The 288,358-nt window shown below is 41.0% G+C and overlaps 3 protein-coding genes and 2 non-coding genes across 9 annotated transcripts; 3 read left to right on the top strand and 2 right to left on the bottom strand.

Annotated features, from left to right (window-relative positions):
* Window positions 1-24,189: 24,189 nt before the first annotated feature.
* LOC114895103 lies at window positions 24,190-24,296 on the bottom strand. Its single transcript, XR_003793413.1, has one exon. It is a non-coding gene; the product is annotated as a U6 spliceosomal RNA (small nuclear RNA).
* Window positions 24,297-54,007: 29,711 nt separating this feature from the next.
* SMG1 (SMG1 nonsense mediated mRNA decay associated PI3K related kinase) lies at window positions 54,008-150,951 on the top strand. 4 transcript variants are annotated; one of them, XM_029219729.1, is made up of 65 exons: window positions 54,008-54,433; window positions 72,307-72,384; window positions 75,611-75,669; window positions 78,844-79,007; window positions 79,529-79,684; window positions 81,525-81,661; window positions 83,149-83,207; window positions 84,201-84,414; window positions 86,971-87,096; window positions 87,492-87,564; window positions 88,647-88,744; window positions 90,006-90,179; window positions 91,998-92,222; window positions 93,770-93,871; window positions 94,480-94,749; window positions 96,269-96,399; window positions 96,913-97,074; window positions 97,509-97,627; window positions 98,096-98,183; window positions 98,273-98,374; window positions 98,769-98,909; window positions 99,505-99,704; window positions 100,099-100,295; window positions 100,464-100,625; window positions 102,079-102,233; window positions 103,923-104,065; window positions 104,216-104,417; window positions 107,251-107,360; window positions 108,032-108,179; window positions 108,565-108,724; window positions 109,478-109,598; window positions 112,776-113,024; window positions 113,354-113,638; window positions 114,788-114,932; window positions 115,397-115,535; window positions 116,450-116,680; window positions 116,790-116,967; window positions 117,630-117,791; window positions 118,569-118,786; window positions 119,088-119,242; window positions 120,884-121,106; window positions 123,581-123,827; window positions 124,224-124,453; window positions 125,345-125,593; window positions 126,070-126,208; window positions 126,288-126,397; window positions 126,525-126,743; window positions 127,998-128,188; window positions 128,921-129,093; window positions 129,243-129,522; window positions 129,975-130,247; window positions 130,476-130,710; window positions 130,873-131,099; window positions 133,411-133,561; window positions 133,664-133,853; window positions 134,049-134,518; window positions 136,625-136,762; window positions 138,115-138,267; window positions 139,708-139,887; window positions 140,823-141,050; window positions 141,988-142,199; window positions 142,362-142,468; window positions 143,561-143,740; window positions 143,819-143,925; window positions 146,234-147,075. In XM_029219729.1, exons 2-65 carry the CDS (start codon window positions 72,364-72,366, stop codon window positions 146,309-146,311), a joined length of 10,971 nt encoding a protein of 3,656 aa, XP_029075562.1. In that variant the 5' UTR covers window positions 54,008-54,433; window positions 72,307-72,363; the 3' UTR covers window positions 146,312-147,075. The 4 variants fall into 4 exon arrangements, with proteins under 4 accessions (XP_029075562.1, XP_029075563.1, XP_029075561.1 ...); XM_029219730.1 differs by lacking the exon at window positions 72,307-72,384; XM_029219728.1 differs by lacking the exons at window positions 72,307-72,384; window positions 75,611-75,669 and having other exon boundaries at window positions 143,564-143,740; window positions 146,234-150,951.
* LOC114895127 lies at window positions 86,501-86,610 on the bottom strand. Its single transcript, XR_003793432.1, has one exon. It is a non-coding gene; the product is annotated as a U6 spliceosomal RNA (small nuclear RNA).
* A 2,330-nt stretch (window positions 150,952-153,281) lies between the features above and the next one.
* Window positions 153,282-161,431, top strand: ARL6IP1 (ADP ribosylation factor like GTPase 6 interacting protein 1). 2 transcript variants are annotated; one of them, XM_029221564.1, is made up of 6 exons: window positions 153,282-153,398; window positions 155,615-155,748; window positions 156,183-156,302; window positions 158,688-158,805; window positions 159,401-159,485; window positions 159,916-161,431. In XM_029221564.1, exons 1-6 carry the CDS (start codon window positions 153,363-153,365, stop codon window positions 160,032-160,034), a joined length of 612 nt encoding a protein of 203 aa, XP_029077397.1. In that variant the 5' UTR covers window positions 153,282-153,362; the 3' UTR covers window positions 160,035-161,431. The 2 variants fall into 2 exon arrangements, with proteins under 2 accessions (XP_029077397.1, XP_029077398.1); XM_029221565.1 differs by having other exon boundaries at window positions 153,291-153,450.
* Window positions 161,432-164,975: 3,544 nt separating this feature from the next.
* On the top strand, window positions 164,976-170,861 carry RPS15A (ribosomal protein S15a). The gene is made up of 5 exons (XM_029221881.1): window positions 164,976-164,995; window positions 166,090-166,227; window positions 166,705-166,784; window positions 169,451-169,536; window positions 170,712-170,861. The coding sequence occupies exons 2-5, from the start codon at window positions 166,095-166,097 to the stop codon at window positions 170,803-170,805; spliced, it is 393 nt and encodes a 130-aa protein (XP_029077714.1). The 5' UTR covers window positions 164,976-164,995; window positions 166,090-166,094; the 3' UTR covers window positions 170,806-170,861.
* The last annotated feature ends 117,497 nt before the right edge of the window (window positions 170,862-288,358 follow it).

The following is a 288,358-nucleotide window of genomic DNA, read 5'->3' as shown; positions in this document are numbered from 1 at the left end:
AGATAGTAAATCTGTGGGGTTATTATTATCATCATTATTGCAGTAAAAAACACGCTACACAAAATATACCATCTTAATCATTTTTAGGTAAACAGTGAAACTGTGTTAATCTTATGCACTCCATTTTCATAGAGTGAAACTGAAACTTTATACCCGTTGAACAACAACTCTCCATCCCCCTCCCCTCAGCCCCTGTCAGTCACCATTCTGCTTTCTGTTTCTAAAAATTGGAGACTCCTTTCAATACCTCGTATAAGTGGAAGCATGCACTATTTGTCCTTCTGCAATGGGCTCATTTCACTAAGCATAATGTCCCCAGGGTTCATCCATGTTGTAGCATATGACAGGATTTCCTCCCTTTTTTTTTTTTTTTTTTGCGGTACGCGGGCCTCTCACTGTTATGGCCTCTCCCTGTTATGGCCTCTCCCGTTGCGGAGCACAGGCTCCGCGCAGGCTCAGCGGCCATGGCTCATGGGCCCAGCCGCTCCGCGGCATGTGGGATATTTCCGGACCGGGGCACGAACCCGTGTCCCCTGCATCGGCAGGCGGACTCTCAACCACTGCGCCACCAGGGAAGCCCCCTTCCCTTTTTAAGGCTGAATAATATTCCATTGTGTTGAGACCACATTTTGTTTATCCATTTATCAGTTTGCACCTTCAAGTTGCTTCCACCACTTGGCTGTTGTGAATAATGCTGCAATTAATATGAGTGTGCAAATACCTCTTCAAGATCCTGTTTTCAATTATTTTAAATATATACCCAGAAATGGGATTGCTGGATCATATGATAATTCTATATATAATTTTTTAAGGAACCTACATACTGTTTTCCATAGCTACTGCACCATAAATTTGTGTTGCGTTTAATTTGTTAAGGCAGTGATAGGAAACTCATAGCGGACCTTTATTGGTTTTGCTTTTTTTTTTTTTAACTTTTTTGAAGTATAACATACACACATAAAAGTACACCTATTTTGACTCACAGACATAGAAAACAAACTTATGGTTATCAAAGGGGAGAAGGAGGGGGAGGGATAAATTAGGAGTTTGGGATTAACAGATACACGCTACTATATATAAACCAGATAAACAACAAGGACCTACTGTATAGCACAGGGTACCACATTCAATATCTTGCAATAACCTATAATGAAAAAGAATACGAAAAAGAATAGATATATTATAAAAGTGTACACATTATAAGCATACATCTTTATACACTTTCACAATTTGAGCACACCTGTATAACAATCCCCCAGTTCAAGAAACAAATTTTTAAGCGCCCCTAGCCCACCCAAGATCCCCACATATGCCTAGAAAGGGACTTTGGAAACCATCTTTTCTCCTCCATTTTACAGAAGGAAGGACAGAGGCCAAGGAAAGTGTAGGCAGTACCACCATATTTTTATTTTTTAAATATACCGAGTACTTTTCGAAAATACTTAGAGGAGATTGTCAGAGGACAGAAATTCATTCCTCTTCTAGGGATATTCATTTAACATTTCCATTTTTAACTGAATTTTTAAAGGATCCCCGAGAGGATTTTAATGTGCTGTGAACAGAAATTATTCCATAAATTTGTGGAATTGTTCGTAAAAACAATTTTTTAAAATGGAAACCCACCCGCGACCTAAATGAATGGGAACACGGGTTTGTAATTCTCAACCGTGGCCTAGCCTCTTGCGCCACCTGCTGGTTGACTGAGAGAGCTTCACCACCACACCCTGTTCAGGAGGCCAGTTCATTTTTTCCACAAACACACAGTATTAAACATGCAGTGTGTGCTGGACACAGTCTTATGTCCATAAGGCTCAAGATCTTGCAGAGGAGACAGACATTCATCCACATATAATTCATGTAAAATGACAAGTGTAATAAATTCAGTAGTGACAACCTAGCTATTCATTAAATCCCCTGTGAAAATCTTGTTAGAATAACCTTTACAAAAACTCACTCCCAGAGATCTGAGTCCATAGGCCTCGGGTGGGACCCAGAGAACATCTGTATTTTCTACTAACATCCAACAAGATTTTTAATGCACAGTAAATATGGACACCTTAGATTACTTTTGGAAGGGTTAGGTGTAAAGGGAACTTTGAAAACTGAATTTGATTTTAAACGTGCCAAGAGTAAAAATCTGAGTTAAGCAAAGATGTCAGGTGGAAATCATCAGGGTAGGAGGGCAGTTATAATTAGAGAAAGTTGTAGAGTATTTTGAAGAGACAAAGATAGAGTCAGAGAAGTAAAACAGAGCACAAAGTACAAATCAGAGAATGGAGTTTTATGTGCAGGGAGAGGAGGGAGAGAAAAAGCAAGAGAAAAATTAGATCTGCAAAAACACAGTCCCTCACTACTTGAAAACCACACCAGGTTACTCAACCCCTACTACTGTAAATCACCGTATCGTGTATATATTATAAGGGCCCAAAGGATCAAAACAGTAACCATAACTTCGGCACCCACTGGAACATAGGGGCGTTAACAGGAAGTGAGCTCCAAGATATGTATTTTGGAAATTTCTCTACTCTATTATGCCAAAGGCTAGCAAGTTCCCCAAGACCACACTAGACTGTAAACTCCCGCAGGGCAGGGACCCACCAGCCACTTTCTATAGTACGCCACACAAGGATGTTCATAGAAAAGACCCACTGCGTGTCCAGGTTGTACTACCACCCTCCCTGCTGCAGGCGCAGGTGCGTGAGCAAGTCTGAGCCAATCCAGCAGCACTTTGACTTTCTGACACACTGATTGGTCCAAGGTGTTGTCAAAATGAGCCAATCACTGTCCTTCCTTAGCCTTGTGGAAATTGAGGCTGGGATACTTTGGCTGAGCACCTACTTTGAGAGGCTTGCCCCTCAATGTTTCCTCGCAGCTCCACACACAATCCATAAAACTATAAAAATAAATCCCTTTTGAATTTCCACACGAGAACAATTACTTGCTAAGCACGTATTACACTCTGAGAAGTATGCTATATGTCTCAACAACCGTACAAGATAAGGAATTCTTTTGTCTCCATTTTTCAAATGAAAAAACCAAGATTTACCAAAAATTAAGCAATTTGCCCAGGGTCAAATGGCCAGTAAATGCCCAAGTTTGGAATCAAGCTTAGCTTTCTTTGACTCCAGAGTTCAAGCTCTTAATGAATGGCTAACCTGATTCTCATCTACATGACTATGCTTTAAACACAGCCCCAGTACATTATGATTTCTTCGAAGACACCATTTTTAATGGCTACATCATTTTCATCTTATGGATGTAGTATAATTTAAATAATTCCCAACTGTTGAATATTTAGAATATTCTCAATATATGCCAATATAAATAACATTTTGTTCTAAATTTAAATAACAAACTCTGGCCTGATGAGCCAAATCCAGCCCTCGGCCTGTGTTTGTAAATAAAATTTTATTGGCACACAGCCACACCCATTCATTTCCATATTGTCTACTGCTGCTATCACAGCAGAGTTGAGTACTTGCAACAGAGACTATATGTCCCACAAAGCATCAAATATTCGTGATCTGGGTCTTTACAGAAAAGATTTGTCAATCTCCGTTCTAAACATTTGTCTACATTGTTGAATGTAACCTTAGGATAAACACATAAAGAGTCAAGCCAAATAGTTTTCTAGAAAACTGGTTTTGAATAACATTGCCACCAGGAGTTTGCTTGAAGGGTCCATTTCTCCTACCTTCCACTTTTGCTGGCAATGGCCCTTATGCAAATGGCTGTCAAGATTTTCCACGGCTCTGGGCACCAGAGAGACAGCAGTGACGAGCAGGCACAAGCCGCTGTCCTCAAGGAGCTTGTAATCTAGGAAAGGGCTGAGGAAATATAATAAACTGCTTGACAGGTATATATACCATTTGTCAGATGGTGACAGGGGCTCTGATGAGCACTAGAGTGGTCAAGGGTGTTGACTCTGAGCACGATGGAGTGGGTGCTGGTTTACACAGCGTGGTCACCACCTGTCACTGGTAAGGTGACATTTGAGCAGAGACCTTAAAGGAAGAGCATCCCAGGTGGAGGAAAAAGCAAATATAATGAAGATGGTATTTTCAGAATTCAGCAGGAAAATGGTCATTTTTACCTCCATAGTAGAGCTGTGCTGTGGTGTAGATAACTTCATAGAGCCTGTAAGTCAGAAGTTTTTTTCTATTTGACTCTGAAGTCCCTTGTACTTATTCAATGGCAGCAGCCGATTTGCGCCGAGGTTAGGTTGTGCTAAAGCTATAACACTAAAACTAGTTTTCATTTCCTAAGTAAACAGCAGCTGGTAGTACATTTGGGGGTGGAGAGCATCCCGAGTGAGCTGGAAGAAGAGGAGACTCGTCAGAAGGCTCACATTTTCCGAGGAAGGAGAAGTACGTATCGGTGGCTGAGGGGGAGTGCATGTTCCAAACCCCCAGGCAAGGCGTCTGCTTAAAGGACAACAAGAAACCTCACTGTCATCTGAGGTGCTTCCCTTTCCCTCCTTCATTCAATCACTGAATTCTGTTATATTTCCCTCAGAAAGAGCCCTTGATTCTGGCGCCTTGTCTCCCTCACCATTGTCACTCCTGGATAGAGAGGGCTAGTTGTCCTGCATGACTAATCTCACCTTCTTCCTCCCTAAACACATGGCCAACCAAAATAAAGACTACATTTCCCAGCCTCCTTTGCTGCTGGTGTGGTCATGTGACTATGACCACACTGTAGTACTTCTAGAATTATAAGTTCTGACCTATGAAGTGTGGAGCAGAGGTGATGCATGCAGTTTCTGGGTTGTGCTTCTAAAGGCCAGGAGCTTGTCCTCCACTGTCACCTTTCCGTCTTCTCTCTGGCTGCAATGTAGGCATGCTGGCAGGATCTTAGATCATAAGGTGGAAGCAGGTGTTGAGAATGCAAAACAAGAAGATGGAAGAAGCCTGGGTCCCCAACCCTTTCATGCCGCAATTCCAGCCCTAGATCTCCAACATGGACTGTTATGTGAGAGAGAAAAAAAACATCGTATTCTAAGGTTTCTTTGTTACAGCAGCCTACCTGTCTCTTAATCATTTACTCTCTCTCCATTTACACTATTACAATAGCTCCCAAATGGATCTGCTGCCTCTAATCCCTCACTTCTCTCTATATCTTCAGGAGATATTACCAGCAGCACCAGCATCCTAAATGCAAACTGATCATGTCACATCCCTGTAATAATTACGTTTGTTGGTTCCCAGTTAAAACTGTTAGACTTGGCTTTGATAGGCTTCAGAACCCTAGCCCCAAGCTGCCTTTCCATCCACAATTCCTGCTACATCTGCCCCAGATGCGCTATACTTCTACCAGACTCAGCTTCTCCCCTAGAATGTGACTGTGGTGGCCAGCCTCCAAGACGGCCCCAGTGAGTGTCATCTCCTGGTGCTCACGTTGAGCAGGGCTGTGGAACCAGTAGGATGGTGGGGAAATGGCAGGATGTGACTTCCTAGTGGAGGTGCCCTCCTCCTTGCTCTGTCTTGAGTCTCGCTGGAGGAAAGTCAGCCCTCTTGTTGTGAGGTCACTCAAAGAGCTCTGTAGAAGTGTCCCTGTGGTGGGAAACCGAGGCCTCCAACCCAGAGCCAGATGAGTGAGCCTCCCTGGGAGGCTGATTCCCCTCAGCCACATGACAACTTCTGGTAAGTCTGCTGAAGCACGAAGCTGTTTAGCAACGTCTGTGTTTGGGACATATTTGTTCACTTGCTTCCTAGGCCCCTAGAATTCAGCAGTGGGGTGGGAATCTCCAATCATGTCAAATTATTTGGGGTTCCAGTTGATGCAACCGTCATCAGCAAGGACTTTCTTAAGTGAAAATACCCAAAGCTCGAGTTGACCTGGAGTTTCTGCCATGCCTGCCGTTTTGATTGTAAAATGCAAACCTAATCAGTCAGTAATTATTCCCACGTAACTTGAGATCATTTGCTACAAAGAACTATTCTATGGTTCCATAGTTTGGCATCTTCTGGTGAGAAAAGAAGGTTCTTGAATGGCAGTGAGTGCTTGGTGCTTTCCCTTGAAAGTAGACCTCTCACCTGGAATTTCCATAACCGCTCCAGAGCTATGCACTTGAGGCAGTGCACTCGGTGGTTGAGGGCACAGCTCCTGGAGCTGAAGTCCTAGTAGAGGTTAACAGGCCAAATATGGCCTGTTACCTGTTTTTTGTAAATAAAATTTTATTGGGACATAGCCATGTCCATTCATTTACATATTACCTATGACTGCATTCCTACAAAAGACAGAGTTGGGTAATCAGACAGATGTTTGACCCAGAAAGCTTAAATTATTTACCATCTGGCCCTTTACAGAAAAGATGTGATTGATCCCTGAATTAGAGCATTTACTAATTAGCTTTCTTGTCCCTCATCAGACACTTTGGAAAATATAGCTTTTTCTGTCACAAGATTTTGATGAACAATGCACAATTGATCAAACGCAGTCCCTTTACTCTCCTATAAGAGTATGCTCAGCTACAATTTTACAGCCCAGTAACAAAGTCAACCCCAAACATGATTTTTCGTTTTTGCCTTTTAGAAAACTAGCCGTTCTTTTATCTAACTTAGCAATCTTATTTCTTGCATTTTTTTTCCCCCTGACTGATATGTAAACTTTGTCCCTCAAATACTCTTCAGATCAGCTTTTTTGGCTTCTGGCTGGTAGTGACTTAAATAAACATTGACACCTGCTAATGAACAATTGTGTATTTATGACTGCCAACAGCAAGGTTCTCAGGTTTTAATAAATCTAAAAATGGCCCAGAGAGTTGATTTAAAAAACATAGATTCCAAAGATCTGTCTCCAGAGAGCATGCGTCAGCAGATCTAGGTGGGTCCTGGAAATCTCCATTTTTAAATAAAGACATCCTCCTCCCATAGAGGATTCTGAAATTGGTGGTCTCCAGAGCCCACTCCGAGAAACCTTGTCCTACAAGATGAGACCCAGGCTCCCTGGAATGATTGACAAAGCCCCTGATTACCTGGCCCCACCCCTTTCCTGACTAGCTCCTCCCATCGCTCAGCCATATTGATGTAGGACTCCTGGGGCATCTGACCTCTGCGCATGCGCAAAGAATTTTTTTCCTCTTTCTCTCTTCTCCAACCCGTATCGCCCCTCCGCGCCCCATCCTAGAAAGTTCTTATGACACCTAAGTGTTATGGCCTCTTCTAGGATGCCTTCCTGACTTCTCCCAAGCTTGATCACAGCCTTTTTCTGTGTCCACAGTACATTCCATTCTACCTCTTATGTAGACTGTGGACTGTATTATACAGGTGCTTATTATATTACAGATGTTTGTTTGCTGACTGGTCCATCTGCCCAAATACACTGTGGACAGCTTAGGGAGGGGCATGGCTTATGGATCTATGTACCCTCAGCTCCCAGTCCAGCAATCAGGAGGTGCTCAGTGAATGCTTGTGAAAGGAAGGGGATTGGGGCGGGGGGAGCAGGGAGAGGTAACAACAAGGTCCTCAACAGCCATTTCAGCTTTATCATTTCAACAGTAATGTGCCCACTGCCAGGAATATGTGCACAGATATGCAAAAATACAAAGATATCCAGTGCTGCTCTGTTGTAATTAAAGAGAAGCAGCTGCAACAATCTATGTGTTCATCAGTAGGGGACTGGTTAAAAAAGTATGGTACATCCATGACATGGAGGATGATACAGCCTTTAGAAAATATAAACTGGATCTGCATGTGCTCACATGAGACTCTCTCCAACGTAAACTGTTTTTTTTGTTTTGTTTTGTTGTTTGGGGTTTTTTTAATGCGGTACACGGGCCTCTCACTGTTAAGGCCTCTCCCGTTGCGGAGCACAGGCTCCGGACGCGCAGGCTCAGCGGCCATGGCTCACGGGCCCAGCCGCTCCGCGGCATGTGGGATCTTCCCGGATCGGGGCACGAACCCGTGTCCCCTACATCGGCAGGCGGACTCTCAACCACTGCGCCACCAGGGAAGCCCTCCAACGTATACTGTTAAGAGGAGGGCTTGAAGAAGAAGCAAAGTGCCAAACAGTGTGTATAATGTGATCCCGTTTATGGGGGGGAAGGGAAGATGGGGACACACTTGACACGCGTGTATATGCAGAGGAAAATTCTGGAATTTTCTGAAATAACATGTGATACTATTTGGGATGTGAGAAAGTTGGTCGCGGAAACTGGCCTTTTACATTATGATCTTCGAAACTATTTGAAATTATAACCATAATCATAATTAACTTTATAATTACAATTTTTTGAAGTCAGTTGATCTAGACAGCCCTTCCTACAGCCCTTCCTCCCCCCCCCCATGTGGCACATGCTGAGACGGACTTTCCGGTTTAAGTGTGACAAATTAAGTGTGGCTGAAATTGGCCCCTTGCTCTTGCACACTACGCTGGAGAACGGAGGACAATTGCCGAACCTTCCACACATGGCCACGAGAGGGCGCGCCGAAGTAGCCAAACTCGCTAAGGAACCGGGCGGGCCCCTGGGAACCATCACGAGCTAAAAAGCCATCTTATTCTCAAAAGGCTGATAGGGGCCCCCACCAGGTGTTCACAGTCGGTCTCCTCCTAAGTAAACGAACATAATTGCAATTTAATTTCTTCTAAATTGCATCAACAATTAAAGAGAAATTACTCCCCTTGCCCTTTCTATTTTTTTTTTTTTTTTGCAATAGGCTCCTGGTCATTTCAGCAATTTAATGAAGTCCTTTGTGGGCAGACAATTGGACTTCAATGACTTTCTCCCTAGAGCTGGCCTGGTAGGTAGAATCTGCCTTCTCTGCCTACTTGTTGACTTACTGTGAATCTGCCAACATCTTAATGCATCATTTTGCTTTTGTTGTCTGATGATAAATAACCTCCTTCCTCAGAACTGGGTATATAAAGATGTCTCTCTGTGGCCATCATGATTCACTTTTTCAAGTTCAAAAGGTAGAAAATAGAAAGCTTTTCTCCAGTTGGGCCCCTCCCTTCCTCCCTCACAGTGGCTTCCACTGTTACTGCCTCTCTGGTCATTTATTCTTTTGATCTCGGATCTACAAGCTTTCTAGTAATGCCCGTTATCTACTGGGGAGGATAGAATGAATAACACCTGGCCCACTCTTTATTCCTCAGTTCTAGGCATTGGGGGATAGGAGTGGACAAAAAAAAAAAAACAACCCTACCTGTTCACAATCACCAAAAACTGTTAACAAATGAATGGATAAACAAAATGCAGCCTATCCATACAATGGAATATTATTCAGCCATAAAAAGAAATGAAGTACTGATACATGCTACATTGCGGATAAATCTCGAAAACATCATGCTAAGTGAAAGAGGCCAGACACGTATTGTATGACTTCATTTATATGAAATGTCTACAACAGGCAAATCCTTAGAGGCAGAAAGTAGATTAGTGGTTGCCAGGGGCTGGCTAGAGGGATTGATGGGGAGGGACTGCTTAATGGGTACAGGGTCTCCTTTAAGATGATTACAATGTTTTGGAACTGGAGAGAGGTGATGGTTGCACAACACTGTGAATGTACTTAACGCCACTGAATTGTATACACTTTATAAAGGTTAACTTTATGTTATGTGAATTTCATGTCATTTGAAAAGAAAAAGAAAAAAGCCCAGCCCTTATAGCGTTTGCATCCTAATGGGAGTTGATTGAAAATAAACCAACAGGTAAATAGATAATATGTCACATGATCTTGGAGTCATGTGGGAGAGACACACAACAAATCCTTTCATTCTAGTGTGAGCAATGCCCTGGCTGACACATGCTAAGGGAAGGAAGAAATTCCAAGTGACGATACTGCACTCTGGGGTTGAGCTCTGCAGAAGTTTCCAGCGGCCTCAGATGGCACCCTGGGGTTGAGTCCCAGCCCTGGCCAACTGGCTGTATGACCTTGGGCAGGTCATGTGTCTTTATTAATTTATTCACTCACATGAGATACACTGAATCTACAGAGATGCTGGAAGCTCCCGAGTCATTCTGTCCTTTCTGGATGCATCCATTGTCTCTCTCCATTTCCAAAGTCTTAAGTCCTGTTTTAACCAGTCACAATCTGATACCTCTGTTGAGTGATGTTACTCGGGGAGTCAGAGGGCACTGGGGTTTGTGAGAAGCAGTAGAGCTTGTTTATTTGCAGGATGCAGAGAGAGAAAACAGAAAGGGAACTCATTTGGCTGGACCCTGAGAATTCTCACCTTCCTGGTCTCTGCTTCTTTACGGGACTTGGAGGCATTGGTTTGAGTGACTTGACTGTGAATCTCAAGCCACAGCTGATGCTCAGAGGCCAATGAAGAACCCTGGGCAGGACCTGCTGGAGAGCAACCTGCTAGTCGGTAGGGACACAGAAGATGTGCAAGTCCAACCCTGCTGCAACCTTCACCCTGGTTTATTCTAGGGCACGGGGCAACAATAAACAGTGGCTGGTCCTGCTTGCTGAAACTACGTGGCTGTTGTGGCATAGGGGTAGGTTATATGTGTGTATAAATATATGTTATATATAAGCTGAATTAGGGCTCACCCTCATGACCTCATTTTACCATCATTACCTCTTTTTTTTTAAAAAAATTAATTTATTTATTTTTGGCTGCTTTGGGTCTTCGTTGCTGTGCGCGAGCTTTCTCTAGTTGTGAAGAGTGGTGGCTTCTCTTGTTGTGGAGCACGGGCTCCAGGCACACAGGCTTCAGTAGTTGTGGCACGTGGGCTCAGTATTTGTGGCGCATGGACTTAGTTGCTCCACAGCATGTGGGATCTTCGTGGACCAGGGCTCAAACCCGTGTCCCCTGCACTGGCAGGCGGATTCTCAACTGCTGCGCCACCAGGGAAGTCCCATAATTACCTCTTTAAAGGTCCTATCTCCAAATAATGTCACACTCTGAGTGAGATACTAGGAGTTAGGACTTCAACATATGAATTTTGGAGAGACACAATTCTGCCCATAACCCTCCCTACCATCCATAAGCATCTGGTAGAATTAAGTCCTAAAAAACCAACTCAGAAAGATTTCTGACTCTCCCTCTCTCACCTCCTCCTGGTCCAAGCACCTTAGTTAGGCAGACAGGCCACTGAACACTGATGTCCCTGGAAAGGGATCATCTCCTCTTGGCCACTCCTTGAGTAATGTTCAACATGAAAGGGGTAGGGGTGATTTGTTTTAAAAATCAGAATCTCGGGCTTCCCTGGTGGCGCAGTGGTTGAGAGTCGACCTGCCGATTCAGGGGACGCGGGTTCGTGCCCCGGTCCGGAAAGATCCCACATGCCGCGGAGTGGCTGGGCCTGTGAGCCATGGCCGCTGAGCCTGTGCGTCTGGAGCCTGTGCTCCGCAACGGGAGAGGCCTCAACAGTGAGAGGCCCACATACCAAAAAAAAAAAATCAGAATCTCATCTTAACCATTTCTGGGCTAATTGCAACCCAAGTTATCTTCTCCTGGAATATATTAGTGAGGCTTCTCCAGAGAAACAGAAACAGCAGGAAATACATACATGCAAACATAGATAGATAGATAGAGATATATAGATATAGATGATAGATGATAGATGATATACACAAGAGAGATCGCTGTAAGGGAATGGCTCACATTACTATGGAGGCTGAGGTCCAAGATCTGCGGTCATGAAGCTGGAAACCCAGGAGAGCCGCTGGTGATGGGATTGTTCTAGTCTGAGTCTGAAGGCCTGAGAACCACGAGGGCCAACGATGTGAGTTCCAGTGCGGGTCCAAGTCCAAAGACAGAAAACTGATGTCCCAGCTGGAAGATAGTCGGACAGTCTCATCCAGAGACACCAGCACAGACACACCAGAATAATATTTGACCAATTGTCTGGGTACCCCAGTGGCCCAGTCAAGCTGACATATAAAATTAATTATTACAAGATAGAAACCTGGCTAAAGGGGGCCTAGGAGATTCACACTTAATTCTGCTTTAGCCACCTGGACTCTCTTGTTGGATTAATATGGTCCTAGATCATAAGGTTAATGAATGCTTCATTGAGTACCCTGCTCACTGAGTCGCCCACTAGTAGCCCCCTAAAGCGAGGGCCATAATGGTTCTCTATAAGTTTGATAAAACCATCCTTGTCCTTGCACCAGCCTTTCAGACAGAGGTCTGGGTGTGAGCAGGGGGTGACTGGAAAAGGTGAGGTTATAGCTCCTGGAAGGCGCACAGTGATTCGTGGCAGTGGAGGAAGAAGGTCAGCCCAGGCACCAGGGAGGGAGCACCTTGGTCTCCAGAAGGTATGGAGAAGGAAAGGCCGTTAGCAATCTTTTGTCTTGCAGAGCCACCTCTAGAGCTTTCCTTACAAAGGAAAGTGCCCTGATCTCAAACTGCTGCAAATGCCTTAAATCTGTCAGCTGGTCTGCCATCCCCCACTAGCTGGCTCTAACCGTGATTTGATCACTGGCCTCCTTAACCTTACAGAGAAGTCTATTGGGAACAGCAGGGATTGGCCCCAGCTCCTGTACCTCCCAGGGTCAACCTCTTGTCTATCTCCATTCCCATAGCCATTGCTCAGTAATTTGGGTGAATGCCCCAGTTGGTGGCATGGATGGGCAAGACAGGTTGCCCTCAGGCAGTTTGTTAATTACTCAAACTGAACTGGCATCTTTAGGCCTACCAGTTTGTCACCTGCCCCCTCTGACTGATGTACGTCCCACTTGGGAGGCCCCAACAATTGTAAACAACACTCTCTTTCCAGGAGCACCATGGGCAACCCTGGGACTGTACTTCTTGTGTTTAAGTCAGGCATTGACTTGTCTCCCTTCTGAAAACACCATGACTTGCACCATAGGGATGGTCATAAAAGATCTTCAAGTATTTAAGAAAATACTGGCGCAACTGCAGGGATCTCTCCAAAATGAGGCTATTCCAGAATGATACCTGGCTCATTGTTTTTCACACTTATTACTTTTCACAATTATCCCCAAGAAGGAAGTCATCCAATTGGAATAGATGGTATGAAACCAGTCCCTGACTTTAGCTAAACTGATCGGTGATACGTCCTCATCCCTGGGAGACATTCAGGTCAGCCTCATCTCACTGGCCAGGGTTGTTATGGATGATGTGATTGCCGTAGGCTTCTTTTCTGCCGGTCACAGTGGAATCTGTGCAACCTCTAGTACCTCCTGCTGTATCTGAACCAATTCCTTGGGCCAAGAGGAAAGGTCAGCACAACAATTTAAGGAGAAAGCCACCTGGCTTTCTAAGGGTGACCCAGATGGTTTATGGGATTTGTTCAGCCGACTGAGTCCAGGACCATGGGTGGAGGAATTGCCAAGGACAATACTATTGGTTGGAGTCCTATTGAGAGTAGCCTTAATTAAGTGCTGTATGAGACAAAGTGAATGGACTTGGTTCTAGCCTTTGTCGGTTAGATGAAATGACGTGGCCAGTGGAGTGGCATACTCACAGGAGAATTTGCCTAAAGCCAAGACAGTATAGAAATGAAGGATGGGTGTTGTTGGGAGACAATTCTCCATGAGTCTCGTGTTTCTGCATGTTTTATGAACAGAACTTTTCAGGACTGTCTTTTTAAGAATGTTTGTATAACAAACAGCCTTGGAAGATTGAGATAGTATCTCTCTCTGGAGCAAAGGGCAAATCAGTTTACTGTCCAGTATAAGAAGGTAATGTCTCAAAAAAGAAGAAGAAAGAGAAGGAGGAGGAGAAGGGGAAGAAGGAGAAGGAGAAAAAAGGAGAAGAAAAAGAAAGTAAAGTCTCCCTCTGGGCAAAGTTCAGGCAGGCTTGTTGCCCATTATAAAAGATAAGCGGTCTCTAAGCTCAAGCTTCCTTACCTGCAACACATCCTATTGTGTGTGCTGGTATCCCCTCTCCCTTTTGCATCACCCTTGGGAAATTGGGGCTTGGGGAACTGGCACAAGTACTGTACACCAACCACTGCTATTGCAGTGAGTGGTAAGGTCCTTTGTCTCTGAGCCGGGAGTCCTGTTTGCTCTGCCAGCATCCATGAAGCTGTGGCAGGCCACCTTGTTCACTTGCAAGTAGAATAAGGTCTCAGGCCCTTCAAAGTCCTTGACAAATCCATCTAGCAGATTTTTTATTGAGAACCTACTCTTTTCTAAGTACCATTGTAAATATTGGGTCTATTCTGAAGCTTCTATTCCAATGGGATGGAATGTGGGAGAATAAATTGGGCATCCTTTATGCAGAGCAGTTTGGCTGAACATATTTAAAAACTTAAAAATGTGCCCAGTATAACTGATTCACTTTGTTATAAAGCAGAAACTAACACACCATTGTAAGGCAATTATACCCCAATGAAGATGTTAAAAAAAAATGTATTTAAATAAAGAACTAAAAGGAAGAGAATTAAAAAAAAAAATGTGCCCACCTCTTGAGCAATTGTAAGAATTCATCCTAAGGAAAGCATCAGACAAGTACACACAGAGGTATGTACCCAGGGATATTTATCATAGCACTGCTTGCGGCAGAGTTTTCTAAACTTGTCTCATTCAAGCACTGTGCTCATGGTCTGTGTTATATCCACATACCATACCATCCTACTCTTTTTTTTTTTTTTTTTTTTTTTTTGTGGTACGCGGGCCTTTCAATGTTGTGGCCTCTCCCATTGCGGAGCACACGCTCCAGACGCGCAGGCTCAGCGGCCATGGCTCACGGGCCCAGCCGCTCCGCGGCATGTGGGATCTTCCCAGACCGGGGCACGAACCCGTGTCCCCTGTATTGGCAGTCGGACTCTCAACCACTGCGCCACCAGGGAAGCCCATCCTACTCTTTTCTTATTCTTCTAACTGACCCAGGACATTTAGTTAAATTAATTTTATTTTAAAATTAAACATTACATGACTACCAAAAGGCTAGTTACACTGTTTCTAATAAATATATAATATAAGCAAATATATATAATATGTATACAAATAAATATATAACTATTTAAGTGTTTAAGAATTCATCAATGTACTATCCAAAATCACATTGCATTACTCCAGTTACTTGTATCACCTTATGGGAAATTACTGCTTTTCAACATCAAAAAGTTGGAAACAACAGCAACAGTTAAACAAATTGTAGTATATTTGTATAAATCAAAGGAATGTTAGCAGGCATTGCAAGTGATGATATAATGTATATTTATTGTCGTGGAAAAATCCTTATGATAAAATATAAATTGAAAGCAAAGCAGATCCAAAATAATATATATTATACATATTTCATGTATTTATTTTTATACATGTGTATAAAATACTCTAGAAGCATTTATTATCATTGAGTGATTGGAACCATGGGTAAATTTTAATTTCTTTTGGTTTCGCTAAAAAGAACCTTAGTTTGGGTTTTTTTTTTTAAGACTAGAGAGAAGTAATTCACTAGGTTTATATGCTCTGAGGGAAAATATGATGTCTGTATTGATCTAAACACCAATTTTTCTATAGTATTAGTTTCGATAGATTGCCAAGTAATTGAATAGAGTTGGAAGAAACACTCTTGAAAGTTAATAAACTTGAAATATGAAATTAACAAACCTGGTGGATCAACTTATTCTTCAACCTCAAATGTATAATAAATGACTGAAAACACTGCAGGAAGGAAGGGTGTATATCTTCATAGTTTATATTAGAAGTAGCACATAAAGTCACAGAATATTCAAGCTTGAAAAAGAACTCATAAAGTTATTCTACTGCCACCTGGACATTGGAAAAATGCAGAAATTGAGACTCACTCATATTGGTTGATACATCCAAAGTCACACATTTGCATTAGTGGCAGAGAGAAAGACAAGAACCCAGGTGTCTTGGGCCCCAGCTTAGTGGGAAGGAGTGAGTTGTTGTGAAATGAATGTATTATGTCCAAATCTCAATCCTGTTATATCCTTATATCCTGGCTGAGGCAACTTGGATGAGTTAATTTAACTTTTTGGAGCCAGGATTTCCTCATTTTTGAAATGGGAATATTGCTTATCACAGAGAATTTTTGTGAGATTTCAACAGCATGGCAGACACTGCAGGCTGCCTACCCAATGTCCATTATCTCTCCTTCCTGAAAGGACCCCGATTTTGTTTGGGGGCAGCAATGGGCCTTTGTAAGCATGCTCATCTCCATAATGGAAGTGACACAGTTTCTGTCAATGACTAATAAGCTGAGGGTTTCTGGGAAAGCTTTTGCCTTATGAAATCAGGCTCTGTCCCTTCCTGCTTCCCGCTTGTAAGTGGGTAGTGAGTAGCCACGTCCCAGTCAGGGAAACTTATGCACACAGGCAGGCTCCAACATGCTGAAGATGGTGAAGAGGAATGAGAAAAGGCCTGGGGTGGCACTGTCATTGAACAGCCTCACCAGCCATGGGCTGCCTGCTTCTAGACTTCCTATGGGAGAAAAAAAAAATCCCCATTTAGCTAACCTATAGAGGTATATTGGCAGGTTGGTCCCAATTATTTCCTGTTCTGTGGTGAAATTAACCATCTACACTCTTGGCCTCATGAAGGGCATCCCTCCCCATGTCTTAAGTTTGGGCTTGGTCAGATATTGGTCAGATATTGACCAATGAAATGCATGCTTGTGTAGCTGGGCTTGCCCTCTTAAGCCTCTGACATCTCCTTGGAAGAATGTGCGTGCCTCAAGAAACCTGCTTGTCTCAGAAGAGATGTGGGAAGCAGGATTTAACCAAACTCATGAACTGGTGCTAAGCCCAACCTAGAACAGTCAACTCCAGCCAATCCACAGATGTATGAGCAAGAAAAAAAAAATGTTTACTATCATAAGGCCACTGAGATTCCGGGATTGTTTGTTATCCAGCAATAACTGATGAATACATCCCAGTCAAATATTCTCTTACTCATACCCAAAAGCATTCTTAACAAATATAAACAAGGCAATACATGAAGAATGCCAGGTACCTATTGGATGTTTAATAAAGATCAGTTGTTTTCTTTTTACTTTCCACACAGTATCATTTCTGGAAAAGGAAGAAATTTCTTTGAGTGTTAGTTGGCCTTTAGTTTTGGTCTGTGGCTCTTTCAGTGGGTTTTCACCTCAGATTCAACTATTTCTATTGTGTTTATTTTTCCAATATAACATTATTCCAGACTTCAAAAAATAAATTAAAACAAACCCTCAGCAACATGGGCCATGGACTTAAAATTCAAAGAACCAAGATTTCTGGGATGGGATTAATAACTACAGCCGGAAGATTTACGGAAAGCATCAAAATGCTGACTTTTTTTCAGTCATGAGAAGCAATAACTTAAATCAGCCTGTGAACTTTCTCATTTATTTTATTTTATTTGTAACTTTTATGTGTGTACTGAGACCATAATACAAGGTGACTGCTATGTAATGGTCTCTTGCTGCTTGTGAATGCCCAGGCCAAGCCACAGAGATTATTCTCATAGCAGGAGACATTGATCTCTTGACACTGTCCAGTTACTGTGACTGTGCCTATTATACTAGGTGACTGAGGGGGCTGAAGTACACTTGACTTCAGGGTCCTGTTCCTGGGCAGCTGCCCTTTCAGGAGCTCCAGAGATAGAGCTGTTGTGTTTGTGTAAGCTGAACTGCTAAGTCAAAAGCAGGCTAGAGCCTCAACTTGCTACTTAGTATGGTCCAAGGACCAGCAGCATCTGCATCACCTGGGAACAGGTTAGAAATGCAGAATCACAGGAGCAGCCCCAGCCCTACTGACTCAGAATCTGCATTTTAACAAGATCTCCAAGTGAGTCTTTTTTTTTTAATTTTAAAAATTGAGATATAATTCACATAAGTTCACACTTTTAAAATGTACAATTCTGTGGTTTTTAGTATATTCGAAAAGATGTGCATCCATCTCCACTATCTAATTCCAGAATGTTTTCATTGCCCGCAAACAAACATCACTCCCATTAGCAGTCATTCCCCACTGCCCCCTCCCCCAGTCCCTGTCAACTACTCTATGGATTTGCCTACTCTGGACATGTCACAAACATGGAGTCAAACATTCTGTGGCTTTTTTGGTCTGGCTTCTAACCCTTGGAAGGGTTAGATGAAGGGTTAGAAGGGTTAGATGAATCTTTTCAAGGTTCTTCCATGTTGTAGCATAAATCAATACTTCATTCTTTTTTATGGATGAATGATATTCCATTGTATGTATGACATTTTTTCATCCATTCATCAGTTGATGGACATTGGGGCTGTTTCCACATCTTGGCTATTATGAATAACGTTGTGTACAAGTTTTTATGTAGACATATGTTTCCACTTCTTCGGAGCATATATCTAGGAGTGGATTTTCTGGATCACATGGTGACTGTATATTTAAACTTTTGTACAATTGCCAGACTGTTCCCAAACTAGCTGCACCATTTTACAATCCCACAGCAGTGTTTGAGGGTTTCTCCACATCCTCGCCAACACTTGTTATTGTCTTTTTTTAAAAATTGTGGGTAAATATATATATAACATAAAATTTACCATTTTAACTCTTTTTCAGTGTACAGTTCAGTGGTATTAAGTACATTTATATTGTTATGCAACCATCACCACCATCCATCCTTGGATGTTTTCATCTTGCAAAACTGAAATTCCATGCCCATTAATCAATAACTCCCCATTTCCCTCTGCCCGACCCCTGGCAACCACCAATCTACATTTTGTCTCTATGATTTTGACTACTCTAGGTACCTCATATTAGTGGAATTATATAGTATTTGTTTTTGTGTGTGTGTGTCTGACATTTCATTTAGCGTACTGAATTCAAGGTTCAACCATGCTGCAGTATGTGTCAGAATCTCCTTCCTTTTTAAGGCTGAATAATATTCCATTGTGTGCATGTACCACATTGTGTTTATCCATTCATCCATGGACAGCCACTTGGGCTGTGTCCACATTTTAGCTATTGTGATAGCTAAACATGGGTGTACAAATGTCTCTTAGAGACCTTGCTTTCCATTCTTTGAAATAATTGAAATTCAGAATTTCAAAAGTGGAATTTCTGGCTCTTTTGGTAATTCTATGTTTAATTTTTTTAAGGAACCACCATACTGTTTTCCATAATCACTGCACCATTTTACATTCCCACCATCAATGCACAAACGTAACAATTTCTCTACATCCCCACCAACCCTTGTTTTTTTCGGTTTTTGTTTGTTTTCCAGTAATAGCAATTGTAATGAGGTGGTATCTCATTGAGGTTTGATTTGCATTTCCCTAATGATTAGCGATGTTGAGTATCTTTTCATGTGCTTATTGGCCATGTGTATGTCTTCTTTAGAGAAATGTCTATTCAAGTCCTTTGTCCATTTTTGAATTGGGTTGTTTTGTTATTATTGAATTATAGGAGTTCTCTACATATTCTGGATATGACTCCCTTATCAAGTATATATTTGCAAATATTTTCTTCCATTCTGTGAATTATCTTTTCACTCTGTTGATAGTGCCTTTTGATACACAAAAAATTTTAATTTTCGTTAAGTCCAATTTGTCTGTTTTCTCTTTTTGCCTGTGCTTTCTTGGTGTCATATCCAAGAAGTCAATCTGATGTCATGAAGCTTTTGTCCTATGTTTTCTTCTAAGAGTTTTCTTCTAAGAGTTTTATAATTTTAGTTCTTATATTAATGCATCTTGTGTTAATCTTATTATGATATTAAATAAGGATTCAACCTCATTCTTCTGCATGTGAAATTCTGTTTTCAGTCAGCACAGTATAAAGTGTTCTGTCCTTACCCTTACCCCCACTCTCCACATTCAGTACCTTCCTCTGCACTCCAACACTCTTTTTATATCTCTTTCATACTGTTGCAGGAAAATGGGGTGCAACAGGATGGTCATGCCCCAGGTCTGGGGTAAGTCCCTGAGGTGGGCCCCCAAGTGAGGGTCCTTGGCTTCGCACAAGAAAGGATTCAAGAGTGAGCCATGGTAAAGTGAAAGCAGGTTTATTTAGAGAAATACACATTCATAGGCAGAATGCAGTCGATCTCAGAAGGCAAGAGCAGCCCTGGGGTGCTGGGATGATTAGTTTTTATGGGCTGGGCAATTTCATAGTGGGAGGATTATTCCAACTATTTTGGGGAAAGGGTGGGCATTTTCAGAAATTGGGCCACAGCCCACTTTTTGGCCTTTTACGTCAGCCTCGGAACTGTCATGGCGCCTGTGTATTACATGCTAAGGTAGTACAATGAGCATATAATGAACCTCAAGGTCTACTGGAAGTTGAATCTTCTACCATCTTGGGCCTAGTATGTTCTAACCAATTTTTGTTGTATCTTCAATGGCTGTATCTTTCTTTTAATGGTTGTGCCTCACCCCCTTTCCTCCTGTCTCAATACCACTTATAAACTTGAATTGTAATTGCCTGTTTAGTTATCTGTCTCCCCAACTAAATTTCAAGCTCAGTGAAGGCGGGAACCATGCATTTCTTGTCCCCCCCTCCCCTCCCACCCCACCCTCCAGGTCCACTGCACCTCCAGCCCTTGACCCAGTCTCTGGCATAGAGTAGACAATCAGAAAATATGTACTAGTGTGACATAATAATAAGAAATATATTGGATCTTCGTCCTGGATTACTAAAATCCTTCGAATCTCCTGAGTGATAGGAGTCTTTTGCTATTCGTTAACAAGCTCATTTCCTCGCATCTGAGTGTATGCTAATGAGATGATTTAGGATGGGGTCTTTAGATAGCCTCAGGGTGGGGCTCGTTACCCAAACAAAAAAACATATTCAACCCGTGGTATCCATGGGGGATTAGTTCGAGGACCCCCTCAGATACCAAAATCCACAGATGCTCAAGCCCCTTATATAAAATGGTGTAGTAATTGCATATAACCTATGCACATCCTCCCATATGCTTTAAATCATCTCTAGATTACTTATAATACCTAATACAATGCAAATGCTATATAAATAGTTGTAAATACAATGTAAATGATATGTAAATAGTTGCCAGAACAAGCAAGTTCAAGTTTTGCTTCTTGGAAACTTCTAGATTTTTTTAAAAAATATTTTTGATCCTCAGTTGGTTGAATCTAAGCATTCTGAACCCAAGGATGAGGACTGACTATCTGTGATTAGAGGGTGAGGACTTTCAGCCCCACCTACGGACCTCCAGGGAGGGGAGGAGGAGCTGGAGATGAGCTGTATAAAGACTTTTACAATAAGATTGAGATTCCATGAGTTTCTGGGTTGGTGAACACACCAAGGTGCTGGGAGGGTGATTCGCCCAGAGAGGGCATGGAAGCTCTGTGCTGCCCTCCCCTCAAACCTTGCCTATGCTTCTCTTCCATGTGTCTGTTCCTGAGTTTTATCTTTTACAATAAATTCGTAAATATAATGAAGTGTATTCCTGAGTTTGAAACAGGAGGGAAGGGGGCAGGGCACAACCTTTAAAAGAATGACATATGTATAGGACACGACAAGAACTGGTAAGAACTAACTAGATTCAAGATGGCAGAAGATTTGACTCCCAGTGGACCTTGAGCCTCTTTATACACTCATTGTAATACATTAGCATAAGCTAAGTGACACACCCACCAATGCCATGACAGTTCTGAGGTTGACCATCAAAGATCAAAAAGTGGGCAGTGGCCCAATTCCTGGAAATCTCCACCCCTCCCACAAAATAGTTGGAATAATCTTCCCCCTCATTAACCTATGAAATTACCCACTGCTCTGAAAGCTGACAACTCCTGGTGCCCTTCTCACCTCCAGAGATGGCCCACGTTCTGTCTGTGGAGTGTGTTTCTCTTTGAATAAATCCACTTCTTACCTATCACTTTGTCTCTCACTGAATTCTTTCTGCGATGAGGCATCAAGAACCTGAGCTTCATTAAGTCCTGAGACCAAGTGTGTGATCTCAGTTAAAAGACCATGGGTTCAAGTACCAGTCTGGGAGTCTGGGTTTTGGCTGGGTTTGAGTCCCGGCGTGTGGGTTCAAGTCCAATCTTAGTTACATGGTTTCAAGTTCTGTGAGCCATCCTAGCAAATTATTGAACTTGAGGAGGGAATTGTGAGAACCCCCAAATTTGTAGCCATTGTTGAGAAGTATGGGTGGCCCAGGCCTTGTGGCTGCCATCTGAAGTGTGGGCAGTCTTGTGGGACTGAGCCCTTTAAGTTGTGGGATCTGATGCAGGTAGTGTTCAAAGGGAACTGAATTGTTGGACACCCAGTTCATGTCAGAGAATCAGAAAACGTGTTGGAAAGAACACCAGGCAGCAAGGTATGTGACAGGTGTTCGGTAAATAGTAGCTATTTTTATAATCATTATTACCAGTCCCCTACTCCAACCTTTGCAAACTTCTTCAGAAGTATCTGAGTGTTTTCCACTTGTCTTTCCTTCTACAATTTTAAGTCAATTTAGACATCTATATTTCTGATTAATGAACCAGAGATAATGATTGAAACTGGAGCCAGATCTTAAAATGGCTTTTTGAACTTTTCTGAAATTGCCTACTTCAACACCTTTGGAAGGAAAATGCACCAAAATGATAAAATCAAAGCAAAGAAATTCATATCCATTTATTGATTTAAAAAAAAAGTAAAGGATAAAAATGCATCTTGAGATTAAAGCAGTCTTCTGAATACGGAAGAGGAGAGTGGGGTGGGGGAGAACATTTGCAGCTAATTTACTTGAATATTTCCTTCCTATCCTTGGCTGCTAAAGATTAAAGTTGTTTTTTAAAGGCAGGACACAGTGGCTGGGAGAAAACTCAGCATGAAGTTTGCTGGAGACAGCTATAGAGAGTGTAGGGACATCAACTTGAAGACACTTAAGTGGGACCAGAGGAGCAGGGATTTCATTCAACTCAAGGCTGGATTAAGCCCTTCCTATACTGCGGCATGCAATGCTGTGTGTCCTCCTGAGGTGATGCACTCTGATGGGCATACCACCTCTGAAGGGTTCTTGCCCCCCAAAAATTAGCCTGAATCCAACCAAGCCTCTAGAACTAACTTCCAGTTTGTCAGAAAGACAGGGTAGGAAGTCACCATCAGGAAGAAGCAAGAAAATTCAGAAGGTGGGACATATTTGAAGACAACTGGCTTGAGGCTTTTAAAAGTCAATGTCACTGGGACTTCCCTGGTGGTCCAGTGGGTAAGACTCCACGCTTCTACTGCAGGGGGCATGTGTTCGACCCCTGATCAGGGAACTAAGATCCTGCATGCTGCAAGACATGGCCAAAAAAAAAAAAAAAAAAAAGGTTAAGATGGAAAAATTTATGCTATGTATATTGTACAAAAATTTTTTAAAGTGAATGTCAATTAAAAAAAAGATGGAAAGAGATGAATGGACAGTTTTGAATAAAAAGGGACTAAAAAGACAATACAGGCCAAACTTGAATTTTAATGGAATCCTGGTTTGAGAAAACAAAACAGTCATAAAAGACATTCTGAAGACACCTGGGGAAATTTGAATGTGGACTGAATATTAGACGACAGTATAGAATTACAGTTAATTTCTTTGGCTATGATAATGGCATTGACATTGTATAGGTGAATGTCTTTATTCTTACAGATGTATGCTGAAGTATTTAGAGATCAACTGTCCACAGTGTCTGCAACTTACTTGCAAATGTTTCGGAAAAATATGTAAAATAAAGGAAAATAAATAAACAATAGAGAATAAAATAGACAAAATGTTAATGATTGTTGAATCCAGGTGGAAGGTATACTGGTGATCATTCATTGCACCTTTAGGGATGTTTGAAAGTTTCCATAATAAGATGATAAGATAAAATGATTGTGATTCCTCTCTGTCCTTTTTCTTATGTAATTCAAAATGGAAACAAAACTAACAGCAAAGACAGCAAAGTGTGGAGGTGGGGATGGGGGTCAGCGGAAAGCACCAGGGATTTTTAAGGCAGTGAAACTCTTCTGTGTGATACTGAAATGTTGGATACATGATGTTATACATTTGTCAAAACCGATAGAACTGTACACCTCAAAGAGTGAACCCTAAAATGAGTTATGAACTTTAGTTAATAATAACGTACCGATATGGGGTCATCAGCTGTATCAAATGTATTACACCAATGCCAGTTTCTTTTTTGAAAAAATTAAAATTTTTATTGAATTAAATTTTATTAAAAGGGTAGAATTATGGGGTCAATAATTTCTGGTCTTAAAATTTGCTTGCTGGTTAATACTTAACAACGAATAAAAATACGAAAAGATCATTCTATCTTCTCCAGCTAATTTAGTTGTGTAAGGCCCAGAGTCAGTTTTAATGTCTTCAGCAAAAATGCTTCCAACAAAAATGCTTGAAACTCATTTCTCTTAAAAATATAGAACGTTTCACGAATTGGTGTGTCATCCTTGCACAAGGGCCATGCTAATCTTCTCTGTATCGTTCCAATTTTAGTATATGTGCTGCTGAAGCGAGCACCCAATGCCAGTTTTTAATAACAGGGGAAACTTAAGGAAGAGAGAATATATGGAAACTCTCTGTGCTTTCTGCTCAATTTTTCTATAAACCTACTGTTTCTGTAAAACTGCTATAAAAAATAGTTTGTTAACTGAAAAAGCAGCAACAACCATGGTACAGTTAAGCTTGAAAAGTAAAGTAATAAAAAAGAAAAATGAAGGTTAAATAATAATCTGAGAAGTTAGTAGTCAGAAAAGTATTGCATAATTATAAAATATGGGCCACAAATTCAGTGCAGACCTTCATGGAAGCTAGGCAAAGAGGGAGACAAAATTTAAAAACATACATCTGCTCAATAGAGGTTAAGATTGTATTTGGAAGGAAGGGAAGAACTATGAAAGAAATCTTTCCTGCAGATCCTAATTTTTTAAAAGTTAATAATGAGGGCTTCCCTGGTAGTGCAGTGGTTAAGAATCCGCCTGCCAATGCAGGGGACACGGGTTCAAGCCCTGGTTGGGGAAGATCCCACATGCCGCAGAGCAACTAAGCCCGTGCGCCACAACTACTGAGCCTGCGCTTTAGAGCCCACGAACCACAACTACTGAAGCACGCGACCCTAGAGTCTGTGCTCCACAAGAGAAGCCACCTTAATGAGAAGCCCACACGCTGCAAAGAAGAGTAGCCCCCGCTCGCCACAACGAGAGAAAGCCCGCGCACAGCAGCGAAGACCCATCGCAGTCAAAAATAAATAAATAAAAATTTTTAAAAAGCTAATAACGAGTTATATAATTGTTCATATCCTCAGTATTCCTAAAATTTATTCAAAAGCAAGTTTCATGTGTCAAGTATTACAAATACAATTGAGAACATAATAATAATAAAAACTCTAGATGGTTGTAAGATAAAGGAGCACTAGGGGTGTAATGTACAGCATGATAAATGTAATGAACATTGCTGTGTGTTATGTTTGAAAGTTAAGAGAGTAAATCCCGAGTTCTCACCACAAGGAAAAGATACTTTTTTTCTATTTCTTTACTTTTGTATCTATATGAGATGATGGATGTTCACTAAGCTTACTGTGATAATCACTTCATGATGTACATTAGTCGAATCATTATGCTGTACACCTTAAACTTGTACAGTACTGTATGTCAATTACATCTCAATAAAACTGGAAGAAAATGAAATGACAAAAAATAAATAAATAGAAGAGGAAATATAGGCTTCCCTGGTGGTCCCGTGGTTAAGAATCCGCCTGCCAATGCAGGGGACACTGGTTCAAGCCCTGGTCCGGGAAGATCCCACATACCACAGAGCAACTAAGTCCGTGTGCCTCAACTACTGAGCCTGCGTGCCACAACTACTGAAGCCCACGTGCCTAGAGCCCATGCTCTGCAACAAGAGAAGCCACCGCAATGAGAGGCCCGCACACCAAAACGAAGAGTGGCCCCCGCTCACTGCAACTAGAGAAAGCCCGCGCAGCAGCAGAGACCCAACACAGCCAAAAATAAATAAATAAAATAGATACAACATTAAAGAAATAAAAAATGTTTTAAAAAAATTCTTCTAAATTCTTCTAAAAAAATAAATAAATATAAAATAAAATAGGAAATAAAAAACCTAGACAGCAAGAGGAACGTAAGGAAGTCCAACAAAATCCTCATTTCCTCTATTTTCTCAGAATGATGGCCTTATTGCTTTTATTCAACTATCACATATCAAAATCTTTCCAAATAATTTGGGGGTGGTTCCCCTCTTTCACTACCAGCCCTAAGGTCCATTGGGTAATCCAGCCCCGATACGGTTCTTTTCTTGCGCAAACATTTATTTGCTCAACATGTATTGACATTTTGATATCTGCCAAGTGTCAGGCGTTGTATTTGGTTCTGAGATGACAAAGGTTAAAAACTAAAATTTCTGCCCTCAAGGAATTTACACAATGGGGTGGGGGATGGGGAACTGACCAGCAAATCTCACCCTAGTATAAGGAGCCCAGAATAATTGATCCGGTAAGAGGAGGGGATCATGGCAGTCAGGACGAGGCTTCCCCACCCAGGCAGTGACTCACTGAGGCTTGAAGAAGAGGAGCTACCTGCCAAGTTAAGCGAGGGAAGGGAGGGAGAGCAAAGAGTGCCGTTGCCTGGTGTGTTCATGGTTAGAGTATAGGCTGGACCAGATTTAAAGCTGGGAAGGTGGGCAGGGACCAGGTCTGGGAGGCTCCAGAAAAACTCTTCTCGTAGGTTTATTATTTATTTATTTTGGCCGCGTGATGTGGTGAGCGGGATCTTAGTTCCCCAACCAGGGATGGAACCCTGTGCCCCCTGCACTGGGAGCACAGAGTCTTAACCCCTGGATAGCCAGGGAATTCCCTTCTCTTAGGTTTAGACTCTAATCTGAGGGTGGCTGGAAGGTCACTCTGCAGGGGCATCTCCTGGTCAGAAATGGGTTGTTTAGGGGAGTGTCCCCTGGCTGTTTTGGAGGAGACCAGACTGAAGGCAGCTAGACCAGTTCTGGGCTGTTGCTGCAACGAGGGCCTGTCCCAGGAATGGAGCCAGAAGAAGGGGTGGATTCACCAGGCATTCTGGAGTAGAACCAACAGAACTTACTGACAGATTATTGGTTGGGGAGAATGAGAAGGAGGTAGGCTGACTCCCACATTCCAGGCTGGGCACTAGGGGGACTCTGGGCGATAAAACCAGGTGAAGAGCTGTAGAAGGAAGGGGGGGAGGTGGCCAGTAGATGTGGGACACATTGAGTCCCAGGGGTCTGTGGATGTCCAGGCAGAGATGGCATGTCAGCAGGTCTGGAGTTCTAAAGAGAGAGTGGGGCTGGGATAAGACCAGAGAGTGTGCTGTGGGCTTGAGTATCCAGGCAGGGGACTGTGATAGGACCACACAGGCCCTTCCTCAGCAATGTGTGTTTACACCATCAGCAGTTACTGACCAGGCCCCCTCTGTGTGCCAGGCCCTGTCCAGGAGATGGAGGTTGTGGAAATAGACAAAGACCATCCAAAGGAGAACATACTCAAGCTGTGTATTCAGAGCTTGCTAGAGCAAGGGAGTCAGCCCTCATCATTTGCCTTTTGGCAGAGACTCAGAGGCAGGCAGAGGAGTGGGAAAGCTTTATAGATAAAGAAAGGGAGATGAGAGAAGGAGCCAGGTGTGTCCGATTGGAGGCTGTTGGCACAGGGAAGCTGGAGGTAGGCTAGCTAGAAGCAGGGCATCCTGTGTGATTGGTTAAGCGTGAACGTTTGGCTTTCTCTGGTTGGTCCCTCCAGTTAGAAGCGGGGACAAAAATTAGGGAAGCTGTCAGTTTTGAATCAAGCCCTGGTCATTTGGGGCTGATGGTACAGGGGTTATTATTTGGCTTCTGGGCTGGCTGCTGAGGATGGTGGTCCTCCAAGTCGGACGTAGAGAGAGCAGGCCGGCTTCCTAGGCTGGTTACTTGTGATAATGGGTTGGTTTCCTGGGCTGGGTGCTGCAGATTGTGAGTCAGAGTTCTATTTTTATACGTGGTCTGGGCATTGTCTGTTTGTATATTCAATCTCTCAAGGTACAGCAGTGAACATACCTACAGTCCTGGCCCTCATGGCCCTTGCATTCAAGGAGGTAAGACAGGTATTATGCAAGCAAGCAAATGCATTATCAAGACCCTTTTCATCCAGGTCTCAGTCCTTTTACTGTCCATCCAGCTCATTTTTTTTCAGACACTTAGCACTGTCTGAAAGCGTCTTGATACTAGAACTCCTGACAGATTTTCATGTGCATGAATGTTCATCACCGCACTGATCACACTAGCCCTAAAACCCAAATGTCTATCGGTGGATGAATGAATAAACAAAACATGGGATATCCATACAATGAAATATTATTTAGCCACAAAAAAAAATGAAGTACTGATACATGCTACAGTACAACACAGATGAACCTTGAAAACACTATGCTAAGTGAAAGAAGCCAGGTACACAAGGCCACATACTATATGATGTCACTTGAATGAAATATCCAGAATAGGCAAATTCATGGAGAGAAAAAGCCAATTATTGGTTGCTAGGCAATGGGGTGAGGGGGAGAATTGGAAATGAATGCTTAGTGGGTACCAGGTTTCTTTTGGGGATGATGGAAAAGTTCTGGAACCAGATAGTGGTTATGGCGGTACAACATTGTGAATGGTACTTAATGCCACACAACGGTACACTTTAAAATGGTTAAAATGGTAAATGTTAAGTTATGTGTATTTTAAGTGTATGATCAGTTCTGATGATTTAATTAGATTATAAATACGTACAGCCAAGTCTTTTATTTGGCCAACTTTGATCAAACAGAGGAAAATTCATTTTGGGGGGAAATTGACAATATCAGCTTCTAGATAATTAATAAACTTCCAGTGTAAAACATAAAGTGATATCCTAGAAAAGACAGTTTTCACTCTGTATGGACAGTTCACTTTCTAATCAAACTAAATTATTATTAATGCTAAATGGGTAATTATTTCCAAGGCTTTTATACGATAACAAAGCCAATAATAGTGTCAAGTAAAAAGGTGATTTTGTATTTGATAAATATTGCAGTTTTTACACTTAAAAGATATCTAATGTAGAACAATAACTCCACTTGAATTGCCGCAAAGTGATTTTAATGACATAGTAATGTAACCTCTTTAGGAGAAGAGCAATGAACTTTTTTTTTTATAGTTAAGGACCCCTGGCTCTTTTTCTGTTATTCATTGAAAAACACTATCAATCTCAAAGAGGGTGATTTTCAGTCTCCCTTTTCTGTTGGGTACAATGTATCGTGCGCTTTCTCAGCACTAGGCTGGAGGCTGAACATAGTCACCTAGTAGACATCATCACAGTCCCCTGCAGGATAAGATTTCTTCTCTGCATTTTACAGAGAGGTGATAGAATTTGCCCAAATTCTCCCTGATAGCTAATAATAGATACAGGGTTCAAACTTAGCTTTCTTTGATTCTAAATCTTATTCTCTTAATCAACAAACTTGTAACAAGTGACAGGTAGTAAATATCTGAGGCTTTGTGACCACACAGTCTGCTGTTGTGGCACAAACGTAGCCACATACAGCACATAAGCAAATAAGCATGGCCATGATCCATGTTCCAATATGGCACTGAAATTTGAATTTTATTTAATTTTTCATGTGTCATGAAATATTCTTCTTTCACTTTTCCCCCGCCAGTTTCAAAATGTAAAAACCATTCTTAGCTTACAGGCCATACAAATACAGGCAGCGAGCCAGATTGGGCCCAAGAGCTATAGTTCACTGACACCTGCTCTTAATCCCTGCAAGGTCCCCAAATCCAATGTCTGCAGTGGACAGGGAGATAATAAAGTGAGTGAAAAAGGCTGGGCAAGACATTAGGGGTTAGAGGGGACTGTGGCCCAGTATTGCTATTGCTTCCGGGTTTTCAAAGGAAAGAAGCTGGAAATTTAAGTTTGTGTTTGCAATCTCCCTGTTTCAGTATTAGCAGTAAATTCAAATTTCTGAAAGAAAATAGTGTCGTCAATCAGATATGGCCCACAGGACTTGGTGGTCCAGTGGGTAAGACCTCTGGTGGTCCAGTGGGTAAGACTCCACACTCCCAATGCAGGCAGCCCAGTTCAGTCCCTGGTCAGGGCACTAGATCCCACATTCATGCCACAACTAAGGGTCCACATGTTGCAACTAAGAAGTCCACATGCCACAACTAAGAGCCCGCATGCTGCAACTAAAAAAAAAAAAAAGATCCTGCAGGCCACAACTAAAGGTCCCGTGTGTCACAACTAAGACCCAGTGCAGCCAAAATAAATAAACAAACAAACAAACAAATAAATAAAGATATGGCCCACAGGTCCCCTTTATTGCAACCTCTTCACTGTGATTGGATTCTCCACACTGGCTACTCTTGGGAATCACTTTGGACTAAAAATAAAACCACCACCAAGATGTCTGGGCCTCACCCCCAGAAATTGGATTTAAATGGTCTGCAGTGGGGCAACTGGATATTTTTAAAGCACCCCAGCTGATTCTGAAATGTAGCCACTAATGCCTCCTTCAGCCAATTACACGTTCTCCTCCCCAGAGCCCTGTACATCCATCCTGGAGGAAGGCAGATTTACAGCTGCTCTTGGTGAAAAGTCACCCCATTTAACCTACTCCTGTGGTTGCCCCAAAGCTGCTGCATATAAACATCACTGCCATAAAGGACTGGAGTTCTTTTCCCTTGCACATTAATCCTTCTACTTGTTAGATACAAACACCAGCTCTTCTTGTCAGGACTGAGGGGTCAAGTGATAGTGACCCCCGGCCAGTGAAGCAGGAGGACACAGGGCACCAGGCGTGGGGCTGACTTGGGAAATAGTCTGATGGCAATTTTTTCTGCACAGTGCCCTGCTCTGTTTAGAAGCCCAGGGGCCTTGAACCCTGGCTACAGTCACAGGAGCCCCACTCGCAGATGTAGGCCACTGCCTGTCTCAGAGGCCTTTGATAGCTTCCTTTGTTCTTCACCTTGGCCCAGGTGGTCTGGTCCACTGTATCAGTCAGGGTTCAACACAGAAACACAATGGGTCATGGGATAGGAGATTCATCCTAGGGATTAGACCTTACAGAGCTATAGGAGGAGCGGGGAGGGGACAGTCCAGGAGGGAAAATGCAGGATCAAAGGAGGCACTAGCCAGTCCCTCTGGGAAGCCAAGCACATTCAGTCACCAAAGTAGGACAGCCAAGGGAAGGCCCTCCGGCAAGTTGTGCCTCTGTCAGTGCCACCACCAAACACCTGCTGGGACAGAGCAGGAGGCAGAGCAGAGGAGAGCAAGCTCAGATGGAACCTCTGGGCATCTCTGCATCTTATCAGCCACTGCATCCGACCATAGTGACTTTCAGTGATGGTGATTGCTGCACTTGCACTTGCCTCTTTCTGCCAAGTCTTAAAGGGAAGAGGAGTCTAGGAAACATTTCCAGCTGAGTCAAGTTGACACAATATAAACCACACATCCCTGCCCACCTTTCTTGCCTCTTCTTGCCATCATCCTCTGTGATGGTTCATTTTAAGTGTTGACTGGGCCACAAGATGCCCAGATACCTAGTTAGACATTATTTTGGCAGTATCTGTGAGGGTGTTTCTGGGAGAGATTAGCATTTGAATGGGTAGACTGAGCAAAGCAGATTGCCCTCCCCAGTGTGGGTGGGCCTCATCTAATCAGTTGAGGGCTTGAATAGAACAAAAGATGGAAGAAGGGAGAATTCCTTTTGTTTCTAAACAATCCTTTATTTTTTTTAAATATTTATCTATTAGGCTGCACCAGGTCTTAGTTGCAGCATGTGTGATCTTCGATCTTCATTGCAGCATGCAGGATCTTTAGTTGCGGCATGTAGGGTCTTTTAGTTACAGCATGAAGACTCTTAGTTGTGGCATGTGAGATCTAGTTCCTTGACCAGGGATCGAACCTGGGCCACCTGCATTGGGAGCGTGGAGTCTTACCCACTGGACCACCAAGGAAGTCCCGGAAGAAGGGAAAATTCTTGATCCCTACCTGGCTGCTTAATCTGAGGCATCAATCTTCTCCTGCCCTTCACCTGGGACTTACACCATTGACTCTGCTGGTTCTCAGGCCTTCAGGATGGACTGGAACCACGCCACCAGCTTTCATGGGCTTCCAGCAGATTGTGGGACTTTTCAGCCTCCATAATTGCATGAGCCAATTCCTTATAATAAATCTCTCTTTCTATCTCTCTCTCTCTTCATATATATATATATATATATATATATATATATTATTCTCTTTCTCTGGAGGACCCTAATACATCCTCTTTTCTATATCACTCTTCTTTCATTTCCCAGAAGTCTCTAAGTTCTTTCCCACCTCAAGGACCTTTTACTTCTAGCTGAAATATTATTCCCCTCACCACCTCCTTGCCTAGCTCCTTTTTCCTCATCCTTTAGAGTCAAGCTAAAGTCATTTTCCCTGGACTTCCAATATAAATTATCTTCCCGTTATTTTTCTCTTATATACAACTTGAGGATGTATACATACAACAAAGAGACAAGTCTCAACACACAGCTTGGGGTGTATATTTACTTGTAACATCTCTTTCTTGTGCCAGCTCTGAAGCTCTCTGAGGACAGGGATCATGTCTATTTTGTTCTTCAGTGTAAACCCAGTGCCTGGTGTGTTGTAGCTCCCAAAACATATCTATTAAATGAAAGAACATAGTCATTTTCAAGGCCAATGTTTGATATAGTATTTTAGAGAAAAAAAATAGGTCCCTTGCCTAATACATGGCTTCATTTTGCTATACAATTTATGGTCGACACAGTATAATTTATTATAATTTATTATACAGAGCAACAAAAAATACAATACTTAAAGTTTCTGCCAGGAGGCAAAAATTAGCCATACCACCCACTAACTCTGGGAGACCCCATAGACTTGGAAAAACCATTGAAAGCAACTGCTAAAACTTTGTTTGTGATGTGATTAAATAACTGGCTCTCAGAAGGAATTTTAATGCTCATCGTACAAGGTCCAGAAAGTTTCTGTGGCATAATGGCCCACATACATTCAGAGCTCTACGTGCTTCTTTAATGTCTACATCATTTTCTCTGTGAGAAAGAATGCTTAAAAAATTTTTTCCAAAAATTCCAGACAATCATAATCCCAGTGATAGCAGAGCTTTCTACTATAGTACATGAGCTAACGAACACAAAGAGGTTTGTGGAATCCCTGAGACATAGTGCATGCTTAATAAATGATACTTTCCTTCCCACATCCCTAGGGATATTTTCTTCTAAGGATTAAACAAACTTGCAATAAGTAGTAAATAAATCCTAGAGATCTAATGCATAGTATAGTGAATGTAGACAACAACACTGTGTTATGACCACCAGACTGGCTAAGAGACTGGATCTTAATTGTTCCATCCACTAAAAGGAAATGATAACTGTGTGATGTGCTAATTACTGCTACAATAGCAATCATATCACAATACCTAAATGTATCAAATCAATATGTTGTACACCTTAAATGTACATAATGTTATATATCAAATATATCTTAATTTTTTTTAAAAGTGCTATTTAACTCAGACTACTGATTATGAAAATGTCCCTGAAAGAAAATAGATAAGTAAGTAAAGGAATTTTCTTTGGGGAAGATAAAAGTGAATATTTAAAAAGAGCTGCTGGGCCTTACCTCTGCTCTATCTTGAAGCTTAGCTATAAATCTATAGCATGCTTCTTTCTTTCTTCCTTTTTTAATTTAAAAAGCTGGAGAAAACACTAAATTTGGAAAACAACTCTTTGGAGTAAGGAGCTCAGTGTTTTCGGGGACAGTCCTGGACGTTGAACATTCTCCCTTATGGTCCCCATAGGAGAATTCTCTCTTCTTCCGCCACATCTCAGCATCCCTGTGGTTATAACTGAGCTCTTCCACTCTTTACATAAGAACCAGGCTAGCTAAACCATCTCTGTGGAATGGGATCATGGGCTTTTCCTGAGGCAAAGGTGGATGTTCTACCACTGTCTGGACTTGGTGGGCGACCTGCAGCTTGCACAGGTGCAGCATTCGCCCCCCGCATCAGCATCACCTCTCTGAGGATGACGCCACCGCCCTCTACTCTAGAGGGTTACAACTGGCCTGAACTACGGCAAAGGGGTCATCCACATAGACTGGACAGATTGGAGAGCTGGCAAGTCTTGTGCCATGAAGCAGGGGCCATAGGCTGGATGTAATGGGTGGACAGTCCTCTCCAGGTGGCAAGAGAAGGACAGTCAATGCAACTTCCAAGCACTGGTAATTTATGCTTCCTTAAGTGCTTACTTAAGTGAAGATTGATGTCTTCCCTTAGTGACACAGCTCTGTGTTCCTTCTCAGCGCACAAACAGTGGCTCTCAAAGTGTAATCCCCAGACCAACAGCATCGATAGTGCTTTGTTAGAAAAGCAGATTCTCGGTCAGTCCCCACCCAGACCAACTGAAACCCTTCAGGGTGGGGTCCAGCAACCTGAATGTCTTAACAAACCCTCCAGGTGACCCTGATGTGCACTAAAGTTTGAGAACTACGGCTCTAGTCTAGGGCAGTGCTTCCCCAGCTGTGCTTCGTACTACACTCTCTTGGGAAGCTTTGAAAATCCTAATGCCCAGGCTTCACCCACACTAATTCAGTCAGAATCTGGCAATGAGACTTGGGCATCAGGAGTTCTTAAAGATCCCCCAGGGTAATTCAAAATGGGCAAGCGAGTTTGAAAACCACTGCTCTATCTAGGGCCTCACTGCTCAATAGTGTGGTCTCCGGACCTGCAGCATCCATTGGCATCACCTGGGGGCTTGCTAGAACTGTCAGATCTCAGGCCCCAGCCCAGACCTGCTGAATCAGTCTGCACTTTAACAAGATCCCAAGTGACTCATAAGCACATTAAAATGTGACAAGCACGGGCCTGGGGTACAAAAAACGCAGTCTGAAGTGCGTGTCTCAAACTTTCTGACTTATAGATCAATGATTTACTGAACCGGGTCCAGAGGTTGCTGATTTTGTTTTTCTGGTTCTCTGGTGACACTCCCCCTCCCTCCTTCAATGGGGGAGGGGAGAGCACCTGGGGGAAAGGAAATAAATTCAAAAAGCACCTCAAGGGGGCCCTACAGAGCGAGCAAGGGAGGAAGAAACACTTTAGTTACCATTTGGGTGTATTCTGGCCATATTCTGTTCACCATATTATTAATCACCACTGTCCAATAGCAACTCCCAGGAGGCCTCCCCATAAACCAGCTGTTTCTTTCTCTCTCTCTCTCTCCACCCCACCCTCCAATTTCTTATTTCATTATTTCTCAACATCTTACCAGACCACTACTGAATGATTTAGAAAGTGAAACTAAGGCTGATTCAGAATTGGAATAAATATTAACCACAACTTACTATTAAAGAAGTGGAAGGAGGTCCAGATTAAAATAGGCCGACGCTGTGACCAAAGGCAATAGAAATTTTATTGCCTTGCAATTTTTTTAACCTATAAGATCTTTTTTATTAACCCAATCCACATAGTCAGCTTTTTTCCTCATCTCTGTATATGTGTGTTTGTGTGTTGTCATGACAAATATGAATTTTCAGGATGCCTGTGTATCCTGGGCAGCAGGGTGTAGAAAGAGCCTTCAGCTGGGGGTAAGTGTCCTTCACAGCAAGTCACTTTGCTGTGCTGGACCTCAGTTTTCTTGCTTCTACAGTAAGGGAGTTTACAGTTGCGTTTGCAGATTCAGATACCTCCAGGGGCCTAGGTAGAAATCTAAATGGGGCAAGGGCAGCCCCCCTCTCTCCTTATTAACCTGTGAAAATGTGGGTCCAATGCTGCCAGATTTCAAAGGAAGCAAGAAAAGAAAATCTGGACTTTTTTGTTTGCAATTTCTCAGTTTTTGAATATTGGTAACTAATAGAAAATTTCCCCCAGAATTTGGAAACCACACCAAACACTCCTGAGGCCATAGTCCACCAGGGCTAGCTAAGTAATGTCCTCCAGCCTCAGTGATATCTCAGCACTCTTTAAGAATTCCAATTCTACCCCTTTAATGAATTTGTTGTTTTTTGTGTAGTCATATTTTTGTCTCTAGTTTATTCTTTCAAAAAATATTTGATTAACCATTATAAGCCAGAAACCATAGTTGATTGGAAAAAGAAAAAGAATGAGATGGGGCTTCTACTTTTAGGTGAGCAAATGGGAAAGCTAAGTGAGATACTCCAATAAATAATAAGGCTCAGTGAATAATTAGGCTTTTTGAAAAGTCTAAGGAAAGGCAGATCTGGTTCTTTAGTCAGACACACAATCTTTTTGAGGCTTGGTATTTTCATCTGTAAAATGGGGGAGAATAATACCTCCCCATCAAGCCTGCGTGAAGATTAGAGTTCTGTCTGTAACGTACTTGGCATATAGATGATGCTCAATAAATAATGCTATCTAGCGCTACTACTTTTATTGTTACATTATAAACTCCTAGGTGTTAGGCATTGGGTCTGATGGAAATCATGTGATGGCAGTTCTTAACTTGGAAGCAGCTGGTTGTGTTCCCAAATGTATACCTTCAAGTTTGTTTTCCTGTAGAGATGGCATCAGTTGGTTACTTCCCCAAGCAAACCCAAAAAAGCCTATTTAAACTATAGGATGGGGACTTCCCTGGTGGTCCAGAGGTTAAGATTCTGCGCTCCCAACGCCGGGAGCCCAGGTTCAATCCCTGGTCAGGCAACCAGATTCCTCATGCCACAAGATCCCACGCACCTCAACGAAGATCCCGCAAGCAGCAATGAAGATCCCGCGTGCTGCAATTAAGACCCAGCACAGCCAAATAAATAAATATCTAAAAATTAAAAAGAATAATAAACTATAGGGTGGCCTAAATATTGCACAACTGCAGTTTTTTAAAAAATCAGAAAACCCCATTGATGTGATGCAAATACAACAGAAGAAGCCCTTTGGGGTTCTTTTTAACAAAGTTAAAGGCTTTTGGCTTATTGTGAGTGGTGCTTCTAGTTAAACATGCTAAGCCAGGTTTAACTGGAAGACCAAGAGCAAAGAGTTGCATACTTGGTGATTCCGAAGTGGGCTTGTAGGGAGGGCCTTTAAGATGGATGATTCTAGGTTTTTTAATTTGTTTGATTGCGCTTAAAAACATATAACTTTCCTTTTGTTTGAGCCAATTATCTCTAACATTGTATTCACACTTACCCTTAAGGCACCATCTTTAGGCTGATGACTCTCAAATTTGCACCTCCGGCTTTTGGCTTGGCATCTCTAGTTGGAGATCTCATATGTATCTTAGATCTGACTTGGTCAAAACAGATCGCTTGACCCAAATTTGCCTCCTCCCAAGCCTTTCCTATATCAATAAATGACAATGCCATATGTCAAATCCTGGAAAACATTCTAATTTTTTCTTATTCCTATCACACCCCATATCCAATCCCTCAGGTAGCCCTGTGCACTTTGACTCTGATATTCCATGGCATTATATGAAAAATGGGATCACTCCTCACCTTGTGCACTGTATAGGTCAATTCAAGCCATCATTTTCTCTACTCCAACAGCCTGCTAACCCATCTCTCTGCCTCTCCCACTTCTGACCTAACACAGCAGCCAGGGTGATCTTCTGAAACCATAAATAACATCTCTTTTTGGCTCAAAACCCTCCAAAGGCTTTTCATTGCAAGTGGAATAAAAATCCAGACTGTTAACCATGCCCCAGAAGTCTTATGTGATCTAGCCTCCACCTGTTTTCCCCCTTACTGGCAACTGAGGTCGCTTGCACATCTGCATCTCCTGCCAGTAAGTTCTTTCATGACAGCCTTCCTTCTCATCGTCTCTTCCTTAGAAAGGCCTTCCCTGACCATCTCTTTCACAGACTTCTAGCCGTCCCCCAGTATCCACTCTTCCCCTTTTCCAAAGAAATGGAACCTCCTATTTTTAGCTGAGTCCGTAATTGGCCAGTCTCCCTTAAACTGGTTATGGCTACATGACCAAGTTCTATCCAATGCAATATAAACAGAAATATCATGTGGCAGTATCCAAGAACCAGCCTTAAAAAATCATTGGTACATGCCTTTAGCTTCTTCTCCCCATTTATTCATTCTGCTGGCTGGAACATGAGCTGATGGCTGGAGCTGGAGCAGCCACCTCAGACCATGAGGTAACTTTGGAAATGGAGGCCAAGCACGGCAGAGCAACAGAATGGAAGGAGCCGGATCACTGAGGACTTCATGGAGCAGAACTGCCATAACAGCCCTGGATTACTTGCTTTTGGACTTCTACTTGAGAGAGAAACAAACTTTTGTTGAAGTCACAGTTATTTTGGATCCTGTTACCAACTTAATTCCAACTGATAGACTACTCTGTCTAAGGCAGCCCTCTTTCATATTTATCTGCAATTTTTCTTCAAAGCCCTTAGTGCCTAAAATTACCCTCTATATTTATTTATACTTTTATCTATATTTTTAATATCTTGCCCCCTCTGGAATATAAACTCCTTGAAGCCAGGGATTACCTGATGTTCAGTGCTGTATTCCTACCTCCTGCAAGAGTGCCTAGGACATAATAGGTGCTTAACAAATATTTGTGGAATGAATTGGTGAGTGAACACCTACTATGTGCCAGGGAGAGAGATACAAAGATGATTAACACATGTTTCCTGAGTCCCTTGTCTGAGAAGCTCACTGTCTGTTGGAAGTGGTGGTCATCCTCCTTGGGTTCATCTAACCATGGTTCTCAGCCAGGGGCAGTTTTGCTCCCCAAGGGGCATTTGTTGATGTCTGGACCTATATTTGATTGTTACAAGTTAGGGGATGCCACTGGCGTCCGGTGAGTAGAGGCCAGGGAAGCTGCTAAACGTCCTGCAAAGGACAGCCCCCCGCAGCAGGTAATTATCTGGCTCCAGATGCCAACAGTGCTAAGGTTGAGAAACCCTGAGCTAGTCAAGGTCAGTGTTGATTAGATTTGCCAGGGGGAAAATTGTTTGGGCTGCACAAGAGTAGAAGCCATGAAATGTGTGGGATGGCTGAATTGCCGAGGTCGGCTGAGTTGTCAAATTCTGCAAAGCTCTCCGCTGAGAGGCCAGCTCCAACCATTAACCATTACTTGTCACTGGGCCCACGTTTGGAGGACACTGTGCATTCAGAACAGTAAAGTTATGTCCAGAACTCTAGAAACCAAGCCAGAGAAGCTCTTTGAACGGTATCGTCATGAGTAGAAAGAACTCTAACATGAATACTCACTTTGCCCGCTTTCCCCAGGGAGGCTGACAGAGCTGCGTCTCTCTCCCACTTTCTGCTGCAATAAGTCTCTTCTTTATTTCTGTTGGATGAAAGGAGTGTGTCCGCATTCACAGACCTCCCACAAAATGTAATTTTCTCTTGCAAGTAAACCAAGTAAACCAATGAAAGATGAGGGTAGTCTAAGAGACAGGAGATTATGGAGGTGATAGTTCTGGGCCACTTCATATTTTAACTACCCCCCCCTTTATTTTTTTTTTTAGCTTTCTAATTTGTCAGACACTGATACGCTTCGTGACTTTGGCTAGGGCACTTAATCTCCCTGAGCCTCAGTTTCTTCATCAGCAAACTCAAGGGGGTGGATCAGGCCATGGCTTATTTGTCTTCCACTCTAAATAACCATGATGATTCATCTATCACCGGTTAACCATCAATTAAATGATGGAAACAAATGCCCGGGTTCGAAGAAATAAATTTGAAAATAAAGGAAAGACTACAGTGATTCTTAGCATCAATGTTCCTCCCTCCCACCCTCTCCTGAGCCATTTCAAAAACAAAGCATCAGCGCTGATCTTTGGAACAGTATTTCCTGAAACATGTTTCTTAGAACGTAGCTCCTCAAGATGTGAAAATGGAACTCTACATCAGAAAAATTGGGGAGCATACTAGATCCTCTTTTTGGAGAGTAACAATAAATCATTTTAACGTTTTATAAACCCAATGCTTCTCACTTATTTGACTAGAGAATTCATTCTTCATTGAATATGTATTAGCATCCTAAGAATTACAGAACTAGTGTTCTGTGAAACTCACTTTTGGAGACCCTGACGTGGTACATAATGCCAATACCTTTTGTTCAGTACCTACTTGGAGAGGGAATGAGGGACCTGATAAAAAGAATCCCCAAAAAGACAGACAACATGTTTTACAACTTCCCCGGTCTTCAGTAGACACATGGGCATTACCCATATACCTGGTGTCAGGCAATAATAGCATGCTAAAGACACACTATTAATAAAATCTACTTATTGGTCTCACTTTTTTCTTATATAGCCTATGATGCAAAGAGAGAAGACTTTAAACATATGCTTCTTTGCTGAATTTACTCTGCCGATCTTATTCACTAAGACTCTGTTACAGGGTTGACAAATAGGTTTTTTTCTCTCATGACAATTTTGATCAATGGGTAGTGGCTGCCTAGAGCTCTGTATTAAAAACAATAATAAGACCTTGAAAGGGCTTGGAGGGCAAATATGCTGTGATTGATTTTTTTTTTTAATGTGTTTACTTTTGGCTGCATTGGGTCTTCATTGCTGTGCAAGGGCTTTCTCTAGTTGCGGCACACGGGCTTCTCATTGCGGTGGCCTCTCTTGTGGCAGAGCACGGGCTCTAGGTGCAAGGGCTTCTGTAGTTGCAGCACACAGGCCCTAGAGCACATGAGCTTCAGTAGTTGTGGTACGAGGGCTCAGTAGTTGTAGTGCACGGGCTTAGTTGCTCCACAGCATGTGGACTCTTCCTGGACCAGGGATTGAACCTGTGTCCCCTGCATTGGCTGGTGGATTCTTAACCACTGTGCCACCAGGGAAGTCCATGTGATTGATTCTTAATGTCTCTTGTGGGTATAGTGCTGTGATTGATTGTTGATGTCTGTTGTGTGTATAGACTAGTAGAAGACATAGGGTGCTTGTTGTGTGTTTCCGCACCAAAAATCTTACAAACTACCCACATCGGCTTGATAGGGGAGTTAAGACTTAATACACTTAGGTGTCAAAAGGAATGGTTAAGATAATTCTATAGGGTCAGGTCTTAAAGATAAATTGAATGCAAGATCTCATTTGGGCCTTGAAGGTTAGAAAGGTTGGGTCTTGTGAGGAGACCCTGGGAGGTAATTCTCAGCAGAGATTGCAGATGAGCTGCCAAGGCCCCAGGAATAGCTTGTATCTCTAGAGCTGCCCAGATACAGTGTCAGCATCCCTTAGACAGTGCTTAATAAAGGTTCATTCTTATCCTTTATCTAGCACAGCTCTGTCCAATAGAAATATAATTTGAGCCACATATATAATTTGAAACTTTTAAAAAGTAAAGAGAAAATAACCACATTTAAAAAGTAGAGAGAATTCCCTGGTGGTCCAGTGGATAGGAATCCATGCTTTCACTGCCCAGGGCCTGGGTTCAGTCTCTGGTCGGGGAACTAAGATCCCACAAGCTACACAGTGCGGCCAAAAAAAAAAACAAAACAAAGAAAAAGTAAAGAGAAACAGGTGAAATTAATTTTAACAATATAGTTTATTTAACCCAATATATCCAAAATATTATCACTTCATACAATCAATGGAAAAATTATTAATGAGATAGTTTACACTCTATTTTTGGTAATAAGTCTTTGAAAGCTGGTGTATATTTTACTTACATCATATCTCAATGGGAACCAGCCACATTTCAAGCGCTCAATAGCCCCAAGTGGCTAGTGGCTACCATGTTGGACAATGTTAGTATAAACTACCACTCTTATTCATATGTTCTGTCTTCCAGAAAGTTTGAATATGGTTAATTTGGTTCCAGCAGTTTTCCCAAACTCTATTCTGATGCTGGTGTTAGCAATATTTTTTTTTTTTTTTGCGGTACGTGGGCCTCTCACTGCTGTGGCCTCTCCCGTTGTGGAGCACAGGCTCCGGACGCACAGGCTCAGCGGCCATGGCTCATGGGCCTAGCCACTCCGCAGCATGTGGGATCTTCCCGGACGGGGGCATGAACCCGTGTCCCCTGCATCCGCAGGTGGACTGTCAACCACTGTGCCACTAGGGAAGCCCAGCAATATTTTTTAATCTAAAAAGTATTTCTATAAATAGCACATAAGAAAAATCCATTATTCATTACTTTAAAAATAATTTAAATTATTATTTTTTAAGTTAGAGATTGTTATTTTTGCTTCGTGTTAACATTAGGAAGGCAGAGTTATTAGGTAGAGAACAGTAATAGTTCCTACGACTTGTTCTTTCTCTACTTGTTTTTTTTACCATTTTAAAATTGATGTAAAATATACACAACATAAAATTTACCATTTATGTGTATAGTTCAGTGGCATTAAGTACATTCACACTGTTGTTCTACCATCACCACCATCCATCTCCAGAAACTCATCATCCTCCCATACTGAAACTCTACACCTATTTTTTTTTCCTACACCTATTAAACAGTAACTCCCCATTCTCCCCTCCTCCTAGGCCCTGGCAACCACCATTCTACTTTCTGTCCCTATGAATTTGATTACTCTAAGTTCCTCCTATAAGTAGAATCATACAGTATTTGTTTTTTGTGTATAGTTTCTTTCACATAGTATAACGTCTGGCAAGTTCATCTATATTGTAGCATACGTCAGAATTTCCTTTCTTTTTAAGGGTGAATAATATGCCATCGTATGGATTTACCACATTTTATTTATCCATTCATCCATCAACGGACACTTGGATTGCTTCTATCTTTGGCTATGTGAATAATGCTACCATGAACATGGGTGCGCAAATACCTGTTTGAGTTCCTGCTTTCAATTCTTTTGGGCATATACCCAGAAGTGGAATGGCTGAATCATATGGTAATTCTATTTTTTAATTTTTTGAGGACCCCCCATACTGTTTTTCACAGTGTCTGCACTATTTTACATGCCCATCAGCAACTTACAAGGGTTCTATTTTCTCCACTTCCTGGCCAACACTTGTTAGTTTCTGTTTGTTTGTTTATAACGGCTGTCCTAATTGGTGTAAAGTGGTATCCTATTGTGATTTTGTTTTGAACTTTCTTAATGATTAGTGATGTTGAGCATCTTTTCATGTGCTTATTGGCCATTTGTGTATCTTCTTTGGAGAAGTGTCTCTTCAAGTCCTTTGCCCATTTTTTTAATTGACTTGTTTATTTTGCTGTTGCCATTGTTGGGTTGTAGGAGGTCTTTATATGTTCTGGATATCCTTTTCAGATATATGATTTGCAGATATTTTCTCCTTTTCACCCTGTTGATAGTGTCCTTAGAGGCACATCACTTTGGTACTTTATGGACTGACCAGAAAAAATATTCCTCCATTACATGCCCCTCAAGTGGTTTTCAGGTTTTCTTTGACATCAGATAGCCCAGGGTTTAAAACCAGGTTCTGCTACTTACCAGCTGGGTGGTCTGGGGCAAGTTACTCACTAAACTTTCTGAGTACAGTTTCCTCCTATGTAAAAATCAGGATTTGATAATATTTACCTCCCAGCGTTTGAGGAATGGTGGCAGTTAGAAATAAATATAATTAAAATTCCCAGTAAGTAGTCACTATTATTTTAACAAAATGGTGAAAAAGGTGGTTTCTGCGTTTAAACTGGGGAGCTCAAGGCCAGGCTTTGTCTTTTATTAGCTCTCTTCCATCCCTGGTATTTGCTAGGAATAAACACTTCCCAAACACTAGCCAGTGATTTGGAGATTAGGCTATTATTTTCCTACAATCCTATTATTTTCATATTTCTGTTTCCCTTACCCCAGGTGATGTCATACTCGGCCATCTGCTTCCCCTGCATCCAAAAGTCGCCTCAAGTCATGCTTTTACTGAGAAGCTTCTTCCAAGGCCCAGCAGGAGGGCCCCTGAGAGGTGGTATGCCTGGGGGATGTTCCAAACACCCAGGCCAAGCAGAGTGACCTTCAAATCATTGTAGCACAGAAGACCTTCCAGAATAAGCCTGCGTTTGCCTCCTTGGCATGGGATGAAGGGATCGTTTCAGTTTCAGTAACGCATATAGCAGTGCACTAAAGAGGTCAAAGAGTTCTATTTCAGCGAGAAGCTCTGCAGGGAAATATTTATCCCTCCCTTATTTGGTAGGCTCTTTAACTATAGTGAATTAAATTTGCAACACCTGTTTGCTTTTTTAAAAATGGCTACTCATAGACATTGATGCATTAAGTCAATTGTTGGGTAAAGTAAATTATCCGGGCAACATGGGGACAGGCATGTGAATTTAAGCTTCAGCTCTACTGTATGCTACCCATGTCACCTTGGGCGAGTTGTGTCCACTATAAGCCTCTGCGTCATCTGTAAAAGGGGAATGAGAAGAGCAATCAATCTTATGTGATCATCATGAGGGTTCCATGAACGATGAGCTAGTTATTGTAGAGCCTTTGTACCATGACTGGGGAGGAGCAAAAGCCCAGTAAATGTCAGCTATGGTTATCATCATCATATCAGACTTGGGTGACTTCCAGGCAGTGACAACAAGTACTAAAGGCACCACTCTTCTTTGCCCTGGGTTAACTTCCATCTCTACACCTCCTCTTCCCACCCCCAACACATTAATATCCTTTCTCTTCAACCCAATCCTGGTGGGCCCTGACTTCAGGCAAAACGTTTCAGAAGGCTGAAGGTGGATAAGAGACCAGGAAACGACACTAGAAGTCACAGATTAAAAAAGGAGGAAAAACCAAAGTCTACACTGGTAGGAGCTTCTACTAAAGGCCTGCGAGAAAGGAAGATAAACTATCTTTGGCCGGACAATACTTAACAATTAGCATTGGAAAAAAAAGTTTTGCTCCCCTACAATCCAGTTCTTCAGAAAGACATATACTAGGTACAAGAAGGAGATATACACAGGACATCTTTTTATTTATTTTAAAATTTTATTTATTTTTGGCTGCATTGGGTCTTGGTTGCTGCGCACGGGCTTTCTCTAGTTGCGGCGAGCGAGGTCTACTCTTTGTTGCCGTGTGCGGGCTTCTCATTGCGGTGGCTTCTCTTGTGGCGGAGCACGGGATCTAGGCACGTGAGCTTCAGTAGTTGCGGCTCGCGGGTTCTAGAGCACAGGCTCAGTAGTTGTGGTACATGGGCTTAGCTGCTCCGCGGCATGTGGGATCTTCCCTGACCAGGGCTCGAACCCGTGTCCCCTGCATTGGCAGGCGGATTCTTAACCACTGCGCTACCAGGGAAGTCCAACACAGGACACCTTTTTAAAATGTTAAAAGATGACTCTACAAACAATAGATGGCAATGACTTGCTGGGGAAATTTTATTTACATAATCTGCATTTTATTTACATATGTGCCTGATATTGCTTAAATCTTAAAAAGCAAAGTAGCTGGCTCCTTTAGAATCATCATATAACTTCCTGGGCACCTCAGAGCCAAGCATGGGGGAATCTCACCCTCATGTTTCCTGCACTTTATGTCACAAACAGCTTTGGATGGGCATCATTGTCCTCCTATTTTATTGTCTGGAGTGTGCACGAGTCACTGGGCAGCACATCTTGTGCCCTGATTCACAGAAGCTTGGCCTTGCCTCAAGCTGAGGCAGCCTGAGGGGAGATTTCAAATGTGTCAAGAGGTTTCCCAGCCAAATTCCTTCAGCACCAACTTGAAAACTGGCTATAAAAATAGCCCTTACTGAGGGAGCCTGACCTGTGACAAAGCTTTCCTAGCTGGGAGCAGGAATATGAGGGCTGCTGTTTTTCTTTTCAAAAAATCTGCTTTAATGTCTCTATGATGTGGGTTTACTTTTTAAAAATCCCTCTTGTACTCCAGTCTCCTGTTTGAGAATGACGTCCCTTGATTTTTGGAGACGAATTGGGGTTAATCCTGCACCAAATCTGGGGATTATAGATCCCCAGATTTGTTTACTCAGGTTATACATTTGAGTGTCTGTCTAGGAAATTTGGAAGATCTATCTAGGAAAATCCTGGTGCCTGTGTTCAAATCCTGATGCCAGGGTCTTTCAGAAGTTAAAGGCTCAGGTCAACTTATAGTTTTGGAGTTTCTGAGTATATTAAAAAATTATGAAGTAGCAAACAGGACACAGCATTTATGGTATATTTTAACAGTTTCCTTTTTACAACTGACCACTTTTAACACAAGAGGGAAGAAACTACAATGCAAAAGGATTACCTATTCAACAGGTGAATAATGTAATACAATTATAAAGGGTAAATGCACAGCCCCTCCAGGTGTGTGGGCTGGTAAGGGGACACAATTTTTAAAATCCAGGCTACTTCCTTGTCAGTGTGTTTTTGGGACTTTGTGTATAGCCTCATTAGGCAATAACGTCAAAGGTCTAAATCTGAAACCTTGATGAATGTGAAGTCAGGCGCGGGACCAAATGTCCCTTCTGTTCCTGCCTATGACAGTCCCCTGCCTGCTACCAGCTGGGTGATTTTGGACAGGCTGCTCAGTTACTCTTGGCATCAGAGATACCTACCGCATAGCATGGTTTTGGAGAATTCCATGAAGTAAATTAGTAAAATAGGCATTAGCAAATGCTCAATAAATATTAGCTAGAGTTGGTCACCATTATTAGAGCTAACACTCTATGCCTTGGCCAAAGTTTATTTAATTGTTCTATGTCGGTCACTGCCACATAAGAGTATTGTTTCTCTGTTCGTTCATTCAACACGTATTTATCAAATGCTTTAGCTTTTTAAAAATTGTGTGTTTCTTTTTAATTAATTAATTTATTTTTGTCTGCGTTGGATCTTCATTGCTGTGCGAGGACTTTCTCTAGCTGTGGCGAGCGTGGGCTACTCTTCTTTGCAGTGCGCAGGCTTCTCATTGCGGTGGCTTCTCTTGTTGCAGAGCACGGGTTCTAGGTGCGTGGGTTTCAGTAGTTGCAGCTCGCAGGCTCAGTAGTTGTGGCACGCAGGCTCAGTAGTTGTGGCTCTGGAGTGCAGGCTCAGTAGTTGTGGTGCAAGGGCTTTGTTGCTCCGTGGCATGTGGGATCATTCCTGGACCAGGGCTCGAACCCGTGTGGCCTACATTGGCAGGCGGATTCTTAACCACTGTGCCACCAGGGAAGTTCCTTAAAATTGTGTTTTCAGGGCTTCCCTGGTGGTGCAGTGGTTGAGAGTCCGCCTGCCGATGCAGGGGACACGGGTTCGTGCCCCGGTCCAGGAAGATCCCACATGCCGCGGAGCGGCTAGGCCCGTGAGCCAGGGCCGCTGAGCCTGTGCGTCCGGAGCCTGTGCTCCGCAACGGGAGAGGCCGCAACAGTGAGAGGCCCGCGTACCTCAAAAAAAAAAAAATTGTGTTTTCAAATACTATTTCTATATTTTAATTAGAAAACGAGCAATAAGCAGGGGAAAAAATCACCCGTGATCCCACTTATCACAGGATATCAATATTAAGTAAATTTAATACATTTTTTCTAATCTTTTTTCTATAAAACCTTCCTCTCCCTTTTTTAACTGAGCTGAGGTCATAGCACATGTTCACATTTGGATCTCATGCTCTTTTTAATTTATTTTTTACTTTTTAATTTAATTTTTATTTTATATTAGAGTATAGTTGATTTACAATATTGTGGTAGTTTCAGGTGTACAGCAAAGTGGTTCAGTTACACATATACATGTATCCATTATTTTTCAGATTCTTTTCCCATGTAGGTTATTACAGAATATTCAATAGAGTTCCCTGTGTTATACAGTAGGTCCTTGTTGATTATCTATTTTATATATAATAGTGTGTATCTGTTAATCCCAAACTCCTAATTTATCCCTCCCCTCCACCTTTCCCCTTTGGTAACCATAAGTCTGTTTTCGAAACTGTGAGTCTGTTTCTGTTTTCTAAATAAGTTCATTTGTATCATTTTTTTTAGATTCCACATATAAATGATATCATATGATATTTGTCTTTCTCTGTCTGACTTCACTTAGTATGATAATCTTTAGGTCCATCCATGTTGCTGCAAATGGCATGATTTGATTCTTTTTTATGGCTGAGTAGTATTCCATTGTATATATGTACCACATTTTATTTTTTTTGGTTCTGCCACTATTTTATTTTATTTTACTTTATTTTACATATAAATGTATCTATTCTTTTTCAAATTGTTTTCCTATTTAGGTTTTACATAATATTGAGCAGAGTTCCCTGTGCTATACAGTAGGTCCTTGTTGGTTATCCATTTTAAATATAGCAGTGTGTACATGTCAATCCCAAACTTCCTAACTATTCCTTTCCCCTACCCTTCCCCCCAGTAACCAGAAGTTCCTTCTCTAAGTCTGTGAGTCTGTTTCTGTTTTGTAAATAACTTCACTTGTATCATTTCTTTTTAGATTCTGCATATAAGTGATATTATACAATGTTTCTCTTTGTCTGACTTACCTCACTTAGTATGACAATCTCTAAGTCCATCCATGTTGCTGCAATCGGCATTGTTTCATTCTTTTTAATGGCTTAGTAACATTCCATTGTATATATATACCACATCTTCTTTATCCATTCCTCTGTTTTTTATTTTTTCATTTTAAAATTAATTAATTAATTTATATTTTATTTTTGGCTGCGTTGGGTCTTTGTTGCTGCGCGTGAGCTTTCTCTAGTTGCGGTGAGTGGGGGGCTACTCTTCGTTGTGGTGTGCAGGCTTCTCAATGAGGTGGCTTCTCTTGTGCAGCACAGGCTCTAGGCACGCGGGCCCAGTAGTTGTGGCACACAGGCTTAGTTGCTCTGCGGCATGTGGGATTTTCCCAGACCAGGGCTCGAATCCGTGTCCCCTGCATTGGCAGGTGGATTCTTAACCACTGTGCTACCAGGGAAGTCCCCTCCATTCCTCTGTTGATGGACATTTAGGTTGCTTCCATGTCTTGGCTATTATAAATAGTGCTGCTATGAACATTGGGGTGCATGTATTTTTTTTTTTTTTTTTTCTGTACGCGGGCCTCTCACTGTTGTGGCCTCTCCCGTTGCGGAGCACAGGCTCCAGACGCACAGGCTTAGCGGCCATGGCTCACGGGCCCAGCCACTCCGCGGCACGTGGGATCTTCCCGGACCGAAGCACAAAGTTGCAACTTGCTGGCTCCTTGGTTGCGACATGTGAACTCTTGGTTGCAGCATGCATGTGGCATCTAGTTTCCTAACCAGGTATTGAACCTGGGCCCCCTGCACTGGGATCACGGAGTCTTAACCACTGAGCCACCAGGGAAGTCCCCCTGTTTGTAGATATTTTGATGATGGCCATTCTGACTGGTGTGAGGTGATACCTCATTGCAGTTTTGTTTTTTTTGTTTTTTTGCGGTACGCGGGCCTCTCACTGCTGTGGCCTCTCCCGTTGTGGAGCACAGGCTCTGGACGCGCAGGCTCAGCGGCCATGGCTCATGGGCCCAGCTGCTCCGTGGCATGTGGGATCTTCCTGGACCGGGACACGAACCCATGTCCCCTGCATCGGCAGGCAGACTCTCAACCACTGCGCCACCAGGGAAGCCCCTCATTACAGTTTTGATTTGCATTTCTCTATTTCATGTTCTTTTTTAAACATGTAAGCATAATATCTTCCCGATTCCATTAAAATCTTCATAATTATAATTTTTAATAATCTGAAGAAAATTACAAGTACGAATGGACTGTCTCCTAATGTTTCCTACTGTTGGACACTGAAATAATGCCTCCCCTTTTTTTGTGTGTGCTATTTATAAGTAAAACTGAGACCAATACTTCTGTATCAATCTTGGTCCATATCTTAGTTAATTTCCATTTCATTCCTTCCACTAACAACTATTTTTTGAGTGCTTACTCTGAGTCAGGTGCTGTGCTGTGTGCTGGGGATGGAGGCGGTAAAGGTGAGACAGGTATGGACTTGAATCTCACAGAGCTCATATCCTAAGGGTGAGACAGATAATAAATATGCAAAGAGACACAATACTTGCAGATGGTGATGGGTGTTACCAAGGAAAGAAATAGGGTGTGTGATAGAACACACCTGGAAAGGGCACTGGCCAGCTTTTTTGAGCAGGGAGGTCAGGGAAAACCTCTCAGAAGACTTGAGATGGTATACCCTGAGAAAACCATCATTCAAAAAGAGTCATGTACTACAGTGTTCATTGAAGCTCTATTTACAATAGCCAGGACATGGAAGCAACCTAAGTGTCCATCAACAGATGAATGGATAAAGAAGATGTGGCACATATATACAATGGAATATTACTCAGCCATAAAAAGAAACAAAATTGAGTTATTTGTAGTCAGGTGGATGGACCTAGAGACTGTCATACAGAGTGAAGTAAGTCAGAAAGAGAAAAACAAATATCGTACGCTAACACATATATATGGAATCTGAAAAAAAAAAAACAAGTTTCTGAAGAACCTAGGGGCAGGACAGGAATAAAGATGCAGACGTAGAGAATGGACTTAAGGACACCGGGAGGGGAAGGGTAAGCTGGGATGAAGTGAGAGAGTGGCATGGCCATATGTACACTACCAAATGTAAAACAGATAGCTAGTGGGAAGCAGCTGCATATCACAGGGAGATCAGCTCAGTGCTCTGTGACCACCTAGAGGAGTGGGATAGGGAGGGGGGGAGGGAGACGCAAGAGGGAGGGGATATATGTATACATATAGCTGATTCACTTTGTTATACAGCAGAAACTAACACACCATTGTAAAGTAATTATACTCCAGTAAAGATGTTAAAAAAAAAAAAAAAGACTTGAGATGGGCCAGGAAAAGACGGCCAGGACTAGGGCGAGACAAAAGAGGTCACTCACTCGCAGGAGGCACTCACTCGCAGGCTGGTGCAAGTGCAGGGTTGGCACTTGGACAACCTCAAGAGTGAGTGCCTCCTTAAATTTGGCCCCAGAGGCACTCCACTCTTTACCCCAGTACCAATCTTGATGGGAGTAAAGGTAGGAAAGGCATTCCAGGCAGAGGGAACAGCAAGTACAAAAAAGTGCAGGGGCTGGAGAGGCTAAGTGTGTTTCAGGAACTGAAATTCTGTCTCTATTACTGGAGTGCTAATGGAACCAGTGAAGCAAAACTACTAAAAGAAGTGAGAAAAAATTTTGGAAAGTTTTCAGAGTTGATCATATTTGATGTGTATACATTTTTAAGTATCCAAGTAGTCATCATGGGAAAAACCGGGCTTTTAATTCTTTCTTCTCAGTGGTTTAGAATTGTCTTTATAGTCCACATGTATTGGGAGGTGAGGATGTGGTGGGGTCCCCAATAACTTTTTCAGTGCTTAGGTGCTCAAAAGTGGTGTTACTCAATCTTGGCTGCATATTAGAATCCCCTGGGGAAGTCAAAAGTATTGATGCCTGAGTCTACACTGAGAGATCCTGATTTAATTGGGGTACAGCCTACATGAGGGCATTTTACTCTAAGGACAAACTTTAGAACCATTGTTAGGATCCTGTTTTGGGTATGAGCAGCCCTGGGATGTTTGCAATGCAGGAGAAGCCAGCTTTTACAGGCTCTTAGTAATGATGAGTCTGGATTTTATCCTAAGAATGGGAAGCCATTGGTGCATTTTAAGTAGGATGTTCACATGATCTGATTTTTATTTTAAGAAAATCACTTTGTCTGTAATGTGGCACATTTCCTTAGGATAGTTTCCCAGGAGAAGAATTAGTGGGGGAAAGGGCGTTAATTTTAAGTCTTTGGATACACACTCTTAAATTGCTTTCCAGGAAGTTGCTGCCAAATGACACTCACCCACCTCCTATGTCCTCACACCTCCCCTGTGCCAACACTGTTTTTGAGGGTTAATCATTTCCATGAAAGAAGTAGAAAAAACAATGATAAATAAGAAGGAATTGTTTGAGCAACTGGGCACAACCCCTGCCAGCTACTTTTCTTTTTTATTCTTTTTCTTCATTGGTCAAATATTATCCAAATAGCCACGTGCTTCAGAGAAGTGGTGAATCTGATTTTTAGGTAATTTTTTTTGATTGCTTACCATGTGGAAGGCACTGTGAAAAACACTTTACATGCAAGATCGCTATTAATCCTCTCAACGTCCTCAAGAGGTCAGTGCTAATATTATCATCTTCATTTTACAGATGAGAACCTGGGGCACTGCGAGAGTCAGGAGCTTTGCTGATGCTCCCTCAGCTCTTAAGTGGAGTTGGAATTTGAACCCAGAGCCCTTCCTTGAAGTACTCTGCTGTTGTTCTGTAATTTGAAAAGGTTAAAGGACTCCTGACATTTTTCTCAGGGGTCTAAGGTTCTGATTATTCTGTTGGGAATCATTTTGGAATCTGAACAATTGACATAATTTGGTCATCACTGCACCTTTGTTGCAATCAACTGTTGAAGCAAGTCAAAATGATTAATTGGCTACATCAGCCATTTGCTCATGGGTCTGAGGGTCCCAAAGAGGAAGAGAGCATCAACTTACCTGGAGCACAAAAAGAAAAGGATCTGAGGAAGACAGGTCCAAGAATCGTCAAAACTTAGAATTAAGAAAAGGCTTTGGGGGAAGGGGCCTTTTTAGTCAGATTGCAAGACAGGCTTGCAGGATGGTGGAGAGAGGGGAGATTGAGCAAACATAACAATTCCAGACATTTCTAATAATAGATCTATCTCTCTGACCCCTACTCCCAGAGTTGCTTAAGGACAAGGATTGAGTCTGGATCTCTGTCCCTGTCCCCAACTGCTTGGTTTGTAGATGATCAATAAATTTTGCTGAATGTTGAATGAAAGAATAAATCATGATTAGGCTGCACATTAAAAACATACTTGAGGACAATATGTTCACTGTTGCTTATGTAATTAGACATTAACTACAAACAAACCAAAATAACTTGTGGCAGGATTAACAATTTTCCAGAGAGAACCATACTGAGTGAGGGGACCCTAATCTTGGGACTCGGTTCAAGAGGGACTTTTTCTCTTCATCAGAGAGTAGGGAAGAAAAGATACCTCTTGTAGGGCCCCGTTTACAACTGGTGGGATCCTTCCTCACAGCAAGTGCAGGGGAACACAGGGCAAATTTCAGGGTAGAGTGTGTACCTTCCAGATGTATCTCTCTTCACTCAGGTATTTTATTAAAAAAAATTTTTTTTTACACATGTGGGTGACCATGCTTGGGTCTGACCTAGTGGGAATTTCTGTGTTGAGTCAAATAGCCCCAGTTCAGAGGAGTTTCTTTTTTCCTGAATGGGTGGAGGGGGGAGGGGAGAAAAGTGCTTTTGAAAATCTAACTTTCTATCCTCTAGAGCTGGCAGGATCATACTTTTATGAGGGGTTGCTGGGCACAAGAAAGGAGCCCAGGGTTGAAGCAGGATGAGTGTGTAACACCTCATAATCTCAAGTACTTTTGGTAACCATTTTAAATCACACAAGCAACATATAAAGACTTTCTTCTTGCAACATAAAATAGGTTAAGACCCTCTGTGCAGACAAGGGTAAGATCCTTTTTACTATCCTCCCCAAAGGTAACTCCTGTTACCTGTTCGATGCGCATCTTGCTGACCTTTTCTCAATGTATATGGATGGCATTCACATCATGTATCAGATGCTTTAGTGAAGTCTTTCTGGCAGACTGTCGCTGTGGGGGAGAGAGTGCTCAGGTTTGCCCCCCAGCCCCCCGACTGTTTTTGGAGGGGAAGGTGGGCAAGTGTAACGGTGAGAGGATTTCAGAGCATATTTCACATTGCAGGGAATCGGGTCTGGAGCTCGAGAGTACTCTGCTTTCTGTATTTAGTTTTTTGCAATGTGAAGAAATGGTCAAGGTGTCAGGACTCCATGGGCATTTCAGGTGTTGGCTGGGTAAATAGATACCCACACTCTTTTTTTTTTTTAATTTCCACTTTTCACCGTAGAAGGTGAGGAACGTGGAGGCACGTGAACCCTAAAGGCACGCCTCCGTGTGTGTGTGTGTGTGTGTGTGTGTGTGCGCCCCCCCCCCCCCAGCAAGGACACCCCAGGTTCTTAATTGGATGCTTGTTTACACCTTACTGACCGGCCCTCAGAGGGTCAGGTGTTTTCCCGGGCTTATGTGGGAGGGTGTGCGTGTGGGAGTGCTGGCGGAGATTCCCCTCTCCCGTGATCCCCTGCGGCGGGGCCAGACCTCGGCGAGGTCCGCGGATAGTGCAGAATACCGCAGGGCGCGGGAGGATCGTCCGCTCGCTGAGCCCGGCCCCGCCCCCAGGCCCCGCCCTTCCGATTCGGCCCCGCCCCTCTCCCCTGGCCCGGCGGGTGCCGGCCCCGCCCCTCGCTCCCAGCATGCCGTGCGGCAGCGGCGGCGCGGCGGGCGGAGTCGGGAGGTGGGGTAGCCGTGGCTGTGTGAGCTTGAGGATCCGCCGCCACCGCCTCCTCCTCGCTGTTCTCCTCCTCCTGCGCCCCGGCGTCGCCGGCCGCGTACGGCCCTGTAAGAGACGTCGCCTCCCCTTCCTCCGCCTCCCTCTCACCGCGCCGCTCCCGCCTCCCAGTCCTGCGCTGCGGGCTCAGGCGGAACCCGGAACGACCGTCTGCCTCCCCCGCCCTCCGCCGCCTCCTCCTCCTGCTCGGCTTCCTCCTCAGCCCCGGGCCGGAGCGGAGTGTCGGCGGCGGCCGGTTCGGGCGGCGACTCGCGCTTCTTCGGGCGGCGGCGCTTGGCCATGTCGTGTCGGGGAAGGTAATGAGCCGCAGAGCCCCGGGGTCTCGGCTGAGCAGCGGCGGCGGCGGCACCAAGTACCCGCGGAGCTGGAATGACTGGCAACCCAGGTGGGTGAGCCGGCGCCCAGCCCGCCGACCCGACCCCGGGCCCCGCCTCGGGCGGGCCGAGGCCTAGGACCGCCGGGGTGGGAGGCGCGGCCTAGGCTCTCCACCCTCCTCCCCCCACCCCATCCCCCGCCCCGGGGAACCAGGCGCGGCTTCCTGGGTCCCCTCCCGCCCCGGCCGGGGGAGGAAGGCCGCTGGGAGGCGAGGCCTAAATGCCTCCCCTCTCCCTGCATTTCAACTCGGGGGCTGGAGCCGAGAGCCAGGGCGCCGGGAGAAGGCACTGGCCTAGGAGTTGGGTGAAGGAAGGGGGACCTGGCGGTGGGGGCACTTTTTACTTGCCACCTTGCCGTCAAGTTGGGATATGAGTTGGGGGATCCTGAGAGTACGGGACCCTCTCTGTTACCCATTAACTTCCCTGATCTTTAACCCTTTGAGTCCCCACGTGAAAGATTTCCTTAATTGGGATCCCTTCTGTGACCCCCACGTGTTAATATTTAAAAAAAAAAACAAAACCCAGCACTCCAAGGCATTACTCTGACAACAGCGTAGTTGTGGAGCATGAGACTAGATTGTGACTGTGTTAATGGGGCCGACCGACCCTGGTACTAGGAAATGAAGTTTTCCCCAAGTGCAGGGGCAGTTACTCTGGCGGAGAGCAATTCATACCCGGACACTTGTACGGACAGTTGCTTAGAGGAGTAGAGAATTTGATTTGATTTCAGACAGGTTTGGGGCCTAGTTGGAAATGAGTATATGAGGAGAATCGAGTTTTGTTCTCCCCCCCCCCCCACCACCACTTTTTGGCCACCCCGGGCCGATTGCAGGATCTCAGTTGCCCAACCAGGGATGGAACCTGGGCCTCGGTAGTGGAAACACGGAATCCTAACCACAAGGCCACCGGGAAACTCCCTGCGGAGCATCGAGTTCTTAAAAAAAATTAATTTTCGTGTCTTTCTGATTAATCATGGGGCAGTTGTACCTAATTTAGGACTAATTTATTCTTATTTCTCTTACTGAATAAGTGCTTGTAATACTCAGACTATCTTGGAACTTAGCCCAGTGCCTAGAAGAACTTCCTAAACGTATATAATATTTTGCGGTTAGTTGATTCATGGAGCTCTCATACTTTGAAGCACACTTGCCATATGATTGTCCGGGGACTGGCCAAATAAATGTTAGACAAACACACGTTGTTGGGATGACTTTTGCTTCTTGATGGTTTCATGTAATTCCAGCAGTGTTTGGAAATAATTTGGTAAGATGTTCGAAGGTAACACTTTAATACTTGATAGAAAAATCAAAATGCTCTTTTGGCTACTGAGTGGTACACATCTCATTCTGTTTAATATGCCTTCCCAAATCCTGTGTCTGTTGAGATCGGGTGTATATAACTAGGTGACTTTAAAAGTTAATGCCTGAGCCTAGAATTGAGATAAGTAGTTAAAAAAAAATGTTTTGAAAGCATAGTTTTACTTGTTCTTTACCACTTAGGGGTTATGCCTGCTTTACATAAAATCAGTTAACTAGTTTTGGTATTTTTATCTGTAATTGACATTCTTTTGTATGTTCATTGAAATGTGTGAAATTTGATTTTTTTTTGCATCTAATGAATTAGATGATAAATGAGCTTGAATTTGACATTTGAGAGCTCTTTGACAGTAGATTTTCCATTATTTTTCAGTACTGTGGTCAGCATATGTAAAAGAATGTACACAGTATCCCTTTAGAGGACTAAATAAAGTGCCTTTCACAAATAGTCCTGGAGCTTCTGGAAAAGAATAAGTTGTAGCTTGTGTTTCTAAATAAATGGAGTAGCCCAGTTGCAGCTATGGGTTGAGATCACCTGGCTTAATTTGACAGGTATGAAGCAGAATGGCTTATATAGTTGTGGAATATGTACGTGGGTTATTAGTATTGTCTGTTTTTCTTCAAGTACTTTATTTCTTGGCTGTGTGTGGGGGAGGATGTATGCATTCTTGGAAGCTGTGCTGTTTCACAGTCTCAGAACTTATTGCCTAGGTAGACAGATACTGTGAGATACCCTTGGTTACGTGGAGTAACAGTTGATTAGGATGTTGGAAATACTTGACTTTTTTGTAGAGGAGGGAATAGAAAAGTATGGACAGTACGCCATAGCAAAACTTGATTTCTTTGCACTGTTGCCTAATTGTTTTGTTAAATAGCCAATAAAAAACTTCAGGTGTTTGCCAAGTCATAAATTCTCATGAGTTAAATTTGAGGTTGTTATTCTGTACCCTCTTCACTTTAGAAAGGTGACACACTCCAGTTAACTGACAGAATGGAGCTCGATTTTTCCCCTTGCTTAAATGGGGGTTTGTTTTTCTAAACATCTTCAAATGCAGGCAGATTCCGTATGGTTCATCAGAGTCATTTTGGTTTAAAAAAAATTTTTTTTGCCTTTCTGTACCAGTCCTTGTCTGATTTTTTGGGTTCTATTTTACTAGATTTAGTCTTTTTGAAAAGTAGGATTTAAAAAAGCAATTTTTGGTTGGTTTCTTTTAGTGTTAGTTTGTCAGTTAGTCTGGAAACCGACTGTTGAGTCAATGATGGCCACACCTGATACTTCACACGTATTGACAGGAAGTGTTCCAGGTGGCTGAATAGACTAGTGTCATGTGGCAACAGAGCAAGCCCACCTTTGCTAAAAGCATACCTCTAGCAGAAAGCATTTTCTTCATTTTCATTCACTGTACTCTCCATTAACTTTTTTTTTAATAAATTTATTTTATTTATGAATTTTTGGCTGCGTTGGGTCTTCGTTGCTGTGCGAGGGCTTTCTCTAGTTGCGGCGAGCAGGGCTACTCTTCGTTGAGGTGCGCGGGCTTCTCATTGCGGTGGCTTCTCTTGTTGCAGAGCACGGGCTCTAGGCACGTGGGCTCAGTAGTTGTGGCTCGCGGGCTCCAGAGTGCAGGCTCAGTAGTTGTGGCGCACGGGCTTAGTTGCTCTGCGGTATGTGGGATCTTCGCGGACCAGGGCTCGAACCCATGTCCCCTGCATTGGCAGGGGGATTCTTAACTGCTGCGCCACCAGCGCAGCCCCTCCATTAACATTTAAGAATGATTAGGCAAATGAGTGGTTTTATTATTGGCACTAACCAGTCTCTCCTTTTCTTGACTTTATTTTGGGGAGTAATCTTCTGGGTGCACCAATCAAGATAGAGAGCAGAATGATTTGTTTTAAAATTAAGTGTATATGGGACTTCCCTGGTGGTCTAGTGGTTAAGACTCCTGGGCTTCCACTGCAGGGAGCGCGGGTTTGATCCCTGTTTGGCGAACTAAGATCCTGCATGCCAGGCGGTGAAGCAAAAAAAAAAAAAAGTGTGTAATTTGTTATATTGTTCATTTTAATTCTCCAAGATGACAAGACTGATTTGACATTGGAGTCAAATATAGATTAGTTCAACAAGCAAGAGGGAGCGTTGTCAAATGAAAACACATAATTTTACTTCCACACTTCGGCATCTTAAGACTTTATTCGTTTAACAGATATATCTTGGGTATCTTACTGTGCCCAGTGTTAAGATCTTTCTACAGTTCTAAAAGGATGAAACTGTATATTAAAGACAGCTTCTATTTTTGGTAAAATGTAGACAGATTGAAGTTCTCACAAGTACAAATACCTTCATTCTCCATTGTCACAGACCAAAAGATGGGGAAGAGGGCTGTGAAGATAGAAAAGCCAAAAACTAGTATGTCTGACATTGTGAGAAACTGGATTTTTGAAACTAGAGTTGTCTATTCAGCCTTTTATGAGTCTGTACTGTCTGATGTCCATAGGTGCATAATATAGTGAAATACCTAAAGGGTGAAATTAAGTGGAGTTACATATTTTATAACTATAAATAGAGCTTTAGTTAAACAGAATTTAATGGTTGCCAATTCTGTACCACAGATTTTCATGTACATTAAGGAGTTCCAGATAATTGTGTATGGGTGTTTAATTTGGGGGGAAAGTTTATTTTTTCCATTATAGAATAAAATATATTCCTTATGAAACATATGGCAATTTTATCTTTAAATTGAACCCTTTTCCCCCTTCTGTTGTGGTTCCTTTTTAAGTTGGGAGTATAACTGAAGGGTTTTTTAAATAATAGGAGATTGTGAAATATTCTAATTCAATGAAAATATTCTAATTCAGGAAATAGTGATCCTGTAGGGATTTTTATGACTAATAGAGCTACTGTCTTTAAGGAGATTATCGGTTAGTATGGGGGATAAGAAAGGGCTATGTAAAAGGTAAAGCAGTATATGGATATTAATTGTGATATAATTCTTGGTAAAATTCTTTTTATATGTGGTTTACAGTTTAAAACTTGGAGAGTCAGAGGAGGGAAAGCTGTACAGTTGAGTAGGGGGCAGTGGGACCATGAAATTGATCTGTTCTATTTTGACAGTAAATTTGGGGGGGGGATCAAAAAATAGAAGAAAGCAGGGAAATGGCAAAATGCAAGTTGTCCTTGGTAAAATGTTACCAGTTTGGTTAGAAGGATGGGGTATTTGTGAGGTGTGATACAAATAAGAGATGAAGCTTAAGAGCTGGAGTGGGGCTGTATTGTAGGTCTTGAATCATACTGGATGTGTTTGGAATGACTTTAGGGAACTACTGAAGTTTTACCAGCATGGAAGTGGCATAATTGAGGAAGATTAAAATTAGGTGTGTGTTTGTGTGTGTGTGTGTGTGTAACCACAGTAGGAGGCAGTTGGAACAGTCTAGACGAGACTGTTGAGGACCTGAATATTGTTTATAATTCATGGTTTAAATTCAGACAAAAGTATTCAGCTCAATATATGGAATTTCCATAAGCAAGAGCCCCTTATTTGTTATCTGGTGTTGATTGAGGGTGATCACTAAAGTGATACTTTTTATCTGCTCACACTTCAATTCAGGTTAGGACACTTACATTATATAGGATGATCATATACACAAAATGGAGTGTGGTTGATGGTTTGTTTTTTTTTTTTTTGTGAACACTGAGTTCTCACAACTTTTAAATTTAGGCTTTCCTGCTTTCACTGCTTGGCACTTGCTTACTTGATTTTCTTTCCCAATCCTAATCACCTAAAATAAATCCCTGAGGCGGCTTTCAGTGGACCTCCCTTTATAGATTCACACAAGCTGTCATTTGTTTGGTGTCTCTTCATATTGTTTTCTGGTTACCTGTCTTTGGCTATCTTAAAGTTTTCTCAGAATCCATTTTATTTTGGGGACTAGAAAATAAAACACATCCCCTCTTGTTTAGAGGTCTAACAGTGAAAGTTGCAGACATTTTGTGGTTTAATTCCTGTATGAAATACTCCAGCTTATTACTTTTCTTAATGTAGAATGTAACCTATTAAATTTTTAGGGAGACATTTGTGTTTTTCTTTTTTTTAAATTGAGGTATAACTGAAATACAACATATTAGTTTCAGGTATATGTATATGTTTTTATTATGTTCTGCTCCATCTTGTATTAGTTGACGGTACTTTTTCTCTCTTAGTTGAATTGTTTTTTTGAACTTGTTACTTTTTTGAGATAAAATTTATCCATGTATAGGTCTTAAGTTGAGTGATTTTTGACAAATGTATACACCTGTGTAACCATAACCCTGATCAAGATACAGATACACAATGACTTTGCAGTTGGATAACTTCCCTTCCCACTGCACCCCCCCCCAAAAAAAACCAAAAACCCTGGCAGAGTGTATGTGTGGATCTTACCTTAAAAGTTATTATAGACAGGAAATTTTTGAATATTATCTTAGGATTTATTACCAACTTATGGTTTCTGAAGATTGATAACCTCGTCATCTTCAGCATAGTTCTGTTATTCCTCTTTTGCTATAAACAAACTTGGAATATCTGAAGATCCTTGTGAAAACAGTTTCAGATGGTGGATCCACTGTTAACCTTTTCAGGCATTTGAGTCCTGGAACACAGAGGAGCTCTCCTAAGTTTGTTGGCTAAATTTATTCCTGTGAGCTACAGGTTCACGGACTTTTCTCTTCCCTCTTGAACCTACCATTGGTAGCTCTGTTTTTTGTCCTCTCCCCAACCTAAACATTGCACTTCCCTTAAGATCCTTACCCTACCTCTGCCCTCTGTGATCCTTTCCAAATCTTGGTACAGATCTACAATGAAAGGTAACTGTGCTTACCACTTCAACCTTTTTTTGTTCTCCCAACTAGTTTGTCCCTGAACGCTGAGCCTGTCATTTTCTCTACTGTTCTGTGTACTTGCCCTAAAGCACTCCCCAAACTCATTTCTGTCTTAAGGGCCTTTGCAAGTCCTGTTCTTGCTGTGTAGCTACTGCATAGATTGTTCTTCTCAGAGTGCTTGACCTGGGTGTTTTCATGCTATCTCAGCCTAAGTGCACCCCCTCAGTGAGAAGCACCAGGCTTCTCTAATAACACTCACTATCTGAGTTTTTTTGTGTCTTCCCCAGTAAGACATAACCTTTATGTATGCATGCATCTTGTATAATGGTTTTACTTCTGTATCCCTTCTTCCCTACCAGTGCATCAATAAATAGTAAACACTCTAAATTTGAGTGTCCTTTCTCAAGTAAATACATGAAAATGGAATTCTGCAAGTTTGTTTTTGTGTTTAGAGTTAACTGCAGGGCTTAGAACACTGTAACTGTAGGAGGCATTTTGAGAGGAACTGTTCCTTGTACAGCAGCTTGGTTAGCCGGAGGCAGCAACTTAAGTAAGGTGATTGTACAGGTTCAAAGGGACAATGTTCTAGTGGACTGAGGTGGCCAGATCAGACTGTGGCCATTTAAGATTCATAGGTTTTATCCATCTTGAAGAAATACTCTGCTCACATAAAGTTAATTTACACATTGACAGTTTATCCCATATCTGTTGTATCTATTTGTACATTATTTAAACAGTCTGATCACCAAAAAGTTAAGCACTGGGTGGGTTGAGCCTCTTTTGACATTCCATTAGAAGGCCTGAGGAAACAAACCTCTTGCCAGTTGTATGCCTGCTGATTGGGGAATGACTGAAATCCAAATTTTCCAGAATCAACAGGTTTCTTTCATAGTGAATTACTTCTTTCATATTAATCTTCATACCCTTTGAAAAAAGGAGATTGTATTCCTGTTAGAAATCATTCCTTAGGAAGTTAATGTTGCTACTCATAGCATGTCTAGGATCTCATGTTTATTATTTAAAAACCTGTTACGGACTTTTTGTGTTTATTACTTAAAAATCTTTTTCAAAAGAGGAGTTTCTGGGGAATTCCCTGGCAGTCCAGTGGTTTGGCGCTTTCACTGCCAGGGCCTGGGTTCGATCCCTGGAGGGGGAACTAAGATCCTACAAACCACACAGCCCCCCCACCTCCCCCGCCCCCCAAAAAAGAGGAGTTTCTGGCTTCCCTGGTGGTGCAGTGGGTTAAGAATCCGCCTGCCAATGCAGGGGACACGGATCTGAGCCCAGTCCTGGAAGATCCCACATGCCACGGAGCAACTAAGCCCATGTGCCACAACTGCTGAGCCTGCGCTCTAGAGCTCGTGAGCCACAACTACTGAAGCCGTGGTGCCTAGAGCCGGTGCACCGCAACAAGAGAAACCACCGCAATGAGAGTCCCGTGTGCTGCAACTAGACAAAAACCCGCGCACAGCAACGAAGCCCCAATGCAGCCAAGAATAAATAAAATAAAATAAATAAATTTAAAAAAAAGAGTTTCTGGTATCAGAATTGTAGATTGCTTTTTGGTATGGAACTTACTAAATTCTGCTATTTCTTTGTTTATAAGGAAAGGCACTACTTTTTTCCTTTACCCTTTTTATCATCAATAAAGCACCTCAGCAGTGCTCTTATAGGTCTACAAGAAAATTATTACAAGCTCTGCAGTGGCCTAAGGTAATTATATGTGTATGTCTGCAGATTTTTTTAAAAAAATTGTTGAACTTAGTATTTACTAAATTTTTATTTTTGGGTGGCATCTAATATATTAATACCTTTTGCTGATTAGGCAAAACCCTTCATTAATAAGCATGTCTTGGACTATATAGTGACATGTATTAGTTTTTCCTCTGTATATGACAGCATTGGCAACAATCTTGTTTTTTACTGAAGTTCTTTGAATTAAAATTTTCCCTCTTATTTAAATTTAATTGAAAAATTATCTTTACTGTCTCCTCTTTAGCATTTTAATCTTCTGATTTAAAAAGATGTGTGTATATGGAGTGTGTGTGTCAGTGTGTGTGTTTGAAATTTTAACTTTCATCTTGGAATATTTAGTTCTTTGAAGCAACCCATGACTCTCGCTATCCTGCCTCTTAAGGGTCTCCCTAGTTTATATTCCTAGTAATATGAACCCTGGAGTCCTTGTCTGAAATATATCACTTTATTTCCAGTCTCTTTGCTTTGATTCTGACACTGGAAATTCAGACTCATTGCCCTAATGACAGAGTGTATGTTGACTTCCTGCAGTTTGCCAGAAATTAGGCAGAAAAATCTATTAATTTGAGGGAAAATGTCGAACTTTTTGTCTGTTCTCTATAGAATGGGACTCTCTTCTGATTTGATGATTAAAAAGATCCAAAGATGATCACCAGTATCACATAGTATTGTACAGATGAATTAATGCATATTTAATTGGAAAGAAAACACATCCTGGATTTTCTTTCCTAAAAAGATTGATTGTTTTTCTTCCTGTCCTTATATTCTTTTGATAAATGTGAAGAAAAATGAAAATGGTTTTCCAGAAGTAAGACAATGAACCTTGAGATTTAGTGTCTGTTCATTAGTCTGGTTTAGAGGAATCTACCTTGAGGTACAGTTTGTATTGTTTTTGCAGGACTTGAGTTAGAATTCTGTTATAAATGATTAATTGTCATTATTTGAAATATTGACGTAATTTTCATATGTGGTATCTTGTTCCTTTTTGAAAATACTGAAACTAAAGATGAACTTATGCTTAATAAAAGTGTGTTGGGGGGGTGGTAATCAATTGACTGACTATAAGACAAAGTTTTGTAAAAGCAGCCTTTTATTTAATTTAAGTGGCCTATCTTGTATAGTTACTATAATGCTAGTATTCCCTATGTTTTTATTGTAATCTTATTGAAGATGTGAAAATTACACCACAGTGCTCTTCTCCCTGCTCTTTTAGTCCATTTAAAAATCCACTTGTCTTAGTATAATTACATTGGGGAAGTTAGAACCAGAGTGTTTTAGATTCTTCTCTAAGGTATATTTATTTTTAAGAATGTGTGCATTTTTAGTTTTGATCCTTTACAAATATTTGTCTTAGGAGAGGCTGGTGTCATGAAAATAGCAATGGACTAAGAACGGGAAGACAGAGGTCTTTTGTACTGACGTTACCAGCTGTCCCTCTGAGGAGGGATGCATTCCCTAAGATGCAGGGTTGTGAGGGTTAAAGATAAAGTTTGGGAAATTACTTTCAAAACTGTAAAATGCTATACAAATGATATTTATGTTGTCACATCTGAATCAAATTTGGAATTTTAAAGAACCTCCCTCTTTTATCTCTTCCTCAAAAAGTTAGAATTTACTACACACATGCACCCACACTCTAGTTCAAATTTCATTTTTCTCTTCTAGAACTCTAAGTACTAGAGTGTGTGTGTATGTGTGTGTGGTAACTTCTAAAAGTTTCATGAAGGGCATTTATGTCAAGTGTCTTAGAGGATATATGACTGGAAGCTCATATAATTGTTAAATTTCTATTAGGTATGGCATTTGCCATCCTTAGTATAGTAGTGGCTTTTCTTTTTACATTTTCTACTTATAGGCTTCTAGAATGAAAATTTCCATTAGACTATCATCCTGTTTCAAGTTGGCCAATGAGGAATTTGACTGTATCATTCTTTATTTTTTCTATATATCTTATAATTCACACTTTAAGAACTTGATACCAGTTGAAATTGTGAGACAGCAAAAATAATCTAATCTTTCTGACTGCATTTATTGTAGGGCAGGTGCAAATGGAATTAAATAGAGACAGGGTAGGTTAAAAGGTAGCTTGTACCTTGCTTAACTTTCATTATACAGTTGGAATTTAAGAACTGATTCTTATAAGAACATCAGTTGAATGCTGCATTGCGTTTTCTCCCCTACTCTAGTACGTATGTATGTTTGTTTTAAAGGGAGTAGGGAAATCATGGAATCATGGAAAGGATAGACTCTGGCAGTGTAATAGTTTGAAATACATAAAAAAAGAAGAACCACATACATCTTCTAAACAGGAATTAATGAAATTTTGTATCATCATGTAGTGTATATACAGTATTAAGCTTTCATGAGATTTTGGTACTATTTTACATTATAGCACTATAAATTCACTCAAAATGTGTAAATACTGTCTCCTAAGGAACTTCATATCTAGAAACATTGATTTTTCTCTTTCGTTGTAAAGTTTTTATTTTATACCACTTAAATCGATCTGATACAAGTGTGTTTAGTGTAAAATGTAACAAAAGAAAGAGATAGGGTTTGTATAGGCCTTTTGAGTTTGTATAGGCCTTTTGAGTTTAAAGTGGCTTAAGTGATGATTTTGAACTGTTTCATAGCTTTCTCAAACTTATAGCTAAATACTTTAAATACCTCAGTGTATTTCTGGCCACTGCTGAGCACAGTTGGAGTGCTGTTTCTTGGCGCCTGATTGCTGCTTACTAGAATATTTCAATAACTACCCCAAACTGTCTTCATTTAATAAATATTTCTGCAGTTAGAAGGGTAATCTGGTTTTTGTGAAAAATATCTTCCTTTCCCAACTATTTGATTTAGGAGCCCATGTCTTTTGAGATTTATCTATGAGACATTTTTATTTGTTTATGTTTAAGTAGGGGAGGATATGGCTGTTCAAGATCACCTCTGAAAAAGAGGTTCCAATGCTTAAGTAGGAGGGTTTACCATACGTACTTTACCATGATACCACTGATTACAGGTAGTATGTTTCTTTACCAGTTTGGTGTTTAATAGTGTTATTTCCTACCCCAGGATACCTAAGGAGATAGGTCCTAAAGGAGTTACTGGACATGTTGAAAGGAGTCAGAGTCCATTTAAAAATCCACTTGCTGTCTTCGTATAATTATGTTGGTAAAGTTAGAAATAGAACCAAGGTGTTTTAGATTTCTCTCTAAGGTGTATTTATTTGTTTAAGAGGGTTGGGGTTGGGGGTCATGTGTCTGATTTGAGAATGGCCTAAAGATATTTCTGGTAATGTCTTCCTCTGTTGAGAATCATGTGTGGAATATGAAAATCAGTATCTTTTCCATACTTGCCATTATATTTAAGATGTGTTACATGTTAAGGGGTGCATGTTAGAATATTGCTTTTTCGATGCCCACATCCTTGACTCTGCCCAGGATTTGTAGGGTATACCATACCATTGTGGCAGTAGAGCCTAACTTGGTAATAGTTTTCTTTAAAAATACCTGTGTCTAAATTGCCTAGTATTTACTTTTTCTTGATGTGTTACAAGTGATTTTTGGCAGCCACATCATTTTTCTTGACCTGTAAAAAAAAAAAAAGTGGTAATGATGTTATCTGTTACACAGTACATTTTTGTACCACAGTGCTTTTTGGGATTATTTTTAAAGGAAAAATTTTAAATATGTAATTGTTAGAGAATCTCACAAGCATGTTAGTCCCTTGGGTATATGCTTGAGTCTATTAGAGGAACTTTATCAGAATAACTCTACAGTCGTTATTTGCCTGTTTTCAGGACTTTTGATTTTTATTTACTTATTTGTTTGTTTTGGCCCCCCCCACCCCAGTTTTCAGGACTTTTTATGTTTTTAAATATTTATTTATTTGGTTGTGGCGGGATCTTCGTTGCAGCGTGTGGAATCTTTTAGATGCGGCTGCAGGATCTTCAGTTGCGGCATGCAAACTCTTAGTTGCGGAATGTGGAATCTAGTTCCCTGACCAGGGATCAAACCCCGGCCCCCTGCATTGGGAGTGCAGAGCTTTAGTCACTGGACCATCAGGGAAGTCCCCAGGACTTTTTAAAAGATGGTCGCCACATTTCTTATATTATAAAACACTCTGCCCTGTCCTTGATTAGAGTCCCCCCTCTGGTCTCAAGACTTCGTTTTAGGATTTCTTTAGTGTTTAACTCTTAGTGATTCTTAATATTCTGTGTCCTAAGTGGCTATGTTTGGCATATAACTGGAGAGTCTGCGTGAGGGTGAGGGGGTGGGACATGTTTCTTGGTAGACTTTCAGTCTTTTTGTCCTTCCTTTGCTAGGGAGGTCACGCAGTAAGAGATTTCCTTTCAATCTTGGCAATTTCCCAGGCTGAATGGGATGTTTCTAAAGTACTTCCAGGACTTGCTGACAAAAGAGGAAGATAAGGGATGCAAATGGTAGCTGAAGCAGGGTTTTATTTAAGGCTGTAAACTAGCTTGGGTTAAAAATAAAGGTCAGGGCTTCCCTGGTGGTGCAGTGGTTGAGAGTCTGCCTGCCGATGCAGGGGACACGGGTTCGTGCCCCGGTCTGGGAAGATCCCACATGCCGCGGAGCGGCTGGGCCCGTGAGCCATGGCCGCTAAGCCTGCACGTCGGAGCCTGTGCTCCGCAACTGGAGAGGCCACAACAGTGAGAGGCCCGCATACCACAAAATAAATAAATAAATAAATAAAGGTCAGAAGAAAGTGAGTCCAGTTCACGTGGTGCCTTAGATTCGGAAGCCTTCAGGTGAAGATTATTTAGCATTAACAAAATTGTTTTTTTTGTTAAATGCTGAAAATTGAATTCACATCTGTATTGGAGATTAAAAGCATACCACCTTTTATCAATATTCTTAATGCCTAGTAAGAAATGAATTTATGCCAGATGAGGTACAGAACCTCATAATACTTAAATACGTGAAATAAATTAGAAGTGGACTGCCTATCTCTCAGGCAATGATTTTTCTGATTTTGCCAGCGACAGTGCTTTGACTCTTTAAATTTTTTTTGAAAGCTATCAAAATGGGTAGGCAATAAAATATTAGGAATTTACAGGGTGTTTCTTTTTAAAAAAAATAAAGTGCTATAAGGACTTATCTCAGGCATTTCTCAAGCATTGCTAAAGAGTAAAATTACTATCTTGCTAGAAATTTGGAACTTTTTTACTATTAGTCTAGGTAACAGTTGTCTTTTACTGGTTTAAGTGCACTGTTTTGTTTCTTTCTGTACCTTGGCTAGGTTAATCCTTCCCTAGCTTAAAGTTCCAGCTCTCATGCCTGATTAATTCAGACACTGACAGTCTTTGGTTTCATTGGAGAGCATCCAGTGCTACATTTTTGCTTTTCCATTGAGAATGGCTACAAAATATGGCAGGCAATATGAGACATGAAATATCGAATTATTAAAAATAAATCAATGTTCTTTTACTTTTATACCTTTACTGTAAAGAAATGTACTCTTTCCTATATGTCAGATTTATTGAGGTTTAGTTTATATGCTGTAGAGTTCTTTGAGTTTTGAGGAATGCAGATAGTATTGTAACCATGAGCACCACAATCACGCTGTAAATAGTTCCATCATATCTTCCCTTCCCCCACCCCAAGTTTCCTTGCTCCCTTTTGTAGTCAACTTCTCCCAGCCCTTGGTAACTGGTCTTTTTTCCCCTATAATTTTGTCTTTTCAAGAATGTCATAAATAAGGTTTTAAAAAGTTGTTGTAAAATACACATAAAATTTACCATTTTACAATTCAGTGGTATTGCGTACATTCATAACATGTGCAACCGTGACCACAATCTAGTTCCAGAACTTTTTATCACCCCAAGTGGAAACCCAGTATCAATTAAGCGGTCACTCCCCATTTTCCCCTCTTCCCAGCACCTGGCAACCACAAATCTATTTCCTCTGTGGATTTGCCTATTCTGGATATTTCATATAAATGGAATCATGTAATATGTAACCTTTTGTGTCAGACCTCTTTGACTTATTATAGTAGGTATGGCTGAATAATCATCTGTTGTATACCACATTTTGTTTATCCATTCATCCTTTGATGGGCATTTGAGTTTCTATCTTTTGGCTATTGTGAATAGTATTGTGAACATACACCTATAAGTTTTTGTTTGAACATTTGTTTTCAGTTCTTTTGGGCATATATATACCTGGGAGTGGATTTGCTGGATCATGTGGTAATTCTATGTTTAACTTTTTGAGGAACTGCCAAACTGTTTTCTGAAGTCCTTTGTACCATTTTACATTCTTATCAGTGATGTACAAGAGTTCCAATTTCTCCACCTCTCACAACATTTTCCATTAAAATTTTTTTGGCTATTCTAGTGGGTGTGGTTTCTGTTTGTGGTTTTGATTTGCATTTTCCTATTCACTAATGAAGTTGAGATGTATCAATTCAGGTCTTTTGCCCATTTTTAAATTGGATTGTTTGTCTTTTTGTTGAGTTATAGGAGTTCTTTGTATATTTTGGATATTAGACACTTCTCTTATGAGGTATATGATTTGCAAGTATTTTCTCTGGTTTTATGAGTGGTCTTTTCATTTGATAGTGTCCTTTGCACAAAAATAAATAAGACTTCTAAAATGCATATTAAGTAGAATTTAAAAATTTGGAATCATTTAAATATATTACCGAAGCCATCCCTTTCTATATTACTGGCTTCTTTTTTGTGTTCAGAGAAGTTATTCTTAAGATCATACGCATAGACCATATTTTAGTTATATAAAGTTTTACCTTAGAAGACAAAATTTTTACTTAATCACAATGGATTTTGATCCAAGGTCATCTTCTACTCAGTTCCCCACCCCTCTCCATGCAGCAACCACTATACTGTTTTCCTTTCCCTATGAAAGGTGTGTGGTATTAGATAATACAGTACCTCTGCCTTCAATACTAGCATCTTTTCAAACTAGTGGGCAAATTGAAGCTAGTATATAACTACTAAAGTGCAAGCTAGTGTGGTTCTCTCTTTGAGTGTTGTAAGAGTTTGAAGAAGGGGCTGAATGATGGGATTTTTATTTTATTTTATTTTCTGAAAGCACAGAACATTTTATACTCCTAATTGGAACTTATACTAACAGTTCTTTTTATTATAGATTGTAAATTCTTAGAGGGTTGGAACTATCTTACTTAGTTCGCCTTTTGGAGTCATTACTCCTAGTTAGTGCTCTTGTTGTAGAACATAACCAAGAAAATATTGTTGATTAGGGAGTATGGGTTCTAGGTTGAATGTTGAAGAAAACTTAGTGTTGGGTTAGGTTAGGGGACTGCATTCCAGTGTCAAGAGAAAGGCCTCAATTGTGAGAATAGGCAATCATTTAGTCAACAACTAATTTGTGTGCCATCAAGGCAATGAGGGGTACAATGATAAGCAACGCTAACAGGCTCTTGCCCTTTTGGAATTTACAGTCTCCTGGCAGAACACAGTTAAATAAGCTTCTCAAATGGTGTAAGAGCTAAGGGAACTATTAGGTTCTCTGGAAGCACTTATATAGCAGGGACTCCTAGTCACCCTCAGGGGAATCAGAAACTTTGCGAAGGAAAGCTGAAGCTTGAAGGACATTGAAAAATTAGCTAGGGTCGGCGAGTGCTGAGGACAAGGCTGTTCCAGGCAGACGAGCTGAGCAAGGTGACTGAAAGATTGGGATGGATGGAGCATAGAATGTAAAAGGATTACAAGAGTGTGGAGAGTTAGCTGAAAAGGGAAGTAAGGTACATAAGATGATAAAGGGCAGTGGGAGGACATCAGATTTGTGTTTCATAAGAATTATTTTTGTTGCACTGTGGAGGAGAAGTGAGAGAGAGGTGAGAATTGGAGGTGGGAAACATACTGTGTCTGACTGGCCAAATAGTGCCATTTATTGGAAAATACCTGATGATGGTACCATTTATTAAAATGGGGGTTCCAGGAAGAAAGGAGCCAGTTGTGTTTGAGGCATTAGAACATTAAGATTGTTTTTTTAAACAGTTGGGTTTATAGGTCTGGACCTCAGAGTGGACATCTATGATGGAGGCCTGGATTTGGGAGTCGATGTCATATAGGTGATAAGTACTGCCATCGGCATGGATTGCGGGAGAGAGTACAAAGTGAGATGCATAGAGGGCCTGTGGTCAAGCTTTGAGAAACTCCAAGATTTAGTATTTGGTAGAGGAGGCTGAGCAAGCCTTCAAAGGTTCCTGAAAAAGCAGAACCAGAGAGGCAGCAAGAAATACAGACTATAACATACTATAAGCCAAAGGAAGGGAAGAATCTGGTTACTTTGAATTCTCAGGATCTGAGCCCAAGTTATCGTAAGGATTTTAAAAAGAAGTTTTCATTCATCCCACCTCATTCCTCTGTAAGGCACCTTTGTGTAGGCCACAGCCTGCTCAACCCTGCTCAGAAGCCCTGTGAAAACCTGCTATGAGAGGATGAGTAAGAAGCAGCCTGGAATATATCTTGCTTTTATCAACCTGGAGGTCTTAGTTGGTTTTGCCAAAAGTGATAGGGCAGAAGTTGGATTGGTGTAGCTGGAGGAGCTAGTGGAGGTAAAGAAATGATACAGCGAGTAGAGACAATTCTTAGTTTGACTGCAAAGAGCAAAGGCAGATTGTTTGGTTGGAGGGACGTGGAATTGATGGACTTTTTCTGTTTTTTGGGAGGTTTTTTTTTTTTGCGATACGCGGGCCTTTCCCGTTGCGGAGCACAGGCTCTGGACGTGCAGGCTCAGCGGCCATGGCTTACGGGCCCAGCCACTCCGCAGCTTGTGGGATCTTCCCGGACCAGGGCACGAACTCGCATCCCCTGCATCGGCAGGCAGAGTCTCAAGCACTGTGCCACCAGGGAAGCCCTGGGTGTTTTTTTATTTTTTTTAATATTTTAATTTTTTTTCGATACGCCGGCCTCTCACTGTTGTGGCCTCTCCTGCTGCGGAGCACAGGCTCCGGACTCACAGGCCCAGTGGCCATGGCTCACGGGCCCAGCCGCTCCACGGCATGTGGGATCTTCCTGGACTGGGGCACGACCCGTGTCCCCTGCATCGGCAGGCGGACTCTCAACCGCTGCGCCACCAGGGAAGCCCCCTGGGTGTTTTTTTAAAATATGTTTTTGTATTCTTACATTGGAGATATTAGAAAATTTTACATGTTTAAGGAGAGCATTCAGTTTGGTGGGAAAGGTAGCCTCCCTAGGAGAAAGACTATCTGTGAAAAGTTATGAGAAGGTAGACATAGAATCCTAATCAAGGCCTAGAGTTGGGTGCAGGTGTGTTATGGTATCTTTTTTTTTTTTTTTTTTTCCCCTTGGTTAAGTAGAAAGAGAGAATTTGTCAGGGATTTAGGAGAGTATTTTGGAATCTGAAGAGAATGGGGAATGTCTGGATAGTGCATGTGGGAGATGAACATTGGAGGACCTGGGGATGTGGTGCTTGGCACTGATGGATGATGGAATTGATAATTGGGTTTATGCAGGGTTGGGATTTTGCCAGATTGGTGTGAGGGAAATGTTAAGGCAGGTTAAGGGAATTGGCAAGAGTTATTGAAATGATAAACCATGAAAAACTGGTTAAAGAAGGAAGTTAAGAAGAAAGAAAGTACTTGGATTGGAAAAAAGTAGAGAGAATCACTGGAATTAAAGTTACTAAAAAAACCTTTAGAGTGGTATTGAGAAAGTGTGAGTAGTAGAGGAGTTGTCAAAAGCAAAGCAAGTCATTGGGGGCATTGAGCAAGAAGAACTGAAAAGGACTTGTGGGATTTTAGAGACAAGTAAGCCACCAGTAGAGTTGCTACTGGGGCAGGAGCAGTTTCTGTGGAGTGCTGAGGGTGGGACCCTGGTTACAGTGAGTTGGAAAGTGAGTGAAGGCAAGGAAAAGAAATTTTCAAGAGGTTTGGCTGTGAAGAATCTATCTAGACAATTAACTTTAGAAGGAGAGAATTAAGGTTTTTGTTTTTGTTTTTTTAGAGGAAAGACCTGAATGTGTTCATATGTTGATGTTGTGATGAGCATTGGGAAAGTCAGATGCAAGGCATACTCCAGAAGGTAAGGGGAATGTATGAATCCAAAGGGTTACTGCAGATAGGAGGTTTACTTGTTCCATTATGTGAGTGTGATGGGAAGAAATGTTCTGTGTGCAGACATAGGTAAATTTGTAGATTGCTGGAAGGAGGTTGGCAGGCAGTGGTGGAGTGTTGAAGAACTTGAAAGTTAGAACTGAGTTTGAGTTCTTGCTCTGCCTTTAATTAGCTGTGCTGCTTTAGGTAAGTTATGGAATCTTTGTTACCTCATCTGTAAGAAGGTAACTTACCATCTTCAGTAATCACAATAGGATTATGTTGAAGATTAAATGAGGTGATAAATGTATGTAAACTGCTTGGGGAGGTTGCCTACCAGACTTTATTATGAGCTCAGAATTTAGTTCTTACTATTCAGAGTGCTGTAGAAAAACTTGTATTTCTAATATAGCAAGAGTCTGTAAGGTTATCAGTGGTAGTGCTGGGGGAAGGAGAAAAGTGCAGAAAGTTTGGAAGCTGTTTTGGAAAGCAGAAAACCCTGGCTAGGGAGTCACGGGCAGCATTGAAGGGAGTGGTGTATTCACCAGCCTTTACACTGAAGACACTTGTGCACATGAAGCAAAGGTTAAAATCTAATGTAGTACCCTCCTCGTTACTTTGTTTGTCCTTTGTGGTTAATATGATTAGAGGTCTGTCAATAGAGGCTGTTTGAGATTCCTTGGGAGGGATATAAACTATACTGAAGTTGAATCTTTTCTATGTTTTGCTTAAAGATGTTATATAAAAACAAAATTTACAACCCTTTAAATTTTGGGTTAGAGTATATTCAGTCATATAGGTGCAGAGTTAGAGAGAGCATGTCTGTAAGACCACCCTTACTTCTGATAGTTGCAAGCTTGGGGGTCCCCAAGACCATTCCTGGGTTGGATAATTCACCGGGAGGACTTATAGGACTCATTGAAAGCTGTTATACTCATGGTTACAGTTTATTACAGCTATACGATACAGATTAAAATCAACCAAGGGTAAAGGTGCATAGGGCAGAGTTTACGACAGTTCCAAATGTGGAGCTTCTCCCCGTGGAGTAGTGAGCAGTGTTACTTTCCTGGTATTGATGGGTGATAATACGTATGGAGTATTACCAGCCATGGAAGCCCAGCCCAGCCTTGGTGTCCAGAGTTCTTATTTGGGCTCCATGATTGACTGCCCACATGCACGAACTTAGTTTCCAGCCCTACTAGAGGTTGAGTTGATCGTGTGACTCAAAGGCCCCACCGTACATAGATCACATTGTTATACTTTCTAGTGTGACCCAAAGTTCCCAGGTGGACGAGGGCACTCTTTTTTTAAAAAAATTATTTATTTATTTTTGGCTCTTTTGGGTCTTAATTGCTGCCTGCGGGCTTTCTCTAGTTGCAGCGAGTAGGGGTTCCTCTTCGTTGGGATGCGTGGGCTTCTCATTGCAGTGGTTTCTCTAGCTGCGGAGCACTGGCTCTAGGCTCACGGGCTTCAGTAGTTGTGGCTTGCGGGCTCTGGAGCGCAGGCTCAGCAGTTGTGGCGCACGGGCTTAGTTGCCCCACGGCATGTGGGATCTTCCCGGACCAGGGCTCGAATCCATGTCCCCTGCATTGGCAGGCAGATTCTTAACCACTGTGCCACGGGGGAAGCCCAAGGGCACTCTTATTAGGCATTATATTCCAAGAGTTTAGAGATTACCTTCCAGAAGCCAACGGTTAAGGCCAGATCTCTCTTTGGGCAAGGTAAAATTCTTTACAGTTTTACAACAATCGTTAAATATATTTTTATATTTTGAGGCTGCAGAAACTAATTAGTTGATGTTTGATTGATGATTAAAAGTTGGTAATAAAGAACCCATAAATTGTATGGGTTTGGTATCGTAGACACTTAATACTTAAGTAGCTAAGGAAGTTTCATTAAGAAATACTAGCTGTTAATATTTATAGTAAAATTGAGGTAAACATAATTTTGGCATGATGGTTCAATTCTGTTATATTAAATTTGAACTTACTGTTTTCTCCTGTGGAAACAGTTTCATATAATGAAGTCCCTGAGCCTCCCAAGTGAATTCTTTAGCCATAGACTCATATTTTAGAGCAATGTCTCTAATGTGAAAGTACACAAGCCTCAGAGTTATGCATAGTTTCACCTTTTCTCTTATACTTTTTTGAAAGTATGTCTGAATCCAGGTGAGTAAGAGATATCACAGAGATAACCTTGAATTTATTTATTTATTTATGTATTTTTGCGGTACGCGGGCCTCTCCCGTTGCGGAGCACAGGCTCCGGACGTGCAGGCCCAGCGGCCATGGCTCACGGGCCCAGCTGCTCTGCGGCATGTGGGATATTCCCGGACCGGGGCACGAACCCGTGTCCTCTGCATCGGCAGGCGGGCTCTCAACCACTGCGCCACCAGGGAAGCCCTTGAATTTATTTTTAAAAAGTAAATCAGTTTTAGTGGTATTAACTGTTAGTATGAAAAACTCACAGCATATCCTACAACTGCTTTGTGACAGTGATGCTATGCATCTTTGAGTACCATTGCTTTAGAGAATAAATGCATTCCCACCTCATTGGCTTTAGTGCAAATATCATTTCCTAGTTGATATCCATTACAAATTAGATCTCACCATGAGAACGAAATCCCTTAATAAGCCTAGTTAAAAACAGCTTGAAGCAATATGATGCTTATTCCGGTGGCACCACTAGGTGTGGTGTTTGCATCAAGTCATTTCCAGGTGCTTTATGGAAATGTTTTCTGATAGGGAATTCCCTGACTTCACATTTCCAGGCTGACTTTTCCCCCTTAAGAACTGGACCACAAGACCACACTTAGCCAGGAGATACTTAACTATCCCCTAACACGTGGTAGGTTGTTGACGTGAGGTCTGAGGGCTTGGGTCATTGAAAATGAATAACCTCTCAGGTTTATTACATTTTCTGTATATTGAGAATAGGTGACTAAAATGAGCGGTAACTATATTTGCATGTGATTTGTATGTTATAGTTAACATTTAAATTCTTTTGTACTAAAAATTTTTTTGTTGCCACCTTAAGCCTCTGTTCTCTAAGGCATAGAGTGGCATGTGCCATCTCAGTTTTTGCTTCAACATATGAACCCTAGAGGGCCATAGTGCAATTAAAAGCACCTAACCCATAAATGATATTTGCTTCATGTTTGAACAACAAATGTTTTAACCCACTGTCTTCACTAATATTGTAACTACTGTCTTACAGATTGACTTGATGCAAAAACATCACAAAGGCTCCATATTATACAGTATGCGATTTTTGAGGTATGAGCTTTAGAAACTTACCTCTCATGTGGCATGTACATCAGGCTTTAACTTCAGTTTAATCATTTTGGGGAATTTATGCATTTCTTTTTTTTCCCTCTCTCTCTCCATAATATTTTTAGAGTATTAAAGGGGCTGTGGAGGTATTTTTGGATTCTTGCTAGGATACTTCGTCTTAACAGATACATTTTCTTTTTATCACTAAATTGAGACACTAATTCTGGCAGATGATAGCTTTTTCAGCCCTTATAACTAGCTTAACATTTATGCCTGCCTCTTTGAGTTCAAATCTGCATTTTCTATTTTGTGCCTTTGATTGCCTCATTTTAAGTGCTCATTTCCGTTCTTAACAGTTTTCTATTTATTGGACTGGGATGATCTTGTTGGTGCTAACTGCCTGATATTGACTTTTTGAGAACTAAGCTGTCTAGATATTATAAAAATAGAGATTTCATATAAATGCTGAACTATTTTGTGCTTTTGGGTTCAGAATACCTATAACTTGAATTCTGGTTAGAAATATTTTGATCAGTTTATATTAGAAGAACTTAGCAACCAGGGAGTTTTTAGACAGTTCTGAGACAGTAGTTCTACCCTAGTGAATTTTTTGCTATATTTCTGAAAACCCAAATTCTGAAAAAAAAAAAAAAAAACTTGGTGTTTATTACTAATGAGATTTAAAAACGTGTATTTCTAACAAATTGGGAGGTTGTTCCTGTTTTTTTTCAGTTTAGTTTGAAATCAGTGCTTCCTAGTTAGCAATGGATTTGTTGGTAGCAGTAGATTGCTTAATTTCTTTAGTGAAGAAGTTAAAATCAGCTATTGTATATTGAGTATAAAAACTTGTTTTGATCATATTCATATGTTTATGAACTATTTATATTCATTTGTTTAGACTGAAAACCTTGAGTATATTTACTATTATGGTCATAATAACTTCAAGTGTACCTTGTAAGCTAAGTATTTCTTAAGAACTTATCTTTCTTAAGCCTCACAATAACATTACATAATAGATAGGTATTATCCCCATTTTATGCAAAAGACAACTGAGGCTTGGAAATTAAGTTCCTTGTGCAGAATCACACATACCTTTTCAGTGCTAGAGCTGGGATTTGAGCCCAGATCTTTTTTTAACCCATATTCGCTATTGCCTTGTGTTTACTGGTATGTCACCAGAAAAAGATACAAATATTTAACTCTCAATGGTAAGAGTAGTATATGTGATGCATAAGCATAATGAAAATTAGAAATTCAGATTATTTAGATATTAATTTAAATATTGATAGACTTAAGTTATCTTGATGTTTTAGAATTATTTTATTCATTCATTTACTAACAGCTTCCTTTTCTAAGTTGTGTTAGATGCTATATGTATAGACAGGTTCAAAATCTGCCAGAAAAGCTCATAAGTTCTCTTTTATTTTTCAGTTCCCTTTTAGAAATTAATGATATGTTATGGTTTATTATAGGTGCTCATTTAGTGTGCTATTTTAGATACATGGGGGTAGATCATTATGTTAGTTTTAAAAGTTCTCATGCTCCATTTAGTGGTAAAGGTATTTAAATGCTTATACTTAGTATGCTTAGAAAATATCCTAATACATTTTTTTTGAAATTCCATAGATTTTATTTTTCATATGTTGGAAGTTCTGAGCTTTGTCAACAAGTGAACTCTGAATGTTTGAAGAAGATACTTCACTATGGAACCTTAGTTATATGCAAAGTATGCTAGGGTTATGGATTTTTATCAAGTTTCAGATTGAGAGCCTTTAGGAATAATTTAGATTGGTGCCACATAGGTATCCAAGTTTAATTGAACCTATTTGTCTACATTCTATATTAACAGTGATTGCAGTAGGTACGGATCAGGGTGTCTGAGCCTATGCACCTTTTCATATTTAGTGTTCTTGGGGGGGGCAACGAAAGGATGATAAACTCGAAATGAAATACACAGACACTTTTTTTTACACATAGGGGAGGGCCATGGGGGTTGAGGAATAGCTCAGTTTCTGCTCTTGCCAGTGTCCTTAACTTTTCCAGATAATTATGGGTGCAGCAGGTGTTTTAGTAAGTATCATAAAAGTGATTTTTTTCCAGAAGATTGTTCCTCTCAGAAGAAATATCAATAGCAGAGGAACTTTTTTCTTGGTATTTTTCATATGCTGCCATAGGGTAGTTAGTGTTTTCTTATTTCTTGATACCTTATGGTTGATGGAAGAATAAGGCTCATGAGAAATTATAAAGTTTAGCTCCCTATTTTACTGATGGGGACATTGAGGCATAGAGATGATCCTTAGAATAAGGGTACTAATTTTATCCTGGGGCTGAGCAGCTTGTTAATATCAGGTATCTCGGATTATTCTAGGCGGTACTTGAATTTTAAATAGATTATGGACTGCAACCTTCAGCTTTATTGGATTCCTGACGCCTTGCTTTTATTTTCCTCACTTTTTATAATTTTAATAGGTATTCTTTATATGAGGAATCTTCAGTGAAGTCCTCAGTATTGCCATGCATTAAAACAATCTTTGCAGCTAATGTGTTCTTTCCTAATATCCTATTGAGCTTGCTTTCAAATTTCATTCTATAATTTATTTTCCCACCAAACAGTCAAGTTACAAATTTAGGTGAGAGAGGGAGAGAGCCACATTGCCATGAGGCAGTACTTTAAAAATAATTTGGTAACACATTGCCCCTGCCTGATATGTTGCCAGTGTTTTTTTTATTTTTATGACTGGGAAGATTGTAATTTTTCCACTGGTTAAAACCCTCTTCTGGGAGGAGGAGATTTAGGAAGAACTATTCCTTTTATCAAGTCATGTGAAAAGAATCCTGGGACCAGGGTGACCAACTATCTCAGTTTGCCTGGGACTGAGGGAGTACTTAAGACATGGAACTTTCAGTGCTAAAACCTGTTAAGTTTTGCGTTGGCCACCCTAGTCCTGGTAGTTATTTATATTTCTGTATGGGTGTTTAGATAGCAGGAGGGGCTGAAAAGCTGGTATTTCATCCATTGACAATCCCTTCCCAGTTGAAAGACTTCTTATTACACATTGGAGCGCTTATGTATAATAGTAATGAGAAGAGAGAGGCATGTATGAAAGAAAGATTGATGATTTGGGTTATCAAAGTGTTTGTTTAAAGTTGTAACCTTATACTCTTCTCTCTTTGCAGAACTGATAGTGCATCAGCCGACCCAGATAATTTAAAATATTCTTCATCCAGAGATAGGGGTGGGTCTTCCTCTTATGGACTGCAACCTTCAAATTCAGCTGTGGTGTCTCGGCAAAGGCACGATGATACCAGAATCCACGCTGACATACAGAATGACGAAAAGGGTATATATATTTCCTTGCTGCTAGAGGCATGTTTTTTGTGCGTTTGTTTTTTTTTAACCTAGCTGCCTCTCCCTTTCTTCCTCCTTGCCTGTCTCTCGCTCCCTCACCTCTCTCTTCTAATATGTTTAAAATATAAATATTACACACAGTGCTGTTCTTGAAACTTCTTAAGTTTACCCCCTTAATTAAAAAAATATTTAAATGTACTTTTCACACACGCAATACATAAATGCAGTTTCCTTGCCCCCAAAATGCAATATTATCACCAAGGCTTTCCTGACTACTGTCTCTCTTCTAGACTTCTGAAAAGTTTTAAAGTGCAAAATCTGAGTTAATTTAGTTTCCATTTCTCTTCTTATCTTCCACTGAAGATAACAAAATGAAATCAATGCATGCATCACAGGGAAAGAGTAGAAGCCAAGGCTGGTTGAACTGCAGATTGGGTCAGAAGAACCTGAACTATCAGGAATTGAGTGAAACAAAGAGCCCTATTGAAATAATGTAAATGTTGCTGTTTTTAGGTGGCTACAGTGTCAATGGAGGATCTGGGGAAAATACTTATGGTCGGAAGTCGTTGGGGCAAGAGCTGAGGGTTAACAATGTGACCAGCCCTGAGTTCACCAGTATTCAGCATGGCAGTCGTGCGTTAGCCATCAAAGACATGAGGAAATCACAGGGTAAGGCTGGGTAAACTGGGGACAAACACAAGCCTCTGCTGAGACATCTCCTAAATGCCTCTTTCTGTACCAGTGCCTTGCACCTGTGTGAGTTGGTTAGCTTACTGAGTTGAGAAACATGTGCAGGTGATAATTGTTTGCATTCCTTTTCCTGTGAACTGTTCCCTACCATGAATTACCACAAGAAGGTTTTTAATACTTTTTAAAGGAGATTTCTCTTAAAATAAGATTAGAAGACTGGGTAAGATTTTAAAGAAAGGATTTTCCTGATTATAGTGGATACTGAATGTATAGTGGACTCTTACTGCAGCAAGTCCTTGAACTCTAAGGTGAGGGTAGGGGTATACATGGACTGGGCCCTTTTCTAAAGTTAAATACACAGTTACCGCTTCTTGCTTTATAACACAAGCCTCACTCTATAGGTAAAGTGTCTCGAAAATTCATAGGATTAAAGGTAACGATCTTTTTTTTTCTCTAAAAGAGAAATTTATTGTATTGGTAAAGCTGCTTAAGAAATCAAGATTTCTGATTTATACACTTTGTTGGATATAATTACTCTTTGGACATTAAGTTTATGACCATTTTTTCCCGGTGAGGGCTTTGTGTGTGTGTTGTGTGTATCTTGGTGAACATCTTTGTGTTTATAGTTTTTTGCATGCAGTTTTAAAAAAATTTCGATAAATTTTCTAAAGTGGAATGACTAGTCAAAGCCTATACTGTCTCATAAAAGTGTTTGAAGGGACTTCCTTCGTGGTCAAGTGGTTGGGACTCTGAGCTTTCATTGCAGGGGGCACGGGTTCAATCCCTGACCAGGGAACTAAGATCCTGCATGCCGAGTGGTGCGGCCAAAAAAAAAAAAAACCCACCAGTGTTTGAAGTCTTAGATTTAGGTATGATAGAGTTAGAAAGTGACTCTAAAGCTTATTTAGTTTAGATCCCCCTTGCAAGCTCAGAGTTATGCAGTTTGCTAGGGGCAGAATTGTAAATAGAGCCTAGATTTCCTGACTAGTAACCTAAATACATTTTTAGCAGTCATCCTTACTGAAAATAGACTAGGAATTTTTAAAAATCTTATTCCTTCTCTCAGATGTTGTAATTTCTTTTATTATCTATCTTCCTTTCATTCATTAGAAATGAAACTGTCAGACCCTTTAATGTGGTTTGTGTTAATGTACATGGGTTAATGATGATAAATTGTGCAGCTGAAAATTTAAAAAGAAAAATTTAGTACTTAAAGCCATCTTTATTAGTAGTGTTCAGCATTTTGAGTACTCCTTCTTGTTCTTGTCATTAAAAAAGGGAAGAAAAGTTTTGATTTGCCACTTTCCTTGTGGCAGCATACTTGCACATGGCAGGTGGTAATTAGACATTTGTTGAACTGAATATGTGATTGCCATTCACCAAAACTTTGTCCTAGGAAAATGATGATGATGTGAACAAGAGGCTCCCCTCCAGTGGGAGACCTAGGTGAGAAATAGAAGCATGTATCCTGTTTCTGCCTGATAGAGACTTTATCCCTAACCTGTTGAAGTTTCTTACCTATGCTCTTTACCTAGATGTTGAAAACAGTTTGGAACAGATTTGAAGAGAATAATTTCTAAGCCTTTCTTTTTTCTCTGTCAGTTGGTCCTCTGGAATGAGGTGTTTGCGTATCCTTTTTGAGGGTCTGCTGTGTGCCCGCAGTCTGCTGGGGCTGGGTTTATAGTGATGAACAGAAGTGTTAAAGGACCTACATTCATTGAGCTTTTATTGTCTGGTGGACTGTGATTTTTAATATACTTTAAAATATTTGGGCTGTAAAGTTTCTGTGCTGATTCATACTCAATGTTTATATTCACAGAGCGATCGATGTCTTATTCTGATGAGTCTCGACTGTCGAATCTTCTTCGGAGGATCACCCGGGAAGACGACAGAGACCGAAGACTGGCTACTGTAAAGCAGTTGAAAGAATTTATTCAGCAACCAGAAAATAAGCTGGTCAGTATAGTATGTTTGGAAATGTTGATAAGTTTCATTTTTCCATAGTTCAGTAGATAATGTTACCTAGAGTGGTTTTAAGAAGGGAAAAGTTTTGCTTCCAAGGAAAAATAATAGGGATTCCTTATTCCAGATTGATTTGGCCTGTATTATGATGGTCTAGAACTTAATGCCCCTAATGTATAATTTATCTATACAAATGTTAGATCCACATTGGTTCCTTCTGCTATAAAGTGCTTTTGACCTTTTACACATTTATTCTGTTGTCCTCGGAATTTTTTTTCTGTGTTCCAGGACAGAATATCTCTGTTTTTCGTATGTGAAATTGGGGTAGGAGGTACATATTTTGTTCATGGGTAAGTTTGGTGGCCTGGGCTAAATAAATGGAAAAACACTTTAAAGAGTAAAAGTACAGGAGGGAGTTCCCTGGTTGCCTAGTGGTTAGGATTCCGGGCTTTCACTGCCGTGGCCCGGGTTCAATCCCTGGTCAGGGAGCTGAGATTCCACAAGCCGTGTGGCCCGGCCAACAACAACAAAAAAAATACAGGAGCAGTTACAAATTTCTTTACCCTCCAAGTAAGTCTCCTAATGTTAAATTAAGAACTTGCTATAGGGCTTCCCTGGTGGCAGTGGTTAAGAATCTGCCTGCCAATGCAGGGGACATGGGTTCGAGCCCTGGTCTGGGAACATCCCACATGTCGTGGAGCAACTAAGCCCATGCGCCACAGCTACTGAGCCTGCGCTCTAGAGCCTCCGAGCCACAACTACTGAGCCTGCATGCCAGAACTGCTGAAGCCCAAGTGCCTAGAGCCCGTACTTTGCAACAGGAGAAGCCACCACAATGAGAAACCCGCGCACAGCAAAGAAGAGTAGCCCCCGCTTGCCGCAACTAGAGAAAGCCCGCACACAGCAACAAAGTCCCAACACAGCCATAAATAAATAAATAATTTAAAAAAGAACTTGATATAGAACCGGAGAAAATTAATGAAATGGTATAGTGAGTCAAATAACATTTGGTTCAAAGCAAGCTTCCTCCAACCCTCCTCCCCATTTTATTATGAAAAATTTCAAATACACAGCAAATTGAGAGAATTTTACAGTGAATATTATAGTGTCTAAGCTCTGTCATTAACACTTTATCGTATGACTTTATCATATATCTCTACCTCTTCCTCTATCCATCAGTCCATCTTTTGTTTTAAAAATGCATTTCAGAGTAAATGAAACAAGCTTTTTAAGTTTTTTTTTCCCCCCATTGATGATCATGGCTGTATATTTCCTATGGGTAAATTTCTTTCAGAGCCTGAAAGGAAACTTATGACACTCTTAACTTATGATATAATTGGGACCTGGGAATAATAAGAAAAGTAAGGTGTGGTCCAGTTATAATTTGGAGGGAAACACAAGTTAAAAAAAAAAAAGTACACAGTGTTATTCTTAAAAGTATAGGAGTCTGAAGTTTTTATTAATGTGTTTTTTTTTTTAAGGTACTAGTTAAACAATTGGATAATATCTTGGTTGCTGTACATGATGTGCTTAATGAAAGGTAAGTAATTAAAAAGACTAAAATATATTTTTAGAAACTATTAAAAAGTGTACAAGAAGATAAACCCATTGGCTTCATTTATGAACATCTACTTAATGTTTAACTGGGTTCTCTTGTCATTTTTATTTGTGTAAAAGTATTTAAACAGTAATTACCACTGAATACAAACGAATCCACTTGAAAGGGAGAGCCATTCTTTTTTTTTAATTTGTCAACATGACTGAATAATTGAGCATTGACTTGTAGAATGACATAAACGCTTAATGCAAGTGTGAATGAATGCAATTAACTTTTGTAAACTAGAGCATTTGGAAACTGCTTAGAGAGTAGAGGTGAAAGGGAGCTTCCTTCTTTGGGCAACAGTGGATTCAGGCCATCTATCCTCTGAGGCTACTGGGGCTCTCCAAAGGTGTGCAGTCATTTCTTCATATGGTGATTCCCAAAGAATTGCAGTGTTGGAAAGCATCCAAAACTCATCTCAGCAGATCACAAACCTTACTGCTTTTTGATGGTTTTATTTTATATAGTTTCTCATAATATAATACTTAAATCAGTGTTGTCCTTTAAGTTTACTGTATTTAACTATTACCATTTCCTATTTTATAGTCCTTACATATTGAATATTACCAAGTATATAATTATATAGTGTGTTTTATCTGATCACTTGTTGCTGCCCTTTTCTGCAAATCAGTTAATGTAGTTTGAGATGGAATTTGAAGTCTGAATTTTAGTATTTCTAAGCCTTTCCTTACTGTTCGTAAATAATTCATTCTATAAAAGAAAATCTAAAGTCTTAACAAAGGTACTTTTGGCATGGCAGGAGACAGAATAGAGAGAATGTTTAAAGTGGATAAAATTTCAACCTTTTGTGTAGTTTGAATAAAAATTATAAAATCATTTAAGACATTCTGTTGTAAGATGTGTCATTCTTGTCATCTTTGAAAGCTTAAGCTTTTTGTGTATTTTGTTTTGTTTGCATTAAAATAAACACAGTAGCAAATTGCTTCAGGAGTTGAGACAGGAGGGAGCTTGCTGTCTTGGCCTTCTTTGTGCTTCTCTGAGCTATGAGGCTGAGAAGATCTTCAAATGGATTTTTAGCAAATTTAGCTCATCTGCAAAAGATGAAGTTAAACTCCTCTACTTATGTGCCACCTACAAAGCACTAGAGACTGTAGGAGAAAAGAAAGCCTTTTCATCCGTAATGCAGGTAAGAATTTCTGGAGGGTTGGGGGGAATGATGATGCGCTTGGGAAGAAAGTTGTCCTTAACACACATCCTTGAAGGGGAGCTTGAAGAAAGGAAACTTAGAATAGGGGTTATATACTGATTGATATATGATGTAAATAAAACTCGTGTTTCTGAATTAGAGTAAATGATACACACTGAAGGTAGATTTAAAGTAAGTTATTTTAAAAATTTTGTCTTTTTGCTTTTTAGAAGCTTTCTTTTGAATTTGCGTAGTACTAGAATCACTTACAGATTTGAAAATAGAAGCTCCATGAGGAAAGCCACGTAGAAGGGGGCTTCGCATTTTTTGAGGGAGATAGAAACTAAACACCACAACTTATTTTGGGCCTAAAGTTTTGATAATATGTCAAAAATTCTTATTCCTAGTGATATAAAATAAATAATTGTGTGTCTGAATTACTATTATTTTTTTGGCTGTGTTGGGTCTTCGTTGCTGCAGCTGTGGCGAGCTGGGGCTACTCTTTGTTGCGGTGCGCGGGCTTCTCATTGCAGTGGCTTCTCTTGTTGAGGAGCACTGGCTCTAGGTGCGCGGGCTTCAGTAGTTGTGGTTTGTGGGGGGTGCGTGGGCTCTAGAGCGCAGGCTCAGTAGTTGTGGCACATGGGCTTAGTTGTTCTGCGGCATGTGGGATCTTCCTGAATCACGGATCAAACCTGTGTTCCCTGCATTGGCAGGTGGATTCTTAACCACTGCATCACTAGGGAAGTCCCTGTATCTGAATTATTAAAAGATCATTCCCAATTTAATTTTGAGCAAACTTATAAGTAATTAAATTTTTGTTGAGCTAATGTTTTTAAAAATTTAGGATGTGGTGTCTTTAGAATATTTGATATCTTTATTTAATTTGCTTTTTTTATTAAACAATTCATGGTATGTTTTATTTTGGTTAATTTTAAAAAACATGAGAAATCTATTCTGTCTTTAAAAATTTTATTTTTATTTGATTATAGAGGTTGTGACAAAATTTTGGAAAAGATGCAGAAAATAATTTGTAACTAACCAGCATAACACCAAATTTGGCTTATTCTGCATACAGTTTTCATAATATGAACATTTCCCCAAGTATTTATTTTGAAAAATTTTAAATCCACAGGAAAACAGATGGGCTGGTACATTAAACACCCATATATCTTTTACCTAGATCTGTCACTTATTAACATTTTGCTGCAGTTGTTTTGTTTCTACACACACACAGACACAGACACACACAGAGACACGATTTTTTGTTGAACTATTTGAAAATAAATTCCACACATCATGATGGTTTATGCTGTGATACTTCAGCATGCCTCTCCTAAGGTTAAGGCTAATCTCATATTAACATTATAATCATACCTAAGAAAATTAATTTTGTCACATAAGACAATGCATGTTCAAATTTTGCAGCTGCCACTAAGATGTCTATAACTTTTGTCTTAACCCAGGATCCCATCAGAGTTCATGTATTGATGAATCTTTAATCTCTTGAAGATGGTGGTGTGCCTCTTTAACCTCTTAAGTAGAACAATTCTCTGCGCCCTTTTTTGTCCCCCTTATTTTGTAGAATGTTCTATGTTTTGGGCTTGTCTGATTATTCCTTCCTGTTTAGATTCAGTTCAAATATTTTGGTCACAAATACTTCATGGGTTCATACTTAGTGTTGTATCACACTAGCAGGCATATAACTTCAGGTTCACGTAACTCTTAGATAAAGAGTTTCATCACTTGGTTAAGGTGATGACCAACCAGATCTTTCCATTGTGAAGGCTTATTTTTCTCCCTTTGTAATTAGTGAGTAATGTGGGCATGATACTGTGAGACCTCCTGAATATCCTGGTTTTTTCATAATATTTCACTTGATTTTAGCATTCATTCATATTCTGTGCATTGTATAGATTATAGCATTGGCTGTTGCAAAATGGTGGTTTTCTAATTGTAGCATTTCTTCTATACTTATAACATCATTCTTTTGTAGAGAAGAACTTTCCTTTTGGGGAAAAAATTGATTTTAACAAAAATAATTTTAGCTGCAAAATATTCTATAGGTAGTATGCCATATATTTATTTCAAAAATATATATAGTGGTAACATGAGCCTGTTGTGTCATTCTTGTGTTGGGGCCATGCTAACCTTCTTTAAATCATTCCAATTTGAAGCAAGTACTAATATCTTAAAGTATAAGTCGTACAACATCTGCTTTATGTTTTGAATTGGAAAATAATTCTGGTACCTTTAAAGACAAGTTTCCCAAGCACATCTTAGTTTTTCTACTTGAAATTTTAATCACACCCATGGTTTTGAAGATAGCACTTAGGAACAATGTAAACATGTTACTTAGGAAATAACGTTAACAGATGTTAAATGAGGGGAAAACAGTGGATTGAAATGTTTTTAACTTTTTTGGGAACTAAAACTATAGAATTTATTTTCTTTGATATAGTCAGTTTTGGCTATAGTCACTATTAAATAATGAACCTAATTTGCTTGTTTTCTCCCTATTTTATTAAATGTTCACGGTTTGTAACTTTTATTTTTTAGCTTGTAATGACCAGCCTGCAGTCCATTCTTGAAAATGTGGATACACCAGAATTACTTTGCAAATGTGTTAAGTGCATTCTTTTGGTAGCTCGATGTTACCCTCATATTTTCAGCACTAATTTTAGGGTGAGTTCCCCGCCCCCTCTTTCCAGATGATGGGGTAAGGGATTGGCTGCATGTATGAGGACCTGGGGAATTAGGTAGAAAACAAAGTTTCTGCTCCTTTGAGTATAATTGCTTTTAAGGTCCAGGATTGAATGATGCAATAATGTAGTTTTATAAAAAATACTATCTGTACTTGCTAACACTAATACCTTAACATACTTAAAGAAATATTTCATCAGTGTCATAAAGAAAGTTCCATTATTCTCCTGCCCTGCCCCTCCCAACCCCGCTTTAATGTATAATGTCAAGAAGGTGGGACATAAGATGTTCTAGGTTCTCTTACTCTGAAATGTTCCACAGGTTGGAATAGCAATAAGACCTTAAAATGATTAGTCCCCTTCTCTGTCTCCATCCAGGATACAGTTGACATATTAGTCGGATGGCATATAGATCATACTCAGAAACCTTCGCTTACACAGCAGGTGTCTGGTGAGTCGTTCAGCATATACCAGTCGTTTAAATATTGTGGGAAGGAGTGTTCATTTCTCAAAGACCAGCTGTTAACACTACTTTTTTGATAATGCAAGAAAAATAATGGCTTCAGAGGATATTTTGGTGACGATTACTTGTTAGCTAAATTTATCTTTTAAAAGGAAAAATGTGTAGTTTTGTAGTAGGTAGGGAGAGTAAATACAGATTGTAGTGTTGCACCTGTGAGTAAGGACTTTATCTCAAGTCATTTGCTGCGTGTGCTGGTAGGAGATACCACAGTAGCAGTACCCTGAAGGGTAGAAAGGAAGATCCTGGATATTCTTGATTTATTGTTTTTCTGTTGATGAAACAAATGGATTAATTTGGAGGATTGTCATAAATGATAAAGAAAAAATTTTTTTTCCGTGTTAAATGAATGACTGATATGACTCACTTGGACATTTCAACTTGTTCCAGGTGCTGTAGTTTCTCATAGCTTATTTGGTGAAATAAACTTCTGAAATTAAGATATACAGGTGAGAGTAGTTCTCTCAATTCCACTGGCAAGTGGTCCCATTTCTCCTGGGGGGATGAGTGTACACTTTTGGTGACCACGTGTGGCCCTGGAGAAGAAAGCCAAGGTGGCCATAGATCGGCACATTTTAGTCTAAGTCCTGTGTGTAGTGACAGTATGGATACTGAATCTACTTATTAAAAAAAAAGGACATGAGATTATATTTTAATTTCTGGAGAATTTTCATTTCTGTAGCGTTAAAAGAGGTAGTGGTTAATCATTAGTATATTAAACGGTTTACAGGGAATTCCCTGGTGGTCCAGTGCGTAGGACTATGCACTTCCATTGCGGGGGCCCGGGTTCAGTTCCTGGTCGGGAAAATAATATCCTGCAAGCCGCGCAGCGCGCAGCACGGCCCCAAACAAACAAAAAACAGTTTACAGTCCTAATTTTATGATATAGGGCATGTTTCAAGAGTGGGCAACTTGAAAACCAGATACCTTTTAAAAGAATTCTCTTAAATATTTTTTTAACTTGGACTTAAAATTTTTTTCTACTCTTCCAAAATTTCTTGTATGATTCCTAGGGTGGTTGCAGAGTTTGGAGCCATTCTGGGTAGCTGATCTTGCATTTTCTACCACTCTTCTTGGTCAGTTTCTAGAGGACATGGAGGCATATGCTGAGGTGAGTATATAAAAAATGAAGTTATTTCCTAAAATTTCAGGTAAGAAAAAAGCAAAAACAAAAATCTAAAGCAGTGCTAGATTTATTTTAAAACAATTCAGATCACCTGACATTTAAGCAAAAATTATGAGACCATTGCAATATTTTAATTATTTTTAGATGTTTTTAAGTTGCCAGCAGAATTACCAGAAAGATAGAAAAATTGCAGGCCTAATTTCCCAAAGCTTGAAATAATCTTGGTGGCTGGTAGTTTCCTGAAGACATTTTCTTCAGTTGTTTCTTATTTTTTGTTATGAAAAAGGTGAATTGATATTGTATAAAAGCCCCTAAAGGCTTTTTTCTCTTAGTTCTATTGGCAATCTTGGATCATGCTTTGGAGGACAAGGCTTGGCTTCAGCCACCTTTGAGTATGGTACCTTTAATACTGCTGTTGAAGTGTCTGTTATTGGTTCTTGGATTTCCTGGCCACTGTCCTGACTTAAACCTGCCATCTTAGTGTTTCTTCCCTACTCAGTTGGTAATTACCAAGATTCTTGTTTGGTGGTCAAGGCTTCCGTGAAGATTTAGCTTCATCTTTTCTTTATACTTTTGCTACTTCTAGCAAACAGTTACTTCACTACTTTTAACTGTACCAATCTATCTGCTCCCTTTCAGAGAAAAGTGAGGGAATATTTTGCTTCCACATGTTTCTTTACCCCTATGCCTAGGATGTCTTGGTTCCTAGCACACCTTTAAAGCTGATCTGCTTCTGATAAGCCACCCATTCTAGTTTGTAGAGACTTCCCTTTGCTATCCCTAAGATTGAATTCTCTTTGATTATTTAGGTGCTTAATTATGTGTAGGTATATGTTGGTTGTAGTACCCCATTTTTTGCTAATCTTTTCCTTTGAGTATGTCTAATTTCCTCAGCTAGCTTATAAATCTGTAGGCTAGGTCTTCTAAGGTCTTATAATTTTTTAAACCAACCTCCTCTAAACTCCCCCAACCCCCCTTGCTCTTCATGTGAATAATATTGGCTTAGTATACTGTTGACTTGAGTGGCTCAAAGAATCTATTGAGGTTAATATTTGCTTATTTAAATAATTAGAGAAGCAAAATCTACTTTTATACTTAGATTCATGTTTCCTTTTCTCATAAGCCAAAATTCCTCCTTATTTGTAAAAATGTATTATAAAGTTAATCGATTTAAAAATTGGGAGTTGTTTTTTGTTTTTTAAACAATGTCTTACTTAAATAAGAATGCTGTTGAATTCACATCTAGGACCTCAGCCATGTGGCCTCTGGGGAGTCAGTGGATGAAGATGTTCCACCTCCATCCGTGTCCTTACCAAAGTTGGCAGCGCTTCTCCGGGTATTCAGTACTGTGGTGAGGAGCATTGGGGAACGTTTCAGCCCAATTCGGGGTCCTCCAATTACTGAGGCATACGTAACAGATGTAAGTTTTAGTAGTCTTTAGTATCATTCAGCAAAAATTGCCTTTTCTTTTAAATGCTTCTGTTTATCTAGTGAGCTATGTTATTAATCCCTCATTTGTTTAGCATGTGTGTAGGTGTCTGACCACTTTCTTAAATGGCCAGAAAAGTAGGGAATTCTATATCTCACTCCCCTCACCCCCCAACCTGATGAAAAAAAGTCCACTCTGAATTTTTAAATGCCTATGAACTTTTCTTTTAGGAGATTCTCTGTAGGTTCATTTATTCTTGTTTTTAATATGAATTTTAAAATCTTATTCTTTAGTTTTTTAATAATACTGAGTTTTGCTTTAAAATTATTGTGTCTCCTTTTAGTTTTTCAACATACTAAGAATAACTCTTAACAGAGAAGGCCTCGAAAAGTAATTTTCTCTAAGCATGACAGGATGAAACAACTTGATAGCCTGACATCAAAGGATATAAAGATATAAGAACTTAAACTATGTAATAGCCTGAGACCAATTATAAGAAGTAGCTAGATTGCCACATTTCAGCAGCCCCAGTCATCAGCTGCACCGTATTACAGTCCAGTGATGAGTGGTTCAGTGTAATGAATGTGAGAAATGAACCCCCATCATTATATTCTGCTTGAATAAGAAGGGAGAAGAAACCTGTGTGATAGTCAAAAGATTTAACCTCAATGATTAAAATTTTACTGCTAGTGTAAAATTCTAGCTTTTATGAGCATTTACTTTTGTTGAACACTTTGCTAGATAAAATAGGACATTATATATGTAATTCTTGGTAAGTTAATTGTGTATTTGAGCAGAAATGTCCTGAAGATAATTAAAACCAGCATGTTAATATTTTGAAACTGATCCAAGTGGTTTAATATTTTTATTTTTACTGTCTAAAAGATGGGTGGTTGATGACTTTGTCAGTGTTGAAATAAAAGCAGTTTATTATATCTATTTATTTATGTCTGTAAAACAAAAGGACAGGAATGTATCATTTTCCAGGATAGTTCTATATTAAATGTACTCTTTTATGAAGGTCTTTTAGGTTTTTGCCAAAAATGGTCTTTTAGGCCTTTTAAATCTACATGCAGGTTTACAGAAAACCCCTATATGTAGTGGTTGTTGAATATTACAGAAAAATTTGAGAAATATTTTTCTGTATCAATCTTTTCTGTGACTGTTTTTCTGTACTTGTTTTTTCCTAAGTTAGTTTTATTAGAAATGTAGTACGTTGACTACTATAGTTTACTGGGGTTTTTTGGGGCTGGAAATGATAAGATTTTCATAATCCTCAAATAGGTATTATACGTTATGAATGAGAATATTTATATTTATCTTTACATAGAGACCATCAGTACATGAACTTTCATAAGCTAAAGCTATCTTGGATATTTAGTTTTAAAAGATTGATTAAAAGTCCAAGTGCTAGATTATGGAAAGTTATTCTCACGGCAGGTTATTCCCATGTTGTTAATACTGTTACTGTTCTAAGTTCTGGTGTATTTCATGATTATTATGAAGATTCTGAACTTCAACCATTTAGTGACTTTGGTGGGGGGATAGGAATTGGGTATAAGGGAAATAGAGTATGGCAAATTCCATTCCTCTCACAATAGTACTTTAGAATACTTAGGCAATATCCTTTTTGTGTGTTGTACCAGAGATACCCTTATTATTATTCAGCCACTGAGAACTAGAATATTAAGAGACTACTGACAAGGCAGGCAGTTAATTTTCAATAGAAACTGCATTAAATAGAAAATATTTCTTGCTCTGTGGAAGAATATGAGTTTTTTTTAAAGCTGCTTGTTTTCCCCATTGCAGGTTCTGTACAGAGTAATGAGATGTGTGACGGCTGCAAACCAGGTGTTTTTTTCTGAGGCTGTGTTGACAGCTGCTAATGAGTGTGTTGGTGTTTTGCTCGGCAGCTTGGATCCTAGCATGACTATACATTGTGACATGGTTATTACATATGGATTAGATCAACTGGAGAATTGCCGGACTTGTGGTACAGATTATATCATCTCAGTCTTGAATTTACTCACATTGGTATGTGAATTCTTTTTTGTTTAATATGTTTTATTCAGGCCCTTAAATTTAAATTGATGCGGAAGACGTTAAGCCCTTGTTTGTTTGTGTTTTTTTGCATTAATTAGTCTTATCTATATAATCTAGTTTGTTTTTGCTCTAGTATCTGTGTACTTTTAGTATTTGAGAGCTCATCTCAGTGTAGCTGTACTTTTTTTTTTTGGATGAAATATCATCCTTCACATGAGACTATCTAGCACTCCTGATAAATACTGTGTAGAGAAGGTACTTGATAGCTATTTTGAAAGACCCTGTTATGTTTTGTCTCTGAAACATGAAAACTTCTTTGATAGTTCTTATTATTTTCTTAATCATAAATATCCCCCCACTCTCCGCCTTTTATTATGGACCTTTTGAAGTATATTTAAAAAAAGTAGAGTAGTATAATGAATCTCTGCATACTTAATACTGTTTCTATAATTAGAAGCACATGGCCCATCTGGTTTCATCTAGGCCTCCTACGCTCTGCCTCCTCCTTGCCATCCCTGCATCCCCAACTGGATTATTTCAAAGCAAATTCTAGATGACATTCTGCTAAACATTTCTGCCATAGTTACACTTCCCTTTGCCAATGTGAAAAAAAAACCATGTTTAAGTGTAAATACATGTATACTATTTCGGTATCTAAACATTTTAATGTCACAATGTTAAGGCCTAAACATATAGCTTAGATACATTACTTTTTTCTTTAATAGATTATTTTTCAGAGCAGTTTTTAGGTTTACAGAAAAATTAAGCAGAATGTACAAAGTTCCCATATAACCTCTTCCCCCAATAGTTTCCTCTATTACTAATATCTTTAGTTTTAGTGTGGTACTTTTATTACAACTGATGAGCCAAATTGAGACATCATTATTAATTAAAGTCCATAGTTTACTTTAGGGTTCACTCTCTGTATTGTACATTCTATGGGTTTGACAAATGTATAATGCCATGTATTCACCATTACAGTATCATGCAGAAGGGTTTCAGTGCCCTAAAAATCCCTTGTGTTCCACCTATTCTCTCCCCTCTTCTGGCTGGCAACCACTGATCTTTTTACTGTCTCTATAGTTTTTGTTTGTTTGTTTGTTTGAATCTATTTATTTTTGGCTGCACTGGGTCTTCGTTGCTGTGCGCGTGCTTCTCATTGTGGTGGCTTGTCTTGTTGTGGAGCATGGACTCTAGGCACGCGGGCTTCAGTAGTTGTGGCACGTGGGCTCAATAGTTGTGACTCGTGGGCTCTAGAGTGCAGGCTCAGTAGTTGTGGCGCACGGGCTTAGTTGCTCGGCGGCATCTTCCCGGACCAGGGCTCGAACCCACGTCCCCTGCATTGGCAGGTGGATTCTTAACCACTGCGCCACCAGGGAAGCCCCTATAGTTTTGCCTTTTCCAGAGTGTCTTATAGTTAGAATCATACAGTATGCAGCCTTTTCATATTGTTTTTTTTTTCCCTTAGAAATATGCATTTAAGATTCCTCCATGTTCTTTTGTGAATTGATAGCTCATTTCTTATTTTATTCTTTTAGATTGTTGAACAGATAAATACAAAACTGCCATCATCATTTGTAGAAAAACTATTTATACCATCATCTAAACTACTATTTTTGCGTTATCATAAAGAAAAAGAGGTGAGTGATTCATTGATCAGACTTTTGATCAACTTAGGTCATTGAAGAGTTTGACTCCTGTTCCTTAGTAGGCTACATAAATGAAATCGAAATGATAAATATTTGATTTAGAATATAGAAATTATAATGATTCACTTAATATTTGATTTTCATACTGTATACTTTGGTGAGTGATATGCAGATAGTTTTATTAAATTTGTTTTATTAAAATGTGATGTGTATGTTGTAAATAATACTTCATTGTTAGCTTCCTAACTGACTCCCAGTCAAAGCCACTATAGACTTTCTAAGTAGATGTAGGAAAACCTATCTTAATAAAATGCTGTTTGTATGTGTTTTGATACTGGCTTGGAAAAAAAAAAAGGAGTTTTAAGAAATTTCACATTTTCATTTTTAATTTAGAGGACCCTTTTTTAAATAAAGCTTTATAAATTTTAAAATGCTTACTGATACTATGTAGGTTTCCTAAATTGCTTTTTTAAAAATTAAGGTCTTTGGTGTTTTGGACAGTAAATGTATCCGTCTTAAACTGATGTGCATCATCACCATTATGCAGATAGTAATATACTTTCCATTTAATTATCACTTTCCTGAATTCTTGTTTTAAGGTTGTTGCTGTAGCCCATGCTGTTTATCAAGCAGTGCTCAGCCTGAAGAATATTCCTGTTCTGGAGACTGCCTATAAATTAATTTTGGGAGAAATGACTTGTGCCCTAAACAACCTGTTACATAGTCTACAACTTCCTGATGCCTGTTCCGAAATAAAACATGAGGCTTTTAAGAATCATGTATTCAATGTAGACAATGCAAAATTTGTAGTTATATTTGACCTCAGTGCTCTGACTACAATTGGAAATGCTAAAAACTCACTGATTGGGGTGAGTATTTACTTGTAATGTCTTTGTTTTATCCCATTTCAGCCTCTTCTTATTGCATGTTTACATATTTCATTTACCTATCAAGGCAGTGTGTCTACAGAATCACATAGATCAAACGGCCATATTTTGGACATGCCTGGATAATTAAAATTGACAGGAATATTTTCTTGCCATTATGTTTAGCTCTTGCTTTCCTTGATAAGTTTTTTATATTTGTTTTATTTTTTACAAAATGTATTTTAATGTTTTCTCCTATTTACTCTAGCATGCTTTTAGAAAAATTGTCAACATTTTCCACAGGACAAGTTTGTATAGTTCTTTTAATATGCAACCCCTTCTTCCCCTGGTACTCTTTTCCTTCTTCCCACTAGAGTTAGTGCTTCCATATGGTCCTTATTTTTTGACTAACTACTTTTCTCTAGGAACATTCATATGTTCTTTTGGAAAAAGAATAAAGATTTCCTGTAAGAAATTTGAAGTGACCATGCTTTTCATTTATAATTATTGCTGTGGTTAGTATATTCCTCCCTCCTATTGGACCTTGCAGGATTGAAAAACATGATTTATAATGAAAAGTAATGGGATATTATTAAGGGGATAATGTAGTCTAAGAGAGAAGGGAGGGAAGAGTCAAGATTTGATGTTTATATTTGCATGCTTTCCATATTGTTAGATCAGACTGCCCTGTGTCCCTCCATAGCTGCTCTTTCCCTCACTGCTAGGCTGCGGTAGACTCTTCTATTCTTTGCATTCTAAAATTTGGTTGTTGAGAAATTCACATTGTGCTCAGATTTGAGGTTTACATCCTGCACTCTGGAAATGAGAGGGAGTCGGGACCGGGCAGTCAGATGGAAAGGAGTATCTTAGCAATGGAAAGAAAGGGAAGGATGGAAAAGGCTTAGAGTGGCAGAGTGTGCCTTTTTTCCTCACTGGACAGGGCAACTTGCCATTTGAAGTACATGGAAAACTGAGGAAATACGATCTACTACACTGAAGGGTGCAAGGGCTTTGTTTAGACGAAGGATCAGCAAATTACAGTCCATGGACCAAATCTAGCCCACTACGTGTTTTTTTTTTCTTTCTTAAAAAAATATTGAGATATAATTCACATACATTATAATACTCATTTAAAGTATGCAATTCAGTGACTTTTAGTATACTCACAGAATTGTGCAACCATCACCAAACATCACCTCTTTCTGTAAAGAATTTTTATTGGAACATAGCCACTTTTATTCCTGTTTTTTTGTCTGTAACTTTTCTCTCTGCAGTGGCAGAATTGAGGAGTTGGACATTGTACCAGAGGTGTCATGTGGCCTGCAAAGGCTGAGATATTTACTCTCATCTTCACAAGAGATATTTGTTGATCCCAGGTTTAGTGTACTAGCTTGTTTCCAAATTTAAATCTGTCAATTTTAATTTTTAAAAATGTGTAGACATATTTTGAAGGATAAACTTTTTGTATGCTCATGTATGTCTTGTAGGAGCCATACGTTTACTTTCTTTTGTATGTCATCAGATGTGGGCGCTGTCTCCAACTGTCTTTGCACTCCTTAGTAAGAATCTGATGGTTGTGCATGGCGACCTGGCTGTTCACTTCCCTGCCATTCAGTACGCAGTGCTCTACACATTGTATTCTCATTGTACCAGGTAATGTATTTACATATACTTCTTAAGAAAAAAAAATTTTTTTTTAAAAGGGAAGATGGGTCCTTTAGAGTATACATTTATTTTATAAGTTTATTTTATTTTATAAATTTATTTTCGGCTGTATTGGGTCTTCATTGCTGTGTGCGGGCTTTCTCTAGTGGCGAGCGGGAGCTACTCTTCGTTGTGAGTGGGCTTCTCATTGCGGTGGCTTCTCTTGTTGTGGAGCATGGGCTTCAGAAGTTGTGGCACTCGGGCTCAGTAGTTGTGGCTCGCGGGCTCTAGAGCGCAGGCTCAGTAGTTGTGGCGCAAGGGCTTAGTTGCTCTGTGGCATGTGGGATCTTCCCCGACCAGGGATCGAACCATGTCCCCTGCATTGGCAGGCGGATTCTTAACCACTGCGCCACCAAGGAAGTCCCTAGAGTACATTTTTTAAAATGTGTATTGACTTAACTTTGGAATTGCCTTTTTTTTAAACATGAGAGATGAAAAGATGATCCAAATTTTGTCTTCCAGGCATGACCACTTTATATCTAGCAGTCTTAGTTCCTCGTCCCCATCCTTGTTTGATGGAGCGGTGATTAGTACTGTAACTACAGCTACAAAAAAACATTTCTCAATTATATTAAATCTCCTGGGAATATTGCTTAAGAAAGATAATCTTAACCAGGACACAAGGTAACTAATACTTATAATATTGTTTCTAACTTTTGTTAATTTGGCTTCATAATTTGAGAAAAAGAAATGAAGACTGTCATTTGAATGGGTAGAGCAACGTCTTCATTATGAAACACTTTAAATTTTTGTTTTATTATTTAATCTAGAATTTCTTTCCTGAAAGAATTACATAAAACCTCCCCCTCCTGCAATATTTTATAGATGAATGTATTTATAGAGATTTAAAAATATTTTTTGCTACAATTTATGCTAGTTTGGGGAGATTTTCTTAAAAGACAGTTTTGGCAAAGGAATTTCTCTAGTTTTAATATTTGTTTCTTATCGCTTGAGGTATTTAAAAGACCAAAAGAAAACTAATGTAAAAAGAATAGGTTTTTCAAGGTGTTTTTCTATTTTTTTTTAATGTGAAATCAACTGTATATTTTGTGTTTCAGGAAACTATTAATGACCTGGGCTTTGGAAGTGGCTGTTTTAATGAGGAAGTCTGAAACATACGCACCTTTATTCTCTCTTCCATCTTTCCATAAATTTTGCAAAGGCCTTTTAGCCAACAGTAAGAATCTGAGATTATTTAATTTTGTTAATCAGTGCTTAAAAGAGATCTTTGTTAATGGCAGAAAGATAGTCACTTGAGTGCTTTTCATGACTGGAGATGTATCATCCCCATTTTAATGACAAATGCATAATCTGTCTTAATTTTTTTGCCATTCTTAATATGTGAAAAACAAGTTGTTTTTAAGTGATTGTCACATTTTTAAGCTTATGTGATTGTTTATACATTCCATGTACTTTTAAAGTTTCCTTCAGAGAAAGGTTTGGGTGAAGACTAGTCACCCTGAGTGGGTTTTGTTGAGAGTATCATTTTCCCAAATGTTACTGCCAGTGATGGTTCCAGGCAGGAGCAGCCCCTCATCCATAGTAGGCACTCATTGTTTATTGAAATGAATGGGTTCAGAAAATTATGACATAGTGGCATATAATTTCTTCTGGCAAGCTGAAAGTGTCTTTAAATTTTTAATAGCTCTTGTCGAAGATGTGAATATCTGTCTACAAGCATGCAGCAGTCTACATGCTTTGTCCTCTTCCTTACCAGACGATCTTTTACAGAGGTATGGATTAAAGATCCAATATTTTGACCCTGGCCCTTTTGATCTTTGGAAATATTCCACACTTGTATTATCTGTTTCATTTTTTGTAGGTGTGTTGATGTTTGCCGTGTTCAACTAGTCCATAGTGGAACTCGTATTCGACAAGCATTTGGAAAGCTATTGAAGTCAATTCCTTTAGATGTTGTCTTGAGGTATGTTGGTGCAAAGACATCCCACAATGTTTAGTTCAGGAAAAGACAAGTTGCCTATTAGTGAATTAATATCTCATCTTGTATGGCACTTCTCAGTGACTGAAGAGATGATAATTGCTACAGAATAATACTTATAATGTCAAAATATGTTTCTCAGTAGTTATTATTCATAAAACTAAATTGTATTCTTTTATAGTTTTAAATTAGGTCAATTTTGGTGCTTTAAGAACCTTAAATTTCAAAGTTGTAACATTTCTGTATGTATTTTTTAAGTCTTAATTTTATCAGTTTTTACTTTCAAATTTAGTTGGCAGGGAAATGATTCATTTCCAGTATGAACTAACTTTTTAACGAAAACATTTTGCATAACAATGACTTTATTTTCTGTCTACAGCAATAACAACCACACAGAAATTCAAGAAATTTCTTTAGCATTAAGAAGTCACATGAGTAAAGCGCCAAGTAACACATTCCACCCACAAGATTTCTCTGATGTTATTAGTTTTATTTTGTATGGGAACTCTCATAGAACAGGGTAAGATTATTTCTTTGACTCTTTCATCTGGGAAAAGTAATTTAAATATACATGAATGTCTTAACCCTGTGCCCAGTTTTGAGGAGAAAATATGTCAGGGGTGGCAGAGTAGAAAGTAATATTCTTCTCAAATGGGTTGTTTTAAGTTTTCAGTAGGAGGAGGAATTGCTTTGAAGATGGCATCTGAAGAAATAAAAATGGGCTTTGCAACTGACAGTGATGGTGAAATGTAGTTGACAATTAACTGATCTGACCTAGTCATCAGTGCTTTGCAGAGGGGCCTGGGGGCATAGGCATTCTGGAGATTTTTAGTTGCAATGAATGTTTTATCCTGATAGCCAAATTGTCATGAGCCTTTTACCCTAATAATCTGTCTATACCATACCCCATCCTATTTCAACTCTAAAAGACCTCTTTAAAATGAGAGGTGGGGACAATGCTTCCCAATTTTACATGTTTGCCTTTTTCAAGTAGGGAAGATTGTAGTCCCCTACTCCCATTTCCCTTGCAGTTTGTTTTTTGTTTTTGTCTTTTTTTTTTTTTTTTTTTTAACGAAGTTATCATTGTCTGTTAAATATGAAACTGCTTTTCCCAGGAAGGACAATTGGTTAGAAAGATTGTTCTATAGCTGCCAGAGACTGGATAAACGTGACCAATCAACAATTCCCCGCAATCTACTAAAGACAGATGCTGTCCTTTGGCAGTGGGCTATTTGGGAAGCAGCGCAGTTCACTGTCCTTTCTAAGTTGAGAACCCCACTGGGCAGAGCTCAGGATACCTTCCAGACAATTGAAGGTAATTGACTCTGCATTGTTTCAAACTTTGTGATGTAAATACTTTCAAGCTTACATTAAGAAATAATGGATTTCTTATCTTGTTAAAGCAAAAATTTGAGAGTATACGACTTTTTTCTTTAGTACTTTATCAGTTAATCTTTTAGATATGTTTGTTAGAATAAACTTTTACTAAATAATCATGTTGTATGTGTTTTTGTTCACAAATTTAGGGGATTTGTGTGGAGAAGATGTTTTTTTCCTCTAAAAATGAAAAGATCTTGTTGGGACTTTTGTTTCTAAATGATGAATATACAGAGGATACTTGATAAATGTGAATTTGTGAAATTATCTCTAAGAACTTCTAGAATCTTTGAAGATTCCTTTTAAATTTGGAATGCTGTTTTTGGTTTTAGGTATCATTAGAAGTCTTGCAGCTCACACATTAAACCCCGATCAAGATGTTAGTCAGTGGACAACTGCAGACAATGATGAAGGCCACAGTAGCAACCAGCTTAGACTTGTGCTTCTTCTGCAGTATCTGGAAAACCTGGAGAAGTTAATGTATAATGCATATGAGGGATGTGCCAATGCATTAACATCACCTCCCAAGGTTGGTTTCAGTGGGCTGAATGTTGCTTGGTCAGTTTCGTGGTCAAACCTGGCAGTGTGTGTGTGCAGAGCTGAAATCGCAGTGGACCTATGTATATGCTTTATGTGTATTTGAGACATCTCTGCCTGTAATTTGAACCAGTCCTGAGCTCTTCTTTCTCGTCTAAAGGTCATTAGGACTTTTTTCTATACCAATCGCCAAACTTGTCAAGACTGGCTGACTCGGATCCGACTCTCCATCATGAGGGTTGGATTGTTGGCAGGACAGCCTGCTGTGACAGTGAGACATGGCTTCGACTTGCTTACAGAAATGAAGACAAATTCATCTCAGGTAAAGTGGTGTGTGTGTGGAGTTAATTAAATCTGTTAATTAGAAAAATTTGGGCTTAATTCCTTTGGTATGATCTAATCTATGGATAAAAGAAGTTAAAGGTTCTATTCATTTTTTTTAAATATAATTTTATTTATTTATTAATTATTTTTGGCTCTGTTGGATCTTCGTTTCTGTGCAAGGGCTTTCTCTAGTTGCAGCGAGCGGGGGCCACTCTTCATTGCAGTGCGCGGGCCTCTAACTGTTGCGGCCTCTCTTGCTGCGGAGCACATGCTCCAGATAGGCAGGCTCAGTAGTTGTGGCTCATGGGTCCAGTTGCTCCGCGGCATGTGGGATCTTCCCATACCAGGGCTCGAACCCGTGTCCCCTGCATTGGCAGGCCGATTCTCAACCACTGTGCCACCGGGGAAGCCCCCATTTTTTTTTTAATGAACTTTAAAAAAAATATATTTATTCATTTATTTCATTTTTGGCTGCATTGGGTCTTCGCTGCTGTATGCGGGTCCTCTCTAGTTGCTGAGAGCGGCGGCCACTCTTCGCTGTGGTAGCCTCTCCTGTTGCGGAGCATGGGCTCTAGGCACGTGGGCTTCAGTAGTTGTGGCTCATGGGCTCCAGAGTGCAGGCTCAGCAGCTGTGGCATATGGGCTTAGCTGCTCTACAGCATGCAGGATCCTCCCGGACCAGGGCTTGAACCCGTGTACCCTGCATTGGCAGGCGGATTCCCAACCACTGTGCCACCAGGGAAGCCCGGTTCTATTCATTTTTAAGGCTTTTGTTCCAGTATTTTTATACAAGCAGTAACTTCCAGGGTCACCTATTCATATTTTTTACTTAGAATGAAAATATTCATTACTTATGCTTAAGGGTTAGAACTTTAAAGGTAATTCTAAGAAATTTGTGTATAGAAGAAAGAATTTTTATAACAATTTATAATGATTATATAAGTATAAGAAAGTAATAATTTTATAATAGATGTAACAGTATAGTACTAATAATGTTATAATGTAGGGAAATGTGCTGGCTAGTAAGTAGGGTCACTAAGTAAGTGGAATCCAAAAATTGCACATGTTTACTAGTTAAGGTAATGTCAGTAGGCAATATTCAAAGACATAAAATTAAGCATTCTTTAATTCATGGTTATTTAATTTTTGTTTTATATTTACTTCACGTGTTACTCCCAAAGATGCCACAGTTTAAATGTTTAAGTAAGTTTGTTTTGTAAAGACTGACACACATGTGCTATTAAGGTCCATCACCACCACCCCCCTTTGTATCTACATTATATGTAACATTTTAGGTAATTCCAATAATGCAGTTTCATTGTTGTAAAAATAATTGTTAAATAAATTTGACTTCAGGCTTTAGATTGTGATCCGTAGTTATAAATTTAGTAGAGATTTGGATTTTGAAGGTATTGAGGTCTGTGATTGATTTTTCTGAATGCCACTCTCAGGGGAATGAATTGGAAGTAACTATCATGATGGTGGTAGAAGCACTGTGTGAACTTCATTGTCCTGAAGCTATACAGGGAATTGCTGCCTGGTCATCTTCGGTCATTGGAAAAAATCTTCTCTGGATTAATTCAGTGGCCCAACAGGCTGAAGGGAGGTAAGTTGGAAGGAAGGAAATGGGTGATAGGATTTCTCTGTGTTAAATTTTTTTGTATTACTGACTAACATTGTAATTAAATGTTAATTACGCTTAATGTTGATTCTTAATTGATAACCTTTCATGTAAGAGTCTGATACAAATTGCCCTTTATGGCCAGAGTTCTTGCTCATTAGCTCTGTGCACTAAATGTTCAAACTCATCGCTCTAGGTAAACTCATTCAGTGCCTCTATGTATGCTTATGTAAGTTTTACCAAATCTGGAAAATGTAGGGAAAATAAAAGAATGGCTCATAATTCCATCTCTTAGTGGCAACTGTTAGTTTTGGTGTACATATATGCCTTCTTTCTAGTTCTTTTTTCTCTTATATATAGTTTTTTATCCTCTTCACAGAATAGCAGTATTTCTGCTGGTCTCATGATTTTGCTTTTTCTACTCAGCAATATTTAAAAAAATATTTTGCCATGTTAAATATTCTACGATGTGATTTTTAACAGCACATTTCTTTTTCTTTTTTTGGGGGGAATGCACCATAATTTAACGTTCCTTATTGTTGGACAGCAAGGTTATTTGTGATGTTTGTACTAATCTTAATGCACCATGGTACTTAATTCTTTGCATGCATTCCTACAAGTTGATTTACTAGAAGAAAGGCTATAGACCATAAGGCATATGATATAGACTATTGCTAATTTACCCTACATAAAAGATGGTTCCAATTTGTATCTCTAACAGTAGAGTAACACCTCTTCCCTGCACGTTTGTGAATACAGAGGGCTACTGAGAAACAAGAACCCTGCCACCATATTAGTGAAAATGTTTAATTTACATTTCTTTATTAATAATAGAACTTTCCCCATATGTTATTGACCATTTGTGATTTTTAAAAACATAGATTATGTCTTTGTGGCCTCTCGGTTTTTTCATTATTGATCTGTGAGATTTTATTATACACCAAGATTATTGATGCTAACTTCTTGATTGGTAATTTGTTTTTAATGTTCATGTTTTTTTAAAAATAAATTTATTTATTTTTATTTTTGGCTGTGTTGGGTCTTTGTTGCTGTGTGGGGGCTTTTTCTTGTTGCGGTGAGCAGGGGTTACTCTTCGCTGCAGTGCGTGGGCTTCTCATTGCAGTGGCTTCTCTTGTTGCGGAGCACGGGCTCTAGGTGTGCAGGCTTCAGTAGTTGTGGCACGCAGGCTCAGTAGTTGTGGCTCACGGGCTCTAGAGCACAGGCTTAGTTGCTCCACGGCATGTGCGATCTTCCCCGACCAGGGCTCCAACCTGTGTCCCCTGCATTGGCAGGCAGATTCTTAACCACTGTGCCACCAGGGAAGTCCCTTTTTTTTTTTGGATGCCCAGAAGTTTCAAATTATGATGTCATTAGATCTGTTAACTTTATGTATTTTTTTTCTTGTGTTTGTTTTTCTATTTAGTCTTTGCACACATTGAGATTAAATACTGATATATTCTGTTAGTTATTTTATACTGTCTCTTAAACATTTAACTATTTTTGAACTTATTTTCATTTTTTGTGAGGAAGAGATCTAATTTTGTGCCTGCTCAACCCCACACAGAATAATCAACTCATTGTCTCAGCTCAATTGATTAACTCATTCTTGCCAGTTTTTTAGAAATGAAATATGTGGATAATTAAAAAATAAGACTGTTTGAACTTGTGTTGAAGGTTTGAAAAGGCCTCTGTGGAATACCAGGAGCACCTGTGTGCCATGACAGGTGTTGATTGCTGCATCTCCAGCTTCGACAAATCTGTTCTCACATTGGCTAATGCTGGGCGTAACAGTGCCAGCCCCAAACATTCTTTGAATGGTGAGCATTCAGGGTTTAAATAAAAAGTTGTAGTCAAATAGTTTGTGCTCATGATCTTACTGTATATTTTTAGATTTCTCTGCTCTTTGAAATATTTATAACCGCTTTGGGTCTCTCTCTCTCTCTATTTTATGAAATACTTTCACTCAGGTGAATCCAGAAAAACTGTGCTGTCCAAACCAACTGACTCTTCTCCTGAGGTTATAAATTATTTGGGAAATAAAGCATGTGAGTGCTACATTTCAATTGCTGATTGGACTGCTGTACAGGAATGGCAGAATGCTATCCATGACTTGAAAAAGAGTACCAGCAGTACTTCTCTCAACCTAAAAGCTGATTTCAACTACATAAAGTAAGGATTTCTTACCCCATTAAACAAATTTTCAGTAAATTTAAAGTCTTCTTTTATGGCAGAAAAATATTAAAATTGTCCATATTTACTATGGCACGATGGTTATAGTTCTAATAATACTGCCATTCTAAAAATGACTACAATGAAAAACCAACATTAGAGGTGAGGTGGGTATTCATGCAATGGGAAGACAGATTTCTATGTTGAAGCAGTCATTTGGTATTGATTCTCAGAGCCTGTTCTAAAATCATGATGAATATAAAGAGAAATTTGTCACTGCTTTAGAAAGGATAACGTTTGATGGCTTTGTTTCTAAATTAGGTGTGAATATATCAAAAACATTTATTATAAAGAGGTCAGAGTTTATGACATTTGTAAATTAAACTCCCTTTTTTGTTTTTCCCTTATTCCTCTCTGCATTTATTAATCTCTTAATTTGAAATTTGAGTACAGGCTGTGTCCCAGACACTTCGCTGGGATGATAAGGGTCATTAGCTGTCCTCACCATCAAGGAGCTCAGCTTGTAGTGAGTAAATGAATTAATGGGTAGTTTCAGCATTGAGCACGTACTGAGTGCCAGCCACTGGGGTGTAGCACTGTGTACGACAGACACAAATTCTAACCCTTGAGGAGCTAACCTTCTAGTGAGGAGGAGACACACAGACTAGGTTGGGGAATGCCATCAGGATGTCATTTGAGCACAGACTTGAAACAGACCTGACGCAAGGATGATAGGCTTGGAGTGTTCTGGAAATGCCTGGGAAGCCACTGTGGTTGGAGCAGAGTGAATAATAGATAAGGGTAGAGAAGTAGGTGGGAACTCTGAAAAAGACTTTGACTCCCAATAAGGTAGGAAATCTTAGGTGGGATTTGAGTAAGAGAGGCATATCATGATCTGACTTACTGGCTCACTCTGCTGGGTTGTCAGGAGACTGGAGGTAAAGGGCCAGCGTGGACGCATGTAGACCATTGATCTGTGGGGCAAAGGTAGAGGGAGGAAAACAGATGCTATTAATTGAAGTAGGAACACACAGCGAACAATGAAGTATGTTTAAAGTATGTGAAATATGCAGACAAGATTGTTTTAGTAAGCAGTTAAGAATTGGATTTGGAACTAAGGTGAAAACCCTAAGCTGGAGAGAGATTTGGGGAATCATTAGTATATAGGTGATACTTACAGGCCCTCTTTCTTTTTCACTCTTTATACTCCAGAGCCTTCATAAACCACCAAACCACAGATAATGCTCTGGAGAAGAGTGAGTGAAAAAGAAAGAGGGCCATGGTGAGAGTCCTTTTGAGCATCTTTGTTAAGGGATGGGAGAAGAAGCCGCTGAAGAAAACACAAGGACATTGAGGAAGGCAATGTTAGAGATGCAGAAGAACCAGACAGGAATAATCATCCTTGTAGGGAGCTTCATAGACTTTGAGCAAGAAGAGCTTTGTAGAGAGAGAAGGAGAAGCAGCCAGGTTGAATACTGTGGAGTGGTGGAGAAACTTGAAAATGAAGTTTTAGTTAGGTTAATTGGGTAATGAAGTCAAGGAAGGAACGCTGTGGCTGGAACAGAGTACTGTGTGTTTATTATAAATGTTGGAGAGATTAAATGTTCTTTTAAGCCTTGGGGAAGGAGCCATAAGAAGACAGGTTGAAGAAGCAGGGTAAAGAAGAGTGATTGAAGGATTAACTGGACTCCACCTTTCCTGTGCCTCAAGGAAAGCAGTTAAAGTTGGATATATACAGTTTGGGGAGTGCATGTGGATTGGGGGGTAAAGGTAGAGAAAATGAAAACAGTCTGTGTTTGTTTTTTTCCTGAGGTGTCAGTCATTAGCTGAAAGTGCAAGGGCATTGTAGAGCATAGTGGGGACACAGCAGACCTGCCGTTTCTGTGGTGGCAGAAATGATAAGTGTGTTGGTCACCACACCGAGACAGTTCATCAGTGCCAAGTGATTATGGCTCACCTGAGAAGCTGATGGTTGCATTGATCCAAGCTTGGGGTTTATTAAGGTAGAAGCAGGTACAGTCAAGTGATGTACACTTTCAGTGCTATATTCAGTGCTGGAAATGTAAGGGAGGTGACATAGTGAGAGGGACAGGAAAAGATGAGAGATTAATGGAAAAGAGGGAAATTGAAAAACTGTAAGTCATCTTGTTGGTTGGAGAACAGCTGTAATAGGAATGCGAACAGAATGCAAGATCTGGAAGTAGCAGTGGGTTGCTAGGAGGGTAAGGCCCTCATCCTGGCATTGAAGCTACAGACTATCGGAAGGAGTTCCAGAGGTGTACCATTTTCAGGTAAGGTGAGGAGAAGGGAAGGAAAAATTCTTTGAAAGAAGAGAAACAGCTTCCAGGAAACAGTGGAAAAGGGAGAGGAGGAGGGAGGCCAGCAATGAAAGAAGGCAGGAGTAGGATATCAGATTGAGATTAATAGAATAGGAGACCTACTGGGGCTTGCGCTTTAGGTGAGCAGTGAGGCCATGCAGGGAATTTAGTGGTAACTTGGGGAGAACTAGATGTTGAAGTTGCCCTGCAGAGCTCTACTGTTAGTGTTTTGGTCGGGCCCCCAAGGATAACAGACTGCAAAAAGAGGAAGGAAACATGGAGGGTTGAGTATGCTAAACTGAATGTCTGTAGCTATGACTTTCCAGTTTGCCACTCTAATTAAGATGGTAGTCACATCTTCAAAGTAAAAATAAAATGGTGGCCTACGTGGAAGGAACTTTCATCAAAGGAATTCTGTATAACTGCTTTCTTTTTCTAGAATTTGTTCTGTATTTTTGAATGGTTCCACAGGCTGGATAGAGTGTAAAACAAGCTAACCAATATTTTAATTACAGATCACTAAGCAGTTTTGAATCTGGAGAGTTTGTTGAATGTACTGAGCAATTAGAATTGTTGCCAGGAGAAAATATCAATCTACTTGCTGGAGGATCAAAAGAAAAAATAGGTATTTGAGATAATTTTAAAATTAAGTATTTTAATGAACAAGTTGTTTAAAATGTTTGACTTAGTATATTTTAGTGGAAAATCTGGAAGTTTTTCTGTACATTTTTTGGGGCAGAGTGTGAGGCAAAAAATTAGGGCTGTTCCCTTTACCTTTGATTTAGCAAATGAAAAATAGTTTAATTCAAATTAAGCAAACTAAGAAAGGCTACTGTAACACTTAGAGATTTATCTAGCCATTTTCTTTGAAAAAGTGCAAGTTGTGTTTAAATATTTTTCTTGCTTGACATCTTGATGTGGTTCATTAATTAATTTCTTTGTCACAACTGAAGCATTTTGTAAAATGTAGTACTGAAGTTAGTATTACGAATATTTTGTGTGTTAACATTGACTTGCTAAATTCAGTGTTTGCCCCTTTTAAGTAATAGGTTGACTTACTGATTTTTGAGTCTTTGAACTCATTTTGAGAGGTCTGAGGTATTATTTTATGTGAAGTATTTTTATATAGCTACCAGAAATGCTTAATCATAGTATCTGAACTTAATATGAAACTGCCTGAACTTAAATATGAACTTAAACATGAAAGGAGGTATTCATTGGTGATTGTTTTTTAATACTGTCAAGGTACCTTGTTAAAAGCAAATTAACTTAGTGGAACTTATTCAATTTCTGTAGATATGAAAAAACTGCTTCCTAACATGTTAAGTCCAGATCCAAGGGAACTTCAGAAGTCCATTGAAGTTCAGTTGTTGAGAAGTTCTGTTTGTTTGGCAACTGCTTTAAACCACATAGAACAAGATCAGAAGTGGCAGTCTATAACTGAGTAAGTGTAAGCCTAAGGAGGTAAATATGCATTATGTGTACCATATGGTAAATGTGTGTAGATTGGTGGGGGTGAGACAGTTACCAGATCACTGCAGCGCTAGTCATGATAGCTTCATTTTAGTTGTAGAAGTCATATGATATGTGAATGTCACTTGCTAATATACAGAGGTTGAAACTAAGTAAAATTAAAAGTTTTATATCCCCAAAAGCTAATATTGATATCTTGACTTGCTTGTGTCATTTTACTTAAGAGCAGGCAGTTCCTTTTTCTTCCCCCACTTTGGATGCCAGTATAATAGCATCTTATCACACTGCCATATCCCTTTAGTGGTTACAAGTTGGAAAATCTTATTTATTAATTAGCAGTAAATATTTTCTTTCAGAAACGTGGTGAAGTACTTGAAGCAAACCTGCCGCATAGCTGTTGGGCCACTGAGACTTTCTACTTTAACGGTTTCACAGTCTCTGCCAGTTCTAAGTACCTTACAGCTGTATTGCTCTTCTGCTTTGGAGAACACAGTTTCTAGCAGACTTTCAACAGAGGTGTGTATATGTGTATTTTTAACCAGGATATCCTTCTGAACATTAATAGGCATTAGTGTGGAATAAAGGCTGTTTTTCACATTTTTAAAATAGCATTTTTAGCATTTTTTGGACAAGCTAGTAAGTAAATCCAGAAATCTAAAATTCCATTTTCAGGCAAATTTTTATTGGAGAAGTATGTGAGGAAGATGGAACCTAAGATGTATAATCTCAAGGATGGCTGGTTGCTTAGGGTTTTTTCTCCCTCCCTCCCTCCCTCCCTCCCTCCCTCCCTCCCTCCCTCCATTTTTTTGGAAGAGGAGTTGGTTACGTAAATGTATACCAGATTATATAAATTTCAGATTTGACTGAAAAGAAGAGACTGTGCCTCTTCCTTCCAAATAGGGTAAAGTTTAACCAAAGATGGGCCCTTCCCAAAGGAAATAATCTTTGAGAATCTGTTTATGAAGCAGTAGTTCTATGTTTTTCTGTAACTTAGCTTCTGCTTTATAGTAAATGAGCTGTTTATTTTTTATAAAAATGTGACTGCTTTATTGATAAGTACAATGATAAATTGGACTTAATATTCTGAAAAAAGTTTTTTCTTTTGGCAAAACATAGGTTTTTCTCTTTAGCGTGTTGTTTTCTCTTATAATTAGAAGATACAGTGAAGAAAGGGGAGCGTTTAAATCTGGAGTAGATCTGAAGTAGCTGACCTGTGGGGTCATATAAGGAGCCTGTTTACATTAAGTAGTTTTGGTTTTTCTCTGGCAGGACTGTCTTATCCCACTCTTCAGTGAAGCTTTGCGTTCATGTAAACAGCATGATGTCAGGCCGTGGATGCAGGCATTAAGATATACCATGTACCAGAGTCATTTGTTGGAGAAAATAAAAGGTAATTCGCTTTTTTAAAAAAATGGCTTTGTTGAGATATAATTACACATTTTGAGTGTATAGTTCATGATTTTTGACATTTCTTCACCTGTGTAGCCACCGATTCAGTCAAGATATAGCATACTTATCTCACCCCCAGAGGTTTCCTTATGCTTCTTGCCAGTCATTTCTCCCATCTGTCCTGTCTTGGGCAACTGCTGATTTGCTTCCAATCAGTATAGATTAGACTCATCTTTACTAAAGTTTTTTTTATAAATGGTACAGTATGCTCTGTGTCTAGCTTCTCTTGCTCAGCATTTTATTTTTTAAGGTTCCCTGTGTTCCATGTGTCAGTAGTGCCATCCTTCCTATAGTTGAGTAGTATCCATTGTATGAATATACATCGTATGAATATACATTGTATGAATATACCACAGTTTGTTTATCTGTTGATCCTTTGATGGATATTTGAATTGTTTTCAAATTTGGGCTATTATGTCTAAAGCTGCTGTGAAATTCATGTACAGGTCTTTGGGTGGATATATATTTGCCTTTCTCTTAAGTAAATGCCTAGGATTGGAATTGTTGGGTCATATGGTTTAACTTTTGAAGTAGCTCGGCAGTTTCTTATAAAGTGATTGTACATTTTACACTCCTTCTGACATCTACATACTTGCTATAGTGGTTCTTTAATTTTAGTCACTGGAGTGAATACAGTAGTATCTCATTGTGGTTTTATTTGTATTTTCCTGATGATTAATGATATTGAGCATCTTTTCATTTGAATAGTGGCCATTGTATATCTTATAAGTGTTCAACTCTTAGCCATTTTTAATGAAGTCATAAGACTTAAATATTCTGGATTCAAATTCTTTGTCAGATACAATGTACCGTGAATGTTTTAAATGCTTCAATTGAATAGTTAGAGAATTAGTATTTGTATCAATATTCATAAGTCTCATATTTAAGAAAGAAATGTCATATTAAAGGGATATTAGCAATTTCCTTTTCACTCTAATACAGAAAAGTTGCCAGAATTCTGTAGAATTAGTCAAAAATGTGGTCGCTAGGGTTACCGAATAAATTTGAGTATTAAATTTTAAGTAAGCCAATGCTGGGATATGGACTTGTAGTGCAGGGTGATTACTGGCAACTGTGACTCACTTGGACCCTCAGTGCCAGATAGACCTGGGTTTGGATCTTTAGCCCAACACTTGCAAATCGAGGGACCTTAGGGCAAGTCATTAAACTTCTGAGTCGCTTTGCTTTTCAGTTATGGGGATTGCCCCACTCATGAGATTCTTGTAAGGATTATAGGAAATGAGACAAGGTATATAAAAGCCCTAGCACAGAGCATGGCATATAATAGGAATACAAATATCATCTCCTTTCCCATCCTTCCCATATTGAATAAGTTTTAAAACTGAGAAGAAAAAGTCAGTAACCCAGTAGTTACATTTGGAGACAGAACCTCACTCCTCCTTATTTTTCTTTCTTTATTCAGCAAGTGTTTGTCAAAATATGTGCTTTGTGCCAGGTACTTTGCTGTAAGTTGGGATGTAATGGTGAACAAGACAAGCCTTTTTTCTGCATCCCTAGGACCAAAGAGATTCTGGAGTCTAGCAGGGAAAATTGTCATCAAGCAAGGAGCAGCAATATGGTGTGCTAAATGGAAGTGCACATGCATGGTGCTTAAAATAGCACAGCAAGGGCACCGATTTAATCCTAGGAATCAGAAAGGACTTGGGGAGGAAGTAACATTTAAGCTGAGACCAAGGGGCGGGTAGAGATGAGAAAGAAGGCAGACTGGTTTAGTTAGAGAAAATATCATGTGTGAAGTCCAGCAGCAGTAGTAAAATATTCTTAGATGACTCAATTCTCAATTCTCGCCTAAGGGAGAATGGGAAGAGATGAAACTGGGTGAGATTGAGATTAGAATGCAGTGTAAGCATCAGTGCCTCTTAAGCCAGATTTCAGAGTTGGGGCTTTATTGGAAGGACAGTGGGAAGGCCTGAAAGGGAAGTTAAGTGTTCAGATTTACCTTTGTGTACGATCAGTTCAGTTGCAGATTGGAGAATGAATTAGAAGAGGCTAAGGCTGGGGGCAGAGGGACCAGTTAGGCTGAAGTCCCTGCTAAAGGCAACCAAGGTAGTAGCAGTAGGGACAGAAAAAAGCAGATGTGATATGAGGATTGAAAGTAAAGGCTAAGATGACTGCCAGGCACCTGCTTAGGTAGCCAAGTTGATCATGTGCCTTTACCTGAGAAAGAGAAAACAGAGAAGGAAGTAGCTTTGGAGGGTGGTGGAAAACGGATTCCATGTAACACAGGTTAAAGTGCCTTTGAAATACCTGAGTATAGGTGACTGGTAGGCAGGTGGGACTCAGATGTCAGGTCTGGGCTAGAGATAAAGATTCAAGAGTCATCAGCATTTGTATGGTAATGGAAGCCACAGGAGCAGATGGTATTGTCCAGGGAGAGTATGCAGAGTAGAGTAGAGAGCCTAGGACTGACCCCGAGGAACACCAATTATAATGGATGGGTAGTGGATGAGAAGGAGACTGAGAAAGATTCTTCAGAAAGGTAGGAGTAAACCAGGAGAGAATGGCATGGTAGAAGGGCAGAGGGTACTTACTCAAGAAGGGGGGATGGTCTAGCCTTACCCTCATTCCTCACCCTTTGGCTTAGGCTCTTTATACTAAAACGATTCAGAAGCTAAAAAGTTAAATTTCTTTTTTTTTTTTTTTTGCGGTGCGCGGGCCTCTCACTGCTGTGGCCTCTCCCGTTGCGGAGCATAGGCTCTGGACGCGCAGGCTCAGCGGCCATGGCCCACGGGCCCAGCCGCTCCGCGGTATGCGGGATCCTCCCGGACCGGGGTACGAACCCGTGTCCCCTGCGTCGGCAGGCAGACTCTCAACCACTGCGCCACCAGGGAAGCCCAAAAGTTAAATTTCTTATACTGAACGATTTTTACTTTTGTCTACTCCGTTGTATACATTTATTTTAACAAACATTTATTGTTTATTGTATGCCAAGCACTATGCTAGCTGTTAGGGATTTAAAGATGATGAAAAACGAATTATCTTTATTTAGGGAGGTAGTGGGGAAGGGAATAGTTGGGGAAGCAACTTTTTGGCCATGTTTCTCTGCAATCTGGGATTAGACCAGGCAAGGACTAATAAAACATTTTCTTCTCTCCAGAACAAACAATTCCAATTAGAAGCCATCTCATGGAATTAGGTCTAACAGCAGCAAAATTCGCTAGAAAACGGGGGAATGTGTCACTTGCAACAAGACTGCTGGCACAGTGTAGTGAGGTTCAGCTGGGAAAGACCACCACTGTGCAGGATTTGGTCCAGCATTTTAAAAAACTATCAACTCAAGGTCAAATGGATGAAAAATGGGGGCCTGAACTTGACATTGAAAAAACCAAATTGCTATATACAGCAGGTTAGTAAAATGAATTATGATTAATACACGACTATAATAAAAATCATGTGTGTGAATGTTACTGTGTATGGTGTAAGGCAATAATAGGAAAGTTGATTTTTTTCAACTGTTGCAGAAAATTTGGGTCCTGAAGAGTAAGTTATGTGTAATTGACTTACCTCTGCAATTTGGTGCTTTTAAAAGAGGTAATTTTGTTATTGTTTATTAAAGCAGGAAATGTTTCCAGAGATCATTGGTTATCACTGAATTTAAAATATTACTTTATCCTGAAAGAATGTCATTTGTTTGCTTCTAAGGCTTCTAAGGGCTGGTGTTTTGATTTTTTATAGGCCAGTCAACACACGCAATGGAGATGTTGAGTTCCTGCGCCATATCTTTCTGCAAGTCTGCCAAGGCTGAACATGCTGTTGCCAAGTCAATTCTCACATTGGCTAAATGGATCCAGGCAGAATGGAAGGAAATTTCAGGGCAGCTGAAACAGGTTTACAGAGCTCAGCAACAGCAGAACTTGACAGGTCTTTCTACTTTATCTAAAAACATACTCACTCTAATTGAACTACCGTCTGTTAATACAATGGAAGAAGAGTATCCTCGGATCGAGAGCGAATCTACAGGTAGGATTTGTTTGATTAGCTTTAAAATATTAATTTTAGAAGTTATTTCCCCCTATTTTAAAGTTCACAGTGTTAGGCAGGCTATAATTGGCCACAAAAACTGTCTCTGTGGAAATTTAGTATATTATGTTGCCCAGAAGTGACTAAAGCACATTTCTTTAGCATCTGATGCCACTGTGGAAGTCACTGAACTCCGCCTCCCAGGCCATACTTCCCATCTCCCCAGTTCATGGTGCTTTCATGGACCTTGATGTTTTTCCTGGCAGTAAGGTCCTGCCTGTGATATCTAAAATTCTACCTCATGCTAGGAGGAACAACAAAGTTACAGAATAGTGGCCTCTGGTCCCGTTGACTGGTGGAGCACAGAAACTACAGAAAGGTTCAAGTTTCACATCCTGACACTAGTGCTAGTAACAGAAGGGTACTCGACAAATAGGATAGTTAATTCATTCAGTGTTTGAGTGCCTGTTATGGTAGGCACCATTGTCCAGGTTTTACAGATTGGGAGATAACTAACCTTTTTGCTGAAACATGAGAATTTTGTTCATGTCATTCATTTTGTTGTTGTGAAGCCTAGAATTGTAGTTACTTACATTGGTCTTACTAAGTAATTCTAATCTATGTACTGTAGGCATCTTTATTCACAAGGGATATGTCTTGTGATCATTATAAATCTTCATATTGGCAAGTGGCACTATAGCAGGAGATTTCTTCACTTCTAAACTGGAAATAAAGATATTTACCTCATGAATCTTTGATTGAATGAAATTGTATACTCATCACCTATCTGTCATTTTTGCCAGAATGTTTAAGCTGAATCTAATTGTGAGGAAATGGCCAGTCAGATCCAAAATACAAGACATTCTAGAACACATCTGACACCTGAACTGTTCGTAAAGTTCAGTATCATGAAAGACATTGATGTGTTTTACAGGGTGATAATTTAAGCTTACTTGGGAAGCTGAGTGATTCATTTCAACATATTAGCCTTTTAGAAAAGCATAATACAAATGTGTGCTTTATCAAATTATGTACTATATAACGTTATAGAACTTATTATTTGCAGATAGTAAAATCCTAAAATGTTAATGGGAATGCCATTAGAAATTTATGAATGTGACATTGTTATTTTTTTCTCCACTACGGCAGTACATATTGGAGTTGGAGAACCTGACTTCATTTTGGGACAGTTGTATCACCTATCTTCAGTACAGGCGCCTGAAGTAGCCAAATCTTGGGCAGCGTTGGCTAGTTGGGCTTACAGGTGGGGCAGAAAGGTGGTTGACAATGCTAGGTATGTATGTTGAAATGTGTAATTTATTTAATGCATTGCAAAATAGAGATTTTTTTTTTATAAATTTATTTTATTTATTTATTTATTTTTGGCTGCATTGGGTCTTCGTTGCTGCACGTGGGCTTTCTCTGGTTGCGGTGAGCGGGCTTCTCATTGCAGTGGCTTCTCTTGTTGTGGAGCAGGGGCTCTAGGTGTGGGCTTCAGTAATTGTGGCACGTGGGCTTAGTAGTTGTGGCTCGTGGGCTCTAGAGTGCAGGCTCAGTAGTTGTGGCACACGGGCTTAGTTGCTCTGCGGCATTTGGGATCTTCCTGGACCAGGGATTGAACCCATGTCCGCTGCATTGGCAGGCGGATTCTTAACCACTGCGCCACCGGGGAAGCCCACAAACTGGAGATTTAAAATCTCTGCTGACATGGCAAAGTTTAGGTTGCTGAAATACTGATGATTTGTTTTATTTTTATAGTCAGGGAGAAGGTGTTCGTCTGCTGCCTAGAGAAAAAGCTGAAGTTCAGAATCTGCTCCCAGACACTATAACCGAAGAAGAAAAAGAGAGAATATATGGTATTCTTGGTCAGGCTGTTTGTCGGCCAGCGGGGATTCAGGCAAGGAAAACATGATACAGTGTTTGGGGGAAATAGTGTCAAGTTCACTGTTCTAAATCACATATACTTGATTAAATGTTTTGTTTCAAATGAAACTTTGATAAGATGAAAGTGAGTTAAAGTATTTTTCTAATAAGAATAGTGTGATTTCTTGAGAAATCAAGTCATTTCCTTAGGGTCCTGTTAAAAAAGGCAAAGTTTGTTTTATGTAGATTTCTCTTTTAATTGCTCTTCTGATCAGAAATTCTTAATACTGGCTTGGAAGCTTTTAAAATATGCCAGTGTCTAAGCCCTTCTCCACATATTCTGGATGGAACGTTTGTGTATGTCTTGGGGATGGGAGGGTTTATTGAAGTTTTACTAGGTGATTCTAAATATACAGCCATAGCTGAAAACCAGCTGACTAGATGGTCTGTAGCATTTACTCCCTCCCCTCTCAAAGTTCTATGAATTCTAGAATGTTATAACTATTAAGTATTTAGTTGTAGACTTTAGAAGTTTGCGTTTTATTTGCTGAGATAAAACTGTGTTGACTTAGTTCTTGCTCTAGACTTCAGCATATATCAGTGTCTGTCAAAGCTGGTGTTTAAGTACATGTGCAGTACTGTAGACAGAGTAAGGTAATTCTCTGCAGGCAGAGTATTATGTTGTAACTCTGAAGCATTTAAATTCCCCAAATCAAAATCTTTGATCTTTGCTAAATGCTTATATCCTTTATCATTAGCTACGTTAGTGAGTATATCATAAAGAGAAGCATAGTAACATTGATTTAATATGTATAACACTAAATGTGGAGTATTTTGGTCTTTCATAAATGAGAAAATGCTTGCATATATTAGGAAAATCGCGTACTTTTCTCCCTTTTTTAATTTGTGCCCAAAAATAGCAACTTTTTTTGCCCTATTTTTCTTCAGGATGAAGATATAACACTTCAGATAACAGAAAGTGAAGATAATGAGGAAGATGACATGGTTGATGTTATCTGGCGTCAGTTAATATCAAGCTGCCCATGGCTTTCAGAACTTGATGAAAGTGCAACAGAAGGAGTTATTAAAGTGTGGAGGAAAGTTGTAGATAGAATCTTCAGCCTGTACAAACTATCTTGCAGTGCATATTTTACTTTCCTTAAACTCAATGCTGGTCAGGTAGGTAGCACAGTGTTCTGTTAGGAAAGTTTATTTGAAATTTCTTTTCTCGTAGATGGAAACATTATTCTGAATTGTCTTATTTTTTCCTTTTGTTTTTCATCCTTAGATTTCTTTAGATGAAGATGACCCTCGGCTACATTTAAGTCACAGAGCAGAGCAGAGCACGGACGACGTGATTGTGATGGCCACGTTGCGATTGCTCAGATTGCTTGTGAAGCATGCTGGAGAGCTTAGGCAGTATCTGGAACATGGCTTGGAAACAACACCTACTGCGCCATGGAGAGGTGATAGTCTAAATGTTTCAGGAAAAATTATTTCTGGGTAGAAGATAATAAGACTGTTGAAAAATAAAGTTCCCTGGACTTCCCTGGAGGTCCAGTGGTTAAGACTCTGCGCTTCCACTGCAGAGGGGCATGGGTTCAATTGCTGGTCAGGGAACTAAGATCACACATGCCAAGTGGTGTGGCCAAAAAAAAAAAGTTCCTCTATGTTTACTATTTCAGTGTGTTATGAAATAGCTATATTAGTTCATAGGACACTCTGGACTGCTTGTTATACCACTTCCCTCCCACCTTTCAGAGAAATGGAAGGCTGAGAGGCGGAAGCTTTTTATATACAAAAGGAATTTTGGAGAGAGTGGTAAGAATAAGTTTCAAAAACTTTCATATACACTTTGAAAAAATTGTCTGTTTCTGCCTTCTTTTACAGGCACTCACGAAAATATATTTCTCTATAACATTTTTGAATTGCTTAGGATTTTGATTATAGCTCTGTACCCTAACTAAACTTGCAAATCAAGAACTATTGTGTATGGTTCTTTGCTATCACAGGGAGAAATTTGAGGTTCTTGGAACTAATGCTGACATATATCAAGTTTTATCCTTTTGCCTCCGCCATGTTGACTGTTTTTAATAACTTTAAAGTATTTTTCTTTCCTATCCTGAAGGAATTATTCCACAACTTTTCTCACGCTTAAACCACCCTGAAGTGTATGTGCGCCAAAGTATTTGTAACCTTCTCTGCCGTGTGGCTCAAGATTCCCCACATCTCATATTGTATCCTGCAATAGTGGGCACCATATCGCTTAGTAGTGAATCACAGGCTTCAGGTAAGGAATTTTAAAATACCGCTACTTTAAGTATAAATGAGTTTGCAAACAACGTTTGTTAGGTAAATTTTTTTGAGCTTTATGTTCCAGAGTTGATAGAGTTTGTAATTTTTCCATAACAATAATAGTAACAATAATAACACCATTTATTGAGTGAGTAACTACCATGTCTGGCAGTAGGATGTGTGCTTTACATGATATCTTCAGTCTCACAGTAACCCACCAAGGCTTGGAGAAATCTCAGGTTCACCTAGCTGAATTAACTGGCAGACAAGGATGGAAAATAAGTTCTGGACTCTGGCTGGGGGAACACTTTATTTGTTGAGACTCATTTATTATATTTTCCCCCATTTATCTTTTTTTTTTCCGGTACGCGGGGCTCTTACTGTTGTGGCCTCTCCCGTTGCGGAGCACAGGCTCCGGACGCGCAGGCTCAGCGGCCATGGCTCACAGGCCCAGCCGCTCCGCGGCATGTGGGATCTTCCCAGACCGGGGCACAAACCCGTGTCCCCTGCATCAGCAGGCGGACTCTCAACCACTGCGCCACCAGGGAAGCCCCCCCATTTATCTTTTATTAGCTTATAATATTAATAAATATAGAAGCTGAACTTGTAAAAAGGCAAAATATCCATGATCTTTGGTCAGCTTAGTGCACAGAAGGCAAAATTAGTTAAATGAGTGCTCTGGGATCAAATACATTATTGATGTTTTTCCTAACTCAACATATGCACATGGAGAAGTATCCAAATTATACCTTATTCTCCCATTTCACTTTAGGAAATAAATTTTCCTCTGCAATTCCAACTTTACTTGGCAATATTCAAGGAGAAGAATTGCTAGTTTCTGAATGTGAGGGAGGAAGTCCTCCTGCTTCTCAAGATAGCAATAAGGATGAGCCTAAAAGTGGATTGAATGAAGACCAAGCCATGATGCAGGATTGCTACAGCAAAATTGTAGATAAACTGTCCTCTGCAAACCCAACTATGGTGTTACAGGTACAAAAAAACCAACTCATATGTTTTAAAATAAATTTTTATTGTCACCACCCCCCCACCCAAAAAAACTCACCTAAAAACTAAACCCATAAAACTGTTACAGAAATATTATTCAAGGAGTAAAGCTTTTAAAATAACCAAAATTGGTTTTATAAATCTTTACTGATAGAATCACTGATCAAGGTTCTCTAATTGGTTAATGAACAAGATGCACACATTTCACTTGCAATATCCAGTGTTTGCAGAACTGTGCTGTGTGTAGATTTGTAGATGAGCATATTTGGATGTGCCGTGTGTGCAGGTTCAGATGCTCGTGGCTGAGCTGCGCAGGGTCACTGTTCTCTGGGATGAGCTCTGGTTGGGAGTTCTGTTACAGCAACACATGTATGTCCTGAGACGAATTCAGCAGCTGGAAGATGAGGTGAAGAGAGTCCAGAACAACAATACCTTACGCAAGTATGTTTTCATATACTTACACTCCAAAAACATAGCTGCCTCTTTTTTTTTTTAAATGTAAAATACATATGAAGTTTGTCATTTTAACTAATTTTAAGTGTACAATTCAGTTGCGGTAAGTACATTCACAGTGTGATGTCCAGTTCCAGAACTTATCCATCATCCCAAACAGCTCCGTACCCATTTAATAGTACTTCCCTTCTCCCCTATCCCCAGCCCCTGGTTACCACTATTTTGCTTTCTGTCTTTATGAATTTGACTATTCTGAGTACCTCGCGTGACTGGTATCATACAGTATTTGTCCTTTTGTGTCTGGTTTATTTCACTTATCATAATGTTTTGAAGGTTCATTCCATGTTGTAGCATGTATCAGAATTTCCTTCCTTTTTATTGCTAAATAACATTCCATCGTATGGATATACCACGTTTTATTTATGCACTCATCTGTCAATGGACACCTGAGTTGCTCTTGTCTTTTGGCTATTGTAAACAATGCTTCTATCACCGTACAAATATCTGTTTGAGTCCCTGCTTTTAATTGTGTGTGAGCCAGTGGATTTGCTGGGTCAGATAGTAATTCTATGTTTAACTTGTAGAGAAACTGGTAAACTGGGTTCCAGTTTCTCCATACCCTTGCCAACATTTGTTGTTTTCTGTCTTTTTGATAGTAACATCCTAATGTGTGTGAAATGGTATCTTGTGGCTTTGATTTGCATTTCTCTAATGACTAATAATGTTGAGCATATTTTCATGTGCTTATGCATTTGTATATCTCCTTTGGAGAAGTGTCTATTTGAATCCTTTGCCCATTTTTGAACTGAGTTGTTTTATTGTTGTTGAGTTTTAGGGGCTCTCTAAATATTTTGGATATTAATCCCTTATCATATGCATGATTTGCAAATATTTTACCCCTGTTTTATGCATTGTCTTTTTCACTCTCTTGAGTGAAAAAAAAAAGTCTTTTTTAAAAAAAATTTATTCCTGGCTGTTTTGGGTCTTTGCTGCACGCGGGCTTTCTCTAGTTGCAGAGAGCAGGGGCTACTCTTCGTTGCGGTACGCGGGCTTCTCATCACGGTGGCTTGTCTTGTTGCAGAGCGTGGGCTTCAGTAGTTGTGGCACGTGGGCTCAGTAGTTGTGGCACATGGGGTTAGTTGCTCTGTGGCATGTGGGATCTTCCTGGACCAGGGATCGAACCTGTGTGCCCTGCATTGGCAGGCGGATTCTTAACCACTGCGCCACCAGGGAAGTCAAAAAAGAATGTCTTTTGATGCACATGACTTTTTAGTTTTGATGTAGCCTAGTTTATCAATTTTTTCTTTTGTTTTCTTCTAAGAGTTTTAAATAAAGCCTTAGCTTTTATGTTAAGGTCTTTGATCCATTTTGACTTATTTTTTGACATTAGTAAAAGGTAAGAGTTCAGCTTCATTCTTTTGCAAAAAGATATCCAGCTTTCCCAGCACCACTTGTTGAAAAGAGAACGCGCCTCTTTTATATGCTGGATTTTTTGCAATGCTGTTTTTAGTCAGTTACCTTGCTTATATTTTATTACTTTATTTCGACTGTTCTTTGATACTGTTTATTTACACTTGACAATTAAATTGTTCCTTGTTTGTATTGAACTCTTTACGTCTTTCTGGTCAGAGAAGAGAAAATTGCAATCATGCGGGAGAAGCACACGGCTTTGATGAAACCCATTGTGTTTGCTTTGGAGCATGTGAGGAGCATCACGGCGGCCCCTGCAGAAACACCTCATGAAAAGTGGTTTCAGGATAACTACGGTGATGCAATAGAAAATGCCCTAGAAAAGCTGAAGACACCATCAAACCCTGCAAAGCCTGGAAGCAGCTGGATTCCATTTAAAGAGGTACAGAAAAATCTCAAGAAAGCTACTGAAATAGGAAATTCCCTGAGATGAAAAATTTAAGTAAGGGGACTCTTTTTACTTAGAACACAAGAGAACTTTCTAAGCCCATGCAAGGCAGCCAGTGGTCAGTTGCTTGTAAAGAATATAGAGAAAGGTGTTTTCTTCATTTTTAAGAATTTGAGGGTGAGTGGGCCTAGGGTGGCAAACTTTAATCTACTGAGGGTTCACACCAGGGAAGAATATACTGTAAGAAATTAGACAAGGAGGGAGCTGTGGCCTTGAGCTAAATACTGCCTGCCTGCTATATTCTTCTCATAAAAGATTAAGAAATTTAATCTTGGACCTATGTAGTTTTTCTTGGTGGAGTGGTATTCAGTATTTCTAACAGACAAAATATTCACACGTAACAACATCAATTTTTATACGGAATTCTTTGACAGCAATTCTGCATAGCCTGTTTGAGGGATGATTAGTGTAATTAAATACTTGAGAATCCTTATCTTTTATGTTTTGGTCCCCTTAATTCTGTATGTTCTTTGGTTTTCACATGTTTCAGCAACAGCAGCACTAGTTGGGGGAGCCTGTTTATTTATTTATTTTAAATTTATTTATTTTATTTTTGACTGTGTTGGGTCTTCGTTGCGGTGCGCAGGCTACTCATTGCAGTGGCTTCTCCTGTTGCAGAGCACGGGCTCTAGGCACGCGGGCTTCAGTAGTTGTGGCACACGGGCTTAGTTGCTCCTCAGCACGTGGGATCTCCCCTGACCAGGGCTCGAGCCCGTGTCCCCTGCATTGGCAGGAGGATTCTTAACCACTGTGCCACCAGGGGAGCCTATTTAAGCTACCTTGTAACTTTTTTTCTTATCCCTTCTTTTCCTATCCCTTTCCTATATTGCTCTTAACTGATTTTATTAACTTTAGTAATGGAAAAACTATTAAAAGATACAGTGTAGAGACAAAAAATACACCTGACTTTAACTAGTAAATGCAAAGTAGAGGAAACTAGAGGAAATGCTAAATTCAGGGTAAATGCCTTAGAAGCACAAGATAAGAGCACTAACATGAAGGATGAAGTTTATTATGTGTGGCCTAGCCAAAACTTGTTTTCTCGTGTTCCAGCAGTAGTTTCTTGCTTCTTTGTGTTCTTCTCAGTAAATCAACCAAGAAATCCAGAGGAGGAGACAAGGAGAATACTTTTTTTTTAAATTGAAGTATAGTTGATTTATAATGTGGCATTACTTTCTGATGTACAGCACAGTGACTTTTTTATATATATAGATTTACATTCTTTTTCATATTCTTTTCCATTATGGTTTATCCCAGGATATTGAATATAGTTCCCGGTGCTATACAGTAGGGCCTTGTTGTTCATCCATCTGCTGATCCCAGTCCTTCCCCCACCCCCTTCCCAGGGGGAGTACTTTTAAAAAACCCCGTGTGTGTGTGTGTGTGTGTGTGTGTGTGTGTGTGTGTGTGTGTGTGTGTGAAATAAGTCATAGAGAAAACTTTTAGAAGTCCTATGTCCCTCCATAATTATATCTCCCTTTCCACAACCACTGCTCTGAATTTTGAATTAATCATTACTTACTTAAACAGTTTTTATTGATACATTTCTAAATGGTATATTGTTTAGCTTCTCCTGTTTTTGAATTTCATATAAATGAGATTATATTGTATGTACATGCATGTGTTTACCACTTCCATAATTGATGGATCAGCATTAGGTTTTTTTTTTTTTTAATGTCATCCATATTTTGTATACAGCTGAACATTGATAGATTATGGGACAATACCACAGTTTATCCTTTGTCCTGTCAGTGGATACTTGAGGTGTTTCCAGTTGTCTTTTTCCTTTTATGAACAAATGTTGCAAAAGATTGATTTAAAAATTTTCACATGAAAGCAGAGCCCAGAGTTCATTAAATCAGGTGTAGATTATTGAGTTAGCTACAAGTAGAGATACAGCTATACATGATCCACTCCTGTGAGTTAGAAGAGATTGTGTGTTTTTCTGCATACTTAAAGTAGTCAGAGCTCTAAATTGTTACCACATTTTCAGATGGCTTCCTTAAGGGTGTGTCTACCTGACAGCCAATAGCTGGCTATATCTTTTGCTCTACTGCAAGGACTGAAGTGACTTGTTTGGGCATTGATTGGACATAGCTTAACAGTGGGGAATTTGCTATAAGCCTTGAATTTTGTGATCACAGTAGTGATTTCTTTCCATCTGCTATGATTTCATTGCGTATTTGTACGGAGGAGGTGGGAGAGGTCTGAACAAAGTAGAAATCACCTAGAGCATATCAGCACACCAGTGTTTCCCCTCCCAGGATGGCCCGAATATGTAACATCAAATTAAATGTAAGAACTAGACAGGAGGTGTTTGTATTTTAAATTTATCTTTAAGCCAGATTGAATGTAGAAGAAAATAAGTGTTGTAATGGTATTGTAAACTTTTCCTATCTTAAATATAGATAATGCTGAGTTTGCAACAGAGAGCACAGAAACGTGCAAGTTACATCTTGCGTCTTGAAGAAATCAGCCCGTGGCTGGCTGCCATGACTAACACTGAAATTGCTCTTCCTGGAGAAGTCTCAGCCAGAGACACTGTCACAATCCACAGTGTGGGTGGAACCATCACAATCTTACCTACCAAAACCAAGCCAAAGAAACTTCTCTTTCTCGGATCAGATGGGAAGAGCTATCCTTATCTTTTTAAAGGTGAGATTTAAAAGAAGAACATTAGTCTGATTATTATTAACACTGTGTGTGTGAGGATTGTTTTAGGTGAATATATGTTGTGAATAGCCTGGAGTGTCCTGTATTTTGATAGAAGTAGTTGGAGGCTGTGTAGCATGATTTTCCATTGCTTCCTCTCTTCTTGCTTATGAACTATAGAAGCAGGGCAACTGAGGTACAGCTAATAATTCTAGTATCTAATACCTTGTGACAATAGAATGTTGTCTAATGCTCTCATTGTGCTTCTTTGGCTGTCACTTCTTGACTGCTGTTGCTAATTGAGAGGAACACAAAAAACTGGTATGTTTCCAGTCCCATCCCATTGCACTTCACCCCATCTGGTCACCTACTCTAGCTACTTTAATTTTGTTTCCATAGGATTGGAGGATTTACATCTGGATGAGAGAATAATGCAATTTCTGTCTATTGTAAATACTATGTTTGCTACAATCAATCGCCAGGAAACACCCCGTTTCCATGCTCGACACTATTCTGTAACACCACTAGGAACTCGATCAGGCCTAATCCAGTGGGTGGATGGAGCCACACCCTTATTTGGTCTTTACAAACGATGGCAACAACGGGAAGCTGCCTTACAAGCACAAAAGGTTGATTAAAATTAATATATGTGCTTTTATTTGAATGTTAATAAACAAGTATATATATTAGTCTGTTCTCTGTTATATGTGACATATTTCTAGTCTTACTGCTCTTGAGGTTTTTTCCAAGTTTATAAGAGTTAAAGAAGGAATAGACACAACTTTAAATTTGGAGTTAATCACTGTGGCATCCTATTTTGTACCCGTGAAATTTATTACGATTTAGAACAGTTTTTTAGAATTCATTTTAGCTAAGTATGAGTGCTTAGTGTATATGACAGGAGTAGTACTAAGTACTACAGATAAGAAGATAAATTTTTAAAGTCACAACTTCAGGTTCCAACATCTAGACAAATAAAATGAATCTAAGTAGGGTAGGTATGGGAAGGAGCAAGAGTTTGAAAGGCTTCAGATTTTTTTAGGTAGGCCTAGGAGACTACAGAACAGGTACTGAGGGGGTGAATTGGAGGTGGAATTAGAGAAGGGCTATTTAAATTTTTGTCTAAGGTGTTTCTGAATATCTGTTGTTAATTTTACATTGATTAAGTCATATTGGTGAAGAATGAAATATGTGCAATAAATGAGTGATAAATTTTAAACAGAATTATATGTTACAAAGAAGAATGTAACTTGGATGTTGAGCTTGAATTGAACCTCAAGAAAATATAACAGTAGACAGAGTTTTCAATAAGGTAGTAATACCAAATTAAGAAAATGATATGTAGATTGTAAGAAAGATGCATAGTCCAGACGACTTGGCTATTTGATGGATGAGATTTAGCTAGCTAAGTAGAGAGTTCCGCTGAAAAACCAGTTTTTAAAATACTGCTTTATATTCAAGGTAATCTTTATCCTTATTTAAACAAAGTTGATCTTTCCTTAAAAAAAATTTTTTTAAAGGCCCAAGATTCCTACCAAACTCCTCAGAATCCTGGAATTGTACCCCGTCCTAGTGAACTTTATTATAGTAAAATTAGTCCTGCTTTGAAAGCAGTTGGACTTAGTCTGGATGTGTCCCGACGGGATTGGCCTCTTCATGTGATGAAGGCAGTATTAGAAGAGTTAATGGAGGCCACGCCCCCAAATCTCCTTGCTAAAGAGCTTTGGTCATCTTGCACCACCCCTGATGAATGGTGGAGAGTCACACAGGTATGTGTTTTGTTTTAGACTATCATGAGTATTATTGTTTCTTTGCCTGCTTCCTGTCTTGTCTTGTTCACCCTCCTCCTGCCTCCCTCCAGACTTGGTAGTTTGAGACCTGCATTTGAATCTTATATTACATTTATTTTTATGAGGCATAGCCATGACTGTGTGAAGGCAGAATGGAGGGGATTATGGATGAAATGAAAAGGAGAATAAAAACTTTAGAAAGGGAAAAACTAGAGAGGCTGTTTTTTTAAATCCTGCATTCTGATAGTGATTAAGTTGGACCAACCCGTGTCGTATGCTGTTGCTCAGTGCAGAGTTTCTGTGACTACATGCAGCGTCCCTGCAGAGCGCTAGCTGTTTATTTAGAAATAAGGGAGTAGGATTATGGAGGTTTGTAAATTTTAGAGAATCAAGTCCATGTTGGAAGGAAATTTGCTAATGATGCTTAACTTGCTCCCCCATCCCCTCTTCTTTAGTCTTATGCCAGATCTACTGCAGTCATGTCTATGGTCGGATACATAATTGGCCTTGGAGATAGACATCTGGATAATGTTCTCATAGATATGACGACTGGAGAGGTTGTTCACATAGATTACAATGTTTGCTTTGAAAAAGGTAAAATTAAAGACTTTTTATATGAGGGTCGAATTTATTTTGGTGAAAGGACAAAAATATAATGATTTATCTTTTCAAGGTAAAAGCCTTAGAGTTCCTGAGAAAGTACCTTTTCGAATGACACAGAACATTGAAACAGCACTGGGTGTAACTGGAGTAGAAGGTGTTTTTAGGCTTTCATGTGAGCAGGTATGTGTTTTTTTTCTCTTACACCTCTTAGTGTACCTGTTTAAATCAACAAATCCTTTGTAATGAAAAACTACATTTTAATGAGGAAACTTGTGGCAAAACTTAATTAAAAGTCTTCTGAAAACAGGTTCTACACATTATGCGGCGTGGCAGAGAGACTCTGCTGACACTGCTAGAAGCCTTTGTGTATGACCCCCTGGTGGACTGGACAGCTGGGGGTGAGGCTGGGTTTGCTGGTGCCGTCTATGGTGGAGGGGGCCAGCAGGCCGAGAGCAAGCAGAGCAAGAGAGAGATGGAACGAGAGATCACTCGCAGCCTTTTTTCCTCAAGAGTAGCTGAAATTAAGGTGAGGCCAATGATAATAAGTCATCGTCATCTTTTGGTTAATAGTTAACGTGTCCAGGACTTCCCTGGTGGCACAGTGGTCAAGGCTCCGCTCTCCCAATTCAGGGGGCCTAGGTTCGACCCCTGGTCCGGGAACTAGATCCCACATGCATGCCACAACTAAGGAGCCCGCCTGCCACAACTAAGACTTGATGGAACCAAAAAAAAAAAAAATAGTTAACATGTCCAGGGAATTCCGTGGCAGTGCAGTGGTTAGGACTCGGTGCTTTCACTGCTGGGGCCTAGGTTCCAGCCCTGGTCGGGGAACTAAGATCCCACAAGTTGTGTGGCATGGCCAAAAAAAAAAAAAGTTAACATGTCCATAAAAAAGTTGAGTGAAACTTTTTCTTTTTTTTTTTTAAATTAATTTATTTATTTTTGGCTGCATAGGTCTTTGTTGCTGTGCACGGGCTTTCTCTAGTTGCGGCGAGCAGGGCTACTCTTCGTTGCGGTGCGCGGGCTTCTCATTGCGGTGGCTTCTCTTGTTGCAGAGCACGGGCTCTAGGCACGTGGGCTCAGTAGTTGTGGCTCGCGGGCTCTAGAGCGCAGGCTCAGTAGTTGTGGCACACGGGCTTAGTTGCTCCGTGGCATGTGGGATCTTCCCGGACCAGGGCTCAAACCCGTGTCCCCTGCATTGGCAGGTGGATTCTTAACCACTGCACCCTCAGGGAAGTCCAAGAGTGAAACTTTTTCTAAAAATTGGTTTTATGTGACTGTAGTGTATAATACTGAAATGACAGCGAAGTAAGACGCAGTTTGCTGTGATCTTTCACTAAGAAATGCTCCCATGCAAAGACACACAGTCACTCTCACACATGGGAGGTGGGTTAATGATTTGAAAAAATTATACCTTTCTTAATAGACTGAAAAATGTTTACCAATGATGGTTTTAAGTGTTCTTTACTTGGATAGCCTCCCTCCTTCTTGATTTTAATATCGTGGTAGCCAGTGATGCTAATCTTGTTTTGTGTGGTGTGGTGGTAACTGCGTGTTATTGTGGAATTGAGTCTTCATTTTATGGCTGTTTGAATTGACCACGTTAGTTATCTTTGTAAAAATATGGGTGATGCCATCACACACACACACCCCGGCTTTGTTGAGATTTAAGTAGAGTAACATGTGCAGAATGTCCTTCTAACATGATCCTTCTGACAGACATCATCATATCTCATAGTCAGCCCTATATAAGAATCTTCCTAATAATGTCTTTCTACAGGTGAACTGGTTTAAGAATCGGGACGAGATGCTGGTTGTACTTCCCAAGCTGGACAGCAGTTTAGATGAATACCTGAGCTTGCAAGAGCAACTAACAGAGGTGGAAAAACTGCAGGGCAAACTGTTGGAAGAAATAGAATTTCTAGAAGGAGCTGAAGGAGTGGATCATCCTTCTCATACTCTGCAACACAGGTTTAAAACAAGTGTTGAACTCTTATTTCTAAAGATATGCCATTAAGGATAATTTTCATATTTTTGTGTAAACATTGTCAACTTGAATTAGAATTATTGCAGCAACTCAGATAAATAAAGCTCTCCCAAGGACTGCATTTTCAAAGTGTTAATAAAGCAGAATTCACTTAAATTTTCTGCTTTATTATATTTAATTTACATGTTTGAGTAACTATGGGAGATGGTGGACTTGGTGGTTAGAACACTGAACTTGGATTCAGAAAACCTGGGGTTTGGTTTTCTCTCTGCAGTTTGTATCTGAATCCTTATTCATTTGTACAGTGGATCTTGTCTGCTTGGCTGAGTTTTTTTGAGCATTAAACTAAAAGTGATCTAAGTGAATGAACCTTGCACAGAGCGGCTACCCAGCTCAGTGAAGGGTGGTTAAATGTACAAGTGCCAAACACTGCTGGAGACGCTGAGATTACGGAGACCTATTAAGTCTCAGTCTTCCATACTTCAAATAACTCGTAACCCTGGCAAATGTGGTAGAATTTTATTTAAAATGTTCTGAGTGTAGTTAGGGAACTCTGTAGGGTCAGGAAAAAACAGAGAAGGAAAGGACATTTGAGCAGTGCCCTCAAGATTGAAAAGGAGCTTACCAGGCAGTCCAAGTATAAGCAAAATGTACTTTCAGGGTGATGAAAGTATACAGAAGAAAGAAGAGCAATCAAAAATTTTTCCTTCCATTAGGTATTCTGAACACACTCAACTACAGACTCAGCAAAGAGCTGTTCAGGAAGCAATCCAGGTGAAGCTGAATGAATTTGAACAGTGGATAACACATTATCAGGCTGCATTCAGTAATTTAGAAGCAACACAGCTGGCAAGTTTGCTTCAGGAGATAAGCACACAAATGGACCTTGGTATGGGCTGACTTATTTTAGATATACATGTGAGCATGTGGGTTTTGTTGTTGTTGTGTTCATGTGTGGAGTTCTGGTTTGTACTCCCTTTCAGTAACTGCTGATTTGAAATGGTTTCATTGTGATCAATGATCATCTTTTACCCAAAGGTCCTCCAAGCTATGTGCCAGCAACAGCCTTTCTGCAGAATGCTGGCCAGGCCCACTTGATCAGCCAGTGTGAGCAGCTGGAGGGGGAAGTCGGTACCCTCCTGCAGCAGAGGCGCTCGGTGCTGCGAGGCTGTCTGGAGCAGCTGCACCACTATGCAACCGTAGCTCTGCAGTATCCGAAGGCTATATTTCAGAAACATCGAATTGAGCAATGGAAAACCTGGATGGAAGAGCTCATCTGTAACACCACAGTAGAGCGCTGTCAGGATCTCTACAGGAAGTAAGTTTGATCACTCTCCATTTTCTTTACTTCTCATTGGGACTGGAAGCAAAGTTGTGTTCATGTTTTTAATTGCATAGTATTTTATTTTTCTGAAAGAAATGGTTGATAGATGGAATTTAAATGGAGTCACTTTTCTCTTGGTTTTAAGAGGGTTTGAGCTCATGTTTTCCTTTAAAAGACAGTGTGTTTTTCCTAATTGATTAAAATGTATCCCAGTGTAAGCATGGTTGGATCAGGGTAAAGAGAGCTGAATTCAAATATTGATTCTATCGCTCACTAACAAGTTATCTTAGGAAGTTACTTTCGCTTTCGAGACCTTTTCTGTAAAATGGAAATAATGATTTCTACTCTTCAAGGTTTGAAGATCAAATGCAGTATTCCATATTGTCTTTTTTCGTATTTTGTAAGGCGTGAACTTTCTTTACAAGCACCTCTTTCTCTGTTTACAGATATGAAGTGCAGTATGCGCCTCAGCCACCCCCAACAGTGTGTCAGTTCATCACTGCCACTGAGATGACCCTGCAGCGGTACGCAACAGACATAAACAGCCGTCTTATTAGACAGGTGGAACGCTTGAAACAGGAAGCTGTCACTGTACCTGTTTGTGAAGATCAGTTGAAAGAAATTGAACGTTGTATCAAAGTTTTCCTTCACGAGAACGGAGAGGAAGGATCTTTGAGTCTAGCAAGTGTTATTATTTCTGCCCTTTGTACCCTCACAAGGTGAGTTAGCTGACCACGTAGTGAGACCATTTCATTGTCTTGCGAACATTGATGCTTATGGAGAGTTCATGTGTCTTTTGTTTGATCCCAAACTTAAGATATCCTTTTTCTTTCATTAGTCTTGCTCGGTGTAAGACTGCTTTATTTCCTTTCAGATTTTGAGGTATCCCATTTATGTGTGTTTAGCTAAGTCAGTTTCACCGTACAAATATTTATCTCATTTTTTAGACGTAACCTAATGATGGAAGGTGCAGCTTCGAGTGCTGGAGAGCAGCTGGTTGATCTGACTTCTCGGGATGGAGCCTGGTTCTTGGAGGAGCTCTGCAGTATGAGTGGAAATGTCACATGCCTTGTTCAGTTACTGAAGCAGTGTCACCTAGTGCCACAAGACTTAGACATTCCTAACCCCATGGAAGCATCTGAGGCAGTTCACTTAGCTAATGGTGTATACACCTCACTTCAGGTGAGTACTTCTAAATTAGCTTAAATTTTAGAAGTTTGTTTTAGGTATTGAACGTTGTGTTTCTCATCTCTGGGTCCGAAAAGTGATTTGACTTCCTCCCTTTTTAATGCTGCTTTCTCTAAACTCAGAAAGCATTAAAATATGTTTCTCACATATTTATAGGAATTAAATTCAAATTTCCGGCAAATCATATTTCCAGAAGCACTGAGATGTTTAATGAAAGGAGAATACACATTAGAAAGTATGCTTCATGAACTGGACAGTCTTATTGAGCAGACAACTGATGGTGTTCCTCTGCAGACTCTAGTTGAATCTCTTCAAGCCTATTTAAGAAATGCAGCTATGGGACTTGAGGAAGAAACACATGCGCATTACATCGATGTCGCCAGGCAAGTGAATGCTAAGCTGTGTTCTCTTTTCTTGTGAAAGAGATGGGTAGCCAGATAAAAGTTTTGAGTTCTTATTTTACTGTAAGCTTACTTTTAATTTTCAGAGCAGATATATATATATATATATATATATATATATATATAAGCACTTATAAGTAATGTCTTTTAAAAAAAACCTTTTATTTGGGGGAATTCCCTGGTGATCCAGTGGTTAGTACTCTGCGCTAAGGGCACGGGTTCAATCCCTGGTTGGGAGCTAAGACCCTGTGAGCCTTGAGGCAGGGCCAAAACAAACAAAGAAAAAACAAAAAACCCTTTTATTTGGAAATAATTACAGACTCATAGGAAGTTGTGTTAAAAAAAAAAAGTGTGCAGGGGGTCTTGTGTACCCTTCATTCCTCCTTCAGTGTAACATCATGCATACCTATGGTACAGTAGCAACACCGTGAAATTGACATCGGTACAGTCCAGAGAGCTTACTCAGATTTCACCAGTTACACATGCACTCGTGTGTGTGTGTGTGTGTGTGTGTGTGTGTAGTTTTATCACATACATATATGTATTCTTTTAGGGCTGTAGTTTCACCATACATGTGCACACACACAAAGTAGAGTGTGGTACTTTTTAAGCCAGCCCTTGGAACTCCATGGAAGCATCTGAGCCAGTTTAGTTAGCTAGTGGAGTATACACCTCATTTCAGATGAACACTTTTAAGTTAGCTTAAGTTTTATAAGTTTGTTTTAGGTATTGAACATTGTATTTCTTGACTCTTAAATCTAGGGTAACAATTTGACTTTGGAACCTGTAGAGGTTGGGCAGTTTCTCCAGCCATGCACTGTACCCAAAGCTAAGCCCTACCCTTTGTGCTTCGTGACTCAAGGCCTCTTTCTTTGGCATTCTGATGTCCAGTTCCCTTCAGAAGGTATAATTGAGAGAGTAGAAATGAATTGACCCACCATACTTCCTCCCATGGGAAAATTCCAAGATACAAGAAAGCAGAATAGTAATGAACCTCCATTTTACCAGCTTCAGTAATTATCTGTACCTGGTTAATCTCTCTCTCTCTTTCTTGCACCTGTTTAATCTTATTTAAATTGTACTGCTCCAGTTATTTTGAAGCAAATACCTTTTCATTCTTAAACTGCAGGAAGTATATATCTAAAATGTAAACTTATTTTTCTTAATTTATGGTGCCTTATTTCACCAAAAAAGGTAACTCCTTAATGTTTTCTTTTATGTTGCATTAAAATTTTTCCTATTTTCTTGTTTCTTTGTAGTTGTTTTACCATAAAATTTAAAAAGTAACTGTAATCAGTATAGCATAAACATAAATGCCAGCCAAATAGTGATCTAGATTATTTGCACAAGAGCTTTATCATAAAATTTCTAACATTATTTTAAAACTTAGATGCTAAATCTATACACTTTTCTTCCTCACAAAATTTCAGCCCTTATTTTCCCTTAATATCTAATCCAAATTCCCTTTACTGTCAAATGGAGGAATGTTTCCTTCCATGTATGCATTGGGTTACAGACTTCATGTTTGATTCTGTTACAGCCTGTGTGTATCTTGTATTAGAGAAACTTGTTGGTAATCTCAAGTAAAACTTTATACCATCATGCAGCTCTTTTTCCATTAGAAATTTCTCGGGTAGCCTAAATTTTAAATTCTCTTAATAATTCCTAATAGTTTTATAGCTATTTATGTGTGTGTGATAAAGTTGAAAATCTAGTTAACATTAGTTTTACTGATAGTAGTCATAGGTACTGGGAATTGTATTTTTGCTTTTTTATATAAAATGTTTAGAATAGTGCTTGGATACATAAACACTACGTAAGTTCTTAATTTAATGATAATGTGAAAGGCAAATTTCTGAAGACCTACCTTCAAGCTATGCATTATTCGAAACTCAGCATGCCAAAAATGATAGGTATTTCCATTTACTGTCTGTAGCTGGCTCTGCCATGTGACAGTAGTGTGAACATACTTGACAACTTTTGCTAGGTCCACCAGCTTTAGAACTGTGTGATTCTCGACATTTAAAAAAAAAAATTGGCATTTTATATTATTTTACATTCTGTGTATAATAGTGAGACTGTAATACTTTATATACAGTTCTTTTTAAAATGTCATAGTTCAAATTTGCATAAAATTTACTCACATTAATGATGGCTAATAACACTCCTTCCTTCATACAGAGACTTTTCCCCTAGACTCCACACACTAGCTGTAAGACTTGTTGATCTTACATTTTCCCCCAAATTTAATACTCTTCAGCGAGGGTTTTAACTCCCCTTTCTTTTCCTCTAGAATACTTCATGCTCAATATGGTGAATTAATCCAACCAAGAAATGGTTCAGTTGATGAAACACCAAAAATGTCAGCTGGCCAGATGCTTTTGGTAGCATTTGATGGCATGTTTGCCCAAGTTGAGACTGCTTTTGGCTTATTAGTTGAAAAGGTAAATATTGACCTGGTTTCATGAATAATGCAAGTGTAGGAAAGTAGTTGTTCAGTGTGTGAAGAGTGGAGAAGTGAACTTGCTTTTCTTTCATTTACATAGCTAAATAAGATGGAAATTCCTATAGCTTGGCGAAAGATTGACATTATAAGGGAAGCCAGGAGCACCCAAGTCAATTTTTTTGATGATGATAATCACCGACAGGTGCTTGAAGAGATTTTCTTTCTAAAACGACTACAGACAATTAAGGAGTTCTTCAGGCTCTGTGGTACCTTTTCTAAAACTTTGTCAGGTAATATTTCACTCTTAAACAAGCTGGGTTTAGTTGTGTAGTACTTTGGAGGGGGACAGGATAGAGTAGGCTTAATTTAATTGTAAATTAAATTAAAATACTAAGTTCATGCAATCTTCAAGTTTTTAAATACGCAGCATTATTACCTTATTTTAGTGTTGCATGAAATACTGAAAGAAAAATTTCCTTTTTTAGGATCAAGTTCACTTGAAGATCAGAATACTGTAAATGGGCCTGTACAGATTGTCAATGTGAAAACCCTTTTTAGAAACTCTTGTTTCAGTGAAGACCAGATGGCTAAACCGATAAAAGCATTCACAGCTGACTTTGTGCGGCAGCTCCTGATTGGACTCCCGAACCAAGCCTTGGGCCTCACGCTGTGCAGCTTCATCAGTGCTCTAGGGGTAGACATTATTGCTCAAGTGGAGGCAAAGGATTTTGGTGCTGAAAGCAAAGTTTCAGTTGATGATCTGTGTAAAAAAGCAGTGGAGCACAACATCCAGATTGGGAAGTTCTCTCAGCTGGTCATGAACAGGGCGACTGTGCTGGCGAGCTCCTACGACACTGCCTGGAAGAAGCACGACTTGGTGCGCAGGCTGGAGACGAGTATCTCCTCCTGTAAGACAAGCCTACAGCGCGTTCAGTTGCATATCGCCATGTTTCAAGTTAGTATTTCTCTTTATAAAGGGGTTTTTCCTCAATGTAGGAATTTGAAAAACTGCGGGAATTAATACAGAACAGTATAAAGAAGAGAAAATTTTAAACTTCCTGGATTGTGCCAGCCCAGAGCAAACACCGAAATGCATTAGCATTCCGGTGCTGTCTTTCCAATTATTCCTTGTTTCTCTTTTACGTAGTTGAGATCATTTTGTGTTCATGGTTTGTGTCCTTTGAATTAGTTTCCATCAGAGTTGTATGGTTAGTGTTTTCATTAAGTATTACTTGTAAATGTAATTTCTAACAGTTGAATGTGTTCGTTAGGTGGATATGCCTTCTGTACTGTCTAACATAATTCTTTCTAAAGTGACTTCTGTTTCCCTGATTCTCTAAGCTCTGTGCATACATTGGTCATCACTTGGGAACTGTTTTTTAGAAGCCTGTTTTTGTCCTTGTTTGTTTAGAGGCAGTATGACAGGCTTTGGGGGAGTGAGATGGATTTGGATTCAGGTATATGAACTTAAGTTTAACTTCCCTTAAGGTCTGATTTCCTTACTTGTAGAATGGGGACAGTATCTCTCTAAAATGTTGATGACTGTGCAGGTTAAAAATGATGATTTGTGTAAGACACTAAGCACAGTATAAATTATAGCTATTTTTCTTCTTTCTTTATTTCAAATATAGGCTTCAATATTGTCAGTAGCTTCAGACAAGTTGTAACTCATGGAGTAATATTGGGGGACTACATTATCCTGGGATCTGTTTTGGCACAAACACTGGTTACTTTGTGTAACCAAATTTGTTTTCTGAAATGTATATAAAGCAGTTATATTTGGCAGTGTTACAAACCAGTTAATAACTTCATTTATATTGAAGCTACTTCCCAAGAGTGGAATTGGTGGGGCATGGAACCAGTGTATTTCCTTCTGTTTGCAGTTTTATCATTAGCTGTGTTCTTACCTCATAGGAAAAGTAATTTATTCAAATTCTGAAGTTGCATTTATTATATATTAACAGTCCTTCTAGCACATTGGGATTTTTTGGTATTTATTTTACTTCTAAAAAATACAATGTTGAGGGGATTCCCTGGTGGTGCAGTAGTTAAGAATCCACCTGCCAATGCAGGGGACACGGGTTCGAGCCCTGGTCTGGGAAGATCCCACATGCCACGGAGCAACTAAGCCCGTACGCCACAACTACTGAGCCTGCGCTCGAGAGCCCGCGAGCCGCAACTACTGAAGCCCATGTGCCACAACTACTGAAGCCCACGTGCCTAGAGCCTGTGCTCCGCAACAAGAGAAGCCAAGACAATGAGAAGCCTGCACCCCGCGACAAAGAGTAGCCCTCGCTCACTGCAACTAGAGAAAGTCTGCGTGCAGCAGTGAAGACCCAGTGCAGCCAAAAATTAAATAAATGAATAAATAAATTTATTTTAAAAATACATATATATATAATGTTGAAAAGTTTTATTATTTAATACATTTTAGAGTTTATTCCCTTAAAAAATTGACAACTATATGGAAAACAGTATCAAAATCCATCCAGTTTTGTTCATCTGAACACATTTTAAGCTGTAAGCACAATGTAACTTTTAAATTTTAACCCAAATGTCCCTTGGGCCTTCTGGGGCCACCTTACAGCATACAGGATGGCTTGATCCTCTGTCAGTAGTTACCTATGCCTTTCTGTCGCTTGTAGGTTCTCTGGAGAATTCTTTCTTCTGTGACTGCTGCCATTGCTTCTTTCAGTTACTTGTTAATTCCGTGCTGGGGAACTCTTCCCCTACCTTGCCTGTTCCAACTTCTTAACTGGAAATTATATTTTAGGGGGATTGTGCAGCAGATTTTTACTTAGACTAGGAAACATCTTCAGAATTACTATTTAAATGTTGCATATCAGTGATCCCAGAAATTTATCAGCCATTCTCTACCTCAGGAAATTTTCCACCTGGTTGATTCTTTTATTGTGTTTCTGTTATTCTTCCCTGCTCACCCCACCTTGCTGCAGCTGGGTTTTTTCCCTCTTCCCCCAGTCCTAAATCACACCTCCCCTCCCTTGTTTATCTAAAGGCCTTTTTCCTGCTTATTTTATTACATTTCTTTTTCTTTGAACAGTGGCAGCATGAAGATCTCCTTATCAACAGACCACAAGCCATGTCAGTCACTCCTCCCCCTCGTTCTGCCATCTTAACCAGCATGAAAAAGAAACTCCATACTCTGAGCCAGATTGAAACTTCAATTGCAACAGTTCAGGTGTGTCTTGTCAGATCCTCCTTCTGGTACCTCTTACTTTTAGAAATGACCTCCACTGTGGTGAAGTGTTAGTGCTCTGTTGTTCAGTCTGTCCTTGGCTTCTAAGCCACAGGAACATAATACCTTTTCACTTTTATTTTTAATTTATATCTTTTTTTCTTACCCTCCGAAGTAACTGAATCTTAGCAGTATATTTTGAACCAAGAATAGAGATATACTAAATATTTCAAGTTTTTAATGAATTTGATATTACCGTGCTTTTATACATTAAGGGGACCTTGGTAATGGGAAAAACTCGAATACCAAATTTATTTTCTGAAATGTATACAAAGCAGTTATATTTGGCTTATTATTAATATCCAAGAAGCTTAGGCATTTCTTTACTTCTATTGTGCAGTTACTTAATGGAATTTGTGATGTCAAAGGCAGCAGAATATTTTTCCAAGCCATTTTTATTGACTATTTTTTGGTCATTTCAGCAAAATATTTAATCTTGCTTTCCTTTTTTAAATAAGAAAAACTGGTTTGATGATGGCTTTATATATCTCTCTATAGTGAATATTCCTATATCTCGTACACTCAGTAGTAACTGACATGTTTCTGTTCTTTTTATAGATTAATACTAGTATAAAATCAAGTATAATCACTTTTATAATATTTTAAATTTTTTTAATAAAATTTTTCTGGAGCTCACTTCTTTGAAGATTGAAATACCTTTTCTCTACAGCATGTTAGTCCTAGTTTTCAATTTAGGAGAATGAACTCATGCCCTTTCTGATTTTAGAGGTGTATATGTGTGAGAGAAAGAAATAGGGGAGGGAGGGGAGAGCGAGAGCGAGAGCAAGTGAGAGACTATGAATGTGAATTCCTCCGCTCAAAACGTTGAATAAATAATGAAGCAACTTTGTTATATAAAATCTTCCTCATCATGATAACCTGGCTGTATTTTTACCATTATTCGTAAATTTTTGCATTTGTGGGAATCTGATTTTCATCTTTCACAATCAGAAGTATAAATGGATTTTCTTGTAGATAGCACATATAGTGCAGTGGGAATTTGGTGTAGCAGGTGTTTTGTTTTAAGGACTATTTTATTTAAAAATGAAACTTCTTTCTGCAAATTTTAAGACAATAAACTGAAAGCCAATCCTTACCTATCCAAAACGTGTTTAGCCTTAAATATTCAACGTGAAATCAAGATTAATTCCAAAAGGTGACAGTTTGTTAAAGATGTTTTCTAATTTACTTATGCCCCATCCTACTTCTTTTGAATCTCTTGTATTTATATAAAATGCTCAACAGACAGGAAGTGAAGAGTGTTGTTTTCACTGAGATTCTGCTGGCTTCTATAGGAGAAACTGGCAGCACTTGAAGCAAGTATTGAACAACGACTCAAGTGGGCAGGAGGTGCCAATCCTGCACTGACACCTGTACTACAAGATTTTGAAGCAACAATAGCTGAAAGAAGAAATCTTGTCCTTAAAGAGAGCCAAAGAGCAAGTCAGGTATAGGCACTCATGTGTGCCATTTTGTTTTCTGTTACAGGATTATATAATTGATTGGAAGTTACATGTGGGATAATTAGGAGTAGCTTGAGAGCCACTCTCTAGTTTACAGCACTGGGAAGAAGGACTGATAGGCCTTGGGGGAGAAAGAGGGGGCATCCTTAGGCTGAGCTCACAGCCAGTTATTTCCCTAGACCCTTATTACCTTGCAGTTAAATATAAGGTGGATCCAGCCTCTTCGAAAATAAAGAGTTTAATTCCATATTTATCTAAGAATTTCCTTATATGCAACTATGAAGATTTGAATGTTATTTTTTCCACATGGCAGTAAAATGTCTTAGGACCTTGTGTACTGCCAGAGGTTGTGGATTAACTTTGTTGTGACTGGGAGCAAAAAACAAACAAACAAAAACTACTATGTACTTTTTAATCAGGTGCAAAATTGGACTAATATGATTCCCATATCCCGTATACCCATTACCAAAATTTAATAATTATCAACTTAAGCCCTACTTTATTTCCTCTATACTTCCTACTCCTCCTTCACATCCCATATTTAAGGAAATCCCAAATATTATATCATTTTATCTGTAAGTATTTCAATAAGTATAAAAATGAGAACTATTGGGACTTCCCTGGTGGCGCAGTGGTTAAGAATCTGCCTGCCAGTGCGGGGGACACGGGTTTGAGCCCTGGTCCGGGAAGATCCCACATGCTGCGGAGCAACTAAGTCCATGTGCCACAACCGCTGAGCCTGTGCTCTAGAGCCCGCGAGCCACAACTACTGAGCCTGCATGCCTAGAACCAGCCCATGCTCCACAACAAGAGAAGCCACTGCAATGAGAAGCCTACACACCGCAACGAAGAGTAGCCCCCGCTCACCGCAGCTAGAGAAAGGCCATACTCAGCAACGAAGACCCAACGCAGCCAAAAATAAATAAATTTATTTTTTTAAAAAAAGAGAGAACTATTTAGGAACACAGTCACAATACTATTGTTGTACCTTAAAAGATGTGCTTAATATTGTCAAATATCCAGTTAGTGTTTTCTGATCTTTATGGTAAAGTTAGGCAGGAGTAGAAGCAGAAGGGGAACATTTCAGGTTGGAATTCAGACACAGCACAAACAAATTGCAGCTGAATATGATAACAGTTTTAGTATGGAGTAAAATTTCAGTTAAAAAACAATCGTGCAGAAGATAATATTTACCTGATTCTCCTTGGGTGCTTTTGGCCATCTCAGTCTTAACAGCATCAACCAAAAAATGTTCATTTATTTAGCTTTTATAAGGAGTAGGTCTGTTTCCCACAAGTCCTACATTCATACATTTTCAGGACCTGGTCCTGAATTCTGGAAATCAATAGGTAGTATTTTTTTGTTTTCATTAATTGCAAATTTTTTCCTCATTGTGGGTTCCACTCTTCTTTTTCGTCTTCACAGGTCACTTTCCTCTGCAGCAATATCATTCATTTTGAAAGTTTACGTACTAGAACTGCAGAAGCCTTAAACCTGGATGCCTCATTATTTGAACTAATCAAACGGTGTCAGCAAATGTGTTCATTTGCATCACAGTTTAACAGTTCGGTCTCTGAGTTAGAGCTTCGTTTATTACAGAGAGTGGTAAGTCTTGAATCTTGGTGGGAGTGAAGAGATTGGGTGATTAAAATAAGACCAACTGTATGCCCTCAAAATCAATTTAATACATTCACTCACTAGTTTACATTTATTGAGCATGTACTGTATATGAGATGTTATGAGGGGTACCGTGATGATTAAATCTTGCTTTTAGCCCCCAAGGAACTTATTTACACAAATAATACAGTGAATGAAAAAGTGAAAAGAACTCTCAGAGTTACAACTGGAAGTACTGTGGAGGTTCGGAGGGGAGGAGAAAGACGGTGTGTAGCAAATGACTCAGATGCACTGGAAGTAGGGTAGCAGACAGAGGGCTAGTGGAAGATGAATGCTGGATTATCAGGTTGATAAATTCGGCATTTCTACTTTGTGGGAAGGCTTTAGACTGTATTACGAGACTCTGGTTTCATTTTAGAGTGATTTAGGGCTTCCCTGGTGGCGCAGTGGTTGAGAGTCCGCCTGCTGATGCAGGGGACACGGGTTCTTGCCCTGGTCCGGAAAGATCCCACATGCCGCGGAGCAGCTGGGCCCGTGAGCCATGGCCACTGAGCCTGCGCGTCCGGAGCCTGTGCTCCGCAACGGGAGAGGCCACAACAGTGAGAAAGAGTGATTTACAGTGGGCTTAGTTTCCCGGATATGGATCATCTTTGTTATTCCAGATATATTTTCTTAGGTTTTAAACTTTAAACATTTATGCCCTGTATGATTATGCAGAAAAGGTAAAAATCTTAGTCTGTATTTTATAGATTGTTTATTATTATCAAGTAGTGTTTTGTAGGTAATTAATTCATGACTCAGCAACTGAGGTTCTTTGTGTTGCGGCTTGAGTTACGAATGTCTTTTGAGATGATGATGAAGAAAAGAACCTTATTATTATTCTGGCTGATACTTAAAATCAAACAAATGCTTATTCTATTTAGGACACGAGTCTTGAACATCCTATTGGCAGCTCTGAATGGCTTTTGTCAGCACACAAACAACTGACCCAGGATATGTCTACTCAGAGAGCAATTCAGACAGAGAAAGAGCAACAGATAGAAACGGTCTGTGAAACAATTCAGAATTTGGTTGATAATATAAAGACTGTGCTCACTGGTCATAACCGGCAGCTTGGAGATGTCAAACATCTCCTGAAAGCAATGGCCAAGGTAAGACTAATACCATTGACACATAATTACTCCCCCCTTTTATAAAATTACAAACAGTTTTATTTATGAGAAAAAACCCTAATTTCTCTCAGGTCATATTTCCAGTTTGTCACTGAGTTAATTTGTGTTTTCATCAACTATTTTTTTTTAAGCAGGTGGTAAGTGTAAGTAGTATTCTGATTTTGTTCACAGAGAAACCGGGGCTTAGAGAAATTGATTTATCCAAAGTCATATAATTTATAGTAGAGCTGAAACTTGAACCTAGTCTCACAGAGTATTTAGATCTCTAACCTCTCTTCCGCCTCCCTACTCAAACTTGTATAGCTTGCTTCCAAAATAAATGAAATATCTTCCCTCTAGTATCGTACAGAATCTAGATAGTAAGGAAACTGAATCCCCAGAAAAGGCTGCGTTACTTCATCATCACAAAACAGTAAATCATTTCCTTTTTGGATTTTTTTTTCCCCCCCACATCACGTGGCTTGCGGGATCTCACTAGGGATCGAACCCGTGCCCCCTGCAGTGGAAGTGTGTAGTCCTAACCACTGGACCGCCAAGGCATTCCCTGGATTTGTTTTTTTTTTTGTTTCTTTTTTTGTTTGTTTTTTAACATCTTTATTGGGGTATAATTGCTTTACAATGGTGTGTTAGTTTCTGCTTTATAACAAAGTGAATCAGTTATACATATACATATGTTCCCATATCTCTTCCCTCTTGCGTCTCCCTCCCTCCCACCCCTGGATTTGTTTTTAATTGGAGTTTTTATTTGTGCTGGAAACAAGATTCCGGTAGAAAAGGAGTTAAATTGTAATAAGCATATTATAAACACATTGGTATTTGAAAAACACTTATTACCTGTTATCCAAAAGGTGATGGTTTTAAGAGTAATTACTGAAGCAAATACCATTTTTCTTGATCATTAACATACTGATTCTAGGATGAAGAAGCTGCTCTGGCAGATGGTGAAGATGTTCCCTATGAGAACAGTGTTAGGCAGTTCTTGGGTGAATATAAATCATGGCAAGACAACATTCAGACAGTGCTGTTTACATTAGTCCAAGCTATGGGTCAGGTTCGAAGTCAAGAACATGTTGAAATGCTCCAGGAAATAACTCCCACCTTGAAAGAACTGAAAACACAAAGTCAGAGGTAAGAATGCCTTCTGGCCTGAATTTAAAATATAAGCAAAACATCTGGTAGAGTAAGTTTTGTTTATTTAATTCATTTAATTTTTTTTCAGTTTTGTTCATATTTATAAGTAGCTATTTGCTAAAGCATATCATAAATGAGCCATTTTATTTTATATTTCAGTGTCTATAATAATTTAGTGAGTTTTGCATCACCCTTAGTCACCGATGCAACAAATGAATGTTCGAGTCCAACGTCATCTGCTACTTACCAGCCATCCTTTGCTGCAGGTAAGACTCCCCTACTTCAGAAGAACCTGAATCTTGACCTGTTAATAATCTACACATAGATGCTAAGATGTTTAATGAGTGTCTGATATGTTTCTAGTCATCACCTTTTTAAAGGGTTTCCCTAATGAACCTATTTACAAAGCAAATTGAGTCACAAATGTCGAAAGGGGGAGAGCGGGAGGAAGGGTAAATTGGGAGATTGGGATTGACATATACATAATACTATATACAAAATAGATAACTAATGGGGACCTACTGTATAGCACAGGGAACTCTACTCAGTACTCCGTAATGACCTATATGGGAATAGAATCTAAAAAAGAGTGGATATATGTATATGTGTAACTGATTCACCTTGCTGTACAACAGGAACTAACACAACATTATAAATAACTATACTACAATTTAAAAAAATTAATTATTTAAAATAAATAAAGGGTTTCCATAAACTCTTGTCATATCTCAAACTGAACAAATTCTGGCTTAATTTTAAAAGTACTTATTGTTAGTAAAAATACCGTGTGTTCAGATACTCTGTAAATAATTTATTTTATGATTATAAAATATATTCTGTTAGGAAAATACAGAAAAATAATTATAGGAAAATCTATAGTTCCGTTCCAATTAGAGGTAAAACCACTATGTATTTGCTGAATTCCCTATATGCATGCACACACATATACAAGTTGGATCATTCTGTGAACGCAACTTTTGTTGTCTTTTCCCACTTACTATTAAATAGATAATTTCCCTATCATTAAGTAATCTTTTAAAAAATGACTTAATGGCAAGATTTAATGTGCCATTCTATGACTTTACCGTATTAATTGTTGGACAGTTAAGATATTTGTAGTTTTTTAATGCCACAACAAACTCGTGAGCATCATTGTACAAATTTATATCTGAATATCTAGCTGTTTAGGCTATATTTTTAGGAGGAGAGTTTTTATTTTAAGGGATAAGGACTTTAAGGTTGTAAAATCATATCTAGTATCAGGGCTGTCCATTTGTAGTTGATGATTGAGAGAGCACTGCCCTGCTCCTTCATTTTCTGTGTACATGTAAATTGAGCTACCAACTCTCTCTCTATAGCAGTCCGGAGCAACACTGGCCAGAAGACTCAGCCTGATGTCATGTCACAGAATGCTAGAAAGCTGGTTCAGAAAAATCTAGCTACATCAGCAGATACTCCACCAAGCACTGTTCCAGGAACTGGCAAGAGTGTTGCTTGTAGTCCTAAAAAGGCTGTCAGAGACCCTAAAACTGGAAAAGGTAATTAGTCAGAATAAGGATACCTTAAATATTAATACTGAGTGGTGGTTTGACTTACACGTTTCCATTGCTTCACAGCTGTGCAGGAGAGAAACTCATATGCAGTGAGCGTGTGGAAGAGAGTGAAAGCCAAGTTAGAGGGCCGAGATGTTGATCCGAATAGGAGGATGTCAGTTGCTGAACAGGTGACCATTTTTTAAACTTGAGCTACACATTTTAATGCTGCTGAAACAGTATAGGTTTAAAGATCCCCTCACCCCTATCCTTTGGTGATATATCAAGAAATAAGGAACTTAAATTGATTTTATTGGCTTCAGAAGATTTTGAGTGACACAGTTCTAGGATTATCAAATATTCAGCATTTGACTCTGACTCTACCCTATTAGCACTTTCCTTTCTTCCCAGTTCTCTTTTAACAAAAATTTGGGGTGTGGCTTGACCCCCTCTCTTCCAACAGAAGACCGTTAATTTGCATTTTAGAGAGGGCTGTGTGAAGGTTTTGAATGAAATGAGGATGACATTTTGGGTGTCATAGTATGTATAAGTAAGTAGTATCTATAAAGTGTTCTTGGGTGTCAGTTTGTCTGATGTTATTACTCTGAAATTTTATCATTAGTGTTTCTAAAATTGTATATATAAATTCAAGAATGAATTCTTTTCCCCATAGCTGTTTATTTTGAAAAGTTTCAAACCTATAGAAATATAGGAATGCTCATATACTCTTTACCTAGAATTGGTAGACCAATTGTTGATGCTTTCTTAACGTTCGCTTTACCTTTCTGTGTATGTGTGTTCATACACACAGTTTTTCAGAACCACATTTGAGAGTTAGTTGCAGACATTCTAACACTTCATGCCTAAATACTTTGTCTCCTAACCAAAACATTTTAATAATATATAGCTATGGTATAATTATGTAATTATCAGCTCAGGAAACTTAACATTGACGTTAACCATTGACTTCTATCCAACATTGAGTCTGTATTCAGATTTCTCCAGTTATCTTCAAATGTCCTTTATTACTTAGCCTGCCTCTCCTTAACCACCAACCCAACCCCACCCCAACCCATACAAGATTTAGTCAAGGCTTATCTTGAATTTCATATACTTGTTCTACTTTTAATCTCCTTTAATGTCTAGAACAGTTCCTGAGCCTTTTCTTTCTTTTCTTTTATGACACTTATATTTTTGATGTGTCCAGACTACTTGGTTTGCAGAATGTGTCTCAGTTTGTATTTGTCTGACATTTTCTTCATAATTAGATTCAGAATCAACATTTTTCGCAAGAATACTTCACCAATGATGTGTTCTTAGAATCTTACATCAGGGGGCATGTGTGTGTTTGTGCTATCTTTGTTGTTAAGTTAGATCACTTGGTCAAGGGTAGTGTTCTCCTGAATTCTCCATTACACATATGCCTTTTCTTCTGTGGGGTAAAAATTTGAGACTTGTGAATGTCCTATTTTTTTTAATGGTTTGGCATCCACAATTCAAATTTAACATCAGCAAGGAAAGTTTGTTTTTTTTTTTTTTAAACACTGTTACATCTCTGTATAGGATCTAAGCTTAAGCTCTTCTTGGTTAAGACTCATTCTTTAGAGAGAGTTCTTCAAGTTTGTCAAAAACCATGGACGGTGTTCTGGGTCCAGGGGTATCCTTACTTCAGAAACTTTTTGGTAGGTTAATGGGCTGTGTGCTTTCATGACTGTGCATCTTAGGTCTCTGTCCATCTTTTTAAAGGATGCTTGGCTATTGTGCTTTTTATTCTGATAGTTATTAAATTTTATATGAAAAAGTTAAGGGGCTCACAGGAGTGGGGTAAGTATAGAGTTCTTTGCATACAACTTTTGGTGTAGGTTACAATTGAGCAGCCTTATTTTGAGCATTTACGATATAATTGGACCCTGATGGGTGCTCTGGATAGAGATAACGATTATACCTCTTACTATAAAAGAAAATTTAGCTGAGTCAGAATCAACAGATACGGGGACTTCCCTGGCAGTCCAGTGGTTAAGGCTCTGTGCTTCCACTGCAGGGGGCGTGGGTTGGATCCCTGGTTGGGGAACTAAGATCCCACATGCCACACAGTGTGCCCCCCCCCCCCCCCCCAAAAAAGAAGAATCAGTAGATATTTGCTGAGTACCAATCTGTTTCAGAATCTATCTGCTGGGCACTTTTTAATGCACCTAAGCATTTGCCCAGTGAATTCACATGTTTAATCCCAAGGGCACCTGTGGGGTCAGTGGTGCTGTCTCTTCATCAAAGGATTCATAAGGCTCAAAGGGGATTGTGACTTTCCCAAGACACACATTTGTAAGTTATGGAATTATGAAGGAAGCTCAGATTACTTAACTTCTCTTCCCACCATGACAACTACACATCTTTGGGTAATTAATTTGGGAACTTACTCCTAAACAGTTCATATAACTCATATATGAGCCATGTTCTTTCAAGTTTTAAATGGCTTTAATTCTATCCTGCCTATTTTTACAGGTTGACTATGTCATTAAGGAAGCAACTAATCTAGATAACTTGGCTCAGCTGTATGAAGGTTGGACAGCCTGGGTATGAATGGCAAGACAGTAGATGAGTCTGGTTAAGCGAGGTCAGACATCCACCAGAATCAACTCAGCCTCAGGCATCCAAAGCCACACCACAGTCGGTGGTGATGCAACTGGGGGCTTATTCTGAGGAAACCTAGGAAATCTCGGTGCGCTAGGAAGTGAATCCTGCAGGACAGCTGCACTCAGGGATACGCCCAACACCATGGCCTGCAACCCCAGGGTCAAGGGTGAAAGAAAGAAAGCTCACCGCCTGAACACGGAGATTGTCTTTCTGCCACAGAACAGCTGCAAACGTGTCAGGAGGTTAGCTGCAGAAAGAAATCGGGATGCCGCGGAGCACAGAGTGATTTGGAACTCCATTCCACCTGACCCTGTGTGTACAATCCAGGAAAAATCAAACCCCGCTCAGAAACAGAGAAAACTGGGGCCGCGACACAGCCAAGGAAGATTTGATGCATTCAGATTCTTGCATAACACTTGTTGCTTGGCAACAGTACTGGTTGGGTTGACCAGTAAGTATAAAAAGGCTATGCGATATGAATTTCAGAAATGGACTGAAGAAGGAGAGCTATGTAACAGATAACACTACGTTGGAAGAACTTCTGAAATGAAGGGAAAAAACCCACCCCATCCTCCTCCTCCCCAGCCCCCACCATCTGCCCATCCCCCTTTACTTGATCTAGTAGATTAGCCATCTTTCACATTCACTTTTATTTCAGTCCTTATACTTCATATTCTTCCATCTCAATGCTGTTAACAACTTATATTTGGAGTGATAAACAGAAATTTTTCCAAAACCACCAGTAACGTGGAAAATGCAAGGATTGTTTAAAGGTCTGGTGATCACATACAAAATGTAATTCTGATTATTTAAGTCATTTCTGTGATTCTATCATGTACAGTTTCCAGAATTGTCACTGTGCATTCACAAGTAATGAATCTAACAGACATTTGATTTAATGTACACTCCCCTTCGCTTACAGTGTACATTTTTGGGAGGTCATTCAAATTTTCCCTCTTCTGTGATTGCTGTAGTTTCTTTCATAGAAAGTAGCTAATCCAATGTAATCTTTTACCTTTATTAAAAACCAGGATCGAGTACCTATTAGAGTTTTACATTGTTGATGACAGATTAACAATAAAGTGATGTTCTGGTGGAGGTAGAGTGAAATGTTTTTTTAATTCAATTTTCTCATTTGGTACTTTTAATTTACAATTTACAAGGTGTAAATTAAAAGTGCTTTAGTTTACCTGGCATTTTAGGATATATACATGAAACATCAGCAAAAGTGCGAACCACCAACATCTTTTATTAAGTTCAGTTATTAGTGTGTGAAGTACTTTACTTTTTCCACAATTTTAAGTTTCCTGTTCAGTAGTGAATTCATGATCAAGGTTTCCTTAAATTTAGCATTGCATTTCAGTACTGACTGTGTAAGCTCAATTGTTGATCCAAAATAAAAATCCAGACTAGAATAGGATTCCTAAAGTCACGTATCAACACAAAGTAGAACATGATTAAAATCTGGATTGAGTACATTTTTCCTGCATTTTAGAGATTAGCACTGTGATCACTTTCTAGTTGCCAGTCTTCACAAACTTGAAAGGTATTAAGGAAAAATTCCACATAGCTCTGGCCTTTCCTGTATCCTCATTGCCACGTTAATATATAATCTTTAAATATCATGGGAGAATGCATTTCAGTATCAGTGCTCTTCTAATACTTCGACAGGTATTACAAGAAAGGTGGTATCTTTGAATACCCCCATGTGTCTAATAGCAAGTTAAGGAACCTAGTGCATCAAATTTTATTTTCTTCATTCATCTTGAACCTTATTTTCACAATCAAAACAACCTATCTGGAATAATAATGCCATATTGTGTTTTGCACACTGCTTTATTTCCTAGAGGCTATTGCACTCATCACTTGATTACCTCTACTCTCTCTCAAGATTAAACAGTCTTTCAACAACATTCTTTGTCACAGGAAAAACTTTTATCACAGTGATGAAACAAGTTCACACTAGTTTGTCCCTATAGGTAGTATTCAGAAATTGCTTCTTCTTTGGTAAAGAAGATAAATGAAATAGGTTAATTTTATTGCCTGTGAATTTCAGGCTTCAGAGGTACCTGGCACCTTATCCTAGCGAAAACAAAACAGCTTTACATAAAAAACATGTGTCTCTGCTAAATTGTCCATCACTTTTACTTTAAAATGGTCCCTCAGAGAATAGTGTGGCATATACATGTTTGGTTGTAGGGCAGATAGGAATAACTGGGGACTTCAAAGCTTGCTCTTCACTGCACTCTGGACAATAAGACTCCCAGTCTGTACAGTTTGGCTTCTTCTGGGAAGTCATTTGGCAAGTAGCTTTATCATTTTGACCTGTTGTAAGAGAACTCAACAGTCAGATTTAATCAGAGGTACAAAGGCCTTGGTGATACAGCAGTTTGAGAAGACAGGGATATATTTTGGTAATTATCTTGTAAAATAATGTAGAGTTCAGAGTGCTGTGGTTATGAAGTCATGCATTTTTGATGATACAGAAATACCTGTGGAAAACCAGGGGTCTGCTTCTCTCTTTCTCTCCCTCCTTCTCTCTCACCCTCTCCCTCCCTTCCCCTTCCTCTTGCTCTCTCTCCCTCCCGCCGCACCCCCTTCCCCTGTCTCTGTTGTGCTCTCTCTCTCTCTTTTTCCCTAAGATTCAGGGGGTACAGAATAACTTATGACCCTTGGAAATTGAAGTTTATCTTAAGTGTTTTGCTGTCTTTAATTTTCTAGAATTGCCTGAGTTTTAGTTGATTTATCTGTAAAGCTGTGGAGGCTTAGTAGTTTATGGTACTGTCTGTATTTCTCTTTTACTCTGTTTCTTTGGTGTGTCTTGCAGTATTTCATTATTTCTGGTCATAAATTCTTCACATAGTTTGCTAGATGGTTATTAAGATTCTTTTGTGTCTGACACTTGTGAGTTTTTTGAGATATGTGAGGTTTCTGTGTGAGAACTGAGAATCAAGCTCTTGATCTGCTTCCCTAAATTGCTTTCTTAGAGCCCAAACCCCAGGTTCAGGGTGAGGGTTTATAATACAAAGGAGAACTTCCATCACTTCTGCCCTTAACACTTGCCTCTATTACCTGAACTTAGTATGTAGTGTTCTTTATATTGTCCAGTGTTTGATGTTATCTGCATTGTTTTTGTTTTTAACTGTGGTTGTTCTGATGTGTGAAATTTAAGGAAAGAGCCATTAAAAAATTCCAAGCAGGGCAATGCAAGTGCAGCCAAATATTAGAGTTGATGTGCAATCTTAGGTCCTTTTAAATTTGGGGTGATATAGGCAGTACTTTGAATTGAAAAGTCTTCCTGGCCTATTTTCCTCCACATATTTGTGATTACTCTGGGGGCTTACTTGTTTTGGCAGTACTAAAATCAAAGAAGCTGGTTCTTCTTTTCTCCCAATTCTTTTCATATTAAAGAAAGCATCTACAATTAGCCTTGTTAGCTTCTGTTCGTATACATCAAAAATCAGTGAACGCTTTTCTGTTAGCACATTTAAGTACCTTTGTTTTACATAAAACCAGATAAATATGAAAACCAATGACCTTCCATTCTGTATCTTGAGATTGTAAAATGCCAGTAATTTAGAGCTAGGACTTTCCCCCTCCCCTTAAATCTAGGAGGTAGACTATGTTAATGGTAAGGGTCACTTAAAGAAGTGACAGATTTTTTCATTATTTGGGTTGTATTAGAAATACTCCTTCTATGGGGAAGAACTAGCATTATAAATTTTCCAAACACTGGGGAAGGAAATTCACTGTATTAGGAACCCGGAAGGGTTTATTGCACTTTTCTTGCTTTTTTTTATGCCTGGGTAAGAGTATCACCATCTCTTATTTACAAAAGGGCAAATGGACTCCAATTGAGAGAAGCTTTATAGGTTCAAGAGTTAGTTGTACAACATGAACCATTCAGTCTCTTGCTTTCCATGGGAATTTGGGCTTACTAGGGAAGCTGTTGTGCTAAGGCAAAAGTGTCATACAATTAGCTCGGCTTTTGAAGATGATAAACTTAAGGAATTGAACGTTGTTCTGAAATGCAGACTTGCAGAATGTTTTTATGTCTTTCGAAGCAGCTTTTTTTTTGTTGTTTTTTTTGACCCAAGTTTCAGCTCCTGTTTGAAGTTCCTGTGTCAATTATTTTTTGGTTTAAATTTTCCTTATATTTCCACCTGTGATGTCAATGGCAACATCACACTTCACTTGTTAATTTACTTTAACCTTATTATGTAGAGCAAATTGAGTTGAACTGAATCTTCCTTGTTCTAGTAACATTGTATAAATAGAGTGGATTCTCTGTACAAAAGGTTGTAATGCCTCCTGATGGTTATAATTTTGTGATTGTATTTAAGGTTAAAAGTTGAATAAATCACACCAGCTTCCTGAAAGTGTTCATAATGCAACTTTTGGAAAACAAAAATACATGGCCTACTTTGTGCATATTTGCATTAACGTGGCAAAGATTGTATGAAATACCTGTTTTTCAAAAAATAAAGTGTTAAAAGACGTAGGATTTAAGCTCTGAATTTGTTGAAGTAGTTTCCAGAAAACTTAATTTTGGAATATGGGGAGCTTTTTTTTTTTAAAGCTAATTATTAATACCTACAAAAGTTTAAAAACTTGATTCTAAAAAATGTATTTTACACTCAGTGTTCTAATAGCAGTAGAAATTTTACTTCAATGGGAAAGTTCTTAGTATTAAGGCACAATTTATTAAGCTTAATTTTGTATTTCTTTAAAAACTCCTGTAGAATATTATTGACATGTATATTCCCTGGTGTATGAAAGCTCTGAAGGAAAACAATGTCCAGCTTGTTTTAATATCTGGAAATCAGATTGCATTTGTTGCCGCTAGATTATGTTAGGATTTATGTTAACTGTTTAGCCACCTGATATATTTCAAAAGTTCACATCCTGCCTTTGTAATACCAAAAAAAAAAAAAAAAGCAAGCTCCAAAGGAAGCTACACTAAGCGTGGGTGTTTTTGTTTTTTTTTAAATAGGGCAATTGAAAGCTTAGTTAAGGAACTTATAGAAGTGATCCTAGGCTGTTAAATTGCACATCATTCTGGGCAAATGTTCCTTGAGCAACAAATACTCTATGGAGAACCCATGCTATTTGAAAGACATTTCTTCAGTTTTTTTCCACCTATCTCAATTTCACAAGCTGGTGTTGAAAAGTCTTTCTTCTGAAGTTGTACATAGGGAACTTGGGTGAAAACCAGGCACATTCTGTAGCAAAAACTGATTTCCCAAAATACACGGGGCAGTTTTTAAAGTCTAATAACCCCACACCCTGTCCTTTGGAAGAGGGCGTTGCTGTGCCTGTGGCGAGATCTCGCACTCAGCACTCCGTATATGCACTCACTGTGTGGCTGCCGACTGACTGGGACCTTTTGATTTCCTTTGGAATAGGTAGCGGAGGGCCTGCTCCTCAGAGGTCACAACTTTCAAATCTCCCAAAACGGGCTGTCCAACTGGCTGCATTTTACCTACATAACCTGTTTTTCCCCAACTTTCCCTGAAGTGGCAGTTTATTGAAGAGTCCCCTTTCCTTGCAAAGGCTTTTTTTTTACCCCCCTGAACTCTTTATACCTGAACAGATGCTTTATTTCTTTTCAAAGTTCCATGGCAAATTTCACACCTGTTTTTGAAATTCACAGTGCTCCGGTCCCCCTGGTTTTCTTAGGGGCAGCATGTGTTGGCTCACATTTCTTTATGTCTTCCCTGAAATCTTATGAACCCGGTAGTAATTTAAGGAATGCTTTTAAAATAAACTCGATGGCATAATATAGATGACTATAAAAGGGTAAAAGGCTGGAAGTTAAAAGCTACGGTAAGTTTTCCTGAAAGAGACATCTAACCAGGTTAACATTGGCATTATTTTGTTTGTATTGAGTAATGAAAAGTGTTAATGCATTTTGAAATCCTGGAGAGAAATATGTAGAATTCTCTCACATAGTTCATCTAATTCTTAGATTGCAATAAATTCCACTCTTATGAGAGGGTTTACATCTTTCCTTAGCATGACCTTAGTAAGAAAGGATCTGTCAAAACCAGTCCCTTTTTGGAGGGGGAGCTCGTAGTTTAAGTGAAGTGCCCCACAAAGAATTTCCCCAAAGAACCCATGAAAATAAGCCAATTTTATAAGTCGGTGCATTTTTCACAAGTTCTTAAACTATGCCCAGATTTCCACACCGTCTCCGCCGCCCCCGCCCCTCTATCAAACTAAGGCCTTATTCCTAATGGGTAGGGAAGGAAAAATTGCAGAAAATCTACATAAATGGCCCCTTTCACCAGTACTCAAAACCTCCTGAGATGGGCACGAGTCCGCGAGTCACATATCTGGGTCTAAGCTGCTTAGCGGCCTGGCTAGGGCTGCCAGAGCAGGTATTAGAAGAAAGGCGGGCTGACTAGGGTCACAGCCAGGGTCAGGGCCACCGTCTGGGTCGGGAAGAAGATCCCAGCCAGCCAGCCTCCTTAATCACAATGCGGTTAGCGTCACATGCCCATCTCTGCCCTCCGCCTGATATTGGGTGGCATATTTCCTTGAGGACTAAATTCCAGAGAGGCACCTTAGCTGCTTTGAGGTCCCCCGGAAGACTCCGAGAGCCACCACGGCGGCCCTCCCTGGGGATACTAAGGCCGTACCAGGCCCCGTCCACGGGCAGTTGAACCGATTCCGAAAGGCCTGGGCGGGGTGTAGCACATCACCTGGGTGCTGATTGGTTATTCCGTGTCCCCGCCCCCTTGGCCCCGGCGTGGTCTCCTTCTCCTTTGATCTGGGTTTCAAGACAAGCGCTGAGCAGCGGTTGGTCCGGCCCGCTTAAGCGTGATCTCGGTTTGCCCAATGAGGAGCGAGCTTCGCGGGTTCTGTCGGGAAAGGCAGCTGGCCTATATAAACGGCCTGCTGGGCGTGCCTTTTCGCTAGGGTTGTCGTGAGTGCCTCTGAGGAGGGCTGGGTTTTGGGGGCGTTTTGCGCTCGCTGAGGGGGCACCTCGGGAACAATGGCGGAAGGAGATAATCGCAGCACCAACCTGCTGGTGAGTGCCAGCTCCTCGTCGCGAGGGAACCGAGCGGGGCCTCCGGACTAAGGTGCGCTGCGGCCTCGTTCCTATCACCCGCCGCGGGCCCGGCCCTCCTCTCCGTTCCCAGGTGCAGGCGACGACGCCTGCCCTTTGGGCTTCTTGGGTAACATCTGCTTGGCGGTCACTAGTCGTGTCGACTCCTAACATCCCCTGGGGAAGGTGCACGACGGGGCGAGGAGGGCGCGTGATCATTCACCGCGACTAGGGGTTGAGGAGGAAGCGAGGGAAGGGGGGCTGTGACCAGCCTGGGGTGCAGTCCTTGGCAGAGGGCCGCGAGGGGCTCGTCGAGCGCTTTTGCGGCCCAGACCCCAGCTGTATCTGGGTTTCCCCGTCTTTGATTTTAACCAGGATGTCCGTTCGCCCTTTTCCCCTAATACTTGGGCAGGGGTGGAGGGTCAAAGGGCTGCTGCCGAGAATTTCTTTTAGAGCTGGCACAGCTTTAAAACGGCAGGGAGGCTACGAGCTCGCCGCTGGGAACTGGAGGTAGGATCCAGCTGGAGGGACAGTGGCAGGTTCTGGCGTTTGTCTGGAACGTGTAAGTCTGGGCGGGGGGGGGGGGGGGGGGTGCCCCGGGACGATTTTAGAGTAAGCAGGGGTCGGAGGGAACTGCAGTAAGGTTGTATCACAGGCAGACAGTTTTAACCTCAACACGAATCCCCCCTCAGGATCTAGGTAAAAACGAGAGAAATCCGTCCATCTTCTCAGTTGCCTTTCCCCAGGAAAAGGCATGCTACTCACCACCAGAACAACAGTGAATAGAGAAACCAAATAATTTAATTCTGACTTTCGACTTTCCAAGAGCTCAGGTGCTAACGAATTAAGTGACTTTGCAGGGCAGTTTTGATTGTGCGTGATTTTCATTTTGCATTGGTTTTTAGGTATGCATGACCCTCTGCCCCCTTACATGCACACACACCACCACCCCCTTTTCTATGGTTAGCCTAGTGAGCCCCAGCCAGGTTTCTTTTAAGAGTTGATCGTTGCCCAAGTTCACACAGCTATTGAAACAACAGATCCTGGCCTGGAGCTCGGCTGCTCTTTCCACAGAGCAGTGTGACTTAATTTAAGGAGAACAAGGCCTTTGGCCTTGGATTTGCTGGATTCAGATCTGTAAACCTCTGTGTATCTCACTTTCCACATTTGTAAAATGAGGATAGTAATGACACCTTCCTTTCAGCTTGTTGGGAGGAGTAATTAAAGTATAAGCATATAATATATTCAGCAGAGTTTCTGCCACATGGTAATCTCTTATTTAGCTATATTAAGCATGGTATATAAAGTCAGAAACATTGAGGTCACCTAAGTGTCAGTGTGGCACAGATAACATCTTTATCAAGATTAAGCTGCCCTGTCTCCTGTCATTTGCATATTTCCCTGTGGTAACAGTTATAAGAACACATGGGTTTCCTGTTCCAAGTTTTTTTCTCTACCAAAATCAGCTTAAGGGCTTTTTGCCCCATTAGCTCATCTGAGAAGTCTACTTGCAGCTGATGGTCAAATTTGCAGAGAAATTTGAAGTCTAACCAAAATGTCCTGATAAGTGTAAGAAGCATTTTATTGAGATATATTGGGCTTAATATGCCTTTTATAATTTTGTAAAAGCACAGTTTTCCTTAATTGTGCAGATGATGCCAACATCTAAATGATTTCATTGCACAAAGAGCTATTTTGGAAATTGAATGCTGTTCGGGAAGAGGCTTTCCTAATGGATTCAGAAGTAGGGGGCTAAATCAATGAAATGACAAAACACCAGGCCAGCTGTAACTACCTGAAATGAGAAACTTTCAGTGATGCAATTTTATACTCAGGGTGCTGCCACTTAGTAGTGCATGGCTTTGGGAAAGTCCGTTCTGAGCTTGCTTTCTTTAATTGTAAAATGGCTCTGATTATCCCTATCTTAAGGGGTCTATAAGGATTATGTTACATAATGCATGTAAAAGAGTAGCCCAGTGCCTGGACTTGGAAAGTGACCATTAAATGATAATTTTTTTCCCCATTGATTTCTGTCTTTGGTTTCAAAATTGCGTTTTTCTGAGAAACTAATTTGTTTAAGATAGTGATTTGTAGGAGCTGTTTTACATACCTGGTGCCTTAGAAGAATTTAACTCTCTAGGAGCCACAGAAATGTTGAGATTAGTAGAATGATCGCTTTAAATGTTACTCATATGTAGGCTGCAGAGACTGCAAATCTGGAAGAGCAGCTGCAAGGATGGGGAGAAGTGATGCTGATGGCAGATAAAGTCCTCCGATGGGAAAGAGCCTGGTTTCCACCTGCCATCATGGGTGTGGTTTCTTTGGTGTTTCTGTAAGTGAGCTATTAAATTTCTGTAGATTGTGCTTGTTACTCATAAGGGCTCAGGTTCCATTTATGGAAGTGCCTGAATCTGTAAAGAATGCCTTTGCTTAGAGCCGTTTGCCTAGTTTTCAGAATTTGTAGTACTTTGTAAACTCAGTAATCAAGGCAGTTGAATAAATCTGTGGCTCACACTTTTTGGTCTTAGGACCCTTTACACTGCTAAAAAATGTTGAGGACTCCAAAGAGCCTTTGCTTCTTCATGTTTACATTAACCGTTACAGCTGTGATGTCATGAAGCTTCCGGAAAACTACTTGTGAGAAAATTAGAATAAAAAAGGTGAATAACATCTTTGAGAACCAGAGGACTAGGAGGATAAACATCTTCAGCTAGGATTAATGAGGTCTATGTTTTTCTAACCTTTATTAATTTTTTTTTTAAACAGGACTATCTACTATCTAGATCCATCCGTTCTGTCGGGTGTTTCCTGTTTTGTTATGTTTTTGTGCTTGGCAGACTACCTTGTTCCCATTCTAGCGCCTAGAATTTTTGGCTCCAATAAATGGTAGGTGGCATAATGATGTGGCAGTCTAATTTCTGAGAAGTTACTGCACCAGGTAGTTATGACTAGTGTGTTGTAATTAAGCACAGAGAATTGTCTTAACTATCAGGTGGCTAGGGGTTAGATTTATCGTTTGATGTATAGAATTTCTTAGCTGATTCAGATATAAATCACAAACTTCCAGTACTTATATCTCCATAGTTCTTCTATACTCTAGCATTTATTTTGACTTTTTTTTCTTCCTAGACGTTTTTATTGAAGTGAGGCTTTTTTAGGTAATGTTTTATCAAGGATTGCAGACCTCATAATGGGCTTTCCATAAAAGTAGTATGTCTACTTTTACATTTTTTCCATTGATATTTAAGATATTGTAATATTAATTTCACCAATTACTTTTGAATGAATATGAAAACAGTAACGTAGATTTTTTTTGCCTGTTCATTTAGCAACTATTTATTGAATGTCTACTTTTCTATTAGGCAGACTCTTCTGGGTGCTGTGAAATATTTTGACTTTTAAGATTCATCTTGGGACTTCCCTGGTGGTCCAGTGGTTAAGACTTCACCTTCCAATGCAGGGGGTGCGTGATCGATCCCTGCATAAAACATAAAACAGAAGCAATATTGTGACAAATTCAATAAAGACTTCAAAAAAAAAAAAGAAAAAGATTGATCTTGTGTTTCACGTTGAGACCTTGAGGTAGTGCAGTGGAGGTTAGCAAAAGTGCTTTAGAATACGTTCAAGCTGTATATATAAGTGGGTTGTTGATTGCATTTATACCACTCTTTGAACGGGTTACTTATGAGTTCCCAAGATAAGTGGCTGTGGATCCTGTTAAAGTATTTTTTAACTTCCTTCTGGAATGTTGCATTTCTCTTTTGATCCAAATAGTGAGCAAAACTAGATATAGGAATGGATTTTTTTTCTCCTAGCTGCTATTCTCCCTTGGTTGTTTATTTTAATTTAATTGGTAGTCTACTTGTGCCTGTAGTTTTTCGTTCTCCTGATAATAGCAAATTATAAAATAATTCTATAAAAATAAGAATTTTAAATGTAGGGTTTGCTTAAGTTATGGGATAATTAAGCATTTTTGTATTGAAATAAAGATGTTTCTGCCATAGCACAATGGTTAGTGTTAGCAAATGTGCTTTGAATTGTTTTTCATTGTGCTGCTGTTTGGGGGGCAAGTTTGTAACTATGCAATGTAGCAATTTAACAGAATCAACCTCAGACCCTGACTTTATTAGCCAGATAACATTCTACTCTGCTAATTCATAACTCCTGGAGAAAAATTTTCAGAAGTAAGCTCTTGAAGTTTCGTAGTAATCAGTATGTGGCTCAGTCTTATCTACAGAGCGATTTTGTTTTTTGACCTTTATGAAGAAGGAAGAACACTGTTGCCTACCCACAGTCCAGCCTTGACTATGGGCAGCATACGAGGTCTGATTATTTATAAGAAGTTCCAGGGCTCAGTAGAAGCCCTTCTACTGTATCTGTCACTGCAGATTCATAGGGACAAGGACTAGAGGAGAGAAAGCAACACATCTCCAGCATAGGGCTTACTTTTTATAGCAGCCATCATGTCTGTATAGCAAAGACAGTACAAAGGCAAAATTTCTTTAAAAAATCAGAACCCAAAATACATTATAAACTACAAAGGGCTTTTTGGAGGATCTTTTTGTATTCTTACTGCTGTTTTGTTTGTGATTATATTTTCCCTCAATGGGACTAAATTTATAAGGAATTTGGATTTGAGCTCTTTGTGGCTGCCTAGGCCTCAAATGTATGAAGCCCAGTGGAGGGTATTGTGCTTTGAATGCTAGTAGTTATTATCTTACTGACGAGTGCTTAAATATAACTGTTTGGTTGAAACTTCACATCTTCCTCAAGGACTCTGATGGGTCACCACCCAGGATTCATTGGGATCTGCAAAATAACATAGGAATAGAGAAATTAATTCATACTGATTTCTGCATGGCTCATAGTAGTCATGAGGTTTTTGTTACTATCATTGACCAAATTTGGCTTTAGAACCATAGATAGCCATTACTTTGTACACACACGTGTGTCTTTATGGTAAAACTTATTCCTGTGCTATGAAAGGAGTCTTTTTTGCTATGCTGAGCAGCTTGTGGGATATAGTTCTCTGACCAGGTTTTGAACCCAGGCCCTCTGCAGTGAGAGCACAGAGTCCTAACCACTGGACCACCAGGGAATTCCCAAAAGGAGTCTTAATGGTTTAAGAACTTTTTCTATAAGATAATGGTGAATCATTGTTGTTTTTATTTAGATTTTCTTTAGAAGATAGTTTCTGAAATTTGAGAGGACGGTGTATTTCTGTTTACTGTTAAGATTTGCCTATAGTAAAAGGGAAGATTCTTTTCCTAGGACCACTGAGCAACAGCAGAGATTCCATGAAATTTGCAGCAATCTCGTAAAAACTCGACGCAGAGCTGTGGGCTGGTGGAAACGCCTCTTTACGCTAAAGGAAGAAAAGCCTAAAATGGTACTTTTTTAGTTTTGACTTATTTAAGTAAAGCAACATTTTAAGATTGAGTCAATTTTTCCTTCATTGTAGTGTAAAGCCTTTTTGCTTTACTCTAGTTGTAGTTTGATGTTTATCATTATCTGTTGGTTTAACTCCTCTGAGTACATTCATAAGTATTTATCTGTATTAAGCTAAAAGTTAAAATTACATTTTGCATTCAATTTTTTATTCTTGTAGAGGTGAATTTTTTGTTTCTCTTTTATTTACTGAAATAAATGTAAAAGACATATACTTAGGAAGCATTTGTTCTCTTTTCTCTTAGCTTCACTTGAGGTTACTATGTGAAGTTATTAATTGCAAAAGTAGTTAACTTACAAACTACTTAATTTACATACAGAATTATAGTTATTCTAGGAGAGAATGTATGTAAATTCTATAAAGGAGACCTAGGGAGTTTTCTATGGGTTTTATATAATATATAGATACTAAATATTTTTAAAGAAAAATGGGAATAAAAACGGAGTTATTTTCCAATCTTTGAAACAACCTCCTAAAGTTTCGCTTCTTAGTCTGTTTCTAGGAGTTGATAAATTCTTGTTATTTTCATTATTAGTACTTCATGACCATGATCATTTCTCTTGCTGCGGTTGCTTGGGTGGGACAGCAAGTCCACAACCTCCTTCTCACCTACCTGATAGGTAAGTCTTTGAGGACAAACTGCAGGCACATCCTGGCCAGTAAAGTCTAACTGGAATTTAGTAAGCAATATGTTCCTGCTCCCTGAGTTCCAGGCAGTGATTAAGGAACTGTGTGAGTATGGAAAGATGACTAAATCCCAGGTCCTTGTTTTCAGTGAGTTTGTGGTCTTACCAGAAGTTAAGACAAAGAACTAATAACCAAGGTAGAAAGTAATGTGCAAGAGGTAAAAATAAGCAGTGTGTCTTATCTGAGGTTGGGAGGTATGAAGCAGAAGCTTCTGGGGATAAATACCAATGGAAATAATGGGTTTCATGTTACTTCCTCCCATTAGAGTGTGTAATAGTCTGAAGAACTACCTTCTATAAAATGTTAGAATCTTTGGGAAGTTAATTGCTGCCTTTGTAATTTTGTTTTGTTTTTAATTTTAAGTGACTTTCTTACTCTTGCTTCCTGGACTAAACCAACATGGAATCATTTCGAAGTACATTGGAATGGCCAAAAGAGAGATAAACAAGCTTCTCAAACAAAAAGAAAAGAAAAATGAATAATACATCTGCTTTATGCAGTGTGATTAATGGTGTATACATTGTCCTTGGGGACAGTGTCTGTTATGCTGTCTGGATACTAAAATGTTACAGATGTAGCTCTTTGCTGTCCCTCATTCTGCCCTTAGTTAGTAGAAATTCTGACTTGCCAAGTAAGGCTTTATGCCCAGTGTCTTCATGGGTGTGTTGTCATCCGCTGGCCTTATATGGACAACTCATTCATCATTACCACTCGTCTTGGTTTTTCTCACCCAGGGTTAATTGAACTCTTACTTTTAAAATAATATAGTGGTGAACTTCATCCTTTAGTACAGTTAACAGTGGCCTGGGATAACTGTTCAAGTTGATCTTTGCTTTAGCTGGGTACAAGATAGTGGTCTGTGACCACAGGAAGCTGGTTCTACTGTCTGCCTCCACAGTCTGCTTAAACAGCTGTCTGGCTTCGTGAATACAGAAACCAAGTTTACCACTTCTGATGAAGAGACCAGTTAAGATTCATTCCTCATTCTGTTTCGACACTGTGGGAGAAGAATCCTCATGGAATAAAATGAAAGTAATTCCATGGCCTAGTATGTGTTGGCTTCTCCCTTGTGCAGAATTTAGCAATTTGTTGGAAGCATTGATCCTCCCTCCCAAATGGGTAACCTGACAGGCTTAGAACTCTTGTTCCCGTGCACTTAAACTTGAAGTTAGTACATCCTTAAGTGCTTTTTAGTAGCAGGCTTACGCAAGATGGTATTTAGGATTTTTAGCATACTTTTGATTTCAGATTTTCAGCTAAATGAAACTAAAGTACATAATAGGTTAAGAGTCATGTCTATGACCTTCACTCCAAGACCAGCCAATAAAGAACAAAACTCATCCTGTATTTAGTCAAGATTCATTTCAGTAGAAAATCCTACTAGTTTTTCAAGACCAGAATAAGCCTTTAAAGGTAAGCCTCAAGATTCTCATTTTATGGTAACACTGGCTGCTTTTGGTCCCCATAGATGGAGTAGTTGAAATCTGTAGGAATGAACCTCTGAAGGCTGGAAATGTGACATACTTGGGAACAATTCTTAAACTGATTAACTAGCTGTGATATAGTTTTGTGAATTTATTGCACTGATGCTGTAAAACCTGGACCTTGTGGTATATCTGTTCCTAAATAAGTGTTGTTTTCTCTCCTTCAATATTGCTGTAAACAGTGGCACCCATGTAGCATATGTTTGACTTTTCTTTTTTTAATGTTTCGTATACAAACTACCGTAATTTACATGTTTCCTCACTGTAAATAAGCTTGTCTTCCTAGATTTTTGTGTGTATGTGTGTTCTACCAATTAACTACTTTTGCAGTTTTAATCCTGTATTATTTCTTCTACTTTGTTTTGTGTAAAAGGGGAAAAATAAAAAATCTGGAATCCCTCCTTTTGTCCTTTCTTTATAGCTTAGCCAGTACAACGTTTACATGATCGGATTTATGTACCCAATTAATGAACTACCCTGTGTGATCATTACATGGTTATAAGGTGCTCTTTAAGAATAAAATGAAATAAAAGGTTTAAATTTATTCATCCAGTAAACATCCAGGCACCACCCTAGATGGAAAAGGAGATACAATGAATAACTGATGGCCAAAGGTGATGTGTGAGAGGGCCTGGTTGGAAGAATAGGCAGGGAGCCATGCAGGAGAGAGTGCCTGCCAAGGCACCTCTGTACCCTAGGGCCTAGCTCAGAATTCGATACCTGAGCTGCTCAGTAAATAATTGGTGGGTGACTTTTGTCTGCACTTAGAATTTTTTAAAAAATAGAGCCCCAGGCTTCCCTGGTGGTGCAGTGGTTGGGAGTCCGCCTGCCGATGCAGGGGACGCGGGTTCGTGCCCCGGTCCGGGAAGATCCCACATGCCGCGGAGCGGCTGGGCCCGTGAGCCATGGCCGCTGGGCCTGTGCGTCCGGAGCCTGTGCTCTGCAACGGGAGAGGCCACAACAGTGAGAGGCCCGCATACCGCAAAAAAAAAAAAAAAAAAAAAAAAAAGAGCCCCAGTTGGATATTTTATCATTAGGCCTTACTATCTATACGTAGTGGATCCTGGGAACAGATTCAATGTCAAATTAAATCTCTTTGCTCCCCCTCTCCCCAAAACGTATGGATCCTTCCTTGGAACCTCCTGGGGGCTTGATGATGTCCAGAACAGGGAAGTCTCAACCCAGTCACCATAGGTCTCCTCCTGGTCACTGGATGCTCTGAAATGCTGGTCTTCCACATGCAGCTATGATTACTCCCCAGGCCAACTTGGCTACTCCTGTGCTAGCTCTGGCCACAGCACAGGTCCCCTTTCAACTCTTGCCTTTGCACCACCTCTGGCAGAGGTCCTGTCATTCCAGAATTCACAGGATGACAAGAGGCAATTTATACATGGCCCTCCCGCTCCATTTCCACCCTTCTACCCTCTTCCCAGTTCCAGCCCAACCATTCTGAGATTTCTGTCCATCTTTATATGCCCTCCTAGCTCTTATTATCTATAGGCCACACACCCTTCCTAACGTTTCAGGATCCCAAAACCCCACAAGTAATTTAGTAGCTTAGACAAGTTATAAATGACCACTTTTTTGTTTTGATTTTTTAACCTACAGCAAAATTTGGAGACTGAGTTAAGATTGAATTTAGTTTGCTCCCTCATTTGTGAAGTGGAGATAATAGTACAGATCTCACAGGGACATTATGTAATTGCGTGTGTTGTTTTGAGGATTCAGTTAATCTACAGGAAGCACTTAGTGGCAGTTAGGAATTAGTAGTTGTTAGCACCCTTCACGACACAGATCAAATGGCGCTTCCTCTGTGAAAGCTTTAGCAACTTTCCAGGCCACCTCTCCGTTCTCACAGCACTTCATATTGGCGTCCTGATCTGTCTCTGCTAGGATCTGTACCTCTTAAGGGCAAGAACTGACATTTTTGTCCTCTCACCTGGTACAACACCTGGCAGGCACATGGTAGGCACTCATTAGATATTTCCTGAATGAAGGGATGAATGAATGAAGGAAGTGTATAAAGAGATAGTGGGTGGTACGAATTTTCTATTTATGGTAAGGCTCTTGAAGAAAAGTGGATTTATTCACTTACCTTCCCACTGTTGCTAAGGCCCTCGAGGTGAGCACCACATTTTTAGTCAACAGAATGTGTTGTTAAGTGTACAGGTAACCAGTTCTTAAAGGAAATGTTCATTAGAAAAGCAAATGTCCTTTTGTAAATGTAAGTTACAACCAGAGATTTCTATATCCCTGAGATGTTCAAACTGGGAGCTTGGTTCTCCTCAATGTTCACCTGGGATTTGAGAAGCATTGGGGGTGGGGGAGGTGGGCTGTGATGCTAATCACAGACACTGACTGAGCACGCAGGCTCCCGGGTTTTATGTGTCTCTTTTATCTGGATTATTTCATTTACCCTCATAGCAACTTCAACTGATTGGTGTATCATCCCCATTTTGCAAATCGGGAAACTGATTTGCCCATTCATTTATTCATCAAATACGTGTCAACCGCCTACTATGTACCAGATGACTTTTCTAGACGCTGTGGGTACAGCGGTGAACAAAACCAACCAAATCCCTGCTTACTTAACGGAGACAGACGATAAATACACTTCCAATATTTCAGATGGTAAGTGCTATGGAGAAAAATTAAGCGGGGCAATGGGGTTGGGGGGAATGGGGAGAAGGTTGTATGAGTGTGTGATTGAATAGAGACCTGAGGAAAGGGAGTGGGGAGCAAGTCTCGGGATAAACTGGGGGGGGGAGGAATACTCAAGTTAAAGGGAAAAGCAAATGCAAAGGCCTTGAGGCAGAGTATGCTTGGTGTATCTGAAGAAAAGCAAGCCAGGGGCGAAAGTTGGGGGGATGATGTTCCTAGGCAAGGAGGCGGGTGTGCAAGTCAGAGAGGACCTTGGTTTTGGTAAGGAATTTGGATTTTACTGAGGGTGCTAGGAACCCTTGGAGAGTGCAAGGTTTGACAAGTTTTAAAGCGATCATTGTGGCGGCCAAGTGGGAAACACAAGGAAGGGTAAGAAGGGAGGGTAAGGGTGACAGCAGAGAGGAAAGAAGTCTATGGCAGAAGTTTCAGATGTTGGGTATCTAGCCTGAGGTTACTCAGCTCCGGAGAGGGCGGAGCCAGAATTCACTTCCTCCCAGGCCGTCAGACCCCGGGCTTCAAGCCGTACCTACTGAGCATTTATATACTACGTGCCAGACATTTTGCGAGCCCTTTGTCACCATTATCTCATCTGTTCACCTGGGATTTGAGACGGCTGAGCGTTTATTTTGAAAGCGCTTAAAAGGCTGAGCGTTTATTTTGAAACATTTGTGGCTTTCTTCCAAACTGTGTATCTCAGAGCTCAAAAGCAAAGCCTGGAACTCCAGTAAATAATTTCTAATATTTAGGGAGAGTCAAAAAGGAAGCACCGATTAAAAAATATATTGTTGACCGTATGAAAAAGTAATCTATACATGTTTCAAAAAAAAAACTAAATTGTATTGGGAGAAAAGCAAGTCTTCCATCCCAGTTCCTAACGCCCTTCCCAGAGGCATTTACCGATTTCTTGTGGGTCCTTCTAGAGATACTGTAAATACGCAAGTATCAAAATTAATTCTAAATGGTAAACAGTCACTGCAATAAAAATTTGCAAATATCTAGGCCCTTGTCAGTTTTTGACTTTTACGGATTAGATGCTAGAAGGGAGTCGAACCTGTGCTAACGCCGCACCTCCACCAGCTAGCTCCCCAGGGCCTCGCCTGGGTGTTCGACTCCATCGACTCTCTACTGCCCACCCCTGAGGAGGTTCCGCCCCTCACCCGCCTCCTTCCACTAGGCAATTCATTTTTTAATTTTTTTTGGTTTTGGCGGTCATTTGAAAGTCTCGCGATAGCCCGACCGCTTCCCATAATTCCGTGCACTCGCCCCTCCCAATTTCTTTCCGCCATCTTTCCGTGCCGGTGAGTGTCTCTCTCTGAACCATCTAGTATCATCCGTCAGCTATCGGTGCCATCCTATGGTCTAGGACTGGGCTTCGGTGCCCTGCGAGGATGTCGGAGACCTCCTGGGCCGGGGATACTATCCTTGCAGGGGTCTGGGCAGGCGGAGGGGGGAGTCCTGCCCGGCCGCCCCATGCTCTGCACTCTGGGGAGCCCAGCCTCTGGGGCGCAGGCCGCAGCCCCGGCGGGACCCGGAGCTTTCGACCGTCAGGGGGCAGTCCCGACTCTTTCGGCGGCGCCAGGATCTCCCATTAGTGGTCGAGGCAGCTCCTTGGCTCCGAGAAGCATCGGGGAGCCGTAGCCTTGGTGAGCCGTGCAGCTTCCCATTACTTCGGCCGCGCCGGGAGCTTGGGAGACAGAAGATCCTCAGGAGGGAAAACTGGATCCTGCCTGGGGTGGCGGTTTGCTGGGAACGAACTTGGGTCGTCTGGGCTCCAGGGTTTCCCCTCAGACACTTTGTTGAGCTTGAGGAAGCAGGTTGGATCCCTACTGTTGTCATTTGAGGCATGCCTCTATTCTTAGCTTTCAAAACTATTGAAGTTCGTGCCCATTGTGATAGAGTCCATTCTGGTGCATGTGAAATGTTTCTGCCTACCAGTGTGCTACGATTGCTGTTGGTCATAATTTTAGATGGCACAAGGACGGACGTTTCATTTTAATAGTTACGGGTGTTAGGTGAGAGTTGAGTAGTATCTTTTGGGTGTTAGGACAAGGCTGACACTGAGTCAGTTGGTTTAAAGGACAATGTTAAATAGTACAGATGCTGCTGGATTCCAGAAGTTTGGAAAATATTGCTGGTGATTATCAGCTCCCGTTCTGGATAACTGACCTACCATGGCTGGTATTTTCATTTGATTAATGAAATAATCAAATGAATTATTTGATTCGACACAGTCGACATATTCCTCTGGGTATCCTGGGGAACTAGCCTGCTTAGAAATGGGGAAACTTCCTCATGATAGAGGCAGAAAGGAAAGGATGTGTTCGCAGTGGAATGATTGGGTGCCTTTTAATGGCAATGCCAATAAAACCCCTGTTTTGTCTTCCCTGAACAGCCATAATGGTGCGCATGAATGTCCTGGCTGATGCTCTCAAGAGTATCAACAATGCCGAAAAGAGAGGCAAACGCCAGGTTCTTATTAGGCCGTGCTCCAAAGTCATCGTCAGGTTTCTCACTGTGATGATGAAGCATGGTAAGTGTCTTGCTGTTTATTATGTTTTGAGGTAAACATGTTACAGAATGGGTCCTGTAGAAGTTAACTGTTGGAGAGATGTGGGAAGATGGGAGAACAAGGTGGCAGTCATACATGGGAACTAATGCAATTGATTGGGGCTGTGGACAGGGTAGTTCTGGACAAATGATGCTGTTCAAGAAATACTGAGTAGGGTAGAACTGTTGAAAGGAGGAGAAAGTTTGGCAGCTAAAATGGCCTTTCTTTGTGTAACATTGCAGCTGCAACATGTCACTGAAAGGGCCCTGAACCTAAGAGCTCCTTGGGATGGAAAGGAGGATTGTTTTGTCTTGGGCACGAGGTAGCCTTTGGGAGTGGGAAGCCGTGAAAAGGCAAGGAGGAAATAATCCCCTTTTTAACATTTCAGGGTGGATTGTTCTGGGTGTTGCCCCCTAAATTTTAAAAATTATTTTTAATACAGTCACTTGTGTTCTGTAGGTTACATTGGCGAATTTGAAATCATCGATGATCACAGGGCTGGGAAAATTGTTGTGAACCTCACAGGCAGGCTAAATAAGGTAAGGATTGATTATCTTCCATGTTTAAGAACCTTCAGAATGGTCTACCAAGGTGTTCCATGTTATAATTGCCCTTGTAGAATCAGATAATGTGCTTGCTTTAGGTTAAAAAGATTAGGGATTGAATAAAATCGTTAATTTTTGTATAGGACCTTTTACTTCGTTTGTTCTCCAGGTAGAATTGTGAGTTAACCTAGTGTTTGTGGAGTAGAAGGTATCTGAAGGGAGATGCGGGAGGGTTGGGTGAAAATGAACAACCGATGATACTGGTGTTTGAATCTTGGGTGGCTCAAGGCCACTAGTCCTGACAATGTAAATAACTTTTGGTCCTTCGTCTCACTTGGTGATTGTTGGGTATTTTGAACAGAGAGTATGGGATTCTCTAACTATTAATATTTCTGTTTTTGCTGACATAAGCTGAATGTATGTCTTTCAGGTCTCTTCTCCCTGTAGGCATAATCTACTGAATCTGTTTGATTCTTTTGACTTTGTGGTTTAACTGATTCCATGTATTTTGGGGGCAGGTATCTGTCTATAAGCAAGTTGGGGGTCTCTAAGCTGCTACCCTGCTTTCTGTGTTCAGGTTTGTAGCTTTCATATTTGCAAGGGGTCCAACAGAGTTGGGCACACGGGCCAAGAAAGTGAGTGGTTAGTGACGGCCAGATTTATTGATAAGGTTATTTCCTGGACCAACAATTCCTATTTCACAAAGTTGGTTCCTTACATAGTGAATTTGCTTCCTGTGTGGATACTTAGTGTCAGATGAAAACTACTGAATTTGAAGCCTTTGAAGAATTTTTGAAGGGAATTTTGGGCCTATGTCTTGTTCTGTTGTAGCCATTAGACTCCAATCCCACGGAAGGATTTGGATTCACTTCTCTTTCACTCTGACCTTCACAATGTTCTTGAAGTACAAGAGGGCGTGTCTTTTTTCCCCTGTTTTTAGGAGTTAGGAAGCTGAGAGCTGAGTCCTGCTCAAGGTCTCAGTAAACTGTGGAAGAGCTGGTTCCAGTATATAGTTTAAAGCTGTCCTGCAGCAGCTTTTGTTGATGTTAAAAAAGCAAAACCAAAAAAACTTAGTTGGAGAAGTGCCCTGTACCACATTTCTCTTGAACTACACATAACAGCTTGAGAAATAAGTTTGAACAGAGTATTTCCCAAATGGAACTCATTTGTGACATCCTTGTTCAGTGGTATACTAGTTTAGAAAATCCTGGCTAACAGGTAGTTGAAATCCAGGCCCTGCCACATTTAACTGTTTGAATTAGTTTTTGGTTTCTCTCAGTTGCAGTTCTCTTACTTTATAAGACATTTTTGCCTCAGTTTCCTTCATGCAGGAGATAGATGTACCTTATTGTGGAAATGTAATGCAGTTGGGAAGTAAGGTAGTGTTTAAAGATTATAGATTAAGAAAATTCTTGCCTTGATTGTATCCTCTTAAGATTCATCTGCTTTGGGAGTGGATGTGCTGGAGTTCTGCTAGCTGAATGGAAGGGATTTTTGCTGCTGGAATAAAGCAAGCCTGGGTGTGGTAGTGTAGAGGCCTCAGAAAGGTCTTTCACTGTAGCTTGCTTGGGTTTTCCTTGTTCCTATCCCTGTATTGCTTGCATCCAGTGTGGGATTGCCCTTGACGGTCAAGTGACATTTGTAGCTGATAAGGTGATGTTATAAAAAGAAGAACCTGAGTGGCCCTCCTGCCATGGGGCAGTTGGGCATGACAGGTCCATTTTCAGTTTCTGTGGGTTCAGATCTGTCTAGGGAAGTGTACCAGCTCCAAAGACTTCACTAAGTTCCAATCTCATAGCCTCTTCTAGTTTACAGTTAAGCATCTTGGAATCTTGAATGATTCTTATGTGGATGTGCACACACAGCTTTCTGTCCGCTCCCTTAGCCCTCTGAAGGTACTAATCCTGAGTGTTCTCACGTGATCATTTCTTGTGTGTAAACAGCAGGAGGCTTCCTGCTTTGATTTTTTTTTTTTTAAGTGTGCTAGTGATTTCTAGAGTTGGTGGTCTAGCAGAGGGCGGGGTCACATTTAGCTCTAATTAACTAAAGAGCCTTTTAGTCCCCTCATTTTCCACCCAGTTGGATGTAGTCATAGACCTTGTGTGAACCCACGGATAGATTCATGTAGCCTGTTAGTGGATATTTGAAACTTTATTGTGTTGTATGGTTTAGGTGTGATGGATTGTAGTGCCTTGGCTCTTAGCTCTCACTTTGGAGGACAGTTGTTGCTGTGTCATCTCTCCCACCCAGCACTGTCGTAGCATGCGGGTGGGATAACTCTTTACCTGTTTCTGCCTTCTATACATTTTGCTAGATTAGTAGGGCTTGACTATAATTTATTTGTCTAAGACTTGAGTTCTTTAAAATCTGGTCATTTGTGCTGAGGCAGCTCTGTGGGCCATAGGAATGCACACTGGTGTTATCTTGGTGTTTTACCTCTTCTGTTGACTTTTTCAATAGTTTGCCTTTTCTTCCTAGGTAGGCATAGTCTTAATTGTGTTTTTCACATGGCATTTATATCAAAGATTGTACAGAATAGTTGCCCATTAAATGTTGAGTTGGTTGGTTTATATGACTATTCAGTTATAAATGCATTTTAGTGTTACTCTTTTTCTGTTATTGGTGAAGTGTGAACAGCGTTTTCTGTTATGTTTTTACAGTGTGGAGTGATCAGCCCCAGGTTTGATGTGCAACTCAAAGATCTAGAAAAATGGCAGAATAACCTGCTCCCATCCCGTCAGTTTGGGTGAGTCAATTTTCCGTATTTAAAAGTTAATGCTGTGGATCCCTGTGATGCAGTTTGACTTGAGCTTTTTTTTTTTTTTTTTAACTTAATAGCAGTAGCAGTTGTCTCCGTTTCCATCCTTGACTCAAGGATTAGCTCCTGTGTTGCCATACTTCATGTGTTAGGCTCTAGTTTCTGAGAGGCGTGGAAGAGCTGAGGCTGGCTGAGAGACAGCAGAATTGTGTGCCCTTTAATGTCTGCTCTTTTGGCTCAGTGCATATAGTTCATATATATTCACTGTGAATCCCCTCCTATGGCCAGAATGACTTCTCAACCATTGGCCTCTGGGGAAACTCGATTTGAAAATCTTCCTCCTCGGTAAGAGACTGAGTTCAAATCCTGGTTTTTCTGCTTTAAACCTGTGAGGCCTTGGGCAAGTCATAGCCTTGATTTCTTGATCTTAAAAATGGTGGTAGTTCTCTTGTAAGTTATAGTATCACCTGATTTAGTTCTGGTAAAGCACTTTAAGATCTGACACAGTAAGTGCTTATCTATTTGTGGTTAAGAACTTAAACCCACAGTCATGTTTGGCGATGCTGAATTTACTCCCACTTCGTGGTTGCCGTATAACAGGTATAGTGTTATGAGCGAGTCATTTCTGATTGTAGTTACGCTACTAATTTTCATGCCTCCCAGTTGGCATACCTTCTGTGTCTTACGTTGATCCCCATAGTAACCCATGAGGTAGCCAGGACAGGTGGGACGCCCTTTGTCCAAATAACTGTGTACAGTAGCTTGCCTATGATGGTACACACAGTAAGTGGCAGAAACAATTCAGTCAGTACTTTAATGCTTTAGATTGCATGTCTCCTTGAGAGCAGAAAGTGACATTTTGAAGTTAAAGGAGTTCCAGTCTTTGCTCTTAGGTAACATTGCTTCTCGTTGTTAGCTGAGGCCAGGGCTGTATGTGTATAGCTGATATCTCTGGGTTTGGGTCTTTGGTTCTAGGAACCGTGCCTGTGTACTGCCAGCCTGTGGAGGCAGCATTAGTCTGTGTGTCCATTATGGGAAGGCATCTTAAGCATTGATAAATGTTGGAGTTTTTCTGTACCAGAAAGTAGCTCTGTGTTGAACATTCTTAGGAAAAACTTACCAGCTTTTTTTTTTTTTTTTTTTTTTTTTTAAACTTTCCATAGTTTCATTGTACTGACAACCTCAGCTGGCATCATGGACCATGAAGAAGCAAGACGAAAACACACAGGAGGGAAAATCCTTGGATTCTTTTTCTAGGGATGTAATACATACGTGCAAATAAAATGCCTCAGAGGACTCTGGTGCTTCCCTCAGTCGTTTTGAACTTTGTACAGCAGAGTAGCAAGAGCGTCTGCGGGAGTGTATAGCCTTTGTGTTAATTGGTGAATGCTGTTTCCTTGACGTAGAAGAAAGTTTTGACTTGGGATAACTTTCGCCGTCACCCTTGTGGCTCACCAGAGGAGGGTGTGTCTGGCCCTGGATGGTTGACTCTGGGTTGGGGTCCAGGTGGTGAAGCTGTACCTTTCTGGAGTCTTACATTAACCCTGGAAGGAGTGGTGCCTTTCCTCTTTTTAGTTTGACAGAATACACATTTCAAGCCCTAAAAATATGATATGGTTGTAGTTGATTATGTAAGTGCTCATAAGGAAGCAGATAACTAGAGCCCCACAGCTCACTAAGATTCATCTCAAAGTAAATTTGGATGGCATATCAGGGACATTTTAGCAATATGTGGTTATAAAATGTCATTTTTTCCAAAAAGTGGACCATCTTTTAAAAACTAGTTTTACTATAAACCTGTCACCAAGTATATTCTGGAATTGGGGAGAATTAGTTTACTGGACCACTTGACCTGGGAAATGCTTGTAAAGAGCTCAGACACCAAAGAGAGGGCAGGGGTGGCTTTTGTGAAACAGACCACGGCTCCACTCTCCCTTCTAAGAGTAGTGCTGTCCAGTACAGCTGTAACAAGAGCCACATGTGTAGTTAAGCCTTCTAGTAGCCGCGTGAAGACAAAGAGAAACAGCTGGGATTGATTTTTTTTTTTAATAACATTTTGTGTTCAAAAGTTAAAATTTCAGCATATAATTGATGTGAAAAATGAATGGGATTTTACTCTTCATGATGTCTTTGAAATGATGAACACTGTACATTTATTTATACCTAAAGCACATCTTAGTTGGGACTAGCCTCTTTTAATAGCTACATGTGGCTGGTGTTCCGTATTGGACAGCACAGTCTAGACTCTTGATTCTTGGTGGGTCTGGCCAAGGAGAAAGGACGCTTGGAAGAGATCCTGGGTATGTTATGTTATTGAGCACCTAGCCAGCTGTATTTTCCTGCATAGGAGTAGGGTGAATGGGGAAGCTCAGCCTTACAAAAAAAGACAGCAGCTACTTTTCCTCAGTTGTCTGCTGGTCAAGTGGGCCAAAGTTAAAAAGGCTGTCAGGTTGTAGGCCTTATTACAAGATGTCCAATAGACCTAATAGGATGTTAGGTGCCTAAACCTGTTTGATGTATAGGTTTGATTTTATTTTTCTTTTCAGAAAAGGATAAGTTTCACAGTTCTCCATTGGGATTGTTTTGATAACTTTCCTATAGGGCTGTTTTTTGACTTTCTTCTGGGTCAGACAGTCTTGGTAAAAGCCTCGCTGACCTGGCGTAAGGTGAATTCTGGCAAGTGACAACTTCTTTGTTCTTCCTGTTGGGTAAACAGGGACAACTTAACCTCATGGGGTTGCTAACATGGACTGGTGCATGGCTTGTATTCAGTAACTTAGTAACTTCCTGGAAGGAGGGCCTACTGTAAGATATGGGAAACAGGAGTACCTAGACGCCCTAGAGATGTGGCTGGTAACCACATGTGGTAGGCCTCCCTTGCTAAAATGTGAGAAGAAAAGTTGAGAGGCATGTCTGGGTTTGGGGCCTCTGATGTTTGGAAGGCCATGAGTAAGTAACATGGGTTTGGGGGCTCAGTACACCAGAATTGAGGTCTGCTTTTCCACGTAATAACTTTGATTCCCTCATCTGTATATTGGAGATAATGGAAAAAAACCTACCTCAGTTGAGGGAAAGATGAGGTTATATAAAATAGCACTTGACAGTCATTTTACAGCTGTATTTGTCAGACGCTGAAGTGAAGTGAGTCTAGAAGACCAAAGAGCTAATGGTTGATTGGTTCTCTTAATGCCAAGGTTGTAAGCTCTAGGTGGATGGAGGCCATGTTTTGTTTACTGTTGTCTCTAGCCTGATACGTGGCACATAGGGGAAGACTCAGTAAGTACACCTTGACTGAATATCATACTGGGCATTGACTTCAAATGCTAAAGTGAGGACAAGAAAATGGCCCTATTTGCCATTAGTAGGGATGCTGTGTCCTTTAAAATGAACAAGGGTGGGAAAAATCTGGATAAGGAAAATTGGGTGACCTGTTGATGAATTTAACAGCACATGAGTGAGGAAGCAGGTGGCCTTAGTCCTTGTTTCTGAGACCCAGTAAGAGTTGTAACATGACCGGAGGCTGGTTGGCTGGGTCTAGACACCTGGGTTTGAGGCTCTGGAGATAGTTTAGGTTCCTGCTGGCATAATGACTTGGCTCAGAGTTGTACTTTGCTGTGGTGTGAACTCAGCTTTTCCTCCTAACGTGCTACTGTTGCCAGCAGGCAGAGATCTGGGGTTCGGAGTGGGACAGCCCACCAGATGCACTCTGAGTCAGTGTTAAAGGGGGCCGCAGCATGTACCCAGACCCTGGAAGTCAAAACCGCTGCCAAGAACATCCTCCATGTTTTAGCAGCACGTCTGTGTCCACGCCAGTGCATGCCGTGCCCTCATTTAGAACCTGTTTTGCCTTGCCTCTGGGTAACTTGGGTAGATAGAATTCTGAGTACTCAGTTCTCTGGGAAAGCCAGAGTTATTACAGTCTTCCTTGGTCAGGTCAGCATCTGAGATTACTTTTCCCTTCTCCCCAGGCTAGGAATTAGGAAGTTCGCTTTCCACTACTGACCCCGAAGAAAGCAAGCTCTGGGAGACCCGAAGTCTGATTCTTACTTGGCTTTCCAGTCGAATTCACTTTCCCAAAACAGCTGACCATACCAGTTGTTTCATCTTTAATATAGAGATAATCTAATCCTAAACTCTAAATCACCCCCACATATGTGCCCCACCTCTGAGCCCTTGCTTATGGCTCACCCCACCTGGAATGCCTTCTCCTCTTCCCCAGAGGTGTTCCCAAGATCCAGCTTAAATGTCACTTCCATCGTAAATCTTCCTCCAAAAGGAACATGTGTTGCTATACTCTATCTTTTCTCTCCTAAAGATATAAATGCCTTAATAAGGCTAATAGTAGTTTTTAGTGTTTGTTAAATGTTTACTGCTATATGCCAGGCATGGAATAAGAGCTTTACATGTATCATCTCATTTCATCTTAGTTCTGCATGATGGCTACTATTGCTGGCTCCAGTTTTTCAGGTGAAAAAAATGAAGCACAGAGCTTTGACACCATTTATTGAAGATGCTAGGGAGTGGCAAAGTCAGGATTTAAATGCTTTACCAGTCTAAGTTTTCTGGCCCTTATGTTCTGGCATACATTCTCTTTATCTTCAGTGTGTAACTAAATTTATTATATGTTTACTATATCCAGGCACTTGGGGTACCCAGGGTGTGCCAACATCTAGTCCATGTTCCACAGCAGGAACCCTGTTATCTCTGTCCCCAGCATCTAGCCTATCAAAGATGTCAGCATGTTTAAAAAAGTCATCTCTGACCCCCTGGGCCATGGGAGAGTGTTTTTAAAAGTGTAATCCCAACCAGTGCCTGTGTTATAGTGTTGAGTCCACAGAATTCCATGGTCCCAAGAATCAGTCTCAGGGAAGCATGGGAGTAGAGTGGGATATGGGCAGGATTCAGTTCAAGGTCACTGTCCTGGCACCCAGGTTCCCAGTTTTATGTTTTAAGTAATCTGATGGGCAATGAAAGTGCTGCAGACCACACAGAAAATAAGGGAGGCAGTAAAGAAAGATACGGTTAATAGAATGGATCACATGCTGTGTGATCTTGGGCCAGTTGCCTTTCCTTTATGTGCATCAGTTTCTTCATCTTTAATGTAGGGAATAATGGTACTACTCTCTGTGGTGGTCATTAAGATTAAATATAATGCTTGTAAAGTGCTGGAATGGTAATTAGAGCTGTTGGCAAAATATTCAGGTTCTCCACCTGCCAGGTACGTGGACTTTCCATGTGATTAATTCTGGTCAATGAATGAGCTGTGAGCAGAAGTGATGTGTGTTCCAGGCTGGAGCATCTAGTGGCTGGTGGGAGAACTCCCGTGCACCCTGTTTCTTTCTGCCATGGTGATGGGCACTGGGCTGCATTAGCCCAGGCCTGGGAGTGTGGATGACAGTGCAGAGATCCAGCTATTCAGCAGTGACAGAGTAGGAAGAGCAAGAAATCACCCGTTGATGATTCTGCTTTGTTACTAGCCGCCTACAAGTGCTAAGAGCAATCTCTGGCATTTAGTAAGGGCTTATTAAGTTACAAAAAGGAAATGGGTGGGCTATAGAATAATAGGGTTTATCATTCTTTGAGTGGATGTCAGGAGACTGTAGGACCCTCTGTTCTCAACGTGGCTTTTTCCGTTACCCACCGCAACCCCCTCCATGCGTACACGTGGCTCTTACGTACCCCCAACCCGCAGCCCTCTGACACAGACAGTCCGTCCTTAGGTGGGGCACCTGCCTCAAACCAGGTAGAGGATACATGAGGGTTTTTGAACCTGGAAGACGTGAGGTTTGTGTCTTTAAAATGGTGGAAATGATAAGATAAAAACCTTGAGTGCTGCTGATTATCATGATTTCGGCCACATGGAAGAAGACGCTTGGAGCAACAGAGGAATGTCCCTGAGCAGACAGATGCATCGGGTCCTTACGGTGTTTGGCTTCCGGTGGTTCCTGAGATGCAGCTGCACCCTACCCTTCCCATGTTCGTATTCTGTGAGCAAGGAATAACATTCTCCACTATTTTTTTTCAAAAGTACTAGTTTGAACTAAATTTAAATTTAGTGTATTTAAAATAAATTAATAAAGCTAAAATTAAATTTACTGATTTGAACTAAATTCTAGTTACTTGCAAACTAACACAGCCCTACTTGCAGCTCTTTCACCAATCTGCTCTGGAGCTTCTTGGGGATCAATCTTGTCACCTGTCAAATGGGGGCTGGGATATTAGTCCTACCTGCTTTTTTAAAATATTGAAGTATAGTTGATTTACAATGTTGTGTTAGTTTCTGGTATACAGTACTACCTGCTTTATTAGTCATCATTTTTCGTTGCAAAAAACAGAAACCACTCTAGCTAGTTTAATTTATTACAGGATATAAGGTAACTCAGTCTCTGGAAGGGCCAGAGGCTTTCCTCCAGGGCTGGTATCTCCGTTACACCTCTGGCCCATTCTGTTCAAAAACTCAGCTCCTGAGTTCTTTGCCCCTGCTGTTTCTGGAAGCTTGAGGTTTCTATCACCCTTACTAGTATCAGTTCCACACTGACTTCATGTTAGCCTCTGATGCATGGTTTCTCAACCTTGGCACAATTGACATTTTGGGCAGGATAATTCTGTGTGTGTGTGTGTGTGTGTGTGTGTGTGTGTGTGTGGCTGTCCTGTACATTATAGGATGTTAGCAGTATTGTTGGCCTCCCCACATTACATGCCAGTTGAGACAACCAAAAATCACCCCAGGTTGAGAAACACCGTTCTATTGGATCAAAGCTTCACACTCGACTGCAAGCAGACTGTGCCAGGGCAGGAGTTCAAAAAGAGGCCTGTGTGTCATATGTCTGTGTATTTAAAAGTAATAAATCAAGGGCTTCCCTGGTGGCGCGGTGGTTGAGAGTCTGCCTGCCGATGCAGGGGACCCGGGTTCGTGCCCCGGTCTGGGAAGATCCCACATGCCACGGAGCGGCTAGGCCTGTGAGCCATGGCCGCTGAGCCTGCGCGTCCGGAGCCTGTGCTCCGCAACGGGAGAGGCCACAACAGTGAGAGGCCCGCATACCGCAAAAAAACAAAAACAAAAAAAAAAGTAATAAGCTAACAAGATGTTTAGTAAAATATGTTTGTTCTCATCTCCTATCTTGACAGCTTCATAACAACAATGAAACCCCAAACAAATTTGGTTTTATATGATGAAGCTGGCAGAATGTCTAAACTGAATTACTGCATATATTCTGAGCAAGTTGATGGGACAGCAATATTTGAATGAGAAAGACATTCATAATTTATAAACTATTATATAGTCCATAAAATTTATTTCTCTTGCCTTCATTTTTCATAAAATCACTAAATATGTTGTTATAATAAAGGTTTTTGCATAGTTTATGTTCTACAGGCAGTAGTGATCCAAAAGACAAAGTGTAATTAGTTTCAAAATATAAAAATTTATGTTTTCATAGAAGACATAAATGAAAGTTAGTGTAAAAATTAAAAAATTTTAAAGCTCAAAAGCCTCAGTGAAGTTGCTTTTTAAGTATTCAAAGGTATTAAAATTACAGGGCAAAATACAGATTATATAAGTATTGAATATCAAAGTTTTAAATCAAAGTTGTTTAAAGCTAGAAAATTTTAATATTTTGAAAACAATTTTATTAATAGTTTTATTATGTAATATTTCTCTTACATGACTTTTTGCAGTTGTACCAATCAGTGTCAATCTAGTTGCTAATATAAAGAATTGGTATTACTTTATATTTGTCTTTGGATAGAAGAATGGAAATTTCTATCCAAATAGAAATTCTCTATCTCACATACACAAATTAGAGCGTGATATTAACTACTTAAATTGCAAAATGTTCCTTGGAAACGACAAGCAGGAACATGAAGAGAAACAGAAAAATGGACGCTCAGCACTGCTGGCAAGTGATGCTTGTTATGCTAGAATCTATTGCACACGTGCTGCTTGAGAAGGAGAAGTTATTAAGAAGTTAATTTGTCCTTTCACTTAAGTATTTTCAATGCTAAAGTTCTTCGCACACTCTGACATGGTGCCTGTCTGCAACACTGGCAGAGGCCACCCCCCACGAACCTTTCTGATATTTAGATACAGTTGCCCTTTGTTTAGAGGTTTTAGGGTAAGAGGTGAGGAGAACATTCTTGGGGGCCTGAACGGTGTTATGAAATGGGATGTTTAGGATTACAGTTCATGCTGAGCCAGTGCTAAGCATGTGATCCTGAATGACAAAAGCACCCTGTGTTCCTTAATACATTTATGTTTTTATGTATTTCTGAGATACAGGGCCAATCTTGCTAGGATGTAAGTGCACTACTGGCTGCAAGGGAGACAGGGAAAACAAGTCCTGAGCCTCCACCTTGGGGATGTTTAGACTCACAATATAGGAATTTCCCCAAACGTAGACAGAGTGCTCAAAAGGTGCTGGGCAACCAAAATTGGTGGAATAGGGAGTCCAGGGCTCCATTCTTTCCCCAAAACAACTAATGAGCTGGTGAAGACTGTCAGAGTCAGCTTTTGAAGAACTCTGAAATCTAGTCAAAAACTAACAACAACAAAGGGAAAACCTGGTGAAGAGAGAAACTGCTTCTTTATGGTGAGAGGGTGCAGTGGCATTTCAGATTGCCCACCCACCATCCCCCACACTCCATGGCCGTGAGGATGGTGACCCAGACTTCTCGTGCTGGTTGCGAGTGCCAGAAGGGAAACTATTCTTGAACAACTGTGGTGGTGGGGTCAGCCTGCCTGGTGGCTCCCTCAGGACAGGTGGAAAGGCTTCCTGTTTCCTCACTCAGGGCATTCCTGGGGCTGGGGTGACAGGTGGCTTTTGCTAAAAGCATTTAAAGGCACAGACAGGTACTGGCCTCAGCACCCTGCAGCAATACTTGGGACAGGTAATAGAGATCAAGAAGCCTGAGAAAGAGACATGTGTGGGAATAGGGCTTTTCAAAGCTTCCATGTGTGCCTGGGACTCGAGAAAGCCATGTGCAGGCTAAGAGTGAGACACAGTCAGAGAAGGCCTGAGAAGACTCTGGGCTTTCATCTCTTGCTGGCCTTCAGGCTCTGTGCAAGCAGGAAGTGAAGCTAAGGCAGAGTTGCAAGTAGCCTCTACTAAGTGTTCAAGGCGTGCCCTGACACAGATCCAGTTGGCAAAGACTAAGAGGGTATTTTTTCTTTCCTCTAAAAGAATTCTTCTTTATTTCTTTTGTTGGCTCCAGACATTTAAGGTAACTGCCAAAATAGCAGTTGTCCGATAAGCTAAAGGAACACAGAATTCAGTGGCAAAGACTACAGACCTTACAAAAATACAAAACTCAATAAGCAAACAACAGCAACCTGTAATAGGCAGAGGAAGGAAAATCTGACTTCCAGAGTTGCCACATATTCAAAATATCCAGTATTCAACAACCAAAAATCACAAGCCATGCAAATAAGAAATTATGGCCATTCACAGGACAAAATTAATTAATAGAAACTGTCCATGAGGCAGCCGTATTTCCTCACTAAAAATAAAGCCCTGTTTTGGGGCCGTGAAGATGGGATGTGTTTAGAATGAATGTATACATGTGTGGTGACACTGAGGAACCACTGCGTGATGTGTTCTCTTGCTGTTTGGATGGGGTTGCGTGTCTCTATCCTCTTAGAAAAGTACACAGTGTGCCAAGGGAGAAAGAGGGAGAGCTCCCAGGAGCACGTGGTTCCAGCCAAAGAGATGGTGGTGTGGGCGGGTGCGTAGGTGCCCAGGGAGAGGCGGTCCACACCAGCTGTGTTTCCAGCATGATTGCTCCCAAACCAGAGAGAAGATGTAAAGTCCCTGCTTCCCGAGGCGTCCAAAGGACAGGGGCTTTGTAGAGTGTAACCCAGATGCTGTGTGAATGGGAATGTAGGGGAGGGCGGGGCCTTGGCAGTGAACTTGACAGTAGAATGGACTGTGGGGATCTAGCTCAGCCTTCTTACCTGTGAGCTTCAGTTGTGTCTCATTTGTGAAAACAGATGATGACGATGATGATAATGATGACGGCCATACTTGGACTGTGCATTCTGTGTTCCAGACACTTATAAGAACTCATTTAGTTTTCGTATTAATATTACAAGGTGGTGCATTTTACAGATGAGGAAGCTGAGGTGTAGGGAAGTTAGGTCACTTGGTCGTACAGCTAGTATTTGGAGAAAGCAGATTCAGATCTGGCCTCTGTCTTAAGCACTGCCCTGGCTTCATGGGCTTATCATGAGGATTAAATGGGTGAACACATTAAGAGCTTAGTCTGGTGCCTGGCACAGGAGAAGTGTTCAGAAAATCCTAACAGCTGTTGTTATCAGTATCAGAACCCAAACATACAAGTGGGGGCTTTCTCCAACTCTCTCATGTCAGATGTGCTTATGGGTGTAAACAGCCACGTTTAAAAGGGGAGTGGGGAACATCGTTTTGCAACTACCTATTAAACTGGTGGATCTTTACTTAGAACAAATTACAAGCACCTTTGTGCTGCCTGGAAGGTAAAATTTGCTCAAGCCTTCCCTGGTTTTACCCCAGCTTGGGCCCACTCGGCTGGGTGAGCTGACCGCACCGTCTGTCCCTCAGCCCCTGTGCGTCTTCCCTACCAGGCACTGACCTTGCATTTGTCTAACTTCCTGGTCATGAGCCAGTCTCTCCCATTAGACCTCAAAGGATCTGAGAGGTTCACAGGAGAACACACAGGATGTGGCTGGTCCTCTGGGTGATTCTGAGGGCCCCCAGTGTAGGCCCTGAGAAAATGTGGGCAGCCCCATCCCCAGTCCATTCTGGTGGTCTGTTTGATAGAGCAAAATCCAGATGTCAGAGAATTTGATTTTCTTTGTTTCTTTCCCGTGAAATAGAATGTGGATCTGGTGTATGGGGAAGAATCTAGTGATTCATATTTTCTGCTTATTTGGCTCCTGGCTGAATGGGAATTTGCATTACTTAATGTCTGACTTTTTTCTGGGGAATCAAAATAAGTTTCTTATTCAATTATTAAGCAAGTTTCACAGCCAAAGAATCCTCTTATTTTTACAAGTGGGATATTCCTTGGTGGAGGGTGTCTGAGTAGCTGATCCCTCTCATGTCCTCCATTTCCACTGTCCTCGTCTGTGCAAGAAGTTAAACTACCTCATTCATGGATTAGGAGCTTCTAAGAGGCAGTTTGGGAGACTTTGACCTTGGAAGCTGGGAGTGAATTCTTAATATTCACCAGTTGTGGGGTAAGAGTTTGTGTCTCCTCTTTGTTCTTCAGTCCATCAGCTTCGGACATGCTCACACAGGCCACATCCCTTGGGCCTGGGGTCATTGGAGACAAAATATGAAGGGAACAGAACAGTGTGTAGGGTCCAGTGTGCTCTGCCCTCGGCTGATCTGGGAAAAAAACCAAAAAACTCTGCTGCCCTTGAGGTGGAGCTTAAACCAGGCTTGTAGCTGGGCCATGTCTGGGAAGCCCACAGATTAGTTTCAATTAAGTGTCTTTCCAGTTGGTCCCATTTGTCCCATCAGACTGTAGGCTTCTTGAGGGCAACTCAGCCACGATTCCTCTTTCCCTTCCTTTCTCCTCCTGTGCCATCATGTGTACAGCACAATGATTTTTTTAAAAAAATTTGTTGAAGTATAGTTGATTTAAAATGTTGTGTTTAATTTCTGCTGTACAGCAAAGTGACTCAGTTATATATATTCTTTTTCATATTCTTTTCCATTATGGTTTATCACAGGATATTGAATACAGTTCCCTGGGCAGTAGGGACCTTGTTGTTTATCCATCCTATGTATACTAGTTTGCATCTGCTAGTCCCAAACTCCCAATCCATCCCTCCCCCAGCCCCCTTCCCCTTGGCAGCCACCAGTCTGTTCTCTATATGTGTGAGTCTGTTTTTGTTTCGTAGATAAGTTCATCTGTGTTGTATTTTAGATTCCACATATAAGTGATATCATATGATATTTGTCTTTCTCTTTCTGACTTCACTTAGTATGATAATCTCTAGGTCCGTCCATATTGCTGCAAATGGCATTATTTCATTTTTTTAAATGGCTGAGTCCTATTCCACTGTATATGTGTGTATTTATATATGTATTTCAATTCCCTAATGATTGGTAATGTTGAGCACTTTTTCATGTACCTGTTGGCCATTTGTATATCTTTGGAAAAATGTCTGTTTAGATGCTTTGCCCATTTTTTTTTTTTTTTTCTGTACGTGGGCCTCTCACTGCTGTGGCCTCTCCCGTTGCGGAGCACAGGCTCCGGACGCGCAGGCTCACCGGCCATGGCTCACGGGCCCAGCCGCTCCGTGGCATGTGGGATCCTCCCGGACCGGGGCACGAACCCGTGTCCCCTGCATCGGCAGGCGGACTCTCAACCACTGCGCCACCAGGGAAGCCCCCTTTGCCCATTTTTTAATCAGATTTTTTTTTAAACATCTTTATTGGAGTATAATTGCTTTACAATGGTGTGTTAGTTTCTGCTGTGTAACAAAGTGAATCAGCTATACACATACATATATCCCCATATCCCCTCCCTCTTGCCTCTCCCTCCCACTCCTCTAGGTGGTCACAGAGCACTGAGCTGATCTCCCTGTGCTATGCAGCTGCTTCCCACTAGCTATCTGTTTTACGTTTGGTAGTGTATATATGTCCATGCCATTCTCTCACTTCTTCCCAGCATACCCTTCCCCCTCCCTGTGTCCTCAAGTCCATTCTCTACAGCTGTGTCTTTATTCCTGTCCTGCCCCTAGGTTCTTCAGAACCTTTTTTTTTTTTTTTTTTTAGATTCCATATATATGTGTTAGCATACGGTATTTGTTTTTCTCTTTCTGACTTACTTCACTCTGTATGACAGACTCTAGGTCCGTCCACCTCACTACAAATAACTCAATTTTGTTTCTTTTTATGGCTGAGTAATATTCCGTTGTATATATGTGCCACGTCTTCTTTATCCATTCATCTGTCGATGGACACTTAGGTTGCTTCCATGTCCTGGCTGTTGTAAACAGTGCTGCAGTGAACATTGTGGTACATGACTCTTTTTGAATTATGGTTTTCTCAGGGTATATGCCCAGTAGTGGGATTGCTGGGTCGTATGGTAGTTTTTTAAGGAACCTCCATACTGTTCTCCATAGTGGCTGTATCAATTTACGTTCCCACCAACAGTGCAAGAGGGTTCCCTTTTCTCCACACCCTTTCCAGCATTTATTGTTTGTAGATTTTTTGATGATGGCCATTCTGACAGGTGTGAGGTGATACCTCATTGTGGTTTTGATTTGCATTTCTCTAATGATTAGTGATGTTGAGCATCCTTTCATGTGTTTGTTGACAATCTATATATCTTCTTTGGAGAAATGTCTATTTAGGTCTTCTGCCCATTTTTGGATTGGGTTGTTTGTTTTTTTGATGTTGAGCTGCATGAGCTGCTTGTGTATTTTGGGGATTAATCCTTTGTCAGTTGCTTCATTTGCAAATATTTTCTCCCATTCTGAGGGTTGTCTTTTGGTCTTGTTTACGGTTTCCTTTGCTGTGCAAAAGCTTTGAAGTTTCATTAGGTCCCATTGGTTTATTTTTGTTTTTATTTCCCTTTCTCTAGGAGGTGGGTCAAAAAGGATCTTGCTGTGATTTATGTCAGAGTGTTCTTCCTATGTTTTCCTCTTAAGAGTTTTATAGTGTCTGACCTTACATTTAGGTCTTTAATCCATTTTGAGTTTATTTTTGTGTATGGTGTTAGGGAGTATTCTTCTTTTACCAGATTTTTTTTTTATTCCTCTTGAGTTGTATGAATTCCTTATATATTTCAGGAATATATCATATGGGTGGTTGTCAAAGATTTTCTCCCATTCTGTAGATTGCCTTTTCATTTTGTTGATTGTTTCTTTTGCTGTGCAGAAGCGTTTTAGTTTGATGTAGTTCCACTTGTTTCTTTTTGCTTTTGTTGCCTGAGCTTTGATGTCATATCCAAAAAAAATCATTGCCAAGACCAATGTCAAGGAGTTTTTCATGTATATTTTCTTCTAGGAGTTTTACCATTTCAGGTCATACATTACATTTAAGTCTTTAATCCATTTCAAGTTAATTTTTGTGAGTGGTGTAAAATAGGGACCTAATTGTATTCTTCTGCATGTGGTTATCCAGTTTTTCCAAAACCATTTATTGAGGAGACTGTTTTTTCCCATTTTGTGTTCTTGGTGCTGTTGTCAAAGATTAGTTGACCATATATGTGGACTCTGTTCTGTTCCATTGGTCTATATGTTTGTTTTTATGCCAGTACTATACTGTTTTGATTACTATAGCATTGTAATAGAGTTTGAAATTAAGACATGTGATACCTCCAGCTTTGATCTTCTGTCTCAAGATTGCTTTGGCTATTTTTTATTCCTCTTTGAGTTGTATGAATTCCTATATATTTTAGGAATATATCATATAGGTGGTCTTTGCTTTGGTTTTTGCTTTGGCTATTAGTGTTTCCACACAAATTTTATGATTCTTATTTACTGTTTCTGTGAAAAATGTCTTTGGAATTTTGATACAGATTATGTTGAATCTGTAGATTACTTTGGGTAGTTTGGACATTGTAACAATGTTAATTCTTCCAGTCCATGAATATGGAATACCTTTTCATTTATTTGTATCTTCTTCAGTTTCTTTCATCAATGTCTTCTAGTTTTTGGCAAACCAGTCTTTCACGAGAATTCCCTGGTGGTTCAGTGGTTAACACTTGGTTCTTTCACCCAGGTTCAGTCCCTGGTCAGGGAACTAAGATCACACAAGCTACTCGGGGTGGCCAAAAAAACCCCAAAAAACAACAAACAAACAAAACACACAAAAAACACCCCCCCAAAAAAAAAACCAAACAAAAAGCCCTGTCTCTTACCTCCTTGGTTAAATTTATTCCTGAGCATTTTATTGTTTTTGATGTTGTTGTCAATGGGATTACTTTCTTAATTTCTCTTTCAGATAGTTTGTTGTTAATGTATAGAATGTAATTTTTGTATGTTGATTTTGTATCCTGCAACTTAACTGCATTTGTTTATTAGTTCTAACAAGTTTTTTGTGACATCTTTAGGGTTTTCTATACATAATATTATGTTATCTGCAAACAGAGACAATTTAACTTCTTTCTTCTGATTTGGATGACTATTTATCTTTCTTGTCTAATTGCTCTGACTGCAACTTCCAATACTGTGTTGAATAGGAGTGGTGAGAGTAGGCATCCCTGTCTTGTTCCTCATCTTAAAGGAAAAGCTGTTAGGTTTCCACCATTGAGTATAATGTTAGCTGTGGGCTTGTCATATATGGCCTTTATTATGTTGACATATATTCCTTATAAACCCAATCTGCTGAGAGTTTTTAATCATGAAAGGATGTTGAATGTTGTCAGATGCTTTTTCTGCATCTATTGAGATGATCATATAATATTTATCCTTCATTCTGTTAATGTGGTGTGACTCATTGATTGGCTTGCTTATGTTGAACCATCCTTATAAGCCAGGGCTAAATCCCACTTGATCATGGCATGTGATCCTTATAATGTGTTGTTGAATTTGGTTTGCTTGTATTTCACCGAGGATTTTTGAATCTATGCTCATCAGGGATATTGCTGTGTAATTTTCTTTTCTTGTGTCCTTGTCTGGCTTTCTTATCAGGGTAATGCTGGCCTTGTGAAATGAGTTTGGAAGTGTTCTCTCCTTTTCAATTTTTTGGAAGAGTTTGAGGAGGATTGGTGTTAATTATTCTTTAAATGTTTGGTAGAATTCACTTTTTTTTTTAAATTGAAGTATAGTTGATTTATAATGTGTTAATTACTGCTGTACAGCCAAGTGATTCAGTTTTATATATATATACACACACACACACACACACACACACACACACACATTCCTTTTTTAAAATATTCTTTTCTATTATGGTTTATCATAGGATTTTTGAATAAAGTTCCCTGTGCTGTACAGTAGGACCTTGTTGTTTATCCATTCTATATATAAAAGCTTACATCTGCTAACCCCAACCTCCCACTCCATCCCTCCCCCAACTGCCTCCCCCTTGGCAACCACTAGTCTGTTCTCTACTCCATCCCTCCCCCAGCTCCCTCCCCCTTGGCAACCACTCGTCTGCTCTATGTCTGTGAGTCTGTTTCTTTTTCAAAGATAGATTCGTTTGTGTAATATTTTAGATTCCACATATAAATGATATCATGTGGTATTTGTCTTTCTCTTACTAAGTACGTTACTTACTATGATAATCTCTGGTTGCATCCATGTTGCTGAAAATGGCATTATTTCGTTCTTTTTTATGGCTGAGTGGTATGCCATTGTATATATGTACCACATCTTCTTTATCCATTCATCTGTTGATGGACATTTAGGTTTTTCCATGTCTTGCCTATTGTGAATAGTGCTGCTATGAACATAGAGGTGCATGTATCTTTTTGAATTATAGTTTTGTCTGGATGAGTGCCCAGGAGTGGGACTGTTGGATCATTTGATAAGAATTCACTATTGAGGCCAATTCCTGGTCTTTTCTTTCTTGGGATATTTTTGATTACTGATCAATCTCCTTAATAGCTACAGATATGATCAGATTTTCTATTTCTTTATGATTCAGTCTTGGTAGGTTGTATGTTTTTTGGAATTTATCCATTTCTTCTAGGTTATGTAGTTTTGTGGCACATAAATGTTCATAAGACTACTTTGATCCTTTATATTTCTGTGGTATCAGTTGTAATGTCTTTTCTTTCATTTCTGATTTTATTATTTGAGTCTTTTCTCCCCCACTCCTCTTTTAGGTAAAGGTTTGTTAAATTTGTTTATCTTTTCAAAAAACCAACTCTTAGTTTCATTGGTCTTTTCTATTGTTTTTATAATCTCTATATCATTTACCTCTGCTCTGATCTTTTTATTTCCTTCTTTCTGCTAACTGTGGGCTTAGTTTGTTCTTCCTTTCCTGAGGTGTAAAGTTAGATTGTTTATTTAAGGTTATTCTTTTTTCTTAATGTAGGCATTTAATTAGAATTGCTTTTGCTGCATCCCATAAATTTTGATATGTTGTGTTTTCATTTTCATTTGTTTGGAGGTTTTTGTCATTTTCCTTTTGGTTTATTTGGCCCATTGATTGTTTAGGAGTGTTGTTTAATTTCCAATTTCCAATTCCAATATTTGTGAATTTTCCAGCTTTCCCACTTTACTGATTGCCAGTTTCATTCCATGTGTGGTTGGAAAATATACTTGATTTGATTTCAGCAACTTAAATTTGTTAAGACTTGTTTTATGACCTTACATTTGATCTATCCTGGAGAATGTTTTATGTGTGCTAGAGAATAATGTGTATTCTGCTGCTGTTGGATGGAATGTTTTATAGTTGTCTGCTAGGTCCATTTGGTGTGTAAAGTGTAGTTCAAGTCCAATATTTCCTTTTCATTTTCTGTCTGGATGATCTATCCATTGTTGAAAGGGAAGTATTGAAGTCCCCTACTATTATTGCATTACTGTCTATTTCTACCTTCAGATATGTTAATATTTGCTTAATATATTTAGGTGCTTTGGGACTTCCCTAGTGGTGCAGTGGTTAAGAATCTGCCTGCCAATGCAGGGGACATGGGTTCGACCCTGGTCCAGGAAGATCCCACATGCCGTGGAGCAACTAAGCCTGTATGCCATGACTACTGAGCCTGTGTGCTAGGGCCTGCACGCCACAACTATTGAGCCCGCGTGCTGCAGCTACTGAAGCCTGCCTGAAGCCTGCACGCCTAGAGTCTGTGCTCCAAAACAAAGAGAAGCCACTGCAATGAGAAGCCTGCGCACAGCACGAAGACCCAACACAGCCAGAAAGGAAAAAAAAAAGAAAAAAAATTTATATTTAGGTGCTTCAGTGTTGGTGCATATATATTTACAATGTTACATCCTCTTGATGAATTGATCCCTTTATCATTATACAATGACCTTCTTTGTCTCTTGTTACAGTTTTTACTTAAAATCTATTTTGTCTGATATAAGTATAGCTACCCCTGCTCTCTTTTAGTTTCTATGCATATAGAATATCTTTCTCCGTCTCTTTACTTTCAGCTTTGTGTGTCCTTAAGGCTGAAGTAGATCTCTTGTAGGCCGCATACATTGATCTTTTTTTTTTTTAATTATCCATTTAGCCACTCTATTCCTTTTGATTGGATAACCTAATCCATTTACATTTAAAGTAATTATTGATAGGTAAGGACTTACTTTTGCCATCTTCTTAATTGTTTTCTAGTTGTTTTGTAGTCCTGTTGTTTCTTTCTTCCTCTCCTGCTGTCTTCCTTTGTGAATTGATGATTTTAGCATAGTGATATGCTCTGATTCCTTTCTCTTTTGTGTATCTACTGTAGGTTTTTTTTGTGTGATTACCATAAGGCTTACATAACGATCTTATACTTACAGCTGTCTATTTAAAGCTCATAATAACTTTTAAAGCTGATAATAACTTTTTTTTTTGGCCGTGTCGCAAGGCATGCGGGATTTTAGTTTCCTGACCAGGGATCGAACCTGCTCCCGCTGCAGTGGGGGCACGGAGTCTTAACCACTGGACTGCCAGGGAAGTCCCTAAAGCTGATAATAACTTTGATGGAAAACAAAAACTCTACCCTTTTACTCTTTCCCTTTTATGTTTTTGATGTCACAGTTTACCTCTTTTTGTATTGTGTGTCCATTAACAAATTGTTGTAGCTGTAGTTATTTTTAACTGGGCACCAAGGAATCCAGGCCACCCAGAAATTCAGGCCAGCCACTCTTTTTTTTTTTTTTTTTTTGCTGTACGCGGGCCTCTCACTGTTGTGGCCTCTCCCGTTGCGGAGCACAGGCTCCGGACGCGCAGGCTCAGCGGCCATGGCTCACAGGCCCAGCTGCTCCGCGGCATGTGGGATCTTCCCAGACTGGGGCACGAACCCATGTCCCCTGCATCGGCAGGCAGACTCTCAACCACTGTGCCACCAGGGAAGCCCCAGGCCAGCCACTCTTGGTGTTTCATGGGGAAATTGGTGCAGCTGAAACAGAGAGCCTGATTAGTTTTCATAGGTGAAGTCCCTCGGGATGTATCCTATTTGTTAGACAACCAGCATTCTGTAATGGAAGGATGCCCATTTTCTGCCACCTCAGGGCCTTGCTGGTCATGTTGAGCTTGCAGAATTGACCGAGTTATTGTTCGGTCTCTGGAATCATTGGGATTGCGTGGCTGGCTCCAGACTGATGGAAACTGCCTCCACAGTTTGCTGGCCCATTGTCAAGCTGGGAACCACCTAGCTTTGATGGGGAGGGGACTGATGTCAAGAGTTAGCCAACAGGGTCTCCTGTGGTGGCTGTGTATTTTAACAATTTATCTGAACCAGGGTGAAAGATCTAGGCCTGTGCTTTCCAACAGACATATAATGTCAGCCATGTGTAGTTTAAAATTATCTGATAAACCCATTTAGAAAAGTAAAAGGATCAAGAGAAATGGAAACATTTGTCTCCATAAAATCTTGCACATGAATGTTCATAGCAGCTTTACTCATAATTGCCAAAATGTGGCAACAATTCAAGTGTTCACTAACTGCTGAATGGATAAACAAAATGTGGCATATCCATACAATGGAATATTATTTGGCAATAAAATTAAATGAAGTACTGACACATGCTATAAAATGGATAAACCTTGAAAACATGCTGAGTGAAGGGAGCCAGACACAAAAGACCTTACACTGTATGATTCCATTTCTCTGAAATGTCCAGAACAGGCAAATCCATAGAGAGAAAGTAGACTAGTGGTTGCTAAGGGCTGAGGGAAAAAGGAAATGGGGTGTTGGGGGGTGACTGCTAATGGGTCCAAGGTTTCTTTTTGGAGTGGTGAAAATGTTCTACAGTTGATTGTGGTGATGGTTGCAGAGCTTTGTGAATATACTAAAAACGAGTGAGTTGCAGGCTTTAAATGAATGAGTTGTGTGTCATGTGAATTACTTGTCAACAAAGCTGCTTTTAAAAAGTAAAAAGAGGGCTTCTCTGGTGGCGCAGTGGTTGAGAGTCCGCCTGCCGATGCAGGGGACACAGGTTCGTGCCCCGGTCCGGGAAGATCCCACATGCCGCGGAACGGCTGGGCCCGTGAGCCATGGCTGCTGAGCCTGCGCGTCCGGAGCCTGTGCTCTGCGACAGGAGAGGCCACAACAGTGAGAGGCCCGCGTACCGCAAAAAAAAAAAAAAAAAAAAAAAAGTAAAAAGAAATAGGTAAAGTTAATTTTACTAATACATTTTATTTAACTCAAAATATCCAAAATAGTATCACTTAAAACTGCAGTCAATGTAAAACATTATTTTTTTTTATGAGAGTATTTATTGAAATAAAACAGACAGGAATTAAGTATAGAGCTTGATAAGTATATATTACACAATGTTATTATGTAGGCATTACTACCACCCCTGAAGCTGGTATTATTGCTAATGGAGTTGCTGTCCACTAGCAGTTATTAACTCTCCCAAAAGGTAAACATTATTCTCATTCAATGTAAGACATTATTAGTGAGATATTTTAATTCTTTTTTTGTTAACAAATCCTTGAAATCTGGTGTTTGTTTTACAGTCACAGCACGTCACTTTGGATTATGCACATATTAAGTGCTCAATAGCACATTTGGTTAGTGGTTCCATATCAGAAGGTGCAAATCTAGGCAATTATAGGTTTCTACCAGCAAAGGTCTCTCTTTGTATTCCTTTTCCTTCTCAAACTTTATAAACTCAAACAGGCCTGGGTTCAGATCACTTTTTGCCACTTACTGGGAGTATAACTTTGAGCCTGTTATTTAGTCTTTATAGATGAGTTTTCCTTTCTGTGAAACGGACACAATTAAAGAGGGATTGCAGTCAGGATTGAGATAGTCAGTGGAAAGCTAGAATGGTGCTTGGCATATGGTGCTTAGTCAGTGTTAGTTATTATTATTTCTTTTTTTTTTTTTTTTTTTTTTGCCATGCTTCATGGCTTGCAGGATCGAACCCAGACCACGACAGTGAAAGCACAGAGTCCTAACCATTAGGCCACCAGGGAATTCCCTTATTATTATTTCTTTCTTTTTTTTTTTTTGCGGTACCTCTTCCGTTGCGGAGCACAGGCTCAGCGGCCATGGCTTACGGACCCAGCCGCTCCGCAGCATGTGGGATCTTCCTGGACCGGGGCACGAACCCGTGTCCCCTGCATCGGCAGGCGGACTCTCAAACACTGCGCCACCAGGGAAGCCCCCTTATTATTATTTCTTGATCCCAGGGGCAGGACAGCCTGTGTACTTAGTTGGGAAGGACTTGGAACCAGAAAACCTGGGCTCAAACCCTGGTTCTGTCATGTACAAGCTGGCTTGTAGAGGAGCCTGTTACATCTGCGTACCCTCCACATCCACAGCCACTTCAGAGGGGTTCTTTGCTCTGAGTTACCCACTTCGCCCTTAGGACCCAGGATACAGCTGTTTGGACAGGAGTGGAACCCCGCTATGGACAGGCAACATCTAGGCTGGTCAGAGGATTGTGATGTGGCCCAGTGTGAGAAATCCAACTCATAGGGATAATGGGGACTAACTGAACAATTCAGATTCTTTCTTCTGCAGAATCTGAATCTGAGACATGGAGAAAGGATTAGTGTCAGCATCGGGGCAGAAGCAGAGAGACACGCAGAAGGAAAGTTCTAAGTAGAAGGCCTTGAGTCAACCTAAGTGATGGGTGAGTAGGAGCCATGAATGAACAGGAACTGTGAGTCAGCAGAAATGAGAGAGAGGAGAGTGAGGACAGCAGAGGGACAGGCCAAGACCCAGATGTGCTGAGTCACCATGACGGTGGAGCACAGAGTGCCGAGCTGGGGTGCCCCTGAGTTACAGAGCTGCTGACAGCTGACTAGAGCTACTGCTCTAACCCAAAGCTGTTCCAGCCTCTGGGAGGCTTATTGGGTGGCTAAGACTTTCGTTTTCTCAATCTTGTAATGAAACCTGAGAATGTTGCTCTTCCTTGCAACATACAAAGACCCAGCCAACAGCACCAGATATCAAAGCTGAGTCAGTTTCCTCACCTGTGAAATGGGGACAGCTGTTGCTTTCAAGTTCAGCATCCCTTCCTTGGGGTGATGACTCTTATCTGACACTTTGCAGTTCTGGGCCTGCCAATCCTGGACGCCAGCTCCTAGGTGGCCACATAATCAGGCTGCCCAGACAGACTCCATTGCAGGGATTTGCCTCTTAGGTAGAGACACCTCCACGTCAGGGGTTGGAACCCTTGAGAGAGCTCCTGGGTCCCTCTGGCTGGGATCTTCTGAGCAGTCCTGGTTCCTGTTTTCTAAGGCCTGTTTATTAAGCTCTTTTGTTCTGGGACTTTCCAAATTGCCTTTACAGATCCCCTTTTCTTATTTAAAGTAATAACGCTAACTGGACACACACGTCGCAGGGCTGTTTTGGAGTGGAATAAGCAACTCCTAGACAGAAGCTCCTTCCTGCACCTCATTGTTCCCTCCCCCTGCCCTCTCCTGCTCTACCTAACCTAACATCCCTGGGCTCAGTGTACCTGAATGAGCACAGTGTTTTCCTCTTTTGAAAGAAGATTCTAAACCTAAACCATCCCCCAGTTTACCGTGGCCTTTACCAAGTCCTTGCCAAACGCGTTTTCATGCTTGTTTCTCTTTCTGCATGAGACCTGAGTCAAACAGGGCTCCTCTCTGCAGTACCAAAGACTCCCTGTAGGTGGCAGCACATGACCACAAATGTCCTGAAACATCCCAAGACCAGCCTGGAGAGGGGGTGAGTGAGAGGCTGGGGTAGAGCATGTACTAGCCATGGGGGAGAGGAGGTTGCAGGAGAGGGGAGGAAGGAAAGTGGCACCCACTGGCTTTGAGGCAACAGAGAGTTGGTTTGAGGTTTGGAAGACGGGTGCACCCAATCCGTCCATCCATCCAACAAATGTTTTTGACCACCTGTGCTAGGCTCTGGAGATGCTGCAGTGAACAAGACAGACACAGGCAGTCCCTGTCCTCATTGAGCTTGCACCTATCTTAGAGCCATCTTTTTTTTTTTTTTCCAACAGCCATTATGTAGCACACCCTTCTGGGCTTGTTTCCTCATCTGCAAAATGGGATCATAAACTGGTAAGGTTTAAGTGCTGGCACCCAGTCTGTGCTTCTTCCCTTTCCCTCTGCTCCACCCCCCTTCATAGGAACTGAAGACATTGCTGAGCCCTGTGGTCATCCAAGTGTGGACTCAGTGTCCTCTCTGTATCAGGGGGAAGCACTGGCTAGTCCACCCCTTCTGCAAAGTCTGGTTAAGCCTTGAGCTTGGGTGCTGTGATGAATTGGGGGATTGGGATTGACATATATACACTAATATGTATAAAATCGATAACTAATAAGAACCTGCTGTATAAAAAAATAAATAAAATAAAATTCAAATATTAAAAAAGAAAAAGAAGTATGGGCATACTTGGAGATATTGTGGGTTCTGTTCCAGACCACAGGACAAAAGCAAATGTTGAAAAAAAAAAAAAAAAAAAAAAAAAAAAAAAAAAGCCTTGAACTTGAAGGAATACCCTAGACTGGTGAGGAAACCTCATGAATCTCAGAAGTTTGAATTTGATGATTTGTATCTATTCCAGGTTTCAGTGAAAAAATGTTTCTAAGGACAGGCTCACAGACATAGAGAACAGCCTTGTGGTTGCCAAGGGGGAGGGGAAGTGGCAGAGGGATGGAGTGGGAGTTTGGGGTTAGCAGATGTAAACTATTATATAGAGAGTGGATAAACAGCAAGGTCCTACTGTACAGCACAGGGAACCATAATGGAAAAGAATATAAGAAAAGAACATATATGTAAAACTGAATCACTTTGCTGTACAGCAGAAGTTAACACAACATTGTAAATTAACTATTTCAATTAAAAAAAAATGTTTCTGGGAATTCCCTGGCGGTCCAATGGTTAGGACTCGGCGCTTTCACTGCTGGGGCCCAGGTTTGATCCCTGGTTGGGGAACCAAGATCCCACAAGCCTCATGGTGCGGCCAAAAAAAAAAGTTAGGAAGGAAAAAAGTTGGAGATGTTTCTCTACTAATATATATCACATATGCTGATATATATGTATATATGCCGATATATATACACACACTGATACATATACATGCAGAGGTACATAATATGCTGATATTCACATACATATATACATATACATGTATTTACACGTATATACACACTAATATATATTACACACACACACACACATGAGAATAACTGGTACTACCTTTTATTTAGTGTCAAGGTTGCTTTTATCTTTTTGTTGATTGAAAAGCACTTGGGCCTGTCTGTAGTACCCCTATTACTAGCATTTCTAATATTAACTACCCTGTTTCTATTGTTATAATGTCCTGCCCCTTCACTTCTTAATGTAAACTAGGTGTTATCTGAGATGTTATCTGTTTGTGATTATGATAAAATTTCCCCAAATGTCTCTTCTTCTGCTTCCACCTCTATCCCATTTCTGTGGGATCCCAAGGCCTCTCTAGGATTTCTGCTGACCCCTGGCTTTCCTTCCCCGAAGGCTCTGTTTCTGGGATGCCTCTGACCTGTAGCACGTCACATCCTCTGTTTAAAAAAATAATTTTTTTTAACAACACTAACAATCACAAAAATTCATTGAGACGATTCACACTAGGCCTCTGTGAGTTTAGCTGAGTCTAAGGAGGCTTCTGGGAGGCGTCCTAGGAGGGATCACATTTCAGACGCCCGCCTGGCGCCCTCAGTCCTCCTGTTGCTCATGCTTTGCCCACACCCTCTCTCTTCCTCCCTTGGGGGTGGTTGGCCCCAGGTGTACCACGCCCTTCTCCATCCACTATCCCAGCCTCCTCCCTGGAGGACTGGGGATTCTCTGAAGCTGGAGTGCTAGCTGGCAGCAAGCCCCCTGGGAACTCACATGGGGCGATTGAATGCACGGGCTCTGCAGTCAGATGTTTGGCCTGAGAAAGTGGGAAAATGGAGGAGAAAAACAAGAGTTGGCTTTACTGCTTAAAGTTTGTGATGCCAAGTTAAACATCCACGGGCCGGGGTCTGGCATCCAGGGGAGAGGCCAGGGTGGGGTACAGATTCAGAGTCCGTCATCCTGATTAGCAGTTATCTGCAGCCTTGGGTATGGGTCCATCTCTTAGGAGGCGAGTGCCCTCTGACCTCCAGGCCCTTGCCTGCGTGCCCCTTCTCCCTCTGCTTGGCCAGCTCCTGGCCTCCTGTGGATGGCTTCCTGTCTCCACCTGGGCTGGATTAGGTGCCTCTGTGGAGGTCTAAGGCCTCAGGCAAAGGTACTTTCTTCTTTAGAGGCCTCTGAGGTAGGCTGGCTTGTGGACAAAGCATCCCAGTGACAATATCGCTTTTCTTCACTCCTTCTCAGTTAATTGGCCGAGATCTTGTGTTAAGGGACCCTGCCTGTAGGCACCGGAGCCTGTTAGGAACCCTCTTTCAACAAGGCAGAGTGAAACAGGTATCTTTGTGTTTCTCCCCACCTGAAATCTAGGAGATCCAGGAATTTTGTGGTCTGACTTGGGGCACTGAGGAGGTCTTTCATGTCCTAATGGAATATCAAATACGAGACCCAGCTGTGAATGCAGAGTAGGGGTTTGAAAAGGCAGGGTCAGAGAGGTGAGGCGACTAGCCTGAGGCCACACAGCTAACCGGATCAGAGCTGAGATTTGAACCTGGGTGTGTCTGACCTGGTTTTGGGGTCTTTTCAGTGTGTGAGTCATCCAGGCCCACACACCTATTCTAGAATAAGGTGTGTGTGTGGGGGGATGGGCCTAGGGAGAGGAGCTTGTTCGGTGGGGCTGCATCTGGTGCTGGATCCCACAGGGTTTTGGGGTCAGGAAGTGACAGGGGACACCCCTAATTTGAGATGCAGGCCTTGGACTTCAGGGTCGGGAAGTGACAGAGGGGACACCCCTAATTTGGGATGCAGGCCTTGGACTTTAGGGTTGGGAAGTGACAGGGGACACCCCTAAATTGGGGTGCAGGGCTAAGACTGGAGGAGGGAGGAGCTGACAATGAGAGGGCCCAGGTCAGGGCACCCACTGGCTAAGAGGCGAAGGGGTAGGTGGCAGAAGGGAAGTGGTGCCCAGCTGGGACCACAGGAAGTTCCACATTTTGGTTAGAAGTTGGAAAGTACCAGCAAATTCCTATTTCAGTGGGAAGCCAGAAGGTGATAAGGTTTTTCTTTTAAAAATAGAGATGAGGGACTTCCCTGGTGGTGCAGTGGTTAAGAATCCGCCTGCCAATGCAGGGGACAGGGGTTCAATCCCTGGTCCGGGAAGATCCCACATGCCGTGGAGCAACTGAGCCCGTGCGCCACAACTACTGAGCCCACGTGCCACAACTGCTGAAGCCTGTGTGCCTAGAGCCCGTGCTCTGTAACAAGAGAAGCCACCGCAATGAGAAGCCTGCGCACCGCAACGAATAGTAGCCCCCGCTTGCTGCAACTAAAAGCCCACGCACAGCAACGAAGACCCAATGCAGCCGAAAATAAATATATAAAATAAATTTATTTAAAAAAAAATAAAATAAAAACATGGAGATCAAAACATCAACAAGATACAATCTTTCAACTTAAAAAATAAAAGTAAAAATAGAGACGAATTCAGAATTTGCAAAGGAAGCAGCATCTGCAGAGTGGGGCTGGAAGTCACCAAGTAAGTGTGATATTCTCCAGAAAAAGGTTTTGAAGTTCAGTTGAAGCAGGTCAGAGCCCAAAGGTATTCAAAATGGGGCCCTCCCATGGGAGCCACTAGTGTATAAGAGGAAGAGATTAGATGCTGGACGAAACATAAAAAAGAAAAGAAAACCAAAACGCCAACACGACAACAAGAAGATCCATCACAACCGTCATCATTATTGTCATCGTCACCATCATCATTGCCGTCAGCTGCAGGAGCAGCAACTAGAGTGATCTTCTAAACCACCAATGACTTTCCATCTCCTTCAGAGTCAAAGCCGTATCTTCCCAGTGGCCTGAAAGGCCCCCTGTCCGCTGGCTCCCCAGCTCCTCTCTGCCCTTACCAACTATTACTGTCCCTTCCCTGCTCCTTCCCCAGCTGCCCTGGCCCCCGGTGCTGCTCCAACACGCCAGGCCCCTCCTGCCGGAGGACACTTACACATGCTGTGCCCTCTCCTCTGCCTGGATCGCTCCCCACCCCACATCTTCGTGGCTTCCTCCCTTGCTTCCTCAGGTTTTCCCGGAAGTCACCTTCTCAACAAGACAGTCCCCGAAGACACTGTTTAAATTTGCAGCGCTCCTTCTCCTCCCTGCCTCCTGGGAATCCCTGTCCACTTCTTCATCGAAAATTTTCCCCACAGGACGTCATCTCGCCATCTTCATACTATGTTGTTTTTTCTTTTTTTTTCTTGCTGCGCTGCATGGCTTGCAGGATCTTAGTTGCCCGACCAGGGATTGAACCCAGGCCCCGGCAGTGAAAGCACCGAGTCCTAACCACCGGACCGCCAGGGAATTCCCCCATACTACGTATTTTTGTTTCTTGCATATCTCTTTCCACATGGATTAAGCTCCCTGAGGGTGAGGGATTCTGGAACGGTGCCTGGTATGGAGCTGGCCCTCAGCGTTTGTTCTTGAATGAGGGAATTGTGGCTGAGGGTTCGTGCCTTGGAGCTGTGGGCTGAAGCAGTGTTTCTAGTATGGCTGATGTTCTGAGGGCATCTGGCTTTGCAGGTCCACAGGACCCAGGGCAGGACACTCCACTCCTTGGGCAGAGTCTGGGACCCATACCTGGGGTGGGGGCTGGGACCCTTAGTCTCAACCCTATCCCATCCCTGTCCACAGTCACCTGTGACTCACTGCTAAGAGGGCAAGCAGACCTGCTTCTTTAATCACTAGTGAAAACATCCTGGTCCCTATAAACAAAGAGCTCGCAATTCATTCATTGGGAAGAAAGAGAGTGTGTGCAAAGGACGAGGTGCCTTCATAGAGGGTGGAGTGTCAGGGCATTAAAGTTGATTACTCAGAGTAATTGATTCATGGTGCTCAAGGAAATTACATCCAATCAGGAGCTGTCTCTACAATTTCCCACTAATTGTCACTGGGTGCCATGGTAGGATAATGAGTTTCGGGACACAAGGGACTCGGATGTGGTGAGCCAAGAGGATCATTTTAGTCTTCTTTTTTTTTGGCCGCACCACATGACACCGTAGTTCCTGACCAGGGATTGCACCCCAGGGCCATGGCAGTGAAAGTGCTGAGTCCTTGAAAGTGCTGAGTCCTAACCACAGGACCACAAGGGAGTTCCCCCAAGAGGATAATTTTGGTCTTTGATCTGAGATATGCTGAACCTCAGGATCTTCTTAATGGAAGGCTCCTGCTTTAGCCAGAGTTTTCTTGATCCAAAAGGTGCTGGACCAGGGAAAATGTGGAGAGATGCAGACCTGGGATTAGTCCACCAGGCATGGGCCCCACAGAGCTAGAAGCTGCCTCATGGAAGGGACATATTCTTGAACTCTTTACTCCTCACATAGAATCCATCACCAAATCCATCAATTTTGCCTCCAAAGCATCTGTTGGCTCTGTCCACTTCTCTCTGCCTCCACCGCCACTGTCACCTCCCCTGGTGACCACAATGGCTGCCTTGCTGGCCTCTCTGCTTCCTCTTATTCCCCTCCTTCATCACCCACCCAAGAGGTGGCCCCCATTGCCTTAAGCATCAAGACCAAAATCCTTAATGTAGCCTAAGAGATCTCACACTGTCTGGCCCCTGCCCACTTCCCAGACTCATCTTTCACCACTTCCTCCAGCCCAACTCATGACTAGCTTCCTAAGTATGCTATGTGCCTATGCCCTAATTTTTTTTTTTTTTTTTTTTTCAGTAGGCGGGCCTCTCACTGTTGTGGCCTCTCCCATTGTGGAGCACAGGCTCCAGACGCACAGGCCCAGTGGCCATGGCTCACGGGCCCAGCTGCTCCGTGGCATGTGGGATCTTCCCGGGCCGGGGCACGAACCCGTGTCCCCTGCAGCGGCAGGCGGACTCTCAACCACTGCACCACAAGGGAAGCCCGATATTGCCCTTTTGAAGGCCAACTCCTAGTTGTCCTTTAAACATCATCTTGGGTATCATTTTGTCCAGGAAGCCCTGTCTGACACCACCATCCCTTCGCTCCAAGGGATAGGTTAGTGTATCAGATTGCATCTTCCAAAGATGGTGGCAACAATGTCTCTCATCCCACGTGCTCTTCTTACAATGTGAGCTTGACACTCCTCCTATTGAGGGCTGGGACTTATGTCCTGTCCCCTTGAATTTGGACCTACCTTTGTGACTGCTTCCATCCAAAGAGTGCAGCAGAAGTGATGCTATGTGATTCCTGAGGCTAGAGGATAAAATCACCACACACTTCTATCTTTTCTTGGATCCCAATCCCACCCTGTGAGGAAGCCCAAATTACCCCATATGGAGAGACTTCATGGAGAGGCCCCCCCTGTAGGTGTTCTGGACAATAGCCCAGTGGAGGTTGTGGCAGCCATCCAGCATCAATCACCACATGTGAGTGAGGCTGCCTCCAGATGATTCCAGATGGCCACCTAGTCACCCCCCAACCCTTTAGATTTCTCAGCTGGAACTCCAGACATCATGGAACATCCTCACTGCTACCCTGTCTGAATTCCTGACCCAGAGAGACCATGAGCATAATAAAATGGCTATTTTATGCTACCGACTGTTGGGATGATTTGTTATGCAGCAGGTGCTAACCAGGACATTTAGGAGCACCTCCTCCCATCCTCCACAGCCCTTCGCCTATAGCAGGATGAAACCCCTGTCTTCTAGCTGCTTGGTCTTTCTTCTCTGGACTATCTGCTGTGAAGTCTCCTGTTCAGGTTCATTTCTCCCACATGTAGTACAATACATAGAAGACACTGGAATATTTTAAAATATACTAATTTTTAGAATCAATTAAAATTGCCTGGGTAAAATATAAGTACATTCTCCTCCTTAAAAAAGAATACAAAACTAAAGTCCCTTTAGCACCCATCCTTAATTCCCACCTCTCACTGATAGGAACATAGTATGTATCCTTAAGGACCTTAAAATACTTTCACATACATCTGTATGCATCTTTAGTATTGTTTAAAAAACCCAAAGATAGGGCTTCCCTGGTGGCGCAGTGGTTGAGAGTCCGCCTGCTGCTGCAGGGGACACAGGTTCATGCCCCGGTCCGGGAAGATCCCACATGCCGCGGAGCGGCTGGGCCCGTGAGCCATGGCCGCTGAGCCTGCGTGTTCGGAGCCTGTGCTCCGCAAGGGGAGAGGCCACAACAGTGAGAGGCCTGCGTACCGCAAAAAAAACACCAAAAAACAAAAAACCCAAAGATATACCGTGCTATATTGTATATTTTGCAGCTTGATATTTTTTCACCTAACAATGTGTTTTTGATCAACCCTTGCTAATACATGTGGATCGAGTTAATTTCTCTTAGCTTCTGTATAATGTTTCATCATTTCGTTTGTCAAGCTATTCCTGTGTTGATGGACATTTGTGTTGTGTCTACTTCCTTGCTACTGCAAAGGGCACTCCAGTGAACTTAACCATGTGGGCCTTGTCATGCCTACATTCAGAGATTCCTGAGACCACCGGTTCTCAACTTGGCTGCAGATAAAATCATCTGGAAGTTTTTACAATCACACCAATGCCCCACCCCCAAAGATTCTTAATTCATTTCTCAAGATTTTAAGATTTTCTGAAATCTTAAAAGGATTTCAGTTGATCTGGAGGTAAGCAACAGTGGTTTTAGAAGCTTCCAGGTGGTTTGAGTGTGCATCCAGGGTTGAGACCCACTGTTCTGGGGTGTACACTGTGGGTGGAGGTGGTGGAATCACTGTTAGATGGGATGCACAGCCCCGTTTTTACTAGGCACTGCCCAGTTGCTTTTCAAGGTGGCTGACCTCATTTGCATCCTCACTGGCAGGGCAGTGTGCAAGTGAATGATGACTGTTTTGCATGAATGAGTGAATACAAGTCACTGCAGCACTGTGAACCGGAGTCCTCATCCACTGTTCAGCGGCCTCTGGGTGGCTCATCCCTTGGCTGCAGCCCACAGCCTGCTGGGCTGCCACAGGTTTGAAATGCTTTGCGTCCTTAGGTGGCAGTGTGGGATCGCTGCAGAGGTGCTGGACTGGGAATGGGAAAACCTGGATTCTAGTTGAGACCCAGACTCTACCTCCCTGCGTGTCTACCTGGTCACTTTCCCACTCTGGGCCTTGGTGTCCCCATCCTTGAAGGGAGGAGAACTGCAGTACTGGGCAGGGTTCCTTCTAACGCTCACCCAGGTGGTCAGAGCACAGGCTCCAGAGCCAGGTTCTTACCTTTTTTGTGCCTGGGCTCCAGCTCAGAGTAATGCTTTTAATATAGAATCCATAGGATTACAAAGGCAACCATATATATATATATACTGTGTATATATATATATATATGTGTGTGTATATATATATATATATATATACAATATAGTATATATATATACTATGTGTAGTATATATACATATATAGTATATATACTATATACATATAGTATATATACATATATAGTATATTCAACTTTATTGAGGCTTAATTGACAAAATGTAAAATTTTACACGTACAGTGTGATGATTTGATACACAATATACATATACATTGTGAAAGGATTCCTACCATGAAGTTAATTAACCATCACCTTACATATTTACCTTTTTTTTTTTTTTGGTGAGAACATTTAAGTTCTACTTCTTAGCACATTTCGATTTTATAATATCATGTTATCAACCATAGTTACCATGTTATACATTAGATCCTCAGAACTTATTTATCCTATAACTGAAAGTTATACCCTCTCCCCAACCTCTCCCTGCTTCCCCCACACCCAGCCCCTGGAAGCCACTTTTCTACTCTCTGTTTCTATGAGTTTGACTTTTTTTTTTTTAAGATTCCTCATATAAGCTATAAGTGTATAGGTGGACATGCAGTATTTATCTGGCTTATTTCAGGCAAACAATTATATTGAAATACAGTTAACAAACTATTACAAAGCCAAATTGTGCTTCTTTAACACACCACATAAGATCTGGTGGTGGGTCGGCTGCATTATTATGATTGTAATTTTAAGCAGGTAACGAGTGTAAATGATGTTCTAAGATATTTGCAACAAACTTAATGAGACATGAAAATATCTTTGATTCCAATTGGTGACAAAGTCATGGGGGCTGCAGACACTACTGCAGTTTTGTTGCCGACATTCATAACGGAAGGAAATGTAACATTTCAGTTAGATGTCCAGAAAATTAGTAAGAGGTAATGTCTTTTTCCCATCCAAGTTCACTGACTCCAGGTTACATGCTCATGGACCCCAGGTTAAGAGCCCTTGCTGGAGTTAGATAGACTCGAGTTTCAACCCCTGCTCTATACCTTCCTGTGCAGGACATTTGTGTGAATTGCTTTTCCTACCTGCACCTTGGTTTCCTCACCTGTAAAATGGGTATAAGACTAGTGAGCTCATAGGGCTGCCAGGAGGAATAAACATGATAAACCAAATTCAACACACATTTATTTATTTAAAATTTTACTTTATTGTGGTAAGAACATTTAACAGGAGATCTGCCCTCTTGACAAGAAGATAAGAAATCTTGAAAAGGACGTGCAGAAATTGGAACCTTGCACATTATTGGTAAGAATGCAAAACAGTACAGCTGATGTGGAAAACAGCAGTGTGGAGTTTCTTCAAAAAATTAAAAATAGAACCACTGTATTATCCAGCAATCCTACCTTTGGGTATCTATCCAAAAGAATCAAAAATCAAGATTTTGAAGAGAGATTTGTACTCTTAAGATCATTGTAGCATTATCCTCAATAGCCAAGATAAGCAACCTAAGTGTCCGTCAACATGGGTGGATAAAGAAAATGTATACAGTACATACAGTGGGGCTACTATTCAGCCTTATAAAAAAGGAAAATTTGCAATATGTGACAACATGGATGAACCTTCTCAACATTTATTGAGAACTTTTTATGTGCTCAGACTGTTTTAGGTGCCGGGGACTCTATACTGAAAGAGGCAAAATCCCTGCCCTTATGGAATTTACCATCCGGGGGCAGAGACAATGATCAGGTAGGCAAAGAAATATATATGGTTTCAGGTAATAATAAGTGCTGTGACGAAAACCGAACAGGCGATATGACAGAGAACAAATGCCCGGTGCAGGCGACATGATTACGTAATCAGGGAATCATAACCCAGAGAACGATTAATTACGATAATGTTTCAGAGGGGAGAATGCATTTGAAGTAGTACTTGACATAGTGCCTGCACGTGGTGCAGGCTCGATACACGTTGGCCATGGTGATGCTGATGATGCCGGCAGTTCCCTGGGGCACAGACCTCCCAGCTTGTTGTTGTGGCTGATGCTGGTGCCGCCCACTGCACTTGGGGCTGGCTGAGCACTGCGCGATGCAAGCAGGTGAGGAGAAGCCAGCAGCCCTGTCAGAACTGGATCTGAGGGAAGCAGGTCTGATTAAAGGAAGATAAAGTCTTCTCGCCACTGTGTCTTGCGGGGGGAGCTAAGCAATCAGTAGGTCTCGCAGATCAGTGGAGGGTGCTTGGAATGTGGCAGCACAGGGCTTTTTAATTAAACCTATAACTGCAAGAAAAGGTAACTGCCTTATTTCTGCAGCTTGCGTTTCTGCCTGCCTGCCAGAAACTGAACAAATCAATGTACTTCCAGAGCTTCCGAGGATTGTAACAAGGTGGCCTCTGGTTTCAGGAGGGCCAGACCCTGCCAGGATGAACCTCTGGATGGTCAGTGTGTCAGGTACCAATTCTAGGAGCTCAGGTGTTGCCTTTGGCATTTAAACACCCACAGCAGGTGTGATTATCAGTTACACTTCAGGGGAAGGTGACGGCCCTTCCCAGCCAGTGGTGATTTGCCTGCCAAATCGCTGAGTCAGCCCAAAGATGTCAACATGACTTTAAAAAATATTTCCTTATATTATGAAATAGAACTTTGCTACTTAAGGAGGGTCCACAGACTAACAGCATCAGTATCACCTGCTGGGACTATGTCAGAAATGGAGAATCTCAGGCCCTGCCCCAAACCTACTTGGTTAGAGTCTGCATTTTAACAAGATCCCCAGGAAATTCATGTGCATGTTAAAGTGTGAGAAGCACTGAGATATGAGACCTGGAAGATGAACCAGCCCATAACCTAGGTGCAGAACTTCTTTAAATCCTGAAAAAAAGTTTAAGAAAAAGTATGACATTCATGAGACAATTTGTATACTTATTTGAGGACAGTAAGGAATTATGAATTTGTTAGATGTGATAATGGTCATGTGATTGTATTAAAAAAGAGCTCTTTTAGAGTTACACAGGGAAATACTTACAGATAAAATGATTTCATGTCTGGTATTTGTTTCAAAATAACTGGCGGAGGCAGAGCCTGGGAGTGGGATGGGGCAGGACTGGCCATGGTCACTGATTTGGGGACCTGAGTGGTGGCACAGGAAGATGCATTATATGCACTTGTTTGCTTAGTGTATGTTTTTAATTCTCCATAATAAAAAGTCAAGACTATGAAATATAGCATTTATATAGAAAGCACATAAAAAGTGAAGCTATTGTGAATGAATAATGAGTCCAGTTAACATCCTTGGATCTACTACCAGATCATTGCCAGCCACGCCCCCTCCCACCAGAACCCCTTCCCTCCTGCTTTCTTGGTGGTTCTCACCCCTGGCTGCCCATGGAGTCACCTGGGAAGACTACAAAGTAATGATGCCGAGACCCTCCAGACCAATGTAAACAGAATCCCTGGGGGTGGAATTAATGAGCTTTTCTGACTTTTCAGGTAACGATGTCTTTGCGATTTAATTTTTTTTTTTTTTTTGGCCTCGTCGTGGCTTGTGGGATCTTAGTTCCTCCACCAGGGATCAAACCCATTCCCCCTGCAGTGGAAGCGTGGAGTCCTAACTACTGGACGGCCAGGGAAGTCCCACGATGTCTTCGCGCTTTAGTTTTTAAAAGAACTTACGCTTCATTGCCTCAAACAGGCCATTTAACGGATTGTTTCTCATCAAGGACTGAGGTGCTGCATTGTTTTGTAAACGTAGGTTACATTTGTCAGTAGACATTGCAACCCATTTTTGAAAATAATGACAGTAGTTACCACTTACTGAGTGCTTTCTACATGCCTGGCGCTGTACTGGGTACTTTATATCCATTTATTATGTTTAATCCCCACAACTCTGGTATCGGCATCACTATCCCCATTTATTGATGAAGAAACTGAGGCTGGGGACTATGTGCCTTGCCCAAGGTCACCTGGCTTAGAAAGTGCTGAGTGTCTGACATGCTCGTCACCATCATCTCATGATGCTCATGAAGGATCTTGGGGGGAGAGTTTAGGGCCGTCTGCTAACCCACGAAGAACCAAAAGTGAACACCGAGCGATCTTTATTCCTTGAGTTACGTGCCTTTGGTAAAAATCACTTTGAGCCGAGTTTCTGTGTGTGTGTCAAAGGGGGACATGGCTGCTTTGTATTGTCTAGCTGACAAGCGCTTACTCGTCTCTCAAAGGTGCATCAGTTGTCACAGGATGGGAGGCAGGAAATGCCTCTGCATTTCAAGTGACCTCCTGGCTAAAGTCGAGTTAGTCATGCCCTCTTCCAGCCTCATGGAACCCTTGTTCAGGCCCTGAAGAGCAGTTGGCATGAGCCCTACACTCGTGGTGCAAGGGACCTACCCTTGTAAGGACTGCACTGTTTTGTACAGTTATTTCTGTGTCTGCAGAACCCAGCCTGCAGACATGGTACATGTCTGTGACTTGAATGACAGGACAAGGGCCCTGCTCAACCACCAAAGCTGTGGCCAGAGTACCTGATCTCATGATATAAGCCCCAGTGGGCAAGAGCTGTGTCATAGACGGGGATGGGATGGGGTGGGAACTGGGTCTCTCAGTTCAGAGTGCCTGGGTTCAAGTCCCAGCTCTGCAACTTAGGAGCTGAACCACCTGGGGCAAATTCATCACTTCTGTGGGCCCCCTTTTCCTCATCTGAACTATAGTAGTTACCTCATGGGGTTATCATAAGGATTGAATGATTAGTACTTTTTTTTTTTTTTTGTGGTACGCGGGCCTCTCACCGCTGCAGCCCCTCCCGCCGCGGAGCACAGGCTCTGGACGCGCAGGCCCAGCAGCCATGGCCCACGGGCCCAGCCGCTCCGCGGCATGTGGGATCCTCCCGGACCGGGGCATGAACCCGTGTCCCATGCATCGGCAGGTGGACTCTCAACCACTGTGCCACCAGGGAAGCCCGAATGATTAGTATTTGAAGTGTATACTTCACAGGGTTATTATAAGGATAGAATGGGTTAATATTTGAAAAACTCTTAAACCATGCCTGGCAGTGCCAGAAGCTGGAGACAGAGGAAAAACTGGTAATACTGGCCTTGTCTTTTTTTAAAACTTAGAGTGTTTGTTCTTCACGGATATTTTTGCATTCCTTTAGATTTTTTAGAATATTGCAGCAAAATATTATTTATCTTGATGACTGGGTTTTCTGGTGCCCCCTTAAATTTTGCACCTCACTTGCCTCACCTTCATCCCGGCCCTGGTACTCAGGAAGTAACATGCACGTTTTCACTGGTCTGGAGGGGGTTCAATGTCATTACATTAAAATACATATTTTTACATATGCAGTACTTGTACACCACATACTATGCTGCTTTGGTATTGGGGATGGAGCTGTGAATGAGTATTCCCAGCCACGGTTCTGGCCCTCAAGGGTCTGAGGATGCGTGCATTAATTCTTACAGTGGCCTCTCAGGAGGGGATCGCTGTATTCTACAGAGGAAGAAACTGGACAATCAAACAACTTGGCCAAGGCCACGAGGTTAAGAGGGGGGAACCCAGTCTTTCAGACTCAACATCCAAGTTCTTTCCGCCACGGTTTTGGGTGAGGCAGGAGCTCTGCCGCCACTTTCTGCAAGAACACCTTGGGTGCTGAAGAAACCAGCTGGATTTTTCTGGGAGTTCCATGGCTCTCCTTGGTATCTCTAATTATTCATATCTCAGGAAGCTTAAGTCTAGACGGGGAGGGGCTGGGGGGCCCTCCCCCTTTAAGAGTGGGTTTGAGTCATGATCTGCCATCCCCCGTTCCCTGTGGGGAGAAAAACACTGTGTTGAAAAATCGCTGAGACAAGGGGCGGTCTAAACAGATTGGGGAAGCGGCTCCAGGATCTCTGGGCAAAGGGGGAGGGAGAGAGGGAGAGAGAGAGGGAAGGGGGGAGGGAGGGGCACAGGGAAAAAGAGCAGGAAGGCCAGCAGACAGCCTCCCAGGCAGCTGTCTTTGAAGGGAACTGAAATGCTCGGCTCTATTCCACCCTCCCCGCCCCCCCCCCACCCCCACCCCGTTTCTGTTAGGCAGCCGCCCCACCAGACAGCAGGGAGGCCGGCTTCATCCAGCCGACTGGGAGAGCAGGTTGGGGATGGGCGGGGTGGAGGCGACAACTCTAATTGTGCAGGTTTGCTGGGAAGTTTGAGATGCATCGTCTGCAGCTTAGGGCTGGCACACAGTAGGTGTTCCCTAAATGTCAGTTCAGTCTACTTCTTTCTAACCGGAAGGACAAGAAATTGCCCTGGAGTAACAATAGCTACAATTTATAAAGCGTTTACTGTGGACCAGTTACTTTTCACTCATGACTTCATTTAGCCCACAAAATAGCTACTATTATCATCGCCTGTTCTGTACGTGGTGGAAGGAAGTTCAGAGAGCTTCAACAATGTGGGCGAGATCACATCGCCTACAAGGGTTTGTGCTGTGGGGTCACGCTGTCCAAAACGGGGGCCACTGGCCACATGTGGCTGCTGAGCTCTGCAAACGTGCCCGGAGCCCAGAAGGGAGTGAATTCTAAATTTTATTTAACTTTTACTATTTGACATTTAATTAAAAAACTGAAGCAGTGTATTTTTCTGTGAAAACAATTTGATTGTTTCAGTGGGATTGTTTCACTTTAACTGTTAAAAATTTAATGTCCAAACTGAAACTGCCATAAAATATGCACAGGGGTTCAAAGACTTAGTATATAGAAAAAAAAGTGTAATATGTCATTAATATTTTTTAAAAATTGATTACATGCTGAAAATTATAATGTCTTGGATATATTAAGCCAAATAAAACATATTATTAAAATTTCACCTTTGAAAAAAATTGAAGTATAGTTGATTTACAATGTTGTGTTAGTTTCAGGTGTACAGCAAAGTGACTCAGTTTATATATATATATATTCATTTTCAGATTTTTTTCTCTTATAGGTTATTATAAGATACTGAATATATAGTTCCCTGTGCTATATATAGTAGGTCCTTGTTGTTGATATATTTTATATATATAGTAGTGTGTGTCTTTTAATCCCAAACTCCTAATTTATCCCTCCCCTCCACCCCAATTTCACCTTTTAACTTCTTTTTTTTTTTTGGCCATGCCAGCGGCTTACAGGATCTTAGTTCCCATACCCTCAACAGTGAAAGTGCAGAGTCCTAACCACTGGACTGCCAGGGAATTCCCTTAACAAAACTTTTAAACGGTGTCTACTAGAAAATTCAAAATGACATAACAGGTTTCAAATATAATTCTACTGGGCAGCACTGAGCCTAGACTATGAACCCAGTCTGAGTCTGGAGTGCAGGCTTTTCTCCTCTGCTTGAGTGCGCAGGTGTGCCAAGTGCCCCTGTTTGTGGGGTGGAGGATGGAGTGACCTCGGGAGTTCTCTAGAATATCAGACTCATGTTCTTCCAGTGGCTGGTAGCTTCTTCGAGACCTCGTTCTACCCAGAATGGCCCTTCGGATGTAATGACCTTCCAGCAACTTCAGCTGAACAAGAGTTTCTGTTTGACCTGTGAAGAAAGCTTCCTTCCTTCCCATTCCTGCGTCCATTCAGCAAAGGTTTATTGACGCATGCCAGGCACTGTTCCAGGTGCTGGGGATGCAACAGTGAGCAAAACAGACAATGCCTGTCCCCATGGTGTTTATATTTTCTTAGGGGAGGCAAAAATAAAAAAGAGGAATCTATAAAATTATAGGAACTTGGACAGTGATGAATGACAAAAAGAAACAGAGAAAGCAGGAGGTGGGTGGAAGGTATCAGGGGCGTATTGGTTTCTTATGGCTGTTGTAACAGGTACTATAACTGTAGTGGCTTAAAACAATCCATGTTTATTATCTTACAGTTTTGGATGTCAGAAGTCTAAGCAGGTCTGTAGGGCTGCATTCCTTCTGGAGGCTGTAGGGGAGAATTCATTTCCTTGCCTCGTCCAGCTTGTAAAAGCTGCCCGAGTTCCTCGGTTCCTGGCCCTGCATCACTTCAGCGTCTGCTGTGTTGTCATATCTCCTTCTCTGACTCTGACCCTTCTGCCTTCCTCTTATAAGGGCCCTTGGCATTCGATTGGGCCCACCTCCTCATCTCAAAATCCATAACTGAAAAACATCTGCAACCTCCCTCTTGCCAGATAAGGTAACATATTTGCAGGTCCCAGGGATTGGGATGTGGACATCTTTGCAGGGGGTCTACCACAGGGACTGAAATTTTAGGTAAGGTGGCCAGGGAAGGACTCATCGAGATGACATTTGAGTAAAGGCCTGTAGGAGGGGAGGGAGGGAGTCATGCAGATACCTGGGGAAAGAGCCTTCCAGGCAGAGGAAAAGCTTGTGTAAAGGACCTGAGGTGGGGGCGTGGCTGGGTGTTTGCAGTTCAGCAGAGAAGCCAGAAAGTCTGGAGCAGAGAGATCCAAGGGCAGAAGAGCACGAACTAAGGTCAGAAAGGTAATATGGGGGGAGGGGGGGCGGTGTGTGGAGACAGATCACGGAGGGCCTTGCAGATGATTCTGAAAACTGCATCTTCTACTCTGAATGGCATGCGAAGCCTTTAGAGGCTTTCTCTAAGTGTATACTCAATAATTAACTGTGAAAACCCCTAAAACCCAGTGGAGAGAGAAATGCAAAATGGGGTGTGAACATGTAAAAGAGGAATTAGGAAATATGAAAGGGACACGATTGAATGCAGGGGTCGGAAAATGCAAAGAATCAAGCCTTTAATGTATGAGGGGAAAGGGCTAATATTTTTCTTTTTCAAAGAACTCAAGCAAATCAATAATCCATGTCCTGAAGCTGGGTAGAAAAACAAGCAAAAGGGTGTGAACAGACAACTCAAAAAAGATGAAATGCAATGAGCGGAGCACATGGGGAAATGATCAGCCTACATAGTAATCAAAGAAACGCAGATTAAAACAACAAACAGCTACATTTGCACCAAGGAAGGATTTTAACAATGATAATGCTGGCTTTGGCCAGGGTGGAGGTAGATGGGGGATCCTGGGTGCAGTGGGAAGTGGGGGGCAGTGTGTGTCTGACCCTTTTGGAAAACAGTTTGACACTGGGTATCAAAAACTTAAGCATGGCATTCTCCTTGGCTCAATAAATCCGCTCCTGGCTACCTAGCCCAAGGACATTATTCTAAATCTGGAGAAAGCTTTGTTTATTGCAGCCAAATAGGAGAGGCAGCTAAACTGTAAGCAATAGATTAAATAAACCATGAGGGTCATTCCTTTGATATTTTTGTCAAATAATCTTAGTTAAACACCAGTTGTGTGCCAAGCACTGTTCTAGGTGCCAGGAATACAGCTGTGAACAAAATACCCTAAACTCCATGTCCTCTTGGGACTCACAGTCTAGTGAAAGAGAAAGAAAACAGAAAAGCAAAGGTATGAACATGTGATAAGATAAGAAGAACAGAGCAGGGTTCTGTGGGAGGGAGTGATGGGAACTGTAGGCTAAACAACTGTTCCATTTTGCTGGGGACTGAAGGGGGTTCCCAGCACAGGGGATTTTCAGTTTTAAAACTGGGCAAACTGGGATGAGCTGGTCACCCTAAGAAGGGCGGCCTTTTGGTGAGGTGGTCAGGGCCTCTCTAGGGAGGTAGCATTTGAGTAGGGACTGAATGAAGCAAGAGACTGAACTACGGGCATGTTGGCAGAGTAGCTTTCCAGGCAGAGAGAACAGAATGTGTAAAGGCCCTGAGGCAGGGGACTTTGAAGGACTTAAAAAAAGTAACGGTGTCTGAAGCATAGCAGGGAGGAGAGTAGTAGGAATTAGGTTTCAGAGGGGTCTAGCCTCCGACCCTTGCAGGAAAAGGAAAATGTTTGGATTTTATTCGAAGCCCAGGGGAAGTCTTTGGAAGTTTAGAACAGGGAAATGAAGTGACATGATTTATGAATTTAGAAAGATCACTTCGGCTGCTGTGAGGAGAAGGGAACGTTGGTGGGTGTGGCTGGGAGGCAGAACGGCATCTGGCTAGACCTGATAGGAGGCTGTGTTCTCAAACTCAAGCCTGCATCAGAATCACCAGCAGGACTTGTTCAACCCAAGCTCCCAGGGGATGGGAGGCTGCAGGTCCAGGACAAACTTTTGTTACCAAGGCTGTTGCCCCAGAATCATACCCCTGCCCCTTCCTGGAATGGAAACAAATTGTTCCCATCCAAGTTTCAGGAGGAAGCTGCAAAGAGAAAAACAAGAACTGGTTGAAACCCAACCAGACCCAAGGAGGTGGAAGACTTGACGTCCAGTAGACCTTGAGCCTCATTATATGCTCATTGTAATACATTAGCTAAATGACACACCCACCAACATCATGACAGTCGACAATTGCCATGAGAACAACTGGAAAAGCCCATACAAGGACTGAAAAGGAATGCCGCATCAGTTCTGGGTCCAAACCACACCCCTGTTCTTAGATAACTCATGAATATTCCTCCCTCTTTCCAGTCCCCTCCCTTTTACCTCGACCTTCTTATATATATAGTATCTCCACCCAGTTGGGTTGAGGAGTTGATTTGCAAACTAAATTCCTGCTTCTCCAGTCTTTGGCCATTGAACAAAGCTGTGCTCTTCCAGTCTCAGCATCGGTTTCCTTATTGGCTCTGCAAATTAGAGCGGAAAAAGAGCCTCCCTCCCTGGCCGAGACACCCCCCCCGGCTGAGGTCTCAACCCAGGCTAAGACCCCAGAGAGGGTACAGTCGACCAGTTAGGTGACACTTGGAGAAGCAAAGAGCTAGGAGAGAGATGATGGTGACTTGCACAAAGGTGTATCAATGCTGAAGTTAAGGAGTCTTGTCTGGGATGTGTTTTGAAGTAAAACTATCAATCCTGTTTTCTTCTCTTTTAACCTGATTACACGAAGGAGAATATCTCAGTTTGATACCAGCATGGCTGTAATACTTTTCTGCCCCCTCCTTTTTCTTTTAATAAAGAGAGAGCTGGCCTCACAGCATAGAGCTTTCAGCAGAGAATTCTAGTTAAAATTTGATTTTTGGGTAGGTCTTCATTGTATTTATTTTTTATGATTGCCTGCAACTTCTGACAAATGATATTGGTTTTCTATTTATGGGAGTGTTACAAAGCTTCTCTTTTCAATAGATGTATTTAATTTTTTAGAAGTGAGAGTTGCTTTAATATAAATCTATGAAGTAAATAATAGTATAGGTGAAACTATATATATACACACACAACTAGAGTTGGTGGTTCTGAGTGACTGCAGTTTGGGAAATGCTGTCCTAAGTTTGGATTCCCTTTGGTTCTGCAAGCCCAGCACCTGACATCATTAGGCCCTTCATAAACCCAGGAAGTTCCCACCATCTCTAGTAGCCCACTATACTTCATCCTCTCCCTTTTCCTGCTGTTCATGCCTGTATTTATTCAACCTCCATTTACTGAGCACCTACTAGGTTCTGGGCCGAAGTCTCAACCTTAGTTCACAGCATCTCACTGGGAAGCATTTTACAAGTGATAATGTTTCCTGGAAAGAAGCTTCTCAACAATTTACTTAGTAAAAACAGAATAAATGCAGACATAGGTCTACAATAGTGTCCCTCTCTTGTACCTGTGTATGAATGTGCTTCTTTGAGTGGGAGAGAAAGAAAGAGATGGGATTGGAATGCTGGGAATGACACCCCTCCCTCCCCCACCGTATCTCCGAAGAGGGTATTGCTTATGTAATGTGACCTGTCATATGTGCCCAGTTGGGGAAAACAAAGGTCAGGAGCTAGTGTAAGTTATGGGACACCATTGGAGGATTTTAAACAGAAGATTTTAAGATTGGGTTTGGGTGTTAGAACATTGAGGACATCTCTTTGCTCAAGTTGTGTAAGCTTATTGGGCCTAAATATCTCTATTGGTTCAAGAAGATAGATAATATTTTCCCTTGTAACATATAAGAATTCCTAAGATAAAGTGACACCAAATCACAAGAACATAGGTGGATGGATTTTTACCACATGTGGAGCGCGTCTCTGAGAATGGTCTGACCTAGGACGCAGACGCTGGGGCAGACATGGTAGTGATCTGGAGTACCTTGGGGGCACTTGAGGAGAGAGGCAGTCGCTCTTCCAAGGTGCTGACACTTGAGCAGCAAGGAGAGGACGTGTGAGTGCTGGTAAAGGGAGATCTACTCTGGCCAGGGAAGTCAAGGAAGGGTGTTAAATATGACTCCACAACAAAAGTTATAAGGACACTCCCACCAAATTGATGTAAAATTGGACTACTTCTCACAAGGGCAGCTCTGCACAGCCAGTGCTGGGGGGAGTTGCTGCAGGGATTATTTAGTGATGATTAACAAGGTGAAATTCACAAGTGGAAAATGAAACATGTTTTAACACAGTTAAAAGTCCTTACACTTCTAATGATTATATCTAAGGATCAAATGTGATGATGGTAGACATGAAAATACTTCATGGGCCACAGAGCCCTGGGTTACTCATCCTGTTTGCTGATGCATCTCTGTGGGGTAGGCCGGGTGCACCCCCAGATTCTCAGTCCAGTGCTCACTCTCATATTGCGTGGCTTTTGCTTCCCTGTAGCCCTGGGGGAGAGGCTGGCTGTCCCTCAGTGCTTTGAGAAAAGAGCACCATAGACATATGTCCCCTCTCCAGTCACCTGTGTTTCCCTTCCTTGGGCTCCACGTACTTTCCTGGTCACCATGGCGACTGTTAGGCATCCAGGTGTGGGCATCGTGCCTGGCTTTGGGGGTCTGAAACTCTCCCTGCTGCCCCTGGTTCATTCTTGGGTTCAGGTGGTGATTTCTGGTTGCTCTGAACCAAGGGGGTTGAGAAAATAAGAGGCCAAGGCAAAAAAAGGGTCTGAGGTAGTGGTTCAGAACTCTGGCTTGTGGAGTTGGGTGGATGCTGGTTGAATCAGGGCAGGTTCAAATCCTGGCTCTGTCACTTGCTAGTTGTGTGACCCTGTGTCAGTATGGGTCCTCCAAGAAGCCAACATTGCTCTGAGAAGCAGTGTGCAAGAACTTCATTAGGGGAAGTGCTTGTGTGAATGAAGTCAGACTGTGTTGCGAATCTGCCCGTGAGTGAAGGAGAGAAGGAGAGAGAGAAGTGCCTGGAAGTGTCCACATTGTGCAGCCCGAGGAAGTTTGGGGCATCCAAGTGGCTGTCAGAGGAGCCCGGCTTTTCTAGGAATGAGCCTGCCTTAGTTTCCCTGTTGTACCCGACACTGATGGGGGTGTGATGGATTTCAAATCCAGCAGGTGCATTCTCATGGTCACCACACCACTTAACCTCTCACAGGACTGTTTCTATGACCAGATGATACAAAGTGTGTAAAGCACATGAGATCTGGCATAGAGTAAGCCCTCAACATATCTTATTATTACCCAAATACTGTTTCGAAGTCAACAAAAAGAGTTTCCTTTTCCTTTTGTTACCAAGCATTCCTTACATCAGAGGCTGCTAGTTCAGATTCCCTGTAAGTGAGTGGGCCAGGTGTTAGGCATTAGGGAGTGGCAGGGTCTATGGTAAACTAGAGAGCACATGCCCCATTTAAAACATTTTGCAAAAGAACCTGATCCAGCCAAAGCAAACACATGTGTGAGCTGAATCTGGTCTGTGGTCCTCCAGTTTGAAACCTCTGCCTGCTATGCACATTGTCTAGAGTATTCCTGATATTGTGGCTTTGCACCAGCCAGGAGGTCAATTTAATTAAAATAAAAGAGAACAAAAATAGTTCGGTTGATTTTTTTTTTCCCCCTCATTGACTAATTTATGGTGTGTTTAACCAAACAGAGGGATCTGATGTGTTGGTTTTTGGTTTGGTACACGGCTTTGATGTTGGCTTGTCTGAGAGGTTTAGAATGTGGATGTGGGGAGCTGAACAGCATGGGTTGGGAATGAGGTCCTCCCACTTTCCAGCTCTGGGATCTTGGGCAAGTTACATGATCTCTGTGTAACTCAGTCTCCTGTTCTGTAAAATGGGGATAATAATGATACGTCCCTCATGGGGTTGCTACGAGGATTTAATACATGGAAAGAGCTTAGAACAGTGCCGGGAACATGGTAAGGCTGAATAAATATTGATGTTATTCTGGGGTTGGGTGAGGGAGAGAGAACGTGGCTTTTCTTCATCTCTTTGTTTCATGTAAGCCTAAAATTTAATGATCAGTGTAACACCCAAGTAGGAACGAGTTTCTTTTATTCTGGTGATATAATCATATATAATAATGCCACTTACATAAGTTTCCTTACCTCCTTGTTAAATCCACCCACACTCTGCTCCACTTCACGCCATTAAAGCATGAAGCATTCCTCTCTCTCCCAGAAGGAAAAAGATACGCAACTTTTTACTACTTTTCACTTTAAAGCAGGGACCAGTGGGGGGTGCTGGGAAAAGTGGATTTGGCAGTGCTCTTGATTTGGGGGAGTAAAGTCTTTAGTCTGGAAGCAGTGAGTCAGGCCTGGAGACCTCAGAGGAACCAGCGGAATCATGGAGCCAGAGGCAAGCCATGGCCTCCCCGAGATCAGGCAGGCTCCGCCTATGCCTTAGAGCAGGAGTGTCCAAGAGCCAGCCCTCTGCAGACAAACGCTAATCTGCTGTTTCCTTTCCTTCTTTCTTTTTTTCTTTTTTTTTGAATCTGAAACGTGCTCTACATGTGATACATGCTCATTGTGGAAAATGTAGAATATAGAGGGGAACAAAATAGAGTATAAAAGTCAGGATTTGTTCAGCTGTGTCAGAAATCAATCTCAGACTGGTTTAGGATATTCAAGAGAATACATAGGCTCATATAACAAGGATGTTCCAGGCGTGAATCAGGTATGGCTCTGTCCAAGGCTGAAAATACTGATGAGATACCATCTTCCTCTATTTCTTTCATTTCTCTAAAAGGCCTTCCCCAGATGGGGTAAAGGTGGACATTATTAGTCCCACATTAATCCATATCAATCGAACAACCTACTAGAAAGGAAATGTCTTCTAAGAGCTCAGGTAGAAAAGTCTCAGGGAGGGTCTTGATTGGTTGGGTGTGTATCACATGTACATTCTTGAGCCAATCCCTGTGGCTACAAATGAAGTGCTCTGATTGGTCAGGTTAGTGAGCCAATGGCCCCGGGAGGTGGAATCAAGGCAAGTGTTACTTGAAATACAAGAAACAGGTTTCCCAGAGGAAGGAGGGGTTCTGTTCCAGAAGAAAGAGGAGAAGGGGATGAATTGATCAAAACGATGGGTGTCATTATAAGAAGCAAATATTCCCACCAATTTCCAATACTCCCACCACCCAGAAATCATGACTTCTGACTTGTTTATGTAGAACGTCCTAGAATTCCCCACTCTCTCCCTTATGTGTCTATAGTTATAAGCATATATTAGACATATAGAACATTGGAATATCCTGTGCAAACTTTTGTAAGCTGATTTTGACCGCTTCATTCAAAAATATCAGTTAGATATCTCAAAACCCAAGTGGTCGATTTCCTTGGTAGGAAAATTAAAGAATACAGATAAGCAAAAATGAAATATAACTTATGACTGGATGGAGCTGACAGTAAGACTTTTAAGAAGGCAAGTTAAAGACAGGGTTGAAATAAAGGCATTTGTTAGGTCTCCTCTTATGACAGCCTATAGTCCTTCTTTGCACGGCTTTACATATTTATAATTTATTATTTAATTATTTGCAATTTCTTATGTAAATTTATTTTATTATGAAACGTTTCAGGTACAGAAAACCTATAAAGTCTAATACAGTGAACAGCCATTTACCCATCACTCAGCTTGAGAAATGTAGCACAACAAATACATTCTAATCCCACCGTGGACCCATCTCAATCTTGTGTCCTTCCTCTCTCCCTCCTTTCCCAGTGGTGACCTCAATCCTCCAGTTGTATTTTTATTCCATGCATGTTTTTATACTTTCATTGCATATGTATTATCTGTTATCAATATATAGTATTATGTTGCATATTTTAAAACTTTAAATAGAATCCCACTGTACATATCATTCCATGACTTGCTTTTTTTGTTAATTATTATGATTTTGCAATTTATCAAAGTTGTGTTTCACTCATTTTCTTTAGTGTTAATTTGTTACTGATAGCATTTCACCGTACAACTGTACCATGCTTTATTTATCCATTCTCCTGTAAATGGACATTTAGGTTGTTTCTATTTTTCTGCTATTACAAACCGTGCTGCAGTAAACATTCCTGTACATTCCTCTGTGAAAAACCGATGGAGCTTCTCCAGGCTTAGGGTATAAACCTAGGAATGGAGTTGCTAGGGGCTCTACATCTTCAACTTTACTAGATTTCACCCAATTGCTCTGCAGAGTTGTTGTACCAATTTCCACTCTTCCCAAAGGTACGTGAGAGTTCCTGTTTCTCCAGCATTTGGCTTTGTCAGACTCTCCATCTTTACCAATTTGATGTATGTGAAATACAGGTCTTTCACACCCATTGTTAAGTCCTAGAGAGCTGGGATCATGTGTTGCGTTTGCCATGGTTTCCCTGGCGCTTAGCCCAGCTCCTGGAACATAGTGGATACTCAATATTTTTTGGTTCACTGAGCAACACAGTTTTCTGCATGTAAAACCCCTTTGCAGTTTTCTGGAGAAGATGCCCATTCTCCAGGGAGTCTTACTTCTGTCTCATGCTTCTCACTTGAAAATCAGAAACCTCTCAGGGACTGAATGGAGAGAACACTTTTTGGCCACCCTATTTGATTTCATTACAGCAGCAGTTCTCAAAACTTAGCCATGCATCAGAATCACCTGAAGGACTTAAAACTCTGATCACTGGGCTCCACCCCCAGAGTTTCTCATTCAAGAGATCTAGGGTGGGTCCAAGAATTCACATTTCTAACAAGTTCCTAGGCATTACTGATGCTGCTGGTCTGGGAAGCACACTTTGAGAACCACTGTAGTTGAGAAACATTCAATCCAGACATTTTGGATATGTTCTGTGTGGAATGTACTTAAAGGGACTAAATGCAAAACTTGAAGTCATTTCCAAAGTGGACAGTGGAAGGAAAAAATGTCACATCAACTCCACTTGGCTGGAGTAGGGAAAGGACAAGCTTGAATTCTGGGTCCCTAGAATGTTCAAGACAGATGATGGCCCATGCAGAGATTGATAGAATTCAGTAAGAATATACTGGGAAGTTTTCATCTACCCAAGAATCTTGCACAAGATTTCAAGCCAGGAACTTTTTTTCCACTGACACTCCTGAGACCATCCTGATCTTCTCTTTCCCCTCCTCCTCTTCTTCCTGTTCCTCGTCTTTCATCATCATCATCAAACATTAATTCAAGTGTAGGCTTGATGGTCAGGATACCATAATAAACATAGCTGCCGTTTATCGAGGGCTCGATTGCAAGTACTTTTGTCAGCACCTGCTCATCTAATCCTCCCCCTAATCCAGGAAATGGGGTCCACTATTAGATCCATTTTGTAGGTGAAGCTTAGAGATTACACAGCCAGGAAATGGCAGAGCTAGGCTCACACTCAGCTCTCTCCACCTCCAGTGTCTTGTTTTTTCTACTCCTATACACTATATTTTTGTGTTTCTCAGTTTCCTCGTTCATTCATTCACCAAATATTTACTGAGCATCTGCTAGGTGCTAGGCACTGTGCTGACGATGTGGACACACAAGACAAACTCCCTGATATTATGGTGTTTACAGTATCCTATTATTCTAATCTATAAAATGAGATGATGCTTTCCCTCTCTCAGAGCTGCTGTAGGGATTAAGGGAATGTATGCCTGCTACCTAGTAGGTGCTCAATAAATGTTGGCTCCTGATCTCCTTTTCCCCCAAGACCTGGTAGTTTTCTAGTCACATATGTAGGGGAGAACTGATGGAGACTATGTTCTCCTAGAATGAGGCATTGCACTGTCCTTAAAATTCATGCAGCCCATGCCCTATTGACCCACCTGAGCAGATGCTCATTTTCCTGCCTCTCTGGGCAAGACTCAAGTTCTCGCTCCCTTCTGCCTCTTCACTCTCCCATCTCCCTCCCCATTCTAGCCAGTATCTCAGACTATACCTGAGTCTCCATAGACCAAAGGTGGTGAGCAGTGCTTTGGAAACTCTCTGTGCAATTCTGAGAGCTGAAAAATGGAGAAATATGGGCTCTAGGCAACTGATGTGATGGAGAATAGAGAAAGAAGATGAGAGTAACACGTAGCTTAGGAGGATGGATTTGCACAGCAAAAGTAAGCAACAAATGTCTATGTAGGGGTATTTTCCTTCAAGCATCTGGAGCATTTGAAGAACTTGGGTAGGAGAAATCTACATTTTAGGAATCTAGGCTGCTATTTATGTAATTCCCATCTCCAACGGCTTTGACTCCACCTTTGCTGCCTGTGTGCTAGTCTTTTCTTTTTCAGGCTCAGTTTTAATGATTTCCTTTATTTATTTATTTTTTCCTAGGAAGAGGGTTTAACTCTGCAACATAATCCATGCACTTAAGCCAAATTGGAGATTTCTCATGACAGACAAGACAGTTCAGAAGGGAAATGTCCCAGGAAAAAAATGTACATTTCTTTCCATAGACTTAGCAGAAGCAACACCTGTATTCCAGTAGCCAAACAGATGTAACTGGCATTTGGCATTTCCATCCAGATACCCCCTGTGGTACAATTTAGAAATTCTTAGCGTGGTATCTGGAGCATATTTACATTCTATAAATAAGAGCAAAAAATTCTTACTATCAAAACTTTCTTGTGAAAGCGTCTGAAGCTCATACAACAGTGTAGGGGAAGTGGAATTCTCTAGCCCTGGCTCCAGCTCCTTGTCCTGCATCTCTGAGACTTTGGGAAAGTTGTTTCCCTCTCTGAGACTCTGTTTCCTCCAAATTTGGCAGGAGAGAGAAAACTAGGGGGAAGGTTGAAGAATTTTTAAAGCCCAAAGAGGTAGTAAATAATAACACATATAATATGCTATATATACACACTATGTAATATATACTATTTTATATATTTTATATGCACTATGTAACAGACTAATATACAAGAAACTCAACTATACTATACTACATGTAGCACATTATATAGTATATTCATACTATATATACATAGTATACTTATATATAATACATAGTATATATTATATATACTATATATTTATATATACTATAATATACTAAAATATATAGAATAAAATTTATTATATAACATATGTAATATACTATAGTATACTAGGTATTATAAATTGTATAGTATATAATTACATAGCATATAAACACTATGTAATACATACAACATGCTCTATTTATCACATATACTATATAGCATATGAATAGACATATATCAAATATACTATATAGTGTTTATATTCTATAGTATATAATATATGCTATATATATTATATGATGTATATGATATATATACATACACCATACAATACACACTGTAATATAGATGCTATATACTGTATTGAGTGTAATATATTATGCTAGTGTAATAGATAACATGCTGCTATTATATATCTATATAATATAGATACTATGCTAATATGCCGGTATTATATACTATGTAATATATGTATATAACCATCTTTCTCTGTATTATACAATATATAGTATGTTATATATTATATCCACTATATATAAATACTATATACTATGCAATATGCCATATATCAGTATATAATAATATAGTAGAGATGAAAGTTTCTGTAAATGGAAAAGTCATGATTATTAGGAGATGCCATTATTCACACAGAGATGTAAATGACTGATAAGGTTTAAAATGTGACCCAGACTCATAATATTTTACCTTTTACCATTCTCCCTCGAAATATTTCTCTGTGTCTTTACTGCTCAGTGAATGGCACCATCCTTCCCCAGGGCGCTTGACAAAGAGCCAGGAGTCACTGCTGTTCCTCTTTCCCTTCCTCCCACTCCTATACCCTCGCCGTCCCATCCTTTGGTTCTGTTGGTTCTGCCTCCAAAGCGCAGCCCAGATACATCCAGTTCTCTGCCTCTCCCATCACCGCCCTAGTCCAGGCCCCCACCACTGCCTGCCTGGATGGCTACAGTACCTTCCTAGCTGTTCTCCCTGCTCCCTCCCTCGCCTCTTCATAACCCACCCTTCACACAGTAGCCTGAGTGATCCTTCAGGGAGTAAATCAGGTCACATTACTCCTCAGCTGAACACCTTCACTGACTTTTCTATCATATTTAGGATAAAATCCAAACTCTTTGCTTTGGCCTAGGAGACCCTGTAGGAGCTGACTCCTGACATTTGACTTGGTCTGGTGTTACTCCCTTGACCTGCTTTGCTCACTCTACTCCTGCACACTGGGGACCATTCAACTGTCAGATATACTGTGCTTGATCCCACCTCAGGGCCTTTGCACTTGCTGTTCCCATTACCTGGAATGCCCTCCCCCCACGTACCTACATGGCCCTCTCCCTCCCTTCATTCAGGACTCTGCTCACATGTCACTTTATCAGGGAGGACTTTCCTGACCACCCTATAGCATATTACATCTGCCCTCCTACCATGTGCTATCTGACTATATATCTCATACTATATATAAAATCTGTGTATCTACATATATTATCTACTGTATATAACCTACATCCTACCTTCTCCAAATGAGAGAAAGGACCCAGAGCTTCTAGAACAGTGTGTGGTTAATAGCTGTGATTAATAATGGTCATAATTATTACTATTAATTTCTTTTAAATTTATTTATTAATTTTTCAAATTTTTGGCTGCATTGGGTCTTCATTGCTGTGCATGGGCTTTCTCTAGTTGCGGCGAGTGGGGGCTTCTCTTGTTGCAGAGCACGGGCTCTAGGCGCGCGAGCTTCAGTAGTTGTGGCTCGCAGGCTCTGGAGTGCAGGCTCAGTAATTGTGGCACACAGGCTTGGTTGCTCCGCGGCATATGGGATCTTCCTGGACCAGGGCTCGAATCCATGTTCCCTGCAATGGCAGGTGGATTCTTAACCACTGTGCCACCAGGGAAGTCCCTAATTTTCGTATTATAACACTGCTGTGTGAGCTTTTTTTTTTTATGGCTGACTAGTATTCCATTGTGTACATATATCACCTCTCCTTTCTCTTTTTCTCTTTCTCTTTGGCTGTGTTGCAAGGCTTGCTTGTGGGATCTTAGTTCCCCGACCAGGGATTAGACCCAGGCCCTTGGCAGAGGGCAGAGTCCTAACCACTGGACTGCCAGGGAATTCCCACTGTGTGAGCTTTTAAAGGTTTTAGACAGTGAGAAATTATATAGCTACAGTTTAAGGAGGATTACTATGTACCACGCATGTGCTGAGGTTCATTTATTTATTTTTAACTCCATCTCATTTAACCCTTTACTATCACAGCAATACCTTGAAATTTGTATTATTTCAGGAGGGGATGTGAGCTCAGAATCAATTTTATTAATATTGGTAATAACAGTAGTAAGAGTTATTAAATGATTGAATGAAAGTACATGTGGCCTGTTCTGAAGCTGTTTTGCGTTGTATCAGAAGACAAAGCATTCAGCTCCAAGAGCGCATTGAATGGTGAAAAGTCAGGCAGTTTGGAAGGGGGGACATCTAGTTACTCCCAGAAGAGTCCTTATCCAGGGTTGACCTTGGAGGCACCAAGATTTATTTATTAGGGAAGGCAGCCTTTCCTCACCTCCACTGCCTGCAGATCCACGGCCAAAGAATTTGAGAAATGGCTCCCCTAATCCTTCGGTGCAATCTGTTTGCACTGGACAACAAGCATCCCTGGCATACAGGGTCTGTACCTTTCACCGAGTCAGTGATAAACCTTGAGCCAAATCGGAGTTACCAGCCTTGTTTCTGTCATCTGGGACCTTCCGACTCCGTGTGGTACACTCACACCCACATGCCCTTTAATTTATGACTTTTACTGAGTCTTTTGTGAAGTCATAAATCGACCAACTCTCCAGCTGGTTCGAGCCCTCATCAGGAAACTGTCATGGAAGTGAATCACCTTCTCAGCTGCTGCACTCTCCCCCAAGGTTCATTGTAAAGGCTGGGATGTTTCCTGCAACTTGCTTATAGAATCTGTCATCTCCAGGCAGCCCAGACCCGCTAAGTCAAGATTTTTGTTTTTCATTAAAAAAATGTAAAAGAAAAAGTGGAGAGGAAATGCTTGTATTTGGTCAGAGGCTCTATCTTAGTACAGCATTCTGGAAAAGCCTTAGTTTCTGCGGTGAAGTAGATGAAGTTGACATATTTTAATTTCTGGCCCAGAAATATTCTGAGTAATTCCTGAACCAGGGATTTGGGGATAAGACAGAGACTGACATATTCCCAAGGGTATCTGGGAACCAGCAACTTAAATACAAATGGGGATTGGACCCTGGTCTTGGGATGGACTTGGGTGGAAGTGATTTCTCTAAAAGCCTGGGGTGCTGGAGAATTCAGAACAGCTCCTCAGACACCTGTCAGGCCCTGTGCTGGGGGCACAACATGCGTTATCTCATCGATCCCTCAACAGTCCTCTCTTTCATCCCCATTTTACAGATGGTGAAGTTGAGGCTCACAGAGCCTATAATTCAGTCTAGTGGATAGTAAGGAAGGCCAGGATTTGAATCCAGATCCTCTTTAATTTTATCATAATTCACTCATTTGAATGTATATTTCAGTGATTTTTAGTAAATTTAAAAAGTTGTGCAACCATCACTGTAATCCATCACCCACACCACCACCACCAAATCTGTTGTGCTCTTTTGAATTCAATCTCCATTCCCATCTTTAGCTCCAGGCAACCCACTAACCTACTGTATGTCTGTAAATTTACTTTTTTCTGGACATTTCATGTAAATGGAATCATACAATATATGGTCTTTTCATCTGGCTCCCTTTACTTAGCCAACAACATCCATGTTGTTGTGTGTGTTGGTAGTTCATTCATTTTTATTACGGAAGAGTATTCTGTTGTATGTGTGTACTGCACGTTGTTTTTCCATTTACCAATTGATAGGCATTTGGATTTTTTCCATTTCCTGGATGTTATGAATAATTCTGCTGTGAACATTCATGTGTCTTTGTGTGGAGGTATGTTTTTATTTCTTTTGGGTAGATTCCTAGGAACGGAATTGCTGGGTTTAATGGTAAGTTTATAAAAAACTACCAAACTGTTTTTAAAGTGGCTCTTTCATTTTGCATCGAGCTCAGGTCCTTGTGAGTCTAAAGCGCATGTTCTTGCCCACTGGATTATGTATTATGTCTCACATTGCTCCATGCCAATTCTAATTTCAACAATCGTTGCTTTTGATGTCTGTCTGTGCTGGTCCTGGTCCTAGATGGTAGGAATAGAGAGATGAAAGAGATATAGTTTGTTTTCTGCTTTCTGTGTTCAGTTGGATAATTCATCACAGTTCTTCTGCCACATGACCTTGCAGTGTAGTAGGTGCGTAGAGTGAATTCCCCACCCAGAACGTTGGGTGTTGGGAAGGGCCGTCTCTCTGTACAGTCTTTTGACCCCTGCTTGGCCATATAAGAATAGGCTTGAGCCTGGAATATTTCCTTACTGGGAGACAAAGAGCTCTCACAGCCTGTGCTGAGCTTATGGCCTTGGGGAGGACTGTCTTTCTCTGCTCCAGGCTTGATGTGTGCTCCTGTGCTCTGCTAAGCGCATGCGTCAGTGGCCCTCACACGTGCCCCAGCTTCCTGTATTTCAGACCCTGGGAGGAAGGATTGGGGTCTTCGTGCTGCAGCATGACATGGGGTATGTGTTGCATCAGATGTGGATCCTCTGGCCATGGGGGACTGGTGCATTGCACAGGGCTGCCTCTTGTGCACACTCCGTCTCCTCTCTTGCTGCAAGTAAACGCTGGACCACTTGAGCCTGGTGTGGTTGCGGTCTGTTTTCAGTGGCATCGAATCATGCATGGCCTCTTTCTTGGGTGACCCTTGTCCACCTTTTAACTTTGGCTGCCCTCATGTTATACAGTTTATCCTGCCGCACAGCCTGACACCCAGAGAATAGTGAAACATGCTGTGGCCAATGGGACATTAACAGGTATGATGCAAACTGATGCCTCAAATGTGCTTGTGTTCTTTGGCTCACCTCTTTGCACTATTATGATCCATTATAGAAAAGCATATCCTGGTTAGCTGCTGCTCCTTCAGCCTGAGGCTTAGAACAAGCATGGAGTGGAGTGGATCTGAATCCAACTCACAGCTTAAAACTATGTGCAGTTTCCCTGTCTCTCCTGTTGCTGAAGAGAAAGAAAAAAGGTGGTGGGTCATTGTTGTTTCCACTGCTGGCCAGTGGGTGGCACTGTCAACCTGGGACAGCTTGGTTGCTGGTGTAAACACCTGCCCTTCTATAATCATCAGCTCTGCAATTCTGGGGCCAGGAATTTGCAAACTGCATTTCCTACGCTCCTCTGCCATATGGCTTCCTCTTAGGGTGCGTTGGATGGAGATCAGAAGGTGGGAAAGCAGGGAGATTTCTGTAGCTGTAGCAGCAACAGGAGTGGAGTGGTTCCAGACTCCAGTACCCCAGGTGGAGGCGGCACCTTTTGTGCGGTGCTAGCCCTGGTGGAGGTGGCCCCTCTTTGGTAAATACAGAAGTGACTGCAGTGGCATTTCTGGTAGTACAGCATTAGGTGCAGGCTCACAGATCCAACCTAGGGGCGGCTTCTGATATCTGTTATCACCCCTTCTTTTTGCTTATCAGACCCTCTTTTCCAATTGATCTTACACTTATATCCAAAGCCTTATAATCAGTTTGTTTGTTTGAAATACCTAGAATGGTATCTGCTTTGCTGACACTATTGCTTTCTGAAGCATGAGCATAGGAAACCATTGATCTTGGGGTGGGTGGGAGGCAGGGAATGATGAGAAATTGTCTACTTCTGTGTATGAGGAAAGCATTGGCTAACCCTGATCCTAAAGGCCCAGGAGGGCTTCCAAATCATATTATTAGTTCTTCTTTTTTTGGTATCATGCCGCGTTGAATATAGCTAGTCAATGATTGGATGCCGGGTAATTGATGCTAAGACTTTTCTTGGGCCTTCTGGTTTCTCGTTTACCCTGAAGATAACCTGAAACGAACCAGTGATATACTGAGTTAGTTAAACTGAGCATTATTCCAGGGATTCTGCTTCTTTCTCTCCCACCCTGGCCTTCTAGGCAAGCCAAGTGCTAAGCTACGCCACCCACAGAATGGTGGCCTTCCTCCCCAGTGCCCTGGCCTTCCAGGCTTGCCCCAGCTTACCTGTTTTTCAGAATCCACGAGGTCCCTTTTATTGAAGCCCATCAGGATCCAGAGCTTTATAGACGACGTCAGGCGGAGTGAGGAAAAGGCACTCTGGCACAGCTGTGAAAACGTCTCCTGAGGTCTGCATCAGCCCCCAGGTCTTTGCTGATTACTTTAAGCAAAGCTCTTCAGTTTCTCTGCGGGGCACTTCTCTCCAAGTGACTACAACCAGGTTAGGCAGGTGGTCAGGGAAACAAGGCTGAACAATGGCTTTTCTGTTCAAGTTAGTTCAGATCAGCAAGAAGCCCTAAATCTGATTTTTTCAGCTTCACTTGGAGAGAAGGAAAAGTTTGATCACCCTGCTGAGGAGAAAAATAAGCCATTATTGCTCAAAGAAGGTACCTGTCCTAGATTTGAGGGGCACACGTTGTCCTGGATGGTTTCTGGGTCTCAGTGGGATGGCCTGTTGACCTCACCCCTGTGTACCTAGGAAGGATATGAATGAGAAGGTGGATCCTTCATGGAGCCAGACTCCCAGGATCTGATACCTGAAGCTTCTAGCGTCGTGTCAGCTTATCTACTTTCTCCAGCTCCCCATTAGAGAAATCTTATTTCTTTACACACCTGTCACACTGATTTCATTTCAGTCACACAACCCGCCTGGTCCTTATCACACAGGTTTGAAGAAGCTGTAGAAGGACCCCTTTCCTAGAACCAGGCAGTCAGTGTGCAAGCCCAGTTAGACTCACTGTAGTCATGTGCCTTTGGGCAAGTCACTTCACCTCTGAGAACCTCAGTCTCTTCACCTGTAAAATGGGGGTGACATTAGAGCCTGTGCTACGTACCTGGCAGGGTTGTGGAGACCATCAAAGAGAATGATATAATGTAAGTGTTGGGCAAACAGTAATTCTCAGCTGTCTGAGTTTGTGCCTGTGCTCTCACACATCAGAGACTGTGGCAGCACACAGAACAGGTTATATTTTATCTACCACTATTCAATTTTACCTACTAATCAACTGGTCGACCCTTGGATGGCACCTGGACTGCTTAATGTGCTGACCAATGTCTCTTGTACATTTATACGAGAAAGGTCTTCGCTCTACGTTCTAAGCTATGGCTTCTCAAACTTTTATGTGCACGTGAATCCCTGAGGATATTGATAATATGCAGATTCTGATTCAGTAGGTCTGAGGTGGGGCTGGGGATTCTTCATTTTCCACAACCCCCCAGGTCATATCCATGCTGCTGGTGTGACGATCACACTTTGAGTAGCGAGAATCTGGAAAATATGGTATCTTTTCTTGGCATACTCTTGATGTTATGCTCCACTTGTATTTACTTGTTTCAAGTTTAACTCCACCTTCTAAAATTTTGTATGGCTCATTCAGCTCAACAGAAATCAGACAAATCACCGTATCAGTAAGTAGCCCAACTGTAGGAAAAAAACAAATGAAGTTTGCACGAGGCCCAGATCCTGGCAGTGCTCTGTGAAGGGCTCGCAGCACATCACTGGTGTCAGCGTGGTACAGCAGGAGTGGAAGCCGTCACACTGCTCAGGCCAGAGGTGGCCATTTTCCCTTTATGAGCAAAACCGCTAGAGCTTGCTCATTTTTGCCTTCCCAGGTGGCACTGACCCCCCGTAAACGTTTGATGAGCTGTGTCTTCAATGAGTAGGAAATTAAGCAACCCACTCCCCTGTTTTATTTCTTTCCACATACAGCTGAACTTGTCACCCAACACTGAATCTCCACCCATCTTGTCCTGTAAGTTCAGATTTACAAGGACAGAGCAGGGAGAGGAGCCTCAGGCTCGGGTGGTTGGTAGCTCCTGAAATAACCATGATGATAACTTTTAGTCTCAAGGCTCATATTGAAATCCAAATCTATTGTTCATTTAGAGCGGATAAGTGGTCCTCATCAGACTGGCACCCGTGCTTCTCTATTTCTCCCCATCCACCCCAGAGCAATGGTGCTTCATGATGACTAGCTCCTTTAGACATGAACAAGTTCAGTGTCAAAGTGTTGGGTGACTCAAAAACTCATGCATCAAAAGACAGAAAACATTTTGTGTTTTTATATTATGAAGCACTGGGGAGTATAAGAATCGTCCTTCCTTTGATCCTCTCCTCAGTTTCCTTCCTCCCTCCCTCCCTCCCTCCCTCCTTCCCTTCCTCTCTTCCTCCCTCCCTCCCTTCCTCCCTTCCTTCCTTCCTTCCTCCTTTTCACCCATATTTACCATTTTGTGTAACACCCATATGGTGGAGATTAGAAAATATCTTATTTTCTAATTAGAGGAGGGGGAAAAGGATTGAAAAAAAGGAAAATGGAAGGTAAATAAATTTTATAATTTTTGAAGTTGTAAGTGTCAAGGTTTCAGGCTTTTATTTTACTCCCCACAAAGCAAGCCGGCAAATAAAGAAACCCTGCAGGGACTGACACAAAATGAGCAAAGTTTTAGAAGCTTTTCCTCAGAAAAAAAAAAGTGCTGATTTACAAGCAGGGTTATCTGTTGTGTGGATTTGGAAGGAGATGAAAATGTATCACTAGCCATCTAGACATTTGTCAAAACAACTGAATTCTATGAAGTGGAACAGGTGAACGAAAGAACCAATACCAGGGAAAGAGGTTCAAAATGGGCTCTACTGTGTCAGAATTTTTCTACAAAGACAGAGAAGCTTTCAGCTGTGTGGGATAAAGTCTCTCACTAAGTGAGAAACCAACAGACCTTGGGAAGAAGGGGCATTCAATTTCACCTTGTAGGGCATGTGACTTTGTCAACTCGGGATGTGTGGTCAAACGCTCTTATGTTCAAACATGTCTCAGTATTCCTCAGCATCCTTCCTGGGTCCAGGGGCGCCTGTCTGATTCAGGTATTGAGTGCCTACTTCTTGGATATGAGGAGGGGTTCAGGATACCTTGATTTACAGTCCCGCTGTGACTGTTCACAGAGGGGAGAGGTAATTCCCCAAAGGGAAAAAGGGTGCTGTTATCAGAAGAATGAGGAGTGGATGCTGGTCACCTGAAAAAAATACCTCCTGTTCTTGGAGGATGATACTTGATTCCAACATTGAATTCACCTTCTGTTGATGTCACAGCTGTCTGATGAATTTTGGTCTGACATTCCATGCCATGGTTGTTAAAAGTGCATTTGCTCTACTGAAGCGTGACATCCCAGGAGCAATGAGCACTCTTTTCTTTTTTTTTTTTTTTAACATTTATTTATTTGGCTGCACTGGGTCTTAGTTGCGGCACGTGGGATCTTTGTTTCAGCATGCAGGATCTAGTTCCCTGACCAGGGATCAAACCCGGGTCCCCTGCATTGGGAGCACGGAGTCTTAACCACTGGACCACCAGGGAAGTCCTGCAATGAGCACTCTTAATACACAGATCTTGGTCTCTAAATAGTATTGTCTATTAAAAGTTACCAGGGCTCCTTGGAGAAATGGGTGATCCCAGGGCTGGGACAGGAAAAGTACAAGGTATACCTGAAACATCCTTTTTTTTTTTTTTTTTTTAAATCGCAAAATATGAAGTGCTAAAAAAAAATGGAGGCATATCACAATGAAACAGAAGTTAGCCTGAAGGGGCTCTCACTGGCTAAATCTGGGATAATCTGAACATCTGAATTTAAAATGATAGTAGTGGATTATAACAATAGACAGAATTAAAGGAGAATCCATGAGTCCAAACTGACATTAAGATAGAAAAAAAGACAAGAGAGGGAGAAGAGAAAGTGCTGAAGAATGTCAACTAATAAACGTAGAAGGAATGTTAGACTTAGAAACTCACATTTTTGTAACCATCAATGAAATACTCAGTTCATGAAAGAATCAACAGCCTAGGCAGAAACCATTAGATGAAATATTGCTGGGAAAAGTGTGGCATGAGCCTCAAAATATCTACCTACAGATCATTTATTAATTTACGATAAAGGTACCTTTAGAATGGAGAAATGTGCAGGCACCGCCTTAGCTGAGTAATCAAACGTATCGTCGTTCGCCTCCTGAGGTAAGATCACTGAGCATATCAGAGCAATACTTATGCAATATTCTTGCCAAAAATATAACCAGGAGGAGAAAACGCGATACATCCAAATTGAGAGGCATTGTGCAGAACAACTGGCCTGGACTTTTAAAAAATTGAGGACACAGTAGGGGGAAGGGGAAGCGGGGACGAAGTGAGAGAGTAGCATTGACACTACCAAATGACTAGTGGGAAGCTGCTGCATAGCACAGGGAGATCAGTTCCATGCTTTGTGATGACCTGGAGGGGTGGGATAGGGAGGGTGGGAGGGAGGCTCAAGACGGAGGGGATATGGGGATATATGTATACATACAGCTGATTCACTTTGTTATACAGCAGAAGCTAACACAACACTGTAAAGCAACTATACTCCAATAAAGATATTAAAAAAACAATGCCATAAGAACAAACAAACATGTTTGAGAACTGTTCTAGATGAAAGAAGAAAAAAAGGAAAGGACAATTAAATGTGATATATGATCTTTGATAGGGTCCTGGACCAAAAAGAAAATAATCCAGCTTCAAAGAACATTATAGAGACAATGGGAAAATTTGGATATGGACTGACTGTTAGTTAATTGTATTTTACTGATAGTAATTCTCCAGAGTGTGATAGTTGTACTATAATTTTATAACATAGTGCTCTTTTTTCTTAATTAAAAAAATTTATATTTATTTATTTGGCTGTGCTGGGTCTTAGTTGCGGCATGTGGGATCTAGTTCCCTGACCAGGGATCATTTTCTTTATCCATTCATCCGTTTATGGACACTTGGGCTGTTTCCACCACGTGGTATGTAGTCTTTGCGTGTCCTTAGTTTTCTCTGACCTGTGACAATTTCTCATTCTTTCCTTGGTTTTTATGAACTCGATAGTTTTGAGGAGGACTGGTCAGGAGTTTTGTCAGATGTCCCTCAATTTGGGTTTGTCTGAAGCTTTTTTTCTCACAATGCAGACTGGGGAATTTTGGGGGAGGAATAGCCAATAGGTACATGCTACCAACATGACATCTATAGTGGTGCTGAACTTGATCATGAAGTTAAGGTCGTGTCTGCCGGACCTCTCTACTGTAAGGTTATTATTTTCCTTTCCACACTCAAGCTGTTTTCTATATTTGTTAGAAGCCAGCTACTAAGTCCTGCCCACACCCAAAGGGAGTGGAATTGGTGGTAACGGGGATGTATGGATATTATCTGGAGTTTTTCTATACAGAAGAGTTATTCCTTTCCCCGATGTATTTATCTATTCAACCATTTACTTAAATAAGTATGAACTCGTATATATTTATTTTATACTTTGGGTTAGAATCCAATGCTGGGCTATATACTTTGGGTTAGAATCCAATGCTGGGCTATTTATCCAATGCTGGGCTATTTATTTTTATTTTCCTGTGTGCCCCCTCCTTTTTTTTTTTTTGAGCATTTCCTTGCTTTTTGTCTCTATGAGATGCTCCAAGTTTGTTTTGTGTTTTCCAGCCTGATTCTATCAGCCATTTCTCCTGGGAGCCCTGGTTCCTTTCATAGGAGAATGGTATTGAGAAACCAAGCCTGGCAGGTGGGTGACAAACTCTATTTTTATTGCTCTTTAAACTTTACCCTATTCCCCATTAGGCATAAGCCTCACCTTGGGCTTGCTGTCTTTCTTACCATTTTATCTCCTATAACTAAAATATTAGTTATTTGTTGAATGAAGTTTATTGGAACACATTTTAGCTTTTTCCTTTTTTCTTTCAACATTGCCGCTAAATTTACTATCATGTAATGCTGTCATATAGCTAGATCAATCAAGTGTGCACTGTCTTGGCTTCCTGTCATTATGAACTGACTGAGATCTCATATAATGAAGTCATGTATAATGCATTCGTCACGTATGTACTGCCATGCATGCATTTCACCAGCAGTCATCCGTAATCAATGCGTATTTGCAATTCACTGTTACTTGTTTGTATTCCTGGCCGGGGGCTTGAAAAGGAAAGATGTTTTGTTCCTCGTTCTCCTCCAGTTTGTTTCCTTCCACCCATTTCCAAATATCAAAATTGGATCAGTGCCTCAAGGCCTGACTCCAGTGTCATTTCCTTCACGTTGCCTTTCTATCTTCCTGTCTCATCTCTGAATCCTGTGAGTTCAGTGTTTGTACCTACACAGTGGTATTTACCTTTTATTAATTGTACTTATTTGTATATGTCATAATGCTCCTGTAAGACTGTAAGTTAATCACAGGCAGGATCTATATCAGATTCAACTTCTTGCCTCCAAATAATAACGAGGAATCAACTGTTCAAAAGTAATTGGAAATTTTAAAAATTAATGTAACTTTTAATCTGATCAGCTATCATTGGTATGTAATGATAGCTAAATTCCAGGAGGGAAAAAAAAGCAAATAAACCAGCCGATCAAAAGGAATGGGAAACTATAAAAATTAAATTCTAGTGTTAGAATTATTTCTATGTAGAAGAGAGCTAAGGAATCTGAGACTACAGTGAAGTTCCCTTCTCATTCTTAACCTCTCAGATTTTGTCAAACAACAAAAACAGCAATACATAGTAACATCTGGCACTGAAGAGGGTATGGTGAAAAAGTTAAATATATACATGTGTATATATATCTATTGGAGAGGAATCTGACCTAGAATTACAAAAGATATACATACAAGAAAATTTATTAGTGTTGTTTGTAACAATAGAAATGTATATATGGTGAAAAAATATAGTAAAGTAAAACAAAAATATAAAAACAAAAAAAATAGTAAAGTAAAACAAATTGGAAACACCTGAATGTCCATCACTAGCAAATGATCAGGTACAATTTGGTACATCTAAACTATGGGATGTTGTGTAGCTATTAAAAGCAAATGAGATCTCTAGCTATTTTCCGGGAGTGATGTCCATGGTGTGCTGTAAAGTGAGGAAAGGAAGGGATGGAGTGATGAGTAGAGAGCTCTTGCAAAAACACCAACCCCCTGGAAGTCAGTGCTAACAAGGAGAAAGGCGTGGGAAGAGACCAGCCAGATGGGTGGGGGCAGAGGTTATAACTCTCCCATAGGGTGACCAGGTAGCCTCTCACTCAGAAAAGGACGTGCTCACTTTCTTAGTCCATTCAGGCTGCTGTAAGAGAATACTATGCACTGGGTGGCTTATAAACAGCAAAAATTTATTGCTTGCAGTTCTGGAGGCTGGGAAGCCCATGATCAAGGCACCAGCGGATTCAGTGTCTGGTAATAACTTTCTGGTTCACAGGTGGTTGTCCTCTCGCTGTGTCCTCATATGCTGGAAGAGAAAGGGAAGCTCTCTGGGGTCTCTTTTATAAGGGCACTAATCCCATTCATGAGGGCTCCACCTTCATGACTTAATCACCTCCCAAAGGCCCCACTTAAAATACCATGACCTCGAGGGTTATGATTTCAATATATGAATTTGTGGGGGACATAATCTTTCAGTCCATTGCACCTTGGCAGTGGCCATGATCTGTTAATCTTATTGACTCCCATATGAAGATAACATTTGTGTCTAGTGCTTCAGAGGTCTTGGGTGTTGTTTGGGGATTTTTCTGTAGGTTGCTCATGTCATCATGGCATCTGGAATTTAGATGAGAGAGAAGCAATTCATGTTGATTAATTTTTTTGTTTGTGGTGTTTGAAAACTCTGAGCTTTATCTTTTAGAGGGGTGTGATTAAAAGGGCTGAGTATCAGCCTTCCCCTTTTTACTTAATTAGAAAGGGTTTATAGAGCAGTTAAAATGTCATTTTATCCATACAAATGGATGCCCATTCAAATGGATGACACACAGCTGAAAGGATGCTCAGACTCACCAGTGTCAGAGAATTGTAACTTAAGGTAACAATGAGATATATCTCTCAGGCTGAGAAAGAAATGGAAAAGACTAATTACATCTACCGGTGGGGTAGCAGGGAGAGGATTATTCTTTTATATCGATGAAGAAAAGAATTCATTCAGCTGTTTTGGCCACATTTATTCAAATTAAAACATGCAGATTACTTGAAATTATTAAATAATATAGGCAATAAAATACATGCAAATTTTAAAGAATAATGATAAAATGAGCATTCATGAGCCCACTTCCAGCCTGAGAATTGGATCATCACCAATACTGTTAAATCCCCTGGCAAGCTCCTCTCCAGATAACCACAATCCTATTTTCTTGCTTTGTTCTATTAAAAATAGTTAAAAAGAAATACATATACTCTTTGATCCTGCAATCTCTCCCCTGGGACTCCATCTCATAGAAATAAATAGCCATAGTACATAAGGACATTTGAGGAATGGATTTACTGCAGCATTGTCGTTATTTGGAAAAAAGGGGACACAATTGCATGCTTGTTAATGACTGAATAAATTACAGGACATCCACACCATGGAATTTTGTGCAGCCATTAAAAGCGATGAATTAGAGTAATACCAGATGCCTTGGAGGGCTTTCCATGGCATGTTGTAGAATGAGAAAACAGGAACAAGGAGTGTGAGGAAAATGACAAATGCCCATGTATTGCATAGAGTGTGTAAAAACATATAATTGCGTGTGACTACATGAATATGGAGACAAATTTAGAAGACTATAGGTTGTCAGAAGGGATTACCAGAGCGGGGGAAGAGGGTGAGATGGGAAGGGAGGGAGGATTGGACAGGCGAGCAAAAAGGGAAGGAGAAAAGCTTACGTGGGTCTCAGTTGCTTCATCAGAGAAGCAGGGATAAAAATTCCTGTCTTTTTTTGTCCTAGGGCCTTATGTGAAGATTTCACAAATGATGCAAAAGCTTCTTTGAAAATGTTCAAGGCTCTGCCCAAATGTGTGATTGTAGGATTTATTATCCTACGTGCAGCTGGTAATTATAATAGTGATGTGGTATTGAGACAATAATTTTATTGTTCTAGGCCTAACATGGTTTTATCTATTAGACAGGGATAATGAGAACTAACCCAAATGATGGCTGGTGTCCTTCCAGGTGAACTAGTAAAATCACACTGCCTGGATGCCCATCGGTCTGTATATTCCTGTCCTCAGCCACGGCAAGGTTCAAAGTATGACCCATTTGGCCTGATTGCTGAATCATTCCCCGCTTTGGGTGTTTCACCCAGACCACCTTCAAAACAATTTTGCTGAGTTCGCCAAAACTGGAGTTGTTTACTTTCTCAGGGCTACACCACCTTGGGTTCTTTGGATCACGATGAAATGAAGGTCGCCAGGCCATGTGGGATATACGCAGTGGATTCGTTTGTTAGGGCTGCTGTAACAAACTACCACAAACTGGTGGCCTAGAACAACAGACATTTTTTCTCTCCCAGTTCTGGAGGCCGGAAGCCCAAAGTTGAGGTGTCAACAGGGCCACGTTCCCTCTGAAGGTTTTAGGGGAGGATCCTCCCTCTTAGCTTCTCGTGGTGGCTGGCAGTCCCTGGAGTTCCTTGCCTCATTCCCATCACTTGGATTTCTGGCTCCATCTTCACGTGGGCTTTTCCCCTGCATCTCTGCGTCCAAATTTCTCTCTTAAAAGGATGCCAGCCCTCCTCCGGTATGACCTCATCTTAACTAATTACATCTGCAAAGATGCTAATTCCAAATAGGGTCACATGCTGAGGTTCTGGGTAGACATGAATCTGGGGGGACACTATTCAACCCAGGACAGACACAAGAGAGGGTGTCACACCCTATTCCCTGCTTTCTGTCTTCTGCCTGAAGGTGGGCTTCTCATGGAGCCCCAGAATTGACATTACCCAATCTGAGATGAATTTCAGTGGGTTTTACTAGAGATCTGTAGCTGAGCCCCTTCAAACATGACCAAGCCACCATGGTGAGGAGGGGTGTGGGGTGTGGTGGAATGCTTGGGGCACTTTTACTGTTGCCTTTGGGTGGGAATAATGGACCTCTGGCAACACCCAGTCACCATCTTTCTTGACCTTCTTTGGTACTCTGATGACCAGGTTTTTCCTTAATTTTTATAGAAACATGAAAAACAAACATGAATTCTAAAACTAAGAGACACTTAGGGGACAAAGAACCTTTCGGCACAGCATAGTCATTAAACAAATTCAAATTTTCAGCCAAGGACCTCCAGGCAGTGTCCAATCCCTGCTACAGAGCAGCTGCTAGTTCAATGGAAGGAGCTTGAATACCACGGTGGTCCTGCCTGGAGCCAGTGTCTGTTAGTCTTGTTTCCTTCCCACCAGACAAAAAGGAGGCTTACACATGGGGACCCGCTGAGGTGCACTCAAGACTCTCCTGCAACAAAAAGTGAGGTTGCACAATGAAAACCTCAAGGAAAGGTTTTAAAAATTGTGCCAGTTGTGTCAGTAATCAGGACAAATCTACTTTTTATTTATTAATTTTTCTATTGTGGTCGAATACACATGACATAAAATTGACCATTTAAGCCATTTTAAAGCGTATAATTCGGTCCCATTCAGTGCATTCACAATATCATGCAACCATCACCTCTGCCTAGTTCCAGACTATTTTCATCACCCCAAAAGAAAATCCAGTGTCCATTAAGCAGTCACTCCCTATCTCCCTCTCTTTCCAGCTCCTGGCAACTACTAATCTCTCTGTCTCTATGGATTTGTTTATTCTGGATATTTCATATAAATGGAATATCCTACCTTTGTGTCTGGCTTCTTTCACTGAGCATCATGTTTTCAAGGTATATTCATGTTGGAGCAAGTGTTTCATTCCTTTCTGTGACTGAACAATATTCCATCGTATAGATATAATACATTTTATTTATCCCTTCATCAGTTGGATAAGCCTATTTTTAAGCTTCTTTTATCCAATAGGTAAGCAATGTTTAACAACTTTTTATTTTGGAATAATTTTAGATTTACAGAAATTTATAAAGACAGTACAGAGAGTTCCCATATTATACACACACCCCCACCTCCAGTTTCCTTCACTGTTAACATCTGACATCCCCGGAGCACGTTTGTTAAAACTCAGAAACAGACACTGGCACTTTGCTATTAACTAAAGTGCAGACTTTATTTGGGTTTTGCCAGGTTTTCCATTAATGCCCTCTTTTTGTCCAGGATCCAATCCAGGATACCACATTGCATTTAGTTGTCATGACTCCCCAGTCACCTATGGTCTGTGACACTTTTTCACTCGTTCTTTATTTTTATGACCTGACAGTCTTGAGTCTACCGGCCAGGTATCCTGTAGAAAGTTCCCCAGTCTGGGTTTGCTGGATGCTTTTTTCATGATTACACTGGAGGGTTGTGTTTTTTGTGCATGTTATCCAGACAAATCTCCACTGGGAATAATTTTTTTTTTTTTTTTTTTGCGGTAAGCGGGCCTCTCACTGTTGTGGCCTCTCCCGTTGCGGAGCGCAGGCTCCGGACGCGCAGGCTCAGCGGCCATGGCTCACGGGCCCAGCCGCTCCGCGGCATGTGGGATCTTCCCGGACCGGGGCACGAACCCGTGTCCCCTGCATCGGCAGGCGGACTCTCAACCACTGCGCCACCAGGGAAGCCCTCCACTGGGAATAATTTTGCCTATAAAAATATGACCCCCTTAGGGGTGTAAAGAGGGCATTAACTTGTCTTTTTCTTCATTCTTTGAGTGATTGCGAATGCTATCCAATGTAACCCCCATAGGCTCTGCAGATGGTGAGGCAGCAGGAGCCTTGTGAATGGCAGAAAGGAGATTCTGACCCAGAAGCCAATGCCATGATCTGTCCACGACTCCACATGCACATGCTGGTGGGCGGCTAACAAACTGGTTTGTCCAAGGGCATGTTCAACTGTACCCTCAGTTCCTCTCTGGAAGAGTTTCAATATCATCTAATTAGGTAACATGGTAGCAGGGCAACCATTACTTATAGTAGATGTGGAGTTGTAAATTATTCTATTTAATTAAGGACTGCTCCCTTCCTATTAAAGCAAAGCTTATCATAGGTTAGTAAATTTATTGGGAACACTTAACTTTAGCTAATTAAGCCGTTTGAACTCAAGGCAAGGGCATTCATTAATAATCAAGCCCAAGCAGTTGAGGGCAATTAGTGAAACAGCTGGTCTTTATCTCGCTGATAAAGGGTGGTTAATAGAGATCTTTACAGCTGTTATAAATGTCCCCAAAGCAATATCTTTTTCAAAAGTTTGCGTTAGTTAAAAATATAGAGGAAGTGGGACTTCCCTGGTGGTCCAGTGTCTAACACTCCACGCTCCCAATGCAGGGGGCCCGGGTTGTGTCCCTGGTCAGGAACTAGATCCTGCATGAGGCAACAAAGATCCCGCACGTGGCAACGAAGATCCCACGTGCCGCAACTAAGACCCGGTGCAGCCAAATAAATAAATAAATATCTTAAAAAATAAATAGAAGAAGGAACTAAATTTAAAAGGACTGAGTTGGTAGCAATCTTGGTCTCCCAGCCCCAAGCCGAGGGCCAGAAGGAAGTGGAATTCATCAGCCGTGGCCCCATTCCCAGCCATCTCCATTTTCTTCTGGGCAGAGCCTGATCTGGAAGTCAGCATCGTACTTGTCTTTCCCACTGGAATCTTGGCTGCCTGAGGAGCAAAGGGCAAGTGTTGATCATCTATACATGCAGAGATCATATTTTTTGAAAGAAAAGTGGAGGAATGTGGTCTGACAAACTGTTTCTTTTCTGATCTGTGATGTCTTTATATAGAAAGTCTCACAGAGATCCCCTTTGTAAATGATATTGGCTTAAAATTCTTCTTCTTAAACTGAAGTGTAAGGCATTGACTCTGAAAAATCTTGGCTGGATGTCTTGGAGAATGTCCCACATCGGGATTTGTCTAAGGTTTCCTTTTGGTGTTTAATGTTAAGTTCCTCTATCCCCTGCATTTCCTGTAAATTGGAAGTTTCCTTCAGAGCCTTGATTAGATTGAAGTGAAACATTTTGGCAAGCATGCTTCAAGGTGATACCATGTATTTCACGTGCCTCATGCCAGGAGGTACATAAATGTCTTTTTGTTCCCCTCTTGGTGATGACAATCTTGAGCCCTGCGTTAAAGAGGTAACACCAGACCTCTGCATTGCAGAGGTACATTTCCCGCTCTGGAATCGGTACACAGTGTATGGGCTGTTCCCTTTATCTGCAGTACTTCTCCCATGGCCTCCCTGTGCTTGATGTTCTCATCATTCTGGCCTCTACTCAAGTGTCACCTTCTCTCGTTGGGCGTTAGGCACCTGCTCTCAGGTGGCCTGCAAGGCCCTGTGTGCTCTGCCCTTGGCTGGCTCCTGGACTCATCTTGCACAAACCTCCCTTCCCTGTTGCAGCCCGGCCACACTGTCCACCTTTCAGTGCCTGGAGGGTGACGTGCTCCCTTCTGTCAAAGATGTGCCTGGAACACATGGCTCGCCTTCTTACCCAGTTATCCCCTTCTCATCCTTTAGGGTTAAACTAGGGTCCTTTCCTGAGGGATGTCTTCCTGGACTGTGCAGCCCAGTCTGGGTAAAATCCCACTTTTGAATGTTCCCAAGGTGCCACATAAGTTTCCTGTGTGGTGCTCATCACACTTGGAATTTTCCGTTTTATTTAGGTGATTATCATACTCATTTCTGTCTTCCCCTCAGAAGCTAAGCTTCACAGGGCCAGGGCACCTGCCTAGTTTTGTTCATCCTTGTAAACCCCAAACACCTAGCACAGTGCCTTGCACATAGTAGGTACTCAAGAAACATTTGTTGAATGAATGAATGAATGGTCACTAGTTGAATGGCTTCAGGGAGACCCTGTGATAAGGACTTCCTGAAGGATCCTGGTCCTATTTGGTACTGGGAAGCTTCTTTTCTTTCTTTCTTTCTTCTTTTAAAATATTTATTTATTTGGCCGCACCCGGTCTTAGTTGCGGCATGCAGGATCTAGTTCCCTGACCAGGGATAGAATCTGGGCTCCCTGCATTGGGAGCACAGAGTCTTAACCACTGGACCACCAGGGAAGTCCCCGTACTGGGAAGTTTCTAGACTAAGGGTTGACAACCTTTTTCTGGAAAGGACCAGGTAGTAAATATTTTCCGCTTGCTGGGCCAGATGATTGACTGGGTTGACTGGGTTTCCCCATCTGTAAAAAGGAAAATAGTAATAGTTTCTAGCTCATATGATTATTATGAAGGTTCCATAAGCTAATATATGTGGTGTTTAAAGTGGCTGGTACATAATCTCGCTTGGGTTTTAGCTGTTATTTTGGGGCTTTCATATGGTGGGGACAAAGGCAAGAAGCGCATTCATCAGTAACGAAACACACGTTACTATCAGCTAGAAGAAAGCATGGCAAATAGAAACCCTACTGGATTTCCACATGGGTGTCAGTGACAGGCGGCCTTGATTAAAGACCTGAGAAGTCACAGTGGGAAGAGCCACCTTGTTCCCAGAGGAAAATGACAATCTGCAGAAAGAAGCAGCACAAGGCTTAGGGTGGGAGAGCTGGAAAGAGAGGCGCAGCAGAATATTACTGAATCATTGTAATATTTTCCCTAGGAAAGTCCCAGAGGTCCTTGCGGAGGCCTAATCGCCTATTCTAGGCGGCAGAAGCTTAGCTCCTCACTCTTTGCGAGCTGTGCTCCCTATGGCCTCTGTCTGTCTCCGTTAGAGCCTAATCATATTTGAAAGTAGTTTTTATCTGTGATTATTCATCCGTATGTGAGGAGCTTACGTGTCTAAGCTGCCACTTCCATCAAATCCAAGCACGTGGTCCCCTTAATACACACAGGCCTAGGGCTGGCGAGAAAAGCAGTCCCCACCCCCATCCCCGCAGGGAGAGTCTAGCGAATTAGAGGGGACCAGCTCTGGGGCGGGGTGGAGGGGGGGAAGGGGGAAGGGGAGGCAGAGGGTGGCGGCGTTGGCATTGAGACCTGAGGCAAAATAACTGATAATATAAGGAACTACAGTCAGGCCTCTAAATCGACAGGTGGGCTTGTCCTAAGGCATGGCTTCTCAGACTTTAATAAGATGGTGTCTGTGAAGATTACATATTAGCTTAGAGAACAATATTTCATTTTCACTGGCTCTTTCTAAACTGTGGGAGATGATGTGCCGGGCTAAGTTTAATGCTACGCACATGTTTCAGGTTAATTCTGTGTTAAATTGTGGTGGGGATTAGAGGGGAATTTCACCACCCTTCAAAAGGTGGTGGGTGGGATGCTGACATGGGGGCAGGGAGCCAGCCCACGGGGCAGGCCAAGGACAAAGGTGCAGGGCACCAGGCTAGAGCAAAGACAAAGCTTTTTGATTGCCCTGTTTCTCCTACTGATTTTTTGTTTTTTTCAGTTTTGTGATATAATTCATTACCCATTTAAGGTGTACAGTCCAGTGGGTTTTAGTATATCACAGTGTTGTGCAACCATACCACAATCAATTTTAGAACAGTTTCATGCCAAAGAAGAATCCCCATACCCATTAGCAGTCACTCCCCATTTCTCACCAACCTCCCAGCCGTGGGCAACCACTAATCTACTTTGTTTCCATAGATTCACCTATTCCGGACATTACATGTAATTGGAATCATACAATATATGGTCTTTGCAACTGGTTTATTTCACTTAGCATCATGTTTTCAAGGTTCATCCATGCTGGAGCATGCATCAGTGCTTCATTCCTTTCTATGGCTGAATAATATTCCATTGTATGGACACACCACATTTTATTCATCCATTCATCTGTTGATAGACATTTGGATTGTTTCCAATTTTTGGCTATTATAATCATTTGTTACAAGGTTTTGTGTGGACATATGTTTTCATTTCTCTTGGATATATACCTAGGAATGGAATTGCAGGGTCTTGTGGTATCTCTCTGTTTAACCTTTTGAGGAACTACCAGGCTGTTTTTCAAAGTGGCTGTACCACATTACATTCCCAACAGCACTGTGTTCTCTGTATCTTCACCAATATTTGTTATTATCTCTTTTTTTGATTATAGCCATCCTCGTGCTTCCCATCATATTGTTTAATCATAGTCTTAATGACCATTCCATCAATGTGTTGGGTTGGCCAAAAAGCTCGTTTCTGTTTTTCCATTACATCTTATGGAAAAACCCGAACTAACTTTTTGGCCAACCCTATATTACCTAGAAGGAGCACTTTTTGGAAAATGTGCTCAGGGGTGCAATTGTTACTCTATCTCTCACAGCTAGACCACAGGTCCAGATGTGCAGGTCACCACCTGCTATTTGTAGGGTTTGAGTTAAGAGTACAAACGGAGGCTCACATACTGTATGTTTACATATTTAAATGTAAATCAATATCTGTTTTATCCTCCTGCCTTGGTAAATAAACCTTCATAGTGACAAAATTTAAAAATTCAAATAAAGCTAAGGTTTTTGTTTTGTTTTGTTTTTTTGGTATTTTGGCCATGCTGTGCAGCATGTGGGATTGTTTCCTGACCAGAGATTGAACCCAGGCCTCCACAGTGAAAGCACTGAATCCTAACCACTAGGCCACCAGGGAGCTCCCCCAAAGCTAAGATTTTTATATGACCAAAGGTTGGCACAATATTTAAGACTATTCAATTAAATTACTGGATGCTTTTCGGATAGTCTGTAAGTGGGCTGGCTGGCAATGTTTGGATGAGTAAGAAAAGACACCTATAATTCATAAATTATATTTTCCTTAAAATATCTTGCCTTAATTTTAGCAAAATCACTAATAGTGTTTTTATAATCAAGATTTTCACTAATTTGTATTTATTGACAATAATGATTTTGTGATTATAAATGAAATATAATTGGATTAAAAATATTCAATATTTGGATATAGTTTCACCAAGAAAATATATTACAGGTAAAAATTAAAAAATTAAAATTATAACTGATGTGTTTTAAAAAAAGTTATTTCTTCCTGAGGTAGTCAAAATAATTTATTAAAATTAAAAGGTAAAATACAAATTATAAATAAATGTTAATAATTTGAATATTCAAATATTGAAAGTCAATATTTGAATACTTTAATATTTAATGGTCAAATATTGAAATATTCAAATTTTAATTTTTAACATTTTAATTAGATTTTATTGCATGTTTTTATTTAAAAACTATTCATAATTCTAATTTTCCATGTCCATTCAGTCATCAATGCCAAGAATCAGTATTATGGTCCTATGTTATGCCCAGACTTCTACATATACAAAATTAAGAGTAATATGAATTATTTAGTACTCCAGCATTTTTCTCGGCCACCACGTGCAGCGATTGCAAATGCCGTACTGATTCCTGCAAAGGTCCAGAGCCACAAATTGGAACACAAAGGGAAGCTAGAAATAAGCTTGCCTCACCATGGGGAAATGGTGCTATGTTGTGCAAGAATCTATTGCAGTGACTCTATCCGAGAGACAGTATCTGACAAGTTAGTTCATTTGTCCTCTCTCTCACCTAAGTGCTTCTGCCACTCAAACCGCCCCCCCCGGCACCCCCCAGGCAGTGCTCATCTCTGCTTTGGCATTGGCACCACACCCCAATCTTCAAGCCGTTTGACACCATTGCCTTCCGTCTTGAGGACAGAGGTCAAGATCTTGGAGAGGTGTTTCTCTGGGGCTTGAATGGTATCGCTCATCAGAGTAGATGTTTTGGGTAATGGGTCATGCTTTGATGGTGCTAGGTACAGATCTCAAGTGATAGAGGTGCCCCCTGTTGTTCAGGTCTGAGGGTTGTCCTACAGGTGTGTGTGGGGGAAGAGGGATTTGAGGAAGAGCTTCTGGACTTTAACACCTGGATGGCATCTTGAAGTGCATAACCCATCTTCTTTTGATGCTTGTGGGAACTTTTCTCCATATTTCTCATCTGGGCAGTATTTTCTCACTTCTGATTTTACTGTTCTGTGAATAGTACTAAGAGCTAAGACTCTTATGGGTCAGAGTGGTAGGTTTTTCCATTTTATTTAAGGATGCAAGTATTATTTTCCTAATAGTGGTTGGCTTTGGTTTTGTGGACCAAAAGCATTGCTACAAACACCTATTCTCAAATATTCTTATCCACAGATAAAGAACTAGGTAAATGCTATGGTGCTGGATAAAAAAGTCAACAACAAACCACCCAACGTTACTTGAGCAATTTTATTTGACTATTAGCAGAGAATATTTTGCACTAGAGGCTTATATCAAGTAATAACTGAATGTTAAGCAAACAGGCCATCAGTTATTAAAATGCAGCTGCTATTAATGTAATCCTTTACATTTCAGTAACACCAGCATTTGGAGGGAGGATGTAAAGCTGGTTAGAATCATCTGATGTGCAAAATAAGAATATAACCATGGTCCCTTTGCAAAAAATTTTTTTGGAGGACTTAGCTCTAAATTTTCCATTTAGGAGTGGGTTGTGACTGGGAAAGAGAGGTGTAAAATCCAGTCTGATGTAGAAATATCTGATCAAGATGTCAGCAGAAGCAATATTCTGAAGGCTTAGAGCTCTTGCAGAACCAAAGTTTACCTTTAATACAGGATGCAGATAATTTTCTTTATTGGCCCAACTTAGGACAACTTCTTTTTGTGAACACATTTTCTTTTACTTATTTTTTGGAATATAGACAATACATTTGCATGGTTAAAAAACTAAAAAGTAAAAAAAAGAAAAAAAAAACAGTGAAAACTCTTCCTCCCATTTCTGTCTCTATCTTCCTGCCCCCCATTCCCCTTGACAATAAATCACTGCCATCATTTTTATGTATCTATACAGCACATAGAGAGCTTCCTCATTCTTTATTTCTAGCCATGGAGTACCCTATTATGCTTTGCAGTATCCTGTTTAACCAGTCTACTCTAGATGGACAGTGGGTTGTTTCCAATTATTTCTTAAGCTATACACACTGCAGTGAATAATCTTGTACATGCATGATGTTACATATATTTAGGATAAATTTCCAGATGTGGAATTGCTGGGTTAAATTGTAATATGCATTTATGATTCTGATAGATATTGCCAAATTTCCCTCCATGGGGACAGTAGCCATTTGTGCTCCCGGTAGCAATGAATGCGAATGTCTGCTTCCCCAGGAAGAACAGTTTGCTTGGAGACTATCCCACTGGGCACCAACTTTTAGGAGAGAATAGCGCTTGCACCTTCGTTTCCTCATCTGTGAAACGGGGCTTTAAGAGTACCTACAGCCTCTGGTAGCTGGGAAAGTCCCATGAACTAATGCACACAAAGCACTGAGCTCAGTTCAGACATAGTAAACGCTTAAAAAATGCTGTCAGTTATTACGTGGGTCAAATAAATAATGCCACTTAGAGATTGTTCCATCTCTGCCTCTATTAGGAGATGGTGTGCTAACATCTATGTCATGAAGCTACAAAGGCACTGAACATCTTCTTGGAGGAAGAGGAATCTTGGTTCTAGGTAAGCAAATGTGAGCCCCTCTGTTGGGTGTGGTTGGAGGAAACTGGAGGTTGCGAGCGGAAGAGGGAGGTGATGAGGCAGTGCAGCAGGAGCAGAGAGTCTGCAGTGAGCCCTGCAGAGGGAGAGCAGATCTGCGCTTCAGCGTGCTTTGGCACCAAACCCCGTCTCCAAGTGGAGTTGGCAGCATAGCTTTATGGTTGGAAGCTCTTCTCTGGAGTCAGACATCCCTGGGTTCAAATCCCAGCTCTGTCACTTGCTAGTAGGGCGACCTTGAACACATTCACATTTCTGATCCTCATGCTGTTCGTCTGTCATCTGAGGACAAATGCCACAGTAGAAGCATTTCCAGGCTGCTTGTACGTTCGCAGGGAGGCTGTGAGGATTACACGATGTAATAGTTCTAAGGCACAGATCATCGTGCCTGGCACACATAAATATCAGCACCTATTAAGGGCATCAAACGAATAGGGCTTTACAAGTTCTGTGTCTCTGTGGCAGAAGAGAGACCCTGAGGGGGTGCACATTAACAAATCCAAGTCATGAAATCAGAAAAGGCCCATTTGGATGGATGTACAGTTAGAGGAGAAAATGCCTCTTAGCATGCATGTTATTTGTTACAAAGCAAAACGAATCTGTAAGCATCGTATTGCAGATGCAGGGGAGGGAGATCCTGAAAAAATTTCCTGCAGTCTTGAGACAGCAGATGGAAAATGAGTTGTATGGTACTGATTGCTGCTAATTTAAGACATAGGAAAATCACTGATAATCTCTCAGCGTTCTTTGCTTTTTTATGTTATTTATTAAAGGTAAAATAGTCATACTTTTTCATACATTATCTTTATCTCTGTCTCATTTTCACGTTAAGGACGTATGTTCCTTAAACACGCCTACTGCTTCTACTTAGTTTTCTCAACCCACTACTCTTTGTAAGAATTAAATCCTTGTGCTTGGGATTCATCAACTGTGCACTCTCCTTGCCTGGAAGGCCCTAATCTGTCTGCTCTGCTTTGCAGGCTCCTACTCTTCAATCAGCCATCACCTTCTTTGTGAAATGTTCAATACCACCAGCCGTCAATGGCTCTTTCTTCTTTGATTCCATGGGACACTGTCAATGTTTCCTTTATAGCATCTTTTATTTTAGGCTCTAGTTCTTTGTGTGCACATCTATCTCTCCCTTTGCACTGGGAAATCTTTGTCAAAGATTGTGTCCCTCCTTCCCTTTCTTCCTTCCAAGTTTGTCAAACATGTATTGTCAGGCCCGGTGACAGGTCTGGAGGGAAGATTGCAACACAGTGTGGGAGCAATTAAAGACCCAGGCACTGAGCTTCACATGACACAGTTCCCTCATTCCATCCTCTAAGTGACCCTAGAGGCATCTGTTATTGTTCTCATTTTACTGTTGCAAAGCTCAAGTCAGATAGGAAATAGAAGTTGCCAAAGAACATAGTTGGCTGCAAGTGGTTGCAGATTGGTGTTGGGGGAGGGTCAGGAGACCCCCTGGAGGAAGCAATGCCCAGCAAAATTGTGACCCTGAGAAGGATTTGGCCAGGTGAAGGAGAGCCAGAAAGGAATTCCAGGTGGAGGGCGCAGGTTGTGCAAGAACCTTACTCATTGCCTCATGCCCAATATTTGCACAGAGTGTGCCGCATAGTAGGTGCTTATTAAATATTTGTTGTAAGAATGCATTTCTGTTGCTGAAGTCCCCAGGACTGGTACTTCAACTCTGGGTTCAAGATCATGACATTCCGCAGGGTTCTTTCAATAAGTTTTCACTTTTGCTGAGGTCCTGGGGATGCGAGGACCACTGTCCCGTCTTGGTAGAGCACGTCCCCAAATTGTTTTCATTCCACCCCACAAAGATACAGTACAGAGGCTTCTTCCTCTACCTCCACCCTTTCGATGTCCAGAGAGCACGCCCCAACCCGCAGGTTAGTCAGATTGAGCAAAGCTTTGAGCATAGATGGGCAATTGCTGGGTGGACAGCTGGTAGGGTCCCTTGACTGAGGCCATCTATAGGCCACACAGCTCTGGGGTACTCGAAAACTGCCCCTTAATGATGGGGACCACACTCAGGAAACATGAATCTTAGGGAGTCTGCTTATGGTCTGGCCATACCTCCTAACTCTTCCTTCTCATCATCTCCTTCCCATCTCTCCTCTCCATAGCCTTGGGGAATATCGTCCTAGTCTAAATGGGGGTGAGGGAGATGGAGACTCTCCTCCTCCTCTTGCTTTTGCTCAAGGACAGGAATCTTCTTTCTTTTATAGCATGGAAGTTAATACCAAGGACTCTGGAGCCAGACTGCTAGGGGTTCTCAACCTGGCTCTGCTTCTTACCAGCTTTGTGATTTGGGGGAAGATGTGAGTTTGCGTACCTCAATTTTCCCACTGGTAAAATGGGGTTAGTAACAATACCCATTTCATAGGATTTTACAAGAAAATTTAAAGGAATTAAAGCATTAGGATAGGGCAGTATCTGGCACATTGTTGGTACAACGTATGTGGTGATGATGACGACGACAGTGATAATGATTAAAATTACACAAACCACTTCTCTTCTGGTTCTTCTGTATACTGAAAGTTAATGGCCCACGGCCCTAACTAAATGGAAATAGTTCTTCTTTTCCTCTAAGACAAGGCGAGCTTAGACTTCCTTATTGTCTAGAGCAATAAACAAAGGGAAGAATAAGGAACCTATTACATTTCACATTAAAATAGTACGACTGCTCACATAAATGTTATACCCAAAGTTGTTTGAGTTGATATGTTACTCAGAACTGGAAGAAACCTAATCTAGTCCATGTACTAAAATTATGACGGGTAAACTGAGACTCAGAGAAAGGAACTGACTAATGCATGGACCACAGACACGGGGCTGGAACTTGAACCCATGTCTCCTGATCCCTTTTCATGTTCGCTGCATTGCCCCACGACCAAGGGGAGAAATACAGGGAAGAAATACAGCCATTTTTTGGAAGGTTCTCTCATTTCTTCTATGACAGTGGTCAGTGAATACTCTCTGTGTGTGAAGAGCCTGATAGTAAAATGTCTTCTGCTTTGTGGGCCATATGTCTCTGTCACAGCTACTCAACTCTGCCATTGCAGAGTGAAAGCAGCTGTAGACACTATGCAAATGAGTGGATGTGTTTCAGTAAAACTTTATTTATTTATTATTTTAAAAATGTGTTTATTTAATTTATTTATTTTTGGCTGCGTTGGGTCTTCATTGGTGCACGTGGGCTTTCTCTAGTTGCAGCGACCGGGGGCTACTCTTCATTGCAGTGCCCGTGCTTCTCATTGTGGTGGCTTGTCTTTGTTATGGAGCACGGGCTCTAGGCGCGCGGGCTTCAGTAGTTGTGGCACATGGGCTCAGTAGTTGTGGCTCGCGGGCTCTAGGGCGCGGGCTTCAGTAGTTGTGGCGCACGGGCTTAGTTGCTCCGTGGCAGGTGGGATCTTCCTGGACCAGGGCTCCAACCCATGTCCCCTGCATTGGCAGGTGGATTCTTAACCACTGTGCCACCAGGGAAGTCCAGTAAAACTTCATTTATAAAAAAAGATGATGGGCCCTCCCATCAGGAAACTTGCACAAGCCTCTTAGATAGCCTCATCCACCAGAGGGCAGACAGCAGAAGCAAGAACTACAATCCTGCAGCCTGTGGAACAAAAACCACATTCACAGAAAGATAGACAAGATGAAAAGGCAGAGGGATATGTACCAGATGAAGGAACAAGATAAAACCCGAGAAAACAACTAAATGAAGTGGAGATAGGCAACCTTCCAGAAAAAGAATTCAGAATAATGATAGTGAAGATGATCCAGGACCTCGGAAAAAGAATGGAGGCAAAGATCGAGAAGATGCAAGAAATGTTTAACAAAGACTTAGAAGAATTAAAGAACAAACAGAGATGAACAATACAATAACTGAAATGAAAACTACACTAGAAGGAATCAATAGCAGGATAACTGAGGCAGAAGAACGGATAAGTGACCTGGAAGACAGAATGGTGGAATTCACTGCTGTGGAACAGAATAAAGAAAAAAGAATGAAAAGAAATGAAGACAGCCTAAGAGACATCTGGGACAACATTAAACGCAACAACATTCACATTATAGGGGTCCCAGAAGGAGAAGACAGAGAGAAAGGACCCGAGAAAACATCTGAAGAGATTATAGTCGAAAACTTCCCTAACATGGGAAAGGAAATAGCCACCCAAGTCCAGGAAGTGCAGAGTCCCATACAGGAGAAACCCAAGGAGAAACACACCGAGACACATAGTAATCAAATTGGAAAAAATCAGAGACAAAGAAAAATTATTGAAAGCAGCAAGGGAAAAACAACAAATAACATACAAGGGAGCTCCCATAAGGTTAACAGCTGATTTCTCAGCAGAAACTCTACAAGCCAGAAGGGAGTGGCATGATATACTTAAAGTGATGAAAGGGAAGAACCTACAACCAAGATTAGTCTACCCGGCACGTATCTCATTCAGATTCGATGGAGAAATCAAAAGCTTTACAGACAAGCAAAAGCTAAGAGAATTCAGCACCACAAAACCTGTTTCTCATTGTGGTAGCTTCTCTTGTTGCGGAGCATGGGCTCTAGGTGCACGGGCTTCAGTAGTTGTGGCGCATGGGCTTAGTTGCTCCGTGGCATGTGGGATCTTCCCGGACCAGGGCTCAAACCTGTGTCCCCTGCATTGGCAGGTGGATTCTTAACCACTGCGCCACCAGGGAAGCCCTATGATTACTGTTTTTGACAACGTATTTTTCATTTACTTGTTTTGTGTATCCCTTAATGGCTTATTGTGGATATATATGATTTTACTACTTTTGTCCTTTAACTTTCCTATTAGCTTTGTTTGTGGTTGATTTACTGCTTTTACTATATATATGCCTTTACTAAAGAGATTTTTCCTTTTGTAATTTTCATGTTTCTAGTTGTGGTCTTTTCTTTTTCACTTAGAGAAGTCCCTTTAACATTGCTTGTAAAGCTGGTTTGTTGGTGTTGAACTCTTTTAGCTTTTGCTTGTCTGTAAAAGTTTTGATCCCTCCATCAAATCTGAATGAGAGCCTTGTCAGGTAGAGTATTCTTGGTGGTAGGTTTTCCCCTTTCTTCACTCTAAATATATTATGCCACTCCCTTCTGGCTCGCAGAGCTTCTGCTGCAAAGTCAGCTGATAGCCTTATGGGAGTCCCATGTATGTAACTTGTTGCTTTTCCCTTGCTGCTTTTAATATTTTATCTTTAATTATTGCCGTTTTAATTGCAATATGTCTTGGTGTGATCCTCTTTGAGTTGATCCTGTTTGCAACTCTCTGTGCTTCCTGGACTTGGATGTCTTTTTTCCTTCCAAGTTAGGAAAGCGTTCAGCTATTATATCTTCAGATATGTTCTCAGCCCTCTTTTCTCTCTCTTCTCCTTCTGGGACCCCTTCTCTCTTCTTGTCCTAGAAGTCTCTTAAGCTGTACTCATTTCTTTTCATTCTTTTTTCTTTTTTCTGTGAAGTGTCAGAGTCTTCCACTACTCTGTCTTCCAGCTCACTGATCCATCTGTATCATTTAGTCTGTTGATTCCTTCCAGTGTATTTTTCATTTCAGTTATTGTATTTTTCATCTCTGTTTGGTTGTTCTTTCTATTTTCTAACTCTGTTTAAAACTTCTCACTTCTCACTCTGTTTGTCCACACTCTACTGAGCTCTTTGATCATCTTTACAATCATTACCTTGAACTCTTTATTGGGTTGATTGGGTGTCTCCACTTCACTTAGTTCTTGTTCTGGGGTTTTATCTTGTTCTTTCTTTTGGAACATGTTCCTCTGTCTTATCATTTTGTCTGGCTTCCTGTTTTTATTTCTGCATATATGGTAGGTTGGTTATGTTTTCTGACTTTGGAGAAGTGGCCTTTTGTAGGAGACATTCTGTGTGTCCCAGCAGCACACTCCCCTCTGGTCACCAGAGCTATATGCTCTAGGGGTGCCCCCTTTGTGGGCTCTATGGGTCCTTTTGCTGTGGTGGGTGACTACTGTGGGTAGTCTGATAGGCATAGCTGGCTCCCAGTCCAGTTGGTTGCCAGGCCCTGCCTTGTGCAGAGGCTTCTCCCTGCTGCTTGGCAGGGCTGGGTCATGAGGCAGCTGACTGTGGAACCCTGGGGGCCCCAGGGCTACTGCTGGCTCACTGGTGTGTGGAGGTGGGGTCTAGGAGATCCCAGAGCTGGTGCCGGCCCAAGTCCTGGGGGTATTGCTGGCCCACTGACAGGCAGAGCTGGGCCCTAGGATCTGGCTGCAGGCCCCATGAAGTGATTTTAATCTATTGCATGAGAATTATCCACTCAGTTCCCAGAGATTAGCTTGCTTTATTAGGAAATAAAAAAATAAGTGGAAAGAAGAGAATATGTGTTTAGAGATGCTTTGCTTTAGTCTGAGGAAATCAGTCCACAGAAGAGGCCACAGGCGGGTTGGCAGAGTGAAGTTTAATCTTTATCAAGTAAGCGTGCAGTTAAGAAAATGCCAGGAAACATTCTGTGAGTTGCATAGTTATCTGCATCTTTTGAAATGGTTTATGATAATTATGTATTAATTATCTATTGCTGCATGATAATCACACTCAAATTTAATAGCTTAAAACAAGACATACTTATCATCTCACAGTTGCCGTGATCAGGAATCCAGGTACAGCTTATCTGCCTTCCCTGCTTCAGGGCCTCTCACAAGCTGCAGCCAAGGTGTCAGCCAGGCTGGGGTTTCATCTGAAGACTCAGCAAAGGAAAGACCCACTTCTAAGGTCCTATGATTGTTGGCAGAATTCAGTTCTTTAAAGGTCATTGAACTGAGGGCTTCGGTTCTTAGCTGGCTGTTGGCACCCTCAGTGTCTTGCTGTGAGACATCTCCAGTATGGCAACTGGCTTCATCAGAGCATGTAAACCAAGAACGCAATAGAGTCTCCTAGCAAGATGGAACTCACAATCTCCTGTAAACTAATTATGGAAGTGACCTTTACAATTTTCTGTTGATTAGAAGTAAGTCACAGGTGTTGCCTGTCCAAAATGGAGAGGTTTACACTGGACATGAGTACCAGGAGGTGGGGATGATTGGGAGACATCTCAGAGTCTACTTGCTACAGGGAAGGAGTAGCAGTGATCTCAACCTATAACGAGTGACATGTTGGGAAGGTCTCTGAAGCCATATTTACTCTGAAGGATGGGTGATTGTTGATGACTGTCATGGGCAGAAAAGGGGGTTATGTGCTCATGCTGCACATTTTCCAACTCTAACTCAAAGCTCTGTTTTGCTTCTGGGAAATCTGAACTGAGGGGAGACCATTCAACCCCATAAATCTAAGTGCCGGGTAAGACAGGGCCCATGTAACAGTTAGGGACTCTTTATGGCAAGCAAGAGAAAATCTAACCCAACTGGTATAAGAAAAGAGAGAATTACTGGCTTACATAACTGGAACATCCAAGAGTAAATCTCAGTTCAGGGTTTGAAGTGCTATATTTTATTTGTTTGTTTATAATTTTTATTTTTTGGATTAGTCTTATTGAGGTAATATTATGTATGGCAAAATCCACACTTTTCAGTGTACAATTCAGTGGGTTTTGACAAACACATCCAGTCATGTCATCACCACCACAGTCAGGATATAGAACGTTTCAATTTCCATACCCCCCCAAAAAAAATCCCTTCTATCCCTTTGTAGTCAACTTTTCCTGCTACTCTCAGCCCCCAGCAACCGCTAATCAGAATATCTTTTAAATGGAATCATACAGCACGTTGCCTTTTTTCCCCCCGGCTGCATTGTGTCTTCGTTTCTATGCACAGGCTTTCTCTAGTTGTGGCGAGTGGGGGCTACTCTTCGTTGTGGTGCGAGGGCTTCTCATTGTTGTGGCTTCTCTTGGTGCGGAGCACGGGCTCTAGGCATGTGGGCTTCAGTAGTTGTGGCACGCAGGCTCAGTATTTGTGGCTTGCACGCTTAGTTGCTCCACGGCATGTGGGATCTTCCTGGACCAGGGCTTGAACCTGTGTCCCCTTCATTGGCAGGTGGATTCTTAACCACTGCACCACCAGGGAAGTCCGTGTGTTGCCTTTTGAGCCTGGTTTCTTTCATTCAGCATAATGCCTTTGAGATGCACCATGTCATTGCATGTATCAGTAGTTGATTCTTTTTTTATTACTGAGTAGTAGCTGATTCTGTAGAAGTACAATTTTTTTTTAACATCTTTATTGGAGTATAATTGCTTTACAATGATGTGTCAGCTTCTGCTCCACAACAAAGTGAATCAGTTATACATATGTTCCCATACAATTATTTTTTATCCATTAACTAATTGAAGGAAATTTGTCTTGTTACCATTTCTTGCAACTTCACATCAAACTACTGTAAACATTTGTGCATAGGCTTTTTTTGTGATACAAGTTTTCATTTTTCTGGTAAAAATGAATTTAACACCTACTAGTGGAATCGGTAGTTCATACAGTAAATCTATGTTTAACCTTATAAGAAACTGCCAAATTATTTTCCAAAATGGCTGCACCATTCTGCATTCTCATCAGCAGTGAATGAGAGTCCCAATTGCCCCCTATCCTCACCAATACCTGGTATCACCCATTTTAGCCATTCTAATAGGTGTGCAGTGGTATCTCAAGGTGTTTTTTGTTTGTTTGTTTGTTTGTTGCGGTACGCGGGCCTCTCACTGTTGTGGCCTCTCCCGTTGCGGAGCACAGGCTCCGGACGCGCAGGCTCAGCGGCCATGGCTCACGGGCCCAGCCGCTCCGCGGCATGTGGGATCTTCCCGGACTGGGGCACGAACCCGTGTCCCCTGCATCGGCAGTCGGACTCTCAACCACTGCGCCACCAGGGAAGCCCTCAAGGTGGTTTTAATTTGCATTTTCCTAATAACTAATGATGCTGATTATCTTTTTATGTGTTTATTTGCTATCTATATAACCTCTTTGGTGAAGTGACTGTGCATATCTTTTGCCCATTAAAAAATTTTATTCTTACCTATTTTGAGAATAAACACAATTCTTAGATAGAATTCTCATAGGTCAAGTTTGAGTGAATAGAAGCAGCTGCAATAACTATAGAAAGGGGCCTATTGTAAAAATATAAAATATGCAAAAGAACATAGAACTCAAGGGGCAATAAAATAACAAAATAGCATATAAAATTATATTGCTGTTTTATTATTGAGTTTTCAGAGTTCTTTATATATTCTGAATGCAAATCCTTTACCAGAAATGTATTTTGCAAATACTTTATCCCAGCCTGTGGCTTTCATTTTCATTATCTTAACAGTCTCTTGAAGTTTTAAAAAGTCAGTGAGGCCCAATTTATCAGTTCTTTCTTCTATGGATCATGCTTTTGGTGTCATGTCTAAGAAATCTTTGCTTAACTCATGATCAAAAAATTTTCTTCTGCGTTTTCTTCTAGAAGTTTTGTAGTCTTAGGTCTTACATTTAAGTCTATGATCCATCTTGAGTTAGTTTTTGTATAAAGTATGTGTCAAAATTTATTCATTTATTTGCAAATGGCTACCCAATTATTTCAGCACAATTTTTTAAAAGAGACTGTCCTTTCTCAAATTGCCTTCACACACTTGTAAAACACAATTGACCCAGTATTGGTTTCTTTCTGGGCTCTCTATCTTGTCCCTTTGAACAAGACTATGTGTCCTCAGAGATGGCTGTATTTTCATGTAAGCTTTTTTTCATGGTCTCAGGATGGCTGACAGGTGCTCCTGGAACCCCGTTATGCAGCTTTATGTGTAGTGAAAGACAAGCATCTTTGGCCCAGTATTCTCCACAAAAATCCTAAATCCTGAGTTAGACTGCATCTGTTTAGATCAATTTAGGTCATGTGACACTAAATTGGGACACTGTTAAGAAAATGAGTCACCTCTCCACCTGTAGGACTAGGAATGGACCTGGTGTTGGGCTGCATCCATGCACAGGGGGCACTTTCTCCTGATTCACCTGCCCAGGTGGGGCGCCTTTTCCCATTTTACACAAAGGTATTTTATAGGCTGGAGGATGCCCTGGTCTAGGCCTTGAAGGTTGACCCATCTCTAAGTTCACCACCAATGGCTGCATTTATCAGCTTCTCTTGGCACAGACTAGTGGTGTTGCCAGGATGCTGACAAAATGTTTCTGGATAACTCCATGCCCTCTTCTACCTTTTCTGTTTGCCTTTTATTGATTCTTCTCTCCTCCCTTTCTAAGCCTGAGCCAGGAACCCTCCTGTTATTAAAAGCAGTCCCAGTTGCCCATACCTTTCATTTCCTTTGAATTACATTAATTGCCTGACAGCTAAAAAGTGAGCTGCTATTTTCAGATTTTAGCTGCTGGTCGGCAAGAAATATTTACCAGCTCCTGCAGATTTATAAAGATGCCACAGAGATGCCTGGAGACTAACAGTCAGAACATACAACAGCAAAAAAACACTATTTTTCAAGGTTAAATGCTCAGAATGCTAAAAAGAAATTGTCCATAAAGCAAAATAGGGATTCGGAAGCAAGCAGCCTGTACCCTGGATAAAAGAAAGGAGCCGGAGGTTTAAAATAAGATTTCACAGCTTCACAATAATTATGAATTTAATAAGGGGAGCTTTATTTTTAATTTAGTTCCAGTCTGGCAGCCCGTCTCCTCCCTCCTGCCCCCTCTCCACGGCATAATAATGCTTTTTAATGTGGTCCTAAGGCTGAGGTCACAGTGAGCGCCGGGAAAGGCCCCCAGCCATAAGATTTTCTGATGAAGCAATATTAGACAGATAATGTTCCTGCCTCTCTGCAAGCAGATGGGACAACTCTCACTGGCTTTACTCCCTCCTGGCAGTCAGAGATGTGTCTTGCTATGTAGGAAGACAGTAGGTTCTGAAAATTCCAAGACAGGAAGATTTTTTTCCCTGATAGGACCGCAGGCGTTGTCTCCTGTTCTTCATGAGCAGAGTAATAAAACTCAGCCAAGGCCACCAAGCATGGTCACAGACCCCCAGGACAACTTCCGCTCCAATGCTTACTTTCCCCTCAAACAGGGTAATTTAAATGTGGTTGGTAAAGGACCACAGATTTTCTCAAAATGCTCTTCCATAGATTACCTTTCAGTGCAAGCTGTTTTCAGGGCCATACATATTCATTTATTTGTGCTTCATTCATTCATTCAACAAATATTAGTTGAAGACCTTTTTTTTTTTTTTTTTTTTTTGTGGTACGCGGGCCCCTCACTGCTGTGGCCTCTCCCGTTGCGGAGCACAGGCTCCGGACGCACAGACCCAGTGGCCATGGCTCACGGGACCAGCTGCTCCGCGGCATGTGGGATCCTCCCGGACCGGGGCACGTACCCGTGTCCCCTGCACCGGCAGGCGGACTCTCAACCACTGCGCCACCAGGGAAGCCCAAAGAAGTCCTATTTTTTTTTAGGTGTTCTTTTTTATCAAGGTTAAATTGAATGAATTTAACACAAAATGAATCCATTTAAAGTGTGCAAATCTGTGGCATTTAGTATTGGTTTGGCCAAAAATTTCATCCAGTTTTTTCTGTACGATGACTCTGTAAATATAGTAGCACTTAGTTGTCTTTAACTTCATTCGAAACAATTTTATTAGATTGTATTGTGTCATATCAGTGTGCATTTTTAAAAAACTTATCAAAATTGGTGAATTTTTGTGTACCATTTTAATAATGAAGGTGGAAGAAAAAAAGCAACGTTTTTGGCATATTATGCTTTATGATTTCAGGAAAGGTAAAAACACAACTGAAACGCAAAAGAAAGATTTGTGCAGTGTATGGAGAAGGTGCTGTGACTGATCAAACGTGTCAGAAGTGGTTTGCGAAGTTTCCAAGATTCTTTATCACCCAAAATAAAAACACATACCCATTAAACAGTTACTTCCCCCAGCCTCTGGTATTTACCAGTATGCTTTTCTGTCTCTTTTGATATGCCTATTCTTGATATTTTATATAAATGAAATCATGTAATGTGAGACCTTTTGTGTCTGGTTTCTTACACTTTGTATACTGTTTTCAAGGTTCATCCGCATTGTAATGTGCATCAATACATCATTCTTTTTATGGCTGAATAATATTTCATTTTATGGATATACCATAATTTGTTTACCCACTCATCTGTTGATGGATATTTGAATTGTTTCCACGTTTTGGGCTGTTGTGAAAAGGGTGCTGTACATTCATGTACCATTTGTTTGAATATCTGTTTTGATTCTTTGGGGAGTAGAATTGTTGGGTCATAGGGTAATTCTATGTTTAGCTTGTTGAGGAACTGCCAAAGTGCTTTCTCCGAGGCTGCACCGTTTTACATTCCCATATCAAATGCTCTTCTACAGAAGAGCATTTCATGATGCTCAATTTTGTTCATGATGGACACATCATGAATAAAATTGACCCTTACATTATAGCAGAGGGAGGTAGACAATAAAATGTAAACATAATAAATAAATATGTACAGTGTAGAGAGTGATCTGTCCTAGGCAAAAAGAAAAAGTAAAGCAGGGGTGTCACAGGCAGAGGGAGCAGTAAGTGCAAAGTCCCTGGGGTACCTGGCTTGTTTGAGGATCAACAAGGAGGCCAATGTGGCTGGAGCAGAGTGAGCAGGGGCTGGGGAGCAGGGTGAGGGAAGAGATCAGAAAGGTAAGATCATGTGGAGCCTTAAGAGCTATTGAAAGGACTTTGCTTCTGAACTGAGTGACATGGAAAGCCATGGGAGGGTTTTGAGCATAGAACTAATGTTTAAAAAGGAGGCATTGCAATAATCCAGGTGAGACATTATGGTGGATCATACCAGAGTTGGAGTGGTGGAGGTGAAGAGAAATGGTCAGATTCTGGATATAGTTTGAAGGTAGCGCCAATGGAATTTCTTTATGAATTGGATGACGATTGTGTGTGAGTCCAGGATAACTCCGAAGTGTCTGACATCAGCGACTGGAAAGAAGGAATTGCCATCATCCAGTATGGGACAAGCAGTGGATAGTATGGGGTTTGCGGGGAGAAGATCAATCAGTTTTGGACATGTTGTGTTTGAGATGCTCCATCAACACTAGACGTCTATTAAACTTTAGTCTTTGGAGCTTGTATTGGAGGACAGATCTGAGAGAGAGGGGTTGGAATGGCTGGAATTTAGCATGGAAGCAACATAGAAGCATATAGTACAGATAGAGGTAGTAGCTTGCTCCACTGTGATTTCAGGGAAAGTCTTTCATCAGGGGTCACAGAGCGATTTCTTCAGGAGGCAGTTATGCCTGGTGAAAATAATAAGGGATGAAGATGGTGGCAAAATGAAGAACATAGCTCCTGGCTAAAGGAGACTCAGATAGGCTAATTTTCCCATATGAGGAGCCAGGCTTAGTGTTGTTAGATCTTCAGATTTTTCAAGGAAAACTGAAAGTCTGGATTCTTATGTGAAGTCTCCAAGTTAAAAAAATAAACTAGCTCACACATATAAGACATTATTTTTGTCAGCTGGGGAAATTGGAATATGAACTATATGTTACACGATATTACGGCATTATTGTTCATTTTCTGAGGTGTGGTAATGGTATTGTGGATATACTGGAAATGGAGAATAGCCTTATTATTAAGAAACTTCCATGGAAGTATTCCAGAGTGAAATACTCTGTTGTCTGCAACTTATTTTCAAATAGTTCAGAAAAAAGTGTGTGTGTGTGTGTGTGTGTGTGTGTGTGTGTTAGGGATCTCTGAATATAATTATACTATTATTTGAACTTTTCTTTAGATTTGAGAATTTTCAAAATAAGAAGTTATGTGGGGTGTGGAGTGGGAAAGCATAGGCCCAAGAAAAATATCTGCAGGAGGAGGTGACCTAGAGGGGTTGACAGCTTCTAACCTCTTCCCTGATAAAATATTATTTTGGTCTCGTTACCTTTGTTATGGAAACAACCTTTTTATATATATGCAGATTCCTCAGGACTGTTAGTGTTCCCCAAATAGGGAAAATATCTTCTTCCTTGAATAACTTTGGCCTCCACTAGATAGGAAGAGCTCAGAAGCAAAATGATGGTTCCTAGTGGTGTATCTACAAATTATACTGGACCAAAGGAGAGGAATTCAGTCATTGTGGTTCCTACAAAATGGTAGGAATGAGACTAAAATCCTGGCTTGCAGGAAAGACACCATCTTGAAAGTTTGCTGTGATGAATTCGTTAGCAGACACGCAACAGAAATACAGGACACATGCCTTCCTCTGTCTCGTTTGCCCTCCTTCTGTTTGCATAACTGACTCCTGAAATCCCTTGTAGATCTATGCTTTAATTACTCAGAGTTTGGGATCCACCTAATCTGTAAACTCTCCTTGATGTATTTATTTTCAGAACCTGGGACAGGGCTCAGCAAACGGCACTCACTCAGGAAGTACCTTTTGAAAGAATGAGCAAATGTTCATCTACCTATGGCCATTGCTAGACAAAGGAATCTGCTTTTTATGTCATGTCTATTATTTGTTGGGGAGGGACTTGTGTGAGATTTCCTGTATGAGTTTGGGAAATGCTGAGAGATCTTATTTTTGGTGTTCAATTTTAGGTTCTTATTCCTACATAGGCCACAGGACAGGTCCCTCTTAAGGAATATAAAGAAGCCATGTTCAGATTTCAGGTTCCTCATAAATCTGCTTCCTGTGTTATCATTTTTTATCTGCCTACTTCTGTTTCCCCTGGGTTTGAAGGAAGGGCTTTACCTTAGAAATGATTCACTACTCCTGGGCCACCGAGGGCTTTGAAAGCCACACAATAGAAGTTTCACCTCAAATCCCCCCATTTATAATCATGGAGGAAAGCTGGGTGTTGTCTTGGGGGTGATCAGTGATTTCACAAAACTCAACCTTTGTCCCTCATGTGTCCATTTTTCAAAAACGTACTACTCAAAGTCATTGCCCCTGAGGAAACATTTATCTTTGGTTTGACATCTTTTGCACTGTATCCCTTTTCAATCCTCCTTTCTAACATAGGATAAATGGCTTTGTGGGATTTGGAATAAGAGTTGCATATTGCAGTATGAGTGTGTAGAAATCCTGCTCCCCTCCCCCATATCCCTGGGTCAGAAGATGAGGGGATAACCAGTAAAGACAAACGGATTTGGGTGATGTGATGGGTTGAATTGTGTAACCCTCCCCCGCTACCCTGCCCCCACCATTCATTGTTGAGGTCCTAACCTCCAGGGCTTCAGAATGTGATTTTACTTGGAGACAGGGCTATTGCAAATGTAATTAGTTCAGATGAGGTCATCCTGGAGTAGGGTGGGCTCCTAATCCAATATAACTGGTGTCCCTATAAAGAGGGGACCTTTGGAGATAAACACATGCACAGGGAGAACACCATGTGAAGATGAAAGCAGAGATATAAGTCAAGGAATGGCAGAGCTTGCCAGCAAACCATCAGATGCTAGGAGGGAGGCAAGGAACGGATTTTCCTCACAGCCCTCAGAAGTAATCAACCCTGCCAGTACTTTGATCTCAGATTTCCAGGCTCCAGAACTGTGAGACAATAAATTTCTGTTGTTTAAGCCACCCAATTCGTGGTCTTTTGTTATGGCAGCCACTGGAAACCAAAGCAGGTGATACGTTTATATTTGTCTAAGGGTCTGTATTTGCTTGGGAGGTGATGTATAATAGTATAGTGGTTAAGTATTTGGATTTTTAGAACCAGATACCTTGAGTCTGAATTCCAGCTGCGTAATCTGGGAAAATTACTTATTATCTCTAGGTTTCCAGTTTCCTCCGAATAAAATGGGGAATAATAGAGATTTAGACCTTACAGTACTGTCACGAGGATTAAATGAGATAATGTATTTTAAAGTGCTAAGCCAAATACCTGGCACATAGTAAGCACTTGATGAGTGGTATTATTATTGGTAATAATTGGCAATATTTATTGACTCCAAAAGAGACCTTTACTACGTAGAGTTTAAAAATTGCTCCTTGGACCACACCTAGCCAACAGATGGAACTTCCCCTCTCTCTGACCCCTGCTCTCAAGGTTAATGGGATGGGGCTCTGTGCCATCTCTATGCCCTTTCAGGGACTTCATCTCTCTTTGGGTCAGGGCTTGTTATAATTGATACACAAGAAGATCCACTTGCCACTTAAGCAAGCGAAAGCAAGATGGTTCTAGAAACTGGACGGGAATTCAGAGTGACCAGACAGTTACCAGGATCATGCATTCATTCTCATTCAAACAACACATATTTCTTGAAAGTCAGTGGGCTCAGTGCAGGATCGGACTCAGCGTGGGCTGTTTCTTTTATCTCCCGTGAGCAGGGGAAGGGCTGCAGCATAATCATTATTCCACAACAACTGCCACTTATTGAAACGTATGTCAGGTGCTGGACATCCCCTTAGAACCATCACCCTTTAAAATTCTGTAAAGTTAGACAGCATTATCATCCCCATTTTACAGATAAGGAAACTGAGACACAGAGTGGCTGTTAATCACATGTAGCTAATGGCAGAATGAGGATTTGAACTCACATCTCTCAGACTCCAAAGCCCATGTTCTAAGTCACTGCCTCAGCAGCACCAGGAATCGAGTGCCCTTAGGTGTGTATTTGAAATAGATTGTGAGGAAACCCATTATAGAATGCAATGCTGGGGCTTCCCTGGTGGCGCAGTGGTTGGGAGTCCGCCTGCCGTTGCAGGGGACATGGGTTCGTGCCCCGGTCCGGGAAGATCCCACATGCCGCGGAGCGGCTGGGCCCGTGAGCCATGGCAGCTGAGCCTGCGCGTCCCAAGCCTGTGCTCCGCAACGGGAAAGGCCACAACAGTGAGAGGCCTGAGTACCGAAAAAAAAAAAAAAAAAAAAAAAAAAGGAATGCAATGCTGGCGTGAAAAAACAAAATCAAATCCAAAAATCCTGCGAAGAATTGATGCCTGGAGCAAAATGTGCATTTTCCCAGTGTTTAAATTCAGTGACTGAACCTGAGATTTGTTTTAATTTTCAATTGTCCTGAAGCCATTTATCTCACAGGCATTATGGTGCAGATGCATTTTGCCAGGCTGTTCCTCAGAAGCATTTTGTTGTGATAATAATCACAAGTGTGACCCCAGTACTTTCAGTTTTTTCTCCATCGTTTCCTGTGATAAGCACTATTTCAGTAGCTTGCCAACCCCCTCAATTCTTATTTGTTTAGGGAGCGAATATTAATTAGCAATGCTAAGGAGACTGTGAGCTACAAATGAAATTTTGTAAGAAATTCCTTAGACTGTCTTTGCCTCCCAAGGCATCCTCTATTTAAATAGTCCCATAGAATGTTGTTATTAACATAAATTATAATAGTAATAATAATAATGACAATAATAATAATTAACATTGTTTTCTGCTTCAGTTGTTATTCATGGAAAACTGCAAGCTCCTTTCCATCTATATTGGCCTCAGTAAAAGTGGAAAATAGATTCTCATTTTATATTTTACTTCCCTATCATTTTTGCTTTGCTCAACTCATTCTGGGCCTGGCCACTAAATCCTTTTGATGGTCTTTATTGAACTTTTTGGAAAAATAAAAAATTTCTTGTTCCTATTTGAAAGAGGAGTCTGCCTGATGTGGAAAACCTCCAATAGGCCAACTTTTCTTTTCTATGAGAATTTACCTTGAAGCTCTATTTGTGTGCTGTAAGTCATTCAAAAAAATTTTGTTTTGCCAAGTTTCTCCTGGTTTCTAGAATCTCTCTCTCCCAGCCCATCATCTGGACACACTGAGAGTCATGCTTCCAAAAAAACAAATCCGGTTTTCCACCTCCTTTGCTGAAATACCTAGATAAGCTTTCCTCTGCCCTCAGGATAAAATCCAAATTTTTTACCATGCCCTAATCTTGTGACTCTTATTTCCCTGCCTAGCCATATACCTCCTCATTCCATCTCCTTCTTTAGTCCAATATTAAATATCTTTTGGTTTTGTGGAGAGACTAAGCCATCTCACCTCTGGCCTTACCATGTGCTGTGAATGGAATACCCTTTCCTCCCTAATTTAAGACTCAACTTAGACACCAAGTCTTATTAGAAGCTTTCCTGCCTTCACAGGTCATGTGTGGTGCCTGATGTCAATTTTAGGGAGGTGTAAGACTGCACACTCCTTCCCTTCTCCAGCACTGCTGGATGGCTTTGAATGCTGTACACATGGGCAGTGGTGTGCTTCAGTACCTCAACTCTTGGCTTTTTGGTTTAGAACAAGGGTCAACAAACTACGTCGAACTGATTATACTACCCAAGGCAATATACAGATTCAATGCAATCCCTATCAAATTACATATGGCACTTTTCGCAGAACTGGAACAAAAAAAATTTTTAATTTGTATGGAAACACAAAAGACCCCGAATAGCCAAAGCCATCTTGAGAAAGAAAAACAGAGCTGGAGGAATGAGGCTCCCTGACTTCAGACTACACTACAAAGCTACAGGCATCAAAACAGTATGGTACTGGCACAAAAACAAAAATACAAATCAATGGAACAGGATAGAAAGCCCAGAAATAAATCCATGCACCTGTGGTCAATTAATCTATGACAGAGGAGGCAAGAACATACAATGGAGAAAAGACAGTCTCTTCAATAAGTGGTGCTAGGTAAACTGGACAGCTACATGTAAAAGAATGAAATTAGAACACTTCCTAACACCATACACAAAAATAAACTCAAAATGGATTAAAGACGTAAATGTAAAACCAGATACTATAAAACTCCTAGAGGAAAACGTAGGCAGAACACTCTTTGGCATACATTGCAGCAATATCTTTTTGGATCTGTCTTCTAGAGTAATAGAAATGAAAATGAAAAACAAAAGTAGGACCTAATTAAACTTAGAAGCTTTTGCACGGCAAAGGAAACCATAAACAAAGTGAAAAGACAGCCCACAGAATGGGAGAAAATGTTTGCAAATGATGTGACCGACAAGGGATTAGTCTCCAAAATATACTAACAACTCATATAGCTCAATATCAAAAAAACAAACAACCCAATCAAAAAATGGGCAGAAGATCTAAATAGACATTTCTCCAAAGCAGACATACAGATGGCCAAGAAGCACATGAAAAGATGCTCAACATCGCTAATTATTAGAGAAATGCAAATCAAAACTACAGAGAAGTAGAATGGCCATCATCAAGAAGTCTACAAATAATAAATGCTGGAGAGGGTGTGGAGAAAAGGGAACCCTCATACACTGTTGGTGGAAATGTAAATTGGTGCAGCCACTATGGAGAATAGTATGGAGGTTCCTTAAAAAACTAAAATAGAGCTACCATATGATCCTGCAATCCCACTCCTGGACATATATCTGGAGAAGATCATAATTCAAAAAGATACATGCACCCAAATGTTCATAGCAGCACTATTTACAGAGGCCAAGACATAGAAACAACCTAAATGTCCATTGGCAGATGAATGGGTAAAGAAGATGTGGTATATATATATATATATATATATACAATGGAATATTGTTCAGCCATAAAAAGAATGAAATAGTGCCATTTGCAGCAACATGGTTGGACCTAGAGATTAGCATACTACGTGAAATAAGCCAGACAGAGAAAGACAAATATCATGTGATATCACTTATATGTGGATCTAAAATAGATGATACAAATGAACTTAGTTACAAAACAGAAACAGACCTACAGACATAGAAAACAAACTTAGGGTTACCAAAGGGGAAAGGGGAGGGAGGGATAAATGAGGAGTTTGGGATTAATATAAACACATTACTGTATATAAAACAGATAACCAACAAGGACCTGTATAGCACAGGGAACTATACTCAATATTTTGTAATAACCTATAAGGGAAAATAATCTGAAAAAATAGATATATATGTATGTATAACTGAATCATTTTACTGTACACCTGAAACTAACACAACACTGTAAATCGACTATACTTCAAATAAAAAACAAACAAAAAACCACCACAAACTATATTTATATACCTGTATTTATATATTTATATTTTTTAATTGAGGGGAAATTCACATAAAGTTAACCATTTTAAAGTGTAAAATTCAGTGCCATTTAGTACATTCACAGTGTTGTACAACTACCACTTCTATCTAGTTCCAAAACATTTTATCAACCCAGAATGAAACCCCACAAGAGTGAAGCAGACACTCCCCATTCCATTATCCTCAGCCCCTGTCAGCCACCAATCAACTTCTTTCTCTGTGAATTTTTCTATCCTGGACATTTCATATTAGTGGAATCATACAATATGCAACCTTTTGTTGCTTTTTCCACTTAGCATAATGCTTTTGAGGTTCATTCACATTGTAGCATGATCCAATACTTTATTCCTTTTTATGGCTGAATACTATTCCATTGTAGAGATATACTACATTTTGTTTATCCATTCCTCAGCTGATTGATACTGGGATTATTTCCATCTTTTAGCCATGGTGAATAGGGCTGCTATAAACATTTGTGTGCAAGTTTTTATTTGAATACCTGTTTTTATCCTTCTGGATAATTATCTAGGGGTAGAGTTGCTGGGTGATAAGGTGTTTAACTTTTTGAGGAACTGCCAAACTCACCATCTGGTTTTGTAAATAATGTTTTATTGGATCACAGCCATAACCATTCATTTGCATATTGTGCGTGGCTGCTGCTGTGCCACAATGGCAGAGTTAAGTAGTTGCAACAGAGACTGTGTGGCTCATCAAGCCTCAAATAATAACTACCCAGAACTTTGCAGAAGTTTGATGAACCCTGACTTAGAACCTCTGTGTTGAGAAATGTACTGAGGCCTGTTATAGCCTTTCTTTAAACAAGAATGGGGTGAATATAGCAAAACAAATTATTTTTCTTAAACTGGCATATAGACTCCTGGCAATTTTGGATGTTTGAGTTTGACTTGTAGTTCTGAGGGGTCTATTTTGAATACCAAAGGGTGTATTGTATAAAATGCGTCTTGTATAAAAAGTGGTCCAGAAAATTGGGTAACAGGAGTGACATCAGCAACATGGCTGTATAAGATGTCCCTCATTGTATCCCCTTCAGCAACAATAATTTAGCATCCTTCAAGGACAATGGTTCTTTTGTGAGAGCTGAGGGACCCATATGTCAGGGGAACCAGAAGGAATCTCACCCACCTGCATGTTGGGCAATAGGCATACAGACCTCAGTTGACTGTGGACTCTAAAGTGGCCTGTGAACTGGCTCCAGCCTCTCTCAGCCAGGGTCCAGGAGCTCCTGGAGAATAATGACATAGACAATCACTCATGGATGAGAGAGCCTTTGTGGAAGTCCAGGTTTTCAGTGAAGAAGTTCCAGCATATTGTTGGAGCAAAAAAATACGAGTTTAGGCATATTGGAAAGGGTAAGAGGAAGAGCGTGACTTTAGCTGCATCACCCTTCTCCCAAGGCAGCACAGCTCAGTGTCAAGCGAGACCTTCTTGGCCTGTGATTTCTCCTGTGGGGTAAAAGGGGAGTGTGTGAGTGAACATCAGCTGTATGGGACATTGCCAAAGAGACCCCAGTTCTCTCTTGCTGCATCCAAAGTACTGAGTTGTGCACTGCATGACTTGGGGTGGGAAGAGGGTGGGAGAGCAGCAGGATAGGCCTCTTGGAGGACATTAAAAGGATGCAGATTCTACTAACTGTTGTGGACTCCATCAAGAAGCCTACCCATGAGCTGCTGGGAATGTCTTGCTCATAGATCTCCCCAGCGGGCATATGGGTACCACCAGGGCTCTGCATGCCTCACCCACACACCCCCACCCCACATCCTGTGGCAGGCTCTCTGTGTGTGCTCCTGATGACAGCAGGAGCAAGCTTCAGCAGATGGCTAGTGAACACGCACAGAAAGGCAGCCAGAATCTGCAGACCTGGAAGTCCAAAAACTTGAGCTTCCACTCCACACTTGGGAAAGCAAAAGAGAGGCTGGCAGCACCCAGCCTGGTGCTTTATAGGACTGAGAGAAGGCATTCAAGCTTAAGAATTCTGCCACAGGAGGGAGCAAGAAGCATGGAGCAGGTGTATCCATAGAAAATCTGAGAGAGCCTCAGAATCCCTAGCAGGGCTGATGGAAGGTATTTCTCTCTTGACGTCAGTTAGTAAAGACTGGAGGAGGTGACTGCTGCTGCAAATGTGAAGACAGCAACGTAAGACTCCAAGGAACATGACAAATCAGAGGAAGCATGACAACATTGAAGGGTCACAGTAATCTTCCAGCAACTGACCTCAAAGACATGGAGATCTGTGATTTACCCAGTAAAGAATTCAGTTTAGTCTGTTTGGTGACCTCTGAGCTCTACGAACTTGGATATCAAAATGTCTCCCAAGGGCTTCCCTGGTAGCGCAGTGGTTAAGAATCTGCCTGCCAGTGCAGGGGACGCAGGTTCAAGCCCTGGTCCGGGAAGATCCCACATGCTGTGGAGCGACTAAGCCCGTGTGCCACAACTACTGAAGCCCACGCGTCTAGAGCCTGTGCTCCGCAACAAGAGAAGCCACCGCAGTGAGAAGCCCATGCACGTCAACAAAAACCCAATGCAGCCAAAAATAAATAAATAAATTCAAAATGTCTCCTCAGATTTGGTAAATTCTCAGCCTTTATTTCTTTAGATAAACTTTCTGCCCCCTTCTCCCTCCCTTCTTCTGGGACTCCAGTAATTCACATATTGCTTCTTTTGATGGTATCCATAGGTCAGTAGGCTTTCTTCACTCTTTTTCATTCTTTTTTTCTTTGTTTTCCTTGACTGAATAATTTCAAAGTTCCTGTCTTCTAATCCACAAATTCTTTCTTCTGCTTCATTTGTTCTGCTGGTGATGCTGTATGTTGCATTTTTCAATTCACTTATTGTATTCTTCAGCTCCAGAGTTTCTGTTTGGTTCTTTTTAATGATTTCTATCTCTTTGTTAAACTTCTCATTTTGTTTGTATATTGTATTCCTGATTTTTAAAAATTGTCTTTCTGTGTTTTCTTGTAGCTCATTGAGCTACAAGTGCAAGATTGCACTTGTAAAAATTTGAATATATCTTAATCAAAAAAGAATAGTATAGTTAATTAAAAATTTAAAAATTATTCTTAATGTTTAAAATATTTTCTTCTAAAATATTCAAAAATTTCTATTAAATTTAATAGGCAATATGGTAATTATAATTGAGAAAATAAAAATTTAAATAAAATTATTTATATGAAGTTGAATTTGATGTAATTGTTAAGATTAAATTAAATATAATTAAGTATTTTAGAAAGATTTTAAAAAAAGAAATGCTGAAAGGAGTTCAAGCTGAAATGAGAGGACACAGTAATGTGAAAACATAAAAATATACAACACAGTGGTAAAGGTAAGTATATAGTCAAATTCAGAATACTCTGAATACAAAATGAAAAGGCAGTCTATAAAATGGGGGAAAATTTTTGTGAACCATCTATCTGATAAAGGTTTAAAAAATGTATATAGAACTCATACGACTCAAGCAAAACAAAAACAATCTGATTAAAAAATGGGCAGAGGCTGTGAATAGACCTAGAAGATATACAAATGGCCAAAAGTTACAGGAAAAGTTGCTAAACATGACTAATTATCAAGTAAAAGCAAATCAAAACCACAATGGGATATCACCTCACAACTCTTAGAACGTTATCAAAATGACAAGAGAAATCAAGTGTTGGTGATGATGTGGAGAAAAGGTGTGGAACCCTTGTGCTTTGTTGGTGGGAATGTAAAATGGTGCAGCCACTATGGAGAACAGTATGGAGGTTCCTCAAAAAATAAAAAATAGAACTACCATATGATCTAGCAATCCCACCTCTGGGTATATATCTAAAGTAAATGAAATCAGGATCTTAAAGAGATATCTGCACTTCCATGTTCATTGCAGCATTATTCACAATAGCCAAGATATGTAAACAACCTAATCTATGGATGAATGGATGGTATGGTAAAAAGTGGTATGTATATGCAGTAGTATATTATTCAGCCATAAAAAGAGGGAAATCCTGTCATTTTTAGCAACCTGGATAAAACTTGAGGGCATTATGCCAAGTGAAATAAGTCAGAGAAAGACAAACACTGTAATATTGCATGTAGAATCTAAAAAAACCAAACTCACAGAAAGAGAGAGAATAATGGTGGTTGCCAGGGGCTGGGTGGTGGGGGAAATAGGTGAAGATGGTCAAAGGATACAAATTTCCAGTTGCAAGATGAATGGGTTCTGGGGATCTAACATACAGCATGGTGACTATAGTTAACAATATTATATACTTGAAAGTTGCTAAGAGAGTAGACCTTAAATGTTCTCACCACAAAAAAGAAACGATAATTATGTAATGTGAAGGAGGCATTAGCTAAAGCTGTGGTGGTGATCATTTTCAATATGTAAGTATACCAAATCATTATGTTATACACCTTAAACATACACAATGTTATATGTCAGTTATATCTCAATAAAGCTGGAAAGAAAGATATTTAAAAAGACTTAAAATATACTGGGTAACAGCAGACTCTGGAGTCAGACTTCCATGGGATAAGTCATTTAACCTCTCTGGGCTTCTGTTTTCTCATCTATTAAGTAGAGATTATAACGTTCCTCTTCTTGTAGGATGTAGTGAGGATTAAAAGAAGAAAATACTCTTGGCTTAAAACGGTCCTGGCAGATCCTAACAGTCCTGTTAGATCTTATGACATGAGTCTCAGAAAACTCCTAGAAAAAATGATGCAATGGATCAACAATCTAGCTTATCTCATGCTTTAGGATAAAGTACTTTACATTCTCTCATGGCACATGTAGTTACAGTTCTGGGTCATGAAAGGGGAAAGGAGAAGGAACCTCTGCAGGTTATTGTAATTTTAGAGGTTCTAAAATATTTGGGAAAAGCTTTTGAGATAGGACATTGCCTAAACCCCATGGAATAGGGGGAATTTCATAACAGCGCCTAAGACTCTCCAGGCCAACCATCCTTCTTAGTTTCCATTATCCCAGAATCATAGTGTCCACTAATATAAGGGATGCTGCCCAAACAAACTATTATACATAAAATAGATAAGCAACAAGGATGCAAAGTGTGAAGATCCTGTGGACAACGTGTTTGTCCTCTTGTAGGAACACAGAGAAGGTGAGCGTGGCTGGAGTGGAGTGAGTGAGGAGAAGGATGGCCCCAGATGATGTCGGAGAGACAGGTGCAGCCAGACCGTGCTGGATCTGGTGCTGTCCTGGGGGAGGAGTTTGGACTTTATTCCTGGAGTGATGGGAAGCCAGTGGAGGGTTTTCAGCAGAGGAGGGACATGGTCATCTCAGCTGGTTGCTATTGGAAAGGACGGGTCTGCTAGCTGACCACTGGTTTTGTAAAGTGGTTTTCAAGACTCAGCGATGGCTTGCATTGTTATATGAAGGTGAATTTGACAGCAGCCAACCTGGTAACAGATGTTCTGTTTCACGTGCCATAAATGGGGCCATATATCAAATACATTGACTTTCTACTTCTGAGACCCCAAAAGCAGTACAACTCTAACCCTCAGAGGCCCCATGTTAGGTTGGCAAGATACCGTTTACTGGGGTTATGGGTGATGGAGCAGCTGTCTAAATTCTGCCCAAATTCTTTTCTACAAGCAGTGAGCCCCAGGGACTTCTTGCTTCTTTGAACATTTCAGAACTGTCAAGGCCTTACTGGGGATGAGAGATGCACTGGACTTCTGAGCACCTACAGCCCATTCTTGTTTTGATTGTTTGAATGATATTTGGAGGAGAAGGGGGCGGGAGGCTGATCTGTGGGCGTTCCTCTCTCACTCCCTCCCCTTCCCCCAAAAGGATATCTAGAGCCATTCATTTTTCTGGCCTTGGAAGGAACGAAGGAAACTAACATCTGTTGAGTAGCAACTTAAGGCTGGCTAGTTATTGTCAGGAGTTACTGAATTTCAGTAATTCATTCATTTATTCATTTTCCAAGAAATATTCATTGAGTACTTTTATGTGATCTGGGCCCTGGAGATAGGCAGTGAACACAATAAACAAAGTCCTTAATTCCCATGGAACCGACCTTCTGGCAAGGAATATAGACATTAAACAAATAAATACAAATTGGGTGGAGAGGTCCTAGGATGAAAAATAAAGTTGATTAACAGGATGGAGAGTGAGTGTGGGCTATTTTATATCTGAAAGGGGGCTGGTCAGGGAAGGTTTCTTTGAAAAGGGGGTATTTGAGAAGGAAAGTGAAGGAAATGAGGTAGAGAGGCACCAAACTTTCTGTGGATATAGAACATTGTTATTACTTCTTAGAGAAGAGGCTGCTGAGGGTTGAAGGAATTAAGTGGCTCTCCCGAGGTCAGAAGACAGGGGCACCTGTAGCAGCTGCAGTAAGAGATGAAATCCAGTAAGTGCTTACTCCATGTCAGACACTGGATTAAACATTTTATTTATGTCATCTCATTTAATCCTCGCAAAAATCCTACAAGGTAGATATCATTATTAGTATCCCCATTTTATAGATGATACTGAGGATTAGAGAGGTTATGTAACTCAGCAAGGGCACATAGCTAATAAATGAGAAGCTGAGATTCGATCCCCCTGGTCTCCAGGACCCTATAACCCTTCCTAGCCCATAGCTGGTGAAGCTGGAATTTGGAGTGAAGTCTCCATCTGAAAACCCCTCATTTCCAAGAGGCTGGTGCTACTCCTTTCAGAGGAGGGCTTGGCCCTTTAATTAACCCCTGGCATGGAGCTGGTTAGATGGATATTGAGGGCTTCCTAGACTCTGTGGGGGGGTTTGTGACCACAGGCATCACATGTCCCATCATCTCTGATTTGCACAGAGGCCTCCCTGCAACTGAGCATTGTGTGCCAAGAGCTTGGGTGTCCAATAAATGTTGATGGGGACCTAAATTTCTCTTTGAAAGGAATGGGCTGTGCACCTCCACTGGCTTGAAAAAAGCATTTAATCACGGCTTCACAGCTGACCCTCTGATTTGGTGAGAAAAACTACAAACATATGATACAGGTATATGAGTGTATAACCCTCTTAGCAAGAATGCAGTTGATCTTCTAAATTATAGGCTCTACAGAGCTATTCAGACAGTGTACTTATAGAATTAGTTCGTTCATTCATTCATTCATCACAGTGCCTGGCAGTGGTCTTCATGGAGAATTCATTCCAGAGGGGAGGATGGGGTGAGGTGAAGAAGGACAAAATGAAGCGAATGAGTGGAGGAACAAGACAGTCTCAGACAGTGAGAGTGCCATGAGGATTGCAGCAGGGAAATGTGATAGAGAGGCTGGGATGTCTCCTTATACCGGGTGGTGAGTTGAAGCCCCACGGAGCAGGGGCCAGGTGAACAGAATGCTGGTGAGGATACGTGGGCCGTTCTGTAGAAAAGTGTTTCAGTGGGAGGGAATATCTCAGTAACAGAACGAAGACTGGACCTGGAGGTACGTGCATGGCCTAACGAATGGTGATAATTAGGTGGTTACACAAGTATTTTGTTGAGACTTGCAAAAATGAAACAAGTGAGAATGCAAGCATGAAAAAAAAAAACCCATGAAATTTCAAGTCCGTTAGCACTTAAAAGTGGTAGGCTCTTTATAACTTAGAAGTTAATATCAATAATAATAATAACAGGGCTTCCCTGGTGGCACAGTGGTTGAGAGTCCGCCTGCCGGTGCAGGGGACATGGGTTCGTGCCCCGGTCCGGGAAGATCCCACATGCCGCGGAGCGGCTGGGCCCGTGAGCCATGGCCGCTGGGCCTGCGCGTCCGGAGCCTGTGCTCCGCAACGGGAGAGGCCACAACAATGAGAGGCCCGCGTACCACACACACACACACACACACAAATAATAATAATAATAACATAATAACAATGATAATAACAATAACAACCTACTTTTGTTAAGGGTTTACTATGTGCCAGACACTGTCCTAGAGCCTACCCCATCAGTCTTTTCTAGAGCATTTGAAAAGTGTGGTCCAAAAGAACGTTTAGTTAACAGAGAGGATTTTTTAAAATTTTAAAGATTTGAAACATTTTAAAAATTAAAAAAATTTTAAGTAACTTAAACATAATTTTATTAAAGGAAATTCCAAATATATATGAACAAAGAACAGTGTAATGAGTTCCCAGGTACCCATCACCTAGTTTCATCAATGGTTAACTCATGGCCAGTTTTATTCCACTTATACCCTCCCCCATCCACATTATCTTGAAACCAATTCCAGCCACTGAAATTTCATCTATAAATATTACAATATGCATCTCTAAAAGATAATGAATCTTAAAAACATAATCACAATACCATCAGTACAGCTAGAATATTAACAATAATTCCTTAGTGCATCAGATATCCAGTCACTGTTCAAATTTCCTACCATCTAAAAAAATTGTTTTAGTTTCTTGGAATCCAAACCCAACTAAAGTTCTACATGTGGAGACTGCTTGGTGTATCTTTTCTTTTTTAAAGGTAGAGTACATTTAATGGAACTATATCACAGCACAATGTTCCCTTACTTACAAAGAGTACAGATTTGTAAAGTCATAAATTTGATTTCATTTTTCAAATAAAGGAAGCTTTAGGTAGCTCTAGAATTTTGTTTCTTCCCCCGTACTACAGACACTTTATTTGCAACCTGTTCGAAACTAAAATAATTAACTTCCTTCAAACTTGTTCCTCTGTTGCATTTCCTATCTCTGATAATGACTCCATCCCTCTACCAATGTGTCCGAATGTGAACCCATGTAACATTAGTTTTTTAATTTTTGAATTTTACTTTATTTTTTATACAGCAGGTTCTTATTAGTTATCATATTAGTGTATAGTTGTCAATCCCAGTCTCCCAATTCATCCCATGGCCACCCCCCACCCCGCTTTCCCTCCTTGGTGTCTATACGTTAGTTCTCTATATCTGTGTCTCTATTTCTGCCTTGCAAACCGGTTCATCTGTAACATTTTCTTCATTCCACATATATGTGTTAATATACGATATTTGTTTTTCTCTTTCTGACTTACTTCACTCTGTATGACAGTCTCTAGGTCCATCCACGTCTCTACAAATGACCCAATTTCGTTCCTTTTTATGGCTGAGTAATATTTCATTGTATATATGTACCACATCTTCTTTATCCATTCGTCTGTCTGTGAGCATTTAGGTTGCTTCCATGACCTGGCGATTGTAAATAGTGCTGCAATGAACATTGGGGTGCATGTGTCTTTTTGAATTATACTTTTCTCTGGGTATATGCCCAGTAGTGGGATTGCTCAGTCATATGGTAATTCTATTTTTAGTTTTTTAAGGAACCTTCATACTGTTCTCCATAGTGGCTGTATCAATTTACATTCCCACCAACAGTGCAAGAGGGTTCCCTTTTCTCCACACCCTCTCCAGCATTTATTGTCTGTAGATTTTCTGATGATGTCCATTCTAACCAGGGTGAGGTGATACCTCATTGTAGTTTTGAGTTGCATTTCTCTAATAATTAGTGATGTTGAGCAGCTTTTCATGTGCCTCTTGGCCATCTGTATGTCTTCTTTGGAGAGATGTCTATTTAGGTCTTCTGCCTATGTTTTGATTGGGTTGTTTGCTTTTTTTAATATTGAGCTGCACAAACTGTTTATATATTTTGCAGATTAATCCTTTGTTGATACGTTTGCAAATATGTTCTTCCATTCTCAGGGTTGTCTTTTCGTCTTGTTTGTAGATTCCTTTGCTGTGCAAAAGCTTTTAAGTTTCATTAGGTCCTATTTGTTTATTTTTGTTTTTATTTCCATTAGTCTAGGAGATGGATCAAAAAAGATCTTGCTGTGATTTATGTCAAAGAGTGTCTTCCTATGTTTTCCTCTAAGAGTTTTATAGTGTCTGGTCTTACATTTAGGTCTTTAATCCATTTCGAGGTTTTTTTTTGTGTATGGTGTTAGGGAGTGTTCTAATTTCATTCTTTTACATGTAGCTGTCCAGTTTTCCCAGCACCACTTATTGAAGACACTGTCTTTTCTCCATTGTATATCCTTGCCTCCTTTGTCATAGATTAGTTGACAATACGTGTGTGAGTTTATCTCTGGGATTTCTATCCTGTTCCATTGACCTATATTTCTGTTTTTGTGCCAGTACCATATTGTCTTTATTACTGTAGCTTTGTAATATGGTCTGAAGTCAGGGAGTCTTATTCCTCCAGGTCCGTTTTTCTTTCTCAAGACTGCTTTGGCTATTCAGGGTCTTTTGTGTCTCCATACAAATTGTAAGATTTTTTGTTCTAGTTCTGTAAAAAATGCCACTGGTAATTTGATGGGGATTGCATTGAATCTGTAGATTGCTTTGGGTAGTATAGTCATTTTCACAATATTGATTCTTCCAATCCAAGAACATGGTATATCTCTCCATCTTTTTGTGTCATCTTTGATTTCTTTCATCAGTGTCTTATAGTTTTCTGAGTACAGATCTTTTACCTCCTCAGGTAGGTTTATTCCTAGGCATTTTATTTTTTTTGTTACATGAGATTGTTTCCTTAATTTCTCTGTCTGATCTTTCATTGTTAGTGTATAGGAATGCAAGAGATTTCTGTGCATTAATTTTGTATCCTGCAACTTTACCAAATTCATCAATTAACTCTAATAGTTTCTGGTGGCATCTTTAGGATTCTCTATGTATAGTGTCATGTCATCTGCAAACAGTGACAGTTTTACTTCTTCTTTTCCAATTTGGATTCCTTTTTCTTCTCTGATTGCCGTGGCTAGGACTTCCAAAACTATGTTGAATAATAGTGGCGAGAGTTGACACCCTTCTCTTGTTCCTGATCTTAGAGGAAATGCTTTCAGTTTTTCACCATTGAGAATGATGTTTGCTGTGGGTTTGTCGTATATGGCCTTTATTATGTTGAGGTAGGTTCCCTCTATGCCCACTTTCTGGAGCGTTTTTATCATAAATGGGTGTTGAATTTTGTCAAAAGCTTTTCCTGCATCTATTGATATGACCATATGGTTTTTATTCTTCAATTTGTTAATATGGTGTATCACATTGATTGATTTGCATATATTGAAGAATCCTTGCATCCCTGGGATAAATCCCACTTGATCATGGTGTATGGTCCTTTCAATGTGTTGTTGTTGGATTCTGTTTGCTAGTATTTTGTTGGAGATTTTTGTGCCTATATTCATCAGTGATATTGGTCTGTAATTTTCTTTTTCTGTAGTATCTCTGTCTGGTTTTGGTATCAGGGTGATAGTGGCCTTGTAGAATGAGTTTGGGAGTGTTCCTTCCTCTGCAATTTTTTGGAAGAGTTTGAGAAGGATGGGTGTTAACTCTTCTCTAAATGTTTGATAGAATTCACCTGTGAAGCCATCTGGTCCTGGACTTTTTTTTGTTGGAAGATTTTTTTTTTAAGGGGGGGGTTGTGTTTATTTTATTTATTTTATTTATTTATTTTTGGCTGTGTTGGGTCTTCGTTGCTGTGCGCGGGCTCTCTCTAGTTGCGGCAAGCGGGGGCTACTCTTCATTGTGGTGCACAGACTTCTCATTGTGGTGGCTTCTCTTGTTGCAGAGCATGGACTCTAGACACGTGGGCTCAGTAGTTGTGGCACACAGGCTTTGTTGCTCCGCAGCATGTGGGATCTTCCCGGACCAGGGCTTGAACCCATGTCCCCTGCATTGGCAGGCAGATTCTTAACTAGTGTGCCACCAGGGAAGTCCCAAGACTACTTTGTAAATGGTCGTGTTTTTGTCCACCAGGAGACATGTAATGTCTGGTTATCTCTTGTTTTGTGATGTTAGCTGCTGTATGAATAATGTCTGCCTCTGTGAATTCATTAGAGAATTACAAAACAGAGAAGGACTTCAACTTGAACAGGCCTGGTTTGTTTTGGAAGTGGTTAATTTCTCTCTTTCTTTTTTTTTTTGCCATTTCTATACCACTAATAATATATAACACCAATCATGTGTTAGGAACTGTTCTAAGGGCTTTACACAAATTAGCACATTTGTTAATTTTCACAAAACCCTCTGAAATAGTCTATTAATTTACAGATGAACCTTTTCCCAGGGCAGGAATAGAAACACAGACATAGAGAATGGACATGTGGACACGGCGGGGAAGCGGAGGGTGGGATGAAATGGGAGATTAGGATTGACACTACCATGTGTAAAATAGATAACTAATGGGAACCTGCAGTATAGCACAGGGAGCTCAGCTTGGTGCCCTGTGATGACTTAGATGGGTAGGATGGGGGTAGGGTGGGAGGGAGGTCCAAGAGGGAGGGGGTGTATGTATACATATAGCTGATTCACTTCATTGTACAGCAGAAACTAACACAACATTGTAAAGCAATTATACTCCAGTAAAAAAAATTTCCTATTGCTGCTGTAACAATTTGCTACAGACATCATGGTTTAAAACAACACAAATTTATTACCGTATAGTTCTGGAGGCCAGAAGTCCAAAATGGGTCTCACTTGGCTAACATTGCGGTGTTGGCAGGGAGCCTTTTCTTTCTTTCTGGAGCTTCTAGGGGAGAACCTTGCCTTTTCCAAATTTTAGAGACCATGTGTATTCCTTGGCTTGTGGCCCCTTCTTCCGTCTCCAAAGCCAGCATCATCGCAACCGCAGCTCTCTCTCTGATGCTCTTCTTCCTCCCTCTTCCATGCTTAAGGACCCTTGTGGTTATATTGAGTCCACCTGGATAATTCAGAATAATCTCCCTGTTTTAAGGTCTGCTGAGCAGCAACCTTAACTCCGTCTGTCACCTTAATTCCCCGTTGCCATAGAACCTAAAATATTCACAGGTCCAGGAATTAGGACGTGGGCATCTTTGAAGTGCCATTTTTCTGCCAACCACAATCAGGCTCTGTGATTCCTGTTTTACAGATGAGGAAACTGAGATACATCTAGGTGAAACAACTTAACCAAGGTTGCACAGATCCTAACTGTTGGAGCTTGGTTACAAACACAGGGAGTCTAGCTCTCGAGTCCATGTTTTGAACCCTACAGATGTAAGATCACTTTAATTGTTCTTGTGCAACACCGCATTTTCTGAGACCTAGATCTTACCAGCCAGCCTACATTTTAAGAACGTTGAACCCAGTGGTTATCAGGGGATTCCTGTACACAGCTGTTAACTGGTGAATTTACTGCCCTCTTGGATGGTGAGTTGGTGTTTGTCTCCCCATGGTGGCAAAAATGGGCTTGCTCTGTGTTCAGTCTGTTTCTCTTTAAGCCCAGTCAGTTGTCAGCTTCACTGGGGAAACTGAGTCAGTCCAACAGTAATTCCCAATCTTTTTTTGTGTGTGTGTGCCACAGACACCTGTGGCTTCTGGAGAAGTCTATGGATTCCTTCCTGGAACAACACAGAAAGTAAGGAACATAGAATTACAAAGGAAACCAATTATTCTAAAATATAATAATCAAAATGAAAAAACCCCACCATATTTGTGTCGTAGTAAAATGTGCTTCTTTACTAACAAGATTTAGTGGTGGGTCTGATAACTATGTAATTTCAATTAGTGATGCATGTAGAAAATATACTGAGATGTTTATAGCAATTGTAATGAGATATGAAAATATCTGTGATTTATATTGGTGACAAAGTCATTGATAACTGTGAATCCTGTTGTGGTTGGTTCCTTCCATTTATAATGGAAGCAAATGCTCAAGTTCAGTTAGAAGCTAGGGAAAAATGGGGATGTACTATTTTCCCATTCAAGTTCATGGACCATCTGAAGTCTGTCCACAAACCCCAGGTTAGGAACCTTGGCCTAGTACCTCATTCGTTTGCGCCGCTTCGTTGCTATTTACCTTAATTTGCTGGAATCCAACAAATATTAGTTGAGACTCCATGACGGGCAAGCATGTGCTAGCGACTTGGTGTGGGGCACTGAACAAAACTGATCTGGCCTTGCACTGCATCTATGGACGGCTTCAGGCAACATGGTCTTGAAGGAACAGACAGATTTCTTTTAAGCTTTTTTTTTTTACCTCCCAGTGCTTGTGTGTTTTAACTGTTCACTCTGACCTAGCAAGCCATCCTTTTGGTAAGGCCTCAGATGCTATGCACAGAAGAAGCAGGAGTTTCAAGTGTCTCTCAAAGTGTGGTGTGAGCTTCACTAGTGGGACACAAAATAATTTCCTGTGGTACATGGAAAAAACATTTTATTTGATCAATTATGAATATATATTAATGTGTATAAGAAAAAGTATATACAACTATCCACCTCAACACATGATATGGGTTCTTTTTGCTTGGGATGAGGAATTGTTTTTTCTTTTTTAAAAATTGTGGTAAAAAACGCATAACATTGAATTTACCATCTTCACCATTTTTAAGTGTACTGTTCAATTATTAAGTATATTCACATTGTTGTGCAATAGATCTCTAGAACTTTTTCATCTTGCAAAACTGAAACTCTACACCCACTAAACACTAAGTTCCCCTTTTCCCTCCCCTCAGCCCTCGGAAACCACTTTTCTCCTTTCTTTTACTATGATTTTGATTACTTCATATGAATAGAGTCATACAGTATAGGTCCTTTTGTGACTAGCTTATTTCATTTGGCACAATGTCCTTGAGGTTCATCTACACTGTAGCATGTGACAAGATTTATTTCTTTTTTAGGGCTGCATAATATTCCATGGTATGTATAGACCACATTCTGGACATTTGAGTTGTTCCACTTCTTAGCTATTATTATTCACATAATGTTACCATGAACATGGGTGTTCAAATTCCTCTCTGAGATCCCATTTTTCTTTCTTTGGAGTATATACCCAGAAGTGGGATTGCTGGATCATATGGTAATTCCATTTTTAACTTTTTGAGGAACCTTCATACTGTTTTCCATAATGGTTTCAGCATTTTACATTCCCATGAACAGTGCACAAGATTTCCATTTTCCTCCTGCATCCTCGCCAACACTTGTTATTTTCTGTTCTTTTGACAGTGGCCATCCTAATAGGTGTGAGGTGAGTCAGGGTGAGGATATTTAAAGATAACATTAAGTGACTAATAGGAGAGGTACTACACAGATATGGCAAAAATGCAGGTGCACCAATGCATGAAGTTTGAGAAATTCTCAATCAGACGATCTCTAAAGCTGCTCAAAGTGTACGATGCAGACAGCGTTGACCTGAGAACCATTTGCTACTTGTTAGTGACCAGATAATACAGACATTGAGAGTAAATGTTTAGAAACTTTTCTAGCAATTTAATGTTGATGCAATATGCAAGTGCATGATCATTATTCTATTAATTCATCTATATTGTATGATAATGAAAGTATTAGCCCATAATGGATTGGAAAACAGTAGAAAATGGCCCAGATGGGCCCTAAACCACAGATAGTTCGAGAAGCTCTGCTGTAAAGTCCCTTTCAGCCTTGACATTTTAACTCTTTGACTTATTTTGGCTCAGATTTCCCATCTGTAAAATGGGGATGAGAAAGGGAGAATGCAGTGCTGACTGCATCAGTTGTAGCAGGCCTGGTGCTAGTAGCTCTGCTGTGGTATTCTCTACTGAAGTGATTTCACAGGACAGCCACGTGGGAAGACTTCACAATGGCCATGATGAAGCAAGACAGAAATAAGAGCACTCTGCCATCATATCTGAGCACAAAAGTAAGAATGCTGTGCAAACCACAGAAATGACCAACATTTTGTCCTTCCAACTAACATGAGTGGCTGCTGCTTCCTTACCTGCAACAGCTTTAGCCCCACTCTGTTCCTCCTGCTTCCTAGATAAAAATGGTTAAGTCACCCACTCCAGAGCAAACTCAAATTCTATTACAAGCCCCTGCTAACACTGTCTAACTGAGACACACCAGAGTTCCCGTGTTGTGTGGTCTCCCTGGTTGTGACACATCACTAATCCCAACTTTGTTCAACTACAGGCATGCTCCTGGTGGGTTTTGGCTGGTGGACATGGGCAGAGATAATAATAATAATAATAATAATAATAATAATAATAATAATAATAATGATAGGTGGCTATAGGATCAAGCGAGTTAATACATGCAAAGTGCTTAGAACCATGCTTGGCTCCAAGTACAGCTTATATAAATGTTAGCTGCCATTATTGATTATTATTATTATTATTACCAGTAGCATCATCATCTCTGTGTCTCTTGTAGTGATTGGTACCACATCTTGCCATAGAAGGAGCCCACACGATATTTGCAGTTTGGTTGGGGGTGGATGATGTATTAGTCACCTATTGCTGCATAACAAATCACCGCAAATTTAGCAGCTTAAACTGACAACCATTGATTATCTCACAGCTTCTTTGTGTCGGGAACTGGGGAGCAACTTAGCTGGGTGACTCTGGCTCAGAGCTTCTCACTAGGTACCAGTCAAGCTGTTGGCCAGGGCTGCAGCCCTATCAAGGCTCCACTGGGGTAGAATGTGCTTCCAAGTTCATTCACGTGGCTGCTGGAGGCCTCAGTTCCTCCCCACATGGGTCTTGCCACTGGCAGCCTGATGTCCTCACAGTGTAGCAACTGGCTTCTTCCAGAGTGAGTGATTCAAGAGGCAGTGTGGGAATGTGCCCATATTCTATTCATTACACGGACCAACACTGGTACCGTGGGGACAGGGGAGACAGTGAATACCAGGGGGTGGGGACCCATGGGGACCATCTTCAAAGTTGGCTATGACTGATGGCCTCATTGTTCCTCCAAATTGTCCTCCAACTATTCCCTCTTGGCTTCAACTTTAGTTCAGTTCAAGAAGACGTCTCCATTCTCTCTGAATGGACTTCGAGAGACAAACAAGAAATGGGTGTGTGTGTGAAGCTGGACCAGGGAGGGGCCTACAGGTGTTTGAGAAGGAGCAGGTTTCATTCTGTCTGTTCACATCTGTCCAGGCCTCCCTGGGGCCCAGCTTCTGGGAGGCTGAGCATCAGCTGCACTTCCCTCCCCCAGCCCCCTGCCTGTGGCAAGAGCCTTGCATCTCTGACTGACAGTGACAGATTATCTTATCAAAACACGGGCCCAGGACTGCAGTGTGATTGGCTGGGCAGAACTGTCGTGGGCCTGGAGAATTCTCCTCTGAGAGAAACGATTACAAGACATTTTAAGAACAGCGAGCTGAGTGCTACTCACAGCTGGCCGTTCTTGTTTATAAGGAATAATTGACTCAGGTGCAGAGGAAAGCGGGGCAGGCTCAGCGAGTTTATTTTGAGAGGATGCTCCACGCACAGGGGGTTGGGCTCTGGACGGAAAGGGGTGAATGGGAACCACTGGGCTTGGGGCCTCAGACTGACTCGATTTGGGGCTGGGGGAGCATCGTGGGTGGCCCTGAGTGACAGTCTGCTTTCTTCGGTGCCCCTCATAATACCTTCTGCTGTCCAGGTGGGCAAAGTGGTGACTTGCAGTTGTGGGGAGACCCAGATGCTGAGCCAACTGACCCAAAGCATCAGACGTCCTGCATTTGGGCCCAGCCCCTGTGAGGGTGATGGGCGGGGGACCCCGTACGAGGTGTTTGTGCGGGGGGTGCCCTGGAGCTCCCACTGCCGTCACCTTGCTCTTCAAATCCTGGTCCTCGGGCCAGCAGCATCTGTGTCCCCTGGAACCTTGTGAGAAATGCAGTCTCGGGCCCCACCCAGGACCTACTGAATCAGAATTTGCATTTGACACGGTGCTTCACAGGCACATTAAAGTTCAGCACCTTTGCTCTAAAGATGCGGTGGACACTGGAGGGGTGACCCTCTGCCTGTCTCCTCCTAGATGGAGGTGCTCAACCTTGGCAGCACCTTTGAATCACCTGGGGAGCTTTTAAAAACCCCTCTACCCTGAGCGTCCTCCCAGACCAGTGAAGTCAGGCTGTCTGGGGCTGGATTCAGGCACCAGGATGCTTTGCAGCTGCCCAGGTGATTCCCGTGGGCGGCAGGGCTGGAAGCCCCAGCTACTGCTGTAGCTCAGCATTTCCTTCAGAGCCCAGGAACGTGCCTGGACTGGTGTGCACTGGACGCTGTCTACCCAGGGTTAGCACACCACAGGTTAATGCCCACTCCTCAGACACCAGCCCAGGCTACTCACCCTTCCGCTCGGCTGATCACAAATCCGGGAGTTCCCAGGACACACCCCTTCCCCTTCTGGTTCAATAGTTTGCTAGAGAGACTCACCAGAACTCAGGAAAGCACTATCCTTACTCTCACAGTTTATTATAAAGGATACAGATAAACAGCCAGATGAAGAAGTACATAGGGTGAGGTCTGGGTGAGGCCCAGCGTCAGGGCCTCTGTCGCTGTGGAATTGGAGTGCATCACCCTCCCAGCATGTGGATGTGTTAACCACCTTGGAAGCCCCTGAGCCCCTTGATTTGGGGGTTTTAATCAAGATTCTGTCACCTAGGCATCAGCCACTGGTGACTGAACTCAGTCTCCGGTTCCTCTTCCCTCCTAGCGTCAGGGATGGGGCTGAAAGTTCCGACTCTGTAATCAGGTACTTGGTCTTTCTGGGGACCAACCCTCATCCTGAAGCTATCTACCACAGCGTGAAGGGTGAACAGGACACAGATGGGCCGGTCAGGGGTTCTAGGTCGGAGGGCTCATCACCTGCCTCATCTCAATGCTGGAAGGAGCGAAGCCGACGGTTTCCAGTCTCTTCACCTCTCGTGAGCTTCAGATCCAGGGGGAAGCACACGTCCCTCCCTTTGCTTTCCTTTCATTGATGACAGACGCAACAAACAGGCTCCAATAGGGAGAAAGGGAAATGGGGAATCCAAAGGGGCAGCACAAGAGAATATTTTAGGGTGGGAGACCTATTCTCCCACCCTTGACTATGCTGGTGAATGCCCAGAGAACTGTCCACCCCCAGGAGGGAATTTTCTGGATGCAAACTAAAACATTTTAAAAAGGGCTCAAAAAAGTAAATGGGCACTGCTACTGAAAGAATATGCTGGTGTGGATGCTGGGCAGTGAAAACAACCAACGAGTGTTGGTTACAGACGGAGCTCCATTTCTTTACATGGGTTTGTGTGTATTTGGTGATTTTAAACCAAAACATGGGAGTTCCATTAGAGTTTGTTTTGCTCCCCCTTTTTAAAATTTATTTTTTATTGAAGTATAGTTTAATTACAATGTTAATTACTGCTGTACAAGAAAGTGACTCAGTTTTACATATATATACATTCTTTTTCATATCCTTTTCCATTATGGATTATCACAGGTTATTGAATCTAGTTCCCTGTGCTATACAGTAGGACCTTGTTGTTTATCCATTCTATATATACCAGTTTGTATCTGCTGACCCCAAACTCCCAGTCCAACCCTCCCGCCCATCTGTCCCCCAACCCTTGACAACCACCAGTCTGTCCTCTATGTCCATGATTCTGTTTCTGTTTCATAGATAGGTTCATTTGTATCATATTTTAGATTCCACATATAAGTGATACCATATGGTATTTGTCTTTCTCTTTCTGGCTTCACTTAGTATGATAATCTCTAGTTGCATCCATGTTGCTGAAAATGTATTGCTCCCCCCTTTTTAAAAATATTTATTTAATTTTTGGCTGCAGTGGGTCTTCGGTGCTGCACGCAGGCTCTTCTCTAGTTGCAGAGAGCGGGGGCTGGTCTTCGTTGTGGTGCACGGGCTTCTCATTGCGGTGGCTTCTCTTGTTATGGAGCACGGGCTCTAGGCATGTGGGCTTCAGTAGTTGTGGCACGCAGGCTCAGTAGTTGTGGCTTGCGGGCTCTAGAGCGCAGGCTCAGTAGCTGTGGTACACGGGCTTAGTTGCTCCGTGGCATGTGGGATCTTCCCAGACCAGGGCTCGAACCCGTGTCTCACTCCTTTGACTGAAAGGATTAAGGGCTCTGTTCCAGTCCTGGACTGGTCCCATCAGAGTCACGTGATGTGATGGAGAGTCCATTTGAAACCAGGCTCTGAAATAAGAATTAGGCGAGGAGCCTGAATCTCACCCTAGGAAGAGTGACTCCATATTGGAAGCCCAGTTCCATTACAGAAAACCTATGACCTAGGCCTGAGTAAGGTATGATGTGATTAGTTGCTTAAGAATATCCTCTTGCTTAAGAAATTCCAGAAACTGGCCTGAAGGACTTCAGGACGTTCCACCCTACAGCTGAAGATTAACTGCTTTCTTTGCACGATACGATGATGCTAACCAGACCGCGGCATGACCAGCTTCAAGATGATTGTCGGAGCCAACTGTGCTGTTCTGCACAAAGCCCCCGTCAGCACATCCTTGAAACTTCCCAGGTTCCCCATAAAACCTCTTTCCTCTAACTGGCAACTCGGACATGGTTTTGGAGTTGCTAGTCCACCATCCCCCCAGGTGGCTGGTTTCCTGAATAAAGCATCTTTCTTTTTCCACCAACCCTTGCCTCGAACATTGACTTTTGAGCAACGAGCAGCCGAACCTGAGTTTGGTTCGGGCTCTGGCCAGTAACACATGGACTTTCGAGGCAGCCTAAGCAGGTATAAAATTGGGCTCCCGCAATCCCCAGCTGTGCGACGTTGGGCAAGACTCCCTCCCCGCAAGAACAACAGCTTCTGCCCAGCTGGCCTTGTGGAGCTGTCGCAAGGGAGCAAGAGGATTAACGTGTGTAATGCGCTCAGCGCCGGGCTTGGCACAGTACCGTGCTGAACACAGGCTGGCCATCATCGTTGTGTCGACCAACTATTTTGTATGATTTTAAGGATATGCTTTGAGGTGATGTCAGGAGGGAGTGAGGATGGGAAATTTGATGATTTGGGGAGTTCACAGAAGGAATTCCCAGAAGAGGTGGTGATGATGTCAGCGAGATCTGTAAGGCCCTTACGAGGTTTCCATGTGGTTCTTTACTCAGTTCTACTCTTCCCTGGCCAGAAATCAATCTGGAAGACAGTAATCTCTAGAGCTAAGTTGAGGGTAACACAGGATGTGTGCAAAATGCTTGAATACGTCACTTTCTCTGTCTGACTTACTTCACTCAGTATGACAATGTCTAGGTCAATCCAACAACAGCCCTATCATTAAAGTGCCACACATCTAGTCCTTAGTATGTACCAGATACTGGGATACACACTTTATTGCTTCCTTTTTATAAAGAAGGAAATGGAGGAATTAAAATACCAAGAAATATTGAATATGAGAGCAATTTGAAAATGGTGTAACACATATATACAGAAGTAAAATGTTAAAAGAGAAGGCTTTAGGTGGACAGATTAAGTCACAGCACTGACTTTTCCCAAGAAAATTGCTGGAAGGAATTTTTGTTTGAATGTTTTTCTATAATTTGTTCCTTTGTTCATTTCATCTGTGGACAACTCTTTTAACCCATTGTTCAAAGTCATGGTTGTTGTTTTTGAACCTTTAAACCAAACACTTACAGACAATTCCCCTCAGGATGGAAAAAAGGAAACAGGAAAGAAAAAAAATCAGCACCACCTACTATTATAAAAGGAGTCTTAATGGTAAATTTTTTATCGTAGAAACTAGTGCTCAGGCTTTAGTGAAGGGAAAATACTGCCCATAGTTGATAATTTGCTTGGTGATTAAACTTTGAAACTTCAGTGTAAGGAATTATATAAATGTATATACACTAGAGTCTCTGGTTTTATGATCTATGGTTTATTTACCATTGTTACAGGAGAGGAGTGTGTTAGTTTGGTTTAGCAATTTTTCATGCTGGTTCTGGAATCAAAGACACTTGGTGGGATTCTTGGCTGTACCATTTACTGAGTGAATTTGGACAAGTTACAAACATTTTTGAGATCAGTTTCCTCATTTCTAAAATGGAATAACAATCATTACCGCCCACAGTTGCTGGGAAGATTGAGATAATGCACATAAAACACAGCACAACAGCTCCAATGGAGTAAGTGCTCAATAAAAGGCAGCTTCTAACATTCATACCATCTTCTCCAGAAAAGGATTTGATGATTGTCAAAACTGAGTATTCTTCCCTGATATGGGGCTGTACGGTGAGCCCCCAGCCCGCTGTGTGTGTGGGTGGTTATCTGTTTCTTAAGTTGTCATTGCTGTTCCCTGGTCTCTGTTATAGTGATGGAATTTCTCATTGTGAGCCTTTATTTCTCCCCTTTGAAAGAGTAAGGAAGAAGGCTGACTTTTGGTAAAAACGTGAATCAGATTTCTGAAAGAGGTGCAGTTTGGCTCTATTCCCAATCTCAGATGCCACCTGGCAGAAGCCGGTAAGTCTTGTGTAGCTAGAAACCTGGAATGAGATGATGTTGGTTTAAGTTGGGAAAGCAAAATAGAATGAGGTCAAACTGAAAGAAATAATTTCACACGGTGGGCAGGACATATGTGGGATTTTTACTCAAACCAGTGGTATAGGCCGAATATGTACATATAAATAAAACTAGGTAAGCTAAAAATGATATATTTTTAGAAAGAATTAGGTACAAATTTGAGATTTGAGTGGGGACATGATCCCGTTCTTTTGACATCATCTTCCGGAATTGCTTTTTAACAATGTGTCCTTAGTTCCTCTGTGAGAGCGTTCTGCCCCAATGAAACCATCCATTCTGTGATGATGGGAGCGTTCTATATAATCACTGTCTAATTGGGTTAGACCATACAGCCACATGTGACTACTGAGCACTCTGAATGCGGCTAGTGCAACTGGCAATTCAAAATTTTATTTTATTTCAATTTCAATTTCAATAGCTGTGTATGGCCAGTGGCTATTGTACTGGACAGCACAGTTCTGAACCTCTGGTCTACTCTCCTGTAGCTTTTCTGATGTTTGAAGTTTGGACACTACAGCTACTCAGCAAATCTAAAGATATTTTTAAAAGAGTAGGAGTCGGCATAACAAAAGTAATGACAATAGCTGTTCTTTTGCATAGTACTTTATAGCTTACAGGGGACTTCCAAATACCTGATCTTATTTGATAGTCATCATGGCAACCCTGATCTGTGGGTGCAAATCTATAACTATTTTTATCGCTGCCTTCTCAGGGCTCTGATACCATCAAAGCAGCTTAAGAACCAAGGGAGATGTATAAGAAAAGGTGGATATCTCATGGGACTTACAGGCACTGGAGCTCAGATTGGCAGGCAACCGCTCCTCATTTCCTTCTCTGGGTGAGCTGTTTACTGTCTGTGCTCCTCTTTGGCACACCTACTCCACTCTCTCTTGGCACCTTTTTGGATCCATGT

Source organism: Monodon monoceros, unplaced genomic scaffold (genome assembly GCF_005190385.1).
Source record: "Monodon monoceros isolate NGI ecotype Baffin Bay Population unplaced genomic scaffold, NGI_Narwhal_1 Super_Scaffold_13, whole genome shotgun sequence".
NCBI classification, from domain to species: domain Eukaryota; kingdom Metazoa; phylum Chordata; class Mammalia; order Artiodactyla; family Monodontidae; genus Monodon; species Monodon monoceros.
The sequence above is the reverse complement of the archived record's forward strand: the minus strand, read 5'-3'. Positions and strand labels throughout refer to the sequence as shown.

Coding starts and splice junctions, on each gene's coding strand:
- RPS15A (XM_029221881.1), top strand. CDS start 166,095: ATGGTGCGCATGAATGTCCTGGCTGATGCTCTCAAGAGTATCAACAAT. Junction 166,785..169,450: donor TCACAGGCAGGCTAAATAAG/GTAAGGATTGAT, acceptor ATGTTTTTACAG/TGTGGAGTGATCAGCCCCAG. Junction 169,537..170,711: donor CTCCCATCCCGTCAGTTTGG/GTGAGTCAATTT, acceptor AACTTTCCATAG/TTTCATTGTACTGACAACCT.
- ARL6IP1 (XM_029221564.1), top strand. CDS start 153,363: ATGGCGGAAGGAGATAATCGCAGCACCAACCTGCTG. Junction 153,399..155,614: donor ATCGCAGCACCAACCTGCTG/GTGAGTGCCAGC, acceptor ACTCATATGTAG/GCTGCAGAGACTGCAAATCT. Junction 156,303..158,687: donor ATTTTTGGCTCCAATAAATG/GTAGGTGGCATA, acceptor TTCTTTTCCTAG/GACCACTGAGCAACAGCAGA.
- SMG1 (XM_029219727.1), top strand. CDS start 54,348: ATGAGCCGCAGAGCCCCGGGGTCTCGGCTGAGCAGCGGCGGCGGCGGC. Junction 81,662..83,148: donor AGCAACCAGAAAATAAGCTG/GTCAGTATAGTA, acceptor TTTTTTTTTAAG/GTACTAGTTAAACAATTGGA. Junction 90,180..91,997: donor CTGAGGCATACGTAACAGAT/GTAAGTTTTAGT, acceptor TCCCCATTGCAG/GTTCTGTACAGAGTAATGAG.